We start from the raw sequence: 231,154 nt of genomic DNA on the forward strand, positions 1-231,154 counted from the left end.
CCAGGCACTGTCCACAGGCAGCTGTGGCTGGAGAGCCAGCAGTGGTATCTGAATGTGTGATCTGATTTCCTGCTGTGGGGATGGAGCCACTGAAATTTGAGTCCCAAGACCCACTTCCCATGTTCTGATTCCCCGATTCCCCAACTTCCCTTGAAGCTTGTGTCCAAAAAGGGATGCAATCCTAGGTGTGCAACACTGGGACTGCCAAAACCCAATTGGCCCCCACAGGGCTCCTCTTCATGCCCGAGCCCTCTGGTCCTCTGTGTCCACTTCCTGGAGCTCAGGTGACATCTCAACACAAGGGCAAAATAAGAGTCTGTAAAGCAAAGCAGACTTTGGCTGGTGAGCATGTCCCTGGATAGCCTTCTGCCATGCCCCTGAGCAGACATGGACCCCCACTCAGCCACAGCCTGTGTAAGATCTCACCCTCAGTTCTTACATGAGGGAAGGGAAGTGTGACGTTTGGATAATGAAACTGATTCGTGATCTCTGAGGAACAGAAACCTCCATATTACACCTGGATGACAGGTGAGATGAGACACACAGAGCTCCTTTAAGACGTCTTGTTCATCTAGTTGGAGGAGACATGGCCTTAGAAGCACTGAGAAGGTCCAATTCTTCAGTAAATACGGGACTGTTATTGAAATCATCCAGCATGCCAAGCACACCTGTTCCTTTTGAGGCAAAACCAAGATGCGACAGGCTGTGCTTCTGGCTGTGTTGGGCCTGCATAAAAGCAACAGCTGGTGGTGTCCGGACCTGCAGCAGCACTTCTGCCCCTGTGGCAAGTAGGCATCAGAAGACTGAGGGACCTGAGAGGCCAGAAGCACCACCATGTGAAGCATTGCTGTACAATAATAAGCAGGTTGATTTACGTAGCAAAAGTACTTTGATTTTTTGTTCATTACAGTCATTATGTGTTCTGATTTGCATTGCATTAATTTAGCTTTCTCAAAAAGGACTTGGAAATTAAAATCCTCCTGATTTTTATTGGAAAAGCATGCTGGGAAAATAAAAGACTCCCTTGTACTCCACATTCCTGGACAACCTGAAGATTCACTCTGAAATCTTCCTTGGACAATGCCTTTCATGCAGTTTTTAAGTGTTCTTTATAAAGGGTTATTTAAAAAGGTGTATTTTTCATCAACTGTTTATAGCTCCTGTTAATGTTGTGAAGGGTATCTTACTTTCTGTCTTATTTTCTGGTTGTTTTTTTTCTATTGTAGAGGGCCATTGTTGAGTTTGTAAGTTGATTTTATTGAACTTACTGATTCTTATAGTTTGTTGATTCCATATATTTTCTGTATAGAGTTTCATATTATCTTCAGTTTTTGGGACTGGAGGTTATTCTCATCTAGTGCCTAGACTTTTTTTTTCCTTGCCTTGTATCATTGAATGAGCAGCCCCCTGCCCCACTGCCATTAGTTAGCATTCTTTCTTGCTCCTGAAAAAGGTTTACAACCAAAGATTCTCACTTGAAAATAATTTGTACGGAGTTTTGGTATATAGCCTTTATCAAATTAACAAAATATCTTTTGTATTCTCAGTTTAAAATGTTTTATCATGAAGAGATGTTGACTTTTATCAACAGTTGAGAGATGTGATTTTTTAATCCTTACTCCAATGATAGAGTGAACTGTACTGATAGATTTTTCAGTTGTCATTCATACATTCTTGTATATTCTTAAGCGTTCTGTATATTTGTTTGCATTCAGTTAATATTTTATGTGGGAACTTCACATCTATATTTTTAAATAAAATGAGCCTATAATATTTTTTTTTCCTAAACTGAGGTTATCCAATTTAAGAATCAAGATTATAGTGGCTGAAGAATACATAAGGTGGATTTTCTTCTTTTTATAACAGTTTGGTTAAGGAAGGTACTGTTGGGGGAGAGGCATTGTGTATTTTCCTCGCTTCTTGTCCCCGCCACAACAAAGAATTAAAGGGCAGAGACACAGTAGTGAAACACAGTAAAAGTTTTATTTAAAGTTACTTAGAAAGTGCAGGCGACCTCAGAGAGAGAGGAGCACCCTGAAAGGTTGGGGGTTCCCCCTTTTAAGGATTTTTCAGGACTGTGACAAAGGTCTAGGGGTGTGGGCTTGTTAAGTGGTCTCAAGTATGTTTGATGAAACATTAAGTTTCTTAATCAGTCCTCTTGAGTAATTCTGCAAAATTAGCTTAACACAAGAAATTTACTGCTGTGGTCCCCTCCCAGGATAGCAGCTTCCTGGTTTGGGAGCATATCAATCAAGATTGTCTGCCCTTCCTCCAAGGTGGGAGGAGTTATTTGTTTGTTGTTTGCTAAAGAGTATGTTAAGAATTTTTCTTCTTAACTTCCTGGGTTTTTTCAAAGTGCAATTTGGCCTTAAGATGGGATATCCCTGTTTACAGGTGACCCTTTTAGCAGGCTAGAGTAAATCTCACAATCTAATTGACACAATGAAGACATGGGCTGTGCTCAGATACTTTTCCTCATCTGGGGAATATTCAAACATTCAAGGCCAAGTTGCTCCTGAGCTTTAACTGATTAACTCATTAACTCTCGAGTCTTCTCTGGCTTTCTAGTTTAAACTGGTTAACTGAGTCCTTTCTAGAGGGCTTTACTGACCTTGTTCTCTTTCCACCCTGCTCATATCTATTTTCCTGCCTGACGTTACTATATGCTTTATTAAAGATTGATAGAACTCATCCATTAAATTATCTAGAAATAGGTGGTTTGTGAGTTAGGGAGGTATCTAGTTACTTTTACAAATTCCTCAAGGGGTGTTGTCTTTGCTATTGACTGAATGTTTGTGTCCCCTGTGGGTAAAATTGTAATATTTCCAGAATATCTCACCTGGCTTTAGTACCTCTGCATATCGATAGGCGTTCCGAGGTGGAAAGAAGTATGGCTTTAGTGTATTTGCATCATTCCTCAGGGGTGGAGAGAGTTCATCTCCATATCAGTGGGTAATTACCTGGGCAAGGAGGGCTTATCTGTACCTGAGAGGGGAGGGGAGGGCCGGTTTTGCCTCTGCTGGAGCAGGAGAGAGAGCTGGGCTGGACTGGAGTTTGTAAGCAATAAATGGATTTTAAACTTTATTTCTCCCTTTGACTGATTTTGGTTTTTAGAGGTATTTTGCGCTGGGATTTCCTCTCCCTGGACTTACACCCCTTAAAATCCATATGTTGAAACTCTTAACTCCCAGTGTGGTTGGTGGTTGGAGATGGGACCTTTGGGAGCTGACCAGGTCGTGAGTGGGGAACCCTGTGATGGGGTCAGTGCTTCATGACGAAGAGACTCCCGCCGAGCTCCCTTGCCCTTCTTCCATGTGAGGACACGGAGTGCAGACAGCAGGCCGTGAACAAGGAAGGGCGTCCTCACCGAACACCGAATCTTCCAGTGCCTTGATCTTGGACTTCCTAGCCTCCGGAACTGTGATAAATTTATGTTGTTTATAAGCCCCCCCAGTGTATGGCCTTTGTTACACAAACCTGAACTAAGACAGTCTTCTCAGATTTTCTATTTATTTTTGCACTGACTTTGACAGTTTTCCTTTTCTAGAAATTTGAAAAGCCTTGTCTTTAAAATTAAAATTTATTAGTGTATGGTTGTCTATATTATTTTAACCGTTTTGTTTGTAGTTATTTCTTCTTTCATTCTGGATTTAGTGTATTTGCAGGTTCTCTCCCTTACACCATCCATCTTGCTAAAAGTTCATTTTCTTCATTTACTCACAGATATTTACTGAGTGTATCCTGTATGCCAGGAGTAACTGTTCTAAGCACAGGGGATACAGCAACGAATAAAACAGGAAAGAATATCCATTGTGAAATTGACATTCCAATGGGTTAGCCACCTAATGAGAAAGATAACTAGGATATGTGAGAATTGATAAAGGGAATCCTCTGTAACTCCAGGAGGGTGGGATGGGGGGGAATCCCGGGGCGAAATACCTCTAAAACCGGAATCACTCAAAGGGAGAAAGAAATAGAAGAAACCCTTTTATTTCTTACAAACAGTCATCCCTGTCAGTCTCTTTTGACTCAGCTTCAGCAGAAAAAAGCTCCACCCAACCTCTCCAGCCTAGATAAACCCTCAATGCCCTTGGAATTACTTATTGATATGTAGATGGACTAATTCCCTCCACTCCTTAGAAACACCTACTGATATGCAGGTACGCTAATGCCAGGCTAGAGATTCTGGAAATACTAGTTTTACCCACAGCCTCCCTGACATGGGGTCTGGAAGCCAGTAGGGTGATCTTTCACACCCACCCCCCCTCCTCATAAGTCTGCCACCCCACTGGAAGGAATACTCCCAGCAGGAGAAAGGGTTTCTGCCTGCCCCAGTAACAGGCCAGCTGATGAGCAGCTATGACATGTGGGGCTCCAGTTTCCTCCTGTTAGAAATGGCACAAAACTAAATGTGATTTATTCCCAGACTAAATGTTTAAACAAAAGTGTATCAACAAGAAGCCTACACGTCAGAACATGTACCAGGAACTCGCTCTGGCTGGGACGGGGAGGGAGATCAAGATAAGAAACAGTGGGCTGTGCATCACTTCAGAAAAAAAGGTACAGAAAAAGAAACCAGACAATAAAATTAAGAAAAATGTAAAAAAAAAAAAAAGCCTAATATAGATATAACTTGCTTAGGTGACATCAGGGCAAATATAAATTCTGTAGTATTCAGCCAATGAGGAACCAGGGGAGAGACTCACACCCTAAGGAATCAATTGCTGCTTGTAATCGCCCTGAGTGCGCCTGTTCACCAGATGTCGCTCTTGCAAGACCGCCATTAAAGCTTCGCTCTGCTGTTCTCTGACTAAGTTTGGACCAGTGAGTGCGTTCCTCACACTCCCAATAAATGGGAGAAAAAAATGGGCTTTTTGCTTAGAACACCCCCCCAACTTCCCCTTTCTCTGTAACAGAGCTTCCTCACTGCTCTCCAGACATGGCTGTGGTATTGCCATAGCTTGTTTGTCCTGAGCTGTAATTCTATGCTGTTCCCAAATAATTCCATTTTTCTGGAACAATAACAGTTTTATTTTTAAAGTTAACAGACATATATGAGGTCATCAAGGGAGTGAGTATAGCTAAAAGAAACAAGGTCCAAGGACTGAGCCTTGGGGCCACTTTAACATTGAGAAATAATGAAGATGAGGAACCAGGAGAGATTAAGAGGGAGCAGGTAGAGAACGTAAGGTAAAAATCAAGCCAAAATAGCCAGGCGAGGAGGCTACAAAGGAGCCAAAAGTTTAATAGGGTGCAATCCCGGGCAGTGTTCAACGGTCTGGTTAGTCACAGGCCAGAGAAGTCGCACCCAGCAGGTCAGGCAGTGAGTTTTTAAAGAGGTTAGGGGGAGGGAGAGCATAGGTCTACAGTGGCGCAAGGAATGGCTAGCCTAGGGCACCTTTTCCAGGTTGGGAGGGGGAAGCAGCCGGGGATTTTGGCACGTCATCAGGCCGGAATCTGTTGGTCTCTTTCCCTTACTAGATTGGAGTTGGGGGCTTTGCTGCCCCCCTTTATTTGGTTAGGGATGAGCTCACCAGACGTGTTCACTCCTCCCTCAGGTGCCTCCAGGCTTACAGCCTGAATGTTGATTCCCTGAAATGTACCGAGTCTTCCTTTTTTGTGAGTGTTCCATGCGTTTTTTATTTATTTTATTTTTTAGATATAAAGCTGTTTCTATATCTAGTAGTTCAAGTCTGTTGACCATGTCATTAAAGTATTCTGTGTCTCAATATTTTTCTTTCTGACTTATCAGAAAGATGTTAAATTCTCTATCTGCAGTTGTTGATTTATCTATTTCCCCATAGATCCATTTATACATATTAAGGTATATTGTTAATGCATTTAATAATATATTGTGAAACCAAATAAAGGAAACCATGTGGAAGTGGAGACCAGAGGCCCTCGGGGAGAGGGAGTGTGCTGCTGCATCGTGCTGCTGAGCGGCCCTGGCGCTGAACTGCAGGTTCCACCAATGGACTTTCAGTTTATAAAAACCCTTTTCTTCTATAAGAGCATCTCCTCTCCTTGTTTTCCATGGTTTGCTTGACCCAATTTGCAAATCTCTGCCGTGCCTGAATAAACCCATTTTGCTAGTAAAATAACCTAGTTTTATTTTTATTTATTTATTTATTCATTTTGTTATCATTAATCTACAATTACATGAAGAACATTATGTTTACTAGACTCCCCCATTCACAAAGTCACCCCCAGAAACCCCATTATACTCACTGCCCGTCAGCATATAAGATGCTGTAGAATCACTACTTGTCTTCACTGTGTTGCACAGCCCTCCCTATGCCCTCCGCACATTATATATGCTAATTGTAAGCCCCCCTTACTTTTTCCCCGCCCTTATCCCTCCCTTCCCACCCATCCTCCCCAGTCCCTTTCCCTTTGGTAATCGTTAGTCCATTCGTGGGTTCTGTGATTCTGCTGCTGTTTTGTTCCTTCAGTTTTTTTTGTTCTTATACTCCACATATGAGTGAAATCATTTGGTACTTGTCTTTCTCCACCTGGCTTATTTCACAGAGCATAATACCCTCTAGCTCCATCCATGTTGTTGCAAATGGTAGGATTTGTTTTCTTCTTAGGGCTGAAAAATATTCCATTGTGTATATGTACCACATCTTCTTTATCCATTCATCTACTGATGGACATTTAAGTTGCTTCCATTTCTTGGCTATTGTAAATAGTGCTGTGATAAACATAGGGGTGCATCTGTTTTTTCAAACTGGGCTGCTGCATTCTTAGGGTAAATTCCTAGAAGTGGAATTCCTGGGTCAAATGGTATTTCTATTATGAGCTTCTTGAGGAACCTCCATACTGCTTTCCACAATGGTTAAACTAATTTACATTCCCACCAGCAGTGTAGGAGGGTTCCCCTTTCTCCACAACCTCACCAATATTTGTTGTTGTTTGTTTTTTGGATGGTGGCAATCCTTACTGGTGTGAGGTGATATCTCTCATTGTGGTTATAATTTGCATTTTTCTGATGACTAGCGATGTGGAGCATCTCTTCATGTGTCTGTTGGCCATCTGAATTTCTTCTTTGGAGAACTGTCTGTTCAGCTCCTCTGCCCATTTTTTAATTGGATTACTTGCTTTTTGTTGAGGTGCATGAGCTCTTTATATATTTTGGATGTCAACCCTTTATTGGATCTGTCATTTATGAATATATTCTCCCATACTGTAGGGTGCCATACTGTAGGGTACCTTCTTGTTCTATTGATGGTGTCCTTTGCTGTACAGAAGCTTTTCAGTTTGATATAGTCCCATTTGTTCATTTTTGCTTTTGTTTTCCTTGCCTGGGGAGATATGTTCATGAAGAAGTCACTCATGTTTATGTCCAAGAGATTTTTTCCTATGTTTTCTTCTAAGAGTTTTATGGTTTCATGACTTACATTGAGGACTTTGATCCATTTCGAATTTACTTTTGTGTATGGGGTTAGACAGTGATCCAGTTTATTTCTCTTACATGTAGCTGTCCAGTTTTGCCAGCACTGTCTGTTGAAGAGACTGTCAATTTCCCATTGTATGTCCATGGCTCCTTTATCGTATATTAATTGGCCATAAATGCTTGGGTTAATGTCTGGGGTCTCTATTCTGTTCCACTGGTCTGTGGCTCTGTTCTTGTGCCAGTACCAAACTGTCTTGATTACTGTGGCTTTGTAGTAGAGCTTGAAGTTGGGGAGTGAGATAACCCCCACTTTATTCTTCCTTCTCAGGATTGCTTTGGCTATTCAGGGTCTTTGGTATTTCCATATGAATTTTTTAACTATTTGTTCCAGTTTGTTTAAGAATGCTGTTGGTATTTTGATAGGGATTGCATTGAATCTGTAGATTGCTTTAGGCAGGATGGCCATTTTGACAATATTAATTCTTCCTACCCAAGAGCATGGGATGAATTTCCATTTGATAGTCTCCTATTTAATTTCTCTTAAGAGTGTCTTGTAGTTTTCAGGGTATAGGTCTTTCACTTCCTTGGTTAGGTTTATTCCTAGGTATTTTATTCTTTTTGATGCAATTGTGAATGGAATTGTTTTCCTGATTTCTCTTTCTGTTAGTTCATTGTTAGTGTATAGGAAAGCCACAGATTTCTGTGTGTTAATTTTGTATCCTGCAACTTTGCTGTATTCTGATATCAGTTCTAGTAGTTTTGGAGGGAGTCTTTAGGGTTTTTTATGTACAATATCATGTCATCTGCAAATAGTGACAGTCTAACTTCTTCTTTAACAATCTGGATTCCTTGTATTTCTTTGTTTTGTCTAATTGCTGTGGCTAGGGCCTCCAGTACTATGTTAAATAACAGTGGGGAGAGTGGGCATCCCTGTCTAGTTCCCGATCTCAGAGGAAAAGCTTTCAGCTTCTCACTGTTAAGTATGATGCTGGCTGTGGGTTTGTCATATATGGCCTTTATTATGTTGAAGTACTTGCCCTCTTACCCATTTTTTTGAGAGTTTTTATCAGGAATGGATGTTGAATTTTGTCAAATGCTTATTCAGCATCTATGGAGATGATCGTGTGGTTTTTGTCCTTCTTTTTGTTGATGTGGTGGATGATGTTGATAGATTTTCGAATGTTGTACCATCCTTGCATCCCTTGGATGAATCCCACTTGGTCATGGTGTATGATCCTTTTGATGTATTTTTGAATTTGGTTTGCTAATATTTTGTTGAGTATGTTTGCATCTACATTCATCAGGGATGTTGGTCTGTAATTTTCTTTTTTTGTGGTGTCTTTGCCTGGTTTTGGTATTAGGGTGAATTTGGCTTCATAGAATGAGTTTGGGAGTACTCCCTTCTCTTCTATTTTTTGGAAAATTTTAAGGAGAATGGGTATTATTTCTTCTCTGCATGTCTGATAAAATTCCGAGGTAAATCCATCTGGCCCGGGGGTTTTGTTCTTGGGTAGTTTTTTGATTACCGCTTCAATTTCTTTGCTGGTAATTGGTTTGTTTAGATTTTGTGTTTCTTCCTTGGTCAGTCTTGGAAGGTTGTATTTTTCTAAGAAGGTGTCCATTTCTTCTAGGTTTTCCAGCTTGTTAGCATATAGGTTTTCATAGTAGTCTCTAATAATTCTTTGTATTTCTGTGGGGTCCATCGTGATGTTTCCTTTCTTGTTTCTGATTCTGTTGATGTGTGTTGATTATCTTTTTCTCTTAATAAGTCTGGCTAGAGGCTTATCTATTTTGTTTATTTTATCAAAGAACGAGCTCTTGGTTTCATTGATTTTTTTCAATTGTTTTATTCTTCTTAATTTTATTTATTTCTTCTCTGATTTTTATTATATCCCTCCTTCTGTTGACTTTAGGCCTCATTTGTTCTTTTTCCAATTTCGATAATTGTGATATTAGACTATTCATTTGGGGTTGTTCTTCCTTCTTTAAATATGCCTGGATTGCTATATACTTTCCTCTTAAGACTGCTTTTGCTGCATCCCACATAAGTTGGGGTTTTCTGTTGTTGTTGTCATTTGTTTCCATATATTGCTTGATCTCTATTTTAATTTGGTCATTGATCCATTGATTATTTAGGAACATGTTGTTAAGCCTCCATGTGTTTGTGAGCCTTTTTGGTTTCTTTTTGCAATTTATTTCTAGTTTTATACCTTTGTGGTCTGAAAAGTTGGTTGGTAGAATTTCAATCTTTTTTAATTTACTGAGGCTCTTTTTGTGGCCTAGTATGTGGTCTGTTCTGGAGAACGTTCCATGTGCACTTGAGAAGAATGTGTATCCTGTTGCTTTTGGGTGTAGAGTTCTATAGATGTCTGTTAGTTCCATCTATTCTAGTGTGTTGTTCAGTGTCTCTGTGTCCTTACTTATTTTCTGTCTGGTGGACCTGTCCTTTGGAGTGAATGGTGTGCTGAAGTCTCCTAAAATGAATGCATTGCATTCTATTTCCTCCTTTAGTTCTGTTAGTATTTGTTTCACATATGCTGGTGCTCCTGTGTTGGGTGCATATATATTTAGAATGGTTATATCCTCTTGTTTGACTGAGCCCTTTATCATTATGTAGTGTCCTTCTTTATCTCTTGTTACTTTCTTTGTTTTGAAGTCTATTTTGTCTGATATTAGTACTGCAACATCTGCTTTGTTCTCCCTGTTGTTTGCATGCAATATCTTTTTCCATCCCTTGACTTTTAGTCTGTGCATGTCTTTGGGTTTGAGGTGAGACTCTTGTAAGCAACATATAGATGGGTCTTGTTTGTTTATCCATTTAGTGACTCTATATCTTTTGATTGGTGCATTCAGTCCATTTAGATTTAGGGTGATTATTGATAGGTATGTACTTATTGCCATTGCAGGCTTTAGATTCGTGGTTACCAAAGGTTCAAGGTTAACTTCCTTACTATCTAAGAGTCTAACTTAACTCACTTAGTATGCTGTTACAAACAAAATCTAAAGGTTCTTTTCTGTTTCTCCTCCTTTTTCTTCCTCTTCCACTCTATATATTAGATATCATATTCTGTACTTTCTGTCTATCCCTTGATTGCCTTTGGGGATAGTTAATTTAATTTTCCATTTCCTTAGTAATTAGCTGTTCTTTATTTACTGTAGTTTTATTACCTCTGGTGACACCTATTCAACCTTAGGAACACGTCCATCTCTAGCAGTTCCTCCAAAATAGACTGTAGAGATGGTTTGTGGGAGGTAAATTGTCTCAGCTTTTGTTTATCTGGAAATTGTTTAATCCCCCCTTCAAATTTAAATGATAATCTTGCTGGATAAAGTAATCTTGGTTCCAGGCCCTTCTGCTTCATGGCATTAAATACATCATGCCACTCCCTTCTGGCCTGTAAGGTTTCTGCTGAGAAGTCTGATGTTAGCCTGGTGGGCTTTCCTTTGTATGTGATCTTATTTCTGTCTCTGGCTGCTTTTAACAGTCTGTCCTTATCCTTGATCTTTCCCATTTTAATTACTATGTATCTTCGTGTTGTCTTCCTTGGGTCCCTTGTGTTGGGAGATCTGTGGATCTCCATGGTCTGAGAGACTATCTCCTTCCCCAGATTGGGGAAGTTTTCAGCAACTACCTCCTCAAAGACACTTTCTATCCCTTTCTCTCTCTTCTACTTCTTCTGGTATCCCTATAATGTGAATATTGTTCCGTTTGGATTGGTCACGCAGTTCTCTCAATATTCTTTCATTCTTAGAGATCCTTTTTTCTCTCTGTGCCTCAGCTTCTTTGTATTCCTCTTCTCTAGTTTCTATTTCATTTATTGTCTCCTCCACCATATCCAACCTGCTTTTAATACCCTCCATTGTGCTCTTCAATGATTGGATCTCCGACTTGAATTTATTCCTGGGTTCTTGGATGTCTTTCCCTACCTTCATTAGCATGTTAATGATTTTTATTTTGAACTCCATTTCAGGAAGCCTCACGAGGTCCATATCATTTAATCTTCTCCAGAGTTGTATTAATAATTTTACTCTGGACCTGGTTTCTTTGGCATTTCATATTTGTATATGGTGCCTTCTAGTGTCCAGAAGCTCCATTCTGGAGCTGCTCAGCCCCTGAAGCAATTTTGGGGGCCACAGGGGAGTGGTATTGGTACCCCGGGTGAAGAAAGACGTGTTCCCCGCTTCCTGGTTGCTGTGCCTGTCTTCACTGCCTGAGCCAGTGGGCTGAGTACACAGATATAAGCTTTTGTCTTAGAGCAGCCGGATATGGATCCTTGCTTTCCACAAGTGGCCGGAATCCCAGTCTCCCCAGGAACTCCGCCTGTCCCAGCTTTCCAACCCCATAATCAGAAGAGTATGATGAAAGCACCATGAAATATAGGTTTGTGCTCGCACAGTAGGTCTCCGGAGCCAGGTACTCAGCAGTCCCAGGCCTTCCACTCCCTCCCCGCTCTGTTTCTCCTCCTCCCGCCAGTGAGCTGGGGTGGGGGAGGGGCTCGGTCCTGCGGAGCCACAGCTTTGGTACGTTACCCGTTCGGTGAGGTCTGCTCTTTTCACCGTCCTTTCCTGTTCTCTCTCAGGTTTATTTGCACCAACTATATTTTCTAATTGTATCCAGTTTTAGGAAGCCTCTGTCTCTCCTCTCATGCTGCCATCTTTTTTCATGGTTTTATTTTTAATATTAACAATATTATCTGTAGTCTCTTGATTTACAGAATAAAATTTTCTTTGGCCCTTGGTAATGGTTTTCATTTGAATTCAATTTCACCTGAATATTAAAATTTCCATCTTGGTTTTATTTTGGATTTCCCCCTAACACATCTTTTTCCATACTTAGGATTTTTCCATTTTTTAAATGCTCAAACCTATGTTTGGCAGGGGGTGGGGAAGGAGAATAGAAATGGAAAGATATTCACACTAGTACGTCTCCATCTTTTTTCAAGGAAAACCTCATCCACTCATTTACCTAGGTTACCTAGCTTACCTAGAAAGGGAAAGGGTTGTAGCACAGTCTTTGGCTGCCTCCGGGAAGACCTGAATACATGTTTGGCAACTTTCTAGAATGTGTGGACATGTAACACCTGTTGTCTTCAGTCAAAACACTGACATCCTGTTACAAGCAGATGACACACAAAGTCATGTCCTCTTGTTACTGAGTCCAAACTCACCATATGACATGCCAGTAAGTGGAGAGACAGGTGTTGGGGTCAGGAAACTAACTTTATTTGGAACCCAGAAGACTGAGAAGATGGTGGACTCATGTCCTAAAGCCCCATCTTAACTCAGGGTTGGTTGCAAGCTTCTTTTATGCCAGTGAAGGGGGAGCAGGAAGGGGAACTTAAGGGGTGACTGAAGGCTGCAGACATCTGGGTTCCAGTGTCCGAGGAGAGCTGAGAAACTCTGTGTCTGTGGTTAGTTTACTCTCACCGGCCTAGGTCTGCTCACGATGTTCCTAAAGCTCTCTGACAAAGCAATCATTATTTTCATACATATTTCCCTATCTCCTGGAGGAGTTGAGCTTTGGGTAAGGAGCTATTTGCAGAAATCTCAAACTGTGAGCACAATTTCTTTTGATGATCAACAATGCTATGCGCGGGACTGCAGGAGCATTTTTTTTTCCTTTTGGCCCAAAGACTAAGGCAGCAAAGGAAACAACAGTATGGAGGCAGAGATGCCAAACTGTTTCACCCAATTTTATCCTGAGAACTGGATTCGCACATCAGCGCTCCCATCAATAAAGTCAATTCAGACTCAAGACGTTGGCAGTTTGTGATGGCATCAGATGGCAATAGGAGAAAACATGTCGGATTCAGAACCAAGTACTCCAAACAGGAACACTTTCCTTGGAATTGGAGGAGGAGGAAAGAGTGAGATAAAAACAATAAGGCGGTGAGGTGTAGGTACTATTTTGAGAAGCATAGTCACTAGGGGAAGTGAGTGGGCCTGGGATGGAGACGTTCAGAAGGCCTTTTGTACTTAGGCGGGGATGTACATGTGTGGGCCTTTCGGTTCGGTAATAAGAGAAGTTTTGGTCTTATCTGGGAGGCTTAATTAGAGAGGCCTGAGAAACTCACACGGTCATGTTAGAGTGGGGGTTTTATCCTCCTAAGAGAAAAATCACGAGATCGCCAGGGTTTGTGTAGTGTTCATTTTTTAAGTTAAAAGTGAAGCCAGCCAGTCTACTTTTGTGATGTTTTTGCAGTAGTCACCATTAAGGAGAAAGGCTGGGTTCATCCAGGTTGGGTTTTCTCAGATGCTCACATTGGAGAGGAAGCTGAGAAAGGATGGAGCGCGGAGACCGCTTGCCCACGTGTGCGGGTGTGGGTGCGAAGACGGGCCGGAGGGGCGCGAGGGTGGCGAGGAGAGCTCCTTCCAGCAGGGGGCGCGGAAGCGGGGAGCGGCAGGGCAGGGAGCGTAACGAGTCCGACTTGAGGCCGAGCTTTCAGGCGTGCGCAGACCTCGAGACGCCGGGATCCAGGGTGCGGCCGCGGACTGGGCGGTGCGGGCGTCTGTGTCCTGCTGTTGGGGAGCGCCAGGCTGCTTAGCTTCCGTTTTGCCAGAAATACAATTTTTAGAAACCAGGTAGTAATCTTAAAAAGCTTTAAGAACAGCCTAAACACAGACTAGAAAATGCAGAGCCAGTTACCAAGAGTTGAGATGACAGGGCAAAAATTAAACAGCCAGAGACACGGAGGATAAAGGCCGTCTAGTTTATCTAACAAGTCACAGCGGACCCGACGGGAATGAGAGCCAAGATTTTAAGATATCATTGCTGACAACCTCCCTTTTCCCCAGAGAACGGAAGGGGGAGTTTGAGATTCAGCAGATCCAAGACAGCTGGAGTCGGCGAACTACACGATACCCAGCGGATGCAACGGCACGTCCGCCTCACAGCACCGCGAGGACGGAAGTAGCCGGTGGCTCCCAGGCAGGGGCGTCGGGGCGGGGCGTCGACGTCACGTGGGCAGGGCGCCCCTCGGCCGCCCGCGCTCGCCACGTGGGAGGAGCCAGGCCCAGTCCAGCCCCGGTTCCCGGCACGCGGCGCACCGCGCGCCAGCGCACGCGCACCGCGCTCCTGGCGGCGCCCCCTGGCGGCGGCGCGGGGCGGGGGCGGGGCTGGAGGCGGGGGGTTGCGCTGGTGACGGGAGGACGCGGGCCGCGGCACTGGGGTGGCGGCGGCCGCGACGGAAGACGCGGACTGAGGGCAGCAGCGGCGGCGAGCCGTGGGTAACTCGCGCCCCCTCGGGATGAGGGGCTGTGGCGGCGCAGACCGTGCGCAGCCGGCCGGTGAGAGCGCGGGAGGTGGGCGGCGCGGGCCGGGAAGATGGCGGAGAGGCCGGCGCTGCGGTCCCCGCCAGGCCTCGCGAGGATCCGGGTCCGCGGCTACGGAGGGGCGGCCGGGGAGGAGGCGCGGTGTGCTGGGTCCCGCTGGGCGGGGTGCCGGAGCGCGAGGCCGAGCCTGTGCCGGGGGCAGTGTGTGAGATGGGCGTGGGGGTCCGGCCGAGGGTGGGTGTGCCCGGCCGAGGGTGGGCGTGTGTGAGCGTGCCCGGCCTGAGGGAGGGTGTGGGTGTGGGTGTGGGTGTGTGAGTGTGAGCGTGCCCCGCCGAGGGTGAATGTGGGTGTGAGTGTGTGTGTGTGTGTGTGTGTGTGTGCGTGTGCTGGCCGAGGGTGGGCCGGAGTGCGGGCGCCGGGCGCGGACCTGGGCTCTGCGGCGAGGCACGCTGGGCGCCCGGCTCTCCGCGCCCGCTCTCGGGCCGCCTTCCCGGAGCTGCAATCCCCTCGGTGGCTTCCCGGTCGTGGGAGTGGTGTAGGCGGGAGAGTGCGCCCAGTGCCAAGGGCCGTCAGTCCCTGGAGTCAGGACGTCTTTTATTTTAAAACGCGCAGCCGGTTGCGAGGCCGCGGCAGCTGGGGCGGTGTTACGTGCTGCTCCCACCAGCAGCTGCGGTGTGCGCTGCGCAACCCTCATCGGCAAAAATGCGGCGCCCCCACCTCCTGCTCCCAGCCCTCCACTGCCTCGTTTAACCAAACCTCCAGTGACCTCTGCGAAACACAGTTTCCAGGCTTCGTGTTCCTTCCCTGGTGCAGACAATGGGAGATTTGTCTTTGAAGCCAGTGAGGGGAATTGAACCCTGTGCGTTTCGTGCCTCTGTAAACAGCAGGTGGTTTCCGGTCAGCAGCTCCTCTTTCGCTGTAGCAAGGTGTGCTTCTACTCGCGGGGGGAGGGGAAAGAGATTTGATCGGAGGTGTGACTATAAAGTAAGGAAACGCATTCCATAAAGCGTCGTGGGCGCAGACTTGATGGCCCGCAGACGCTTGGTCAGGGAATGAGCAGGGGGCCAGGTCGCCTCAGTACCTGCACTTTGTCTAGTCAGCTGCCTTGCCAGGAGGATGGAGAACAGAATGGAGAGGGTGGGCTCTGGAGTCACGTTGCCTGCCTCTGATGTGATTCTTACGTTTACTGGCTTTGTTCTCTGTGCCTTTGGTTTCTCATCTGTAAAATGGGGGCACCAATAATATTCGCTTCCCAGGGTGGTTGTGAGGACCTGGTGAAGTAAGACTGCAGGACGCTTTGTGCCTGGTGCGTCTAAGTGTTCTAGCAGCAGTTGCTGTCACTGGCAAAACTGGGTTTCCAGGGTGCATTTGCTGGGTGGTTGATTCCTCATTTGGCCCCTAGCATCACCTCTTAGTTTTACCTTAACTCGAAGTCTGTGGTTCCCTTTTCTTACACAGGTAGTGTGGGGTCATATTTGGAAAAACAGTCTTTAAAAGGTAAACGAACCAATCTCATGTACTTAGGTAAGTTATTATATAGAACTGTTTTAGAAAATATTTTTGGAAAAAAAAAGCTAATGAGCAAGTCTAGAATACCATAGTCCTTACTGTACTTGGGGTGGCATAATTGAGGATGACACTTAGAGCCGTTCTTGGGTAATTCTGTTTGAATTAAATTACTGAAGCCATTGTTGTTATACAGTGTTATCCTTGTAATGGAAAAGATAATTTATTAGCAAACTTTTAGTGACAGTGAGGACATAAGCAACAGAAAGTGAGAAATGGAATTACCAGTGCTGTGGGATTCTGTCTTGCTAAGCTGTGGGAAGAAATAAGACTTAATTTGCTTCAGAAGAGTGGAAAAATTCCTTGTTTCCCAAGGAGGTGACTCCCTTTCTCAGATCTAGGAAAGTATCTTAGGCTTACCCTAGATAACTACATCTCATCTCCTTTATCTATGTGACACAAGAACTAAGGAAAGAAAGCCTTCCATTCTACGTAGAGTCTTTGGGCATTTGTGGGATTTAGGATTAGAATGTTTAATGTTCAGAACAAATGGTAATGAAGCAGCTTTTGTGCAAATTTCAAAGTATCTAAAGATAGATTTAAGAAGTCCATCCCAGCCTTCTGTCCTACAGTTGTGCTAGGTTGGGCTGTCGAACTATTTAGTGACAGCAGGTTCAGTGTCTTGCTAGGCTTCCACTTGGTTCTTTGGTGCTTTAGAAAAAAGCCTGTGTAATATGTTTTCATGGGGAGACATCTGGTTTTACTAGCAAAACCCCTTTGCTATGCCTGTTCACTGACCTGTGGTTATTTGGTCATATTTTGTGGGTCTTACATGTTCCCTTTCAAAGTTGGCTTTGTGGGTTTCCTGTCTCAGAGTCCAGCCTTGGTGTGCAGCCTTTCATGCAGGGCAGGTCCTGGGGGGTGCCTTCTGGCAGAGCCGAACTGGATTGGCCACCTGCCTCCAGGCTCCTTCTTCTGTTACTTTTCTAGATCCCCCAGGTAAGATCCACACTCAGTTATTGGCTGTCTCTGCTGCCTCCTGTACCTGCCTCGCTGTGCCATCTATCACCTGCCTCTGGGACTTGCCCCTGGCTTTGGTGGCTCTTCCCTGCTCCCTGAGGTCATGTCTGACTCCGACTCCTGTCCTTTGCATGCTCCACCTTGCTAAGATGGACCTCCTCACCTGGACCTACAGTCCTGGTTCTCTCCCATTTTGCCGAGCTCATATCTCAGAGGACTAGCATTTTGCGGACTTTGTCTTTCCCTGAAAGTTGAGTTGCTCAGCAGTGTCTGCCATCCTGTTCAATTCCCAAAATGTGTTGTTGAAATAAATGAATTTTATAATCATATGTCGAGGAGTTCTGATAACATGAAGTTGTATCTCCCTCCCGACACCACAATTCATGAGCTTGTTACTAAACTTCTAAACTCATACTGGTCTTTGACACAGTTTACGTGTTGGGAAAAGAGCTTAATTGGCTATTGCTATGCTCCATTGCATGGAATGGTTTAACATTAACCAAGCTTTCTTATTTTAACATTTAGTGTGGCATTTCCCTGCTTTTCTTTGAAGTCTTTGGAATTCTGTCGGAAATTTTATATAATATTCATAATATTCCATAATACTCAGCATTAGGAATATTTTTTCAATATTCTGTGCAAAGGTTTGCTACATAGCATTAATTCAGTACTTTAATTGAACATCTGATCTGTGACCAATTAGTTGTGTGTATATTGTAACACCACAGACATGTGGCACAACTGTTCTTTTAAGGAGCTTGAAAAGGAGAAAATTTCATAAGGCTACGAGTCCTTCTATGCTTAAGGGCTGAACAGTGCTCCAGACCAGGATCTGTGAGCTACAGCCACTGGTAGGCCCCCTGCCTGTCTTGTAAATAATGTTTTATTGAAATACAGTCTGAAAGGGTATCTCGCCACGACCCTCCTTACCCAGAACGACTCAGGAGACACGGGCCCAACGCAAGAGATTTTATTATCTAAAAGAGAGAGTGGCTGCCCCCAGAGGCGGGGGGGTGGGGGGAGAGAGAAAGGGGGGGAGCAGCGGGACAGAGAGCGCAGAGAGAAAGAGGGAGAGAGAGCAGGGAGAGCGGGGCAGCAGAGAGACAGAGCGCGACAGAGAGACAGAGACAGAGAGAGAAGGGGCAGCAGCGTGGTGCCTTTTATTGTGGATCCGCTTGGCCTGCTGCTTTGGGGGAGGGTTGGGATGTTTAGGGATAAGGCGGGGTAAACCCAGTAGAGCCCCAGGCAAGCCCAGGCATAATTCTCACCGGCTTATGTGCTTGGGACCATGGGGCAAATGAAGGATAAATTACTATATTCTTACATTCCTCCCTTTTCTGTTTTATAAGTGGTAGAGGATTTGGGAAGGGGTGAAGGTCAGTCTTCAGTAATTGCTTCCTGCTGATTAGGGGCGATGGAGTTCATTTCTGTATTGATGGGGAGTGGTCCTCAGATGAGCCCTTGGTCTGCAGTGGTGATGGCATTTTCCAGGTTCAGTAAGGATCATCGTCTTTGGAGAGGGGTTGGTAATCCTGTAATATAAGCTGGCTAAAGGTTTGGTTAGAAATTTTTTGCATTTGGGCTGATTGCTATGTTTACATAGGGTGGCTGAATTAATAGCATTTTGGGGGGACATATGTGTAGGCAGCAAAGCAACCTGTAGGGCAAAGGGAATTTTTGATGGTGCAGTCTTTTGGACAGTCTGAAAGAGAAGAAAGGGCTGGTGTTGGGAAGATAGGGCTGGTGAGAGAGTAAGTGTTGAGACCAGGGTTAATAACCCTGAAGCATGACGCATGGCGGTTGTAAGGGAGGTCTTAGGACTCTGTGCTGTGAGAAACTTCTTCAGTGATGAGTGGAAGTGGAGATGAGCAGCGCGAAATGCGGAGAGTAAGAGGTCCCGTCAGGGTGGAGGAGTAGGAACCTGTGGGAGATTCGGTGGGAGGGGAATAAGGGGAGACAAACGGCTTAAGGTGGGAGTTGTGTATCCAATGGGGAAGACCCTGGAGTTTAACCGCAGTTGGCGTGGAAAGGATTACTGTGTATGGTCTTGGAATGGGCATGGTTTGGAGAAGTTTTTTCCTGTCTATGGTAATGGCCTTGTAGCCCGGGGAGAGCTGAACTCTCAGATATGTGACTTGAGCGGCAGACAGCTGAACTTTGGGGGGCGAAACTCGGTAGCTGTGTTCTGAGAGAAAGTTTAAAAGGAGAATAGTATCCTGTTGAGAGGTTTGTAGGGAGGGACTGCACAGGAGGAGATCATCTACATATTGAAGGAGGGTGGAGCTCGAGAGAGTAAGGGATTTGAGGTCTTGTGTTAGAGCCTGTCAAAAAAGGTGGGGACTATCCCTAAAGCCTTGGGGAAGGACTTAAGTGTTCTCTGAATATTAAAAATTAATTTAACATAAGAAATTTCCTGCCTTGATTTTTCTCTGGGATACCGGCGTCTTGGTCTGGGAGCATATCAAAAGGCTGCCTGCTCAGCTCCCAAGGTGGGCTGAGGTATTGTCTATTTGCTAAAGAATCCTGCCTTTTACTATGCCGTCTACAGCTGGGTCTGCAGTTAGTTGCTCAGTCTGCAAAATTACCTCCTCAGATCTGAAGGAGGAAAGACAGCACATAGGCCTGGGCCTTTTAGTATGCTAAAGTGAATCTTATACAGGATTACAATGATTAGCGTAAGAAAACATGTGCTACTCTTCTTTATCTGGGGAACATTAACTATCTCACTGAAGAATGATTTTAGAGCTTAATGTTCAACATAGTTTTAGCAGGGGGTGGTTTCCTAGCATGTAGTTACATTGCTCTGACTGCAAATATCCTGCCTTGCTTTCTCCAGAGGCTCTCACCTTATTCTAAAGCCTATGGTCCCTGTCTCATTCTCCCCTCTACAGATGGAGACCCTAGCTGCTGCTAGGGAAAGGGGATGACGACCGCTCTGGCTGCTTCATGCTGAGAGGGGGTGCAGTAAAGGGTGTAGCTAGGTCTCCATTACTGGTCAGTTGAGAGAGCCTCGGAAGGCTGGCGCTTCTATTCTGGGTTTCATTTCTATTACTATTTGCAGTTTTGTGGCTTCTAGGCAAGATAGAACAAATTGTTTTATTAGGTTAAATAGCAACATCTGGAGTTGGATTTTCCATTCTGGAAGGACAAACTTGACGAGATTAAGAATGCATGGCTGAATATGAGAACTAGAAATATGAAGAGTCTAATTGGGAATCATAGCCAGGTATCATGGGGAAACTAGAATTCTGGATCGAGTTTACATCTCAATGACTAGTATTAGGATTTAGTATAGATAAGATTGCATTATTGAAACAATACTTTTCTCTTAAATCACCCTTATTTTTATTAGAAGTAACCAGGTTAAGAAAATAATTAACAGTTGGCTTGATTATTTGCATAAGTGCAGCAAGAAGAGCAATTGATTACATAGGCTCTTTTAAATATGCTTTGCTGGAACTTTTTGTAAGGAATTTCAGATTGAACTTTTAAGGGCTTCTTGAGGCCAGAAAGCCAAGCCAGATTTGCCATCAGCTTGTGCCTGCAGTACCTGTAGATTTGGGTGAATTCCTCTCTTCCTGAGGTTCCTGCAACTGCCAGGAAGTGACCTTCCTTACTCACCTGGTAAGGCTGCTGGGAACTCTGTAAGCAAGGTACCAGGCCAGTTCTAAGGGGCTTTGTTGGCGTTAAAAGTCAATCTTAGTTCCTTAAAGCTGTCTGTTCATATCTGAGTTTACACACGTGTCTCTCAGGTATGACGTTCCAGTCAAAGCCTTGGTAATATGACCAGTGTTTTTAATTGGTCCTCTTACAAGGAAAGCAGATTCTTATTTAACTTGTACAAATAAACATACTGCCATGAAATATAAAAAGAGTCACTGAGAGTTTTTAAATTCTGGAGGGATCAGGTAGAGAGAAAGATAAAGTTTCAGTTCTGCTTATAAAGGCAGTCATTTACTAAACTGTTGTCAGCTTAAGAGAAAAAGCTTAAAACACTTTATCAACAACATGTGAAACAAAAAGCCACAAAATTCTCTTCCTTAGTTTACTTAATCCTATGTAACTAATACCTGTTCTGCTGAAATCTATTTTACTGGTTTAGGAGTAATAAAACAGTGACTATAGATGACAAAAGACTTACAACTTACTGTAAGACAGTTGTCATAGGGAAATTTGGCATCATTCTCTGTGATAGTGCCTTCCAGGTAATAAAGCAGGTAAATAAGCCAAATTAGCCAAATATTTTCTCCAATGAGAAAAAATTCCTCTGACATGTTCCAGGGGCCCTCTGGAAAATATCAGAGTTAACTAGAGGTAAAAGCACCTTTTTGCATTTGATTTTGGGAAGCTGTTAAAAGTTTTAAGGCACTTGCTTAAATAGTTACTCACATTAGACAAAGCTACACTTCACTTTAAGCATTTTTCTTTGAAAAATTTAACAGATACCATCAACTTAAATGACTTTAGGTAAACTTAGGCAGCTGATAACCATAAGGACATGTCTATTCAGTTCAACTTAAATTAGCATTAATGCTTAATATCTTCTATTAGAATTTTCTGGAAATTTTAGAATGCCCAATTCTTACAAGCGCTTGTCTTTAAATCAATTTTTATTAATACCATCCAGAGGTAGAAAAATATCTTTCATTTACACACTTAGACACAAACATACAGATTGAGATGTAATGATACAGTGAGAGGACAGACAGCTCCTGGCATGAGCCAGGAGGGGACAAGAGAGCCCGTGGTGGTGCATTGTCTAGGAGTTTTATAGGTAGTTGAGGATATTTGGGAATGTGAAAAAGCTTAGGGGTGAGGACTTTAAGGCAAGTAGTAGGTGTTTAGGATTGCAGGGGAGACAGAGAGAGAGCTTGGTTTGGAGGTAGGAGAAAGCCTGGATATATGGGATCTCTTTCCATTTGCCCGTACGCTCACAGAAGTTGTATAAGTTGCAGAGAATTTTAGGATCTAAAGAGCCATTTGGAGGCCATTTAGACTGATTGTCTAAGGGATATTGTGGCCAGATCTCATTACAGTAGCGAACAGGTTTGAGGTCTGGAGTGAGGTGGAGGGGCTTTAGATTATTGAGTAAGCACCCTAGCGGTGAATCTACGGAACGGAGGGGCCAGATCCCATGGTGAGAATGAGACCGTTCAGAGTCGCTGAGGCATCCCTGAGCGATTGAGAAGGTCGCGGAGAAGACCAGGCACAGTTAGGGGGTCGTCACCACCTCTAACTGCGGGGTCGAGGCAAAAACGCCGGGGAGGCTTGGTACCTGGTACCAGGAGTTTTCAAGTCCAGTAGAAACATAGATAAAGGGAGACCAGGCCTCAGTGGATGAGGATTCTCACCATGGGAAGGCAGAGAAGGGTTGACTATGGGGATCAACCGTGACTCTGAAAGTCGTGGTTGGGGGTGCCCCTGTCCCAGAGGAGCCCTTGGGGGTGCCAGACACTGAACGGTCACTTCCCAGGTTCCAAAGGGACATTTAAGTCGACCATGAAGGGGAGACTCACCAAATCGAAGGCCAGTGTTGGGCGAGAAGACGAGCGACCGGGGAAGTGGACGGTGAGCCCATGGAGGAGGATCGGGCAGTGAGGGTTCCCAGAGCAGCTCAGGTTCCTGGAGGAAGAGCAAAGTCAATGGGAGAGCCTCATCTGAAGTCACGGCACCAATGAAAGGGTATCTTGCCGTGACCCTCCTTACCCAGGACGACTCAGGAGACACGGGCCCAACGCAAGAGATTTTATTATCTAAAAGAGAGAGTGGCTGCCCCAGACGGGGGTGGGGAGAGAGACAGAGAGGGAGAGGGAGCAGGGCAGCAGAGAGACAGAGAGCGACAGAGAGACAGACAGAGACAGAGAGAGAGGGGGCAGCAGCGTGGTGCCTTTTATTGTGGATCCGCTCGGCCTTCTGCTTTGGGGGAGGGTTGGGATGTTTAGAGATAAGGCGGGGTAAACCCAGTAGAGCCCCAGGCAAGCCCAGGCATAATTCTCACCGGCTTATGTGCTTGGGACCATGGGGCAAATGGAGGATAAATTACTATATTCTTACACAGTCACCCTCATCATTCTAAAATCCTCTGTGGCTGCTTTGGCAAAATTGACTTGGCAGAGTTGGCACAGAGGCTGTATGGCCCAGAAAGCCTAAATTGTTTACTCTCTGGCTCATTTCCAGAAAAAGTTTGCTCTAGAAGTTCACTGGGATAATGATTGCAGAGGGCTGCAGTGTGAGGGAAGGCTTCAAGGAAGAGGTGGTCTTTGAGCTGAACCTCACTCAGTAGGAGGTGAGTGGGGGAATGAGGGAGGACATCGCTGCATCACAGACAGACGGTGCTCCATGGTCTGGGAGCAAAGGCAGGAAGGCGCATTATGTGTGATTTGTGGGGATTATAAGACTGGGTAAGGAGTAAGAGAAGATAAGGAAGTAGCCCTTGTTTGGGACATGCTGTTCTTAGGGCAGCAGAGTAGCAGAGACTCAGTGTCTCTTAAGGCTTCATCTTGGAACTGGTGGCTGAGGTTCCATGGGCCAAAGCAGGTCACATGGCCCAGCCACCAGGAGGAGGGAATAGAGGGAGTGGGAGTCCTGTGGCAGGGGCAGCATGTTGGGTATACAGCCTTCTTAGAGAAAAGGGGTGAACAAATAATTGGAGATAACGTGACCCCACCCCCACCCCCAAAGGGAGAAAATGATACTGCTTTGTGCTGGTCTTAAGGCTCCCCAGACCCTTTGTCCTTCTTCATTTCCAGCCTCATCTGCTTGGTTGCCACCTGGAGGCTTGGCGTCCTGGGGCCTCCGCCACCCACCACATCCTGTTGCTCCAGGTCCTGCTCATATATAGTTACCGGATCCATTCTTCCTTTGTCACTAAGGCCACCAGCCATGCAGGGCCTGTGCCGTGTCCCTTTTGCATTATGGCTGTGCCTCCTGGGTGGGCTCTGTCCCCTCTGTCTTCCACACAGCTGCTCAGGTGACATGTGAAGAGCAGTGCTTCTCACCCAGAGTGATTTATCTAGAGACATTTTTAGTCACCCCAGCTGGGATGGGGAGCCACTAGCATCAAGTGTGTGGAGGCCGGGACTGCTGCTCAGCCTCCTGCAAAGCCCAGGACAGCTCCACCAGCAGTGCTGGCTGAGGAGCAGGCCCAGAGTAGGTGCAGCCAGGGGCTCCCCTGCCCTGCACCCCTCCCAGGCTCCCCATGCCTCTTAGACTGCTCTCCGCAGCCTGTGTGCCCCCGAATTGCGCTCTTGCTCCCTAGTGATGCCAGCTGAGTGCCGCTAGGCCAAGCTCCGTTTTGAGTTCCCTCCTCCCCACAAAGCAAGCACAGCTAGGCCACCCCTTCAGCTCCACTGACCCTTCCCAGCAGGAGCCCCACCGGCCTGGCCCTGCGAGTTCTCCTTCTGCCTCTCCTGGTGCTCAGTCATGCCTTTGGTCACTGCGTGAACACAAGTTATCTCCCCTCTGCATGGAGAAGTCCTTGAGGGCAACAGAGACATTGCTGTTCTCAGTGTCTCCTTGCAACATTTTCTTTGCTCATTCACATCGGTAAAGATGGCTGGATTTGGGTGAGAGCCACCCCAGAGGAGGGTTGACACGAGAGCAACTCCTTTATGCATCCGTCTCCCTTATGTTGGGTGTTTCCAACTACGCAAGGCCTCCCATCTTGTGCTTTCCTAAGTATAAACTTTTTAATTCTCTTAGATTCTCTTTATTTTGGTTTTCTAAAAAGGTAAAAAATTGGAGTAGATCAGGTATTCCAGGTTGGAAAGAATGGAGGGTGTTCAGTGTCCCTGCACCCAGGAGCCTGGTTCCCTGGAGGCACCCACTGTATCTTTGAGAGAGTTTGTAGCTATGAAAGCAAACGTGTATGTATTCTTTTTTCCTACCCTTTTCAAACAGTTTCTGAACCTTGCCTTTTTTAGCTAAATATGTTTGGGAACTAATTCCACATCAGTACAGTTTCCAGTTCATTCTTTTTCACGGCTGTGTTGTGTTTGCTAAATGGAGATGCTGTAATTTATCTAACCAGCCCACATGGGTGAAAATCCTATTTTATGCAGTTACAAATAAGTCTGCAGGTGGGACAGATGTGCTGTAGGATATAGAAATATCCTAGAAATAGCACCTCTTTCTTTTCATCACTGCTTATTCTGTTAAATCAGGTTTTGCTCTTAATTTCTTAATGTCTTTAACTCTGCACTTTCTTTGGTCATTTATTTCTCCCAATTGTCTACTTATCTACATTTAAAATAATATACTATGATCAGATTAAATGAGTTTCTCATTTGAAATTGTTTCATCTTTCACGTGTTCTTATGGATAAGACTGACTAGGAAAACACATCCCCACAGAAACTTGTACATGATGTTCATAGCAGCATTATTCATAAAAGCCAAAAAGTTGAAACCCAAATACCTATCAACAGATGAGTAGATAAAGAAAATGTCCATTCACACAATGGAATATTATTTGGCAATTTAAAAAAAATGAAGTACTGACACATACTACAATGTGGATGAACCTTGAACATTATGCCGAGGGAAACAAGCCAGACACAAAAATTCATATAATTTATGATTTCCTTTATATAAAATGTCCAGAATAGGCAAATTCACAGAGACAAAAAGTACATAATTGTCTTGGGCTGGAGGATGACAGCTAAGAGGTATGGGGTTTTTTAATGTAATGAAAATATCCTAAAATTGGCAGTGGTAAAGGCTGTGCATATCTTTAATACATGAAAAATATACTAAATTTGTATACTTTAAATGGATGAATTGTGTGGTGTGTGCATTATATCTCAATAAAGCTGTTAAGAGTGACTAGGATTTTTCAGAAGAGATCACTCCAAGGTGGGGATCTACAGGGGGCCTTGGGGTTGTGGTAAGTCCAGTGGGCTGCGTGGGAGTGAGGCGGAAAGTCCCTGCTCAGCTGTGCAGGTGCTAGGAGCAGCGATGCAGTGTTGGTCCCAGTGGTGGTGGCTGGAGTTAAACTTTGACTCAATCTCTGAGTGGTGCAATTGGTGCAATTGATCAGATAAATCAGTTAACATCTGAACTCCAGCTCTCGCGTGTAGATCAGGTGAGGTCTGTCCAGGGGCATTGTGAGGCTGAAGTGTGACGGTGTTTCAGAGGGCCCTGTAAGTTACTGAGTGCTATATGTGCATAAAGTTTAAAAAAATTAATTTCAGCACCGAGCAACTGACATGTCAGCAGAGCATGTTTTCTTTCCTCTTGTAGACTGGTCAAAGACAAGGCAACCCTCGAGTGTTGTGGGCCGCAGTGTGAACAGAGAGCTGTTGTCCCAGCTGCCAGCCCTCACTGGCAGCCAGGGTGCCAGGGCTCAGGCTTGAGAGCTCCTCACCCAGCTCCTTGTCTTAGAGCCGAGTTTCCTATTTGGCTGCATTCCTTTGTCTATTCTGCTTCTCTTGGTCCTTTGTGGAAGCTCGGAGACCCCAGCACTAAGCAGAGGAACCAGCTGTTGCATCTTTCATGGGTTGAGCTTTACAGTAATACTGTCCCTAAGACTGCAGTCCCTTCAACAATTTCCTGGAATTTCTGGGGCAGCCAGTATGTTTTTCCTAACAATTAGAACTGTGATGAAGCATACACAATACAAATTTCCCCAGCCCACAGGTCTCACACTATTTGTGAATCAGATTGCATGTGTCACTAAGAATGGTGAAGCAGCTTCTGGACTCTATAGACATCATTTTTCTACTTAATTGCGGTGGTGTGGGTCCTTTATTTTGTATTCAGAATTTAGCTATGGTATTAGGATTCCTACTTCATTCAACTCTGAAAAGCCCAAGAGGTGGCCTTTGTTTCCTAAAAGCTGGGAGGGAGTAACATGGGGGGTCTGAGAGCCCCTCATTTGTAGGGATGTGTGAAAACCAGGCAACCATCTAGGAATAGTGTGGGCCTCTCTGCCTGTGGCTGCTGGAACCCAGGATGGACATCCCTCAGGGTTAGAGCCCTTTTCTCTTGGTTTGGCAGAACTTGATGTCTGGTTCTGTGTTTGCCGGGCCTTGTTCCCGGTCTGTCCTGTCACCTAAGTGCCAGCAATTTGCCAGTTAGGTGCCTCAAGATGGAGACACAGCAGGTCCCTGGCAGGGGACACAGGGAGTGGATAGTGAAAACCTCCCATGGACAGCAGTGGTAGAGGCAAGTGTGGGGCTTTGGGGAGACCCCCAGGATGGCTGGTAGCCTTGCCCAGGGGTAGCATAGTGTGGGTAGGCTTTCTGGAGGAGAGGGTCTTGTCTAGAAGGGAGGGTTCCCTGTGACTGAGTCTCAAGGTATTAGCCAGGCAAAGGAATGGTGTGCCTCAGATGGAAGGGGCAGGAGACACTAGGTGTGGCGGGGGACTTACAGCAGCACTCTGCAGTGAGGCAGGGATGCAGGATGGAAGGTCAGAGATGAGTGGGAGGGCATGTTTGCAAAGCTGAGAGCTTGGACTGCCACATGGTTGCTGTTTTTTTGTTTTTATTTTTATTTTTTGAATTAATTATATATTTTTATTAAGGTATTGATATACACTTGTGAAAGTTTCACATGAAAAACATTGTAGTTACTACATTCACCCATATTATCAAGTCCCTCCCACACCCCATTGAAGTCACTGTCCATTGGTGTAGTAAGATGCCACAGAGTTCCTACTTGTCTTCTCTGTGCTACCCTCTTTCCTCTGACCCCACACACGCCTTGTGCACCAATCATGATACCCCACAATCCCCTTCTATTTTCCTCTCCCACCCGCCCTCCCCCACACCTCCCCTTTGGTGACCACTAGTCCCTTCTTTGAGTTTGTGATTCTGCTGCTGTTTTGTTCCTTCAGTTTTGCTTTGTCATTATACTCCACAAATGAGGGAAATCATTTAGTACTTGTCTTTCTCTGCCTGGCTTATTTCACTGAGCATAATACTCTCTATGTTGTTGCAACGGTTGCAGTGTTGTTGCAAAAAATACTCTTCCATGTTGTTGCAAATGGTAGGATTTGTTTTCTTCACATGACTGAATAGTATTCCAGTGTGTGTATGTACTACATCTTTATCCATTCATCTACTGATGGATACTTAGGTTGCTTCCAAATCTTGGCTGTTGTAAATAGTGCTGCTATAAACATAGGGGTGCATATGTCTTTTTGAGTCTGATCTTGTTTTTTTCAGGTAAATTGCTAGGAGTGGAATTCCTAGGTCAAATGGTATTTCTATTTTGAGTTTTTTGAGGAACCTTCATACTGTTTTCCACAATGGTTGAACTAATTTACATTCCCACCAGCAGTATAGGAGGGTTCCCCTTTCTCTGCATCCTCGCCAGCATTTGTTGTTGTTTGTCTTTTGGATGTTGGCCATCCTAACTGGTGTGAGGTGATATCTCATTGTGGTTTTAATTTGCATTTCTCTGATGACAAGCGATGTGGAGCATCTTTTCATGTGCCTGTTGGCCATCTGAATTTCTTCTTTGGAGAAGTGTCTGTTCATGTCCTCTGCCCATTTTTTAACAGGGTTATTTGCTTTTTGGGTATAGAGGTATGTGAGTTCTTTATACATTTTGGATGTTAACCACTTGTCAGGTATGTCATTTATGAATATATTCTCTCATACTGTAGGATGCCTTTTTGTTCTATTGATGATGTCCTTTGCTGTACAGAAGCTTTTTAGTTTGATGTAGTCCCATTCGTTCATTTTTTATTTTGTTTCCTTTGCCTGAGGAGATATGTTCAGGAAGATGTTGCACATGTTTATATTAAAGAGATTTTTGTTACGTTTTCTTCTAAGAGTTTTATGGTTTCATGACTTACATTCAGGTCTTTGATCCATTTTGAGTTTACTTTTGTGTATGGAGTTAGACAGTAATCCACTTTTGTTCTCTTACATGCAGTTTTGCCAACACCAGTTGTTGAAGAGGCTGTCATTTTCCCATTGTATATCCATGGCTCCTTTATCGTATATTAATTGACCATATATGCTTGGGTTTACATCTGGACTGTCTATTCTGTTCCATTGATCTATGGGTCTGTTCTTGTGCCAGTACCAAATTGTCTTGATATCTGGTGCTTTGTAGTAGCGTTGCTGTTTTTTTATATACATGGATAATAATATTACACACTGTAGTAATAGTATACAGCAGTATAACAGTGCAACTCCTTACAGGTTCCCAGACCCGATTCCAATGTGTGTGTTTGTGTGTGTGTGTGTATATGAAAAAGAGAAAGAGAGCAGGGTCTTTCTACACATGTAACACCAAGCGATTCTCAACCACCAGCAGGGTGTTAGAGAACTCAATTCAATTCTGACACTATCTGCCCAGAGACAGCTCCAGATTGCCCAGGTCTAGGGCTCCGTCCTACAAGACTGCCCTCCACTCCCAAGTCCAGGCACTGGTCACAACCCCGAGGCACCTGTGCTTCTGACCTACCACCTACAGTTGGAGGTTCCAACAACCTCCTTAGGTTCAATTAATTTGCCAGAGTGGCTCACAGAACTCAGGAAAACACTTAGGTTTTAACAGCCAGGTGAAGAGAGACACAGGGCAAGGTCCCAAATACAGGAACTTTGGTCATTGTGGAGCTCAGGGCCTGGCTCAGGGGCACATGGAGGCATCTGGCTCCCCACATGTAGAAACTCTCTGATGGAGAAGCAGAATCCTGGAGACTGCTAAGCTCTTCTCGGGGGTTTTGTGAGGGCTTCATTGCATAGACATGATTGACTAAATTATTGGCCATTGACTGATTCAGCCTTTAGCCCCTGACCTTGGTGGGGTCCAGAAGTCTCTCGTGAACATTCAAATTTAAGACTCTGCATTGTGTTTGAGAACTGTGGATGCAGACCAAATAAATATACCAGTGAAATATATATTTGGTCATTTGAATGACTAAATACGTATTTCTTTTTTTTTTTGTAGATAATTATTTTTTATTGAAGGGTAGTTGACACACAGTATTACATTACATTAGTTTCAGGTGTACAACACAGTGATTCAACATTTATATACATGATAATTCTAGGTACCAGCTATCGCCATACCAAGTTGTTAAAATATTTTGACTATATGCCTTATGCTATACATTACATCCCGGTTACTTTTTTATTTTACAATTGGAAGTGTGTACTATTTTTTTTTTTTTTTGTGAGGGCATCTCTCATATTTATTGATCAAATGGTTGTTAACAACAAGAAAATTCTGTATAGGGGAGTCAATGCTCAATGCACAATCATTAATCCACCCCAGGCCTAATTTTCATTAGTCTCCAATCTTCTCAAACATAACGAACAAGTTCTTACATGGAGAACAAATTCTTACATAGTGAATAAGTTACATGGTGAACAGTACAAGGGCAGTCATCACAGAAACTTTGGTTTTGCTCATGCATTATGAACTATAAACAGTCAGTTCAAATATGAATACTCATTTGATTTTTTTTTTTTTTGTAGATAATTATTTTTTATTGAAGGGTAGTTGACACACAGTATTACATTACATTAGTTTCAGGTGTACAACATAATGATTCAACATTTATATACATGACAATTCTAGGTACCAGCTATCACCATACCAAGCTGTTACAATATCTTGACTATATTCATTACTTCCCGGTTACTTATTATTTTACCATTGGAAGTGTGTACTTATTTATTTATTTATTTTTTTGTGAGGGCATCTCTCATATTTATTGATCAAATGGTTGTTAACAACAATAAAATTCTGTATAGGGGAGTCAATGCTCAATGCACAATCATTAATCCACCCCAAGCCTAATTTTCGTCAGTCTCCAATCTTCTGAGGCATAACAAACAAGTTCTTACATGGAGAACAAATTCTTACATAGTGAATAAGTTCTTACATGGTGAACAGTACAAGGGCAGCCATCACAGAAACCTTCGGTTTTGCTCATGGATTATGAACTATAAACAGTCAGTTCAAATATGAATACTCATTCGATTTTTATACTTGATTTATATGTGGATACCACATTTCTCTCTTCATTATTATTATTTTTAATAAAATGCTGAAGTGGTAGGTAGATGCAAGATAAAGGTAGAAAACATAGTTTAGTGTTGTAAGAGAGCAAATGTAGATGATCAGGTGTGTGCCAGTAGACTATGTGTTAATCCAAGCTAGACAAGGGCAATAAAACATCCACGTATGCAGAAGATGTCTCTCAGAACAGGGGGTGTGAGGTTCTAAGCCTCACCTCTGTTGATCCCCAATTTCTCACCTGATGACCCCCCTGCGACTGTGCCTGTCTTAGGTTGTTCCTCCCTTGAGGAATCTTACCCGTCTCTGGCTAACCAGTCATCTTCCGGGGTCATACAGGGAAATGTAAAGTTGGTAAGTGAGAGAGAAGCCTTATTGTTTGAAAAGGTTAGCTTTTTACTTCTTTGCAGATTTATGCCCTGTGGCTTCTATGCCCAGCATTTGTCTTGAGGTATCTTTACCACTTGGAAGAATTATGATACTCGGTAAATTTGATATGAGGCACGAATTCTATTTAAGGGTTGTAATTAGGAAGGAAGAAGAAAAGCTATAGAAGTAGCAGGTGGAAGAAAACATGGGAAGATTGATTATTTCTTTGACATATCTTCTTGTAGAGTAACTTCAGCATGTATAGGTTTTAAACTACTAATTAAATTGCGCACACACATTAACATAATAGGAGTATAGTTACATAACCTAAGCATACCTGTAATTACCAGCCATCTCCAGTGAAACCAAGAAAACCAGTTAGGCACCTTAGGCATTTGTGAAAACTTATCTATGATATGGTGGATATTGTCCAACTGAGCTTGAACAGTCTGAGAGAAATCAGACAAATTAAAACAACCCATTCCTGGGGACTGTTCACATCCCATATGCTCTTTTAACAGTAAATAGTCTGTAGTTGTAAGATTTTGGAGCGCTACAATTTGCACTTCTAATTCTTGGTTGAGTTCCAACAGTATAGATCCAGTCAAATTTGTTGTTTTACTGTATGCACAGGCCAGCTTAGATATCTCCTTCATTCCCATGGCAAGTCCAGGAACTGGTGGGATGAGGGCATCTACAGCTGTAGCAGTGCGTGGATCTTTGTTGGGGATTTTTGATGATCATCTTCTGGCATGACTCTTCCAGAGAGTGCTGATGTTGGAAGTTCTTTTTCATATCGTATCTTAGTTCATTTTCGGGGCAGCCCAATTAGGCTTTGATCCTCTGTATAAACACAAACAGACCCCTTGCCTACACTTTTATATGCCCTTTATACCCTTGTGTAGGACTCATTGGAGGTCTCCACACAGGAACTGCCTTTTTCTTTTGGTATCATTAATCTACACTTACATGATGAATATTATGTTTACTAGGCTCTCACCTATACCAGGTCCCCCCTATAAACCCCTTTACAGTCACTGTCCATCAGCATAGCAAATGTTGTAGAATCACTATTTGCCTTCTCTGTGTTGTACAGCCCTCTCCTTTCTCCCACCCCCCCGTGCATGTTAATCTTAATACCCCCCTTCTTCTCCCCCTCCTTATCCCTCCCTACCCACCCATCCTCCCCAGTCCCTTTCCCTTTGGTACCTGTTAGTCCATTCTTGAGTTCTGTGGTTCTGCTGCTGTTTTGTTCCTTCAGTTTTTCCTTTGTTCTTATATTCCACAGATGAGTGAAATCATTTGGTATTTCTCTTTCTCCGCTTGGCTTGTTTCACTGAGCATAATACCCTCCAGCTCCATCCATGTTGCTGCAAATGGTAGGATTTGCCCTTTTCTTATGGCTGAGTAGTATTCCATTGTGTATATGTACCACATCTTCTTTATCCATTCATCTATCAATGGACATTTAGGTTGCTTCCAATTCTTGGCTATTGTAAATAGTGCTGCGATAAACATGGGGGTGCACTGATCTTTCTCATACTTGATTGCTGCATTCTTAGGGTAAATTCCTAGGAGTGCAATTCCTGGGTCAAATGGTAAGTCTGTTTTGAGCATTTTGATGCACCTCCATACTGCTTTCCACAATGGTTGAACTAATTTACATTCCCACCAGCAGTGTAGGAGGGTTCCCCTTTCTCCACAGCCTCGCCAACATTTGTTGTTGTTTGTCTTTTGGATGGCAGCCATCCTTACTGGTGTGAGGTGATACCTCATTGTAGTTTTAATTTGCATTTCTCTGATAATTAGCGATGTGGAACATCTTTTCATGTGTCTGTTGGCCATCTGTATTTCTGTTTTGGAGAACTGTCTGTTCAGTTCCTCTGCCCATTTTTTAATTGGGTTATTTGTCTTTTGTTTGTTGAGGCGTGTGAGCTCTTTATATATTCTGGACGTCAAGCCTTTATCGGATGTGTCATTTTCAAATATATTCTCCCATACTGTAGGGTTCCTTTTTGTTCTATTGATGGTGTCTTTTGCTGTACAGAAGCTTTTCAGCTTAATATAGTCTCACTTGTTCATTTTTGCTGTTGTTTTCCTTGCCCGGGGAGATATGTTCAAGAAGAGGTCACTCATGTTTATGTCTAAGAGGTTTTTGCCTATGTTTTCTTCCAAGAGTTTAATGGTTTCATGACTTACATTCAGGTCTTTGATCCATTTTGAGTTTACTTTTGTATATGGGGTTAGACAATGGTCCAGTTTCATTCTCCTACATGTAGCTGTCCAGTTTTGCCAGCACCATCTGTTGAAGAGACTGTCATTTCGCCATTGTATGTCCATGGCTCCTTTATCAAATATTAATTGACCATATATGTCTGGGTTAATGTCTGGATTCTCTAGTCTGTTCCATTGGTCTGTGGCTCTGTTCTTGTGCCAGTACCAAATTGTCTTGATTACTGTGGCTTTACAGTAGAGCTTGAAGTTGGGGAGTGAGATTCCCCCCTACTTTATTCTTCTTTCTCAGGATTGCTTTGGCTATTCGGGGTCTTTGGTGCTTCCATATGAATTTTTGAATTATTTGTTCCAGTTCATTGAAGAATGTTGCTGGTAGTTTCATAGGGATTGCATCAAATCTGTATATTGCTTTGGGCAGGATGACCATTTTGATGATATTAATTCTTCCTAGCCACGAGCATGGGATGAGTTTCCATCTGTTAGTGTCCCCTTTAATTTCTCTTAAGAGTGACTTGTAGTTTTCAGAGTATAAGTCTTTCACTTCTTTGGTTAGGTTTATTCCTAGGTATTTTATTTTTTTTGATGCAATCGTGAATGGAGTTGTTTTCCTGATTTCTCTTTCTGTTGGTTCATTGTTAGTGTATAGGAAAGCCACAGATTTCTGTGTGTTGATTTTGTATCCTGCAACTTTGCTGTATTCCAATATCAGTTCTAGTAGTTTTGGGGTGGAGTCTTTAGGGTTTTTTATGTACAGTATGATATCATCTGCAAATAGTGACAGTTTAACTTCTTCTTTACCAATCTGGATTCCTTGTATGTTTTTGTTTTGTCTGATTACCATGGCTAAGACCTCCAGTACTATGTTAAATAACAGTGGGGAGAGTGGGCATCCCTGTCTAGTTCCCGATCTCAGAGGAAATGTTTTCAGCTTCTCACTGTTCAGTATAATGTTGGCTGAGGGTTTATCATAGATGGCCTTTATTATGTTGAGGTACTTGCCCTCTATTCCCATTTTGCTGAGAGTTTTTATCATGAATGGATGTTGAACTTTGTCAAATGCTTTTTCAGCATCTATGGAGATGATCATTTGGTTTTTGTCTTTCTTTTTGTTGATGTGGTGGATGATGTTGATGGACTTTCGAATGTTGTACCATCCTTGCATCCCTGGGATGAATCCCACTTGGTCATGGTGTATGATCCTTTTGATGTATTTTTGAATTCGGTTTGCTAATATTTTGTTGAGTATTTTTGCATCTACGTTCATCAGGGATATTGGTCTGTAGTTTTCTTTTTTGGTGGTGTCTTTGCCTGGTTTTGGTATTAGGGTGATGTTAGCTTTATAGAATGAGTTTGGGAGTATCCCCTCCTCCTCTATTTTTTGGAAAACTTTAAGGAGAATGGGTATTATGTCTTCCCTGTATGTCTGATAAAATTCCAAGGTAAATCCATCTGGCCCGGGGGTTTTGTTCTTTGGTAGTTTTTTGATTACCGCTTCAATTTTGTTGGTGGTAATTGGTCTGTTTAGATTTTCTGTTTTCTTTCTGGGTCAGTCTTGGAAGGTTGTATTTTTCTAGGAAGTTGTCCATTTCTCCTAGGTTTCCAGGCTTGTTAGCATATAGGTTTTCATAGTATTCTCTAATAATTCTTTGTATTTCTGTGGGGTCCGTCGTGATTTTTCCTTTCTCGTTTCTGATACTGTTGATTTGTGTTGACTCTCTTTTCCTCTTAATAAGTCTGGCTAGAGGCTTATCTATTTTGATTATTTTCTCGAAGAACCAGCTCTTGGTTTTATTGATTTTTGCTATTGTTTTATTCTTTTCAATTTTATTTATTTCTCCTCTGATCTTTATTATGTCCCTCCTTCTGCTGACCTTAGGCCTCATTTGTTCTTCTTTTTCCAATTTTGATAATTGTGACATTAGACCATTCATTTGGGATTGTTCTTTTTAAAATATGCTTGGATTGCTATATACTTTCCTCTTAAGACTGCTTTTGCTGTGTCCCACAGAAGTTTGGGCTTAGTGTTGTTGTTGTTGTCATTTGTTTCCATATATTGCTGGATCTCCATTTTGATTTGGTCATTGATCCATTGATTATTTAGGAGCGTGTTGTTAAGCCTCCATGTGTTTGTGAGCCTTTTTGCTTTCTTTGTACAGTTTATTTCTAGTTTTATGCCTTTGTGGTCTGAAAAGTTGGTTGGTAGGATTTCAATCTTTTGGAATTTACTGAGGCTCTTTTTGTGGCCTAGTATGTGGTCTATTGTGGAGAGTGTTCCATGTGCACTTGAGAAGAATGTATATTCTGTTGCTTTTGGATGTAGAGTTCTATAGATGTCTATTAGGTCCATCTGCTCTACTCTGTTGTTCAGTGCTTCTGTGTCCTTACTTATTTTCTGCCTGGTGGATCTATGCTTTGCGGTGAGTGGTGTGTTGAAGTCTCCTAGAATGAATGCATTGCAGTCTATTTCCCCCTTTCATTCTGTTAGTATTTGTTTCACATATGCTGGTGCTCCTGTGTTGGGTGCGTATATATTTAGAATGGTTATATCCTCTTGTTGGACTGAGCCCTTTATCATTATGTAGTGTCCTTCTTTATCTCTTGTTACTTTCTTTGTTTTGAAGTCTATTTTGTCTGATATTAGTACTGCAACCCCTGCTTTCTTCTCGCTGTTGTTTGCCTGAAATATGTTTTTACATCCCTTGACTTTTAGTCTGTACATGTCTTTGGGTTTGAGGTGAGTTTCTTGTAAGCAGCATATAGATGGGTCTTGCTTTTTTATCCATTCTATTACTCTGTGTCTTTTGATTGGTGCATTCAGTCCATTAACATTTAGGGTGACTATTGAAATATATGTACTTATTGCCATTGCAGGCTTTAAATTCGTGGTTACCAAAGGTTCAAGGTTAGCCTCTTTAGTATCTTACTGCCTAATTTAGGTCCCTCATTGAGCTGTTATATACACTGTCTGGAGATTCTTTTCTTCTCTCCCTTCTTATTCCTCCTCCTCGATTCTTCATATGTTGGGTGTTTTGTGCTGTGCTCTTTCTAGGAGTGCTCCAATCTAGCGCAGTCCCTGTAAGATGTCCTGTAGAGGTGGTTTGTGGGAAGCAAATTCTCTCAGCTTTTGTTTGTCTGGGAATTGTTTAATCCCACCATCATATTTGGATGATAGTCTTGCTGGATACAGTATCCTTGGTTCAAGGCTCTTCTGTTTCATTGCATTTAATATATCATGCCATTCTCTTCTGGCCTGTAGGGTTTCTGTCGAGAAGTCTGATGTTAGCCTGATGGGTTTTCCTTTATAGGTCACCTTTTTCTCTCTAGCTGCCTTTAAAACTCTTTCCTTGTCCTTGATCTTTGCCATTTTCATTATTATGTGTCTTGGTGTTGTCCTTCTTGGATCCTTTCTGTTGGGGGTTCTGTGTATTTCCGTGGTCTGTTCGATTATTTCCTCCCTCAGTTTGGGGAAGTTTTCAGCAATTATTTCTTCTAAGATACTTTCCATCCCTTTTCCTCTCTCTTCTTCTTCTGGTACCCCTATAATACGAATATTGTTCCTTTTGGATTGGTCACACAGTTCCCTTAACATTGTTTCATTCCTGTAGATCCTTTTATCTCTCTGTCAGCTTCTATGCGTTCCTGTTCTCTGGTTTCAATTCCATCAATGGCCTCTTGCATCTTATCCATTCTGCTTATAAACCCTTCCAGAGTCTGTTTCATTTCTGCCATCTCCTTTCTGGCATCTGTGATCTGCTCCGGACTTCATCCCATATCTCTTGCATATTTCTCTGCATCTCTGTCAGCATGTTTATGATTCTTATTTTGAATTCTTTGTCAGGAAGACTGGTTAGGTCTGTCTCCTTCTCTGGTGTTGTCTCTGTGATCTTTGTCAGCCTGTAGCTTTGCCTTTTCATGGTGATAGGGATAGTCTGCAGAACTGGGACGAGTGACGGCTGGAAGGACTTCCCTTCTTGTTGGTTTGTGGCCCTCCTCTCCTGGGAGAACAGCGGCCTCTAGTGGCTTGTGCTGCGCAGCTGCGCGCAGTCAGGGCTTCTGCTTCCTGCCCGGCTGCTATGGAGTTAATCTCCGCTGTTGCTGTGGGCGTGGCCTGGCTCGGGCAGCTGCTCCAAAATGGTGGAGTCGCGTTGGAGGGGGAGCGGCCTGGAGGCTATTTATCTCCGTAAGGGGCCTCCCTGCTCCCTGCAGCCCAGGGAATTAGGGTGCCCAGAGATCCCCAGATTCCCTACCTCTGGATTAAGTGCCCCGCCCTGCCCCTTTAAGACTTCCAAAAAGCACCCACCAAAACAAAACAACGACCACAAAGAAAAAAAATTTTTAATTAAAAAAATAAAAAAATAAAAATAAAAAATGGCCGCTCGTTTTTCTTTATTCTCCGGCGCCAGCCTCAGGCATCTGCTCACCGGTCTTGCTCCTGTTTCCCTAGTATTGGAGTCCTTATCCCTTTAAGACTTCCAAAAAGCGCTTGCCAAAACAAAACAGAAAAAAAAGAAAAAATGACCGCTCACTTTTCTTATGTCCTCCGGCGCCAGGCCTCCAGTACCTGCTCACTGTTCTTGCTTCCCTGTTTCCCTAGTATCCAGGGCTCCCTGTGCATGCACTGTGTCTGCGCTCTGGCCCGGATGGCTGGGGCTGGGTGTTCGGCAGTCCTGGGCTCCGTCTCCCTCCCGCTCTGCCTATTCTTCTCCCGGCGGGAGCTGGGGGGACGGGCGCTCGGGTCCAGCGGGGCCAGGGCTTGTATCTTACCCCCTTTACGAGGCAGTGGGTTCTCGCAGGTGCGGATGTGGTCTGGATATTGTCCTGTGTCCTCTGGTCTTTATTCTAGGAAGGGTTGTCTTTGTTATATTTTCATAGATATATGTGGTTTTGGGAAGAGATTTCCACTGCTCTACTCACGCCGCCATCTTGGCTCCACCCCCCATATTTCTTATAACTTACTATATTGCACACCCACAGGGGTGCACCCCTCACCTTGAACCGTACACACCACAGCCTGGGTGCAGGGAAGCCCAGCAAGGGTGTCTGCAGTGGTGTCTCAGCTCTGGCTTCACCTACTCACTTCCTTCCAGGAACACATCAGAACCTAATGAATTGTTATTCACCCTGGGTCACTCTGATGTATTTTAAGTGATAAATAATTTGCAAGAGTCTGGACTACCTGTCTGTTGACGACACTGCCCAGCTGGCTGGGCGACCCTGGGGCAGGGGCTCCACCCAGTGCCCCTCTGACCTTGGTGTGGTGGCCTTCACAAAGGATGCAACACATGATACAGATTTCATTTCACATCAGCTATGTAGTCCTTTAAGAGTACCATTCTTAAGAATTTACAAACTGGAAGTGGCATGAACTTGGTATATGTAGGACCCCAGTAGGTATTTGGAGAAGCCAACTGCCCTGTTGCCAGGCAACATTGTGCCAAGTACCAGCTTCCTTCTGAGCACCTCAGGGTCTCCGGTCTAGGAGGAGGGGGTGCCACCAGCAGCATTGTTGAGTTGGTTCAGGTGGACATACTTTTCCTGTTATCCATTTTACAGGGTGCTGGGCATGGTGCTGGGGGGTTGGGAATGTAGGGATGAGGCCCATGCTTCCTGACATTCAGGGTCTGGTGCAGGGAAAAAACACGCAGTAGCCAACTGTGGTGCATCCCCTGAAGGATGGGGCTGTAAGGGCTTGTCCAACCCGTGTAAATGAGTCAGGAGCATCTCCCCACCCCCACCACAGGAGTGAGAATGAGCCTGAAGCTGTACTATGGATGGAGAGTGTGGAGGGAGGTCAGCTCCTGGGGAAGTCCTGGGGCAGCAGGCCCCATGGGGCAGGAGCCCAGGGCACTGTAGGAGATGGAATACAGCAGGCATCCTGCTGACCCCTTGACTATGGGAGCCATCAAAGAGCTGATCTGAACTGCTAATGCTTTTCGAAGAATCACCCTGGCTGGCATGAGGGAAGTGAGCTGGAGGAGATGGAAGCACGGAAACAGGTCTAGGCGAGGGCATGGCAGAGGCTGAGGGGTCAGCAGAGGTGTCGGGTCAGGGAGGCTTCATGGGCTGGGTGTGGAGAGCATAGGAGGGGGTGTCGCAAGCTGGTGGCACAGGCGTGTGCTCTCAGGCCCTAGTGTCCTGGTCTCAGTGTATCATTGTAGCACATATCAAAATTGGACTCCTTTTTATGGTTGAGTAGTAATTCCATCGCATGACTACCACATTTTGCTTATCCATTCATCTGTTGATGGACATTTGAGTTTTTACTTTGGCTGTTATGAATAATGCTGCTGTTTGTATACATTTGTGAACAAGTGTTTGTACATACTCATGAACAAGTGTTTGGACATGTTTTAATTTCTTTTGGGTATATACCTAGGAGTGGAATAGCTGGGTTTTATGGTGACTTTTATTTTTGCAGCAATGCCAAGGTGGCCGCACCATTTTACATTCCTATCACCAGTGTATAAAGGTTTCAATTTTTCCACATCCTCTCTAACACATGTTATAGTCTGTCTTTTTAATTACAGTCATTCTAGTAGGCATGAAGTGGTATCTCATTGTGGTTTTGAGTTTCATTTTCTTGATGCCTAATGATGTTGAGTATCTTTTCATGTGCTTATTGGTCATTCATATGTCCTCTTTGGAGAAATGTCTATTCTGACATTTTGATAATTGGTTTATCTCTTTAGTACTGTCTTATAAGTGTTCCTGTTGAAGATCATTTGTCTGTAAATTTGAGGGTTTATTTCTCAATTCTCACCCTGTTTCACTGGCCTGTATGTCTGTCCTTAGGCCAGTACTTGCTGTAGTTTTGTAGTAAGTTTTCAAGTTGGAAAGTGCAGGTCCTCCACTTCGTTTTTCTTTTTCAAGATTGTTTTGAGTTTTCTGGGTACCTTGAATTTCCATATGAATTTTGTGTTCAGCCTATCAGTTTCTGCAAAAAATCAAGTTCAATTTTGATAGGGATCTGTTGAGTCTGTAGATCAATTTGGAGTGTTTTGCCTCCTTAACTGTGTTAAGATGAACATCCATGGACATGGAATATCTTACTGTTAGGTCTTCTGTAATTTCTTTCAACAGTGTTTTGTAGTTTTCAGTATACAAGTTTCAACGCTTCTTTTGCTAAATTTGTTACTAAATTTATTCTTGCTAATGTATAAATGGAATTTTTTTTCTTAATTTCATTTCCAGGTTTTTCTTTGCTAGTAAGTCTTAAGAAATTTTCCTATTCTTCTATTTGAACAATTGTTCAAAACTTAAAAAGTATTAAAGAGTACACAGTGGAAAGTCTCTTCCGCCCTCACCCTTTAGCAGCCAGGCCCCTTCCCTGGAGGGTGCTGGCTGCCTTAGAGTCTTTCCCCAGCAGCGCATGTGTTCAGAGTATGTATAAGCAAACGTGTATGTGTGCTCTCTTCCTGCACTGGGTTGATAGTTCTAAATGAGCAATAAGACCTATACACTTAAAAAATTGTAGTGCATTCATTAAAAAAAAATCCTTTCTGAAGAAATGGGGTGTCAACAAATTAACTTCTTTCTATCCTCTACTTTGTTGGTTTTCAGGGGGCCAAGAATTCACTAGCTTTTTTGAGTTCCTTGAAGAGGTTAAAAAAAAGGCTGTGAAAATGATTTTCCCTAATGTACCTAGCTGACATTTTCAGCTTGCTCAGCAGTTTGAACATTGCTTTGTCTAAGATGCTGTTACTGTCCATAAAGTCTAGGAAAAGTATTTTGGAGATTTGTGTTGCCTATTATCATTGTTGTAATCTGATGCTTATATTCCATATGCTATTCTGAACACATTCTGTTTTTTATAATGTATGTCTCTGAACCATCCATGTGGTGGTGCTCTTGGTCTCATTTAATAGATGAAGAAACAAGCCAGAGGGCTGTGACTTGCCCAGGTCACATAGTGGTAAGCACAAGTCCAGGTGTCTTGTCCAGAATGTTCCTTCTTAACCCTGGTTATTTCCTCTCATGTCATGTGTACTCTCTGACCTCAGGGTGTAAACATTATTTATTGAAAGTTTCTCTGTCCAGGCATTATTCTAGGATCTGGTACACAGCAGTGAAGAAGATAGGCCAGTCCCTGCCCTATCAGTCATAGGACAGTCACAGAGGACAGTCATAAGCAGTAAGCATAAACGAGTGACTTCTGCCTAATGTCAAGAGATATCAGTGCTGCAGAGAAATAGTGGTGATTGGAAGTGGGGGTACTAGTCTCAATAGGGGTCAGGTAGGCCTCATTCACAAAGATGAATCTGAGCAGAGTTGGATCGGTTAGAGGAAGCGCACATGGGGGAAGAGGATTCCTGGCAGAGGGAGTAGCTAGTGCAAAGAGGGAGTGAGCCTTCTGTGCCTGAGAGGCTGCCAAGGTGCCCAGGGGCTGGGCCAGAGAGTATGCAGGGTGAGCAGGAGTTGGTGAGTGAACGGGGAGGTGAGCAAAGGGACTTTGGAATCCAAGAGTGAGACTGTCCAACTGGTCTTTAACAGGGTCCTGCTGGCTGCTGCTGAGGACAGCCTGTTGGGGTCAAGGGAAGAAGTGAGGAGAGTGCTCAGGAGATGAGTAAATGATAGAATCGGGGTGGGCTTCTACCCAGGTCGTAACAGGGGTGGTGATAGGATCTTGGAATCTGGAAATTTTTAGTATTTAATTTTCAATTTTTTCTTCATTTTTCTTTATCTCTTTTATTGAAGTTCTGGACATGTTTTTTTAAATTAAGGTATCATTGATATGCACTTATGAAGGTTTCACAAGAAAAACAATGTGGCTACTACATTCACCCTCATTATCGAGTCCCCCCATACCACATTGCAGTTACTGTCAGTGTAGTAAGATGCCGCAGAGTCCCTATTTGTCTTCTCTGAGCTGCATTGTCTTCCCCATGACCCCACACACACCATGTGCACCAATCTTGATATCCCTCAATCCCCTTCTCCCTCCTTCCTCCCCCACCCTCCCCCACCCCTCCCTTACCCCTCCCCTTAGGTAACCACTAGTCCTTTCTTGGAGTATGTCAGTCTGTTGCTGTTTTGTTCCTTCAGTTTTGCTTTGCTGTTATACTCCACAAATGAGGGAAATCATTTGGTATTTATCTTTCTCTGCCCGGCTTATTTCACTGAGCATAATACTCTCTAGCTCCATCCATGTTGTTGCAAATGGTAGGATTTGTTTTCTTCTTATGGCTGAATAGTATTCCATTGTGTGTATGTACCACATCTTCTTTATCCATTCATCTACTGATGGACACTTAGGTTGCTTCCATTTCTTGGCTATTGTAAATAGTGCTGTGATAAACATAGGGGTGCATATGTCTTTTTCAAACTGGGCTGCTGCATTCTTAGGGTAAATTCCTAGGAGTGAAATTCCTGGGTCAAATGGTATTTGTATTTTGAGTTTTTTGAGGAACCTCCATACTGCTTTCCACAATGGTTGAACTAATTTATATTCCCACCAGCAGTGTAGGAGGGTTCCCCTTTCTCAACATCCTCGCTAACATTTGTTGTTGTCTGTCTTTTGGATGTTCGCCATCCAAACTGGTGTGACGTGATATCTCATTGTGGTTTTAATTTGCATTTCTCTGATGACAAGCGATGTGGAGCGTCTTTTCATGTGCCTGTTGGCCATCTGAATTTCTTCTTTGGAGAAGTGTCCGTTCAAATCTTCTGCCCATTTTTAAATTGGATTATTTGCTTTTTGTTTGTTGTGGTGTGTGAGCTCTTTATATATTTTGGATGTCAATCCTTTATCAGATATCTCATTTATGAATATATTCTCCCATACTGTAGTATGTGTACTTGTTCTACTGATGATGTCCTTTGCTGAACAGAGCTTTTCAGCTTGATATAGTCCCACTTGATCATTTTTGCTTTTGTTTCCCTTGCCTGGGGCGATATGTTCATGAAGAAGTCACTCATATTTATGTCCAAGAGGTTTTTTCCCCATGTTTTTTTCTTAGAGTTTTATGATTTCATGACTTACATTCAGGTCTTTGATCCATTTTCAGTTTACTTTTGTGTATGGGGTTAGACAATGATCCAGTTTCATTCTCTTGCATGTAGCTGTTCAGTTTTGCCAACATCAGCTGTTGAAGGGCTGTCATTTCCGCATTGTATATCCATGGCTGCTTTATTGTATGTTAATTAATTTTATATGTTTGTGTTAATATCTGGACTCTCTATTCTGTTCCACTGGTCTGTGTGTCTGTTCTTGTGCCAGTACCAAATTGTCTTGATTACTGTGGCTTTGTAGTAGAGCTTGAAGTTGGGAAGCGAGATCCCCCCTGTTTTTTTCTTCCTTCTCAGGATTGCTTTGGCTATTTGGGGTGTTTTGTGGTTCCATATGAATTTTAGAACTGTTTATTCCAGTTCATGGAAGAATGCTGTTGGTATTTTGGTAGGGATTGCATTGACCCTGTAGATTGCTTTAGGCAGGATGGCCATTTCGACAATATTAATTCTTCCTACCCAAGAGCATGGGATGAATTTCCATTAGTTAGTGTCCTCTTTAATTTCTCTTAAGAGTGTCTTGTAGTTTTCAGGATATAGGTCTTTCACTTCCTTGGTTAGGTTTATTCCTAGGTATTTTATTCTTTTTGATGCAATTGTGAATGGAATTGTTTTCCTGATTTCTCTTTCTGTTAGTTTATTGTTAGTGTATAGGAAAGCCACAGATTTCTGTGTATTAACTTTGTATCCTGCAACTTTGCTGAATTCCAATATTCTAGTAGTTTTGGGGTGGAGTCTTTAGGGTTTTTTATGTATAATATCATGTCATCTGCAAATAGTGACAGTTTAACTTCTTCTTTACCAATCTGGATTCCTTGTATTTCTTTGTTTTGTCTAATTGCTGTGGCTAGGACCTCCAGTATTATGTTGAATAACAGTGGGGAGAGTGGGCATCCCTGTCTAGTTCCCGATCTCAGAGGAAATGTTTTCAGCTTCTCGCTGTGGGTTTATCATATATGGCCTTTATTGTGTTGAGGTACTTGCCCTCTATTCCCATTTTCTTGATAGTTTTTATCATGACTGGATGTTGAATTTTGTCAAATGCTTTTTCAGCATCTATGGAGATGATCATGTGATTTTTGTCCTTATTGTTGATGTGGTGGATGATGTTGATGGACTTTCGAATGTTGTACCATCCTTGCATCCCTGAGATGAATCCCACTTGGTCATGGTGTATGATCCTTTTGATGTGCTTTTGAATTCGGTTTGCTAATATTTTTTGAGTATTTTTGCATCCATGTTCATCAGGGATATTGGTCTGTAATTTTCTTTTATGTGGGTATTTCCCTGGTTTTGTTATTAGAGTGATGCTGGCCTCATAGAAGGGGTTTGGAAGTATTCCCTCCTCTTCTATTTTTTGGATAACTTTACGGAGAATAGGTATTATTTCTTCTCTGTATGTCTGATAAAATTCCACGGTAAATCTGTCTGGCTTGGGGGTTTTGTTCTTGGGTAGTTTTTTGATTACCGCTTCAATTTCGTTGCTGGTAATTGGTCTGTTTAGATTTTGTTTCTTCCTTGGTCAGTTTGGAAGGTTGTATTTTTCTAGGAAGTTGTCCATTTCTTCTAGGTTTTCCAGCTTGTTAGCATATAGGTTTTCATAGTATTCTCTAATAATTCTTTGTATTTCTGTGGGGTCCGTCGTGATTTTGCCTCTCTCGTTTCTGATTCTGTTGATGTGTGTTGATTCTCTTTTTCTCTTAATAAGTCTGGCTAGAGGCTTATCTATTTTGTTTATTTTCTCAAAGAACGAGCTCTTGGTTTCACTGATATTTTCTATTGTTTTATTCTTCTCAATTTTATTTATTTTTTCTGTGATCTTTATTATGTCCCTCCTTCTGCTGACCTTAGACCTCATTTGTTCTTCTTTTTCCAATTTCGATAATTGTGACATTAGACTATTCATTTGGGATTGTTTTTCCTTCTTTAAATATGCCTGGATTGCTATATACTTTCCTCTTAAGACTGCTTTTGCTGCGTCCCACACAAATTGGGGCTTTGTGTTGTTGTCATTTGTTTCCATATATTGCTGGATCTCCATTTTAATTTGGTCATTGATCCATTGATTATTTAGGAACATGTTGTTAAGTCTCCATGTGTTTGTGAGCCTTTTTGCTTTCTTTGTACAATTTATTTCTAGTTTTATATCTTTGTGGTCTGAGAAGTTGGTTGGTAGAATTTAAATCTTTTTGAATTTACTGAGGCTCTTTTTGTGGCCTAGTATGTGGTCTATTCTGGACAGTGTTCCATGTGCACTTGAGAAGAATGTGTATCCTGCTGCTTTTGGGTGTAAGAGTTCTGTAGATGTCTGTTAGGTCCATCTGTTCTATTGTGTTGTTCATTGCCTCTGTCTCCTTACTTATCTTCTGTCTGGTTGATCTGTCCTTCAGAGTGAGTGGAGTGTTGAAGTCTCCTAACATAAATGCATTGCATTCTATTTCCCCTTTTAATTCTATTAGTATTTGTTTCACATAATGTTGGTGCTCCTGTATTGGGTGCATATATGTTTATAATGGTTATATCCTCTTTTTGGACTGACCCCTTTATCATTATGTAATGTCCGTCTTTATCTCTTGTTACTTTCTTTGTTTTAAAGTCTATTTTGTCTGATACTAGTACTGCAACATGTGCTTTTTTCTCCTTGTTGTTTGCATGCAATATCTTTTTCCATCCCTTGACTTTTAGTCTGTGCATGTCTTTGGGTTTGAGGTGAGTCTCTTGTAAGCAGCATATAATTGGGTCTTGCTTTTTTATCCATTCTATTACATTGTGTCTTTTGATTGATGCATTCAATCCATTTACATTAAGGGTGATTATTGATAGGTATGTACTTATTGCCATTGCAGGCTTTAGATTCGTGGTTACCAAAGGTTCAAGGTTAGCTTCTTTACTATTTTACCGTCTAACTTAACTCGCTTACTGAGCTATTATAAACACAGTCTGATGATTCTTTATTTCTCCCACTTCTTATACCTCCTCCTCCATTCTTTTTATGTTAGGCGTTTTATTTTGTGCTCTCTTGTGTTTCCTTTAACTGCTTTTGTGGGTAGTTGATTTTATTTTTTGCCTTTAGTTAATATTTGGTTGGTCTGCTTTCTTTGCTGTGATTTTATTTTCTCTGATGACATGTATTTAGCCTTAGGAGTGCTTCCATCTTGAAGGGCCCCCACCCATAAGATGGCGAACTTCCTGCCTCTATTCCGGGTCCTCGGTTCCCGCCGGTGCCACCTGAAGCCCAATCAACCCTCGCCCCCCTCCCAATCCCAGCACCTAGCCAATAGCCACCAGCCCCGTAGAAGTGACACCTCAATCAGCTCATGCCCCTTCCTGTATAACCCAGAACCTTTCTCTAATAAAGCGTAATTCTCCGGTGAATTGCTGCTGTGTGTCGCTCCTTCCTTTCATTGGTGCCGAAACCTGGGAGACGGGACACCCCAACTGGGCCCCGTCTCCCCCCGACACCAGCAGCAGCTTGCCCTCGTCCTCTTTTTCCGGCGCTGGCTCCTCACACTCACCACTCCTCTCTGGCCTTTGGGTAAGTTTTTCCCCGGAGCAGGCCACTCTTCCCCGAGCTATCGCAGCGCCATTGACCGTGATCGACCGGCAAGGCCCTGACGCTCAGGGACGAGGAGGGAACTCTCCCCGCCTCAGGCCTTCACGGCTGCGGCGGACCCCCAGGCCCCTCCCCCAACAGCCATAAACGAGGTGACTCCTTTGTGGATGAGAACGCTCCCTTTCCCCCTCTCTTCCTCCTTCCGTTCCTTCTGCCGAAAATTCCTAGTACTAGGTTCCTCGTGACTCCGGCATCTGCCTTCTTAGAGAAGTCTGGGTGACGACCCACACTTCCTACGAAATTCCGACTCGTATACGAGTTTCCGCAGACCCCCAAGGACCATCGGGGACGCCCTTTGTCTCCTTGCCGTCTGCTCCCAGTCCGAGGATCTCCATTCGTCTTCTCCTGTTTGTCTCCTTCTCTGTCCTTTAGCCATGGGAGCCTCCTCGTCCCTCCCTGGAAGCTCACCTCTTGAATGCCTGCTCAAGCGTCTAGCCACCCTCTCCCTGACGCCCGATATAAAACCAAAACTTCTCCGCAAATACTGCTCCCAAGATTGGCCGACATGCCCCCTAGACAATCACAACCAATGGCCCGCAGGGGGAACTCTTGATCCTGACATCACTCGCGATCTTTTTAACTACTGCCAGCGCCTGAAAAAATGGAAGGAGATTCCCTATATCGAGGCTTTTCGCCTCCTAGCTCAAAATCCCAGCCTCTGCACCACCTGTTCCCCGCCCCAAGTTCTCCTAGCCTGCAAGCCGTCTCCCTCCCCTCCACACACTCCCAGTCCCTCTTCGATTACCTTTGACCCAGCCGACGAACCTCCACCATACAGGCTTCCCCCTTCAGCCCCTCCCCCTCCTACAACCCCTCCGCCCTCTTCTGCAGTTGCCGTCACCTCCACCTCCTCTCCCGCAGAAGCCTCCCGCTCACTCCCTTCCCCCTCCTCTCCTACAACAGCCCATCCCTTCCTCCACCACCATCTCCTCCCCCACCTCACCCCCTCCACCTTCGTCCCCCTCACCTTCCTCCCCGTGCAGATTGAGCCTGAGCCTTTCAGCCCCCCTCTAACTAAGTCCCAGGAGCCTCCTCCGTCTTTGCCCCCATCACCTGTTTCTCCCCCAAAGACTGAGCCAGAACCCTTCAGTCTCCCTCAGACTCGGTCCTGAGGGCCTCCCAAAATTATCGACCCCCTCTAGGAGGTAGCAGGATCCGAAGACATCGTGCTCATTCACGTCCCTTTCTCCTTAGGAGATTTAGCCCAACTTGAGAAACGCCTAGGTTCCTTTTCCACTGATCCCACAACATATATCAGGGAGTTTCAATGGACCCTCCAGTCATACATCCTCAGACATCATGACATTTTCATCCTCCTGGCCAATACCCTCCTTCCTGAAGAGCGTAGACGAGTGTGGGACTTCGCCCAAACGCACGCTACCGAAACCCACAGGACTGACCCCACCTATCCCCCTGGCCCCACCGCTGTCCCTGAACAAGACCCACACTGGGATTATAACACCGCCGTGGGTCTCCGCTCTCGAGATATCTTCACCTGCTGCTTAATAGTAGGTCTGAAAAAGGCAGCTGGTAAAGTACTCAATTTTCAAAAGCTCCAAGACATAATTCAAAAGAGGGAGGAAACTCCCTCCGTGTTCTTAGACTCACTCAAGCCCTATTGCAGTATACCAGCCTGCACCCAGAAACGCCTGACGGAAGACATGTCCTTATGACATACTTCCTAGCTCAAAGCTACCCCAACATTAATGCTAAACTCAGAAAGTTAGAACAGGGCCCCGCTACCCCACAGACTGAGATCCTAACAGTGGCCTTTAAAGTCTTCCATAACCAGGAGGAGGAGAAAGAACGCTGTAAACAAAAGGCTGATCAGGCCAATTTCCAAATGTTGGCCCAGCTGATAAAACCACAACCTGGGTGCCCCTCTACAAACAAGCCCCCCCCAGGAGCTTGTTTCAAGTGCGGAAAAGAAGGACATTGGTCAAGGGCGTGCCCCTCCCCCAGATCTCCTACCACCCCATGCCCCAGATGCCACAGAAAGGGCCAGTGGAGGTCTGATTGCCCAGCCACCCGACGGGGAGGCTGGACGAACAACCCCCATCCTAAGCCCGCCGTAGTGGGGCTGGCAGAAGAAGATTGACGGGGCCCAGGGGCTTCTCTCCCGACCATTTCCATCACCAAACAGGAGCCCAGGGTTACTTTAATAGTAGACGGTCGCCCCATCTCCTTCCTCCTAGATACAGGAGCCACCTTCTCAGTCTTGCGAGAACACCGGGGCCCTACCACGCCTGCCATTAGTCCTATAGTCAGGGTAGGAGGTAAACAGATTTTCCCATTAAAACCCCCCGCCTTTTATGCACAATCCAAGACAATCCCATACCTTTCTCCCACTCCTTCCTAGTTATGCCCCAGTGTCCCATCCCCTTACTAGGACAGGACATCCTTTCTCTCCTCCATGTTTCCATAACTATATCCACTCCCACAGCCCCCAGTACTCCCTTTCTGATGGCCCTCATAGCCGACGACATCCCTCTACCCAATGAAAGCTCCAGTTCCGCCCTCATACACCCTGTAATTCCCAAAGTTTGGGACATTACAAGCCCCTCCGTGGCTCTATGTCCTCCTGCCTCTATCAAATTATGTGACCCCTCTCAGTATATCTGTCAGGCCCAATCACCCCCTAACCACTTTAGCCCTCATAGGCCTCCAACCCATCATTCAAGATCTTTTAAACAAAAATTACCTCAGACCCACTCACTCCCCGTTTAATACCCCCATATTAGCTGTTAAAAAAAAACCCAACGGATCTTTCCGCCATGTCCAAGACCTTCACCTCATCAACATGGCCATTGTCCCTATCCATTCCTTAGTTCCAAATCCATACACCCTTTCATCGCGGATCCCTGCCTCAGCCTCCCACTTCTTAGTCCTAGATCTCAAGGACACATTTTTTTTTCTATCCCTCTGGACCCCTCCTCCCAAGATTTTTTACAGAAAACGGCTCCTCTCTGACCTGTCCATTCCCAAAACCAAGACAGAAATCATTTCCTTTCTAGGCCTGGCTGGGTATTTTAGAGCATGGATCCCTAACTTCTCTCTGTTGGCAAGACCCCTATACAACCTCAGCAAGGGCCCCCTTGAAGAACCATTATCCTCCTCACCCCAACACTCATTCATTAAGCTCCGTCAAGCCCTTGTGGACGCCCCAGCTCTCCATCTTCCTGATTTGTCGAAGCCCTTCTCATTATACATTCATGAGAGGTCCAGTCAAGCTCTAGGAGTCCTAGGCCAACATTATGGCCCATCCTTTGCCCCAGTAGCTTATCTTTCCAAGCAATTAGACCCCACAGTTCGAGGATGGGCCCCCTGCCTACGGGCACTAGCCGCTGGACAGCTCTTGCAGAAGGAAGCTCATAAACTGACATTCGGGTCGCCCCTTACCATTCTGTCCCCACATCACCTAAAAGATCTCTTAACCTACAAAAGTTTACAGACTCTCCCTCCCTCCAGACTCCTGACCTTACTGTCCTCTTTCCTCCAAAATCCCGTTTACCCCCTTTGCCATCCATACCCGAATCATGACGTTTTCCTCCTTTACTGCTCCCTCGCTTTTTTTCCTCATTCCTATTGTCTTCCCCGCCACCCCAGCCTCCTTTGTATGGCGATTCAAAGTCAGACAGACTTACACACAGCATCAAACAAAAATTACTGCCCTCATTGCCACATCAGACTGCCATCTGAAAGGCTGCTCCGAGCCTTTATATCTCCACTTTCCTCCCTCCACCGAAGTGTTCACTAGCAGCTACCTTTATTCTCCTGACCTCTGCTTCCTCTATGACCAAAAACAAGCCTATTGCAGGCAATGGCCAGACACCTACGGGGGATGTCCCTACTGGTCTTGCACCATTATTACTCCTCCAACCGTTTCATAAAATATCCCAACAGCTTATTCTCCTTATCAATCCCAGATCCCTGGGACTCTCGATGGGCCACTGGCGTCACAGCCTCAGTTTACTATGGGGGGGTCTTTGACCCCCCATGGTACCCTTCATATCTCTTGAGAGTATGTTCCCTCTCATTCCCAGGTCTCTCAAGTTGCATCAGATATCGGACATTCCGAAAAAGTCATTATCCAAACTCTTGATGGCGCCTCTTCATCTTCTTATCCCCGCCCCTCTTCCAATTCCTCCTACTCTTGGTTACAGCTTATTCAGGACACCACCATCTTTCTCAACCACACCCTTAACACCGCCAGTTGTTTCTTGTGCGCATCACTACAGTGCCCACTGCTAGCCGCCATGCCCCTTAACATTTCCAATTACTACTTTCACGCAGAAGGACAACCCTTCCGTCCCCTGGCAGACATACCCCTATGGGAACCAGAATACGCAAACAATCTCACCATCCACCACTGTGTAGGCCCAACTCCACCCCCCTCCAGCGCACTTCACTGCCTCTCTATCTACACCCCTACCTCCGGCTCTAAGACTTTTACGCAACCGGGACACTTCTTTTGGTGTAATGGCAGTCTTTTCAACTCACTGCCTCCCAACTCCTGCACACCCTGCATTCTCGTCACCCTAATCCCACAGTTTACACTTTACAGCATGGCAGAATTCCTTGAGCTCCAACCTCCCTTGACCTTGCGCACAAGAAGGGCTGCTTTCCTTCCCATTATGGTCGGTATTTCCCTAGCCACCTCAGCCATTGGGGCAGGATTTTCAGGGGGAGCCTTGGGTCATTCTCTGGGCAATTAGAGATCTCAACGCCAAACTTGAGGGAGCCCTGACATCCATTGCCGATTCCCTGGCCTCTCTCCAAAGACAGGTCACTTCGCTAGCTAAGGTCACCCTTCAAAACCGGCGGGCCTTAGATCTGCTTACAGCCGAGAAGGGCGGCACCTGTGTCTTCCTTCAGGAAGAGTGCTGCTATTACATCAACGAATCCGGCATTGTAGAAACTGACATTACCAAACTCACCGACCTTGCCTCCAGCCTCCACTCTGCTTCCAATTCCAATCCATTCTCTTCAATACTAACAAACCCCTTTCTTACCTGGCTTTGGCCCATTGCAGGCCCTATAATAATCATTCTCCTCGCCTGTCTCTTCTTGCCTTGTATAATAAAGTTTATCAAATCCCAAGTTGGTAAAATCTCTAATCAAACTTTCAACCAGCTTTTACTCAGGAACTACCAGCTTTTAGCCACAGAAGATCCCTCACCCTCACGTAACCTCCTCACCACACGCTGAGATGGACCCCTCTCTCCGCTGGAAACTGTTCCTGGAAACAATGGCCGCAGACGCCTGGCTTCTGGCACCCGTATCCTCTGGGCACCATTGGAATCAACAAGTCCTCGACCTATGGTTACAGGGAACCTTCATTGATTTCCAACCTGAAGAAGTCCACATCTACTCGTCCTTACTGTGGGGAGTCCTTTCAACCCTTTCCCCCCAATCCTCAAGCCCTCACTCCCTTCTCCGCCCCTGTTCAGCAGGAAGCAGTCAGAGAGAAAACAACGTCCACAACCCCATAGAGGAGAAAGGGGGGAATGAAGGGCCCCCACCCATAAGATGGTGAACTTCCTGCTTCTCTCCCGGGTCCTTGGTTCCCGCCGGCACCACCTGAAGCCCAATCACCCCTCGCCCCCCTAATCCCAGCACCTAGCCAATAGCCACCAGCCCCGTAGAAGTGACACCTCAATCAGCTCATGCCCCTTCCTATATAACCCAGCACCTTTCCCTAATAAAGCGGAATTCTCCGGTGAATTGCTGCTGTGTGTCGCTCCTTCCTTTCACATCTAAAGCAGTCCCTCTAAAATACCCTGTTGAGGTGGTTTGTGGGAGGCAAATTCCTTCAACTTTTCTTGTCTGGTAATTGTTTAATCCCTGCATATTTAAATGATAATTGTGCTGCATACAGTGTTCTTGGTTCAAGGCCCTTCTCTTTCTGTTTCATTGCATTAAGTATATCATGCCATTCTCTTCTGGCCTGTAAGGTTTCTGTTGAGAAGTCTGATGATAGCCTAATGGGTTTTCCTTTGTAGGTGACCTTTTTTCTCTCTCTGGCTGCCTTTAATACTCTGTCCTTGTCCTTCATCTTTGCCATTTTAATTATTATGTATCTTGGTGTTGTACTTCTTGGGTCTCTTCTGTTGGGAGTTCTGTGGGCTTCCATCGTCTGGGAGACTATTTCCTCCCCGAGTTTCGGGAAGTTTTCAGCAGTCATTTTTTCAAAGACATTTTCTATCTCTTTTTCTCTCTCTTCTTCTTCTGGTACCTCTATAATGCGGATAATGTTCCATTTGTATTGGTCACACAGTTCTCTTAGTATTGTTTCATTCCTGGAGATCCTTTTATCTCTCTCTGCCTCAGCTTCTCTGCATTCCTGTTCTCTGGTTTCTATTCCATTAATGGCCTCTTGCACCTCATTCTGCTTTTATGTCCTTCCAGAGATTTTTATTTCTGTATTCTCCCTCCCAACTTTATCCGTTAGCTCTTGCATTTTTCTCTGTAGCTCCATCAGCATGGTTATGACCTTTATTTTGAATTCAGGAAGATTGGTGTAATCTGTCTCCCCAGGTTCCCTCTCAGGGGCTGTCTATGTAATTCTGGTCTGGATCAAATTCTTCTGCCTTTTCATGGCAGTAGAAGTAGTCGTGGGCAGTTGGTGCACATGTCAGCTGGGAGAACAAATCCCTTCCCGCTTGCTCGTTGCCCTCCTCCCCTGCGAGAACCCCTAGCGGCTTGTGTTGGGCAGCTGCGCGCCGTCGGGGTCTCTGAGTCTGGCCCAGGCGGCTGCGGTGGAGGCTCTCTGCGGCTGCTGTGGGTGTGGCCAGTCTCAGGCTGCTGCTCCGTTATGGCTGGGCTGCTCCGGAGGGGGAACGGGCGGGAGGCTGTTTATCGCTGTGAGGGGCCTCAGAGCTGTGCTTCCACCCAGGGTGTTAGGGCGCCTGGAGTTCCCTGGGATTCCCAGCTGCTAGGCTGAGTGTGTCGGGATGCTTGCATCCAGCTGTGGGGTCCCTCTCCCTTTAAGCCTTTTAAAAAGCACTCACTTTTCTTTTGTCCAAGGCCACCTGCTGTGTGAATCCGCTCAGAGGTTTTACTGTTCCATTTCCCTAGTATCCAGCACCCCATGCACTGTGTGTCTGCACTCCTGGTGTGGATGACTAGGGCTGGGTATTTAGCTCTCTTGGGCTCACACTCCCTCCCCATTCTGACTCCTCTCCTCCCGCCAGGTGCTGGGGTGGGGGGCGCGCTTGGGTCCCACCGGGCCGCGGCTTGTATCTTACCCCCTTTGTGAGGCCCTGGGTTCTCGCAGGTGTAGATGTAGCCTGGCTGTTGTACTGTATCTTCTAATCTCTCTTTTAGGAATAGTTGTTTTTGTTGTATTTTCAAAAATATATATGTTATTGGGAGGAGATTTCTGCTGCCCTACTCACGCCGCCATCTTGGCTCCTCTTCTCCTGGATGCCTTTTATTTCTTTGTGTTGTCTGATTGCCGTGGCGAGGACCTCCAGTACTATGTTGAATAGAAGTGGGGAGGGTGGGCATCCTTGTCTTGTTCCCGACCTTAAAGGAAAAGCTTTCAGCTTCTCGCTGTTAAGTATAATGTTGGCTGTGGGTTTGTCATATATCGCCTTTATTTTGTTGAGATTCTTGCCCTCTATACTCATTTTGTTGATAGTTTTTATCATGAATGGATGTTGAATTTTGTCAAATGCTTTTTAAGCATCTATGGAGATGATTATGTGGTTTTTGTCCTCTTTTTTGTTTATGTGGTGGATGATGTTGATGGAATTTCAAATGTTGTACCATCCTTGCATCCCTGACATAAATCCTACTTGATCAGGATGGATAATCTTTTTGATGTATTTTTGAATTCGGTTTGCTAATGTTTTGTTGAGTATTTTTGCATCTATGTTCATCAGGGATATTGGTCTGTAATTTTCTTTTTTTGTGGGTATTTCCCTGGTTTTGGTATTAGAGTGATGCTGGCCTCATAGAATGAGTTTGGAAGTATTCCCTCCTGTTCTATTTTTTGGAAAACTTTATAGAGAATGAGTATTAGGTCTTCACTAAATGTTTGATAAAATTCAGCGGTGAAGCCATCTGGTCCAGAAGTTTTGTTCTTAGGTAGGTTTTTGATTACCAGTTCAATTTCATTGCTGGTAATTGATGTGTTCAGATTTTCTGTTTCTTCCTTGGTCAGCCTTGGAAGGTTGTATTTTTCTAGAAAGTTGTCCATTTCTTCTAGTTTAGCCAGTTTGTTAGCATATAGTTTTTCATAGTATTCTCTAATAATTATTTGTATTTCTGTGATGTCCGTAGTGATTTTTCCTTTCTCATTTCTGATTCTGTTTGTGTTAGTAGACTCTCTTTTTTTCTTGATAATTCTGGCTACGGGTTTATCTATTTTGTTTATTTTCTCGAAGAAGCAGCTCTTGCTTTCATTGATTCTTTCTATTGTTTTATTCTTCTCAATTTTACTTATTTCTTCTCTGATCTTTATTATGTCCCTCCTTCTACTGACTTTGGGCCTCATTTGTTGTTGTTTTTCTAGTTTCATTAATTGTGAATTTAGACTGCTTATATGGGATTGTTTTTCTTTCTTGAGGTAGGCCTGTATTGCAGTATACTTTCCTCTCAGCACAGCCTTGGCTGCGTCCCACAGATTTTTGTGGTGTTCAATTATTATTGTCATTTTTCTCCATATATTGCTTGATCTCTGTTTTTATTTGGTCATTGATCCATTATTTAGGAACATGTTGTTAAGCCTCCATGTGTTTGTGAGCCTTTTTGCTTTCTTTGTACAATTTATTTCTAGTTTTATACCTCTGTGGTCTGAGAAGTTGGTTGGTAGAATTTCAATCTTTTTTAATTTACTGAGGCTTTCTTTGTGGCCTAGTATGTGTTCTATTCTGGACATTGTTCCATGTGCACTTGAGAAGAATGTGTATTCTGTTGCTTTTGGGTGTAGAGTTCTGTAGATGTCTGTTAGGTCCATCTGTTCTATTGTGTTGTTCATTGCCTCTGTCTCCCTATCTTCTGTCTGGTTGATCTGTCCTTCAGAGTGAGTGGAGTGTTGAAGTCTCCTAGCATGAATGCATTGCTTTCTATTTCCCCTTTTAATTCTGTTAGTATTTGTTTCACATATGTGGGTGCTCCTTGTTGGGACCATAGATATTTATAGTGGTTTTATCTTCTTGTTGGATCGACCCCTTTATCATTATGTAAAGTCCGTCTTTGTCTCTTGTTACTTTCTTTGTTTTGAAGTCTATTTTGTTTGATACAAGTACTGCAACTCCTGCTTTTTTCTCTCTGTTCGTTGCATGAAATATGTTTTTCCATCCCTTCACTTTTAGTCTGTGTATGCCTTTGGGTTTAACGTGAGTCTCTTGTAGGCAGCATATATATGGGTCTTGTTTTTTTTTATCCATTCAGTGACTCTATGTCTTCTGATTGGTGCATTCAGTCCATTTACATTTAAGGTGATTATCGATAGGTATGTACTTATTGCCATTGCAGGCATTAGATTCATGGTTACCCAAGGTTCAAGGTTAACTTCCTTACTATCTAAGAGTCTAATTTAACTCACAATATGCTGTTACAGACACAATCTAAAGGTTCTTTTCTTCTTTTTCTCCTTTTTCTGCCTCCTCCATTCTTTATATATTAGGTGTCATATTCTGTATTCTTTGTCTATCCCTTGATTGCTTTGGGGGATAGTTAATTTAATTTTGCATTTGCTTAGTAATTAGCTGTTCTACTTTCTTTACTGTGGTTTTATTACCTCTGATGACAGCTATTGAACCTTAGGAACACTTCGATCTATAGCAGTCCCTCCAAAATAGACTGTAGAGATGGTTTGTGGGAGGTAAATTGTCTCACCTTTTGCTTATCTGAAATTGTTTCATCCCTCCTTCAAATTTAAATGATAATCTTGCTGGATAAATTAATCTTGGTTCCAGGCCCTTCTGCTTCATTGCATTAAATACAGCATGCCACTCCCTTCTGGCCTGTAAGGTTCCTGCTGAGAAGTCTGATGTTAGCCTGATTGGCTTTCCTTTGTAGGTGATCTTATTTCTCTCTTGGGCTGCTTTTAATAGTCTGTCCTTATCCTTGATCTTTGCCAATTTTATTACTATATGTCTTGGTGTTGTCTTCCTTGGGTCCTTTGTGTTGGGAGATCTGTGGATTTCCATGGCCTGAGAGACTAGCTCCTTCCCCAGATTGGGGAAGTTTTGAGCAATTACCTCCCTGAAGACACTTTCTATCCCTTTCTCTCTCTCTTCTTCTTCTTCTGGTATCCCTATAATGCGAATATTGTTCCATTTTGATTGGTCACACAGTTCTCTCAATATTCTTTCATTCTTAGAGATCCTTTTTTCTTTCTGTACCTCAGCTTCTTTGTATTCCTCTCTCTAGTTTCTATTTCATTTATTGTCTCCTCCACCATATCCAACCTGCTTTTAATACCTTCCATTGTGCTCTTCAGCGATTGGATCTTCAACTGGAATTCATTCCTGAGTTCTTGAATATCTTTCTGTACCTCCATTAGTATGTTGATGATTTTTATTTTGAATACCCTTTCCGGAAGAGTTATAAGGTCCATGTCATTTGAATCTTTCTCTGGAGTTATATTAATATTACTCTGGATCAGGTTCCTTTGGCGTTTCATATCTGTATATGGCGCCCTCTAGTGTCCAGAAGCTAAACTCTCTGGAACTGCTCAACCCCTGAAGCAATGTCGGGGGTCGCATGTGAGCGGTATTGGTGACTGTGGGGAGGAAAGAGCTGTTTCCTGCTTCCGGGTGGCTATGCCTGGCTCCACAGCCTGATTCATTGGGCCAAGCACACAGGCATAAGCGTTTGTCCCAGAGCAGCTGGATATGGATCTCTGCCTTCCACAAGTGGCTGGAATCTCAGTCTCTCCTGGAATTCTGCCGGTATTAGCTTTCCAACCCTGAAATCACACGAGTATCATGAAAGCACCATCAAATGTAGGTTTGTCCTCCCAGAGCAGATCTCCAGAGCTAGGTATTCAGCAGTCCCAGGCCTTCCACTCCCTTCCTGCTCTGTTTCTCTTCTTCCCGCTGGTGAGCTGGGGTGGGGGAAGGGCTTGGGTCCTGCCGGACCACAGCTTTGGTACGTTACCCCGTTTGGTGAATTCTGCTCTTTTCTCCAGGTGTGTGCCATCTGGCACAGTCCTCTTTCCTTTTGCTCTCTCAGGGTTAGTTGCACCAACTATATTTTCAAATTGTATGCGGTTTTAGGAAGAAGCCTCTCTCTCACCTCTCATGCCACCATCTTTAATCTCTAGATGATATTTTTCATACTCAAAATTCCCCCATTATGTGTTGGAGCTCTACGTACATTTTGCACCGAGGTGGTAAATATGGTAAATCACTCTGATTAGGCCAAACTACCCTGATGGCAGCTGTCCGCCATTCCAGGAGTGTCTGATCCCCTAAAGCGTGATGGGCATTTTTGTTTTTTTCGCATTATGGGTATTTTGCAACCGCTGCAGGAGGGAAGGGTGAGTCGTGAGGGAAGCTATTCTACTCTTCCCAGTACCAGACCTAACAATGCTTTTCCACCCCCATATCCCAGAGACAGAGGAGCCATGTATGCACAGATTACAATGGCTTCTGCCTGTACTGGACGCTCATGTCCACCAGTTCATCCTGGGTATAGGGGCAGAGGATGGAGTGCTCCACAACCTGGAGAGGGGGTGGCTCCTCCCCCTGAAGAGCCCACAGTTGTTTCATTTTTATTTTCTTAATTACAGCCAGGTGGGCCTTTAATACAGGAGAGGCTGGTACTTTGGGCAATGGCCTCTGCTGCAGATTGGCCCATAGCCTCGCCTCCTCTTCTACCCCCAGGCTGCTCCTCCATCTCTGGGGCTGAAGGCACTGCTCTTACCCCGCCTCTACCATGCCCTCCTGCAACACAGGTTTTCCTGCTGCCTCCCCCCTCACCGCTGCTAAAGAATCCTCAAGGAGTGTGACCTGTCTTTTCAATAACTGTCTCTCTTCCTTAGCAGCATCCCATAGGTTATCGCCCAGCTCCTCTAAGCGATGCTGAAGTGTGTCTCTCTCCTGCCTAAGTCCCTCTCTCTCCTTGCTAACCCTCTCCGGCCAATCCTCTCTTTCTCCTTGATAACATTGCCCACCATCACGATGAAAAGAGACCCTACAGTGCCAGCTGCTACATGGCCTTCTAGGACGTCCAAGCAGTCTTCCAACTCACAGAGGGCCAATTCTGCAGCTACCGGTGTCTCCATCTTTCCCCAGTTCTGGGGAAGGCACCACCCCTCTAGGAGGTGCTTTACCCTAGAGCAGTTCCCCACTAGGGGCTCCCAAATTGGAAGCCGCACAGATGGGGGGACAGTAACAGCTGAAGCTTCACCCTCTGCCGCTGCATTCGCTGGGCCTCCCCACCAGCCACAAGCGCGGTTCCAAGCATCTCCCCACCATTTCTAGGGGCAGCCTTCCCAAAAGTCGCACCCATTTAGACAGATTTCATGTTCAGAGACCCTGCTGACTATGCCAGATGTAACTCTGGGGACAGGAAATCCTGGGGCAAAACCTCTAAAACCGAATTCAGTTAAAGGGAGAAATAAGTTTAAAACTTGCTTATGGCTTACAAACTGTGGTCCAGCCATCTCCTTCCTGCTCCAGGAGAGGCAAGTGAAGCTCCCCCCAACCTCTCAGGTTCAGATGAACTAGTTCTCCCCACCCCTTAGGAACACCTGTTCATATGGAGATGCTCTAAAGCCAGGCGAGGTATTCTGAAATATTAGTTTTCCCCACACTCAGTGAATCGTCCTGAAGCCCCATAGTCACTCATCACCCCTCTTCTCCTTTTGGGCCTGAGAGTGACTCACATAACCACTCGTTGAACTGACATGTCATTATATTAACTAAAAATGTCATTTTATTCTTGGAACACACTGAATATGGACTTTGGCCAGTGGCCAGTATAGTACTGTGGTGCTTCCCTGATCTGTAGCACTCAGCCTCAGGGTTACTCCCTCCTCTGGGTCACTCCCCCCTGGGTCACTCCCCCCTCTGGGTCACTCTGTCCTCTGGGTCACTCCCCCGTCAGGGTCACCCCTCCTCTGGGTCACTCCCCCCCCCTCACTCTCCCCTCTGGGTCACTCCCCCCTCCACCCGTCACTCCCCCTCTGGGTCACTCCCCCCTCCACCCGTCACTCCCCCTCTGGGTCACTCCCCCCCTGCCCCTCACTCTCCCCTCTGTCACTCCCCCCTCTGGGTCACTCTGTCCTCTGGGTCACTCCCCCCCTCAGGGTCACCCCTCCTCTGGGTCACTCCCCCCCCTGCCCCTCACTCTCCCCTCTGGGTCACTCCCCCCTCTGGGTCACTCTTCAGCAGTTACACTCAGAGTCTGTGGGCAGGAAGTCCTGCTGTTGCTTCTGTGCTGGAAAATGACTGTTCTACTTCTCTGTCTGAAGAATAGTTGGCTGACCTCAGTGCTCCTTACTTGTCCTTGTTCTCAGTTCTGTTGGTCAGCTTTCTACCATGTGGACACAAACCCTCTGTAGCTGCTGGCAAAATGCTCCGCTTCCCCGGTGAATTGCCTCTTTGCTAGGCTCTGTTCTGCAGCATGGGTTTATCCTTTCATGAAAACTGGCAAACTTTGCATTCAGGATGTCTGCTGAGCTGCTACCCTTCGGGCTTGGCAAGGACTCGGGAGGTGGTGGGTTGATGTTCAAGAGAGCAGGCTTCCTGCGAGTGAGGGGATGTACCAGGTTGGCCCCGAGCTTCCTGCGTGGAGGTGGGAGGACAGGTGGCTGGGCATGAGGGTCACAGGTGACCTTATGAGTAGACACGGCAGTGGGACGAGTGGTCCTAGTGGTCCCCTGGGAGATGGCTCCTGTCTTTGACATTTTCTGGCTGGAGGAGAACCAGTGGATGGAGGTGCTGTTTAGTGTCTCAGGTGCTCAGCACCATCTGAGGACACACTTCCTGCCATGGCCCCTTCCCTTCCTGCTCACCTGTGCAGGACTGCCCCTAGGAGATGGGGTTGGGAGTGCTGAAGCTTCAGGGTGAGGAGCATTACTGGGCACCCGGAGCAGATTGCAGTTTTCTGGGGCTAGTTCTCTATACAGACCCCTTTGGAGCCAGCACAGTGCATCTTCTGTTCCAAAACTTGCGTGGGAAGTTGGAATCAGGAGACTTCTGCCCACTCATGGCCAGAACTTCCCAGCATTGTGAGATGGGGGAGAAGTGAGCAGCCGCCCTGGGGCCTGGGGGAGTGGCTGGAGGCCTAGAGGCAGTGTGGGGTCCCCAATTACAGAGTCCTGCTTGGGTGTGTCCCTCGCCCACAGCCCATCCTGTCTACTCTGCCCATGGCTCCCAGCATCAGCACAGGAAGTCCTGGCTAGTGTGCACCACTACCATCTGGGATGGGACTGAGGAGGGCAGCTGAGTGGCCGCTTATTGAGCACCTCAAGGTGCAGCTGCCCCAAGCCTGGGGCACTCAGCAAGGGCAGCTGTCACATCGCGTTAGAGCAGTGGATTTTCCGCATGTATTTGCTGGCCCCCACGCCTGGAGGCAGGGCTGCGTGGACCATTTTGTGGGGAGTTGGTCAGGACAGAGTGCAGATGACATCCATGAAAGGTGGCAGCCTGAGTCTAGGGCCAGGGGCTTCCTTTCCCAGCCCCCCATTACATTACTCAATGGAAAGAGGTGTGAGGTCCACATCAGTAAGCCGTGAAGCAGATTCTTTTCTAAAGGCCCACATGAAGGCACTGAGCAGGGACAGGCATAGGGAGAACAGGTTTTGCCATCTCCACCCCACAACCCAACTGGAAATGGGCAGTGGGGGGGCCTCAGTTGGAGAAATACAGCTTTCAGGACTTAGTGAGAAATGGTGCAGAAACTCCTAGCAAATTAAAACATTCTGTTCTATTGACAGTACAATTTCATAAATAAGTGCAGAAGACAAAAGGGGAGTGTTAACTACAGAAAGGACACAAAGTAAGGGGCAGGGTGGGAGAGACAGCCTGTGCAGAGGATGGCTTTCCAGTTCCACTGCTAGGAAGGGGAAGCTCCCGTCAGTGCCTGAGAGCAGAGGCAGCCGCTGGGGGGAGGCCGGGACACCTGCAGCAGGACAGCCTTTTAACCTCTCCTTTTAAAAGCCGTGGCCTGAGGGGACCCCAGCCTCCTGGGGTCTGTGTGTGCCCCAGGCATGCTCTTGCTGGTGGTGGCACAAGAGGAGTGACAGGTGAGCTGTTCTTCTAGCACTCGTTTCCCCCAGCCCCCTGCCTGTCACATTTTCAAGCCATTTTTTCATTCAAAAGGAGACTTCTGTTATAAAATCAGCCAATTTATTTAGTGTTTGTTGATTTGCTGAGCAAAGGTCTAAGCTCTGGATATGCACTAGTGAACAAAGGCATCATTCTAATTTAGTGCATTTTAAACCATTACAACAATTGTTCTTTACTTACTATTTAAATAATAAGAAAAACATATACTCTATCACAAAGTGCCTTAGTGCCCTCCTTCCTTCATGAAGACCCAGGTCTACCTCTGTCCTTGTGCTGAGATCACTGTGCCATCCCCAGACCCTCCCTCACTGAAACCCCCAAGTTGCCATGTAGAGTTGAAGCAGTTGGGCAGTATTTCCCACCACCTGGGGGGCTGTGGGCCGGGGCGCTGGAGGGGGCTTTGCATTTGCATCAGGGCAGCCTTGCAGGACCAAGAGCTGCCATCCTCCCATCACCCTCTCACAGCCACCCCTGTTTCTCTCAGAGCCCAGTGAGGCCGCACCATGCTGTGGAGGGTTTGGGGAACAAGCCAGAACCGTGGTATCGGGCTGTTTCTGGTCACAGGCCAGCATCTCTGCTCTGAACACTAACTCATGAACACATGGTATATTTTGTTCTCTCTAAATGGTCCCACAAGGGCCCCTGTTGTAGCTTTGTTGGAGAGGGGTACCCAGGACAGTGAGATCATGGGGGCGCAGCCTAACTTATGATAGGCGTGTGAGCAGAGCAGGGGCTGCACGGTCCAGGGGGTCTATGAGTCCTGACTGTCATGTGATCTCTCACAGCCAGACAGAAGCCAAGTGCTAACCCCATAGTGGCAGGTTTCCAACACCTCCCTATTCATTTGTAACAAAGTGGCTCCAAACAAGTATCCTTCCTGTGTGTAATGTGGTGTGACATCCTTTCCCAAAAAGTTTTGAAAAGCTAGTCCTGACCTACAAGTTGGTTCCTTGCCTTGCTGATGGGTCACAGTTTTAGCAGTAGCAACGTGGCCCACGCACTGTGGGGGGTAGATGAGAACAGCTCCGGCAGGCGGAGTGAATGAGAAATGCCAACCCGTCCTGGGCACTGAGCAGGAGAATGGGGCATTGTACCTCCAGATTTCAGAACATGAAGCTGAGCTGTGTTCATTGTTCAGAACTTGGAAAACTTATTAAAAACAGCATTGAGAATGGTGCTTGGGCCTCTTGGAAAGGATGGCCGAGTAAAGGCTTATTTATTCTATTTCCCTCCTTGCAGCTCACTGAAATGAACAGTAAGAATGAAAAATAGGAAACAAGATATAATCTACAATGAATCTAAGGAATAGCTGTGGCTGGAGGAGGATGTTAGCTGGATGGGGAAGAGTGACAGCTAGGGCTCTGAGCAGGGCTGAGTTTGTGCCTAACCAAGAGGACTTGCAGGGGCACCGCCGAGGACACTGACTTGATGGAAGAGGGTCTGTGGTTCGGGTGGGCCTTAGGAGGAACCAGATGTGGGTGGGCATCTGGTAAGGAAGATGAGCTGAAGGAGAGAGGCTCAGGTGCCCAGCCTGCACTTTCCATGAGAGCCAGCCTCTTAAGGGTGACATGGGGAAGAAGTGAAGGGAAACAGCAGCTCAGTGTGCATCTGCTGACCTTTGGCTGCTCCTCGGGTCCTGCTGGCCACTGATCGTGGCCAAGAAGAGGCCCCAGCTGTCCCAGGACTGGCTTCAGCATGTTATCCCACAGGCAAACAGTTGCCCTGAAGGAGCTCTTGTGGGGACCTGCTGTGTGCCCATGGAGCCCGCCTTCCCATGCTCCCACTGCCGAGCACCAGCTGTGGAAGAGGCCCCGCTGTTGCGCAGAAGCCTTCAGGAGACTGTCTTGCTGGAACCAGGGGAAGAAACTTCTGGTGTTGGGGGTTGGCCTGCATGAAAGGACAGCCAGCCTGAGAGAGTGCCAAGAGGAGGTGACCCTGAGGCCCTCCTGGAGCCCTGCCTTTGTAGGGTCTCAACCCAAACAGCTCTACCAGGGGAGGTACAGATCTCTCTGTTCAGTTTGAGTCAGGTTCTGTCACTTGTAACCAAAAAAATGTCCTAATACCAGAAACATATTTCCAGAGGAGAGCCTGTAAGAAAATTTGGCAGTAGAGCATTCTGGAATGACACATCTGATTTGAGGCTGCACTTTCCTTAAAGCTGAGCAATAATCAGGAGCCAGCATGGAACTCTTACGCAGACACTAAAAGAAGGAGTAGAAAAAAGGAAGTAAGCACAATTAAACAGCTGGTGAAGAAAACATTTAATAGAAGAAATAACCCAGAAAACAGAAAAAGTTTTAGAAACTTCTTTGTGTACTTAAAAATACATAAATAGAAAATAGTTCAAAGAAAAGATGAGGTAGCAGAAGGAGAGAAAGCTAGCAAAGCTGAGAGGAAATTAAAGACGAAACCATTACAAACGTGAGAGCCCCAGGAGCAACAGCAGGTAATGGGGGATGTATGCTGCTGAAAAGAACAAGTCACCGGAGGACAGGCTACTTGGAAAGAACATCCTATGCAGAGAAAAACAAACAAGAAAAGTAGTCAGAAGGTGCCAGGGCCGGAGGGCTGTAGGAAGACCTGATGTGGGCTTTGGTAGGTGTTGGAGTTCAGAGAAAAGGGAACATCCCAAGTTGCAGAGGGACAAGTAAGGCCAGACCTCCCTGGAGCTAAGGAGGGGTGGCTGCACATCACAAAAGCACATCAAGTTTCTGGAAAAATTGTGTAGGAAATGGCCAGTGCCAGGACAAGACTCGGCAAGTGAGCCAGATCCCTGGTACACGCCCAGCCCACCTTCTTCCTTGCTGTGGAAGGAGGGGAGTGAGGGCAGAAAGGTGAGGGGTGAGAAAGGGGCTGTCCAAGCATCATGCCGAGCTAGGGCAGCCTCGGGATGGGCGCCCTCCTAGCTGAGGCATGTCTGCCAGGCGTCCCCCTGCAGCTTCAGAAGGAAGGCTGCCGTGGAGTCATGTTCCCCTTCTTGAGGGCAGAGTATCCACTTAGATTGTTCTTTTGTGGGGAAATTTGTCTGATCTCCCCACTTTATTGATTTATTTATATCAGTATGGACTTATGGATATTTATTCTATACTTTGGGTCATAATCCAGTATTGCTTCTTTCTCCTCAAGTCGCTCTGTCCAGCTTTGGTCACCGGTGTGCTTTCAGTGACTGCGTTGGGCCTTAGGCCCCGTCACTGTGGGGTTTTGTTTCCATTTTAGCTCTTCCTTTCTGGCTCTACAGGATCATCCAGGCTCATCTTGCCTGTTTCCTGCCCCAATCATTTCATCCATTTCTGCAAGGATTCCTGATTCCTCTTATTGTGGAATGTTGTAGAGCCAAGATCTGGGCACTGGGTGTGCCAGTTGCTATGGGCTGTTGCTTTGAGGTCCTCTCAGCTGACAGAGCGAGGGCATGTATCTGTGTATCCTGACTTGTGTATTCATATACACGAGTATATAAATCCTTCTAGATGTAGCCATCTGTATCCGTATTACACTAGAAATGAGTTCTCCTGATGTCTCCACCTCTGATCCATCACCACGCGGGTCATCCCAGCCTCATCCCCTTGCTGATCTGTGGCTTTCTGCCCCAGCAGTGAGAAGCTGGCTCCCACCGCCTGCCATCCTTTCGCCTGATCGTTCAGTCCCAGTGCACACAGAGTTTCGGAGTTCTTAGCTGGTACTCACCAACTGGAGACATGTTATGTGTAGTTCCTTTTGCCTTTGGTTTTACATCCTCCACTCATTTCCACGGTGGCTGGTCAGAACCTTCTGTCCCACCCCCTCAAGTGAGGTTGCTTCAGACATTTGCAATCTAGTTAGATTGCTTTGTCATATGCTGCATTCCATCCTGATAACCTTTGGCCTCCTAAATTATTATTTTTAAAAAGTTTATATACATTAAGGTTCATTTTTTTTCTATTAAGGTATCATTGATATACAATCTTACGAAGTTTCACATGAGCAACATTGTAGTTATTACATTCACCCATATTATCAAGTCCCCCCAATACCCCATTGCAGTCACTGTCCATCAGTGTAATAAGATGCTATAGAGTCACTACTTGTCTTCTCTGTGTTGTACTGCCTTCCCCATGATCTACCTACATTACGTGTGCCAATTGTAATGCCCCTTACTCCCCTTCTCCCTCCCTCCCCATCCACCCTCCCCACCTGCTTCCCTTTAGTAACTGTTAGTCCCTTCTGGGAGTCTGGGAGTCTGCTCCTATTTTGTTCCTTCAGTTTTGCTTTGTTGTTATACTCCACAAATTAGTGAAATTATTTGGTACTTGTCTTTTTTTGCCTGGCTTATTTCACTGAGCATAATATCCTCTAGTTCCATCCATGGTGTTGCAAATGGTTCTTATGGCTGAAAGGTTCATTCTTTTTACTATAAAGTTTTATGGGTTTTGAGAAATGCGTAGTATAATGTATCCACAATGGCAGTATCATACAGAAAAATTTTGCCACCCTTAAAGAAGTTCCTAGTGCCCACCCATCAGCCTCCTTCCCTCCCCGGAATCACTGACAGCCATGATCGTTTTGCCTTTGATACAGTTTTACCTTTTCCAGACTGTCGTATACATGGAATCATGCAGTATGTAATCTAGAACAAACATTTTAAGTCCTGAGTTATACAGTGTGCCAAAATACATTCAAGGTGATTCAAAAGTGTGTTTTTTCAGTAAATGTTTGATTTGTTACTCTGTGTCAAGGATGCAGTCGTTAACCAAATATTTCTGCCCTCAAGGAGATTACCCTCTGGTGAGGAGACAAATTAAGTAACAGTTTATATTGACTTGTATAACTATGCAATTGTAAGCAGAAGTACTTGGACTTTATTTAACCTGTGCACAAGAGGTAGTAACAGGGATCAGATTTACCCACCAAACTGGAACCCATAAGAAGCTGGAAAATAGTTATGAACCATGATTTTCTAAACTTTGGGTATGAGCCAACAAAGTACAGCGATTCCTGCGAGCTGAGAACCAAACACAATCGGCCTGGTGATCTCTGAAGCTTACGGCAATAGGGGAGTTGGTAGGTTTGTTGTAAGGATATGGAACCTGTCAGACTCCCTCACTGAGGTGACTGAAGTTTGCTGGAAGAAGCAGAAAGCGGAGAGCTGCAGTCAGCTCAGAGGCATGAGGAGGGTTTCCTTCTTTTCAGCAGTGCTGAAGAGCAGGTGGATATGAGGAGACTGCCAGAGACCACAGAAAGGATTGCCCAGAAGGATCAGAGGGAGGAACTCAGAACTCTCACAATACCGTGAAGAGTGCCATGTCATCAGGCAGGCTGGACACCCTCATAACTCTCAGGGCACTGGGTGGACTATTCAGTGGACAATACTTGGTCCTAGAATAAATGCTACCCTAACCTGTCTTAGAAGCAAGAACCACAGGTTTCACACTGTTTTTAAGTAACTATAGCCCAAAACAAAGCTCAAGAATATTTATAGGAATACAAAAATATACAGTTGCCAAAAGGGTAAGATTCACAAAGTCTGGTATCCAATAAAAAATTACCAGGCGTTGAAAGAAACAGGAAAAGTCAGCCCATAATGCAATGAAAAGTGAATCAAAACTGAAGCAAAACTGACTCATATGTTAGATTTAACAGACAGGTTATTAGAGCAGTTATTATAATATCCATATGTGCAAAAAGCTAAAGAAAATACTGGGCACATTATGTAGAGACATGGTAAGGTAAAGACAGTGAAATAAGATTCAAATTAAGCTGCTAGAGTTGAAACTGAAGTGTCTGAATGCAAACACACTGTATGAGAATAATACCAGATTAGACATTGCAGAAGAAAAGATTAGTAAACTTGAAGACAAAGCAATAAGAACTACCAATGCTAAAACAAGGAGAGAAAAGTAAACAAAAGAAAAAAAAGCATGACTGAGCTGTGGGATATGTGGCAGAGGGATAATATTTGTGTAATTGGAGTTCTCAAAAGGGAAGGGAGGGACAGAAAACCTGTTTGAAGAAATGATAACCAAAAAGCTTGCAAATTTGATGAAAACTATAAACCTATATCAACAATCTTAATAAACCCTAAGCGTAGGAAATGTGAATCAAATTGCCCTGAATTACTCAAATTGCTCAAAAACCAGTGATGAAGCAGCCAGAAAAAAAAGCATCACATACAGAGGAACAAAGATACAAATGACAGCACATTTTTCTTTGGAAAGGGTGCAAGTGAGTGGAGCAGCATGTGCAACTGTTAGCCTAGATCTATAGCGGTGTAAATATCTTTTAAAACAAAGGTGAAATAAGGATATTTCAAACATATGAAAGCTGAAAGCATTCATCACAAGCAGACCTTCACTGCAGGAAATGCTACAGGAAATCTTCCAGGCTGCAGGAAAATGAAGCCAAATGGAAATCTGGATCTACACAAAAGAATGAAGACCCGTGGAAGTGGTAAATATATAGGATGCTTTCTTATTATTTAAATAAAAGTAATACAGCAGAGTTGAGGGAGTTACAACATATGTAGAACAAAATATATGACAAAAATGGCACAAAGGCTAGGAGAGGAGAAATGGCAAACTGGTACTTGAAATAGTACAATTTCACTGGAAGGCAGATTATGATAAATTAAGTACGGGCACTATAAACCCCAAAGCATCTACTAAAATAGCAAAACAATTACATAGAGCTGGTAAGTCAACAGTGGAGCTAAAACTGAAACACATAAAATAATCCAAAAGAGGGCAGAAAAAGGAAACGGGGAACAGAACAGATGGGACAAATTAAAAACAGGTAGCAAGATGGTAGATTTCAACCTAACAATCACAAATTCAGATGGTTTAAACACCTTTACTGCAAAGCAGAAGTTGTCAGCATAAAAAAGCAGTACCCAAATATATACTAGCCACAATAAAACCACTTTAAATATAAAGACACAAATAGGTTAATAGTAAAAAGAAAGCAAAATATATGCAATTGATACTGATTCTATTGCATCTTACTACGCTGATGGACAGTGACTGTAATGGGGTATGTGGTGGGGACTTTTTATAATGGGGGGAGTCTAGTAACCATAATGTTGCTCATGTAATTGTATATTAATGATACCAAAAGGAAAAAAAAAATATATATATATATATACAATTTAAAACACTAATGGAAAGAAAGCTGTAGGCTACAATAACATCAATTGTACTGATTTCAGAGCAAAGAAAACTACCAGGTAAAGGTATTTTAAAATGAAATAATTAAATTAGAACCCAATGAAAGTATCTGGAAAATCAATAGGTGTTGAGAAAGTAAATAATTTCTTTATAATCCATGAGTCAAAGAGAAAATAAAAAATGAAATTAGAAAGCTTTTGAATTGGATGAAAATGAAAATGCAGCATACCAAAATTTAAAGGATGTCATGAGAGCTGCACTCTAAGGGAAATTTTATAACACTTAAATGCCAAAAATGGATTAAAGTTTTATTAAAAGGTTGCAGATCACTGAATTCATCTTCTACCTTAAACCAGAATAAGGAGAACAAATGAAATCCAAAAGAATGCAAGGGAAGCAAATGATACAGATAAAAGTAGAAATTAATCAGAGCAGAAAAACCCTAGAGAAAATTGATGAAAACAAAAGCTGTCTTTTTAACAGAATTAGTAAAATCAACAAATGACAAGACAAATGATGGATATCAGGAAGAAAACAAGTGATATCATTACAGGTTCTGATGATTGTAAAGGGATAATAAATAGTATAACAACCTAATGCTAATAAATTTGACAGTGACTATGAAATGGACAAATTCCTTGAAAGACAAAAGCCATTAAAGCTCATTCAAGAAGAAATTTAAGCACGGAGAAGGCAAGTAGTGATTCTAAAGCATCTTACTACGCTGATGAATGGTGACTGTAATGGGGAATGTGGGGAAGACTCAATGGGGGAATCTAGTAACCACAATGTTGCTCATGTAATTGTATATTAATGATACCAAAATAAAAATAAAGAAAGAAAAGAAAAGAAATTTAAAACTGGGTTAGCTCTATATCTATTAAATAAACTCAATTTGCAATTTAAAGCCTTTCCACAAAAAACAAAACAAAGGAAAAAAACCAAGAACTGCATGCCCATGTGGTTTCACTGATGTATTTGATCAAACATTTGAGGAAGAAATAATAGCAATTCTACACAAACTCTCCCAGAAAATATAGAGGGAATACTTCTCAACTCATTTTCTTACTCTGGTGTATTACCCTGATACCAAAACCAGACAAACACAAGAAGAAAAAAGTATAGACTAATCTCCCACGTGAGCAAAGATGCAAAAACTCCTAACAAAATCTTAGCAAATCAAATCCAACAGTATGTAAAAAGGACAATATACCATGATCAACTGGGATATGTCCAATGAATGCAGGGTTAGTTTTACATTAGAAAGTAACCAGTGGAAATAATTTGTTATGAAATCATAAAAACCATGATCATTTCAATAGACAAAATAAAAATCCAATGTCCATTCCTGATTTTGAAAAATTCAGCAAAATAGGAATTCAAAGAAACTTCCTCAACCTAACAAAGGGCATTTTTAGAAAACCTATAGCTAACATCACATTTAATAGTGAAAAAGTGGATGGCTTTTCCCTAAGATTGAGGAATGAGGCAAGTATGTTCACTCTGATGCATTTTATTCAGCATCATATTAGAGGCTGTAACCAGTGCAGTAGGGCAAGAAAAAGATCCAGATTCAGAATGAGGAAATAAAATTGTCTGTTTCCTATTGATATGACCATCTATGCAGAAATTCTAATGAAATCTGCAAAAAAAAGGAGGGTGACTAGAAATAATAAGTGAGTTCAGCAAGGTTACAGGTACAAGACTGAAATGCAAAAACAAATTATATTTCTGTGCTAGCAACAAACAATTGGTGGTTGTTTTATATTTTGTTAACATCAAAAATATGAAGTACTTATGGATAAATTTTAAATATTGAAACATAGTTGATATACAACACTATATTGGTTTCAGGTGTACAACAATTACATTATTAAATGCTCACCACCACAGTTGCCAAATGTCATCAGACAAAGATATCACAAAATTTTTTGCTATATTCCCTGGGGTGTACTTTCTTTCCTGTGCCTATTTTATTTTTTTATCAAGGTAATATTGATATACAATCTTATGAAGGTTTCATATGATCAACATTGTGGTTACTACATTCACCCTTATTATCAAGTCCCCCCCCCCCAATACCCCATTGCAGTCATGGTCTGTCAGTGTAGTAAGATGCCACACAGTCATATTTGTCTTCTCTGTGCTACACTGCCTTCCCCGTGATCCCATACATACCATGTGTGCCATCATAATGCCCTTCAATCTCCTTCTCCCTCCTTCCCCACCCCTCCCCTTTGGTAACCAGTAGTCCCTTGGAGTTTGTGAGTCAGCTGCTGTTTTGTTCCTTCAGTTTTGCTTTGTTCTTATACTCAACAAATGAGTGAAATCATTCAGTACTTGTCTTTCTCTGCCTGGCATATTTCACTAAACATAAGACCCTCTAGCTCCATCCATGTTGATGCAAATGATAGGATTTGTTATCCTCTTATGGCTGAATAATACTCCATTGTGTATATGTACATCTTCTTCTTCCATCTTCTCCATCTTTATCCTCTTCTTTATCCATTCATCTGCTGATGGACAGTAACTTTGCTTCCATATCTTGGCTATTGTAAATAGTGCCCCAATAAACATAGGGGTGCATATGTCTTTTGGAATATGGATCTTGTTTTCTTCAGGTAAATTACTAGGAGTTGAATTCCTGGGGCAAAATGCTATTTCTATTTTTAGTTTTTTGAGGAACCTCCATATTGCTTTCCATAATGGTTGAACTAATTTACATTCCCACCAGCAGTGTAGGAGGGTTCTCCTTTATCTGCATCCTCATCAGCATTTGTTGTTCCTAGTCTTTTGGATGTTGGCCACATCTTAACTGGTGTGAGGTGATATCTCATTGTGGTTTTAATTTGCATTTCCGTGATAATTAGCAATGTGGAGCATCTTTTCATGTGCCTGTTGGCCATATAAATTTGTTCTTTGGAGAACTGTCTATTTAGATGCTCTGCCCATTTTACTCTTTTTTTTTTTACATTTTTTATTAAGGTATCTTTGATATACACTCTTATGACGGTTTCAAAAGAAAAATAATGTGGTTCTTACATTCACCCTTATTATCGAGTCCCACCCCATACCGCATTGCAGTCACTGTCCGTCAGTGTAGTAAGATGCCACAGAGTCCCTATTTGTCTTCTCTGAGCTACACTGCCTTCCCCATGACCCCACACACACCATGTGCACCAATCATGATACCCCACAATCCCCTTCTCTCTCCCTCCCCACCTCTCCCCGTTGGTAACCACTAGTCCCTTCTTGGAGTCTGTGAGTCTGCTGCTGTTTTGTTCCTTCAGTTTTGCTTCGTTGTTATACTTCACAAATGAGGGAAAACATTCGGTATTTGTCTTTCTCTGCCTGACTTATTTCACTGAGCATAATACCCTCTAGCTCAATCCATGTTGTTGCAAATGGTAGGATTTGTTTTTTTCTTAAGGCTGAATAGTATTCCATTGTGTATATGTACCACATCTTCTTTATCTATATATCTACTGATGGACACTTACATTGCTTCCATATCTTGGTTATTGTAAATAGTGCTGTGATATACATAGGGGTGCATATGTCTTTTTGAATCTGAGAAGTTGTTTTCTTTGGGTAAATTCCTAGGAGTGGAGTTCCTGGGTAATACCGTATTTCTATTTTTAGTTTTTTTGAGGAACCTCCATACTGCTTTCCACAATGGTTGACCTAGTTTCCATTCCCACCAGCAGTGTAGGAGGGTTCCCCTTTCTCCGCATCCTCACCAGCATTTGTTGTTCCTAGTGTTTTCTATGTTGGCCATCCTAACTGGCGTGATGTGATATCTCACTGTGGTTTTAATTTTGCATTTCCTTGATTATTAGTGATGTGGAGCATCTTTTCATGTCCCTGTTGGCCATCTGAATTTCTTCTTTGGAGAAGTGTCTGTTCATATCCTCTGTCCATTTTTTTATAGGGTTATTTGCTTTTTGGGTGTTGAGGCATGTGAGTTCTTCATATATTTTGGATGTTAACCCCTTGTCAGATATGTCATTTATGAATATATTCTCCCATAGTGTAGGATGCCTTTTTGTTCTGTTGATAGTGTCTTTTGCTGTACAGAAGCTTTTTAGTACGATATAGTCCCATTTGTTCATTTTTGCTTTTGTTTCCCTTGCCTGATGAGATGTGTTCAGGAAAAAGTTGCACATGTTTATATTGAAGAGATTTTTGTTATGTTTTCTTCTAAGAGTTTTATGGTTTCATGACTTACATTCAGGTCTTTCATACATTTTGAGTTTACTTTCATGTATGGAGTTAGACAATGATCCAGTTTCATTCTCTTCCATGTAGCTGTTCAGTTTTGTCAACACCAGTTGTTGAAAAGGCTATCATTTCCCCATTGCATATCCATTGCTCCTTTATCATATATGAATGGGCCATATATGTGTGGGTTTATATCTGGACTGTCTTTTATATTCCCCTGACCTATGGTTCTTTTCTTGTACCAGTACCAAATTGTCTTGATTACTGTGGTTTTGTAGTAGATCTTGAAGTTGGGGAGCATAATCCTGCCAACTTTATTCTTTCTTCTCAGGATTGCTTTGCTATTCAGGGTCTTTTGTGGTTCCTTATGAATTTTAGAATTATTTGTTCTAGTTTGTTGAAGAATGCTGTTAGTATCTTGATACAGATTGCATTGAATCTTTAGATTGTTATAGGCAGGATGTCCATTTTGACAATATTAATTCTTCCTATCCATGAGCATGGGATGTATTTCCATTTATTGGTATCTTCTTTAATTTCTCTCATGATTGTTTTGTAGTTTTCAGGGTATAGGCTTTTCACCTCTTGGTTATGTTTATTCATAGGTATTTTAATTTGTATTCAATTATAAATGGAATTGTTTTCCTCATTTCTTTTTCTGCTAGTTCATCATTAGTATATAGGAATACAACAGATTTCTGTGTATTAATTTTGTATCCTGCAACTTTGCTGAATTCAGCTATTCTAGTAGTTTTGGGGTGGATTCTTTAGGGTTTGTTAGGTACAATATCATGTAATCTGCAAATAGTGACAGTTTGACTTCTTCCTGACCAACCTAGATGCCTTTTATTTCTTTGTGCTGTCTAATTGCCACGGCTATGACCTCCAGTACTATGTTGAATAAAAGTGGGGAGAGTGGGCATCCTTGTCTTTTTTCCATTCTTAAAGGAAAAGCTTTTAGCTTTTCCCTCCTAAGTATGATGTTGGCTGTGGGTTTGTCTTATATGGCCTTTATTATGTTGAGGTACTTGCCCTCTAAACCCATTTTGTTGAGAGGTGTTTTCATGAATGGATGTTGAATTTTGTCAAATGCTTTCTCAACATCTATTGAGATGATCCTGTGATTTTTGTCCTTTTTGTTGACGTGGTATATGATGTTGTTGGATTTTCGATTATTGTATCATCCTTGCATCCCTGCAATAAATTCTACTTCATCATTATGGATGACCTTTTTGATGTACTTTTGAATTTGGTTTGGTAATATTTTGTCTAGTATTTTTGCATGTATGTTAAAACTTTAAGAAGGATGCTTATTAGGTCTTCTCTAAATGTCTGATAAAATTCAGCGGTGAAGCCATCTTGTTCAGAGGTTTTGTTCTTAGGTAGTGTTTTGATTACCAGTTCAATTTCATTGCTGGTAATTGGTCTGTTTAGATTTTCTGTTTCTTCCTGGGTTAGCCTTGGAAGGTTGTATTTTTCAATAAAGATTTCCATTTCTTATAGGTTATCCAGTTTGTTAGCATATAATTTTTCATAGTATTCTCTAATAATTCTTTGTTTTCCTGTGGTGTCTGTAGTGATTTTTCCTTTCTCATTTCTGATTCTGTTTATGTGTTTAGACTCTTTTTTTCTTGATAAGTCTGGCTAGGGATTTATCTGTTTTGTTTATTTTCTCAAAGAACCAGCTCCTGCTTTCATTAATTCTTTCTTTTTTATTCTTCTCACTTTTATTTATTTCTTCTCTGTTTTTTATTATGTCCCTTCTTCTACTGACTTTGGGCCTCATTTATTTTTCTTTCTCTAGTTTCATTAATTGTGTGTTTAAATTGTTCATTTGGGAATGTTCTTCTTTCTTGAGATAGGCCTGTTTTGCAATATACTTCCCTCTTAGCATGGCCTTCTCTGCATGCCACAAATTTTGTAGTGTTGAGTTATTGTTTTCATTTGTCTCCATATATTACTTGATCTCTGTTTTAAATTGGTCATTGATCCATTGATTATTTAGGAGTATGTTGTTTAGCCTCCATGTGTTTGTGGGCCTTTTTGTTTTCTTTGCACAATTTATTTCTAGTTTCATATCTTTGTGATCTGAGATGTTGGTTGGTACAATTTCAATCTTTTTGAGTTTACTGAGGCTGTTTATATGGCCTAATATGTGATCTATTCAGGAAACTGTTCCATGTGCACTTGAGAAGAGTGTTTATCCTGCTGCTTTTGGGTGTAGAGTTCTGTAGGTGTCTGTTAGGTACATCTGATCTAATGTGTTGCTCAGTGCCTCTGTCTCCTTACTTATTTTCTGACTGGTTGATCTGTCTTTTGGAATGAGTGGTGTGTTGAAGTCTCCTAAAATGAATGCATTGCATTCTATTTCCCCCTTTAATATTGTTAGTGTTTGTTTCACGTATGTTGGTGCTCCTATGTTGGGTGTATAGATATTTATAATCGTTATATCCTCTTGTTGGATTGATCCCTTTATCGTTATGTAATGTCCTTTGTCTCTTGTGACTTTCTTGGTTTTGAGGTCTATTTTGTGTGGTACAAGTACTGCAGCACCGGCTTTTTCCTACCTATTAGTTGCATGAAATATCTTTTTCCATCCCTTCACTTTTAGTTTGTGCATGCCTTTCGGTTTGAAGTAAGTCTCTTGTAGGGAACATATAGATGGGTCTTGCTTTGTATCCATTCTGTAACTGTATGTCTTTTGATTGGTGTATTCAGTCCATTTAGATTTAGGGTGGTTATCAATAGCTATGGACTTCTTGCCACTGCATGCTTTGGATTTGTGGTTACCAAAGGTTCAAGGGCAGCTTCTTTACCATCTAACAATTCAACTTAACTTGCTTATTGTGCTAATATAAAGACAATCTAAAGATTCTTTATTTTTTTCTCCTTTCTTTTTCTTCCTCCTGCACTCGTTATATGTTAGGTTTCATACTCTGTACTCTTTGTGTGTGCCTTGAGTGACTTTGTGTGTAGCTGATTTAATTTTGCATTTGCTTAGCAATTAATTGGTGTACTTCCTTTACTGTGGTTTTATTTTCTCTGGTGACAGCTATTTAGCTTTAGGAGCACTTCCATCTAGAGCAGTCCCTTTAAAATACACTGTAGAGAGAGGCGGGGCCAACATGGCGGCGTGAGTAGGACAGTGGGAATCTCCTCCCAAAAACATATATACTTTTGAAAATACAACAAACACAACTAGCCCTAAAAGAGAGACCAGAAGACGCAGGACAGTGGCCAGACTGCAGCTACACCAGCGAGAACCCAGCGACTGGTGAAAGGGGTAAGATACAAGCCCCAGCCCGGCGGGACCCGAGCGCCCCTCCCCCCAGCTCCCGGCGGGAGAACAGTAGGCAGAGCGGGAGGGAGACGGAGCCCAGGACTGCCGAACACCCAGCCCCAGCCATCCGGGCCAGAGCGCAGACACAGGACATGCCCAGGGGGCCCTGGATACTGGGGGAACAGGGAGTAAGACCTCTGAGCGGGTGCTGAAGCTGATGCCCCTGTGACAAAAGCGGGGGCTTTTTGAAAGTCTTAAAGGGACAGGGACTTAACAGCTTGACGGAAACAACCCAGGTCACAGTACAGCAGCTGGAAATTACAGGGAAAACCGGGTGCACTAACCCCCTGGGCAACAGCTCTGAGACCCCTCACGGAGGCAAACAGTCAAGCAGCCCCCCCATCCATCACCCCACCGGGCGCTGCGAAAGCAGAGAAGCAGCCTGAGACAAATTCCGCCCACAGAAAGGGAAATTTCTCCCTCCCGGCCAGGCAAGACACAAAGACCCACTCTACACGCAATTACCCAACACAAGCCACTAGGGGTCGCAGTTGCCCCAGTAAAGAAAGGCCAGTAGTAAGTGAAAATTTTGGCCCTCCCAGCTGACAGTCAATAGCACCTGTCAACATGAAAAGGCAAAAAAATATGATCCAGACAAGACTAACCCAGACAGCTTCGGCATCTGCTACATCTTCCCCTGAGAAGGAATCTGGGGAGATAGATTTAGCCAGTCTACCTGAAAAAGAATTCAAAACAAAAGTCATAACCATGCTGATGGACTTGCAGAGAAATATGCAAGAACTAAGGAAGGAGAATTCAGAAATAAAACAAGCTCTGGAAGGACTTCAAAACAGAATGGACGAGATGCAAGAGACCATTAATGGACTAGAAAACAGAGAACAGGAACGCAGAGAAGCTGATGCAGAGAGAGATAAAAGGATCTCCAGGAATGAAAGAATTTTAAGAGAGCTGAGTGATCAATCTAAAAGGAATAATATAAGAATCATAGGCATTCCAGAAGAAGTAGAGAGAGAAAAGGGGATAGAAAATGTCTTTGAAGAAATAATTGCTGAAAATTTCCCCAAACTAGGGGAAGAAATGGCCTCTCAGACCACAGAGGTACACAGAACTCCCATGACAAGGGATCCAAGGAGGGCAACACCAAGACACATAATAATTAAAATGGCAAAGATCAAAGACAAGGACAAAGTATTACAAGCAGGACAAAAAAAGGTTACCTACAAAGGAAAACCCATCAGGCTATCATCAGACTTCTCAACAGAAACCCTACAGGCCAGAAGAGAATGGCATGATATACTTAATGCAATGAAACAGAAGGGCCTCGAACCAAGACTACTGTATCCAGCACGAATATCATTTAAATATGAAGGAGGGATTAAACAATTCCCAGACAAGCAAAAGTTGAGGGAATTTGCCTCCCACAAACCACCTCTACAGGGCATCCTACAGGGACTGCTCTAGATGGGAGCACTCCTAAAAAGAGCACACAACAAAACACCCAACATATGAAGAAGGGAGGAGGAGGAATAAGAAGGGAGAGAAATAAAGAATCATCAGATTGTGTTTATAATAGCTCAACAAGCGAGTTAAGTTAGACAGTAAGACAGTAAAGAAGCTAACCCTAAACCTTTGGTAACCACAAACTTAAAGCCTGCAATGGCAATAAATTCATACCTTTCAATAATCACCCTAAATGTAAATGGACTGAATGCACCAATCAAAAGACACAGAGTAATAGAATGGATAAAAAAGCAAGATCCATCCATATGCTGCTTACAAGAGACTCACCTCAAACCCAAAGACGCGCACAGACTTAAAGTCAAGGGATGGAAAAAGATATTTCAAGCAAACAACAGAGAGAAGAAAGCAGGTGTTGCAATTCTGGTATCAGACAAAACAGACTTCAAAATAAAGAAAGTAACAAAAGACAAAGAAGGACATTACATAATGATAAAGGGCTCAGTCCATCAAGAGGATATAACCATTATAAATATATATGCACCCAATACAGGAGCACCAACATACCTGAAACAAATATTAACAGAACTAAAGGAGGAAATAGAATGCAATGCATTCATTCTAGGAGACTTCAACACACCACTCACTCCAAAGGACAGATCCACCAGACAGAAAATAAGTAAGGACACAGAGGCACTGAACAACACACTAGAACAGATGGACCTAATAGACATCTACAGAACTCTACATCCAAAAGCAACAGGATACACGTTCTTCTCAAGTGCACATGGAACATTCTCCAGAATAGACCACATACTAGGACACAAAAAGAGCCTCAGTAAATTCCAAAAGATTGAAATCCTACCAACCAACTTTTCAGACCACAAAGGCATTAAACTAGAAATAAACTGTTCAAAGAAAGCAAAAAGGCTCACAAACACATGGAGGCTAAACAACACGCTCCTAAATAATCAATGGATCAATGACCAAATCAAAATGGAGATCCAGCAATATATGGAAACAAATGACAACAACAACACTAAGCCCCAACTTCTGTGGGACGCAGCAAAAGCAGTCTTAAGAGGAAAGTATATAGCACTCCAAGCATATTTAAAAAAGGAAGAGCAATCCCAAATGAACGGTCTAATGTCACAACTATCAAAATTGGAAAAAGAAGAACAAATGAGGCCTAAGGTCAGCAGAAGGATGGACATAATAAAGATCAGAGAAGAAATAAATAAAATTGAGAAGAATAAAACAATAGCAAAAATCAATGAAACCAAGAGCTGGTTCTTCGAGAAAATAAACAAAATAGATAAGCCTCTAGCCAGACTTATTAAGAGGAAAAGAGAGTCAACACAAATCAACAGTATCAGAAATGAGAAAGGAAAAATCACAACAGATCCCGCAGAAATACAAAGAATTATTAGAGACTACTATGAAAACCTATATGCTAACAAGCTGGGAAACCTAGGAGAAATGGACAACTTCCTAGAAAAATACAACCTTCCAAGACTGACCCAAAAAGAAACAGAAAATCTAAACAGACCAATTACCAGCAACGAAATTGAAGCGGTAATCAAAAAACTACCAAAGAACAAAACCCCCGGGCCAGATGGATTTACCTCGGAATTTTATCAGACATACAGGGAAGACATAATACCCATTCTCCTTAAAGTTTTCCAAGAAATAGAAGAGGAGGGGATACTCCCAAACTCATTCTATGAAGCTAACATCACCCTAATACCAAAACCAGGCAAAGACACCACCAAAAAAGAAAACTACAGACCAATATCCCTGATGAACGTAGACGCAAAAATACTCAACAAAATTTTAGCAAAATACACTGTAGAGATGGTTCGTGAGAGGTAAAGTCCATCAACTTTTGCTTATCTGGAAATTGTTTAATCCCTCCTTCAAATGTAAATGATAATCTTGCCGGGTAGAGTATTCTTGGTTTGAGGCCCTTCTGTTTCATTGCATTAAATATACCATGGCACCCTCTTCTGGCCTGTAAGGTTTCTGCTGAGAAGTCTGATGATAGCCTGATGGGTTTTTCTTTGTATGTGATCTTTTTTCTTTCTCTGGCTGCTTTTAATACTCTTTCCTTGTCCTTGATCTTTGCCATTCTAAGTATTATAGGTCTTGGTGTTGTCTTCCTTGGGTCCCTTGTGTTGGCAGATCTGTGCATATCCATGGCCTGAGAGACTTATTTCCTTCCCCAGATTGGGGCAGTTTTCAGCAATTATTTCTTCAAAGACACTTTCTATCTCTTTTTCTCTCTTCTTCTTGTGCTACCCGTATAGTGAATATTGTTCTGTTTGGATTTGTCAGAGAGTTGTCTTACTATTCTTTCATTCCTAGAGATCCTTTTTTGTCTCTTCCTTCATCTTTTTTGTATTCATATTCTCCAATTTCTATTCCATTTGCCATTTCCTCCACCTCTTCTAGTCTGCTTTTAAATCCCTCCATTGAATGTTTCATTTCAGATACTGTATTTTTCAAAGTTTCTGTCTCCTTGAAGTCCTCCCTGAGATCTTGAATACTTTTCTGTAGCTCCATGAGCATGTGTATGATTTTTATTTTGAAATATTTATCAGGAAGATTGGTGATTTTAGTTTCACTTGGCCCTCTTTCTGGTGTTTGTGGGATTTTGGTTTGTAGCAGGTTCTTCTGATGTTTCATATTTGTAATAAATAATATGGAATAGTAACTTGGTGTAAGCTGTGCCCTCTAGTGCCTTGGAGCTCTACTGTCTGGAGCTGCTCCATACCTGGAGCAATAGTGGGAGTGACAGGTGAGCGGCACTGCTGCCTGCAGGGAGGAAAGAGCTCTTTCCTGCTTCCCAGTTGCAGTACCTGCCTCCACTGCCAGGGCCAGTGGGCCAAACGCACAAGGAGGAGTCTCTGTGCTTTGCCCCTGTAGTTGTCTTAAGCGGGGTCACCCTCTGGCTCACCTGGTGGAATGGTGGGGGCAGCAGGTTTGCGAGCTGGTGCTGGCCAGGAGGAAGGAGCAGCAGGCTGCGTATTGCAGTGGGGGGTCCTCAGGGCTGTGTTGCCAGCCAGGGGGATGGAGTTCCTGAAGTTCCCGAAAGTTCCCAACCTGCTGGGATGAGTATGCCGAGAGAATTTTGTCCACCTGACCGTTCTCTTGAGCAGCAAACTGTGCAGTCCTTGCCCCTTTAGCAGCCCCCTCATTGTTTGGAAATCTCTCAGACTGCCCGCCTTTCTTTTGTCCCAGAGAAGCCAGCTGTGACAACCTGTTCTGCGCAAGTGACTCGAAGCTCAGTCTCTGAGTATTCCGCTTGTCTTAGCTTTCCAGCCTCACTGATCTCCAGAGCACCATGTAATGTAGATTCGTGCTCCCAGAGCAGACCTTCAGGGCTGGGTGTTCAGCAGTCCCAGGCTTCCACCCCCTCCCCGCTCCATTTCTCTTCCTCCTGCTGGTGAACTGGGGTGGGGGAAGGGCTTGGGTGTCAACAGATTGCGGCTTTTCTACTTTACCCTTTCTTGTGAGATCTTCTCTTTTCCCCATGTGTAGGCAGTCTATCACAGTGTTTTCCTGTTGCTCTTTCAGGATTAGTTGTATTTGCTATATTTTCATGTTATATGTGGTTTTGGGAGGAGGTTTCAGTCTCACTTCTCATGCCGCCATTTTTAATCCCAATCTAACTTGTTTTATAATTGGGAGTTTGTCCCTCTTTATCCCATTCACCTATTTCACCCATCCTGCATCCCATCCACTGTGGCAACCACCAGTCTGTTCTCTGTGTTATGAGTCTGTTTCAGTTTTCTTTGTTCATATGTTTTGTTTTTTTAGAGTCCACATGTAAGTGAAATCGCACTGCATTTGTCTTTCTCTGACTTACTTCACTCATCATAATACCCTCTGAGTCCTTGCATATTGCCACAATTGGCTAGATTTCCTTCTTTTTTATGGCTGAGCAATATTCTATTGTGTGTATATGCCAGACTCTTCTTTATTCACTAGTCTGTTAAAGGACACTTCGGTTGCTTCCATATGTTTGGTATGGTAAATGATGTGTGATAGACATAGCGGTGCACATATCTTTTCAAATTAGTGATTTTGTTTTCTTGGGATAAATTCCCAGTAGTGGAATTGCTGGATCATTTGACACTTCCATTTTTAGTCCTTTGAGAAAATTCCATACTGTTTTCCATAGCAGCTGCACCAGTTTACTTTCCCACCAGCAGTGCAGGAGGTCCCCTCCCATCACTACCAGGCCTTAAGGTGACTGCTTCTGTCTGATTTTGAACTTCTTGTAAGGGAATCACTGCTCTGTGTGCATCCAGCTGTCTGACTGTCTCTCACACTGTTTGGGAACTTCACCCAGGTTGTTGTGTGCACCATGTCCATTCTACTGTGATGAATGTGTGGCAGTTTTTTGTTCTGGCGCTGTGATCAGGACTTCTGTGAACAGTGTGTTCAGGTCTTAGTGAGCCTACGTGTGTTCCTGAGTGGCCTGCATTGTTGGAAGTGAAGCCCTGGGTGTGGGACCAGGGGTGTATGTGCAGCATTAGGAAGTGCTACCAGCTGTGGTCCATAATGGGTTCCCAGGCTCCCACAGCCCTGGATGAGCCTCCGTACTGTCGCCAGCACAGATGGGCTTCCTTTTCCATTGTAGCTGTCAGTGGGTGCACTAGTATCCTATTATACTTTTAGCTAGCATTTACCTACCGGATGACTAATGAAGTTGAGCATGTTTCTATGTGTTTATTAGCCATTTAAATATTCTTTTTTGTAGAGTGTATGTTCAAGTCTTTTCTCCATTTTTCCATTTTATTATCTGCCTTTTTCTTATTTATTTTTAGGAATTTCTTTTACATGCTCTGGGACTAGTCCTTGATCAGATTATATACATATTTATGTACACACATATGTATATATAATGTATTGTGTTTTATTTGATTAGCAAATATTTTCCATTCTGGACTTGCCTTTTTTACTCATAATTGTATCTTGATGAACAGAGGTTATTGATTTTATTATAGTCCAGTTTATTAATTTTTCTTTTGTGATTAGTAGTTTTTATGTCTGATTGAGGTATCTATACCTACTGTAAGACCAGAGATTTTCTTCTACATTTTTCCTAAAATATTTATTGTTTCCTTTTAACATTTAGATCTACAGTTGATCTTGAATTGAGTTTTGTGTATTTGATGAGGTAGTGGTCAAGCTTCATATTTTTCAAGGAGTATATCTAGTCAACACAACACTACTTTTGAAAAGCCTACTCTTTGTCATAAATCAGGTGACTCTGTATGTCCATCAGTTACTCCCTGTCTGGAGTGAGTCCAAGCGCGTCATGCATGTGGCTCAGGAGAGTGATGGGTGTGCTGTCCCCATAGGACACCAAGGACACTGCCCCTCGGAGGTGGCAGGCAGCTCACCAGGGCCAGCTGGCAGGGCGTTGAGTGCCCTCCCATGAGCTGGGCAGGGGCCAGATCCTGGCTGGGGTTCAGGGGTTTGTCCCAGAGCGCTTAGGCTCATCTGGCTGTGAGCAGCTGGGCTGGACTTCTTTGCATCCTGAACCTGTAAGTGTAATAGTGTTTTCTGAATTCACATGCTCAGACTTCTCCCTTTTGCAGGGTGGCACCTTCCCAACTGACAACTAAAGCTGGAGGGGCTGTTAGGACCTGCTGACGCCTGGGTCCCCAGGGAAAGACTGCCATGTCCCAGACACAGGACTACGAGTGCGAAAGCCATGATTCTGGCATGCAGGAGTCGCGGGTTCCAGGGTCCAGCATGCGGTAAGGAGAAGCTGTTCCTCTGGGCCTCAGAGAAGGGTGTCTCACTGGCCTGCAGTCTCTTGGCCAGCTGGCAGGTGTGCCTCCACCTGGTGTCTGAACCTGTTTTATTTCCCCTTGAATAGCAGAGTTTGTGTCCATGGACTAGCCTCTTCTAGGAGGGCCCTGACCTGTTTCCCGCTGGGATGGGAATGGAGCAGGGAGGTCCGTACCCCAGAGATGCTCTGCCCCTCATTCCTTCAGACCTGTACTGAAGTGAGGCGTGCATACAGGAAAGTGTCACTGAGTGGCAGGAAGCTCCACGTGCTCTTATGACCAGCACTACCTGTAAGAGGCACCCAGCAGGAAACAGTCCTTTGAGACGAGCACACTGGGTGGGACATCCTTTCTTCCAGAGAAGACCTCATGGCTCCCCTGTCACTGTGGCAGGGTGGCTGCTGCCGCACCTGCACACAACAGCAATGGTACCGCTTTCTCTTCAGAGGCAACGTGAGCTTGCAGTTCGCTTGGTGTTGACCCTGTCCCGAGGTGTGGCCCCACCTGCTGCCACAGACATGCTGCAGAGAGAGGGGCCTCCCCTCGTGCCTGTGGACGTGGCTGCCTAGGCTGGCCACCCTGCAGGCCCTGTGGGTAGGCCCAACTCCTGTGCCTGCTCTGGGCATCGATCCACCCCAAGCAGGTAGCCGCAGTTCATCACTTTTATTTCTCTAACTTTTAGCTTTATTTAGTAATAATTCCACACTTAGAGAAAGGGTACAAGAGCAGAAACAGTGCACATGTGTGTCCCTTGCACAGATTCAGCCTTCATGGCCATTGTGCTCCACCCCCTCCACTCAGTGTCATTCTCTGAGTCACCTCGGGGTGGGTCGTCAGGGCAGGTATCATGTAAATCTGTGCTGGTGTGAGGCTTTCTTCTCCTCTGCTGTCCATCCAGCTCTGGCAGCTGGTCCCCGTTGTCCTCGGTAGCATTTCCTGGCCCCTTAATGCAAAATCTGAGGAAAGTTGAGGTCCTGCCAAAGCACCACCATCAGTACAAGTTTGGAGAGGCCTGCTGGCCTGGCAACCTCAGGCTTCCTGTGCAGGAAGGCAGCAAAGGGAAGAACAGGGATTGCTGGGGCACTGAGGTGGGCAGGCACATATGCCATGGGGGCCTGTGCAGAGAGTGCCAGCAGTTGGCAGTGGCCGGGGATGGGCACTTGCTAACCCAGCCTGTGGCCGACTCAGATGGCAGCCAAAGTTCATACTCTGCCAGCCTCTGTGCCTGTCCGAGTGGGCCAACTCTGGAGCTCACACTCTGCTCCTCGACACCAGCCACCCTCTAGGAAGTCTTGGCTCCTGTGTCCCCTGCCTCTCCGCTTCCCCTACAGCTGGCAGCTCCCCTCCAATGGCTATCCTTTTTTCAACTGAGATAATTCACATGCCGTGAGATTCATATGTACAGTTGATATTTTTAGAACATTTACAACGGTGTGCAACCATTACCACTGTCTATGTTCAGAATGTGTTCACCATCCCACAGAGAAACCATTTCCCATCAGTACTCACTCCATGCCCCCTCCCCCAGCCCGTGGCGACCACTAGTCTGCCTTTCAACATGGATTTGTCTGTACTGGACAAGGATATCCACGTTAGAGCAGGTGTCAGGACTTCCTTTTTATGGCTAATTAATAATTCTGTTGTCTGGACACACCACACGCATACCTGTTTAGGCAGCGGACGTCTGGGTTGGTTCCGTGTGCTGGCTGTTGGTGAGTGCTGCCCCAGTGAATGTCCATGTACCCGTCTCCTTGTGGACACGTTTCTGTTTCTCTTGGATAAGTGAATTGTTGAGTCACATTGTAACTCTATGGTTTGCTTTTTGAGGAATCGCCAAACTTTGTTCCAAAGTATCTATACTATTTTACTTTCCTACCGTCCATACATAAAGGTTCCCATTTCTCCACATTTTCTCTAATGCTGTTATCATGGTTTAAAAAAAGTTGTTATAGCCATCCTAGTGGGTGTGAAGCAACATCTCACTGTGGTTTGATTTGCACCTGGCTAATGATGTCGAGAACCTTTTTATGTGCTTATTGGCTCATTGTGTATCTTCTATGGAGAAATGTCTGTTCAGATTTTTTGCCCATTTTTAATTGGGTTATTTGTTGTTTTCTAATTGAGGTGTAAGAGTTCTGTATATTCTGGATAACAGTCCCTTATCAGACCTATGATGTGCAGACATTTTCTCCCATCCTGTTGTTGTCTTTTCACTTTCCTAATCGTATCATTTGTAGGACAGAAGTGTTTAATGTTGATGAAGTCGTCTGTCTGTTCTTCGTTGCTTGTGCTTTTGGTATCAGATCGAGGAATCCACAGCCAAGTCCAAGGTCAAAGCCTTACCACCATCTGTTCTTCTGAGAGTTACAGTTTCAGCTCTTTCTTTTAGGCCTTTAGATCCATCTTGAGTTAAGTTTTGTGAGGTGAGGTAGGGGTCTAGCTTCATTCTTTTGCATGTGGATACCCAATGCCCCAGCACCACTTGTTGAAAAGACTGTGTGTTCCCCAGTGAGTGGCCCAGGTCCCCTGTTGGAAGAATCCGGGGGGCAGGGAACGTGCTTGGTTGCGCCCATGTCTCTTTCACCTGGCAAATTGTCTGACACATACTTGACACTCATTAAGTCCATTCAGAAAATACTCATTTGAATAGAATATTGTCTGCAAATAACCTTCTCTAAGAACTGGGGAGAAGGTTCCTTTCCCTTGACTTGAGCACACACCATGCCTAGCACTCCAGCGCGGGTCCAGATGCTTGCAGGCCAGCTTACAGCACTCAGGTGTCTACACCACCATCTCAGCCTGACCTGGGACACCATCGTCTTGTACCCTTCTGCCTGTCACCAACTGGCCTCTTTTTTACTGTCCAACTCATTTTAAGTACTGTTGCCAAATACATCCTCCTCAGACTCAGCTCTGATGGTGTCAGTGGACTGCCCTGATACTTCCAGGAGCAGTTCCAGCAGTTTCTCTGTCTCTCTCTGGTGACCGAGCATGTATGTATTGTGCAGCGCCCACTGAGTGCCGGTCATGGACAGCACTGCTCCCTGGAGGAGGCCTTTCCTCCAGTCCGCACAAAGCTTGCTCTCCCTGCCCTGCCTGGTGGGAGTCTGGGTGGAAGAGCCCACTGTGGGCCCGGCCCCAGCTGCGCTCTGTCCCCGCCTTACTCTGTATTGGGGCTCCTATGTGCATTCTCTGCCCAAAAGCTTCCCGAGGGTCTTGGTTCAATGCCGTGAACCCCGGAGGCACCCAGAACATTCTCCTGAAAAAGTTGGAGGTCCTGCCCACACACACACAGGAGCTAAGAGAGGAGCAAATGCTGTTCTTTAGTCAGAGAATTATAACCATTAAACTTATTTGAAAGTGTATTTACAGCATGCTTCTTACGGCCTAAAATGTCCAGTTTGGTGCACTCCTGCCCTCCAGGCCTCTGCCTCCAGGGACCTTCTTGGGGCTTCTTTGTCTCCATGCCTGTGCTGCTTCCTCTTCCTGTCATGGAGAGAGCCCTCAGTCAGCAGCTGTCTTCTTTGACGCCCCAGCAGCCCCTTCCTGTTTCTTAACCCATGGGAATTGGTGCCTCCAAGCATGCGACTGCTGCCAGGGCAGGAGAGGAGGCACCTGAATCTCCATGAGCAGAGCCCGACCAGGTCAGGAAACTGAGGGTGAGAGATGTCAGCCTCTCTGGGAGTGCATTCCATCCCCAGAGCAGCGCCAGCCATTGAGGCTTTCACAGGCAAAATGGCCTGAATCTCAGGTTTGGAAGTTTTCTCTGTCCTCGGTATGGAGGATGGCTAGCTGGCTGCCAGCTGGATGATGCACGCAGGTGAAGACAGAATCAGAGGGTTTCGTGCTGGGCCAGGACACACCTCACATCAGAGAAAGCTGGGGTGGGGAAGCAGGGCTGGTGTGGCTCTGCTTGGTGCCTTGGGGCTGTTAGGGGCGGATTTTGGCAGGACTGGTAGGTTGATGCTCACAGACAGGCCTGGGAGACAACAAGGACCCCAGAGTGCACACTGAGGGCTCCTACCCCACCTTCTGCAGAAACTGGCCTTGCAGGGTCACTAGTGATCAGAAGCCACATGTGTCCTCAGAGACCCCAGAGCCAGCCTCACCCTGATAGCACTATCGACAGGTCTGCCTCCCATCCATGCACTTCTGGGATGCCCTCTCTGGACTCTGTCCCTCCAGCTATCTGGTCACTGGACACCCTGCTCTTCTTTCCACAGGGTGAGCAGCATGCAGTGGGTGCAGAGCCCCTGTGGCCTCTGCTGAGAGCAGCCCAGTGTGGTTGCTGGTGAGAGGGTGGTGGGGTGCAGCATGCAGAGAGAGGATTCTCACACCCTTCCATCGAGCACCTCCCCATGGTGAGCACGTCATGGTGGCGGGCCGAGACTCAGGACAGTGACTCCCAGAGAAGCAGTGACTCCCTAAAGGGCATGTGGAGGGCATGTAGCAAGGGGTATCTTCCCATTTCCTGGGGTCCAAAAGATTCGTTGATGGAAGCATGGCAGAGTGGGAGTGGAATTGGGGTGAGGGGTCCAACCATGCACTGACAGAGGGTCTCTAGGGGAAGGTGCTGTAAGGGATCCCTTTGCCTTCCAGGTCCTCTGTGTGGCAGGTATTGGAGCTTAGGCAGCAAGGGTTGGGGAAGGAAGGCAAGCAGAGTGCTCAGGGCTTCGCACTGTCAACAGGGATGGGGCCCCAGGCTAATCCAGAGCCAGAGGTTAAACCTACAGGGAAACGAGCCCCAGCAGAAGCAGACCCATAAAGATGCCACTGTTGGAATGTTCAGACACAAAATAGCTGTGTTTAAAGAAATCAGAGAAACTTGCAAATGTGAATAGGGAACAGGGGAAACCTAAAGAATGCCAGTGGAGGCTTGGAAAAGAATCAAAAGATTGAACATGGCCAAAGAGAGAACCAAAGGCGAGGAAAGAGGAATGGCAGAAAGGACATGGTGCGTGGGAGGTGAGACGGGTGGGAGGGGGCCACCCGAGGATCAGGCTGCTCTGCCCAGCCTGGCAGTCCCTCTGTGGGAGCTCCAGAAAGAGGCAGAGCTTCTGGAAAGATGATGGTGGGGAATTCTCTAGAATAGTTTAAAGATGCCAGACCTCAGATCCATGAGTCCCCAAATCCTTTCTTTCAGTAATTAAAAATGAACCCAGACCTGGATATACATCATAGTGAAACTGAAGGAAACAGAAAAGGAGAATAAATCTATCTCACCATTTCTCTGCCAAGTAGTTTGTGTTTCCTACGTAGATCATCCTGTTACATCATACACCGATGACAACTGGTATGTTCCTTCTTCACTCGCAAGTGAATCTACAATAAATGTTTAGAGACAATAAAAAAAGTTAGCAAGATTGCTTGTAAAAGTAGTGTACAAAATAAAATGTGTTTGTACTCCAGAAACAGAAAATAATTTATGAATGTAACAATGCAAAAATTGAAAGACAGCAGGCAGGCCAGGATGTGGAGTAGCAGGCAGTGCCGTGCCCAGTGTCCCGCCTCTGCACACTGTCAGGGCTCATGGATAAGGATGCTCACAGCAGGACTGTGAGAAATAGCCCCAAGTGGCAAACAGCCTAAAGGCCCATCAGTGGTAGAACTGACTTTAAAAAGTGTGGCAAGTTTACCCAGTGGAATACTGTACACCAGCTGCAGCTTGGCAGACTGCCATCGATGAGTTTGTTTCAGTTGTAAGTGAAAGAAGCTAAGCACACAAAGAATACAGTTTTCTTGAATGAATATATGACTCAAAAACAGACACACCTAAACAGATTTGTTTAGGGTTATCTTCAAAAAACTACAAAAAGCAATAAATGCATTGAGAAGCAGAACCAGCACGGAGCTGGGACACAAGGGCACCAACACTGTGGGAAGGCAAGGTGCTGTGTGACCAGCCTTCCTGAGGCCCTGCTTACTCATGGGGGGAATGGAAGTTCACACAGCAAACAAAATTCAGTCTATGCAGGTTAATGAGTCCAAAGGCAAAGCTATAAAACTTTAGCAAATTGATTTATAGGAGAATGTTTCTTATCTATAAGTAGAGAAGATTTCTTAGGTAGAGGAGAAATCATGAAAAATGATTTATAAATTCAACTACATTAAAATTAAAAACTTTTCATCAAAAGGCACCATAAAGGAAGTGAAAAGACAAGCCACAGATAGGAGAGATTTGTAACACATATAACCAGAGAAGTTACTACTGAGAATAGATTTATTTTAAAAATGCAACTCCTACAAATTTGTTAGAAAAAAGTTTTAATGGCTTACAGTAAAATTTTAAAAGTCACACTATTTCTAGTAAATGAGAAATATAAGTGGCTCATGAATATGGGAAGTATGCTTGACCTCATTAATTATCAGAAAAAACTTACACAGGAATTTATTACATCACTATTTTTGTAAATGTTTTAAGTTTTCCATTATAAACCTTTTTTAAATTAGATAAGTAAGAAAGGTGGGGGGAGATGTAAGACTGTGCCAGACCCACTCCTCCTAGGGAGCCCCTTTCCACACTTGGCTTTGACCTTGCAGTAGTGCCCTGTGCAGATGTGTACACATAAACACTTGTGGCTTTTTTAAAAAAGTTAGATAACCTTGTTTAGGTATTAATTGTGAAGGTCCTTACCTGTCATTGGATTCACATTAAAACACTCGCTCCCCGCCCCGCACACGACAGTGATCACAGCTTGTCCCAGGAAGATTGTAGGTGGCTCGTCTGAGGCCAAGGCTGTGCCAGCCATAGGTATGTGGGTGCTGATGGACTCATTGTCTGCTGGATCTTTAAAACTTTAAAGACTGGTACTGAAGGTCTTATTGAAAGCTGAAGTTGAAAATTACTATTTTGAAGATGATAATGTGTCTTCAGTGTTGGCCCAGTTACAAAAGTAATCTGTGAATCTTGGAGGAAACTTGGAGAATACAGAGAAGTAGAAGAAAAGGTAGCACACCATTGCTTCCATGTTCCACAACCACTGCTGCTGTTTGTGACACGGCCCTCAGGGTAGAATCCAGCTGACAGGTGGGGTGAGGGAGCCAATGAACAGTGCTTGGCCAACTCCAGTGATTGCTCATACAGGTCCTCAGTGGGGGCTAAAATAGTGGGTGGAAACATCTCACCAAGATCCTCTGGAGAAGGGGCCGCAGTGCTGCCATGCCCAGGAGAGTGAGAACTCAGGCGCTGTCTGGCAGAGACCCTTGGGTGTGTGCTGAGGGACGCTGGACCTCAGTGTCCTGGGGAGTCTGGACAAACGCTGTTTTTTGGACTTAAAATCTGAATTTTTTCTGTTACGGCCTGGTTGTATTCCGTCCAGAATTCATGTTGAAACTCACCCCACCATGTGCACAGTATCTGGTGGTGATTAGCTATGAGTGTGGGGCTACCACGACGGCCCCAGCGCACTTGGAGTCAAGAGAATTGCCGCTCCTCTCTGCCGTGCTGGAGTGAGCTCTCATCAGATGCAGCCGTGCGGGCATCCAGAAGGCAGGCTTTAGCCTCCAGAGGTGTGAGACACAATAATATGTGGTTTATAAAGCAGAAATAAATGAGGGGGACCACATCTAACTAAAAACCTTCTATACAAAGGAAACCATCAACAAAGTACAAAGGTAGCCTACTGAATGGGAGAGTATATTTGCAAATGATGTGTCTGATAAGGGGCTAATATCCAAAATATATTAAGAACTCATATAACTTAACACCAAAAACCAAATAATCCTATCGAAAACGGGCAGAGGTCCTGAATAGACATTCAGATATTCCACAGAAGAAATACAGATGGCCAGCAAGTATATGAAAAGATGTACTTTTAGTGATCCACATCGCAAATCATCAGGAAGATGAAAATCAAAGCCACAATAAAATATTACCTCACCCCAGTCAGAATGGCTACTATCCAAATGACAATAAATAGCAAGTGTTGGCAAGGATGCGGAGAAAAGGGAACCCCCCCGACACACTGCTGGTGGGAATGTAAATTGGTGCAGCCACTAGGGAAAGCAGTATGGAGGTTCCCCAAAAGATTTTAAAATAGAAATACCATTTGACCCAGTAGCTTCACTTCTGGGAATTTACCTCCAGAAAACAAAATCACTAATTCAGAAAGACACAAGCCCAGCTATGTTCATTGCACATTATTTACAATAGCCAAGATACGGAAGCAACCTAAGTGTCCATCAAAAGATGAATAGATAAAGAAGATGTACATATACACAATGGAATATTACTAAGCCACAAGAAAGAATGAAATCCTGCCATTTGCAGCAACATGGATAGATCTAGAGGGTACTATTCAGTGAAGTAAGCCAGGCAAAGAAAGACAAGTACCATATGATTTCACATATGTGTGGTATCTAAAAAACAAAATAAAACTGAAATAGACTCAACACAGAGAACAGACAGGTGGTTGCCATAGGGGATGGGATGGGGGATGGGTGAAACAGGTGAACAGGATTAAGAGGGACAAACTCCCTATTATAAACTGGGTAGATTCTCAAGATGTTGGCATGAGTAGGGTGGTGGATATCTCCTCCCAAAACCATATATATTTTGAAAATAAAGCAAATACAACTATTCCTAAAAGAGACCAGAAGATACGGTACACCAGCCAGGCCAAATCTATATCTACAAGAACTCAGCATCTCATGGAAAAGGGTAAAATACAAAGTCATGACCCGGAGGGACCCGAGCACTACCCCCACCCCAGCTCACCGGCAGGAGGAAAAGAATCAGAGTGGGGAGGGAGTGGAAGCACAGGACTGCTAAATAACCAGCCCTAGTAATCTGCACCAGGAGCACAGACACACATGGTGTCCGGGATATTAGAGGAACGGAAAAGCAAAATCTGAGACTTAAGACTGCAAACAGGTTCCAACAGCCGGCTGTACTGGGACAAAAGAAAAGTGGGTGCTTTAAAAGTAGTAAAGGGTTTAACAGCTGGATAAAATCGTCCTGGCACACTCAGCCCAGCAGGCTGGGAACCTTAAAGAACTTTAGGCGTCCTAAGACCCTGGGTGGCAGCAGAGTTCTGAAGCCCCTCATGGTGATAAGCAGCCTGCCTTTCATTCCGCCCCTGCCGGCACTGCAGGCAAGCCAGCTGACCCGCTATTGGTGCAGACCAGGGGGAGCAGCCCCATCCACAGCAACTACACAGAAGCTTCTCCCTGCACGCGGCTAACCAGCCCAGACCCAGAGGCTGCCCTCTGCGTGCAGTTGACCAGCACAGCAGAGACCGGCACAGAGTCTGGAAAGCACAAAGGGACCTTGTTCTCGCAGAGAACATGCGCTACTTGCCTGCAAACCCTGCCAGTGCCCTAGCACAGAGGCTATGCGCTGTGCACAGTTGACCAGCACAGACAGAGGAGATGGGCACAGAGTCCGGGAGGCATGAAGGGGCTCTGTTCTGGTGGTGAACACGCACCATGGGCCAGTGACGCCCACAAGTGCACTAGGCCATCCTGAAGGCCGCCCCGCCCATGGCAGCTCAGGGAATTAACCCAGAGGCTGCTCCCTATGTGGGGTTGATCAACACAGGCAGCGGGTACGGGCAAGGCGACCAGCAAGCAGGAAGGGACTTAGTTCTCCCAGCTGACACATGTGCCACTCGCTGGCGACTAGTCCCATCATGAAAATGCAGAAGAACCTTGTTCAGTCCAAAATCCCTCAAACATGAGAGAGAGGGGCTGGTGAGACTGAAATCACCAATGCTCCTGAAAAAAGTTTAAAAAAAAAAGTCATAACCATGCTGATGGTGTTACAGAGAAATATGCAAGAGCTAAGGGATGATGAATTCAGGAGGGAGGTAACAGAAATGAAACAAACAATGGAAGAATTTAAGAGAAGACTGGATTAGGTGCAAGAGACTGTTAAAGGAATAGAAACCAGAGAACAAGAATACAGAGAAGCTGAGGCAGAGACAGATAAAAGGATCTCTAGGAATGAAACAATGTTAAGAGAATTGTGTGGCCAATGCAAACAGAACAATATTCCCATTATAGGGGTACCAGAAGAAGAAGAAGAGAGAAAAACAAATAGAAAGTGTCTTTGAAGAAATAATTGCTGAAATTCCCCAATCTGGGTAAGGAAATACTCTCTCAGACCATGGAGGTACACACATCTCCTAATACAAGGGACCCAAGGAGGACAACACCAAGACATATAATAATTAAAATGACAAAGATCAAAGATGAGGACAGAGTATTAAAAGCAGCCAGAGAGAGAAAAAAAATCACCTACAAGGAAAACCCATCAGGCTACCATCAGATTTTTCAGTAGAAACCTTACAGGCCAGAAGAGAATGGCACGATATATTCAATGCAATGAAACAGAAGGGCCTTGAACCAAGAATACTGTATCCAGCAAGACTATCATTTAAATTTGAAGGAGGGATTAAACAATTCCCAGATAAGCTAAAGTTGAGGGAATTTACCTCACAGAAACATCTCTACAGTGTATTTTAAAGGGACTGCTCTAGATGGAAGTGCTCCTAAGGCTGAATAGATGTCACCAGAGAAAATAAAACCACAGCAAAGAAAGCAGACCACCAAATACTGACTAAATGCAAAATAAAATCAGCTGTCCACAAAATCAGTCAAGGGAAACACAAAGAGTACAGAATAAAAGACCTAACTTATAAAGAGTGGAGGAGGAAGAAAAACAAGTGAGAGAAATAAAGAATCATCAGACTGAGCTTATAATAGCATAATAAGTGAGTTAAGTTAGATGATTAGAAAATAAGGAAGCTACCTTTGAACCTTTGGAAACCACGAATTCAAAGCCTGCAATGGCAGTAAGTACATATCTGTAGATAATCACCCTATATGTAAACAGACTGAATGCACCAACCAAAAGACAAAGAGTAATAGAATGGATAAAAAAGTAAGACCCATCTACATGCTGCTACAAGAGACCTACTTCAAACCCAAAGACATACACAGACTAAAAGTGAAGGGATGGAAAAAGATATTTCATGCAAACAATAGGGAGAAAAATGCAGGTGGTGCAGTACTTGTATAAGACAACATAGACATCAAAAGAAAGAAAGTAACAAGATACAAGGACATTGCGTAATGATAAAGGGCTCAGTCCAACAAGAGGATATAACCATTATAAATATCTGTGCACCCAACACAGGAGCACCTACATATGTGAAACAAATACTAACAGAATTAAAGGAGGAAATAGAATGCAATGCATTCATTTTAGGAGACTTCAACACACCACTCACTCCAAAGGACAGATCAACCAGACAGAAAATAAGTAAGGACACAGAAGCACTGAACAACACACTAGAACACATGGATCTAACAGACATCTACAGAACTCTACACCCAAAAGCAGCAGGATACACATTCTTCTCAAGTGCACATGGAACATTTTCCAGAATAGACCACATACTAAGCCACAAGAAGAGCCTCAGTAAATTCAAAAAGATTGAAATTCTACCAACCAAATTCTCAGATCACAAAGGTATAAAACTAGAAATAAATTATACAAAGAAAACCAAAAGGCTCACCTGGAGGCTTAACAACATGCTCCTAAATAATCAATGGATCAGTGAAGAAATTAAAACAGATAAGCAATATATGGAGACAAATGACAACAGCACAAAGCCCCAACTTCGGTGGGATGCAGCAAAGGCAGTTCTAAGAGGAAAGTATACAGCAATCCATGCCTATTGAAAGAAGGAAAAACAATCCCAAATGAAAAGTCTAAAGTCACAATTATTGAAACTGGAAAAAGAAGAACAAATGAGTCCCAAAGTCAGCAGAAGGAGGGACATAATAAAGATCAGAGAAGAAATAAATAAAATTGAGAAGAATAAAACAATAGAAAAAAGCAATGAAACCTAGAGCTGGTTCTTTGAGAAAATAAATAAAATAGATAAACCCCTAGCCACATTTATTAAGAGAAAAAGAGAATCTACACACATCAACAGAATTAGAAATGAGAAAGGAAAAATCATGACAGACACCGCAGAAATACAAAGAACTATGAGGGAATACTATGAGAATCTATATGGAAACAAACTGGTTAACCTAGAAGAAATGGACACCTTTCTAGAAAAATACAACCTTTCAAAACTGACCAAGGAAGAAACAGAAAATCTAAACAGACCAAATACCAGCAACGAAATTGAATCGGTAATCAAAAGACTACCTAAGAACAAAATGGCTGGTCCAGATGGATTCACCGCTGAATTTTATCAGACATTTAGAGAAGACATAGTACCCATTGTCCTTAAAAATAGGAAAGTGCTTTTTCAGCATATATGGAGATGATCATGTGGTTTTTGTCCTTTTTGTTGATGTGGTGGATGATGTTGATGGATTTTCAAATGTATCATTCAAAAAATAGAAGAGGGAATACTTCCAAACACATTCTATGAGGCCAGCATCACTCTAATACCAAAACCAGGCAAAGACACCACAAAAAATGAAAATTACAGACCAATATCCCTCATGAACATAGATGCAAAAATACTCAACAAAATATTAGCAAACCGAATTCAAAAATACATCAAGAGGATCATATGCCATGATTGAGCGGGATTCATCTCAGGGATGCAAGGATGGTACAATATTAAAAAATACATCAACATGATCCACCACATCAACAGAAAAAGGACAAAAACGACATGATCATCTCCATACATGCTGAAAAAGCATTCGACAAAATTCAACATTCATTCATGATAAAAACTCTCAACAAAATGGGCATAGAGGGCAAGTACCTCAACATAATAAAGGCCATATATGACAAATCCAAAGCCAACATCATACTTAACAGTTAGAAGCTGAAAGCTTTTCCTCTGAGATTGGGAACAAGACAGGGATGCCCACTATCTCCACTGTTATTCAACATAGATCTGGAGGTCCTAGCCATGGCAATTAGACAAAACAAAGGAAGACAAGGCATTCAGATTGTTAAAGAAGAAGTTAAACTGTCACTATTTGCAGATGACCTAATATTGTACATAACAAACCCTAAAGAATCCACTCTAAAACGACTAAAACTCATATCTAAATTCAGCAATGTAGCAGGATATAAAATTAATACACCGAAATCTGTTCCATTCCTGTATACTATCAATGAATTGGCAGAAAGAGAAATCAGGAAAACAGTTCCATTCACAACTGCATCAAGAAGAATAAAATACCTATGAATAAACATAACCAAGGAAGTGAAAGACTTATACCCTGAAAACTATAAGACACTCTTAAGGGAAATTAAAGAGGACACTAACATGGAAATTCATCCCATGGTCTTGGGTAGGAAGAATTAATATTGTCAAAATGGCCATCCTGCCTAAAGCAATCTACAGATTCAATGCAATCCCTATCAAAATAGTGACAGCATTCTTCAACAAACTGGAACAAATAATTCTAAAATTCATATGGAACCACAAAGACCCCGAATAGCCGACACAATCCTGAGAAGGAAGAATAAAGCGTGGTGGATTACTCTCCCTGACTTCAAATTCTACTACAAAGCCGCAGTAATCAAGACAATTTGGTACTGGCAGAAGAACAGACCCATAGACCAGTGGAAAAGAATAGAGAGTCAAGATACTAACCCAAAGATAACACGGTCAGTTAATATATGATGAAGGAGCCATGGATATACAATGAGGAAATGACAGCCTCTTCAACAGCTGGTGTTGGCAAAACTGGACAGCTACATGTAAGAGAATGAAACTGGATTATTGTCTAACCCCATACACAAAAATAAATTCGAAATGGATCAGAGACCTCAATGTAAGTCATGAAACCATAAATCTCTTAGAAAAAAACAGGCAAAAATCTCTTGGAGATAAACATTAGCAACTTCCTCATGAACATATCTCCCCAGACAAGGAAAACAAAAGCAAAAGTGGACAAGTGGGACTACATCAAACTGAAAAGCTTCTGTACAGCAAAGGACACCATCAATAGAACAAAAAGGTACCCTACAGTATGGGAGAATATATTCGGAAATGACAGATCTGATAAAGGCTTGACATCCAAAATATATAAAGAGCTCACGCACCACAACAAACAAAAAACAAATAATCCAATTAAAAACTGGGCAGAGGAGCTGAATAGACAGTTCTCCAAAGAAGAAATTCAGATGGCCAACAGACACATGAAAAGGTGCTCCACATCGCTAGTTATCAGAGAAATGCAAGTTAAAACCACAATGAGATATCACCTCACACCAGTAAGGATGGCTACCATGCAAAAGACAAACAACAACAAATGTTGGTGAGGTTGTGGAGAAAGGGGAACCCTCCTACACTGATGGTAGGAATGTAAATTAGTTCAACCATTGTGGAAAGTAGTATGGAGGCTCCTCAAAATGCTCAAAATAAACTTACCATTTGACCCACAAATTCCAATTCTAGGAATTTACCCTAAGAATGCAGCAGCCCAGTTTGAAAAAGACAGATGCACCCCTTTGTTTATCGCAGCACTATTTACAATAGCCAAGAAATGGAAGCAACCTAAGTGTCCATCAGTAGTTGAATGGATTAAGAAGATGTGATGTATATACACAATGGAATATTTTCAGCAATAAGAAGAAAACAAATCCTACAATTTGCAACAACATGGATGGAGCTAGAGGGTATTATGCTCAGTGAAATAAGCCAAGTGGAGAAAGACAAATACGAAATGATTTCACTCATATGTGGAGTATGAGAACAAAGAAAAACTGAAGGAAAAAAACAGCAGCAGAATTACAGAACCCAAGAAGGGACTAACAGGTACCAAAGAGAAAGGGACTGGGGAGAATGAGAGGGTAGGGAGGGATAAGGGCAGGGAAGTATAAAGGGGTATTATGATTAGCATGTATAATGTGGGGATGGGGGAAAGGGGAGGGCTGTGCAACACAGAGAAGACAAGTAGTGATTCTACAACATCTTACTACGCTGATGGACAGTGACTGTAATGGGGTTTGTTGGTGGGACTTGGTGAAGGGGAGAGCCTAATAAACATAATATTCTTCATGTAATTGTAGATTAATGATAACAAAATAAAACAAAAACATAGGCAAAAATCTCTTGGACATAGACATGAGCAATTCTTCATGAACATATCTCTCCGGGCAAGGGAAACAAAAACAAAAATGAACAAGTGGGACTATATCAAGGTGAAAAGCTTCTGTATAGCTAAGGATACTATCAGTAGAACCAAAAGACATCCTACAGTATGGGAGAATATATTCATAAATGGCATCCAATAAGGGGTTGACATCCAATTATATAAAGAACTCCTGCACCTCAACAAACAAAAAGCAACTAAGCCAATTAAAAAATGGGCAGAGGAGCTGAACAGACAGTTCTCCAAAGAAGAAATTCAGATGGCCAACAGGCACATGAAAAGGTGCTCCACATCACTAATCATCAGAGAAATGCAAATTAAAACCACAATGAGATATCACCTCACACCAGTGAGGATGGCCAATATCTAAAAGAAAAACAACAACACATGTTGGCAAGGATGTGGAGAAAGGGGAACCTTCCTACACTGCTGCTGGGAATGTAAATAGTTCAACCATCATGAAAGCAGTATGAAAGTGCCTCATAAAACTAAAAATAGAAATAACATTGGACCCAGGAATTCCACTCCTAGCAATTTACCATAGGAATGCAGGAGCCCGCGGTGAAAAAGACATATGCACCCCTATGTTTATCACAGCACTACTTACAATAGCCAAGAAATGGAAGCAACCTGTGTCCATCAGTAGATGAGTGGATAAAGATGTGGTACGTATACACAATGGAATGTTATACAGCTGTAAGAAGAAAACAAATCCTACCATTTGCAACAACGTGGATGGAGCTAGAGGGTATTATACTCAGTGAAATAAGTCAGGTTGAGAAAGACGAGTATCAAATGATTTCCCTCTATCTGTGAAGTATAAGAACAAAGAAAAAACTGAAGGAACAAAACAGGAGCAAACTCACAGAACCCAAGTATGGACTGACAGTTGCCAAAGGGAAAGGGACTGGGGAGGGTGGGTGGGAAGGGAGGGATAAGGGTGGGGAAAAAGAAAAGGGGGCCTTACGATTAGCAGACATAATGTAGGTGGGGGGCTGGGGGAAGGCAGTATAGCACAGAGAAGACAAGTAGTGATTCTACAGCATCTTACTACGCTGATGGACAGTGACCGTAATGGGGTATGTCGTGGGTTCTTGATAATGGGGGGAGTTTAGTAACCATAGTGTTGCTCATGTAACTGTATATTAATGGTACTAAAATAAATAAAGAAATAACTAAATAGGTAAATAAATAAATAAGTCACAGGAATGAAAGTACAGCTCAGCAAATATAGTGAAAAATTTTATAAAATCTTAGTATGATGACAGATGGCAACTATGGTGGTGAGCGTTTAGTAATGTGTATAGTTATACACCTGAAACCAATATAATGTTGTATATCAACTATACTGCAACAAAAAATAACCCAATTCATCAGCCCCCAAAAAGAGTCTGTTGTTTGTGGGTCACCTGGTCAGTAGTATTTTGTTAACAGCAGCTGAGCAGACTAGTTTCTAAGGAAAAGTTAGAAGTAGGAGAGGGGGTTATCCATTGTGCCCAAAGGGGCACAGCCATTACAACTGACAAGCACTGTTTGTGGAGGCCCCACCAGCCCAAGCACTCCAGGGTGCTGGGTTGACTAGGCTTGGGGCCATGAGGTGGGAGGGCAGGCATGGAGAAGGGGTGAGGGTGCCCGGGAGTGGGGCGTCTCAGTGGGCAGGGCAGTCGAGGGAAGAGGGAATGGCAGGGTCTGGGGGCAAGCGAGGCTGGGTGCCCAGTGAGGTTGGTGAGAAGGGCGGAGTTTCTTGCCCTGTGCTGGCCCCATGCTTCCCCCCTGTGGGCTGGGGACGTGCCCTGTGGCACCCCAGCGTCCTGCCTGGAGCAACCGGTCGAGCAGAGCCCCTGCTGTCTGCCTGATGGCCGCAGGGCTGCCCCTCTGCGTCCTCCCACCTGCTCCTGTTTCCTCCGCTCCTCAGGGGAGTTGGGGCTGCCTCCCCCTCCTCATAAGCCCTGCTGCTGCTGCTTCTTGGGGCTCTGTTGGCCTCTCCGCCTCTGGCCTTCCCCATCCGCAGGGCACCCCTTCTCTGCCCCTTCCTCATCTCTCGCCCTCCCCTGGCTCCATGTGCTGCCTCCCAGCTCTCTACTCCTGGCTTCCTTACGAATCACCTCGTAGGCCCTCCATGGTCAAGCCCCAGCCCACATCCTGTGCCTGGCAAGCTGGCCTCGCTTTGTGCCTTACCTGGTATCACTGTGCCGTTCTCGGTGTCCACATCCAGGCCCACTCCCAGTCCAGACATGGGTCCAGGGCTCACCCAGCCCAGTCTTCTGGAAGCACCTGCAGGTCCCGAAAGAGGCCCCAGAGCCTGCCGGCTGCTGTCAGGGGCCACCACTGCTGGGACCAAACTGGCAGAGAGTTTGTCCTCCTGCTGGGTCTGCCTTCACTCCTTCCCGCATGGAGCGATGGCCCTGAACAGCTCTGGTCTCAAAGGGTAGGGCTGAGGTGCTGGGAGGATGAGCATGTGTGTGAGGAAGGTCACTGGCACTGCCTGCCCAGCCCTCAGCCCAAGCCCCCCTGTGGGCCCACCTGGAAGACCGTGTGCCTGGAGTAGAGGGCGAGGAGCAGGCAGGGAGAGCTGCAGGCCTCTCCTCCCCTTCTCTCCATGCCCCTGGAATTAATGCTCTTTGTCCTGGAAACCACTGACCTCCCCCAGAGGTGGTGAGGACCAGGCCGGGCTCATCACAGGAGTGCAAAGCAATGGGCAGATGGGCAGGTGCGGGGCATCCATACTGCAGAGCAGGCTGTGGCACTTAAAGGGTTGTTACTCGTGTGGAAACTTGGAAGCAGCGTGTATATGCCAGATGCCAGTTGGAACACAGCCTGATATCAAACATACTGGCACTAAAATTGCCTTGTTCTGAATGTAGCTTCAATTTACACTGTTTTCCACCCTTCAATTTAAAAAATTTATTGTCAAGATGGATGCCAAGTCATCGAGCCGGGGAGGGCCCCACACCCCTTTGAGGCCTGCCCAGTGTGGAGTTGGGAGTGTCCACTCCTGCTGCAGGTGACAGGGTGGTGGCCCTCGCTGGGGGGCTGTGTAGGCTGAAAGCAGCCAGGGCGTCCTGCAGGACACGACCGGGTGGGAGGGGCGTGGCAGTGGTGTCATGTGGGCCCTGTGAGCACAGGAAGGCCCTCCACGCGGGGCTCATGGAGAGGGTCAGGTCCCAAGACCCCTGAGGGAACCCCAGTGTGGGGCAGTAACCACTGTTTAGAGAGTCAGGAGTGGGACTTTGGTTTGAGTTGGTTTTATTTTATAAGTGACAGGATTTCTTGCTTTTGAAGCTGGCAGATATGAGAAGGGTCTGATGCTGGATGTGAGGGTCTGGGAATTCGCCTCTGCACACACACGCAGCCAGTTGGCCCCCTAGCAGCTGGGGGACAGCTGCCCAACAGACAGGCACTGCCTCTGGGGTGGGCGGCCCGCCCTGGGGTCTTCGCGGCGGCTTCCTCCCTCCGGCCTGCCTGTCCCGGCGGCAGTGCCCCTCCGCTGACGCTGCTCTTCTCCTTCCCAGGCTGGAGTGGGTGGAGATCGTTGAGCCGCGCACCCGCGAGCACATGTATGCCAACCTGGTCACAGGCGAGTGCGTGTGGGACCCGCCTGCTGGCGTCCGCATCAAGCGCACCAGCGAGAACCAGTGGTGGGAGCTCTTCGATCCCAACACATCACGCTTTTACTACTACAACGCCACTTCCCAGCGTACCGTGTGGCACCGGCCACAGGACTGCGACATCATCCCGCTGGCCAAGCTGCAGACCCTGAAGCAGAACACCGAGTCCCCGCGCGCCTCGGCAGAGAACAGCCCTGGGCGGGGCAGCAGCGTCAGCCGCGATGGCAGCACCAGCTCCTCCCTGGAGCCCGAGCTGGACGCCGGCGAGAGGGTGCAGGAGTCTGTGGCGAGGGCGGGCCGGCAGGCCGTGTTTGGGGCTCTGAAGGGAGAGAGTAGCAGGTGAGGCGGGCAGGGGGCAAGTGAGGGGGCATCAGGCAGGGCCTGAGGGTTTGAGCAGGTGCCGTGCCCGCCGCCCTGCTGCCCCGTCAGTGCTCCTTCTCCATTGGGCAGGGCAGGTCCTCTGCCGTGAAACGAGGGGCTTGTCTCCCCCACCAGTGTCTCGGCCCCAAGACTGTGCTGGGCAGCCTCTGGTGGGGACAGTGAGTGAGGGACACCCTGCGCCACCTTTCGAGACAGCATTTTCCAGCTGATAGCAGATTGTTTGGTTCTGGCCACTGGCAAGCGAGAATGACGGTAGGACCCCAGAGGCAGAGTGGTGGAGGGGGTATGTCAGGGTTCCTGTACCAATTCCAGTGTGTGGCAGGGGAGGGACTTCCACTCTCAACACCAAGCAATTCTGGACCAGCAGGTGTCTGAGAATTGAGCTCAGTTCTGACGCTGTGTGCGCCAAAGGCACCAGATTCCCCAGGCGAAGGGCTCCTGCCTAAAGGACTGCCCTGCACACCACCACTGCAGATGCCAGTAGTAAGCCCTAGGCTGTCACCCGTGCTTCTGACCAGCAGGCTACAGACTGGCGGTTCCCCCGCCCTCCCCCTTAGGTTCTACTGACTTGACAGAACAGCTCACAGGCCAGGAAAGCACACTTACCCGTTACTACCAGGGTAGTAAGGGTACAAGTCAGCAGCCGAATGAAGAGCCGCCCAGGACCAGGTCCCAAGTCAAGGAGCTTCTGTCACTGCGGAGTGGGGCCTCGCTCTGGGGAGGCGCATGGAGGCATCTGGCTCCCTGCGTGGGGAAGCCCCGAGGTGAGGAGGCCACGAGGTAGGGCAGACGCATTTCTGGTGGGTCTTCATGAGGGCCTTGCTGCCTTGTTGTGACTGACAGTCACTGGCCACTAGCTGGTTCAGCCTCCAGCTCCTCTGTATGAAGATGGTGTGTTTTATAGTTTTCTCCACAGAGGACTTGCATATTGTTTTAAGGTTTATTTCTAGGTACTTGATTATCAATTTTATAGCTCTGGCTTTTATAACTTATATCTCTTAAAGCCATATTTTCTGATTGTTACTGGTATATACACACAGATTGTTATATGACAGCCTTATTTTTTACACTTTTCGTTGTGCTGTCATCAATCTCATTAAAGATTCACACACACACACATACACTGCCTCCCAGGTCACCTGCGGAGCCAGCCAGGACTTCCAGAATGAGGCTGGGCTAGGGGTGGTGCTGCCACCTTTGTTCCCATGCTCAGCCTGCAGGACGCCCCTGCGGTGCCAGGACGCTGGCCGCCCGGCTTGGGTGCCCTTCATCTTTTAGGCTTTTTATCTTGACTGATGTAGTGATTTACCAAGTGTATTTTCCAGTCTGTTGACAGTGGTGTTGTGTTTTGAGTTGTGTCCCCCAGAAAGGTATGCTGGAGTCCTCACACCTAGGACCTCTGCATGCAACCTTATTTGCAGTCGCATTGTTGCAGATGTAATTATTTGAGTTGGGGTCACACTGGAGTCGGGGCCCTAATCCAAGAGGACCAGTGTCTTTATAAGAAGACAGAGACACAGAGGGAACATCGTGTGATGATAGAGGCCAATTGGAGGGCAGAAGCAGGAGGCAGGTCTGGGGAGCCCCACTCAGAGCCTCCAGAAGAGACCAGTCCTGTTAGATGGTGCATTTCACTGAGCTCACAAATCTGTTGACTAAAGCTACATTGTAGTGTTCTTCCTATTTCAAAATTCTCCTATATAGCCATATTTTCTGCATTTCCAAGGTGAGGTGCATGTGTTCTCTTTTGGTTTTGTACAGGATTTCCAGTATATCTTGTCAAAGGACCAACTTTTGGCTTTAGTGACCCTCTGTTCTGTACTTTCTCTTGTCTTCATTTGACATTATTTTCCCATTCTTTTCTCACTGCTTTGGAAGCTTCACTCATTAATTTTCACTGTTTCATCTGAATGAAGTCATAAATTTCCCTCAAAACGTGCCTTAGTTTTATTACACAGTTTTTGATATGTAGAATTTTCATGTTTCGTCAGTGAAAATTGAAATGTTTTCTAATTTTAATATGATTTCTTCCTTGACTCATTTGTAACTTAGAAATGTCTTCATTTCTAAAACTATAGGGTAGTCTCATTCTTGTTCTTCATGGCTAACTTAATTTCATTTTAGTCAGAATGCATTTTTTTTTTAAGACTTGCTTTGTGGCCTAGATCCTGAATTTTTGTAAATGATTTTATGGCTGCTTAAAATATAATTTCTGTTCTCTGTTTATTAGGTCTAGGATTCTCTGTATGTTCATTAAATCAGACCTGTTAATTATATCACTCAGTTTCTCAATAATTCCTTGCCCGCCCAACCTGGGAGGTGAGGCGCTCCTGCTGGCTTGGTTGGAATCTGTCTCTCCTTAGAATCTGTTCATTGCTGCTTCCTCTGTGTTGAAGCTACAGATTAGTTGCACCTAAATTTAGAGTTGTGTTTTCCCTGTGAATTTTCCTCTTGTCATCATGTGGAATTCCTTTTACCCTTCATAATATTTTTGTCTTGGGTGTATTTTAATACTAACATAGTGCCCTCTTTCTCTTAGATTCTTATTTGCCTGTAAACATCTTTTCCCAAACTGTAATCTTTATCAGTATACTTTGGATGTGCTTTTTTTCCATTTTGGTTTATTTTTCATCCATTCCAAGCACCTGTCTCATGTGGCAGGATGACTGCAGTCATGCTTACTGAGATCACTAATACAGCAAAAGGATTTAGTTTATCGCCTTGGTGCCCTTTCAGGTACCTGCTCTTCGTGACACTTTCCTCTCTCACACTGTGTGTCAGGGTGTGTCTTGCTGTTTGAGTGTTTTCTTGTGAGAGGTGGGCTATAGGCTGCACACCTTCTGAGTGGGTGCTGTTCTTAAGCCCCATCCTGCCATTCCACGCAGTTGGCGTTACCTCCCCACCCGCACGACAGCCCTGCACCTCCATGTGTCCTGAGCTTTGTGCTGCGGGAAGAGAGGCCAGCCGATCTGATCAGTCATGGGTGGACTACCCCCGTGCTTTCATTCTCATTTCTTGTTTGCCATTGATGTTCATTCTACCTTCATGAGCTTGTGCACAAGACTTCTGAGTTTTCTCCTGTGTGAAATGCCTACTCATACTTTTCACTCATGTTTGCCCTGGAGTGGACAGCTTGCTCCCGTGTCAGTTCCCAGGAGTCCCTTGTATGTGCCAGATGCCGATTCCTCGTTGGTTTCAAATTTTTTGAGTATCTTATGTTCTGACACCTGCCCAGTGTCCTTGATTTTAATGCAACCAAATTTATCAGGCTTTTTTGCCTTGTGGTTTATATATTTAATGTTTTGTTTAAAAAGTACTTGCTTGGGTGGGTCCAAAGATATTTTCTTATAAGCCCTGATTTTTCTTGAGGCTGGATCTCTCTGGAGTGACCTTTCTTGAGGGGGGCCGGGAGGGATCCCCTTTTCATCTGAACTGTCCCCCTCTGCCCAGCGATGTGTGTGTCACTTCAGCACACATTGACTTTATCCCCCCAAAACCACACTCTCGGGGCTGCCGTCTGTTCTTACATGCCTATGGTACTGGGCCACATACCTGGTGGGAAGTCTCCCTTTCTCCACTTTGTATCTAGGACTTTCTTAACTAGTTTGTGGGCTTTCATTCCACCATGTAAATTTTGGAGTTCCGGTTTCTCAGGCAGTCCAAGTGGAGTTTCCATAGATCCCACTGACTCGTGTTTTGAGGAGCCCTGACCCCTTGGCACATAGCCTGTCCCTTGTGAACACCGGGCCCTGTGTTCATGCCGCTCCTGTGCACTCACAAGGTCTGCAGTCTTTGGGTTTTAGCTACCTCACGCATTCTTGTTGATGGCATGAATCTGTGACCTTGTTGGCTGGTCCCGTTACAGAGAACGCATGGGCTGCCTTTCTCCTTCTTTCTGCCTTTTCCAAGATTGAGTGGGTTCTGTTTTATTTTCCCCTCCACTGGTCAGGAAGTTATCTGTCTTCTTACTCTGTGGGAATTTTCGCCTGTGGTTGTACTTAAAATACTCACAAGCACATCTGACTCCCAGGAGTCTGAAGTCCGCTTCTGTCCCCCGCCCGCCACATGCGCCCCTGGAGGGGCTCTGCCCTGGGCTGGGTGGCAGCAGCCTCTCCCTGCTCAGATGGCGCTCATGTAGGTTTGCCCGTGTTCATGTTTCTTTTCTCACACTTACCTCATCCCTACTTGGTTCTTCGGTGGTTCCTCTTTCTCCTCTGCAGAATCTGTAAATGGTAGATTTGTTACCTTGGTCAGAAAATATACCATGTTTCCCCTCATTTCTGAAAGTTGGCTGGGTCCGGTGCCCTACCACTCTCCCCGGGTCTGACCCACCTCCCACCTGGGGCTGCGCTGGCTCCTTACCAGCCACCACTTCTGCTCATGGCAGGTCAGAGTGTCTCTGCTGAGAGCATCCCGCCACATTACAGAATGGAGTGCCACCTACCATAAGTCTCCTTGGTTTTAATAAGCAGCTTTCCTGTGGCTTATGGAGGTGTTTTCCTGTGGGTGCCAGGTTTGCACAATAGAGCCATCCTTTTCCCTGGTGGTTGTGGCACAGGAAACACACACATGCACACGGGCACTTCCATGACATCCCATGTATGGCTGTTAAGCTGCCTCCCTGTAGGTTACAAATCAGATTGGGTACAGGTGGACTTGTCCTGTGCTGCGTACATTTTGGAAAGGTCTGTGTGAGTGCAGGTGAGGCAGAGGCCAGCGGGACTGCTGCCTGAGGCCCTGCAGTAGTGGGTGAGCATGGTGGCTCCGGCTGCCCCGGGTTTGGGAGGCCCAGTCAGCAGGCCTCTGGGTAGCCCAGAAGCTGCCGAGTGCTGAGCCCCCATCCTGATAGTGGGTCTGGGCCCTGTTCTCAGGAAAAGGGCCCCAATTCAGACACCAGGCCCTGCTTGACCCCACTGCCGCCCCCTCCACTCCCTCAGCCACTCAGCTGCAAAGGGTCGCCACACTCAACAACTCAGCAGCCCTGAACCCAGCTATACTTAGAATTTTGTTTAAATTTTCAAGAGTATGGCACTTGTTTAAATTATGCAATTTACTCTAAACATTATATTGTGTCCAAGGAATGAAGTCTAAAATTTCTGCTTTTTAAAATTTATTGGGCTTTTTTGTTATGTAATTGATCAAATTTGAAAATATTCTGTGGACACTTGAAAAATAATGTTCCCTGTTGAAGAGTGTGAAAATCCATGTTCAATTATGGATTTCATTGAATCAGTTACTTACTCTTAGCCTTCTCTTTTCTGAGAGTCTCTGCCGTGAGAGCCGGGTGTCTGGTCCTGCCGCCTGCGTCTCCTCAAATGCCCCCTTTCCCCTCGGAGTGCTTCCTTCTCCGCAGCGCTCTCCACGGGACGCCCTCTTGGTCTAAGTCCTTCCTGTTCGCTTGTCTGTTAATACACTTTTGCCTACCTTTGTTTTTAATTAGGTCTGCTGTCTGCTCTCAAAAGCACCTGGTGCTGGACTCTACCGTCTGGCCCCTGCGCCCCAGGGGACTCAGCCTGCCACCCCATTGCACCTACTGGTTCTGTTTGGCGATGTTGTTGATCCTCTTCACTCTCTCTGTTGACGTAGAGTGTGTCAATGTTGCTGTCATTTGAATAGTATGTCTTTCTTTATTCAGTAATATTGTTAAAATTTTTGTCTGGTTGAAAACAAAGAATTTTGTGTTTTTTACTTGTTTCTCCATTAATGTACTGAGATTCTAAAATCAACCTCTACCCCATCTGTCTCTCTCATTGAGGTTTTTCTTATAAATTTGCCCTTAATAACAGATTAAACCATATGAATCACTAATATTTAATTTCTTTTAACCTGCAAAAACAGCTTTATCACGTCATTCAACTTAACATGTTTCAGAAGTTGTTAAACATATTGATTTTCCATATCAATCCTCTTCTTGCTTCTCTCCAGGGCAGTACCATGTCTCTTGGCCTGTCTTCTCCACTGAGGATTCATCTGACCTCCATGACCCCGAGTGTGGACAGGCACTTAGTACATCTGCTTACACAACAGATCTGAGCCTGCTGCCGTGCCCTCGCAGGACAGTTGTCCTGTGCATGGTCCTCCCCAGGGGTCTGTAGGTCTGCCTCCCCTGTCTTCTGAGTTGGTTTTGCCTGTTTTTGTTTCTTTAACCTTGATGATTGCTGAGAAGGAAAATGAGGTTAATTCAGTGTCCAGCATGTGGAACCACTGGCTGAATTTCTTGCTTTGGTTGCCCTCTCCTGGTGGGCCAGCAGGGCGAGAAGGGCCATTCCCCTGCTGAGCTGAGCTGGCACAGGCTTTCCAAGGTCCCCATCAGGCAGGTTGGGGCCGGAGACAGAGGCCCACACATGGTGCATTTCTGCATTTCCCCTCCCCTGGCTGGGGCCTCCTGTTGGGGCCTTTCCCATACCTTCTCTGGCCTGATAATCCAGACAAGAGGTGCAGGCGTCACCAGACACTGTGTCTGCAGGCCAAGGTGATGGCAGCTGCAGCATCAGGCCTACAGTTTAGGATCACCTGTGAGAGGCGTGGGTTGGGAAGTGCTGTCTCTTCAGCAGAAAATCCCTTTAGGAAAAGGAAAAACCTGAGAAGAGGACCCCATCTGGCACAACTGCTCTGCAGAATAGGACTGGATTGGGGTGGCCAACTGCTGCCACCCTTCTCCACTCTGCACACAGAGGTCCTCTACACCCTGGGGGCAGCAAAGAGAGGCTGCACAGATCCAAGGTTCCATCTGACCTTTGGTCTGGGCACCCTGCACAGGCTTGAGGCGACTAAGGGTCTGCCGAACAGCAGCACAGGCAGCCTCCAGGCTCTAGCGGGACTCGGCCTCTTGCAGGAGACTTTGCTCTGTCACCAACACCTCCAGGGCAGACCTACACCTGCTCTCTGCTGCCATTCCCCCTACAGGGATCCATCCCCACCTGCCCTTTTCCTCTCACAGCATCCCAGGGTGCCCAACCTCCCATCGCCATGGTGGGCTTCCAGGGCAGCACTGAGCTGACTGTTGGATCATCTCAGGGGAGAGCATTGTCAGGAGCAGTAAGGGCTCCAGATGCTCTAATGCGCCGCAGGTTCAGAGGCCAGCCCTACACCCAGTGGGTCCTTGATGTAGGTTTTGATTAGATTACCACTTAGATTTGTAAAAGGATGGCCCCCACCGTCCACCACTACCACCATAAGGACAGAAACAACCCCTTCACAGCTTTTCTTCCTGAGGGTGGAGGCTTTGGGATGAAGCAGGTGTGGGACTTCTTTTTAAATTCGAACTAGCTTTACTGTTTCCCACCCCTGTCCCCAACAAATTTTCAGAAAAAACATTGAATTAGTCAAGGAAAGTATAAAGAAAAGAAAAAATCCTCCTGTTCAGTGTTGACATTCCAGCCTCCCTGTTCTCAGAGGGGAAATGGACAGGCCACACGACGCGTGCACAGTGTCGGGATAGGTTTTGGTGTGTATATCCAACCACAACACTACCACTATCGCAATAGCCATACCTTCCACCCCTGAGAGTCTCCTTTGTTTTCCCTTGTGCCCTTGGCCCCTCCCTATACTACCATGCATCTCCAAGGAATCACTGATATGCCTCCTATTACTGTAGACCAGTGTGCATTTTGTAGGATTTTATAGAAGCAGAATCAAACAGTATGTATTCTTTTGTCATCTTTCACTCAACATGATTGTTGTGACAGGTCGTCCATGTCTCCACAGCCTCGTCCCTTATTCACTACTGAGTAGTTTTCTACTGTATGTATCTGCCTCTTCATGATTCACATTTGGGTTGTTTCCAGGTTTGGCTCTTATAAAGAAAACTGCTGTGCATATTTGCATAATCCTTGTACAGATCTGTGCTTTGATTTCTCACAGGTAAATATCCAGTAGTATTTTACAGCTCTGTAGTTAGGTGCATGAACATTTACACTTGTTATGCCCTCTTGGTGAATTGATCCCATTATCATGAAATAACCCTCTTAGTTCCTAGTAAGAGTCTGCTCCAGAGTCTACTTATATCAATACAGACATTCCACGTTTCTTCTTCTTTTTTTTTAATTTTGGTATGATTAATGTGGAATTACATGAGCAACATTATGGTTACTAGACTCCCCGTATTATCAAGTCCCCACCACAAACCCCATTACCGTCACTGTCCATCAGCATAGTAAGATGCTATAGAATCACGACTTGTCTTCTCTGTTATACTGCCTTCCCAGTGTCCCCCCCACCTACATTATGTGTGTGAATCATAATGCCCCTTTTTCCCCTTATCCCTCCCTTCCCACCCATCCTCCCCAGTCCCTTTCCCTTTGGTAACTATTAGTCCATTCTTGGGTTCTGTGAGTCTGCTGCTGTTTTGTTCCTTCAGTTTCTTCTTTGTTCTTATACTCCACAGATGAGTGAAATCATTTGATACTTGTCTTTCTCCACCTGGCTTATTTCATTGAGCATAATACCCTCTAGCTCCATCCATGTTGTTGCAAATGGTAGGATTTGTTTTCTTCTTATGGCAGAATAGTATTCCATTGTGTATATGTACCACATCTTCCTTATCCATTCATCTACTGATGGACACTTAGGTTGCTTCCATTTCTTGGCTATTGTAAATAGTGCTGCAATAAACACGGGGGTGCATATGTCTTTTTCAACCTGGGCCTCCAGCATTCCTAGCGTAAATTCCTAGGAGTGGAATTCCTGGGTCCAGTGGTATTTCTATTTTCAGTTTTATGAGGAACCTCCATACTGCTTTCCACGATGGTTGAACTAATTTACATTCCCACCAGCAGTGTAGGAGGGTTCGCCTTTCTCCACATCCTTGCCAACATTTGTTGTTGTTTGTCTTTTGGATGTTGGCCATCCTAACTAGTGTAAGGTGATATCTTGTTGTGGTTTTAATTTGCATTTCTCTGATGATTAGCAGTGTGGAGCATCTTTTCATGTGCCTGTTGGCCATCTGAATTTCTTCTTTGGTGAAGTGTCTGTTCACCTTCTCTGCCCATTTTTTAATTGGATTTCTTGGTTTTTGTTTGTTGAGGTACATGAGCTCTTTATATATTTTGGATGTCAACCCCTTATCGGATATGTCATTTATGAATATGTTCTCCCATACTGTAGGATACCTCTTTCTTCTATTGATGGTGTCCTTTGCTGTACAGAAGCTTTTTAGTTTGATATAGTCCCACTTGTTCATTTCTGCTTTTGTTTCCATTGGCTGGGGGGATATGTTCATGAAGAAGCTGCTCATGTTTATGTCCAAGAGATTTTTGCCTTTGTTTTTTTCTAAGAGTTTTATGGTTTCATGACTTACATTCAGGTCTTTGATCCATTTTGAATTTACTTTTGTGTTTGGGGTTAGACAACGATCCAGTTTCATTCTCTTACATGTAACTGTCCTGTTTTGCCAACACCAGCTGTTGAAGAGGGTGTCGTTTTCCCATTGTATATCCATGGCTCCTTTATCATATATTAATTAACCATATATGTTTGGGTTAATATCTTGACTCTCTATTCTGTTCCACTGGTCTATGGGTCTGTTCTTGTGCCAGTACCAAATTGTCTTGATTACTGTGGCTTTGTAGTAGAGATTGAAGTTGGGAAGTGAGATCACCCCTTCTTTAGTCTTCCATCTCAGGATTGCTCTGGCTATTTGGGATCTTTTGTGGTTCCATATGAATTTTAAAACTATTTGTTCCAGTTCATGGAAGAATGCTGTCACTATTTTGATAGGGATTGCATTGAATCTGTAGATTGCTTTAGGCAGTCTACATTTTGACAATATTAATTTTTTCTACCCAAGAGCATGGGATGAATTTCCATTCATTAGTGACCTCTTTAATTTCTCTTAAGAGTGTCTTACAGTTTTCAGGGTATAGGTCTTTCACTTCTTTGCTTAGGTTTGTTCCTAGATAATTTATTCTTTTTGATGCAATTGTGAATGGAATTGTTTTCCTGATTTCTCTTTATGCTACTTCATCATTAGTGTATAGTTATGCAACAGATTTCTGTGTATTAATTTTGTATCCTGCAACTTTGCTGAATTCAGATATTCTAGTAGTTTTGGAGTGGATTCTTCAGGGTTTGTTATGTACAATATCATCTCATTTGCAAATAGTGACAGTTTGACTTCTTCCTTACCAATTTGGATGCCTTTTTATTTCTTTGTGTTGTCTGATTGCCATGGCTAGAACGTCCAGTACTATGTTGAATAAAAGCAAGGAGAGTGGGTATCCTTGTCTTCTTCCCAACCTAAGGGGAAAAGCTTTCAGCTTCTCGCTGTTAAGTAGGATGTTGGCTGTGGGTTTTGTCATATATGGCCTTTATTATGTTGAGGTACTTGCCCTCTATACCCATTTTTGTTGAGAGTTTTTATCATGAATGGATGTTGAATTTTGTCTAATGCTTTCTCAGCATCTATGGAGATGATCATGTGGTTTTTGTCCTTTTTGTTGATTTGGTGGATGATCTTGATGGATTTTTGAATGTTGTACCATCCTTGCATCCCTGAGATGAATCCAACTTGATCATGGTGTATGATCCTCTTGATGTATTTTTTAATTTAGTTTGCTAATATATTGTTGAGTATATTTTTGCATCTATATTCGTCAGGGATACTGGTCTTTAATTTTCTTTTTTTGTGTGGTGTCTTTGCCTGGTTTTGGTATTAGAGTGATGCTGGCTTCATAGAATGAGGTTGGAAGTATTCCCTCCTCTTCTATTTTTTAAAAACTTTAAGGAGAATGGGTATTATGTCTTCTCTAAATGTCTGATAAAATTCAGCGGTGAATCCATCTGGCCTGGAATGTTTGTTCTTGGGTAGTTTTTTTATTACCAATTCAATTTAGTTGCTGGTAAATGGTCTGTTTAGATTTTCTGTTTCTTCCTTGGTCAGTCTTATAAGGTTGTATTTTTCTAGGATGTGGTCCATTTTTTCAATGTTACCAGTTTGTTAGCATATAGATTTTCATAGTATTCTCTAATAATTCTTTGTATTTCTATCGTGTCCTTAGTGGTTTTTCCTTTATCATTTCTGATTCTGTTTATGTGTGTAGATTCTCTTTTTCTCTTAATAAATGTGGCTAGAGGGTTATCTATCTTTTATTTTCTCAAAGAACCAGCTCTTGGTTTCATTGTTTTTTTTCTGTTGTTTTATTCTTCTCAATTTTATTTATTTCTTCTCTTTATTATTCCCCTCCTGCTGGCTTTGGGCCTCATTTGTTCTTCTTTTTCTAGTTTCAATAATTGTGACTTCAGACTATTCATTTGGGATTGTTCTTCCTTCTTTAAATAGGCCTGAATTGCTATATACTTTCCTCTTAGAACTGCCTTCGCTGAGCCCCACAGAAATTGGGGCATTGTGCTGTTTTTTCATTTGTCTCCATATATTGCTTAATCTCTGTTTTAATTTGTTCATTGATCCATTGATTATTTAGGAGCAGGTTTTTAAGCCGCCATGTGTTTGTGAGCATTTTTGTTTTCTTTGTACAATTTATTTCTGGTTTTATATCTTTGTGATCTGAGAAGTTGGTTGGCAGAATTTCAGTCTTTTTTAACTTACTGAGGCTCTTTTTGTGGCTAGTATGTGGTCTATTCTGGAAAATGTTCCATGTTCACTTGAGAAGAATGTGTTTTTGCTACTTTTGGGTGTAGAGTTCTGTAGATGTTTGTTAGGTCCATCTCTTCTAGTGTATTGTTCAGTGCCTCTCTGTCCTTACTTATTTTGTGTCTGGTTGATCTGTCCTTTGGGGTGAGTTGTGTGTTTTAGTCTCCTAAAATGAATTCATTGTATTTTATTTCCTCCTTTAATTCTGTTAGGATTTGTTTCACATATGTAGGTACTCCTGTGTTGGGTGCATATATATTTATAATGCTTATATCCTCTTGTTGGACTGACCCCTTTATCATTATGTAATGTCCTTCTTTCTCTCTTCTTATTTTCTTGTTTTGAAGTCTATTTTGTCTGACACCTGCTTTTTTCTCTCTATCGTTTGCATGAAATATCTTTTTCCACCCCTTACTTTTAGTCTGTGTATGTCTTTGGGTTTGAGGTTAGTCTCTTGTAAGCAGCATATAGATGGGTCTTGCTTTTTTATCCATTCTATTACTCTGTCTTTTGATTGGTGTATTCAGTCCATTTACATTTAGGATGATTATTGATAGATATGTACTTATTACCATTGCAGGCTCTGGATTCATAGTTATCAAAGGTTCAAGGGTAGCTTCTTTACTATCTAACCGTCTAACTGTAACTCACTTATTATGCTATTATAAACACAGTCTGATGATTCTTTATTTCTCACACTTCTTTTTCGTTCTCATCCTCTCTTTATATGTTAGGTGTTTTATTCTGTACTCTTTTGTGTTTCCCTTGACTAAATTTGTGGATAGCTGATTTTATTTTGCCTTTAGTTAGTATTTGGTAGGTCTGCTTTCTTTGGTGTGATTTTATTTTCTCTGGTGACATCTATTTAGCCTTAGGAGTACTTCCATCTAGAGCAGTCCCTTTAAAATACCTTGTAGAGATGGATTGTCGGAGGTACATTCCCTCAACTTGGCTTATATGGGAATTGTTTAATCCCTCCTTCAAATTTAAATGACAGTCTGGCTGGATAAAGTATTCTTGGTTCAAGGCCCTTCTGTTTCATTGCATTAAATATATCATGCCATTCTCTTCTGTCCTGTAAGGTTTCAGTAGAGAAGTCTGACGATAGCCTGATGGGTTTTCCTTTGTAGGTGATCATTTTTCTCTCTCTGGCTGCTCTTAATACCTTGTCCTTGTCTTTGATATTTGCCATTTTAATTATTATATGTCTTGGTGTTGTCCTCCTTGGGTCCCTTGTATTGGGAGATCTGTGGCCTTCCATGTTATGAGAGAGTATTTCCTTCCCTAGGTTGGGGAAGTTTTCAGCAATTATTTCTTCAAAGACACTTTCTATCCCTTTTTGTCCCTCTTCTTCTGGTACCTGTATAATGCAAATATTGTTCCGTTTGGATTGGCCACACAATTCTCTTAATATTTTTTCATTCCTAGATGTCCTTTCATCTCTCTGTGCCTCAGCTTCTCTGTATTCCTGTTCTCTGATTTCTATTCCATTAGCAGTCTCTTCCACTTCATGCAGTCTGGTCTTAAATCCTTCCATTGTTTTTTTCATTTCTGTTACCTCCCGTCGTACTTCATCCCTTAGCTCTTGCATGTTTCTCTGCAGGTCCATCAGCATGGTTATTACTTTTATTTTGAATTCTTTTTCAGGAAGATTAGTGCTTTCAGTTTCACCATGCCCTCTCTTTGTCGTTTGAGTGATTTTGGAGTGAACCAGTTTCTTCTGCCTTTTCATGGTGATAGAGGTGATTGCCCGTGAGTGGCGCATGTGTCAGCTGGGAGAACAGAGTCCCTTCCTGCTTGCTGGTCACCTTGCTCTTCTCTGCTGCCTATGCCAGTTAACCGCACATAGGGAGCAGTCTCTGGGTTAATCTTCTGAGCTGCCATGGTCAGGGTGACCCTCAGGATGGCCTATGGCAATGGCAGGGGTTGCAGGCAAGTGGCATGTGTTCTCCTGCAAGAACGGTGACCCTTCGTGCCTTCTGGACTTTGCACCGACTTCTTCTCTCTGTGCCAGTCAACTGGGTGCAGAGGGAAGCCTCTGGGTTGATCCCTTGAATTGCCATTGTCGGGGCGTCCCTCAGGATGGCCTAGGGCACTGGCGGGTGTTGCAGGCAAGCAGTGTGTGCTCGCTGCAAGAATAAAGCCCCTTTGTGCCTTCTGGGCTCTGCTCTGTCTCTGCTGTCTGTGCCGGGCACCTGCATGCAGGGGTCAGCCTCTGGGTCTCACCCAGTTAGCTGCACACTGGGAGAAGACTCTGTGCAGTTGCTGTGGGCGGGGCTGCTTCCCAGCTGCTCTGCAGCAATAGCGGGTCAGCCGGTTTGCTTGCAGTGCTGGCGGGAGGGAATGAACGGCAGGCTGCTTATTGCCGTGAGGGTCTTTGGAGCTGTGTTGTGACCCAGGGGGTTAGGATGCCTGACGTTCCTTAAAGTTCCGAGCCTGCTGTGCTAAGTGTGCCAGGATGCTTTTGTCCACCTGTTAAACCCTTGTCCCTTTAAGACTCTTAAAGCACCCACTTTTCTCTTTCATCCCAGGGCAGTCAGCTGTGGGGACCTGTTCACAGTCTTAGTCTCGGATTTTACTTTTCATTTCTCTAATATCCAGTATGCCATGTATTGTGTGTCTGTGCTCCCAGTGCAGATTACTAGGGCTCGTTATTTAGCAGTCTCGTGCTTCCACTCCCTCCCCACTCTGATTATTTTCCTCCCACCAGTTAGCTGTGGGTGGGGCAGTGCTCGGGTCCCGCTGGGTCACGGCTTTTTATCTTACCCTTTTTGTGAGATGCTGAGTTCTCGCAGATGTAGATGTAGCCTGGCTGTTGTACTGTAGCTTCTGGTCTCTCTTTTAGGCATAGTTGTATTTGCTATATTTTCAAAATAAATACGGTTTTGGGAGGAAATTTCTGCCACCCTACTCAAGCTGCCATCCTGAGAATCTCTCTAATGTGATCTTTTTTTAGCTATTCTTAACAGATGGAGTACAGTTTTTATAACTGTTAACATCCAACCTCTTTTGCGATTCTGGGTCAAGTTCAGTTGATTGAGTTTTCTCCTCACTACAGTTTATTTTCAGCAGTAACCTTAATCATGTTAAGATAAGCCATGTCAAATCCGAGGGAAGGCTTTTGCAGCAGAGGAGGCTCCCGATGCCAAGTCCTGGAGGGAGAGCTATTGGGGTTCTCAGGGGGTAGCAGGAGTGCAGTGTGGTTTTCAGTGTATGCGCAGATGAGACAAAGGGAGTCACCATTCCCTCCTATCAGAACCAGTCACAGATGTTGATAAGTTATGGTTTATAATGAGATTTTACATATTTCATCTTGGAAAGTATCTTTTTATACAGGTACTGCTAAATACTGATATCAGTCCATGGGCATATGAATTTAATTATGCGTATTTATCTCTTGGCAGTCATTAAAAATTCAGTTAGATTTTTCTCTTGATCTTTGCCTTTAGCACATAATTACATCACAGATTAGCCACTTCTAACTGAAGGTTAGATGGAAGTTCATCAGTAAATGGATTTTTAAACAAGGAAATTTCCTTTGCACTTAAACTTACATTGAGGTCTGAGAAGTCCTGCTGGAACTGTGATTAGAGGTTAGAAAATGTCTCTGCTGCAAGTTTGTGTGTGAATGGAGATAATGCTTCTTGGTTTACTTTTTGACAGCTTGACATTACTGCAACTCAGACATTAGCAGTTATCAAAATGACTACTGCAGTGTAACTTTTGCATATAAGTGCTGTTTGCCTTATGATTTTAGGATGTTGGTTTATTAAGAAACATCATTAAGTCTGCCAAAGAAAGAAAACACACATTCAGTATTTGATAATAGTGATTGAGAGACATTTTCCTCATTCAGAAAATTTTAGTCTCAGCCCTGAATTTTTTTTTAATCACAATAAAACTTTTTCTATTGTCAAGCTGTTGAATTGCTGTGTGAAAGGGCAAGTCAGGATATTTAGATTGTTTCTAACAAAATTCATGGAACTGATGGTGGCAAAGTCTATGAGAGTAAATGCCATTCACTGTTGATATTACTGTTTCAGAATTCATGATAGATTCAAGTATGTTCTTCAGAATACCTGCTAATGAGTAATAGAACAAATAACCATCGCCTTAAACACCTTTCGTTTCTACATGCTTTCTAAATTTAGCATCATCAATTGTAATATGTCTTAGTAGATTCCACTTCAGTTTATACTGAATTAGGTGTTTTCTCAACTTCTTTGAAAATATCTCAGGTTTACTTCTTCCACATGGGTGATTTATAGAGGCTAATTTCTCTTCAAACTCAGCATTGACCCCTTGAGTAAAATAACAGCTCCTGAGATGTAGCAACAGCATCTGTTGGCCATCAAGGGCCCAGGAAACCATATGAATTATTTCATGTTAATGTTGCCCTCACTGTTCTTGCCAAAAGGCTAAAGTCAAGCAAGCTATTACCTCTGAACACATAATTTCAGCTGTTGCAGTCAACATTATTTAATTAGCTCATCAGTAGACAGGTTTCCTTGACTGACTAACAAATGAGCCACTTGGAGACTGGTATCAGTCATTTTTTGTGTGTGTGTGTGAGTCATTTTTATTTTTTGAAATGATTCTGCTATGGTGAGATTTCCATTTCAGATCCTCTGTTTCCATTTAAAATTGTGGCTGAAGTTGGCACATTGTGAGGAGTATTTTGTCTGGCAATGTTGTCGTGCTCTTGTCACATAGCTGTGTATCACAGCAGGCACCGTGCTCTCCTTTGGACCCAGCAATAAACAGCCCACACTCCATGCCTTAAACCCTAACCTACAAGGTCCACTTTCTCTTCTTATTGTGACATTATATGTATGCACTGGTAGTAAAAACATAAAGAAAAAAGATGTCTCAGAATGGCGATATGTGTGACACTGTGGCACTCATTCTGTGCTGTGCTAAGCAGCAGTGACAGCAGTGCAGCCCCATGTGTTCTTATCACTACTCAAGTCTTCTGCTCTTGTGCAAAAGCAGCCACAGGCAACACTAATGTGAACATGGGACTGTGTTCCAATAACGTGTATTTATGGACATTGAAATTTGAATCACATGTAATTTTCACATTTCACACACCCAAAAATTTTAAATATTAAACTTAATCTTAGCTCATAGGCTGTGCAAAAACAGGCAGAGGGCTGGATTTGGCCCACAGGCTGTAGTTTGCTGACCCCTTGCCTAAAGTGACATGCAGGCTTTCCATTTTGGTCAACCCAGAGAGTCCTGTGTGATCCAGCTCACTGAGCCACACTCATTACTCACTGCCCCACACAGGGACCTCCTCAGTTCCTGGGAGACTCCAAAGTCATCCCCGTTGTGATCCCCCTGCATAGTTTCCTGTTTCCTCATCACATGCCCCTCTCAGAGAGCTGTTCCTGGCCTCCCTCTCTGGGGCTGCTTCCTGTCTGGGTCCTACGGCAGCCTGAGGTTCTGGCTCATTCCATGGTAGACTCCATACCGTGAATGAGTGAGCTCTCTGGGAACAGAACTGTCTGCTTCACTTGCTTTGTGTTCCTGCCCCCAGCCCAGGCCCAACATGGAGTTGGTGTTCTGGTCAGTGGACAGCAATCTAGAGGGAAGACCTGGGCACTGGTAGCTGGGGTTAGTAATGGAGAGGGACACATCAGAGCCCCTGAGGGCCCAGAGACCCATGACACCATTGAATCCAACAGGAGTCCACAGTGCCTCTAGGATGTTGAAGTGAACCATGTGTCAGCCTGGCCTGGGCACAAGTGACAAAGCCACAGAGGTGTATAGGGTGGTGGCTGTAACTGTGGCCAATGACCAGTGTGCCTTTGCAGGACCTGTGTTCTTTTCTGGAGACTAGTTCAAAGTAGGAGGAGGGGATCACTGACTGACATAAACAGAGGAATAGGTATGTCGTAGATAGGTTTGCATGTATCACATCCCACCTTTCTAGCTTTGTGTTCTGTGGCATAATGGTATGTTTGAAGATACTGACCACCAGCCAATGTTAACATTAGCCACTTATTCAACTCTTTTTTAATGACATTTTTATTAGAGAAGCGAGGCACATTAGTTGTAGAAAATACATGTAATCACATAGAAGAAAAAAATGTTAAACCTTACTTGATGCTGTCTGCAATCAGTTTTATGCATTTACCCATGAAGTTTTTAGATGCTCTGGCAACGTTTTTACAGCTGCATCCCAGCTCAGCATGAGTGGTGCTTACGGGCCCATTGCAGACACGTGGTTTGTTACTAGTGTTCTTGCCAGATGTGAAAGTTTTGGTTCCTGTTTACCAAATTCTTACATACACTTGGGTCAACATTTGGGCTTTTTGTTGCAGTCCAGAATCTGCCTATTCCTCCATGGGTGCCATATTGTTTTAATTATGTAGTTACGATATTGTTTACCTCTGAGGGTACAAGTGATCTCTCCTATTATCAATTCTGATTTTTTCCTTAGTTATTCTTAGATGTTTAGTTTTGGAGGTTTAACTTTGCAAACATTCTAACTTCTAAAAACCATTCCTTCCTGTTGGAAATGTTATTAGGATTACATTAAATTTATTGACTAATTTAGAAGGAAGTTACATCTTTAAAATTATTATTTTTTCCCAAGATTATTTGCTTCTCTGTTACATATTCAGGTTCTTTTATGTACTTTGGTAAAAAATTTAGTTTTGTTCATATTGGTTCAACATATTCCTTGTTAATGTATGCCTGGACTTTATTTTGATTATCTTTATTTTTGTTGTGACAGTGAACTTTGTTTCTAACTAGTTACTGTTAACATACATTAAAGTCACTGATTTCATGTATTATGTAAGTGAACACTACATTACCAGTGTCTTAATACTTCTAATAATTTTTCAGTTGATTCTTTTAGTTTTTCTAGGTTGACAACTAATGATAATTTTGTCTCTTTCAAATATTTAAACCTCTTGCTTTTCGTTTTATTTTCTTACTGCATTGACTAGCATTTCCAGAATACAAATTAGTGGTGAGAGTGGATGTTCTTATCCTGACTTTAATGGGTATGCTTTCAGCCTTTTGAAAGGCCTTGGGTTAAATAAGGTTATTCTTAATCAAGTTAAGTAAATTTTCTTCCACTTCTGTATTACTGAGAGTTTTTAAATCATAAATAGATACTAATTTGATCACATGTTTTGAACATCTGCCAGTTAATCACCCACATACTGAGTGCTTACTGTATTCTAAACCCCCGTCCTTATAGAGCTTTTTATCCCCATAAGGGTATTTCTCACTCAGCTTCCTTCTTAGTTCATCTCATGGTGCTTGGTCAACTGTGATTTTTACTAACCCCACCACTGTGCCCTTAGAATAGTAGCCCTGGCTCCAGTCATCCAAGGTCCTAAAATCCAGGACAGTGTAGTGGGTGTCCTGGCCTGCCATCCAGCCTCTGGATAAGGCTGCAGTGGGGCTGTCCCAGCTGGAGGGCAAGTGGGTCTCCAGTCCATTCCATCCAGGTCATATGACAGGTACTGCAGGGAGGTGGCTTAGAGCAGAAGCACCTGTTTGACTTGATGAAGGGGATAGCTTTGAACATAGGAGCAAGGACACTGGGGTCCTTCCTCAGAAACTAAAAGGGCAACATCCATATTCTTGAGAGTATGTTGTTTTCAGTGTACCATAATTTAAAATTATGATGCTTACATTCACATTTTTTTTTCCTTTTGCTGTATTTCAGTTCTTCACCACCAGGAGTGTTCCTTGAGAAGGACTATGAGATTTACCGGGATTACAGTGCAGATGGCCAACTACTTCACTACAGGTAGAACCCAGTGTCTCAGATTTGACCCTATCTCCTGACCTGGTGGTTTTCTTGGCAGCTCTTTGGTAAGATGGCAAATAATCTGGCTCAGCAGGAAACAACTAGCTAAACATGCACAGCACACAGTGCTGCACTGGCCAGTGCACATGAAAAGAGATTATTACAGCCACTGACAGGCTCCTTGGCCCCAGGCTTATTTGGACCTGGAAGAACCTTATCACTGCCCAGTTTTTTACTGGGGTTTTTTGCCTTTTTTTTTTTTTTTTTATTAGGCTATTATTGATATACACTCTTATGAAGGTTTCACATGAAAAACAATGTGGTTACTACATTCACCTGTATTATTGAGTCCGCCCCTGATACCCCATTGCAGTCACTGTCCATCAGTGTAGTAAGATGCCACAGAGTCACTACTTGTCCTCTCTGTGCTACACTGTCTTTCATATGTCCCCCACACACACCATGTGTGCCAGTCATAATACCCCTCAATCCCCTTCTCTCTCCTTCCCTCCCTGCCCTTCCCCACCATCTTCCCTCTGGTAACCACTAGTCCCTTCTTGGAGTCTGTGAGTCTGCTGCTGTTTTGTTCCTTCAGTTTTGCTTCATTGTTATACTCCATGAAAGAGGGAAATAATTTGGTACTTGTCCTTCTCTGCCTCGCTTATTTCACTACTATATCCTCCAGCTCCATCCATGTTGTTGCAAATGATAGGATTAATTTCTTTCTTATGGCTGAGTAGTATTCCATTGTATATATGTACCACATCTTCTTTATCCATTCTTCTACTGATGGACCCTTAGGTTGCCTCCATATCTTGGCTATTGAAAATAGTGCTGTGATAAACATAGAGGTGCTATGTCTTTTTTTTTAACATTTATCTAACATACATTTTTATTTTCATTTTTAGCTTTTTTTTTTTACTTTTGGTATCACTAATATACGATTACATGAGCAACATGATGGTTACTAGATTCCCTCCGTTATCAAGTCCCCACCACATACCCCATTACAGTCACTGTCCATCAGCATAGTAAGATGCTATAGAATCACTACTTGTCTTCTCTGTTCTATACTGCCTTCCCTGTGCCACACCCCTACATTATGTGTGCTAATCGTAATGCCCCTTTTTCCCCCTTATCCTTCCCTTCCCACCCATACACCCCAGTCCCCAGTCCCTTTCCCTTTGGTAACTGTTAGTCTATTCTTGGGTTCTGTGAGTCTGCTACTGTTTTGTCCCTTCAGTTTTTTCTTTGTTCTTATACTCCACAGATGAGTGGAATCATTTGGTACTTGTCTTTCTCCAACTGGTTTATTTCACTTAGCATAATACCCTCTAGCTCCATCCATGTTGTTGCAAACGGTAGGATTTGTTTTCTTCTTATAGCTGAATAATATTCCATTGTGTATATGTACCACATCTTCTTTATCCATTCATCTACTGATGGACACTTAGGTTGCTGTAATTTTTTGGCTGATACAAGTACTGCAACTCCTGCTTTTTTCTCTCTGTTCGTTGCATGAAATATGTTTTTTCATCCTTTTACTTTCAGTCTGTGTATGTCTTTGGGTTTGAAGTGAGTCTCTTGCAGCATATAGGTGGGTTTTGTTTTATTATCCATTCAGTGACTCTGTGTCTTTTGATTGGTACATTCAGTCCATTTACATTTGGGGTGATTATCTATAGGTATGTACTTATTGCCATTGCAGGCTTTAGATTCATGGTTACAAAAGGTTCAAGTGTAATTCCCTTACTATCTAACAGTCTAAGTTAACTCACTTAGTATGCCATTACAAACACAGCCTAAAGGTTCTTTTTTTTTTCCTCCTTTTTCTTCCTTCTCCATTCTTTATATATTAGGTGTCATATTCTCTACTCTTTGTCAATCCCTTGATTGACTTTGGGGGTAGTTGATTTGATTTTGCATGTGCTTAGTAATTAATTGTTCTACTTTGCTGTGGTTTTATTTCCCCTGGTGACAGCTCTTTTGCCTTAGAAATACTTCCATCTATAGCAGTCCCTCCAAAATACACTGTGGAGCTGGTTTATGGGAGGTAAATTGTCTCAGCTTTTGCTTATCTGGAAATTGCACAATCCCTCTTGGAAATGTAAATGATAACCTTCCCAGATAGAGTATTCTTGATTTGAGGCCCTTCTGCTTCATTGCATTCAATATATCATGCCCCTCCCTTCTGGCCTGTAAGGTTTCTGCTGAGAAATCTGATGATAGCCTAATGGATTTCCATTTGTATTCCATCTTTTTTCTCTCTCTAGCTGCTTTTAAAAGTCTGTCTTTATCCTTGATCTTTGCCATTTTAATTACTTTATGTCTTGGTGTTGTCTTCCTTAGGTCCCTTGTTTTGGGAGATCTGTGCACCTCCATGGCCTGAGAGACTATCTCCTTCCCCAGATAGGGGAAGCTTTCAGCAATTACCTCCTCAATGACACTTTCTATCCCTTTTTCTCTTTCTTCTTCTTCTGGTACCCCTATAATGTGAGAATTGTTCCGTTTGGATTGGTCACACCGTTCTCTCAATATTCTTTCATTCTTAAAGATACTTTTTTTCTCTCTGTGCCTTAACTTCTTTGTATTCTTCTTCTCTAATTTCTATTCCATTTACTGTCTCTTCTGCTACATCTAATCTGCTTTTAAATCCCTCCATTGTATGTTGCACTTCAGATACGGAATTTCTTAATGATTGAATCTCTGTCCTTAATTCATCCCTGAGCTCTTGAATACTTTTCCATACCTCCATGGGCATGTTATGATTTTTATTTTGAACTGTTTCAGGAAGATTGGTTAAGTTCAGTTTCATTTGGCCCTTTTTCTGGGGGTTGTGAGATTTTGGTCTGAACCAGGATCCTTTGACGTTTCATATTTGTATGTGGCACCCTCTAGTGCCCAGAAGCTCTAGTCTCTGGGGCTGCTCAGACCCTGGAGTGAGTTTGGGGGTCACAGACCAGTGACACTGGTACCTAGGGGTTGGAAAGAGCTGTTGCCTGCTTCCCGGCTGCAGTGCCTGTTTCCAGTGTCAGAGCCAGTGGGCTGAGCACACACGTGTAAGCCTTGTGCTTGGCGTCTCTAGCTGTTGTAGGTGGGGCCTCCCTCAGGTTGGCCTGACGCCAGCACAGTGACTGCTGTTTGCAAGGAATGAAAGGCCTTCCAGGAATAAGGCACAGCAGGCTGCACGTCACAGTGGGGGGCCTCAGAGCTGATTAGTCAGCCAGGGGGATGGAGCATTTGAAGCTCCTTGGAATTCCCAACCTACTGGGCAGAACACACCCAGACCACTTTGTCCACTTATCCCTTCTCCCATGCAGCAAGCTCCATGCAATCCCCACTTCTTTAGCAGCCCTCTCACTGCTAGGAAGCCTCTCAGACCAACTGCCTTTCCTTTTTCCCAGAGTGGCCAAATGTGGATCCCTGTCCTCCACAAATGGATGGAATCTCAGTTTCTCAAGTATTCCGCCTCTCTTAGCTTTCCAACCCCACTAATATCCAGAGCACCATGCAATGTAGGTTTGTACTTGAAAGCAGATCTCCAGGGCTGGGTGTTCAGCAGTCCTAGGCTTCCATCCCCTCTCCACTCCATTTCTCTTCCTCCCCTCGGTGAGCTGGGGTGGGGGAAGGGCTTGGGTCCTGCTGGATCAAGGCTTTGGTACATTACCCTGTTTCATGAGGTCTGCTCTGTTCTCCAGGTGTATGCAGTCTAGTGCAGCCTTCTTTCCTGTTGCTGTTTTAGGATTAGTTGTATTAACTATATTTTCGTACTATATGTGGTTTTGGCAGGAGTTCTCTCTCTTACCTCTCACCCCGCCATCTTGGATCAATCTCTTGCATGTGTCTTTCTGAATCTGAGAACTTGTATTCTTTAGGTAAATTCCTAGGAGTGGAATTCCCGAGTCCAATGGTATTTCTATTTTTAGTTTTTTAAGGAACCTTCATACTGCTTTCCACAATGGTTGAACTAGCTTACATTCCCACCGGCAGTGTAGGACGTTTCCGCTTTCTCTGCATCCTTGCCAGCATTTGTTCTTAGTCTTTTCGGTGCTAACCATCTGTGAGGTGATACCTCATTGTGGTTTTAATTTGCACTTCCCTGATGATTAGTGATGTGGAGTATCTTTTTATGTGCCTGTTGGCCATTTGAATTTCTTCTTTGGAGAAGTGTCTGCTCATATACTCTGCCATTTTTTAATAGGGTTATTTCCTTTTTGGTTGTTGAGGCATGTGAGTTCTTTATATATTATGGATGTTAACCCCTTGTCAGATATGTCATTTACAAATATATTCTCCCATACTGTAGGATGCCTTTTTGTTCTGCTGATGGTATCCTTTGCTGTACAGAAGCTTTTTAGCTTGATGTAGTCCCATGTGTTCATTTTTGCTTTTCTTTCCCTTGCCCAAGGAGATGCATTCAGGGAAAAGTTGCTCATGTTTATATTCCAGGGACTTTTGTTTGTGTTTTCTTCTAAGAGTTTTACAGTTTTATGACTTACATTCAGGTCTTTGATCCATTTTGAGTTTACTTTTGTGTATGGGGTTAGACATTAATCCAGTTTCATTCTCTTATATGTAGCTGTCCAGTTTTGCCAACACCAGTTGTTGAAGAGGGTGTTATTTCCCTATTCTATATCCATGGCTCCTTTATCATATATTAATTGACCATATATGTTTGGGTTTAGGTTTATATCTGGACTGTCTATTCTGTTCCATTGATCTATGGGTCTGTTCTTGTGCCAGTACCAATTTGTCTTGATTACTGTGGCTTTGTAGTAGATCTTGAAGTCAGGGATCATAATCCCCCTAACTTTATTCTTCCTTCTCAGGATTGCTTTGGCTATTCGGGGTCTTTTGTGATTCCATATGAATTTTAGAACAATTTTTCTAGTTCGTTGAAGAATGCTGTACATGTTTTGATAGGGATTGCATTGAAGGCACTGCCCGGTTTGAGGAGCTGGGATTCTGTGGTGCTACCCTCAGCTCCTTGCAGAGGAGCAAGACCCTCGGGGTCCTCAGTGTGCATTCTCCCTGAGGTTTCTGGGCCATGCCTTAGAGTACTTTCCGGGCAAAGTAGGGAAAATGGTGTTAGTTACAGGGATGGAAGGCCCAGGCTGGCCTTTCTGGGTATTGGAAGTTTCCAGAGACGACCCCCTGGAGACCCTGCAGCATAGCATCAGTCAGGCTGGGCATGAGCCATCCCTTGGCCAATTTATTTGTCCAGGCTGGAGCAGGGACCTCCTCTGCTAGTTGTGGGGGGCTAGGCAGTGTGTCGTGCCTCTGGGTGTCTTGTCTGCTCCCAGCACAGACCTCCTGGAGTGCTGGGGAGGAACCTGAATGCCTGAGGGGGTTCTGGCCATTTGCTGATACAGTTCAGAGTTGAACATGAGTTTGTTGACATGGAAGGGTATCTGAGACCCCCTAGGTCCAGCTGTGTGGCTGTGTCACTGAGAGTGTGTTTTGTAGCCTCCTTCTGCTTCTTCATCCTCATCAGTAATGCAGGATTTGGGTGGCTGAATGGGCAGGGCAGAGGTCTCCAGACACGGTGTCTCCCATGCATTGAACAGTGCTCTAGCGCGCTGCCAATGAAAGGCCCCCATACTGTAGTTTCATGTGCCTACCTGGTCTGTGATGACCCAGCCCTCCTCCAACCCCATGAGTTGGACATGAGAACACATTGTTGGAGTAGATGCAGTCACCAGATAGAGCAGAAAACATTTATGGACAGACTGGGGGACAGATGCTGATCCCACCCGTAGGCACTGTGAACAGGGTCTGTAAAGAGGAAGGAAAGCATGAAGCCGCCTGTCCAGGCACAGCCCACACCACCCACAAGGTTGCACACTGCACAGGGTAGGGGCTGGTGGCCCTAATCCAGGAGTGGTGATGGAGACACCCAGTAAACAGCCCATCCAGCCCAGGCACAGAGGGGCATCTCTGGGCCCGAAGGCTTGCAGGACAGCCGGAAGACTGGATAGTTCAGTTTGTTTTCAAACATAACTTTAGGTGCACATTCCTCTTGTTCATATGGTATGCCTCTGAATTGCACTTACAACCCCTGTCATCAGGTCCAGGTGTCCATTTCTCTCTTGCTCCTTCCAGACATTGCACAGAGCACCCACTTCCCTGAGGAGGTGAATGCAGAGCAGTGCTTCCTCCCACTTTGGTTTTGTGCAATGCTCTCCATTCTTTTGAAAACAGGCCTTGGGAAAAACAGCCTGAGCTGAATGGAAACCTCTGTCCCTACACCTGCCCACCTGACTTCCAGCTTTCCAGGGCAGTGGAAGTTCCTTCCCCCTCCCTGTTTTGAAGGAGTGCACTGAACCACCATATCAGTCCAGTTTTATTTCAGGATGGATGGTATCTCTCTGCCTCGATGGCTCCACCCCAGCAGAATGGATGGGGAGTAAGAGAACATGTGAGAGAAGGACAGGCTTCATAACCTTGGGGAGCCAAAAGAAGCAGAGGTCTGAGGGCAGGCAAGGGTGGCCGGTGGAAGGGCAGCTGCAGTGGCAGGGCCATTGGGCCACTCAGTGGTCCCACGGTGGGACACGCTTAACAGTCTCTGGATGAGAAGCGGACAGCAGAGCCTGGAAATGGGAGGTGAGGGTTAGGAGAGAGCTCTTGAGAGCAGCCTGGAGCAGTGGGGTCAGGTGGGGAAACAGGACAGGGGGCTACAGAAAGACCCTACAGGGCCTGGCGTGGAGGTACAAGGTGATGCTGCCTGTACAGTGAGTGCGTGGGTGAGGCTGGAGGGACAGGGTTAGAGAGAGGTCTTATCATACCAGAAGACTCGACTGAGGCCCCATGTGGCTGCTGGGTGTCTGCTGTCTATGGTCAAGGGCCATCTTGTGGTCCTATCTTTGAAATAGAACTCAAGACTCAGGTGCCTGCATGGGCTTTGGACCTGCCCTGAGGATGAAATGAGAGACTTCTATGGAGGTGCTTGGTACACAGATGTCCTGCAGCACTAGTCTCTGCCCCTCAGCCCAGGGGAGCTGTCTGCATGGTAGAGGGCAAGACTACGAGTCTTCTTTCTTCCTGCCTCATTCTCTCCCATATCTGCCCTAACTAGATGTAACCACTCTCGGGGCCTACAATAGATATGTCCTCTGACCAACAGGCCTCCTGCGTGCTTTTGGATGCCTGACTCTCCCACCTGTCTCGTCTTGTAGCATGACATCGATGGCCCTCACTTGACAGGCTGATGAGGTGCCATGTTGGGCCACAGCCCTCAGCACCCTCATCAGGCAGGGGTCATTCTTTACATCACAGCCCCCATGGAGGGCCTGGCATGGGGACTGGTCACTGCTTAGCAGTGAAAAGATGTGCACAAATAATGGTTCACTTCCTGAGGGTTTCCTGTATGTCAGTACTAAGCTCAGAACTTTATTCCATGCACATTTTACTTAATCTGCTAAGAACAGATGGAGACTTCGTCAGGGTTGGTGATTTTCCCAAGTCCTACAGACAGAGAGCAGTGGGCTTGAGTCCAGTCCCAGAACACTCATACTCCAAAGCCAGTCCTGAGGGTTTGATGGCACCGGCACAGTACCACCCTCTACTCCCCCACATCCTCTGGTAACCAGGAGCAGAATTCCCAGGAATGGGAGCCTGCATCCCACGTCCTGCCACTGTCTGACTACTCCTTAAGGTGGTGAGGCCAAGCTGCTGGGCACTGTCATTGGCAGCAGGTTTGATCCTGGCTGTGCCAAGTCGGCCATGCCACCTACACACTGGAGCCAGGCTGTCTCCCAGCTAGCATGGGCTCTTTCATTCTCACCCTGGTCTCACATGGCTGACCCTTGTCCTCTAAGTCCTATTTCACCCACCCCCAATTATGGGACTCATAGCCTTGTTCACTAAGGCCCAGCAATGATCAGAAAATGGAGACAGAGGGACTAAACTACACAACTGCTTTCTTAAAGACACTTGGAACTGTTTTTGCAATGGTAGATTAACTTATCTGAGACCGGCCTCCACACCAAGAACAAAATAGACAAAATTTATGAAGTCATCAGAGATCTATTAAAGGAGCAATGACTTGAGGGCCAAAGTATGGAGATCAGTGCAGCCCAACTTGTGTGACACTGCCTCTCCCTCAGGACAATAAAGAGTCTGAGAAGCTGAGCAGATCTTTGGGTGGTTCCACGGGCGGAGGTCCAAACATCAGAGTTCAGGAGCTACAAAGAAGAACCCTAGTTAACATTCCATGTTACCACTTGGGCTCCTAAAGGGCTATACCTAGGAATAGCATGAGTCATAAGTGGGCCAGCCCTCAAAATGCAAGCCCGACTTCCAGTCAGCTCCATCCCAGATGGGATTCAGGTGGTTTGCCCTCACCTCACCCCAAATGCCTGTAAAAACGAAAGCAAACCAAAGCCTCAAATTTTCTCTACAGTTTATCAATTATATCTCTAGTTTTATACACAGTCACCAGAATTTCAGTCTAAAATGACCAGGACTGGTTAAAAACAAAAACAGAAACAGACTCACAAGAGATCTGTATTTTGGAGTTTCCAGACACTGACTTCAATAAATATGATTCATATGTATAAAACTTAAAAAATCAAGTAATTTCACCAAGATAGATCACATTCTGGGCCATAAAACACACCTTAACAAGTTGAAAAGAATAGAAATCATCTCTGCTGTCAGACCACAATGAATTAAAATAGAAATTACTAACAGAGATACAGCTGAAAAACCCTCCAAAATTCTTGGAGACTAAACAACAGATTTTAAATAACACACGGGTCAAAGAGAAAATCTCAAGAGAAATTTTTAAATATTTTAAACTAAATAAAAATACAAATTCAACTTACCAAAATTTGTGGGATGCAGCAAAAGCAGTGTAGAGGGAAATTTACATCAGTGAATGTATATATTAGAAAAGAAGATCTAAAACCAATCTTCCAAGCATCCATTCTGGGAGACTAGAAAAAGAAAAATTAAATCCAAATTAAGCAGAAGAAAAGAAATAAGAATTAGATAAGAAATCAATGAAACTGAAAGAATAAATCAATATAGAAAAAAGAGAGGACACAAATTAGTAATATCAGAAATGAAAGACAAGCTATTACTACAGATTTCATGGACATTAAAAAGATAATAAAGGAATACTATGAACAACCCTATGCTCACAAATTTGATAACTGAGGTGAAATGAACCATTTTTAAAAAGACAATCTGCCAAAGCTCACACACAAAGAAAAAGAGACCTGAATAGGCCTATATCTGTTAAAGAAATTGAATTAATAATTAATTATATTCCAAAACAAAAGCCCCAGGTACAGACGGGTTCACTAGTGAATTCTACCAAACATTATGGAAGAAATTATACCAATTATCTACAATCTCTTTCAGAAGATAGAGGCAGAGGGAATACTTCCTAATTCATTGTATGAGGTCAGCATTACCCTAGTTACAAAACCAAAGACATTATAAGAAAGAAAACTACAGACTGACCTCTCATGCATGCACATGCAAAAATGCTCAACAAGGGATTTCTCAAGATGGCGGCATTTGTAGGGCAGCAGAAATCTCCTCCCAAAACCATATATACTTTGAAGATACAGTAAATACAACTATTCCTAAAAGAGAGACCAGAAGATACAGTACAACAGCCAGGCTACATCTAAATCAGCGAGAACTCAGCATCTCATGTAGAAGGTCAGATACAAAGCCATGACCTGGCAGGACCCGAGCACTCCCCCCACCACAGCACACCAGTGGGAGGAAAAGAATCAGAGCAGGAAGGGAGTGGAAGCACAGGACTGCTAAATAACCAGGCCTACTAATCTGCACCCGGAGCACAGACACACATTGCATGGTGTACTGGATATTAGAAAAATGGAAAAGTAAAATCCAAGACTGAGACTGCAAACAGGTCCCCACAGCCGGCTGCCCTGGGACAAAAGAAAAGCAGGTGCTTTAAAAGTCTTAAAGGGACAAGGGTTTAACAGGTGGACAAAATCATCCCAGCACACTCAGCCCAGCAGGCTCAGAACTTCAAGGAACTTCAGGTGTCCTAACTCCCTGGGTGGCAATGCAGCTCCGAAGCTCCTCACGGTGATAAGCAGCCTGCTGTTCATTCCCCACCACCACCACCACCAGCGCTGCAAGTAAACCGGCTGACATGCCAATTGCTGTGGACCAGCTGGGGAGCAGCCCCACCCACAGCAACCACACAGAGCCTTCTCCCAGCATGCAGCTAACCGAGACAGACCCAGAGGCTGCCCCCTGCATGCAGCTGCCTGGCACAGGCACAGAAAGCCGGTACAGAGTCCAGAAGGCACGAAGGGGCGCTGTTCTTGCAGAACACATGCTGTGTGCCTGTGACCCCCAGCAGTGCCCTAGGACATCCCGAGGGCTGCCCCATCCATGTCAGTTAAGGGGATTAACCCAGATGCTGCTCATGTGTTCAGTTAACTGGCACAGACAGAGGAGAAGGGCAAGGCGACCAACCAAGAAGGGACTTTGTTCTCCCAGCTGACACATGCACCACTCGCTGGTGATCTCTTCTATTGCCTTGAAAAGGCAGAAGAATCTTGTTCCAGTCCAAAATCCCTCAAACGTGCAAGAGAAGGCCTGGTGAGATAGATATAACCAATCTTCCTGAAAAAGAATTCAAAATAAAAGTTACAACCATGCTGTTGGAGCTGCACAGAAATATGCAAGAGCTAAGGGATGAAGTCTGGAGGGAGATAACAGAAGTGAAACAATGGAAGGACGTAAGAGCAGACTGTATGAGGTGCAGGAGACTGTTAATGGAGAGAACAGGAATACAGAGAAGCTGAGGCAGAGAGCGATAAAAGGATATCTTGGAATGAAAGAATATAAAGAGAACTGTGTCGCCAATCCAAACGGAAAAATATTCACATTATAGGGGTACCAGAAGAAGAATAGAAAAAGGGGTAGAAAGTGTCTTTGAAGAAATAATTGCTGAAAACTTCCCCAAACTGGGGAAGGAAATACTCTCTCAGACCATGGAAGCCCACAGATCTCCCAACACAAGGGACCCAAGGAGGACAACACCAAGACATATAATAATTAAAATGGCAAAAATCAAAGACAAGGACAGGTATTAAAAGCAGCCAGAAAGAGAAAAAAGATCTCACCTACAAAGGAAAACCCATCAGACTTCAATACAGAAACCTCACAGGCCAGAAGAGAATGGCATAATATACTTAATGCAATGAAACAGAAGGGCCTTGAACCAAGAATACTGTATCCAGCAAGATTATCCTTTAAATTTGAAGAGGGATTAAACAATTCCCAGACATGCAAAAGATGAGGGAATTTACCTCCCACAAACCACCTATACAGGGTATTTTAAAGGGACTGCGCTAGATGGAAGTACTCCTAAAGCTAAATAGATGTCACCAGAGAAAATAAAATCACAGCAAAGAAAGCGGACCCACTAAATACTAACTAAAGGCAAAAAATAAAATCAGCTATCCACAAAACCAGTCAAAGGAAGCACAAAAGAGCACAGAATAAAACACCTAACATAGATTGGATTAAAGATGGCGGCGTGAGAGGAGAGACAGAGGCTTCCTCCTAAAACTGGATACAATTAGAAAATTTAATTGGCGCAACTAATCCTGAGAGAGCAGCAGGAAAGAGGAGGCATCAGACTGCACACACCTGGAGAAGAGAGTGGACCTCAGCGAACGGGGTGACGTACGGGAGCTGTGGCTCCTGGGGACCCGAGCCCCTGCCCCACCCCAGCTCAGTGGCGGGAGAAAGAGAAACCGAGCAGGGAGGGAGTGGAATGCCTGGGACTGCTGAACACCTAGCTCCGGAGATCTGCTCTGGGAGCACAAACCTACATTTCATGGTGCTTTCATGAGACTCGCATGACTACCAGGTTGGAAAGTTAACACAGGCAGAGTTCCTGGGGAGACTGGGATTCCGGCCGCTTGTGGAAAGCAGGGATCCATATCTGGCTGCTCTGGGACAAATGCTTATGCCTGTGTGCCCGGCCCAATGAATCAGGCTGTGGAGCCAGGCATAGCCACCCGGGAAGCAGGAAACAGCTCTTTCCTCCCCACAGGCACCAGTACCGCTCCCCTGCGACCCCCGACATTGCTTCAGGGGCTGAGCAGCTCCAGAATAGAGCTTCTGGACACTAGAGGGCGCCATATACAAACATGAAACGCCAAAGGAATCTGGTCCAGAGTAAAAATTGTTAATACAACTCCCGAGAAAGATTTAAATGATATGGACCTCATGACTCTTCCTGAAAGGGAGCTCAAAATAAAAATCATCAACATCCTAATGGAGGTACGGAAAGATATCCAAGAACTCAGGAGTGAATTCAGATCGGAGATCCAATCATTGAAGAGCATGATGGAGGGTATTAAAAGCAGGTTGGATACAGTGGAGGAGACAATAAATGAAATAGAAACTAGAGAAGAGGAATACAAAGAAGCTGAGGCACAGAGAAAAAAGGATCTCTAAGAATGAAAGAATATTGAGAGAACTGTGTGACCAATCCAAACGGAACAATATTCACATTATAGGGATACCAGAAGAAGAAGAGAGAAAGGGATGAAAGTGTCTTTGAGGAGGTAGTTGCTGAAAACTTCCCCAATCTGGGGAAGGAGATAGTCTCTCAGGCCATGTAGGTGCACAGATCCCCCTATACCAGGGACCCAAGGAAAACAACACCAAGACACATAGTAATTAAAATGGGAAAGATCAAGGATAAGGACAGACTGTTAAAAGCAGCCAGAGACAGAAATAAGATCACATACAGCGGAAAGCCCATCAGACTAAGAACAGACTTCTCAGCAGAAACCTTACAGGCCAGAAGGGAGTGGCATGATGTATTTAATACGATGAATCAGAAGGGCCTGGAACCAAGATTACTTTATGTGGCGAGATTATCATTTAAATTTGAAGGGGGGATTAAACAATTTCCAGATAAGCAAAAGCTGAGAGAGTTTACCTCCCACAGACCATCTCTGCAGTCTATTTTGGAGGGACTGCTATAGATGGAAGTGTTCCTAGGGTTGGATAGCTGCCACCAGAGGTAGTAAAATCATGGTAGGGAGGGTGGAGCAGCTCATTGCGAGGCAAATGCAAAATTAAATTGACTGTCCCCAAAGTCAATCAAGGGATAGACAAAAAGTACAGAATTTGATACCTAATATATAAAGAATGAAGGAGGAAGAAAAAGGATGAGAAATAGAAAAGAACCTTTAGATTATGTTTGTAACAGCATACTAAGTGAGTTAAGTTAGACTCTTAGATAGTAAGGAAAGTAACCTGGAACCTTTGGTAACCACGAATCTGAGGCCTGAAATGGCAGTAAGTACATACCTATCGATAATCACCCAAAACATAAATGGACTGAATGCACCAATTAAAAGACATACAGTCACTGAATGGATATAAAAACAAGACCCATTTATTTGCTGCTTACAAGAGACTCACCTCAAACCCAAAGACATGCACAGACTAAAAGTGAAGGGATGGAAAAAGATATTTCATGCAAACAATAGGGAGAAAAAAGCAGGTGTTGGCAGTACTTGTATCAGACAAAATAGACTTTGAAACAAAGAAAGTAACAAGAGATAAAGAAGGGCATTACATAATGATAAAGAGGTCAGTCCAACAATTGGATATAGCCATTATAAATATATATGCACCCAACACAAGAGCCCCAGCATATGTGAAACAAATACTAACACAACAAAACGAGGAAATAGAATGCAATGCATTCATTTTAAGAGACTTCAGCAAACCATTCACTCCAAAGGACAGATCCACCAGACAGAAAATAACTAAGGACACAGAGGCACTGAACAACACACTAGAACAGATGGACTTAATAGACATCTATAGAACTCTACACCCAAAAGCAACAGGATACACATTCTTCTCAAGTGCACATGGAACATTCTCCAGAATAGACCACATACTAGGCCACAAAAAGAGCCTCAGTGAATTCGAAAAGACTGAAATTCTACCAACCAATTTTTCAGACCACAAAGGTATAAAACTAGAAATAAATTGTACCAAGAAAGCAAAAAGGCTCACAAACACATGGAGGCTTTACAACATGCTCCTAAATAGTCAATGGATCAACAACCAAATTAAAATGGAGATCCAGCAATATATGGAAGTAAATGACAACAACAACACAAAGCCCTAACTTCTGTGAGACGCAGTGAAATCAGTCTTAAGAGGAAAGTATATAGCAATCCAGGCATATTTAAAGAAGGAAGAAAAAACCCAAATGAAAAGTCTAACGTCACAATTATCAAAATTGGAAATAGAAGAACAAATGAGGCCTAAAGTCAGCAGAAGGAGGGAAATAGTAAGTATCAGCGAAGAAATAAACAAAATTGAGAAGAATAAAACAGTAGAAAACATCAATGATACCGATAAATGGTTTTTTGAGAAAATTAAAAAAATAGATAAGCCTCTAGCCAGACTTATTAAGAGAAAAAGATAATCAACACACATCAACAGAATCAGAAACAAGAAAGGAAACATCACAACGGACCCCACAGAAATACAAAGAATTATTAGAGACTACTATGAAAACCTATATGCTAAGAAGCTGGAAAACCTAGAAGAAATGGACAACTTCCTAGAAAAATACAACCTTCCAAGACTGACCAAGGAAGAAACACAGAATCTGAACAAACCAATTACCAGCACAGAAATTGATGCGGTAATCAAAAAACTACCCAATAAAAAATCCCCGGGGCCAGATAGATTTACCTCCAAATTTTATCAAACATACAGAGAAGACATTACACCCATTCTCCTTAAAGTTTTCCAAAAAATAGTAGAGGAGGGAATACTCCCATACTCATTCTATGAAGCCAACATCACCCTAATACCAAAACCGGGGAAAGACCCCAACAAAAAAGAAAATTACAGACCAATATCCCTGATGAACGTAGATGCAAAAACACTCAACAAAATATTAGCAAACCTAATTCAAAAATACATCAAAAGGATCATACACCATGACCAAGGGGATTCATCCCAGGGATGCAAGGATGGTACATTCAAAAATCCATCAATATCATTCACCACATAAACAAAAAGAAGGACAAAAACCACATGATCATCTCCATAGATGCTGAAAAAGCATTCAACAAAATTCAACATCCATTCATGATAAAAACTCCCAACCAACTGTGTATAGAGGGCAAGTACCTCAACATGATGAAGGCCATATTTGATAAACCCACAGCCAACATCATACTGAACAGCGAGAAGTTGAAAGCTTTTCCTCTGAGATCGGGTACAAGACAGGGATGCCCACTCTCCCCACTGTTATTGAACATAATACTGAAGGTCCTAGCCACAGCAATTAGACAATACAAAGAAATACAAGGAATCCAGATTGGTAAAGAAGAAGTTAAACTGTCACTATTTGCAGGTGACAAGATATTGTACATAAAAAACCCTGAAGACTCCACTACAAAACTACTAGAACTGATAACGGAATACAGCAAAGTTGCAGGATACAAAATTAACACACATAAATCTGTAGCTTTCCTATACACTACCAATGAACTAATAGAAGGAGAAATCAGGGAAACAATTCCATTCACAATTGCATCAAAAAGAATAAAATACTTAGGAATAAACCTTATCAAGGAAGTGAAAGACCTCTAACCTGAAAACTATAAGACACTCTTAAGATAAATTAAAGAGGTCACTAACATATGGAAACTCATCCCGTGCTCCTGGCTAGGAAGAATTAATATCATCAACATGGCCATCCTGGCCAAAGCAATATACAGATTTGATGCAATCCCTATCAAATTACCAACAACATTCTTCAACGAACTAGAACAAATAGTTCAAAAATTCATACGGAAACACCAAAGACCCCAAATAGCCAATGCAATCCTGAGTAGGAAGAATAAAGTGGGGGGGATCTCACTCCCAAACTTCAAGCTCTACTACGAAACGACTGTAATCGAGACAGTTTGGTACTGGCACGAGAACAGAGTCACAGACCAGTGGAACAGAATAGAGACTCCAGACATTGACCCAAACATATATGGTCAATTAATATATGGTTAAGGAGCCGTGGACATACAATGAGGAATTGACAGTCTCTTCAACAGATGGTGCTGGCCAAACTGGACAGCTACATGTAAGAGAATGAAACTGAATCACTGTCTAACCCCGTACACAAAAGTAAATTCAAAATGGATCAAAGACCTGAATGTAAGTAAGGAAACCATAAAACTCTTACAAAAAAACGTAGGCAAAAATCTCTTGGAGATAAACATGAGTGACTGCATGAACATATCTCCCCGGGCAAGGGAAACAAAAGCAAAAATTTCCAAGTGGGACTATATCAAGCTGAAAAGCTTCTGTACAGCAAAGGACACCATCAATAAAACAAAAAGTTACCCTACAGCATGGGAGGATATATTCATAAATGACAGATCCGATAAAGGGTTGACATCCAAAATATATAAAGAGCTCATGCACCTCAATGAACAAAAAATGAACAATCCAATTAAAAAATGGGCAGAGGAGCTGAACAGACAGTTCTCCAAAGAAGAAATTCAGATGGTAAGCAGACACATGAAAAGATGCTCCACGTCGCTTGTCATCAGAGAAATGCAAATTAAAACCACAATGAGATATCACCTCACACCAGTAAGGATGGCTACCATCCAAAAGACAAACAACAACAAATGTTGGTGAGGTTGCGGAGAAAGGGGAACCCTCCTACACTTCTGGTCGGAATGCAAATTAGTTCAACCATTGTGGAAAGCAGTATGGACATTCCTCAAAAAGCTCGAAATAGAAATACCAATTGACCCAGGAATTCCACTTCTAGGAATTTACCCTAAGAATGCAGCAGCCCAGATTGAAAGACAGATGCACCCCTATGTTTATTTCAGCATTATTTACAATAGCCAAGAAATGGAAGCAACCTAAGTGTCTATCAATAGATGAATGGATAAAGAAGATGTGGTACATATACACAATGGAATATTATTCAGCCATAAGAAAACAAATCCTACCATTTGCAACAACATGGGTGGAGCTAGAGGGTATTATGCTCAGTGAAATAAGCCGGGCAGAGAAAGACAAGTACCAAATGATTTCACTCATATGTGGAGTATAAGAACAAAGAAAAACTGAAGGAACAAAACAGCAACAGAAACATAGAACCCAAGAATGGACTAACGGTTACCAAAGGAATAGGGACAGGGCAGGAGGGTTGGGAAGGGAGGGATAAAGGCAGGGAAAAAGAAAGGGGACCTTACGATTAGCATGTATAATGTGGGGGGGGGGGCAACATTAATGGCAATATCTGTGGAAGAAATAATTGATAAACTGGACTTCATTAAATTTCAAACTTCTGCTCTGTGAACGGCAATGTCAAGAGAAGGAGAAGACAAGCCATGGACTAGGAGAAAATATTTGGAAAAGACACACCTGGTAAAAGACTGTGACTCAAAACAGAGAATGAATTCTTAAAACTCAACAGTAAGAAGGCAAACAACCTGATTTTAAAATGGGCCAAAAACCTAAACAGACACCTCACCGAAGAATATATACAGATGGCAGATAAGCACATGAAAGGTGTTCTACATCATGTCATCAGAGAAGTGCAACAAAACAGTGAGATGCCACCACACACCTATCAGAATGCCCGAAAGCCACAGCACTGGCAGCAGGGAGGAAGTGGAGCAATAGGAACTCTCATGCATCACTGGTAGGATGCAAAATAGACCACCACTGTGGAAGACAGTTTGGCAGTTTATAAAATTAAACATACTCTTAATGTAGGATTCAGCAGTTGTGCTCCTTGGTATTTACCCACAGGAGCTGAAAATTTATATCCATATCAAAACCTGCACAGGGGTTTTATAGCAGCTTTATTCACAGTCACCAAAATCCGGAGGCAACCATGATGTCCTTTAGTAGGTGACAGATGAACTGTGGCCCATCCAGACGATGGACTGTTACTCAGTGGCAAAAATAAATGAGCTATGAGCTAAGAAGCCATGAAAAGACATGGAGGAACCCTAAATGCATAAACTATGTGAAAGAAGCCAATCTGAGAAGGCTCTTCCTGTATGATTCCAACTCAGTCACATTCAGAACTCATACAGTATGGAGCCTTTTCAGACTGGCTTCTTTGGAGGCCAAAGATTTCCTCATTGATTTGGCTTCAGGTTTGCCTTCCATGGAGACGTCAAAAAACCAGTGGTTGACAGCAGAGGAGGAGGGAAGAATAAACAGGGAAAACGAGGATTTTCAGGGCAGTGAAAACACTGGATGATTCTGTGATGGTGGATGTGTGTCGTTATACATTTGTCCAATCCCACAGAATGTGCACCACCCAGACTGAACCCTAATGTGAACTACGGGCTCTGGTGGTGATGACGTGTCAGTATAGGTCGATCAGTCACAGCAAGTGTGCTGTTATAGTGCAGAATGTCAGTACCCAGGGAGGCTGTGCATGAGTCAGGGCAGGAGGTTTATGGAAAATCTCTAATTTACACTCATTTTTGCTGTGAACCTAAAAGTACTCTACAAACAATGTATATCAAAGGAAGAACAAGAAGTGGGTAGGGAGAAATTAAATTGATATTCTGGAACTGAAAAATAACAAAAACTAAGAAGTCAGTAGATGAGTGTAAGAGCAGATTAAAAATTAGTAAATTGGGAAGTAGATCAGAAGACAACATCTATTATGAAGTATGGAGAGGCCAGGAGATGAGAAATACAGAATACAGCATGAAAACTATATGGCACACATAACATGCACATGAAAAGATGCTCCACATCACTAATTACCAGGAAAATGCAAATTAAAACCACAGTGAGATATCACCTCACACCAGTTAAGGGTGGCCAACATCCAAAAGACAAACAACAACAAATGCTGGGGAGGATGCAGAGAAAGGGGAACCCTCCTACACTGCTGGTGGGAATGTAAGTAGTTCAAACATTGTGGAAAGCAATATGGAGGTTCCTCAAAAAACTAAAAATAGAAATTCCATTTGACACGAAAACACCACTCCTAGGAATTTACCCAAAGAAAACAACTTCTCATATTCAAAAAGACATATGCACCCCTATGTTTATTGCAGCACTATTTACAATAGCCAAGAAATGGACGCAACCTAAGTGTCCATCAGTAGATGAATGGATAAAGAAGAGGTGGTACATATACACAATGGAATACTATTCAGCCATAAGAAAGAAACGAATCCTACCATTTGCAACAATATGGACGGAGCTGGAGGACATTATGCTCAGTGAAATAAGCCAGGCGGAGTAAGACAAGTACTAAATGATTTCCATCGTTTCTGGAGTATAACAATGAAGCAAAACTGAAGAAACAAAACAGCAGCAGACTCACAGAATCCAAGAAGGGACTAGCGGTTACCAAAGGGGAGGAGTGTGGGAGGGCAGGTGGGGAGGGAGGGAGAAGGGGATTGAGGGGTATCATGGTTGGTGCACATGGTGTGTGTGGAGTCATGGGGAAGACAGTGTAGCTCAAAGAAGACAAATAGTGGATCTGTGGCATCTCACTACACTGGTGGACAGTGAATGCAATGGGGTATGGGGGGACTCGATAATAAGGGTGAATGTAGTAACCACATTGTTTTTCTTGTAAAACCTTCATAAGAGTGTGTATCAATGATACCTTAATAGATAGATAGATAGATAGATAGATAGATAGATAGATAGATAGATAGATAGATAGATAGATAGATAGATAGATAGACAGAAGTAAGTAAATAAATAAATAAATGGAACTATATGGCACACAATGAAAAGGCCTATAATAGATTCCCAATAGAGAGGAAGTGGGATAGAAGTAAAATTTGAAAAGTTAATGTTCAAGAGTTTCCAGAAATCATAAAAGATGTCAAGCCACAGATTGCGAAAGTGCTGCGACTCCCAACCTCTGAGAAAATGTGCTGAATACTAAAACACAAAAGATCCCTAAAAGCATCTGGAAATTGTCTGAAGGAGAGAGCAGGTGGCAGAGGTGAGCCCTACCAATCTCTCCTGGACTCCAGTTGAAGCCCCTGGTGTGCCAGACACACCTATGGGACACCAGGCTGACCTCTTGCAGAGGGAGCATGGGGAAGGGGTGTGGTGGCCGCATATCCTGCCTGCAGTGCCCCAGGCACAGTGCCACCAAGGAAGGCGCAGAAGAGGCCCGCCACTCAAGGACAATGGCTCCCACTAGGTGAAGAGGCCAGGATTCAGGCTCTGCAGCTCCCAGGGCTTTGGGCGCCCCCAGCCTGCTGTGGGCTTTGGAAGCACTGGGGGACAGCATCATCACCTCCTTCCAGGTGGAGAGCGCTGTGTTCGAGGGCAGAGCCCCAGGAGTGCCATCAGACTCTGTGGAGCTTGCAGGAGCCTGTGTGGCTGAGATTCAGGGCCCAGACGCTGGTGTGCATGGTGCGCCCAGCAGGGGCGTGGGCTGGCACTGGGCCCAGGAGGGAGGACTACAGGGGAACACTTGTACAGAATCAAGTCAGAGAGGCCACCCCCGGCTCTCCATGATAGAAAGAATTCTGTACCTGGTGCCAGGCTGGGGCTAGAGCAGACACCCTGTAGAGGCCCTTGTAGGGAGTTTCATGATGTGCAGCAGCAGGGGCAGGTAGGTGCCTGGGGGAAGCTCCCTGGAACACCCCCTAAAGGGGAACGCTGCAGGGATGAATCAGGAGGTATTGAGGGGTGCTCTGCCTGGGGTCAGAGAGTAGGGGTGCATAGGCCATTGACTGGGAGCCCCCAGCAAGTACCAGGCCCTGCATACTGCTCTCTGCATTGTAGGATGTGAGGACACAGATATGACCAGGTGTTTGGGCCCTGACTCTAGACACCTTTGAGGACAGGGCAGGTGGGTAATGGGTCTAGGTTGGCAGTGGAACCAGACTCATGCCTCCCCCAGGTAACCTGTGACCCCCTGGATGTCCCCCAGGTAACCTGTGATCCCCCCGCCCAGGACCTCCCTCAGGTACCCTGTGCCCCCCAGGTGACCTGGGCCTGTCCCCTTCCAGGACCTCCTCACTCCGGTGGAACTCAGGCACCAAGGAGCGCATACTCATCAAAGTTGCCGACAGGGAGCCCAGCTTCCTCTCGCCCCAGGGCAATGGCTACCCACTGGACAGCCAGCCTGGGGTCCGCTCCCGCAGACCCTCAGGTGGGCAGCACTCGCCCAGCCTGCAGACGTTCACCTCTGACACAGACAGCCCCATCTTGTTCCCTGAGCGGAGGCCATCACCCTTCTTGAAGAGGGCTGAGCTGGGGAGCTGCTCGCCACTGCTGGCCCAGCCCTGCAAGCCTGCCAGCGATGTGCAGCCCTCTTCCCCACGCTATGCCTATGAGCCTCCCTTGTATGAGGAGCCCCCCATGGAGTACCAGGCCCCCATCTATGATGAGCCCCCCATGGACATGCAGTATGAGGCTGGCGGGGGCTACCAGGCCAGCTCCCCTCAGCGGTCTCCAGGCCGCAAGCCATCACCTAAGCCAGCCTCCGCCTCGCCCTACCAGCAGCTGGCAGCCACCCGACAGAAGGGCCCCGAGCGCCTGCTCAACCTGGAGTACAGCCCCACAGGAAAGGAGTACGTGCGGCAGCTGGTGTACGTGGAGCAGGCCAGCCCAAGCCCCACGCTGCGCTCAGGCTCACGGAGCAAGTACACAGCCACCCCCAGCCGGGGTGTGCTTTCCCTGCAGCCCAGCCCCTGCCTGCTGCGGGAACAGCGCCTCGGGGTCATGTCTGGGGACTACAGCAGCATGGAGGGGCCTGGGCTCTGGCCCGCCCAAACTCCCACACCCCTGCCACAGGCCCAGGATGATGCCATGTCCTGGTGCAGCCAGCAGGACACCATGTCCTCAACAGGCTGCTCCCCAGGCTCACGCAAGAGGAAGAGCAGGAACCCCTCTCTCTGCCATGCCCCCAGCACCTCGTCCACGGAAGGCCCTGGGGACCGGGACCTGCTTGGTGAGCAGCCCCTGGCGGAGGAGCGGCCCCCATGTGGGCCCACCCTGGGCTTGACGAAGCACATGGAGGGCAAGGTGGGCGAGGTGGATGGGGTGCGCGGCGTGGCTGAGCCCCTCCTGGCACAAGCGCGGCTGGCCTGGGAAGCGCAACAGGCCCACTTCCACATGAGACAGAGGGGCAGCTGGGACTCCCAGCAGGACGGCTCAGGCTACGAGAGTGATGGGGCTGTGCCACTGCCCATGCCTGGGCCGGTGGTGCGTGCCTTCAGCGAGGATGAGGCGCTGGCCCAGCAGGAGAGCAGGCACTGGCAGAGGGGCGCCTTGGAGAGGCTGGCCTTCCCCCAGATCTTGCTGGAGAAAAGCGTCTCTGTGCAGACCAACCTGGCCTCCCCAGAGCCCTACCTCCACCCCTCGCAGGTAGGGACATGCGGCTGGGGTTGCCTGGTGGGGGGGTGGGGGCAGGTGGTGATCCTGAGACCCAGTGCAGTCCTCAGAGCCCCTAACGGGCATGCAGGCTACCTCTCCTTGGTTCCCCATGAGTCTCGGCCAGCTCCTGGGAAGCTGCCTGGGGGCCATAGGCCATGTCCTGATTCTGAGCCACAGAGGCAGGGGGCACGGGCAGGTGGCCACCCAGCCACCGCCTTCCTGAGTCTCTGTCCTCCCACCTGGGAGGGACTCCCAGGGGAGGAGCTGTGAGGGGGAGTGTCAGGCACCCCGGCTCAGAGTCCTCCCCAAACTGCACTCCTGCATGCAGCGAAGCTGGACAGCTGGCCTTGGGGCCAGGACACATGCTCAGCAGGCACCAGGTGTCTCCCAAGACTGTGTGCTGCAGCTGGAGCCAAAACAGAGGCCAGCCTGGCATGTCCACTGAGTCTGTGTGTGCCTTCTGTCCAGACTGTGTGTTGGGAGCTTGGTGCCCCAGGATTTGGTATGTGCTGACGTCCTGGTTCTCACCTCCTCACCCCTGACCTTTCACACAAGTCTGCTGCATGAAGCCAAGGCTGAGGGTCTGCCAGGGCAGGGCCACCTTAGCGCCCTTTAGGCTGCACAGTCAGAGCAGCACTTCTGTCCATAGCCAACAGGAAGAGTCAGCCTGGGGAGGCACAGGGTGAGAGTGAGCAGCAAGGACCTGCCTTGTAGACAGAGGGGACAGAAGCCCCCAAAGGAGGTCCCTAAGAGTGCCAGGCGAGGAAGGGCTGTTATCCAAGTGACAGGCCTTGGGCAGAGATACTGAGGCCGTTGGGGAGGCCAGGGGGTCTTGAGACAAACTCCTCCTTCGGAAGGGCCTCGGCCCAAGGCCTCTCTCAGGGAAAGTGGGGCACAGCATGGGGGGGAAGGGCAGGAAATTCAGTGAACCAGCAGAAGCCAAACAGCAGCAGCGAGGCCAGCAGGGGGCAGTCAGTGCCCTGCCATCCCCTGTGGGGCACCCACACGGGTCCCGGGATCCTGTGTGGGGAGGCCCATGTAAGCACAGTCGGGCGCTGGTCACTCAGAACCTTACTGCCTGGGGCTGCAGTAGCCCAAGAGCTGATGAAGCACACGCACGGCTCCCTGTCTGCATGCCTGTGCTGGCCTCTAGACCTTGGCCCCAGGGGCAGGCCTGGAAGGGGAGAGCCTGTAAGAACAGCCTCTCTGAGCCCGCCCTGCCTTGCACAAGGAGGATCCTAGCATGTGTTTAAGGGGTGGGCAGAAAAAGGCAAGGCGCAAGGTGGGAAACCCAGCCCAGCCCACCCTGGGCCTGGCCCCTTCAGCACGCTTGGGCAGCAGGGGAGGCCACACCTCCCTGCTGGCTGGCTGGCTGAGTTGGGGCCCTTCTGTCCTCTCAGTCCGAGGACCTTGGCTCCTGTGCCCAGTTTGACAGCAGCCGGCAAGCCCGCAGTGTTATGCCCAGCACCAGCTGTGTGTTCCCCACATTCACACTGCGCAAGCCATCCTCAGAGACCGACATAGAAAACTGGGCCTCCAAGCACTTCAACACGCACACACAGGGCCTCTTCCGGCGGAAGGTGTCCATTGCCAACATGTTAGCCTGGAGCAGCGAGTCCATCAAGAAGCCCATGATTGTGACCAGTGACCGCCACGTGAAGAAGGAGGCCTGCGAGATCTTCAAGCTGATCCAGATGTACATGGGTGACCGGCGCGCCAAGGCGGACCCACTGCACGTGGCCTTGGAGGTCGCCACCAAGGGCTGGAGTGTGCAGGGCCTGCGAGATGAACTCTACATCCAGCTGTGCCGGCAGACCACCGAGAACTTCCGCCTCGAGAGCCTGGCCCGTGGCTGGGAGCTCATGGCCATCTGCCTGGCCTTCTTCCCACCCACACCCAAGTTCCACTCCTACCTGGAGGGCTACATTTACCGGCACATGGACCCTGTCAATGACACCAAAGGTAAGGCCCACTGCATGGGACCCCTGGGCACCTTGGGCTCTGCTGCCAACTCAGGTAAGGGCCGTGTCAGAGCTTCCTGGCCTGCACCGGGTGACGCCTTGGGGGCAGCAGGTATGTGGGGACAAGGGCAGCACCTCCAAGCAGACACAAGTGTCTCCTAAGCTACATCCTAGGTCTCCACTGAGACATGGGGTCCTCAGGGGAACCCTCCTTGGCACTGAGGCCCTGGGAAGAGCCACAGGTATCATGGCACAGGGTCCCCAGCCTTAGGGCAACAGGTAGTGGGGCGTGGATGAGATACGTGGCATCTGTGTCTCTGCCAGCCAGTGTCCATTCTCCTCTGAGGCCTCTGTCAAGGGCAGGGGCAAAGAGGCAAGACCTGGGGGCCACAGTCAGCCCAGGGGCACTTCCTGCATCTGCTCGCAGCCATCCTGCTGCCTGGAGTGGGGACTGCCCCAGCCAGTTCAGGCCATCTATGTGGGTGGGGGTGAGATGAGTCCTACAGAGCGGCTCCTGAGAGCCGGGAGAAGCTCAGGGACTAGAGTGTGTTTGCCCAGCACTGGGTCTGGGAAGACCAGCAGGCCGTTGGGACTCCACAATATAAGCTGACCCGGAGCTGCCCCAAGGGGTCAAAGGTTGGGACCAGTAGTGGTAGCCACCTGCTGACAGCAGCCTGGAGCTGAGTGCAGGGACAGATTCTGCCCGGGGCTCTGAAAGGCCATGTGTCAGGTGTGTCTGAACCCAGGTCATGCCAGCCGGGCAGTGCCTTTGCAGCTGACCTAGTGTCCTGCCTGAGCCCGAGGCCAGGCTGAGTGTGCACAGGGACAGGTCCACAGCAGCACCTGCATATGCAGCAGGCCATCTGTCACCCCAGCAGTTGTAGGTGTCCACAGGACACAGTCAAAGAACCAGTGTCTAGAAACACACATACAAATACCACACATGCATAAGCATGGTTGCACACAGTCTTCAGTCAGACAGGCCGCAGAATGCTCTGTGGGAGTGACCAGAAGACCTGGTCTGGCCAGGGCCTTGCCCAGCCCATGTGTCGGGGGCCAGAGTGTGTGCACAGAGCAATGGGCTGCAGCTGCAGGGCAGTGGTGGCCCCAGGGAAGGTGTGCCAAGCAGACACCACGCAGCTCTTCAGCCGTCTGCAGTGGGTAGATTCTGGAATCCTGGAGATTCTCATAACTGAACACAGCAAAGGGGTCTCCCTCAGTTCTTCAAAAAATTAAACATAGAATTACTGTAGAACCCAGTGATTCCACTTCTGAGTATATACCCCAAAAAATTGAAAGCAGGGTCTCAAAGAGATATTTGTACACCCATGTTCATAAAAGCACTATTTGCAATAGAAAAGAGCTGGAAGCAGTTCAAGTGTTCACTGGTGGATGAACAGAAAACCAAAATGTGGTCTGAACATATGGAATATTATTCAGCCTAAAAAAGGAAGGAAATTCTGACACACACTACAACATGGATGACCCCTGAGGACATTATGCTGAGTGAAATAAGCCAGTCACAAAAAGACAAATACTGTATGATTCCACCTTTATGGGGTTCCTAGTTGTCAGAATCGGTCAGAAAGTAGGCTCTTCCTGGCGGCTGTAGTGGGTTGCAAGTGGGGAAACTGGGGGGTCCCTGTGTAGTGTCGAGAGTTTCCACCTGGGACGGTGAGCAGATGCTGGTGGTGGTCGCTGCACAGCAGGAACGCGCTTAATGCCACTGAGCCGTACAATTAAACACGGTTCAGACGGTGAGTTTCATGTTACATATATATTATCACAATACAAAAGAAAAACCCACAAAGACAGAGTGGAAAGGCAAGAACAATGGTTTTGGAAGCCGAGAAGCATGTGGACAAGTGGCAGGAGACTGACCTGGCACACCAAGAAAGGTGGGTCCCAAGCAGACAATGGAAATATTAAGAAGCTGAAGCAGATAGCAAACCCTTGAAAGCTCAAGAGTGGGTAGAGCCAGCTTCCTCTAGTAATGGTTTCGAGAAGGGGTGACCTTGAAGCCAAAAACAAAAGGACCTGCTGAAGTCTGTTTAGAAAGAAGGCAACTGCAGGGGAGTAGGTCAGAGCCTAGGTTCTGGACCGAGAGCATTCGGACTCAAATCCCGTATTTCATTCTTTCATGTGTTCCAAGTGTACAACACAGTGGTTCAGCAGTTCCCCACATTATTAAATCCTCACCCCCACTAGTGCAGTCACTGTCTGTCAGCATAGGAAGATGTCATGAAACTACTCGCTGTATTCTCCAGGCTGCACTTCCCTCCCCACGACCAGCTTACATTACGACTGTTTCTGCGCCCCTTTATCCCTCTCCCTCCCCACACACTGCAACCCTTCCCCACGGCAACCACCAATCCTTCTCAGTGTGAGTCTGCTGGTGTTTTATTCATTCTCTTTTGCTTTTATGTTCCACAAATAAGTGGAATCATATGGTATTTGTCTTTCTCTACATGGTTTATTTCACTGATAATAATACCCTCTAGGTCCGTCCATGTAGTTGCAAATGGCAGGCTTTTTTTTTTATGGCTGAATAACATTGTGTATATGTACCACATCTTCTTTATCCATTCATCTATTTATGAACACTTCAGTTGCTTCCATATTTGGCTATTGTAAATATATTACAATAAACATAGGTGTGCACATATCTTTTCCAATTATTGTCTTCATTTTCTTCAGGCATATTATCAGAACTGTAATTGCTGGGTCATATGGTATTCTATTATTAGTTTTTTGAGAAACCTCCATATAGCTTTCCATAGTGGCTGCACCAATTTGCAATCCCATGGTGTACTAGGGTTCCCTTTTCTCCACATCCTTGCCAAAACTAGTTATTTCTTGTCTTCTTGGTAGTAGCCATTCTGACATGTGAGGTGGTGTCTTACTGTAGTTTTTTTCTTGGTAGTACTAATGTACAATTACATGAGCAACATTATAGTTACTAGACTCTCCCCTATTATCAAGTCCCTCCCACACACCCCATTACAGTCACTGTCCATCAGCATAGTAAGATGCTATAGAATCACTACTGGTCTTCTCTGTGTTATACTGCCTTCCCCATATCCCTGCCGCCACTACATTATGTGTGCTAATCGTAATGCCCCTTTTTCCCCTTTATCCCTCCCTTACCACCCATCTTCCGCAGTCCCTTTCCCTTTAGTAACTGTTAATCCATTCTTGGGTTCTGTGAGTCTGCTGCTGTTTTGTTCCTTCAGTTTTTGCTTTGTTCTTATACTCCACAGATGAGTGAAATCATTTGATACTTGTCTTTCTCTGCCTGGCTTATTTCACTGAGTATAATACCCTCTAGCTCCATCCATGTTATTGCAAATGGTAGGATATGTTTTCTTCTTATGGCTGAATAATATTCCAGTGTGTATATGTACCACATCTTCTTTAACCATTCATCTACTGATGGACGTTTAGGTTGCTTCCATTTCTTGGCCATTGTAAATAGTCCTGCGGTAAACATAGGGGTGCATCTGTCTTTTTCAAACTGGGCTGCTGCATTCTTAGGGTAAATTCCTAGAAGTGGGATTCCTGGGTCAAATGGTATTTCTACTTTTGAGTTTTTTGAGGAACTTCCATACTACTTTCCACAATGGTTGAGCTAATTTACATTCCCACCAGCAGTATAGGAGGGTTCCCCTTTCTCCACATCCTCACCAACATTTGTTGTTGTTTGTCTTTTGAATGTTAGCCATTCTAACTGGTGTGAGGTGATATCTCATTGTGGTTTTAATTTGCATTTCTCTGATGATTAGTGATGTGGAGCATCTTTACATGTGCCTGTTGGCCATCTGAATTTCTTCTTTGGAGAATTGTCTGTTCAGCTCCTATGCCCATTTTTTTTATTGGCTTATTTGCTTTTTGTTTGTTGAGGTGCATCAGCTCTTTATATAATTTGGATGTCAACCCCTTATTGGATGTCATTTATGAATATATTCTCCCATACTGTAGGATGTCTTTTGGTTCTACTGAAGGTATCCTTAGCTGTACAGAAGCTTTTCAGCTTGATATAGTCCCACTTGTTCATTTTTGCTTTTGTTTCTCTTGCCCGGGGAGATATGTTTATGAAGACGTTGCTCATTTTTATGTCCAAGAGATTATTGCCTATGTTTTCCTCTAAGAGTTTTGTGGTTTTATGTCTTAGATGAAGGTCTTTGATCCATTTTGAGTTTACTTTTGTGTATGGGATTAGACAATGATCCAGTTTCATTCTCTTACATGTAGCTGTCCAGTTTTGCCAACACCAGTTGAAAAGGCTGTCATTTCCCCATTGTATCTCCATGGCTCCTTTATTGTATATTAATTGGCCGTGTATGTGTGGGTTTATATCTGGGCTCTCTATTATGTACCATTGGCCTATGGGTCTGTTCTTGTACCGGTACCAAATTGTCTTGATTACTGTGGCTTTGAAGTAGAGCTTAAAGTCAGGGAGTGTAATTCCCCCAGCTTCGTTCTTCCTTCTCAGGATTGCTTTGGCTATTCAAGGTCTTTTGTGGTTCCATATGAATTTTAGAACTATTTGTCCTAGTCTGAAGAATACCTTTGGTATTTTGATAGAGATGGCATTGATTCTGTAGATTGCTTTAGGCAGGATGGCCATTTTGACAATATGAATTCTTCCTATCCATGAGCATGGGATGTGTTTCTATTTATTGGTATCTTCTTTAATTTCTCTCAAGAGTGTCTTATAGGCGCTGATGGACAATGACTGTAATGGGTATGTGGTGGGGACTTGATAATGGGGGGAGTCTAGTAACCACAGTGTTGCTCATGTGATTGTACATTAATGATACGAAAAAAAAGAGTGTCTTGTGGTGTCTTTGCCTGGTTTTGGTATTAGAGTGATGCTGCCCTTGTAGAAAGAGTTTGGGAGTATTCTCTCCTCTTCTACTTCTTGGAAAACTTTATGGGGGATGGGTATTAGGTCTTCACTAAATGATAAAATTCAGTGGTGAAGCCATCTGGTCCAGGGGTTTTGTTCTTAGGTAGGTTTTTGATTACCAGTTCAATTTTGTTGCTGGTAATTGGTCTGTTCGGATTTTCTGTTTCTTCCTGGGTCAGTCTTGGAAGGTTGTATTTTTCTAGAAAGTTGTCCATTTCTTCTAGGTTATCCAGTTTGTTAGCATATAATTTTTCAGAGTATTCTCTAATAAGTCTTAGTATTTCTGTGGTGTCCATAGTGATTTTTCCTTTCTCATTTCTGTCTCTGTTTATGTGAGTAGACTGTCTTTTCCTGATAAGTCTGGCTAGGCGTTTATCTATTTTGTTTATTTTCTCCAAGAACCAGCTCCTGCTTTCATTGATTTTTCTGTTGTTTTATTCTTCTCAGTTTTATTTATTTATGCTCTAATCTTTATTATGTCCCTCCTTCTACTGACTTTGGGCCTCATTTGTTCTTTTTTTTTTCCTAGTTTTGTTAATTGTGAGTTTAGACTGTTGATTTGGGAATGTTCATCTTTCCTGAGGTAGGCCTGTATTGCAATATACTTCCCTCTTAGCATGGGCTTCGTTGCGTCCCACAGATTTTAGTGTTGAATTATTGTTTTTTCATTTGTCTCCATATATTGCTTGATCTCTGTTTTTATTTGGTCATTGATCCACTGATTGTGTAGGAGCATGTTGTGAAGCCTCCATGTTGTTTGTGCGATTATTCATTTTCTTTGTGTAATTAATTTCTAGTTTCATACTTTTGTGGTCTGAGAAGCTGGCTGGTACAATTTCAATCTTTTTTAATTTACTGAGGCTCTTTTTGTGGCCTAGTATATGGTCTATTCTTGAAAGTGTTCCATGTGCACTTGAGAAGAATGTGTATCCTGTTGCTTTTGGATGGAGTGTGCTGTAGATGTCCGTTAGGTCCATCTGTTCTAATAGATTGTTCAGTGCCTCTGTGTCCTTACTTATTTTCTTTCTAGTTGATCTGTCTTTTGGAGTGAATGGTGTGTTGAAGTCTCCTAAAATGAATGCATTGCATTCTATTTCCTCCTTTAATTCTGTTGGTATTTGTTTCACATATGTAGGTGATCCTGTGTTGGGTGAATAGATATATTTATAATAGTTATATCCTCTTGTTGGACTGACCCCTTTATCATTATGTAATGTCCTTCTTTGTCTCTTATCATTTTCTTTGTTTTGAAGTCTATTTTGTCTGATACAAGTACTGCAACTCCTGCTTTTTTGTCCTCATTGTTTGCATGAAGTATCTAATTTTCAGTGTATGGGTCTTGAATATTTTTAGTTAAATTTATTCCTTAGTACTATATCCTTTTTGGTGCTATTGTGAATGCAACTATTTTCTTAATTACATTTTCAAGCTGTTAGTGTTAGTATGTAGAAATACAATTGATTTTAGTATATTGTTTTGTATCCTATGGCCCTATTGAACTTGTGTATTAGTTTCAGTAGCTTTTTTATTGACTTCTTAGGATTTTCTACCTACAATATAATGTCATCTATAAATAAAGATAGTTTTGCTTCTTCAAAAAAAAAAGGGGGGAAATAAGGGAATACTATAAACACCTTAATGCCAACAAATCTGACAATTTAGAATAAATGGACAGATTCCTTGAAAGACACAAACCACCAAAAATCACTCTGTAAGAAATAGATAACCAGAAAAATCGTATCTATTATAGAAATTGAATTGGTACTTAAAAACCTTTCTACAAAGAAAATTCCAGGCCCAAGTGGCTTCAACTAAGTTCTACCAAACATTTTACTGGTTTTGTATCAATTGTTTACAAATCCACTGGGAAAACTGAAGTGGCAGGAATAATTCCCAATATTCTACAGCAAAACTATAAAAGGACACTAAAAAAGGGAAGCACAGACAGTATCCCTCCTGAACACAGAACAAAAACTGCTAACAATAATTTAGGAAGCTGAATCCAGCAAAATATATAAAAAGGATAATGCATCTTGAATAGGTGAGGTTTATCTGAGGAATGAAAGGTTGGTTTAACATTTGAAAATCGACCGATTAATATAATTTTCCATATCGGGAGGAAAAAACTGTATGATCATCTCAGGAAGTACAAAAAAAGCATTTGACAAAATCCAACATTCCATTCCTACAGAAACTCTAAAACTAGAAATAAAAGGCGACCTTTTCATGTCTTCTATGAACCTGTGTCAATTTATTTTAAACAACATAAGCACATGTATAGTCCCATTTCTCTCTGGGAAATGAGGCTACATTCCACAAGATTCAAGCCTCAAGCCTTTAAATTTTCTGTAACCCCACAGATCTATAAGTTTGTCATGACTGTCCTCCTCCTGTACCACTCTCAGATGATCCTATCAAGTACAGCCATTAATTGCTTTTAAGTGCAAAAAAATAATCCATAAAGAGAAAGAAATTGCTTCTCTAAAGAACTTCTACCAAAGTAAAACTAAAGGTCAAAAAGTCAAGTTAATATGGGGTTTTTGAGTTTATAAGTGATAAGGAATACTGACAAGAAACACCTTTGAACTGATTGCTATTATCATCTTTTCACTTTACATTACAGTTGTTTATAGTATTTTCATGGGATTTCAGTGAAGTTTTCAAGGTTTTTATAATAGTCAAATTAAAAAAACAAAATCCCTTGAAATGCCAATACAAAGAAAAGTGAGTCAGAACATGGAAAATGTTTTAGACAAGTTGACAACATATATTCTTTGTTCATTTCTTTTTTCGAAAGAAGTTCCATTTTATTCACACCCACATGTGTAATACACTGAATAAAATACAACCAATTATCATATGGGAATAAAAAGAAAAGATAAGCTGCCTCCAGAAAACTCATCCAATACTATTCCTAGTATCTCAGTGCATTTGGCAAATAAAAACATTTTGAAACATTAAAAAAAAAAGGGAACCTCTCCAACCTGATAGAAGGCATATATAAAAGTGCTACCGTCCCAGAAGAATGAAAAGCAGGGCCTTCAACAGCTCATTATATTGTTCACAGCAGCGTTATTCAAACAGTCAAAAAGTAGAAGCCACACAAGGTCCACCAACAGATGAATGGATAAAGAAAAGGTATTCTATTGATACAATGGAATATTTCTCAGCCATAAAAAGGAATTAAGTTCTGATGTATACGATGACTTGGATCGGCCTTGAAAAATCATGCTAAGTAAAAGAAGTCAGACACAAAAGGGCAAATACTGTATGATTCAACTTATGTAAAATACCTAACGTAGGCAAATTCATAGAGGCAGAAAGTAGATTAGAGGGCCCCAGGGGCTAGGGGAGAGAAATGAGCACTTGCTTAACGGGAACAGAGTCTGTTTGTGGTGATGGAAGGATGTTAGAAATAGATGCGGCGATGGCTGGAGATACTGTGATTATACTTAATGCCACTTACCTGGACACTTAAAAATGTTTAAATGGCAGTATTTTTGTTTACATTTTACCACAATTAAAACAAAGCAGCCTTAGGTCCCTCCCTGAAGAGGATGGTGGTGGCCAGGGGTGCGAGGGATCTGGAACCCAACGATACCCAGGCTCCAAAGTCACAGACACGGCCACGAGCAGTATGGTGTGGCTACCTCAAGGGCTGAAGGGCACGGACTGTGGCCTGGCCACTGATAAGCCCCTGGTCCTGGAAGAGGATGGCACCACGGTGGGCAAAGATGATTACTTCTGTGTTTATCTCCCAACACTGAATGTGTAGTCTTGGCTGGTAATGAGAAGTGGACATACAGCAATGCAGATAGAGGTACCACTTGGATTTCCAGGAGTCCTTTAATGTAGATGAAACTGACAGTGGGGCAGGGGTTTAAGTGGAAGAATGTGGCCAGGCAGTTGAAAGAAAATCTATCCAGCATCCTCATCCTGGGAGAGGATGACCTCCAAGTGCTCATTAATGTGCCAGGTTCAGACCTGGCTTAAGAACTGTGCCAAAGTCCAGAACACCCTCCAGCAGGTCCTTGAGCAGAGAGAGGAAGCCCATCAGTCCAAGCAGCTCCTAGAGCTATACCTCCAGACTTTGGAAAAGGAAGGCAGCATCCTGTCCAAGCAGCGAAGGTCCAACCCGCCAAGAGGGATGCTGCTGACACAGGTGCTAGCAGAGAGGAGGACTCCGGTGTCGCACTTAAGAGCCAGACCTTCACTGCGCTGCAGAGAGGCCTGCTCTGGAGCTGGGTTTCTCCAGTCAGCATTTGGAGGTGGTTATCAAGGGAGACCCCAAAACACTGGTCATTGCTTTGAAGTGGGACATAAGGAAGACGGAAACTGTTCAACAGGCCTGTAATCAGGAACCCAGCCATGCCTCCAGCAGATAGAGCTTGCATTCTCTAAGGGCTGTTTTCAGCAAGGAAGAATCCACTGCCTGGAGAACTACAGAACCCTAACGGAATCCAACAAGCCCACATGGCTGTGGCGAGATGACACCAAGGAAGACCTTGTGCCCTTGTTTTTCATTATCAGTAAATACCTCCAGCCTAATTATATTAGCTGCTTAACTATTCTGAGAGCGTGTTCTCCTGGAACAGGCAAGAAGACTAGCCCCACAGCCCTTCCAGAAAAGCTACTCCAGGGCTCACTGTATGCCCTTCACCTAGTCTGAATGGTGTAGCCGCACCACCAATATCCCACCTCTTCTAATTATGTGTTCTTATGTTCTTTGTTCAAAAGTAATTGTCAAGGGCAGTAAAAAGACATCATGTATCAGACTCACTATCTTTGTTAGAACTGCAGAATTTTAATCACAAATAACAGTAGAGAAGGCAACATAAAAGAGTGCTGCTTAGGACCACAAACTTGTTTCTCAACTTAATGAACTTTTTTGTTTGTTTAAATGCATATGTTAAGTTTGTAGACCAGTGGGACAGAGGGAGAGTCTAATTCACCATTTCTAATATCTAATTCAGTATTGTGAAATTTTATGTTACCACTGTGAAACTCTTTTCAGCTTCCCAGTATGTTTTATTAGTAGTGGGTACAAAAGGTCTTTAAATCGATCCCCACGCATTATGACTCCAAGTCTCTCCAGGTGCAGAGTGGAGGCTTCTCGTTTATGCACTTCTGTCTCTGTACAAACTTGTCCTTCAGGGTTTGTTATCTACAGTACAGCCTCCTTGCAGGGAAAGGATGGGGGGAAGAAAAAGCCCGTAGCCAGCATCACATCTAATGGTGAAAGACTGAATGCTTTCCTCCCAAGATCAGAACCAAGGCCAGGACCTCCAGCCTCACTGCATCTACTGAGCATTGTGCTGGAGGGCCTGGCCGGTGCAAAGTCCATGAAGAAGAAATTAAAGACATCCTAATTGGAAAGGAAGTGTGCAACTGTCCTTATTTACAGATAACCAATTTGTAAAATACTACTAGAACTAATAGAAGAGTGTTTAGCGAAGTTGCAGTATGTAAGACCAATATATAAAAATTAATGTTTCTATATAATTGCAACAATCTATTGGAAACTGATATTTTAAAAGTACTGTTTACTATAAAGCATTAAAAATATGATAAACTTAGGAATAAAGCTGACAAAAGATGTATAAGACTTATATGCTAAAAACTATAAAACATTGCTGAAAGTCAAGACCAAAGTTAATGGACAGATGTACTGTTTGTGAATCGGAGGACTCAGTCAGTATGATGATGTCACTTCCACCCAACTTTATCTACAGATTCAACCTTAATCAAAATCTTCATAGTTTCTTTTTTTAATTTAAAAACTAACAGGCTGATTCTAAAATTCATAGAAAGTACAAAGCACTTAGAATAGCCAAAGTACCTTTGAAAAAGAAAATGAAGTGGGAGGACTAAGAGCAACTGACTGCATGACTCATCATAAAGCTGTTGGCATGCAGGTGAACAGTAGGTCAGTGGGCAGAACAGAATCCAAAAGCAGCCCCAGACACAGGGCGACACGCTTCCAGAAATGAGGAGGCAGTTTGGTGAAGAAAGGATAGTGTTTTCCTCAAATGGTGCTAGGACAGTTGGATATCCAATTGGGATATTTGGATACCCGAAAAAAGGTGAGCATCAACCCATACTTTGAACTATATGCAAAAATTAACTGAAAATGGATGATAATTCAAAACATAAAACCTAAAACTATAAAACTTCTAGAACAAAACAGAGCAGAAAATCTGTTTTCTTGAATCAGATAAAGGTGTTTTTATATGGGCATTAAAAGAAAGCACTATCTATAAGAGAAAAACATTGATAAATTGAACTTCCTCAAAATTAAGTCTCCTGCTCTTCCAAAGACACTATTAAGAAAATGCAAAGGTAAAACAGTTACAGAGAACAGAGAAGAGGCTAGAGGGATCCATGTGATGACATATAAGAGTCGGAGGTATCGTATGGAGTCGTCTGTAGAGATGTACATGCATAAGGACTTCACACATGTCTCCCTTTGCTCTCTCAGCCAGGAGGGCCCAGGGGCAGTGAGCACACGTGACACCCAGCCCTGGGTTTCCGACAGTATTTCCCATTACAAGGAACCAGAGCTCCTTAGAGACACAGCCAGTGCTTGGGCTGGTGCAGGGAATGTACAAGACGCAGTGCCCCAAGTGCGGGTGTGCTGGAGGGGTCACGGGGAGACGGTGGGGCATGTGACAGGACACTGAACGAGCTCCAGTGGCCAAAGCTGGAGTAATTTGAGCAACAAAATAAAGTCATACTCATTATAATCAAAAGTGAATACTCCCAAGCCCGTATTAATATAAATGAATGATTAGATAGGTATCACCCATGGAGCAGAATTACAAATAATGTGCATAGATGGTGACCATCAGGCAGGGAGAGCATAACTCCCACCGTCGTGTGGGCTAGGCATAGAAACTTCCTTCCAGAGAGCACAGGATGGAGGGGAATGAGGGGTCCACACCAGCAGTGCCAGGTTATTCCATGCAGGGTGGGAGGCATGCCTAAATCAGTACCATAAGGGACTCCCTCCACTCACTCAGGATTGCAGACCCCTGAAGGCATCCCTTTAACAGCCAGATGCTGGGCCAGAGAGTCATGGGCTGGCTGGCTGCCCACCCCCACCCCCACTGTGCAGGGGCACCTTCCTGCCCACCTCCAGCACTCGGAGAGCTGGCCTTCTGGTTGGCGGTGCCCAGAAGGGTCCCAGCACCTTCCCCAGCCACACGGGCCACACACCCTCCCACAGGCCATCTGCACAGGCACATCAGGGATGGGGTGATCAGGAAGCAGTCCCTTGCAGGGCACCAGAGCTGGGCATTGGCCCGGTGGCCCTGTCTCCCCTCAAGGAATCCAGCAGGGATATCAGCCCTTCCCAGCTGGCCAGGGCCTGCTCACGGCCACATCGGGACCCCGTGGGCACGCACTCCTGGCTTCGTGCCCTGTCCTCATGCTCTGTTTGCTCCCCAGTGACACAGCACATGAGAGAGCTCCTGGAAAGGAACGCTAAGAAGAAGTCCAAGTTGAGAAAGAAACCCAAGCCCTATGTTGAGGAGCCGGATGGTAGGGCCTCCCCTGCAGCCCCTTCGCTGCGTGCACACAGCTCTGTTCTCCGGCCTCGGCCGCCTGGCCTCCTCTCTCTAACTGCTTCTGGGCTGGGGGGTGGCGGGGCACGGCACTAACCATCAGGCCTGCAGCCTTCTGAGCCGGCTGGAGGCCCCAGGTTACTGACAGGGCTCCGGGGAGAGGCCACACACCTGCCCCGTGCCTTTCCCACGGTTCTCAGAACACTTCACAACCTGCATGCCCGGCTCTTGGCGGGGAGGGGTGTGAGGAATGGCAGAGGCTACAGGAGGCACCCAGGTGAGTGAGGGTGAGGAGTGCTCTGTGGAAAGCACTGCCTGGCCAACCTCCATTCCAGGCCGCCTCTGGAGCAGTGGGCATAGCCTGGCTTTGCTTCCCTAGTGGGACCCGTAGCACAGACCAGGGGCTTCTCAACCTACCCACAATCCCTGCCCTTCTCCTGGGCCCTGACTCAAGGCCCCCACCCCAATCCAAGCTCTAGGGAAGCCCTGTTAACCGAGGCTGTGCCCTTCCCACTGGGGAGAGTTGGTGATCCCACTGCTGCCACGGCTGCTTCCCCTCCTGGCCACTTCCCCCGACCTTTGCACATCGCGTCCTTGGCACCTGCCCAACGCCGTTTCTTCTCAGACCCTCACCCTCAACACCCCTTGCTCTAGAAGGCTCTCTCCATGGCTGCATGCTACCCCTGGCAGGAGAGGGGCAGCTGTGGTCCAGGATGCCATCTGGGGCAGGAGTGGAAAGAGCTCTGAGCTCCTGCCTGAGGCAGTTGCCAAAGTCCTGTCACATCAGCAGGGGGCACTGGGGGGCACGGGGAGGACACTGCAGCCAGGTGGTGGTTGGGGGTGAGCTGGACCTCAGGGACCCCGCAGGTCCACGCTGAGGCGGCACATTCCGGACAGCCTGGGAATCCTGAGGCTTGCCCTCTCGGAAGCGCCAGACCCCATGGTGGGCACAGGAGCACAGACTCTGGGCGAGCTGCCTCTGTTGGCCCCTCCATGAGCCACTGTCTCCCCCACACCGTAAAACCAGGTACGGGCGCTCTGGTGAGGCCAGGACAGGGCAGTGGGCTTCGAGCAGAGCACCCCACACCTCCACGAGAGTTCCCCTGGGCTGGCTATGGACACTGCCCATCCCTGAAGGCGCTCAGCAAACACCCAAGAGTCCAGGGCCTCGAGGCTGTCAGCCCCTACTCTGCCCACAGAAGCTATGATGTCAGCAGCCATGTTGCCCTTACTAGGTACGAGACTCTGAGGTCTGCCCTTCAAGGGCACCTGAGACAAATGCTGTCCTCCCCATCCTACGCAGCAGCACATGAAGCCTGTATCTCGTGGCCAAGGTCTCTGGCTGAGAGTGTCAGCCTCGGCCTGGGCCCTCAGACCCAGCCTGTTGGGGAGGCCCGCCTGGGCCAGGACAAGGGGCAGAGGGTGCACACCCCAGGGAGGGCTAAGCATGCCCCCAGTGTGGCAGTGAGTCAGCCCCAGGCTGCTGCTGCCTGCCGCATGCCCTCTTTGGGCTCTGAGTGGTCAGAGCCAGCCCAGACCCTCTTTGCTAAAGCACCTGCTCCCCAAACAAGGGGCCACATCAGCCTATGGCAGAAGGTTCCAGGTGCTGTGTCAGACTGCTGATCAGGGGCTGTTGGCAAGGATTCACTGCCAGGGCCTGTGGGTCCTTAAGGACCTGAAACAGATTCTAAAGTGTTTAACATCTCTTGAGAAATGTTTGTTTTCTTTTTGATCATTCTAAAAAAGAATCCCCTTACCAGTTAACAATGACAGTACTATTTTGTGATAATCAGAAATGGAAAGATCGTCACGGACCCCCAGGTCCTCAGATGTTCACCAGAAACTAATTCCTTTAAAAGAAGACTCAGGCATTTGGACCTCAGATGGGCCCAGAGGCCTCCCTGTGGCAGGCAGCGGATGCTGGGACAGGTGGGCCCAGCAGGGACAGAGCCTTCCAGAGGAGGGGCCAGGCCTGATCCTGGACGCATGTGCTCCAGCCTGGCTGTCCATCGGTCATCTACCTGTGCCACCCTGGCCTGGGCAGCTCCTCAGCTTTGGCCTCACTGTGGGTTCTCTGTCCTGCTTCTGCTTCTCCTTCCCTTCCTTTGCCAGGCCAGGAAAGAGGCTCCACCCATTTCAGATCCGTCGGGTGGGGTCTGCTCCCCACTTGCTGCTTCTTCCCTCGTCTCTGTATCTGGAGAGCCGCCTGGGTGAGGAATGGCAGCCCGGCAATCGGCCAGTGACCACCAACTAGATCTTACAGCAGGGCAGAGTTTTAGAAAGTCCCCTCTCTTTAGGAAAGAGACCAGCCTCCTCCTCTCTGCCATCAACCCTGGGGCTAAGCTCAAAGGAGGTCCTGCAGCATTGCCCTCCCAGGGACACCAAGGCTGAAGATACAAGGCAGCCTGTCCACACCTGTCCCCTGACCTCAGCCCAGGCAGCCCTAGACAGCAAGCATGGGGCCCTGTAGGCTGAGGCCCTCTCCTAGGGCTTCCTAGGGTCCCCAGCTGGAGGCAGGGCTGCAGAAGAGCTGGATCTGATGTCCAGCCAGCCCAAAACCCCTCCCCCAGTGCTGGCCCACCACTCTGGGCACTGAGCACCTCCAGGCCTGCTGCACATAAAAATGACCCTTTTGGGGGCTTGCCAGGGCCAGCTGGGGAAGACAGCATGGAGTTTGCAGGCCTTAGGCCAGGTCCTGTCCTGTCCTGTCTTTGCCTTCTCAGGGGGAATAGGCCTCACGCTAAGCCTGCTCTTCTTGGCCGCTGGGAGGGGTAGGTGGATGGGCTGGCAGAGGGGTTCCTTCCCTGGCCTGGCTCCTCTGGAGGCGAGAGAAGTTCCCCTTGCCTCTCCATGTGGGTTTCTGCTCCAAAGGACATAGCCTGGGAAAGTGAGGACCCCCTGATGTGGGCAAGGGGTGGGCAGGAGCCTGGCCAGGCCGGCCTGGACCCCTAGAGTTCTTGAGGGAGCTGCCTCTCCTGCCCCCTGGCTGCTTTCTCTTAGTCACTGGCTGACCTGCAGCCCCTGCTCCCACACGTCCATGCCAAGCCAACCAGCACCTTTTCTTTTCCAGGGGTGGCCATAAGCACATATGCCAAGTACTGTTACCACAAGCTGCAGAAGGCAGCCCTGACTGGGGCCAAGAAGGTATGAACTTCTCCCAGGACAGCAGGCAAGGGTGGACAGTCTGCACTGGTGGCACCTAGACAGGGTCCAAAGGAGGTGGGGATGCTTGGGTAGGCAGCCTTCACGTCCTGGGGAGGGCCCTGCTCACCTTCAGTCAGCCTGCACATTTCAGGCGAGAGCGGGGAAACAGCTCACAGCACAGAGGGTGCTGCACAAAACCCACCTAGGCGGTGGCCAGGGAAGCCCTTGGGCACAGCCTGTACCCCAGGTTTGGGAGCTGGTTTAGGCAAAGGGGCATGTGGATGGGCCAGGGTATCAGGCCACCAGCCAGGTAACTGGGCACGCTTCAGCAGCAACACCAGCTGCCCCAGACCTGACACTGTCTGGTTGGAGTGGTGAGGTGCAGAGCGTGGGCATGGCCATGGGAGGGCCAAAAGACCACCCCGCTGGAGGGGACCTTGCCCCCAGCAGGCTGCCTTTGACCCAGGGGAGGCCCGGCCTTGGAGTGCAGGCAGGCCCGGAAGACTACCACGTGCCCCTCCACTCACAGTGGGCCACCCGCCCAGGCAAGCCAGGGCTCCTCCCAGCACTGGCAACCAGGGCTAGATGCCACCCACAGTCAAGCCTGTCCCAGGGTGGGCAGAAAGGCAGGCAATCCCAGCAGTGCCCTCCACACTGAGGAAGGCCTCAGTCACACTAGATATAGCTGGACCTTGTTCCCTGGCCCTGTGACAGGCTACTCTTGGCCATCTTCTCCTCCTGTGCTCCCCTGCTACTGTCTGTGCCCCTGCCTCTTTCTCCTTTTCAGCCCACCAGTCTCCAGGAAGCCCTCCTGTGCCTGACCCTTGCCCGCCTGTGTTGAAGGCAGCTGCCCACTAAGTGTCCCTAAGCCTAGCCTCATCTCCCATTAATGCTTTGCTCCAGCCTGGCTACAGTCAGACTTGGAGAAGCTGCTGTCTGCACCGCCCCAGATTTCTCCCTCCTTACTCCCTCCACCCTCCGGGTAAGCTCACATGACCAATGTCCACCAGCCTCTCCCCTCTGTGGACCCAGGGCAGCTCCCAGACTAGCCTGTCCAGGAGTCACTCCACCTTCCTCCTGTGTGACCATTGGGGAGACTTGAGGCTTCAGGATATTGTAGGTGGCCAAGCACGATGCCCCACTGGTGACTCAGGCACCAGGTAGTTGGGGTTGCCCCCAGCTCTCGCTGGGCAAAAGCCTGGAGTTCACAGGGAAGCAAGGACAAAGGGATAGGAGAGGGTGGCCGAGTCAGGGGTGGCCCTGGGGAGTGCAGGAGGAGGGAGGGCCGGGACAGAGCTGGGCTCTCCTTGCAGGGTCTGAAGAAGCCCAACGTGGAGGAGATTCGGCATGCCAAGAACGCTGTGTTCAGCCCATCCATGTTTGGCAGCGCACTGCAGGAGGTCATGAGCATGCAGAAGGAGCACTACCCTGACCGGCAGCTGCCCTGGGTACAGACACGGCTGTCTGAGGAGGTGCTGGCACTCAACGGTGACCAGACAGAAGGCATCTTCAGGTGCCCCGCAACCTGGGACCTGGGTGTGGGGGCCTCAGGTGTCACCATCGTGTATCTCAGGCAGGCAGGGGCCACTGGGCCTACTTCCATGCCCCAGCCTTGGACAGTGGAGTCAGGAGACCCATGCCCTGGCTCAAAGCAGCCCAAGAAGCCAGCATGTGAACCAGTAGGGTCAGCCTGAAGCAAAGGAAAGGGCGGCCACTGTGCAGTAGGGTGGTCCCCGACCTTAGGAGGTAGGTCAGGGGAGTGCCCCAGACCCAGTCAGGAGGGCTAGACAGAGACAGTGCCCCTGCAGAAATGGCCACCCGGAACCCAGAAGGCACTTGGACAGCACCCGGCGGGGCCTAAGAAGACGCAGCCACAGCGCGCCCCCCAGCAAGCAGCTGTCACCTGTGAATGGGATGATGGCCCCATCCCAAGAGGGGTGGCACTTGGCCAGTCACCTGTTGTCGTGACCCACTTATCCAGGTCCCAGGACAGCTGGGGGCACCGAGGCTTAAGGGTTTGGGTTTTAGTGGCCCTGTGGAGGAAGGCATCTGCATGGGAGCGGCCAGCAGAGACACAAGTAGCCCTGACCTCTCAGCCTTAGCAAGCTCCTCCCTGAGACCTGCCCTGCGCTCTACAGAGTCCCTGGGGACATCGATGAAGTGAACGCCCTGAAGCTACAGGTGGACCAGTGGAAGGTGCCTACCGGCCTGGAGGACCCCCATGTCCCTGGTAAGCCCCAGCCCCCTCGGCAGCAGGAGCAGGCTGGCTGCAGGCAGTTCAGGCAGCTGGGCGCCCCCTACTTCCCCTAGTGCTGCCGGGGCTCCCCGGGCCATTTCCAGCACAGACATCCGCCTGCCCGTTGGACAATCTCCGGATGCCTCCCTCCTGCCTTGCCTGCCCAGCGCAGCTGCACAAACTTCCATTTGAGAAGTCGCATTTCTCCCGTCACTCCGGGCACAATCCCCCAGGCCGTCGGGACCATGAGCACACTAGGGCCTGGGCCGCGCAGCCCACCTCGGCCCAGAGGACCCTTTGCAGTCGGGTCCAGCCCTTCACGCCGCCTGCTGTCCCTGCCCACACGGCCCCTTTCACGCCCTTGGCCGCTGGTCAGGCGGGTCCTCCACCCCACCGAGGCCCCGCTGAGCCCCACCGTGTTTGCAGCGTCCTTGCTGAAGCTCTGGTACCGGGAGCTGGAGGAGCCCCTGATCCCGCACGAGTTCTACGAGCAGTGCATCGCGCACTACGAGAGTCCCGAGGCCGCCGTGGCCGTAGTGCACGCCCTGCCTCGCATCAACCGCCTGGTGCTGTGCTACCTCATCCGCTTCCTCCAGGTGCGCGCGGGCCCCGCCCCGGGCACGCCCCCTCGAGCCCCGCCCCGGGCACGCCCCTCGAACCCAGCCCCGCCCCTACCCTCCTCTCCTCCCCCGCCCCCGCCCCCCGAGCAGGTGTTCGTGCAGCCGGCGAACGTGGCCATCACCAAGATGGACGTCAGCAACCTGGCCATGGTGATGGCACCCAACTGCCTGCGCTGCCGCTCGGACGACCCACGCGTCATCTTCGAGAACACTCGCAAGGAGATGTCCTTCCTGCGCGTGCTCATCCAGCACCTGGACACCAGCTTCATGGAGGGCGTGCTATAGCTGTAGGCAGCGGACCGAGAGTGGAGACAGAGCCGAAGCTCGGGTGCGCCCGGGCTCGGGAGCACGCGGGAGGAGGGAGGGAACGCCCCAGCGGCGGAGATAGCATGCCAGGCTCCGCCCTTGACGGCCCTAGCCCTGAAACTCCCATTTCCCCTACCCAGGTCCTGGGCCTGAGGGTGCAGCCAGGGCAGAGGGCCTGCGAGAAGGGCGCCTCTGGCCCCCTGCTTCGTGGCCAGTTTCGTGGGCACCGCCCTGCCCACCGCCGGGCCGCGGGTCAGTCCCGAGAAAGTGCCTTCTACACCCTGGAGCCAAGTGACACTGCCCCTCCCGGGCCGGCCAGAGAGCACAAGCCACCCTTCCCCGCGGTGAGCTGCCTGATTCTGGCCTCAGCCTTCGGCCTTCTCCTCTGTCTCCTGGCCCGCAGCTTCTGCCCTCCCCAGCCCCTGCACCCCACTCTCCACATCCCTGCCACCTGTGGCCTCCGACGTGGTGACTGCCGGGAGTTTGGGGGCTTCCAGGCATCGAGCTGTTCACCACCAGAGCCAGGCCCAGGGCCCCACGAGGCTCGGCCTGGGTGATGAGAGACCCCCAAACCAAAGTCTTCTATGGTGGGGGCAGGGTTGGGTAGGCATTCTTGGGGCAGGGTGGGGGAGGGTGAGAGTATTTTTTCTTCGTATAACTATAAATTCAGAGTCTATCCTGCACATCAGCCTGCCTGTGAATAGAGATATAAATAGAACGAAAGATTTAAGAACTAAATTTGCTAATGACATAGTTTTAACCCAGATGCTATTGATCTCGAAAAGTCCTCGTCCAACCTCTGTGCAGAGCAAGTTAGTATTCTTTCATTTTCTTCACTTTCTTGGCTTCTGACCAAAAACCAAACCCTGCCCCATCCCCATCCGGGGCCTACAGCAGATAAGGGAAGAGGCTGGAGTCTGGGGGACCAGAGGGACACCCAGGACTGCCCTTCTGCATGGCCAGAGCTGGGGTGGGGGTTGCCCAGATTCTCAGTTTGTACATTCTCCATTTTGGAATTTTGAGTTCCAATTATTGTAAAACTTAATTTCTCCCGTTTATATATATGTATTTTTTTTAGAGTTGAGTTTTTATTTATTAAAAACAAAAAAGCCCAGCCCTGCTGACACCTGGGTGTCTCCTGGGGTAGTGTCCTCAGTCGGGTGGTCTCGGGGCCTGAACCGGGGCAGCCAGGCCACAGACTCACTCTGACGCATGGACTAAAGAAGTGACAACACTGTGTGAATAAAGTACAGATGGATACTTGCCAGTCATGGTCACTGCGTGTACCCTCCCGTTCCTTCTTCCAGCGGCAGTGGAGCTACACGGGTATGGGTTGGGGGCAGGGCAGGGCACTACAGCGCCCAGCCGGTTGAGGGTATGGATACCTGGGTGGACCGGACTGGGGAGGATTGGGGGAGTGGCGGGGGATGGGACGGCAAGATTGTGCTTCTAGGGAATGGGGGCAAGGCTATGGGCCTGGGAGGAGGCTCCGGGTAGACGGGAAGCCGCCCAGAACCAGCCGCTCCCCCCTGGAATATAGGACTTAAGCCCAGGTGGGGGAGTGTCTTTTTCTGACCCGCCCTCCCCCAGCCTGGCCCAGGTTTCTAGGCCGAGTGATTATTCACCACGTCTTTATTAAGCACCTAAGTAGACTGGCAGGCTGTCCGACCCGGCTGGCTTTCTAAGGGACGGTGGAGGAGACAGGCAAGTGCGGGTGCTTCACCCACGTGCCAGCGGCCAGCCTCCGAGGGAGGAGGGGCAGCCGCACCCCATCTGGCGCCCCGTCCCAGCCCTTCTCCCCACTCCGGAACTCGCCTGTACCCGTCTCACATCAGCATTCCCCTATCGCACAGCAGGGCGGGCCCAGGGCGCGGGGCTACCCGGGGTTAGAGAAGTGGGCGTGGCCAAGCCGGGCGAGCTGCGCGACGGCCGCCGGAACCCAAAGCGCGAAGCCGCGGCCACCCGGGGGCGCGTGTTCGCGCGCGCCATCCCCGCGTGACCGCACGGCCGCTTCCGGCGCAACGGGAGGATGTGGCCACCGTGTGGATCGCTCAGGGCCCGGGCCCTGGCCTTAGCGCCATTCCGCGGGTCTCGGGCCTGCGGTGGGAGCGGAGACGTCTCCTACACGCAGGGCCAGAGCCCGGAGCCCCGGACGCGGGAGTACTTTTACTACGTGGATCATCAGGGCCAGGTTGGCTGGGAGCCGGGCCTACGCGAGTCGGGCTAGGCCAGAGGCTGGGCGTCCCCGAGAGGGCGGGGCCGGGTGGAGGTGCCCGCGATGGGGCGGGGCCCGAGAGGGGCGGGGGAGGACAAACACCTATGGTTTGAGGGCCTGAAGCGGGGAACTGGGTCTAAGGTAAGTGAACCTGACCGTGATAAACTGGAGTGGCACGCTGGAGATAAGGGAGCTCGGTCCCAGCCCGAGAGGTCCCCAGCGACGAACCTCAAACAAGTGGCTGCTCCCCGCGCACTCTGCATCCCCATGTCCTGCCCCGCCCTGCGGCCCCCAGCTACTCGCCGCCAAGCCAGTTTTGGAAGCCCTGGCGGGGGCAACCAACATATCCAAGAGGAACGGGTCAGGTAGCCTCTGCAGAGATGGCACATATGATTAGAAACTTAAAAGGAAGAGGAAAGAGGCGCGGGAAAGGGACGCCAGCCTGGGAACCTGTGCAAGAGGAAGCACCGCCCAGGGTGCGGGGTAGTCAGCAGGGGCCCCATGTTTACCTTCCATGCTTTTCTGCACGTGGTGTGCACAAGACAAGCAAGGAAAGCAAACACAGGCCCGCCCCTGCCTCCCTGCCCTGAGGCCAGTTCTGTCGGGTTCCCAGCCGGAACTTAGGGGCCACGGCCTGCTCTTCTGTCTGCAGCTTTTCCTGGATGACTCCAAAATGAAGAACTTCACCACCTGCTTCAAAGGTACTGCTGCGCCCTCCTTCTCCACTTTCCTTCTGGAAGGCCCTGGCGGGCGGCCTGTAACAAAAGTGGGAGTCCTGCTTCCAAGAGCCCTACTGTCTCGATTGAAGCCAGGGCGAGCCTCCTGCCTAGGGAAGCAGGGCCTCGGGAGCCCGGCATGGTGAACAGCCAAGCTCTTTGCCCTCCTAGACCCGCAGTTCCTGGTCACCTTCTTCTCTCGCCTGAAACCCAACCGCAGCGGGCGCTACGAGACCTCCTTCCCCTTCCTGTCACTCTGCGGCAAGGAGCGCAACTTCCTGCGCTGCGAAGACCGGCCCGTGGTCTTCACGCACCTTCTGGCCGCGGGCCCGTGGCCCCCGCTCCTCTCTTACTGCGGCGGCGGCGAGGCCCTGGCCGTACCCTTTGAGCCGGCGCGCCTGCTGCCCCTTGCCGCCAATGGGCGCCTCTACCACCCGGCACCAGAGCGCGCGGGCGGCGTGGGCCTGGTGCGATCCGCCCTGGCCTTTGAGTTCAGCGCCTGCTTCGAGTACGCGCCCGGCGCTCCCGCGCTGCCCTCGCACGTGTGCTGGCAAGGCCGCCGCCTCGCCCTTACCATGGATCTGACCCCGCTTCTGCTAGCCGCCCCGCCACTCTGAGCGGCGGGTGGACGGGCACCGCCCCCGGCGCCTCGGTGCTTCCGGCCCGAGTCGCTGCGCACGCCCCACCCGGAGAGCCGCGCACCGGCCGAGTGCGCGTGCGCAGAGGAGGGCGCCGCGGCCCCGCCCTCCCGGCGCTGTCCGAGGTGCTGCACCGGCCTGAGCCCCTCCTGCGGGGAGGGACAGGTAGCGGGACCCTCTCTCTCCACACCCGGGTCCTGAGGCGTCCTCAGATTCGGCCCGCGTTCGCGGCGCCAGGCCTGGGTGGACAGGGGGAGGCGCGGGGCCCCAGTGCGCGTGCGCAAGTGGCGCCCCTCGTCCCGTCCCCGCCCGCCGCGGCTCGGAGGGCAGGGGCGCCGCAGGCTCAGCGGGGAGCCGCGCCGCGGGAGCGTCAGGTGACGGGGTGCCCGGCCCAAGGTCAGCGGACGATGGGTGGGAGCGGGGGCCGACCGGGTGGGGAACAGGCCCTGCCCGGGAGGGGGCGCTCTGGAGGGCGGTATGCAGGGGACGTCGCGGGGGATGGAGGCACCCGAGGGGGTCACAGGGTTTCTTTCCTCTCCCCTCAAACCCCGCACAGATGCGCGCCCTAGGCAGTGACAGCAGTCGCCGAATCCTGTCTGTGACGCCCCACCCCCTGCCCAGCCGGATTAGAGGGTTATCCGAAGGGTGAAAGAATTTCTGGGCTTACTTCCCCTCGCATCCCAGGCCAAGCTGGGCCCTTCTACACAGATCAGCATCTAGGGGCATTCGTGTGAACAGCAGTGCCTTGAGGCCTGAGAAGGCCAAGAACCTCTCTACTTGAGAGGCGTTGCTGCTTGGAGGATGGGTGGGGGAGCCCTGGGCCAGCCCTTTTGCTCAGGAAAATGGATCCCAGGAACCCAGAGAATGCCCCCAGCTTCTTGGAGTTCATGCATCCTGAGACATCAGGGAACTGCCTCTGCCTGGGTCAGATCTATTCCATTAAACTTTTGCTGTGCCTGCTTCATCTCTAGTGCTTTAAATAATCATGTGAGTTACAACGTAGAACAATATTTAAACACCAAAGCCAATTAGTACCTTTCCATCTGACTCACTGTTGCTAGCAGGGAGACCTAGTGAACAGGTAGGTGTTGAGTGGGGACCATTTGAGGTGGAGCTGGAGACAGCACATCCTCAGTTCTGTCATCCCTGGCGCCAGACTGGCTGACTTTTCAGCCCTGGTCTCCACCTTTAAAACTGGTCTCGTGCCTGTTAACTAGACCCAAGCTTTCCCATTTCTCCAGGATCACGGCTGCAAGTATATAAACCCCTAATACATTACATGTTCCTTTGCAGTCAAGGCTGCTGTTCCCAGAGCCCACTTGGAAACTACACTTGAAACCCAGTTGTAGCCCAAGGCCCCTCTTTCACACCCTAGCCATTCCAGGGCTCCACCTACTCCCAAAGACAGGCCCCTTTCTGGGAGCCAGCATGGAAAACACAGGCCCACGGCTTCTGAACTGATTTTCCTATTGTCTCATCCCCCAAGTCTCTGACAAGTTTTCAGTTCTCTCTGAGTAGAAGCCCTAATTCTAGTAAAGCTGTTCCACCCATACCTGCCCCTTTTAGGAGGGCCGGGGTAAGAGCTGGACAAAGCCATGCCTTCATTTTCCTGTGCCTGGGAGACCAGTTCTGCCCATGTCCCCCATAAACAGGTGTCACAACAGCAAGTCCAGGGTGGGGACAGAGCATGATTTCTAGGGGTGGAAAGACTAGAGTTAATGCTGGGTCAAGGTCAGGTGAGGTCCGGGACACTGGCAGCATGGGACCTTAGGCCTTGTGGGCACAGAAGGGACCTCTGCTCTGGGCCTTACAAGGGCTCATGCCAGCCTCCACGGGGGCAGGGGTCCATGTGGACAAGGGAACATGTCTTCCCAGAGGCTACTCTTCCCCTTCTAACCCATGCTTGGGTAACCGGGCCCTGGGTCTCACCACCCACATGTTCCCAAGCCTATACCTTGCACCCTTTCTCAAGGAGTGGCTGGTTGCTAGGGAGTAGAGGGCAATGGAATCCAGACATCCATGTTCAATAGCAGGAAGCCCCTCACAGTGCCAGGGGGAGATGCAATGGAAGAAGGGAGTGAAGTGGGGTTGGCTCTTCCCGTGTGGCCTGGGTAGCAAGACTCCGAGAACATCAGAAATTCTAAGTTGGAACCGGATGCCCCAGATCTTTCTCTTGTAAAGGAAGAAAGCCAGCGTTTTATTTGTCAATTTCTTGAACTGATTTGTAACTTTTCAAAAATTAGGCGCAGGATGCTGGCCTCGTTCTATGCTCTTTGCTGGCTCTGAAATGTTAGGGGCAGCCCGCCACCCTGTGTTTCAGGAGGCACATCCCACCCGGGGCCAGACTGCGAGGAGGCCGCAGCTCCGCGGTCTGCGGCCAGTCCCGCGAGAGATGGCCCCGGCGGCGTCCCCTCTGCTGCTGCTGCTGCTGGCGCTGCTGGCCCTGCCCGGTCTCCCGCCCCGCGCCGCCGGCTGCCCCGCTGCCTGCCGCTGCTACAGCGCCACGGTGGAGTGCGGTGCGCTGCGGCTGCGCGTCGTCCCGCCCGGAATCCCGCCTGGGACGCAGGTGGGCACGACGTGGGGCCGCCGGCCAGGGGATGGGGTGCCCGCGACACGGAGGGAAGTGTGTGTGAGCGTCCTGGTGGGTGCTGCTGCCCCCTAGTTAAGAGTCTCCCTCAGTGGGGTAAATGCACTCCCTCCGGTCCGCAGACGCTTTTCCTGCAAGACAACACCATCGCACACCTAGAGCCCGGAGTCCTCTCGCCCCTCGCCACTCTGCGCCGTCTCTACCTGCACAACAACAGCCTACGTGCCCTGGAGTCAGGCACCTTCCACGCGCAGTCGCGTCTACTGGAGTTGGCGCTCACCGGCAACAGGCTGCAGGGCCTGCGTGTCGGCGCTTTTGCAGGCCTGGCCCAGCTGCGTGCCCTCTACTTGGCTGGCAACCAGCTGGTGCAGCTGCTGGATTTCACCTTCCTGCACCTGCCGGTGAGGGTGAGGGAGCAGGGAGGCGGGGTTGGTAAGAAGGGAAGGGGCCTTCTTGTACCTCCAGCTGCCCTGCCTGGCTGAAGTGAAAGGGTCAACCCAGTCTAGCCTGGTAAGATGGGGACCTGTCTCCCAGGGCCCCTTTCTCTAATGACCTACCCCTGCTTCAGCGACTGCAGGAGCTGCACCTTCAGGAGAACAGCATTGAGCTGCTGGAGGACCAAGCCCTGGCAGGGCTTTCCTCACTAGCACTGCTGGACCTCAGCAGGAACCAGCTGGGTACCATCAGCCATGAGGCCCTGCAGCCTCTGGCCAGCCTGCAGGTTCTGCACCTCACAGGTACCTCTTTCTGAGGACAAGGGGACTAACGCAAAGGTATCTTCCTTTGCCACAGTGGTGTCAGTACCAAGCAGGCCCAGGCATAGAGGGGACTTTAATGACAGTGACTCTGAGTTGCAAGTCGATCCGGCAGTGGTCTGGAGGGCCATGCCACCACCTGCAGCCATGGTAGAAGGCTGTTAAGGGTCAGGCTGGTAGGGGCACATCTCAGGGACCCTGTCTAAGAAACACAGAAAAGGTAGAAGTCCCTGAACAGAACGGACAGGTGAGGGGCTTGCACATTTTGGACCCATCAGACGGCAGGTCGGCATACACTGGAAAGATGAGACCAGGTCAGGGTCGGAAGTGGGGTATAGGGGTCATTTCCAAGTGACAGCATCTGAAAACAAGATTTTGCAAGGTTTTAGTTCTAGTGGTATGTCTATGTGACACCCAGGCTCCCCTAAGATAGTGGGACTTGTAAGGAGAGACTTCAGAGGAACAGGGGCTTTAAGAGATCAGTGAAGTCAGCTGGAACGTGCCTTCACAGAACTAAAAGGGAAATATTAGAGCTTGCTCAAATTCCAAGGAGCTTTCGGTCAGAGAATGGGTGGCAAGGTTCCCCAGTTCTGTGGGAAGTGCTCTGGCCAACAGAGTCTCAACTGTCCAGCTGTTCTGGGGCCTCTCCTGAGCCACCTATCCACCACTGCTCTGTCCACAGAGAACCCGTGGCGTTGCGACTGTGCCCTGCACTGGTTGGGAGCCTGGATCAAGGAGAGGGGCAAGCGGCTGCTCAGCTCTAGGGACAAGAAGATCACGTGTGCAGAGCCCCCGCGCTTGGCACTTCAGAGTCTCCTGGATGTATCTGGCAGTAGCCTCATCTGCATCCCGCCCTCCGTGCATGTGGAGCCGCTGGAGATGACAGCCAACCTGGGTGAGGACCTGCGGGTTGCCTGCCAGGCTTCCGGGTATCCACAGCCCCTGGTGACTTGGAGAAAGATGGCCCAGCCCCGTGAGAGGCAGCCGCTGGGCCAGGCCCAGCCAGAAGGCGGGTCACCAGGCCTGGGTGGGCATGCGGCCTCCGACACGGGCAGCGGCATGCTCTTCCTCACGAACATCACCCTCGCCCACGCTGGCAAGTACGAGTGCGAGGCCTCCAACGCCGGCGGCGCCGCCCGCGTGCCCTTCCAGCTTCTGGTCAACCTGTCCCAACAGCAGCAGCTGCAGTTGGCGCCTCCGCCGGCCCCGGCCGCCGGCACTGTCAGCCACGAGATCCTGCACGAAGCGGGCAGCATGGCCTTCCGCGCCCTGGGCCTGGCCACGCAGACGGCCGTGGCGGCGGCCATCGCTCTGCTGGCGCTCACGGCGCTGCTGCTGGCGGCCCTGATCTGCCGCCGGCGGCGCAGGCGGAAAAAGTCACCTGGGCCGCCGGGAGAGGGCGCGCTGTTCGTCAACGACTACTCAGACGGGCCCTGCACCTTCGCGCAGCTCGAGGAGCTTCGCGACGAGAGGGGCCACGAGATGTTTGTCATCGATCGCTCCAAGCCACTCTTCGCCGAGGGCCCGGTGGTGGCCGAGGGCGGGGCGCCCGGGCCTGCGCAGGAGCTCCCGCTGCAGCCTCCCGCCGACTAGAAGATCCGCGGCTGAAGGGCGGGGGCAAGGCGCGCGGCGCGAGCTGATGACGTACGTCCCGTGGACTCGTCTCGCGCATGCGCAATCAGTAAAGAGTGGAAGCTGCGCAGTGTGCGGCGAGACGTGTGTGGGGCCCAGGGTTGGTAAGCAGGCTCCTGCGGAACCTCCGCCCTGCAAAGAGAAGTCCTCGGGTGCGAACGGAGGGTTACCAGAGAGGCTCCCAACACCCCCACTGAGGCCCTCTAGAAACGACCCCTTCCAGAATCACCCAACCTCTGGCTCTGCAGGGCCTGACCCTGGCCCCACCGCGCTGGAGGATGCTAGGCCTCCCCAGGGTGAAGGAACCACGGACTGCAGAGGTGCCCACATGGGCTGCCATGCTGGTGGAGGCACCTAGGGAAGCAGAAGGGGCAACAGACTGGAAGATTGCTGCTGCCCGGTGGTCATGCTGGGAGAGACAGCAGAGACAGGGATAAGTTATTCTGACCAATTATGACAGAAAAAACAGCCACAAATTTAAGTTCCAAACACACTGCACATTGTACCTTAATGACACCCTCTGACCCCAAAGCCCAGCCAACGACAGCTGGTCCCCCGGTGCCAGAGAAGGGAGAACTGTGAGGCCCTTGGGTGCATGGGGACCCAGCTTCAACCCCACAGCAGTCTGCTCTTGGGAAGAGCCCAGAGAGGACAACCTCTCAGCTCACAGCTGGAGCCCCAGTAACATTCCAAACAGGACCAAGTGCAGCTAAACCAAGCAGGCCTGTAATCCAGCCCCCAGGTCCACAAACACTCAGCCAGTCACGGGAGCAGGTGCAAGGCAATCTGCACACAGAGCTGCAAAAAGCATGGAAAGGCTCAAATTGCACCCAGGAGCAAGGGAATCAGAGACCAGTGCCTTTGTGTCAGGCCTCTAGGCCTCCACCAGGGTCCCAGTAACAGATGTCTATCCAAGGCAGGGAGGGGGCCTCCTGGACCCCAGCCAGGGCACCTGTCTCTCAGCCAGAGCCTGGATGTCACAGGCTGAAAAAGTCTGCTGCCAGGCGCCCATAGATGTCTGTGGTCCAGAGCACATGCGCACGGCCTGACGCCAACAGCAGCTGGTGCAACTCAGCCTCCACACGGGCAAACTTCTCCTCGTTGATGGAGGCCTCCAGCAGGACAGAAGCAGGCGGTGGCCAGGGCAGGCCCTCATAGCAATCCACAGGGAAGGGGTGCACCACTGTGCGCAGCTCAGCCTGCACCACCGAGTCCCGCAAGAGTTCCTTGAGGCCTGCCATGGATAGTGGGTTGCCATAGAGACCGAGGTAGCGGAGGCTGGCACACTGGGTCAGCACAGGGAGTGTGGCTATCAGTTGGGTATCAGCAAGCTGGCACTCAGTCAGTTCAAGGTGCAGTAGCGTGGCTGCTGCCACCTGCAGCAGACCCTTAAAGGGCTCCAGCTGGCTGCCAGACAGGTCGTTGCCACTCAGGTCCAACTTCTTGAGGTGAACAGCATGGGGGCTCCGTGCCAGGAAGTGCAGGTCTTCAGGCAGCAGGGCACAGAAAGCCAACTCCAGACTCTCCAGGGGGCTCTGCAGAGTGCTGTAGAGGACACAAGGAGTCACAAACAGGCAGGGTCAAGGGAAGGACAGGGCAGTCGTGGGGGCCGCTCACCTGAGCAGCTGGTCCAGCCGCCCTGAGAGGAGAGATGAGCCCATACTGAGCTCCCGCAAACAGGTGAAGCGGCCCATCTGGGCCAAGAAGTAACGGAAGTTGTCCTCGCCATCCACAGAGGGCTGCCTCGAGTCCCCATGCACATAGTGCAACCGCAGGCTGGCCAGGTGCTGGAAGCGGGCCACGTGCGGGATAATGACGGACAGGCCGCGCAGACCTAAGTTGTTGAAGCGCAGGTCCACACGGCGCAGGCAGCCCGCGTCCAGAAGCTGCAGCAGGGCCACTGTGTTGCGCATGGGCAGGTCCTCAGCCCGCAGGTCCCGGCAGCAGAGCCGCAGCGGACTGCCCACACTGCTGCGGAGAGCTTCCCGCAGGAACGCATAGGATGCCCGGTTTACCCGCAGATCCACACGCACCTCCACAGGCACAGGAGCCACCTGGGACTCCACAGTCCTGCCCTGCTGCTGTGCAATGCAAGTGCGGGCCACAGCTGCTGTGCAGTCCCACATGCTCATGGTGCCAGGGTCCTGCTCCACACCATCGTCCAGGAGGCCTGTCATGTCCAGTACCCGCAGTGCATGCTTCCTGGGAGCACAGGTGGGCTGAGGCAGGAAGCAAGGGAGCACAGCCCACACACCCACTCCCAGCCACCCTGGGACAGCAGCAATGTGCCCATTCCTGCACTGAGCTGTTACACTAGCTTGAAACCTCTTGGGGGACCCTCTTTGCACCCCCTTAAGCCTGAGGACCCCTCGGGTGAGCCCATACCTGCAGAGGGACTGCGAATTGGCCTCAGTCTCTGGGGTATGGAGCCGGGTTGTCAGTCCCAGGATCACAGCCTGCATGCTCTCTGTGCTGGGCCGCTCCTGCAGCAGGGCCCGGCTGCAGTGAGCACACTCCTGCAGCAGCTGCTGGAAGCTGAGCAGCGGGAAGGGCCATGTGTGTACCAGCTCACGCAGCACGACAGTCTTCTTGTCCATGAAGGCCACCTTGAACAGCAGGGGAAACAGCTCTCGGGGCAACAGGGGCAGGGCCTGGCAGGCAGCTGGTTGGCACTGGAGCACCTGCCGTGTGCTCAGGAACATAAGCGTGTGCATGGCGCTGGGCCGGCTGGGAGGCCACCTGCAAGGGAAGGCCCCTTCAGTGAGGACAGCAGACCCCAGGCCACTGCCTAGCCAAAGCCCATTCCATGTACTGGCAGTGGGGACGCCTAGCATGGTGCTTGGCACAGAGCTGGTACCAAGTGGAGGACAATGGCACTTGAAGAGCAAGTGCTAGGTGCCTAACAATCGACTGGGCAGCCAGGAAAGGGAAACAAGGCCAATCTTCAGTCCCTGCCCTCTGGAAATATAGGGGCTTCTTTAGAGGAAAAGACCACCAAGCAGTACATAAACGGCACAGCGCCAGAGGTGACAGGCTTGACTGGGTGTGCTTTTGATGGCTGTTGCTCTGCAAGAGCCCCCGTCACTTATACCTCAGGCCTCCCAAATCATAAAACCTCTTAGCAAACATACTCCTGTCCTCAAAAGCAGAGCAAAGTAGAGGCCCCTCCCCAACACACAAACACTAGAGGTGGTGGTTATTCCCAGGGGGCCAGACAGAGGCAGGTGATGAACATCACATCTCTCTCCTCCACCTTCCTGAGGGGCTCTGGCAGGCTGCCTTGGATTCCGCATGGCAGAGAGATTAGAAGCAGAAATGTAACTTAATAAACACAAAGTCAGGTAGAAGGGACTGGAACCCAGGGAACATTGACTCAGCATGAGTAACCAAAGATCTCAACATGATTCCCAATCCTACTATCATCCAGAAATACTGTCAAGCATGGAGACCCTGGAGATTTACACAAAGGGAGAGAGCAAACCTCACCCACCGAGGTTCTTGCCACCTGTCTATAAACATCTCCGTGTTCCCTGGAGAACCATATTGAGAACAGGTCTCAGACCCACGGGATTCCAAAGGCCCTGGGCCAGGGATTGTTAGACAGAGGCAGTTGCTGAAGGGCCACCTAAGCCGAAATGGGGACACAGAAGATGCCTGAGGCCACGGGGTACCTCGGTGTCAGCTCTGCTGCTGAGTTCAGCAGCAACGACAGTTAGCAGACTGTGTGCCAGACACATCCTCCAAACTGCTTTCCATCATCCCCCTGAAACATTAGAAAACTAAGACCAAGGCCTTGCCCGACCAGGGTCACAACTTGGGTGATGAGCTCGGGGAAGGGCGGCCAGCGTGGCCCCAGAGCACCAGCTTTTGCGGGCTTATACATAAGTCCTCGAGGCACGGGTTCCTGAGAAGCCCTGGACGCCAACCCTCGGCCTCAATCTGCCTGGGGACAAATCTCTCGAGGAAGATCCATACCTCGCTGTGACAGGACAGACCACCGAGCACCTGTCACGAGAGGAAACGGAAGCAGCCACTGTGGTCGCCGTGGAAGGAGCCTCTGCGGTGGCCGCCGCCCCCTTGCCGCCAGCCCGCCGCGGCTCCCAGCGCTTCCCTGAGGACGCCCCCGCCCGGCTGCTCCCGGCCACGAGCCGCGCGAAGCGCTCAACCCGACGCCCTCCGTCGCTCGGGTGGGCCTGCCCCTCGAAGCCGCCGTGTTGCCCCAAGGGGCCGGAGGTCGCTCAGCCCAGCACGGGCTCCCAGTCCTTTCCCACCTGCAGCCGCACTGCCCGTGGTCCCGCCCCCGCCTCCCGGGCGGCGCCGCCCCGAGCGCACGCACCCGCTACTCGCCGCGAGGCAGGGCCGGGACGCTCACCGCGCCACTGGATTCCCCGGCGACCGCCCGCGATCACCGGCCCAACTGCCGCCACCGCCGCCGCCGCCTCGCCGTCCGCTGCGTGCCGCCCAGCGCCGCCGCGCACCGCAATGACGCTAGTGTCCCCCATTGGCCGCCCCGCTAGGGCCCCGCGGATTGGCTGTCCCGGCAGAGCGGCCGCCGCGCAGCCCCGCTGAGCACCCCCATTGGCTGGCAGCCGGCGTCGCCCTCGAGGCGGGAGATTCGCGGGGCGCGGGTCTCTGCGGGCGCGCGCCATGGAGCGGCTGCGGGACGTGCGAGCTCGGCTGCAGGCGTGGGAGCGCGCTTTCCAGCGGAGGCGCGGGCGTCGGCCGGGCCAGGTGCGGGCTGTCCGGGAGCGGGGAGCTGAGGGTGCGGCCCCTGGCTGACGCTCTCCTTTCTCAGGAGGACGTGGGGGCCGCGCCCGAGGAGACCCGCGGTAAGCGCGAGGGCGCGCGACGGAGGGAGCGGCGGAGGGCGCCGCGGGCCCATCCGACCCTGACCCCTTTTCCGGCCCCCAGCGCTCTACCGGGAATACCGCGCCCTGAAAGAGGCCTTGGGCAAGGCCGGCGACGTCGGGCTCCGCGGCCCCGAAAAGCCGCCTTCCGCGGCGGCGGCGGAGGTATCCGAGCCCCGACACCCAGCCTCCCCGAGGAGTCGTGGCGTGGTCAAGCCTCCGTGAGGCCCAGAACTTGTGGAGACCACGGGGCAGGGTGGAAGCGGGTCCGGAGACCCCGCCGTCCGGCACACCGGCCTTTTCCTGGCCTGGGACCCCACTGCCTCCTGCAGGTGCCGGAGTCCAGCTGCTGGGGGTCTCACCTGAATCGGGCTGCGACTCGGAGTCCCCGTCCTCAGCCAGGGCCGAGTCCCCAGGGATCCGTCCAGGACTATGGCCTGAGGCTTAAGGCCAATCTCAAGGGCTCCTTGCAGGTAAGCGTGAGGCTGGGCAGGCCGCATGTCCACAGTGGGTTCAGAGCTGCCGCCACCCCAGGGACAGGATCACCCGACACCCCTTCCTGTTACCCTCCCCACCCCTGCGCACACACTCCCAGTTCCAGCATCGACCAGGACACGGCCCTTGAGAAGAGATCAGACCCAGCCTGTGTTCCCAGCTCCCTCTGTTCCCGCCTGGTCTCACCTTGCCCCGCCATCGAGGTGGAGACCCGCGGTGTCAGAGTCCGCTGCAACCCAGAGGCCCGAGTTTCTGCTTGCTGGTCTGCCCCCCACCCCCAGGCTGGACCACCCATGGGGCGCATACCCCAACCTCCGCGAAGACTCTTGTCCAAGATGGCCTCCCCAGGACCACCAGGTGCAGAGGCTGTCCCCAGCTCTCCAGAAGAAGCCAGTGAGGTGGCCCCCCAGCCTCCCAGGCCCCAGCTGAGGCCAGGTCGGCTCCAGCAACTGCGGGAGTCCCTGAGCCTGCAGCTGGCCTCTCTAGACCCTGGCTGGCTGCAGCGGTGTCATGACAGGGCCTCTGATTTTCTGGGGGCTTCTAAGGACTGCCAGCTTGGCCTGGGTGCAGAGGAGTTGCAGCCTCTGACTTCAGGTGTCCCAACCATCCCTGGGCCCAGCATGGGCCCTCATGCACCTTTATGGGGCCTAAAGGTTCCAGCCCTACAGGCAGCTGGAGTCAGTGTAGGGAGTCCCCAGCATGGCAACAGTCAAGACAAGAAGCAGACACAGCGTGAGGAGGTAGAAGGGAGCCCTGCACAGGCCCAGCAGGATGGCAACCAAGTGGGACACCCATCTGAGAGAGCAGGGGCCATGGCACATGCAGCAGGCTGTCCAGGGGACCCCAGGCAAGCACAGCCTCCCAGCAGCCCCACAGCCCCGAGGTACCACAGCTTCAGCCTCCCAGCGGGGTCGCCTTGAGTTGAACCCGGGGGGAGGGCTTTGGACATGGCCCAACTGTGCATCCCTTCCAGGCCAGCCATCGGGAGAGGGGGTAATTACGTGCGGCTCAGCATGAAGCACAAACACTACGTGCGGGGCCAGGCCCTGCGTGGCAGGCTCCTCCGCAAGCAGGTAAGATGGGGGCAGGCACTCCCCTCATCCCTTCTGCCTCCTGTCCTGTGACCCTTTGTGGCCCCTCAGGTGTGGAAGCAGAAGTGGCAGAAGAAAGCGAAGTATTTTGGGGGTGGTCAGCCCAGAGCCACAGTTAAGGATTCTTGCTTCTGTTGTGGGCAGCACAGCCACTGGGCATCCCAGTGCCCCCACCCCGGTGAGGCCTCTGCCTTGGATGGGGGATTGGGCCAGCACTGCTTGGGGAGGGCATTGCAATCTTTCAGGAAGGGCATTTGTGGCTCAAACAAAAGGCCTTACTAACCTTACTTCTGGCCTAGAATCTGTCCTTGCTGCCCAAAAGGTGGGTGGTAAGAATGAGGATACCGTGCAGACCCTGCCCACGTTGGAGGAAGTAGCCCAGAGTGGGGGCACTGCCTACTGCCAACTCCTTGGTGAGTGATGGGGTTGAGAGGAAGTTACAGCCAGTGGCCTTGCTGGAATGAGACCAGCCCTGCCTGGGGTTCACTGCCTCTCTCCTGTCTGCCCCCAGTGGCTGAGGAAGGCACAGAGCCTGCTGGGCCTGAGCAGATGGTGCCTATGGAGCAGCGTGTATCCCAGGCGCCCTGCCCACCCCACAGCGTGCTGCCACTCTACCCTCTGGGACCCTCAGGGCAGGTGGTAGGTGAGCAGACGCCTACCAGCCCAGAGTCTTTACTGAGGATCAGTTTGGGGCCATGTTGACCAAAACCTGTGTCCACAGAGACGCCAGCTGAGGTTTTCCAGGCCCTGGAGCAGCTGGGGCACCAAGCCTTCCGGCCGAGGCAGGAGCATGTGGTCATGCAGATCCTGTCTGGTAAGCTTGGGTGGGGGGGCAAAAAGGGGGCCCGGCCCCACAGAGGCACTGCTGAGCTTCTTTCCCACCCAGGTGTGTCCACACTGCTGGTGCTGCCCACTGGCGCTGGCAAGTCGCTGTGTTACCAGCTCCCGGCACTGCTCTACGCCCGGCGAAGCCCCTGCCTTACACTTGTGGTTTCTCCTCTCCTGTCACTCATGGACAACCAGGTGGGTGGCCAGGAAGAACTGCCCCAGGCTTCTCTAATCTCTTTGGGATGCTAATTATTAGCCAGGCCCACCCTGGAGCTGCTGAGCTCTGCGCTTCTCAGCTCACCAGCTCTGCAGCCCCAAGCCAAAGGCAGCAGGGACAAGGCTGGCCAAACCCAGGCCCACCCCTGAGCGGAGCGGTGCCAGAAGCAAGGGCCATCGCCCCTGAAGCCTGTGTGCCGGTGCCCCTGAACTGAGATCCACAGGTGGCTCTGAGTCCTTAGCTGTAGAACCCAGGATCTGGGTATTTTTCTCCCTGGAGGGCTTGGGGTGGAGACAGTGGTAGCTGGTGGGCTGAGCAACTCTGAGAAGCATTTGAGGAAGAACCAGGGCCGCGTCGCCTGCAGCGCGCTGTGCTCCCTCACCTGCAGGTGTCTGGCCTGCCCCCGTGCCTGAAGGCGGCCTGCATCCACTCAGGCATGGCCAGACAGCAGCGAGACTCTGCCCTGCGAAAGGTGAAGGGGCTGGGCGGCGGGCTGGGCTGGGGTGGCAGGCAGGCCCTTGGGTGGTGCCCCTGACTCGGCCCTCCTCAGGCTCGGGCGGCCCAGGTGCAGGTGCTGATGCTGGCCCCCGAGGCGCTGCTTGGGGCTGGGGCCTCCGCCTGTCTGTCTCAGCTGCCCCCAGTCGCCTTCGCCTGCATTGATGAGGCCCACTGCCTCTCTCAGTGGTCTCACAACTTCCGGCCTTGCTACCTCCGCATCTGCAAGGTGAGCCTTGTTCAGGGCGTAGCTGAGCAGGCAAGGAAGGGGGGAGGCTGTACTCACCACTGCCTCCCACATAGGTGCTGCGGGAACACGTGGGCGTGCGCTGCTTCCTGGGCCTCACAGCCACTGCCACACGCAGCACCTCCCGAGACGTGGCTCAGCACCTGGGTGTGGCTGAGGAATCTGTCCTCAGGGATTCAGTCATCATCCCCAGCAACCTGCACCTCTCAGTGTCCATGGACAGGGACCCAGACCAGGCAGGTGTGCACACCACGCCCAGAAGAAGCTCTGCCTTTCGACTTCCTGCACTGACCACTGTCCCCCACCAGGCTTTGGTGACACTGCTGCAGAGCAACCGTTTTCATGCCCTGAACTCTGTCATCATCTACTGCAATAGACGAGAGGACACGGAGCGCATCGCTGCGCTGCTTTGCACCTGCCTGCCTATGGCCCAGGACTCAGGCCCCGGAGGTGAGGTGGGGTGGGCCTGCGTGCACCCTCATTCCCACCTGCCATGCCCCCCACCATCTTCATCTTCCTGCAGGCCAAGTCCCCAAGGCTGTGGCTGAAGCCTACCACGCCGGCTTATGCAGCCGGGAGCGGCGGCGGGTGTGGAAGGCCTTCACGGAGGGTCGGGTGCGTGCTGTGGTGGCCACAGCAGCCCTCGGCATGGGGCTGGACCTGCCAGATGTGCGGGCAGTGCTGCATCTGGGGCTGCCTCCCAGCTTCGAGAGCTACGTGCAGGCCGTGGGCCGGGCCGGGCGGGACCAGCAGCCTGCGCACTGCCACCTCTTCCTGCAGCCTCAGGTTGGTGCCCGCCTGCCAGAGCCCCAGGCCCACCCAAGCCAGGGCGCACACTCACAGCTGCTCGCTGCAGGGTGAGGACCTGCGGGAGCTGCGCAGACACGTGCACACCAACGCCACTGACTTCTGGGCTGTGAAGACGCTGGTGCAGCACTTGTTCCCGCCCTGTACCTGCACCCAGCGTCCCCCAGAGCCCGAGGGGGACAAGAGCCAAGGAAAGCCTTCTGCTGAGGTCATGTCCCCAGGGGAGGCCCAGGCCCACAACGAGCACATGGTGCGGTGCCCTGGCCACAAGCGGGCACTCCCAGTGCAGCTGCTGGTGCAGGCCCTGGACATGCCTGAGGAGGGTAAGGAGCTGGGGACGGGCATGGGGGCACCCCACACTCCTATGTCTGCTAAGTCCTGCTCTGTCCCCCAGCCATTGAAACCCTGCTGTGCTACCTTGAGCTGCACCCCAAGCGTTGGCTGGCGCTGCTGGCACCCACCCACTCCCACTGCCACTTGCACTGCCCCGGGGGCCCTGGCCAGCTCCATGCCCTGGCCGGCAGGTAAGCACACCCCACCCCAGGCTGGAGGCAGAGAAAGAGGACTGGGGCTGCCGATCATGTGTCTCTTCCCCTGGCATAGGTGCCCCCCCCTGGCTGTAAGCCTGGCCCGGCAGCCACCTGAGGACACAGCAGGAGGAAGCTGCTCTGTGGAGTTTGATGTGGTTGAGCTGGCGGACTCCATGGGCTGGGAGCTGGCCCGCGTGCGACGGGCCCTCCACCAACTGCAGTGGGGCCCAGAGCCCAGGACAGGTGCGCCTACACCAGCCCTGCCTGCCACCTACCCACCCACCGCCTGCTTGTGTCTGATGAGTTCTCTGGCAGGTATGCCCCAGGGTTCGGGGGTGCTGGTGGAGTTCAGAGAGCTGGCCTTCCACCTGCACAGCCCTGGGGACCTGACAGCCCAGGAAAAGGACGAGATCTGCCACTTCCTATACAGCCGTGTACAGGCCCGCGAGCGGGAGGCTCTAGCCTGCCTGCGCCGGACTTACCATGCCTTTCGCAGGTATGGGAGAGGATGGGCGGGCCCTGGCCCCCGTCCTCCCCATGCCCCCTCTGACATGCCCGTCCCACCACAGCGTGGCTTTCCCCAGCTGTGGGCCTTGTTTGGAGCAGCCAGACGAACAGCACAGTGCCAGGCTCAAGGCCCTGCTCAGCCACTACTTCAGGGAGGAAGAGGGGCTGGGGGCCATGGAGGATGAGCAGGGCCCAGAGCCGGGACAGGTCGGGGTGAGTGCCAGCTCCTCCTGGGGGATCACAGGTGGGACGTGGGTCTTGGGTGAAGCTAGGTAGCAACATGCTTGCACGCACACCCTGCCTCCTTCCCTGCACCATGGTGGGCCACGTGGAATACAGTGCCATGGAAGCTCATGTTAGCCTGACGCGCCCCCCCCCCCCCCCCCCAGCTCCAGGCCTGGGAGGACCAGGCCCGCCAAGACGTCCGCCGCCTCCTGTCCACGTGGCCAGAGCAGCAGTTTTCAGGCAGGGCTGTGGCCCGTGTCTTCCATGGCATTGGTAAGGGCCTGGGAGGCTTGGCCCTGATGCAGGTAGGGTGGGGGGCCTGACTGGCTGAGAGTCCTCAGGGCCGTACCTCCTGTTACACTGCAGGAAGCCCTCGCTACCCAGCCCAGGTGTATGGGCGGGACCGGCGCTTCTGGAGGAAGTACCTGCATCTGAGCTTCCCAGCCCTGATGCACTTGGCCACGGAGGAGATCCTGCTGTGGGGCCGCTGACCTGCCCTACATGGGAGGGTGGGTGTGAGCAGGGGCTGCATGGCCACAGTATGGAGGGCCAGGTGTACTTGCTCCTGAAGGCAAAGGGGGCATCAGTTGCCAGAAAGGTGACTCACCACCGACAGTGTAGGGGCAAAGAAGCCCCAAAATACAGAATAAAAGATGCTCAGGTCATTCTTAGGATCCTCTTCTCTGGCGGGGTGGCCCCCGGCAGGCAGTCTGAGAACAGCGCTGTGTGCCACACATCCCAGACAGACACAGCCAGGCCATGGTGGGTGGAGGAGCAATTGGCTTTACTGCCTTGTCCGGCTGTCCAGCTCAGGCCAGGGTGTAGGGGGCCAGGCCCAGGTGCAGAGCAGGCATGGCTGAGAGTGCCAGGAAGAGGAGGAAGCAGAGGTGCAGCCCCGGGCTGTCTGCCAGGGCTGCAGCCAGCGTGCCCAGCAGCAGCTTCCCCAGCAGTTCCAGAGTGGCCTGGAGGCTGTAGTGTGTGGCCCGGGAGGATTGGAGGAATCAGGTCAGGACTTCCTTGGACCCCGTCCCTGCAGCCCCTCAGTGTCCCCACCATGCCCTGTCACCTGCAGGGCACTGGGTGCCAGCTGACTGCAACGCAACATCAAGGTAAAGGTGGCAGTTGTGACCAGGCCCCCCAGGAAGTGCTGGAGACACAGGCTCAGTTAGGCTGCCCCTGGGAGGGCCAAAGTCAGCAGGGCCCAGGACTCTGGGCTCCTCACCCCCTGTGGCCAGCCCCTCACCCCTCAGGACTGTACCAGGGCCCAGTCTGGCCCCTGGGGCATCCAGTTGGAAGAGGAGGGCTAGCTGGCAGGCCAGGTCCCCAAGACAGAACGGAAGCACTGACTTCAGCAGGGACAGTGGCTTTCTGGGTTGAGATCAGGCAGGTCAGGAGGGGTGGGACAGATTGGGGGGTGGGCGGGTGGGGAGGGCTCACCGGTGCCTCGCTAGCAGGAGGGCCCAGGCACGAGCTGGCAATAGAGCAGGCCCAGCACACTGTTCCACAGCGCCAGCTCGAGTGGAGATGCCCTGGTCCAGCAGGAGGAGTGGGAACAGGCTGCTGGCACCCTGCTCACCTGTGGGGAGAGTGTGAGCAGGAGCAGCCTGCCTCCCTTCTCTGAGGCCCTCACATGCTAACACCCAGGCTCCCGTCCTGCCTCTGTCCTGGGCGTTAGTCAAGGTTCAGAGAGACCCACACAGAGGGGTGTGGCTCTGGAGCTGGAGGACCAGAGATCAGGTCCAAGCACAGAGCCCAGAAAGATGGCAGCACCCGCACCCCTCCACCCCCCAGTTCCAGCGCTCCTGTGGCCCCACCTGGAGTTGCCCCAGCCCCATCCCTCCTGTTGCCTGACTCAAGGCCTCACTCACCCAGCTTGTAAATGAACACAAAGCCCACTGTCCACAAGGTCCCAGGAATAGCCATCAGGCCCTGCAGGAGGTGCAGAGTGTAGGGGGGCAGTTGTTGCAAGGCAGGTGAAGCCCAGGGCAGGGCAGCAGCAAGCCAGTAGGTGACAGCCAGAAGCAGAAAGAGCAGGGGCCAGGACAGGGTGGGCACAAGGGCTGGAAGCTCACCCCTAGCTCTTAAGCGACCACCTGCACGGTATTGCCTGCCCCCAGCTCCGTCGGCTCCGGGAGCTGCATGGCCAGGACCACATCCTGCACAGCTGCACCCAGGTCCATCAACAGCAGCAGCCCCATGGTGACAGGCAGCCTGGCCTGGATGGCTTCAGCAGGAGGCAGGGCTGCCAGCAGCCCACACACCAGGGCCCAAGCAGCTGTGCTGAGCGTCAGCTAGGCCCTTAGGGGGCCGACCGTGTCCATCAGTGGGGCCCACAGCAGTTTGCACGGCCATGGTGCGTGCAAAGCCTTGGCCAGTCCCACATGTGTCAGGGAGCGGCCCTGGGCCCACAGCAGCATGGGCAACAGGCCAGACAAGCCCATAGGGCAAGCCCTGCACCAGGTGGAGGCCCACCATCAATAGCAGCTCCCTGCACATGGCCAGAGGGGTGGAGGCCCCAGGGCCAGGCTCCAGGTTCAGCCCAGCCTTGGAGGGGTCAGGAATCAGGTCAGGCCACCGCAGCACAGCTTTGGGCTGGGTGGCACGGGGTCAGGCCTGGGCAGGCTGACAGGCTGGTGTCCACGCTCGCACCCTGGGGGCCTGGGGCGTCAGTCCCTGGTCTGCAGGCCGGTCTGTGCTGCTGGGGAGCAGCGGCCAGAGCCCGAGCAGGCCAGAGCGCCACTGCCCGTGGGTACCCCCAGTGGCCAGCCTGGGTGCAGACAGTCCAGCTGTGCCCTCCCAGGTGCTCAACTCTGGCCTCCAGGCCTGGAGCTGCACCCCAACCTGTCAGAAGTGCTTCCTGGTGTCTTGCCTGGAGCCTGGTTGCTGCAGTGTCAGCCAGATGCCTCCAGATGCCCCCAGGGAAGTGGTATCCTTGTAGGGTTTCACGTCCACTACCACACTTTGGCAGCTGGACCCCTCACCTCGCTGTGCTTGCGGTTTTAAGGCCCTTCCCAAGGCTGTGGCCACAGAGGGCCGTGGAAAGCAAGAGGTTTGTGTGAAAGGCGGCCCTGGCTGAGCTGGAAGGAGGCAGCAGTTGCTGCTTGCAGTGCCCTCTAGTGTCCAGCGGCAAGGCTAGAAGCGCCTGGCCAGGCAGGCCGGTGTCCAGGGTGAGTCCAGCTGGCCTGCAGAGGGAGAGGTCTACCCAAGGGGAAGTTGAGTGGGGTCGCATTCAGGCTCTCCTGCCCAGAGCTTCGCCCAGTGGGGCCCTGAGGCCCAGAGGAGGTAGTGGAGCCCAGTCCACGCCTGTGGGCAGATGTGGAAGCTCAGCCATTTCTGTCTCCAAGCACCTATGTCCCTAAAGCCAGCTCAGCCCCTGGACCAAAGCCCAGGCACTTGAGTCAAGGCACCCCCTCAACTGCTGAGGCCATCCTGTCATTTCTAATTTGGGGGGCCCACATTTCCTCATCTGTAACACACTGCCACGCCCCCCTCAGGATGGTTTGTGCACAGAGACAGGCACAGTGTGCACTGTTCCAACAGCAAGGACACAGCCCCCAGCGTGGGTCCTCCAGCCCATCTGTCCCCAAGGGCCTCTTCCTGGCGTCTCACCTGCCCTCTCCCTGCAGCTGCCCTCAGTGCCCCAGATAGGAAAGGGACCTCCCATCTAACTGCCTCCCAGCCCAGGGACTGGATTTGCACCCAAGGGTGTCACGCATTCACCACACAACTCAACATGGGCCAAGTGAGACCTATGTGCTCTCCTCCATCCCTGCTCCAGGCGCAGCCAGTTGGGAAGCCAGGACTTCCTCCTTGAGCCCTGCTTCAGGCTGTATGTCCTGCTGCCCACCCACCCAGCCAACTCACGGTGTCCATGCTGCCAGGGAAGTGGGTGGTACAGGAAGAGGACCAAAGAAGAGACATACTTTCCTGTCTTCCTTAGGAAAGGCTTCTTTTCCTGGATGGGGCCACCCTGGAGCCCTGTGCCCATGTTTCTTTGTCCAGCCCCATCCCACCCCTAAAAATTCGGGGTTCACCAAGGAGGTGCAGCCCCTTACTCTTCCTAATTGTTACTGAATGTTTGTCAGTCTGGGCCCCAAGACCAGAAACTACAGCAGACACCCAGCCCACTGGTGGGCACTGCATCTGCAGGAAAGTCTCCTTCTCTAGAAGCCACCTTGACCGCTCCCCAGGGCTGGGTCCCCTGTCCTGCACAGATGACCAGCGCAGGTGAACAAAAAGGCAAGGGTCGGGGTTGGGGTACACACACAGTATGTGCACAGCCTCTGAGCACTCAGGCTGTCTCACAGCTTTATTAAGGCCTGCAGAGAGGAAGGGGCCCAGCCCCACAGGCAGCAGTAGCAAGTCCAGAGGGCCCCAGGGACGCCCCAGGGCCCCAGACCCCGTCAGTCCTCCAGCACGGAGCCTCAGGAGTACTCGTGGGTGAACTTGGCGTGAAACTGGCTCAGCTTCTCCAGCAGGGGCCGCAGCTTTTCCATGGGGGGCAGAATGGTCATCCTAAAAGGGAGACGGGTAGTAAGCCAAGGGAGTGGGGGCCGGAAGGGGGTTGCGCATGGGCTGGGTCTCACCGGAAATGGTAGGTGCCTTCCCGCTGCCCGAAGCCGCTTCCTGGCACCACGCAGATGCCGGTCTCCTCCAGAAGGCGTATGCAGAAGAACATGTCAGGAGCCATGCCCAGCTCCTGCGGGCAGGGCAGGGTGGTCAGGGCGGCTCAGGCCCGGGCCGTCGGACCCCCGCCCGCCCCCTTGGGCGCAGACCTGAGCACGCTGCACGGCACGCGGGGGCAGCTGCACGCGCGGGAAGGAGTACATGGCTCCCTGCACCGGGTTGCAGCGGATGCCAGGACTCTCGTTGAAGACCTGTTCCGTGAGCTTGGCCTTGGCCGCCAGGTTGGCCAGCACCGCCTGCTTCTCCTGCGGCCGCGGAGGGAGGGCTGGTCAGGCGGGGCCGAGAGCGCAGCAGCCCCCAGCCCCGGACCCCTCGGCCCCTCCCGCTCACCGCCTGGAACTGCGCATAGGAGGGGTCAGACGGTGCAGGTGGGCTGACCACCGTGTGGAGCAGGACCTGGCCCGGCACCGGCGGGCACAGCCGCACGCTCATCAGTTTCTGCATCTGCTGCTGGACCGCGGCGTCCATGTTCACCACCTCCACGTAGCCGCCACGAAACCCGCACCTGCCAGGCGAGGGCGGGCGTCGAGGTAGGGCCGGGAAGGGGAATCTAGGCCGTGGCTGGGGTCCGCGAGCCCTGCCCGCCCGGCGCGCACGCACTCGCCCATGTAGCCTTTGGAGACCGAGTGGAAGGAGGCAAGCTCCTGCTGTGCCGCGTAGGGCGGCCCCATCTCCGTGAGCACCTTCTTGAACGAGTGGAACTGCGAGCCCTCGGCGTACACGTTGTCCTGATACACCTGGAGGGGCGAACGACGTCACCCACTGCTGCCCCCTCTCCCCACCCCCATGCGCGCCCCTGCCAGCACCTCATCAGCCATCAGGAAGAGCCTCTCTTCGAAGGCGAAGCGAATCACGGCCTCGATGCACTCGCGGGTCTGCACCTGCCCTGGGGCGCAGGGGATGGGGCACGGCCGGGGTCAGCGGAAGGCGCGCATCGCTACCTGCGCGCACCGCGGTGGCGGCGAGCTGACCCCGGCGTGGCAGGGTGGGGGCGCGAGGCGGGGCGGCGGGGGGCGGGGCGCACCGGTGGGGTTGCCGGGGTTGATAACGCAGAGCGCGCGCGGGCGGCAGTGGTCGCGAGCCTGGTGCAGCGCGCGCCGCAGCTCGGCCACATCGAGCGCCCAGGCGCGCTCCTCGTCCAGGTAGTAGTCCACCTGCACGGCGCCGAGCTCGGCCAGCGTGGCGGAGTAGAGCGGGTACTGAGGGATGGGGATGAGCACGCCCGTGCGCGCGCGACCCTCGCCGGCCACCAGCAACCTCAGCACGGTCTGTGGGCGGGATTGGAGGCGGTTGGCGGGGCCAGGACGAGTGCGGCACGACCAGCGGCGCACAGAGAACCGCGGTGTCGTCCGGCCCGGCCCCAGCCTACCACGATGGCGTCGCTCGCCCCGGTGGACAGAAAGATGTTGTCGGGGTCCGCGGGAATGCCCCCGTCGCGGCGCTCGATGTACCGCGCCACATCCTCGCGGATCAGCCGGACGCCGGAACTGACGCTGTAGGACCCTGGGCCGCGGGCGGGGCGGAAGGGAGGGAGGACACGTGAGGTCCCCGCGCCGCCCTCCGGAAGAGACCCGCCCCTTCCAGCGGGCTGGTCCCTTCTCCCCAGGGCCTCGCTCCTCCCCGAGGCCTGGGCCGGTTCTGGCGCCGGCACTTACCCAGGCTGTGGCCCCCGCAGGCCTGCAAGATGCGCTCCGCCCTTCTCTTGGCATCCTCGGGGAAATCGGGGCTGTTGAGAAGGTCTGGGTGGACGCAGAGCGCCAGGACCTGAGGGGAGGAGGGAATGCCGAGGCCAGGGCACGAGGGCTGACCGGGGAGGGGCGCCAGGGCAGTGCCAAGCCTCACCTGGCGCAGGAATGTGATGGGCTTCTGCCCCATGGCCTGAGCATCCCCGATGTTGGCGCGGATGACCTCAGTGAAGGGCTTCTTTACGCCCTGGGAGGAAGGGGCAGGTGGGCCTTATCACTCCCCTGTGACCCTGGGCATGGGGCCGCCTCGGGGGCCCAGGTGAGGCTGGAGAGCACCGTGGGGCCCAGGACCTTACCTGTCGGAGCTCCTGCTCCAGTTCCAGGGCGCGCAGCACAATGGGGCCGCGCACTGCATATTCCACTCTCTGAATACACGGGTTCATAGTATCCAGTGTCAGCACCTTCTCCTGCAGTCCATTCACAGCAGCAGGGCTGTGGCCACCTGCCCTCAAGGCCATGACCCTGCTCGGACCAGGCAGTAGCGAGGCTCAGGAGGTGGCAGGGTACAGAAGAGGGAGGAGGGGCGCCGGGTCCAGGCTTCTGCAGAGCAGCGTGGGGACGGGGGAGTCTGGGTTCGGGGCTGGAGGTGCGAGGGCACTTTCTCTGCTGCAGCCTGCTGGCCCCACTGAAAGGGACAGAAAAGGCTAGAGAGGTGGTTGGGGTTGCCATCCCGCCCCACCCATCTGGGCACAGTTCTGCCCCAGGGAGGCAGAGGGAGTGGGTGAGGAGGCAGGCGGGGCTTGGGGCAAGGCCCAGTGCCGCCCAGTGTCCCCATGACAGGGGAGCAAGAGACCCACGGAGCGGGTAGGGACAGACATAAGGTTTAAGAAGCCCTGAGGACCAGGGCCTGGGGGAGGGGAGGTGGGCTGAGCACCCTGAAGGCAGAGCGGCGGGACAGCTCTGAGGGAGAACAGAGCCTGAGGCCCCTGAAGGTCTACCCCAGAAGCCCTTGGCTGGGGCCTAAACCTCTTGGGACCCCCACCTTTGCTCGGGCCAGCAGCCTGTCTCCCAGGTAACTGACCCAGGCCTGGGGAATCCTGGGGGTGTCGCAGGAGGGGAGCAAGGCACAGGGCCCCTCCTGGGCTGGTGGCCACGTCCTAGCCGGCTGGAGGCTGCAAGAGCCCTGTGCTTGGACCTTGGCCCCCAGTCGGTGGTGCCGAGGCCAGAGTCTCTGGACTGGGGTACGGGGGTTGGGCCCTTGAGGGCCCTCCACGGCACTGGGCTGTTGTCCCGCCCTTTCACCATGCCAGCCTGGAGCTGCCCTTGGGGCCACACCACAGACAGGGTGACTAAGCGCCCCTTCCCTGCTGTTCCTGACTGGTGGAGAGAGTGGAAGGCAAGCGGTGATAAGCCCTCAGGGCCCCACCTACCAGGCCCTGCAAGGAACTGATAGGCCATGCCCAAGGCTGCCCAACAGCAGGCATCTTAGCCTGAGGGTCGAGGAGTCAGCCCTCCACCTGGGCTGCAGGCTGCTGGTCGGCCCGAGGGGACCTGGGCTCCCGCTACCCTTGCTGGAGAGGAAGCAGCCGGAGCCCCAGCAGCTGGCCTGTCTCACCTTGCACCTCTTGACTCTGCTGCCGCCTCGTCCCCCCCGGGGAAAAGGCCTGCCCCTCTGGCTCTGGGGCACAGTTGATATGAGCCTGACCCCAGAACGAGCCAGCCCCCGCCCCCCTGGCAGCAGGGCCTAAGTGGAGTCGTGGTAACAGGTGGACCTTGGGCAGTGCCCCGCCCCACACACTAAATTTAACCAGCAGCTGACCCCAGCCTTCCCTCGGCGCTGCCGACACCCCTCCAACCAGATGCTCGGGTGGGCAGGCCCCGTGCACACTGGGCCAACCGGGTCCCAGGCAGGTAGGCAGTGGCCCAGGCCCATGCCACCCAGCAACTGCCGTGAACAGATGAGCTGGCAGCGCCCTCAGCCCTACCACGTGAGGACCCTGAGGGGCCCCTCCCTGTCACCCTGACCCACCATGCCCAACCAGCTCAGAGCCTCCTAACTGGCCAACTGCTGGCCCCCTTTGCCAACCCAGGCGGAAGCTGGCAGCCAGGCCCCAGGATCAGGGCTGCATGCCAGGAACAGGCGGCCCGCCCCCATCGCCACCCCCACGGAGGTTCTGAGGCTTCGGGCCAGTGTGTCCTCCTGGCTCTGGCCCAACAGCCTTGTGGAAAACACTCCCCCTTTCCCAGCCAGGATCCCTGCCCCCCAAGGAGTGTCCTTGCAAACTCCCTGCTGTCCTCAGGAAAACACAGAGTCACAGAGGGGCAGCCAAGAGGCTGGGGGGGCCACAATCCCACACAGGGGCTGGGCTGCCATGAGCGAGCCCCGGCCTGCACCTCCGGGCTTCAGGCAGGTGCTCGCAAGGACAGACACCCCAGGACCGGCAACATGACAGCTCCCCACCGCGGGGATGGTGGCCCGGCCGACAGACAACAAGGCAGGTGGCAGAACAGCCCTTTATCAACAGTCAGCATGAACTGGTCTCGCAGCCAAGCCGCTCAGGTATGGCTTCTGCCACATGTTCATCCCTGAGCCAGGATGAGAAGCTGACTGCCCACCCACAGCAGTACCAGGACACATGTGGGGTCCCCAGAGCAGGGGCTTGAGGCAGCCTGTGGCAGACCTCGTGGTCCTGTGTGGCTCATGCCTCACGTGAGCCGGCAGCATGGCCTCCTCTCTGGGGGAGTCTCCTCCGGAGGAGCTGCGAGCTTGAGCAGGGGTGGGTCTCCGCCAGCCCTGGGGCTGCTCTCTGGCTGGGGGGTCTCAGTGTCCACAGGCTGGCCGGTCTCAGGTGAGGGACGATGCAGCTTAGCAGCAGCTCGCTGGCGCTTGAGATCCGCCAGGGTGTGGTAGGCCTTAGCCCGGGCCAGGGCTTCGGGGACGGTGCTCTCCAGGGGGCCCAGCTGGTAGGAAACACTGCGATCCGGCCGCTTGGAGTACAGGTGCCACCCCAGGGGGGCCCCCACTCTGCCATTGTGTGGCCGAGCCACCTCAGGGTCCTCCTCCTGTTGGGGGAGTACAGGCCCCAGAGGCCATCAGGAGGGCCCTCTCTGGCCTCGGGCCCTGGGCTGCACGGTAGTCAAGGGACACACGAGGGTGGGGGCAGTGGCTGAGCACTATGGGGCAACAGCCCAGGAAGCGGGTGAAGGGCCGGTGCAGCGGAGACATGCGCCCCCCAGTGCGTGCAGAGCCCCAGCCCACCTCCGCGGGCGGCGGGCCCAGCTCCGTGTCAGTTTGGCCGTCCGCATCCTCCTCCGGGGGCTCGGGGCTGGTGGGTGGCGGCTGCTGCCACACGATGGCCTCCTGGGCATGCTCCCTGCGGTACAGGCTGGTGCGCTGGCTCAAGCTCACCCTTCTCACCACCTTCCTGGGGAAGGGCAGAGAGGGTGGGAGGAAGGGCGCTGCCTGCCCTGAGCTCCTACAGGCACCTGGGCCTGCCAGCCAACGTCAGCAGGGCAGGCGATGCCAGGGGCAGAGCCGGTAGGACAGGCCAAGCCTGAAGGTTGGAGGTGGGGCAGCCAGCAGGGCGGGGCACAGCTAGAGGGGCTGAGGGTGGGGCAGCCAGCAGGGCCCTGGGCAGCCCACTTGGAGCTCACCCGCGGCTCCCCGCACTGGACGTGCGGCGGCGCAGCAGAGAGCGCTGGCGGCCCTGGGCACGCAGGAGTGCGTCATGCTTGTGCTTCAGCTCCAGCAGCTTGGCCCGCACTTCCTCATCCCCGCACACGTCTGAGGAGAAATGGGTGGGGCCACGGACACTTTCCTAACCTATCCCCTCCACCGGGCGCAGGCAGCCCCCAGCTCACCGAGAGGCGTCTCATCCATCAGGGACTTCCCGTCCAGGTCCGCCCCGTGGGCCACGAGCATCTCCACCAGGTGCACCTGTGGGCCAGGGGCCTGGGCTGCTGAAGGCTCGGAAGCCACGGGCCACCTGCACCCCGGCTATCCCCACCCCCACTCACCTGGCCCCAGTAGGCGGCAACGTGCAGGGGCTCCCAGCCATCGCGGTCCTTGGCACTGAGACTGGCCCGGTGTTCCAAAAGCAGGGCAGCCACCTCGCTGAACCCATTGGCGGCAGCGATGTGTAGCTGCGGGCAAACCACCCGGCCCTGAGTCCCAGGCCCAGTGCCTCTCCAGCAGCAGCGGCCTCCCCTGCCTGCACCCCAGGGGCCCCATCCTCACCAGCGTGGCCCCATGGTCCTGGGGTGCATCGAGGTCAGCCCCTGCTCGCAGAAGGCTCCGGATGTCGTCCAGCATGTGCAGCTCTGGCAAGGCCCGGGCCCCCTCGATGCTGTCCTGGGTAATGCCTGCAGGGCAGCAGGCTCAGAACTGGCAGCCCTGGCACCACCCCTGGTGGGTGATGGGGTTGCGCTCACCACGGTTGGCCATGGCTGTCTCTAGGCAGTCCAGCGTTTGCTCGTCCTCACACAGGTCATAGGGCATGTTCCCATCAGCGTTGACCGCCAGGAGGTCAGCACCACTACAGGGAGGATGAGTGGGGTGTTGCTGGCCACAGGGCCTTCTCTTCCTCCCACCCAGGGAAACCCCCAGTCCCCTCTCAGAGGCCCTCAGCCTAGGGCTGCCCTTCAGGACAGCGTGGGGCTGATGCGGAGGAGGCCCAGCCTGATGCCCTTGGACCTGTCTAGCTGCCCCTCAGCCCTGGGCTGTTCTCATGCCAGGCAGGCCACCCTGCAGTCTCCACCAGTGTCTGAGCTCCTCATTCCTGCCCCCATGACCATGCACAGTAGGCCCACCTGCCAGGAGTGGGTGCTGGGACTCTGAGGGGCCCCAGAGATCAGGGCTGAGGCATGAGCACAGCAGGGGTAATGGGGGCCAGAGGGGGCTGAAGGCGAGCCTAGAACACAAGGGTGGGTGCCCGCTGTGGAGGAGTGGAGTGGGGCTAGGGGCTGCCTGTGCATACCCCCCAGCTGCCCCGAATGCTGCATACCCACCCCAACCACTCTAAGGCATTTATGTGAGGTGGGGGGACTGCCACCCACCTGCATGCCCACCATCCACACCTGGACCACTCCAAGGACAGATAGAGACCCTGACCATGTGTCCTACTAGTAGGGTCAGAGGGGAGAGGCCATGGAGAGGACCCCTGGTTCCTCGTGAAGCCAATGGTCCTCCATGTTTACCAAGGTGGCTGCTCAGGAGCCCTGCCCTGGTCCTCCTTGTTAAAGGCCCCACCTATGCCCAGGTACCCTGTCCTTCTTGTTGGTTCCACCCTCACTGCTGATCAGAATGGCATTTCTCTGAGCTGGAGGTCAAGGCCTGCCCTCGAGGAGCTCCAAAACGCCTCATGGCACTAGACAGGACACACCCGGGCAAGGAGCCTGGCAGGCAGGAGGCCACACTGCCCCGAGCACATGCCCTGATCTCCAGCCAGCAAAGTGAGGTGGGTACACAAGAGGCTAAAAGGCCAAGTGCACTTCCCGCGCAGGACACACCTGGGCTGTGTCTCTCAGGATGAACTGCCATCTTCAAGGAAGGCCCTGCCCGCCCTGGGTCCCAGCTACCACTCTCCCCAAAAAAGATGCCCACTCTGGCCACACTTGCTCCCAGCAGGCCCTACCGGGTAATGAGCAGCTCCACCAAATGCAGGTGGCCACAGGTGGCTGCAGCATGCAGGGGTGTCCAGCACTCGCTGTCACAGGCGTTGACTGTGGCCCCGGCCTCCAGGAGCTGCTGCGCCATCTCCCGGAAGTCATCGATGCAGCTCTGCGGACCACGCAGCCTGAGCTCCAGAGCCTGGGCCTGAGATCCCTGCCGCTCCCAGCCGCCCCCAGCACGCTGACCTGGTGCAGGGCCGTCAGGCCATCCTCATTGCACAGGTCAGGGCTGGCCCCACTCTCGAGGAACTGACGGACTGCAAGAAGTGGGGAGGTGTGGTCAGGATGCAGGGATAAAGTTTCCGCCACAGCCAGCACTGTCCTGGTCAAGTCCCGGTGCCTAAGGGTACGGGGCTGACCACCAGGCTGCATCCAGGAGAGCAGGAAATGGCGAGGGAGCGGCAGTACAGGAACAGGAGGACCGCCAGAACTCAGGGGCCAGGCACACACAGCAGGCCCTGCTCCCAGCCCCGGGGGGACCCATCCCTCCCAAAGAGGCCCTCCTGTTGGGGGGAGGTCCCCACTGGGCTCCAAATGCTCCCATTCTCGCCCAGGTGCTGGCACCCCCTCAGCAGGCCCCCTGCCCCCTGCAGTGTGAACCCAGTGTCCCCAACCTGCCCCTCCAGGACCTCCCCAGGAGAACGACCGACCCCTGTCCACGCCTCTTCAACCTCCCATGTGGGCCCAGGTTCTCACCAAGGCCACCTGGGACCTTCCTGTGGCCCGGCCTTCCCAGGCTGTGCTCAGCAGGCAGCAGGGGCGCACCCTCCTTCGCACACTCCCCTGTGCCCTGGCCTGGGGAACACCCACCACGCCCCCACCTGCCCTGCCTGCAGGCACTGCTCACCCCATGCACCCAGGCCTGTCACTGCGTCTGGGAGGTTCTGATGGAGAAGTGGCACGAGGGGATGGGTGGGCATCAAGGGGGCCAGCCTGTGTGGGGAGCCCAGTTTCCTGAGCACTAACCTGCTGAGGTGGGCATCACTGTCCAACCTTACAGAGTTGGGAACCCAGGACCCACACAGTGGTCAGCCTTCCCCTGTGCATCGCCCAGCACCCTGGTAAGAGGCAACAAAGCCTGCAGGCCACCCCCAGTCCACCTGAGCCCAGCCCCTGGAACTTCTCCAGCTCCTGTGGGCCTGTGCCGTGCTCCTGCCTGCCCCCCATCAGCATCCCCTCTACAGCAGGACCCTGTATGCACTGCCTGCCACTTGGGGCCTATGGCTGAGGAAGCCAGGCCAGACCCCAGGCCTCTGTAAGAAGGGGCTGCTCCCTTGGGAGGTCTCAAGACACCTGCACCAGGGGACAGGGCTGCCAGCCGTGCACTGCCCTGGGATGCAGCCACACTCACCTTCCTCCAGGTCATTTCGGGCAGCAGCTTCCAGAAGGGTGACACTGGGAGGGAAGAGGACCCGCTTCCGTGGCACGCCACCCACTACCTCCTTCCGTGGCCTTTCCCTGTGGTTCTTCTCAGCCTGGGCCCACATCTTCACCTGCTGGGCGCGTCGCTTCTGGGCATGCTTCAGCCGCTCCTGTGTGCTCATCCGGCCCACCACAGGCATCTCTGCCAGCAGCTCTAGGTGCTCGGCCATGGTGGGGGCTGCCTACCAGGGGGGCTGCCCGGGACACCAGGTGAGGGAGTACGGGGTCTAGGCTGGGCCTGAAGGGTGGGGCAGCTCGCTGGACTGGTGCCCTTGGGGGCATCCCCTCCCTAAAGGTCAGTGCCCTCCGCCCCTGGCAAGGCTGGGTCAAGAGGCCCCACACTGTGACCAGGCCCAGGCAGCCCTGAAGGGCAGGAGCCCCATGCAGAAAGGACAGTGTAGAGAAGGTGCCTGTGGCTCACCTCCCAGGAGCCCTGGCACCTCAGCCCCTCAATGGGCAGGGCCTCACTCCTTCTTGGGGTCAGGGTGCACAGCCTATGGGAAGCAGCCTGGGACCCGGGCAGCTCAGTCCAGGGTCTGAAGCTAATTACCCAGATAACAAAGTTGCAGCTTCCTGGCACCTTGCCGAGGGGAAAGAGAGAACAGGGCAATGGGCAGAGGCCCCTGGGACCCTAGAAGCCCCCCTCACCTTCAGGCCTCAGGAGCTTGAGGGACCCTGGGAGCAGCCATGGCCTGGTCTGGTCCCCCCTCCCCTGTCCTGTCCATTTTCCAGGGTTGGTGCATTGGTGCTAAGGATCAGGTGTAGCCGGAGGGCGGGTTCCGTGGCCAAAGAGGCCAGGGCAGGGCATGTGCTCAGTCCTGGGGTCCTGGACCTCAGTGCCTGGGGCTCAGACTCTACAAGCAGCAGCCAGGGCACTGAAGACAGCAGGCCTGGCCACTGTGTCTTCAGGAGGACCTCTCCTTCAGAGGAGATGCTGATCAAGCAACAGGAAGCAGGCAGCTCCCACTGGCCTGTAGAGGAACAGGAAACACCTCAAGGCTGGCTCCCAGGGGTGGAGCAGGTGGGCAGGGGCGACCAGGGCCCTGCCCCGTGTGAGCCCCACCCTCTGCCTGCAGGGAGCCCTGCTAGTCCACAGTGCTGGCAGAGGCTTGGTCTGCCCAACTCTGGCTGACAAATCAGCGTCTCCACAAAGGGCCGTCCAGGCTGGCAGCAGCCCTCCCCAGGAAGCTGCCCTCAGAACCAGGGGCTGGCCCCTGCGGGGTGCTCCCTGCAGCATCCCGAGGTCCTGGTTCCCACAGCACTGCTGACCTGTTCGCCTCCAGGCTGGGTCAGGCAAGGTCACCGGACCTCCTCGGACACCCCCAGAGCCGCTGCAAGGACTGGGAAGATACAGCCTTACTTTGGACAGGTCCTGCCTCCTGAGCCTCGGGCCTCCCCCCTCAGCTTCTGAGGGCCGAGAGCACAGCCTGTCCTGACCAGCACACCCCAGCTCCTCACCAGTCAGCACCTGGGCTTCCTCCTCGCCAGGCTCCCTAGCCCAGGCCCGTCAATGCCCCGGCCACACTGGGCTGCAGTAAAAGCCCCTGTCATGCAGACAAAAGCACAGGAGGCCTGCCGAGCTTGAGATCTATCGGGCGGACAGGCAGGCGGGCGGCCCAGCTGGGGCACTACCCCTCAGGAGGCCCTGGCTGTACTCTACCACAGGTGCCCACCAGGAGTCCCAATTTTCACTCAGCCAGGCCCTGTGGTCATCTAGACACAGACCCAGACTTGTACTTGGACGTCTTAGTGAGTGCGCCCTTCCTTCTGGAAGGAAACTGACTCGGGCCACATCAAATCGGCCCTGCTTGGGGACAGCCAGTGTACCTGGGAGCCCGCCTTTTACAAGTCTGACCTGCTCTGGACTTTGCTCCAGTGGGGTCCTCCCTGAAAACCTGGGGATGGGACAGGGGACCAGGAGGCCCCAGTGAAGAGCTTTCTAGGCAGCATTCCTGCTCTGGGCAGCCTGCTCCCAGCTGGCCACCTATGCAAACTGCCAGGGCACACATGAGCTGCCCAGACTTCCCGTCTGGGGAGCCTGAGCCCAGCTTTGCCCTCTGAAAGACAGCTCCCCCGTAATGAGACAGGCCAGGAGCCAGGTCCTACAGGCAGACCGCCAGCTCCCCATCCACGAGGGTGGGGGTGGGTCCCAGACCATACCTGCGGCACGGCACAGACCTCGCCCCCACGGCAGCCCTCTCCGTGCACTGACCGCTCACAGTTCCTGCCCCTCATGCTCCTCCACCAGCTGGCAAATTGCCCTCATACACACATGGCTACAGGGTGGGACCTCCACCTCTCTGCCACCATCTGGGCCTGCCAGGGAGCTGACCCTAACAGCCTACCCTCTACCAGGCCCCCAGTCTCCAGCCATGGGAAAGGAACCCCTGTTATTCTCCCACAGGGAGGAGGATCCCCCAAGGGCCAAGGCTCCCCAGCAGAGTGGGCTCCTAGAGTTTCAGGGACTGGCTTCAACTCCCCAAGATGGGTGCTGACTGCACAGCCACACCTGATCTTCCTCAGGTTGATGGGGTTTAGGAGATGCCATCCACCTCGTCATTTTATAGAAGAGATTCTGATGCCTACATTCTACAGAAAACAACCTAAAACAGCAACCAGCTTTTCAAACTGAGTACATGCTACCCTTGGCTTACGCACCCTGAAGGCCATCTGTGAAAGTCCACCACACAGCAGGACCCAGAGCCTCAACACGCCTCTCCACCGGCCCTGCCCTCTGGCTGCAGCGGGAAGAGAGGGACCCCAGTGCCCTGGGCAGTGCACAGAGAAGAAGCCAGTGTCCTGGCCTGGGCTGTGGCAGCTCACGAGGGTCCTCAGCCCCCGGCTCTAGTGGGTCCGCCTTCCGGAGGCCCCGGTCTCCTCTGGGTGCCGTAGCAGCCCCTCGCTGGAGGCTGCCTCGGGGCAGTCTCCGTCACCGCGGGCAGCCCTGACTGCCTCTTCTGTACCCAAGCTGATCCTGAGGGGGCCCAGGGAGGCCCAGAGACCTGCTGCAGGGGGCACCGCCATCTGGCAGAGCCTCCGTTGAGGGGGCGCTACAGTGTCTTGTGCCCGGCTCCTCCCAGGCTGAGCCTTGAACTTCCAAGCCCCCAGCCCCCTGGATCTTCCTGTTGCCCCCCAGAGCCTCACTCAGTCACCTCCTCCCAGCCACTCAGCCCAGGAACAGTCCACCAGAGCTAGAAGACTTGCCCTTTGGCTGAGCCAGGAAGGACAAGGCGTTCAGTGGAGTCTGTCCGAATGGCCACCACACCACACCCAGAACAAGGCGGGCTGAGCAGGGCAGCTCTGCCTTGGTGCACGAATCTGCCCCAAGCCTCCCTGGAATATCAAACAGATAACCTGGCAGTTTTTCCCAGGTCTTGGCTCCGTGCCCAAGCAAGCTGCATGGAGTGTGGAACTGAGGTCAGGACAGACCCCAGGAAGGACCGCAGCAACTATGCAGTACTGGACACCTGGCCCTGGGGACAGGAACCCATGCCCAGATCCCATCCAGGCCCGGACAGAGCCATGCTGGCCTGAGGGTCTCAGCAGCCTTCCATAATGCCTGCCACAGCTCTCCGCCAGTAGGTCCCATCATTACCCCCATTTTCCATATGGGGAAGCTGAGGCCATACCTGGACCTGGGTCCTGTGACCCACTTCACAACACTACCTCTCATGTCCACCTCAGCATCTGTGTGAGAATCAGAGATGGTGTGGCAGAAGCCCAGAGCCTGCGAGGAGCGGTGAGTTCCACCTCCTCACCCAGAGAGGCCATGCCATGTTCAGAGAGGGAGGAAGGGATGAAGGGGTCTCAGAGGAATGCTGAGGGGGAGGGGATGGAGGCTGGGGAGCCCCCCTGTATCAGACCCAGGGCACATCTTTCCCCTGCTTCTGGGGCTGTAGGTTCTATCCTGCTTGGCTTGTTGGAGTGGGTTGCTGCAACTTGCAATCCAAAGACTGCTTTATCTGTTGTCTGTCCACAATAGTGAAAGCTGGGCAGCTGGGTGCCCCTCACCCTGGGAAAATGATGTGTGCATTACCATCCTGCACAGCAGCAAGATGAGGCCATCTATCTGCCAAGGGCCAGGGCTGTGAGTCGGTCACCAAAAGCCCAGGGTGGAGGTGACACTGCCCTAGCTGCAGACAGGTGTTGAGGATGGATACAGATGCTTGTTTCTTTGCACAAACAGAGAGGGCATGAGGGCAAGGACTGTGACCTGAGATCATGGGGCAGCAAGGACACCCAGCCCCCACCCGGCTTGGCTCCCCTTGGACGACTCCAGTCCCCCCACGGCTCCAAGCCAGGGAGGCTTCCTGGGCTGGCCCTGTGTCTCATCCTGTCTCTTCCAGTAGAGGGCGTGGCCCCTGCTGTCTCCTCAGCCACACCTGGACCCTGCAACAGGACCCTGGGTGTCTGTGAAGGGCTGAGGAGGCAAGGCCAGGCGCAGTCAGGGAGCACGACCAGCTGAGGCCCAGGGGCCCTGTGGCCAGCACCGTCCAGTCAGGGAGGAGCTAGATGCCCAGAGATCCTCAGACATGCCAAGTGCAGGACGAGACCATGAAGAGCAGCCCCGCCTGCCCCAGGAGGGCAGGCAATGTGTCCCGATGGGCACTCCGCTGTGTGCGTGCTCTGGTCACTTGGCCAGCACACCTCCCTCCTGGCTTCCTGCTCTACCTAGCTCTGCTCTTGGGGTGGGGACAGGGGATAGGTGGGGACAGCAGAGGAACAGGATGTGCATCAGTGGTGGGGCACAGGGGACCCTGGGGGCAGTTCTGTGCCCAGACAAGCGAGGAGGCGGCCCCGCTGTAAGCCCATGGCAGGGCCTCTCCTGCTCCCCACAGGCTCTGAACAGAGCTTGAGAGCTGGCAGTGGGGCAGGGTGGGCTGAGGAGGTATGGCGGCGAGGACAGGGAGGCTGGGGCCAAGCACTGCCACAGGCGGACAGGCAGCCCTCCCCATGGGCACAGAGACCATGGGAGGACACTGGGATGCTGCCACAAGCACCCTCACCTCTGTGACACCATGTGAACACACAGCGCTGTTGCCAGGGCACACCCCTTGCCACCCGGTCCCCCAGCGCCCCCATCAGCTCCTGGCTGCGGCGGCCCTTGTGACACAGAGCATTTGCCCATAAAAGGGGCCTCACTCAATAGGCCTGGAGAGGAAGCCTCTCCTGCACTACCAAGGCAAGAGCAGGAAGAAGTAGTGTTTGCTCGGTGAAAAAAAGGAAAAATAAAACCTGCATATGATATGCTACCTCTTGTATAGAAAATAAATAGAAATAAAAACATTTGTATCTACATTAGAAACATAACAAAAACAGACAAGACATGATGAACAGAGGTCACGAGCAGGGTGAAGAAGAGAGGCAGCTGGGTGGGGGACAAGTGCTCTGGGTCATTTCTGCTGTTTGACTTTGAGAACACGTGAAGATAAACCTGTTCAAAACAACTTTAAGCTGTTGGGGGACGGCAGGTGGGAGCGCACCTGCTGGTTGCCAGGTGGGCCTGAAAGGACAGGGCTACAGATAGCAGCGTGGGCGGCTCCTGGGGCGTCTTCTGTGTCTGGCCGAGGAGCTGGTCTCTGCCCATTAGGTGGTGGGAGCCGCTTTCAGACAAATCTGGGGGTGGGGTGTAAAGAGGTTGCAGGAGAGAGGCTGGGACCTGCACAACCACCCAGAGGGTCCTGGACAGGACAGGACAGGGGTGACAAGATGAGAGTAGACAGGGTGTCAGATGTCAGGGGAGGGGCACACACAGGAAGGCAAGCCCTGAGACTAGCTGCGGGGTTTAAGGCATCCATGGATGCCTTAGCATGTCACCAAGCAGTGTCCAGGGAAGGCTGGGGCCAGGCCGCCCAGGAGAGCACATCCAGAGCGAGCAGCCAGCAGAGGTGCAGATGGGAGGCCCACGCAGCCCCAGAATGAAGCTTGCTCCAAGGATCAGGCAGCCGCCTGGAAAGCTACAGGGTCCCACTCCTAAAGGATGTGCCAAGGCAACCGTGGATGCCTTAAACCCCACAGCTAGCCTAAGATATTGCCCTGCAGGCGGGGCGATGCGGGTGACCTTTCTCAAAAGAACAACACACCTTTTTTTATTTTTAAAAGAAAAGGAATTAGATGACCACTGCTGACTCAGCAACAGTCCCTGTGGAGGGAAGAGCCCCTGTGGGTGAGGATGTGGGGACCCATCTCCTGAGAGCCTCGGCTCAAGCGGGACGGGGACAAGAGACGGGCTTAACCAGAGAGGCAGCACAGACGAGGGGGCTCCAGCCTGTGCTCTCCAGCCCCCAATCCTGAAACCCTCCCCTGGAGGCAGTCACCAGCAACCCCCACCCCCCCACCCCCATCCTCAACCCCATCACGCTGGTCTTCACTGAGCTGAACCCGGCTCCCCTGCCCCCTGCTCCTGTCCAGCCAGTCTTCTCTGGGGGCTGCTTTCTCTCTCCCAACCTGGGCCCCCTGGCCTTGAAGTGGGGCACCCACAGCCTGTTCCTCACGGAGTGAGGCAGCCCCCTCCCTGCTATCTGAGTCCCAGCCGCCAGGAGCCATCAGCTGCACCACCGGCCCTCCCCACCCCTGCTGTGGGCGTTGCCCTCCCTCCTGTGTCAGGTCTGAATTCCTGCTGGACTCTGTATTCTCCCGGACCACCCTTCAACTCCCTGCCCCTCAGTCTTGACCCCTTCTTCCTGACAATGACCTCATTATCTGCCCCAGTTATGCCCCCCACCCTGTCACCACCACTACTCCTCCCCACGCCCACCCTGGCACTTCAATGCACCACCAGCCCCCCGGCCGCCACCCCTTCTCCCAGGTTGTCCTGCAACCCTGACTCCAGCACCCCAGAGCCCCCAAGCAGGGCGCTGTGGGGGCTCCGCTTCAAGCCACGAGCAGTCATCAGCACTCTACGGCCCTCCTGCCGCACTGCTTGGTGGAAAACCCCAGCCCAGCATGCCACCTGACTGGCTGTACCAACAGGGCTGCTGACTGAGGACCACACTCAGACAAGCAGGCCCCACCGATGGCCCTAATGCTTCCAGAATCTTCCAGCTTCCTTGCCCCTTCTCCTTCATCCTCACACTCAGCTGCGGATATCTTTTCTGAGAAGACAGAAGCCATAAGAAAAGGGCAGCCACTCCTCAAACAACCCATGTGCCTGCCACTGAACCCACCTGCCAAATGCTCCATCCCACAGCACAGACCCGTGCCCTCCTGTGCCCCGGCCCCTCCAGGACCCCTCTCTCCCTCCTCCAGACCCTTCCCATCAGCATGGCGATTATCTCAACCTATTTCAAAACAAACAGCAAACCCTACTGGGTGAGACAAGGGTGTCTGCTGTCACTAGTTCTATTCATACTGTACTAAAGGTTCTAGGCAATGCAATTGGCAAGAAAAGGAAATAAAAGGAATAAGGATAGGAAGGGTAGAAAAACCTCATTATTTACAAATGACATATTATGTGGTAAAAACCTGAAATAGCCTATAGAAAAACTATTAGAAGTAATATAAAAATGGAGCACATTAAATACAAGGTTAATGTATAAAAATATATTTATAAATGCCAGTAACAATCAGAAAATGAAAAATTATTAATTATACCATTTATTATAATACAGTATCCAAAAGCATCAGTGTCTAAAACTAAATCTAACAAAAATGTGCAAGACCTCTGCACAGAAAGCCACAGAACCCTAGTCGGGGATGAGAGACGACTGGGCGCACGGCAAGCACATCAAGCTCCTGGGTCCAAAGGCTCAGAACTGCAAAGGTGCGATTTCTCCCAAATATCCATCTTACATTCAATGCAATCCCAGTAGTTGCATTTGAAACTCACAAATTAATTCCCTGTTTTATATAAAATGCAAAAGGCCAAGAATAGGGCACTCCTAGAAAAGCACAAACACTGGGCACAGGTGACCCTTGAATAGCACAGGTTTGAATTGCACAGTCATCTTTTCTCTAGCTTTACTGTAAGAATACAGTACATAATACATACACAAAACATGTGTTAGTCAACTGTATGTTATCAGTAAGGCTTCTTGTCAACAGTATTAACTACTCTTAGTAAAGTCTTGGGGGAGTCAGCAGTTATACGTGACCTCCTGCCTGATGGTGCAGGAGGATCAGTACTCCTAATCCCTAAACTGGTCAAGGTCAACTGCACTCACACTATTAGACATCAAGATCTGTTATGAAGTTTGGTAAGTAAGACCCTGAGGTATTACCATGGAAGAGAATAAAGTCCAGAAACAAACTCACGTATGTGTGACACTCAATTTATGACACTACAGAGCAGTAGAAAAGCAGTTTTTTAATAAATGATGCTGGGTCAGATAGCCACATGTAAAAAAATCTTCTCTTGATCCCCCAGCCGGGAGCATATTGGGACATCTGAATGGAAAGGGTGAAGCAAAACAACTTCTACAAAGATGACACCAAAAGCACAGTCCATAAACGACAAATTAGAACTAATTGAAATTAAGAGTTTTTCTCTGCTAAAGACCCTGTGAAGAAAGCAAAAAGACTGTATGTAGTACATATTTGTAAACTAGAGCCCCAACCAAAACTTCTGCCCAGCAAACATAGAGAACCCTCAAAACTCAGGGTTTAGAAGAAAATAATCTAATTAGAAAATGGACAAAAGACATGAATAGACATTTCACTGAAGAGGATGTACAGCTGGCAAAAAAGCCCATGAAAAGATGCTCAACAGTGTTAGCCATTAGGAAAATGCAAACTATTCCACAGTGAGAGACCACTGCACACCCATCAGAATGGCAAGGACCTGAAGAAAATAGGTCTCACACACAGATGGCAGGAAAGTACATGGTACAGCCAGTCTGGAAAACAGTTTGGCAGTTTCTTTAAAAAGCTGACACATGTTTACAATACGATGCAGCAGCTGCATTCTTGGACATTCATCCCAGAGAAATGAAAGTTCAAGTTCACATAAAAACCTACACATGAATTTCACAGCAATTTTATTCATAATAGCCCCAAACTGGAAACAGCCCAAATGTCATTCAATGGGTGAATGGTTAACTAAACTCTGGTACACTCACACAATGGAACACTCCTTGGCAAAAAAAAAAAAGGAAACAATTATGGACACGTGCACCCTGGGTGGCTCTCATCTCTAACAGTCACACATGGTGTGACTCCATTTAGACAACATTCTTGAAACGGTAACAGTTTAGGCATGGGGGGCAGGGCCCTTCTAAGACCCTGCTGCCCCGAGGAGGTGGCCATTCCTTGCCATGGAGCTGTTCTACACCCTGACTGCAGTGGTCACACAAATCTGTATGTGTGATAAGACCACTTGTGCACACACACTCACGTGCATGGAAAACTGAAATCTGAAAAGGTCAGTGGAGTGTGTCAATGTCAATGTCCCAGAAGAGATTCTGTACTACAGTTATAGACCTCCAGGGGGCTGGGGCATTTTGCAAGGGGTCTCTCTAAATGATTTCTTATAACTGTTATGTGAATCTACAATGATCTCAAAGTTTAAAAATCCAAAGAGTGAAAAGGCAAGCCATAGAGTGGGAAATGGTACTGGCAATACACAGCAATTGACATGAAAAGAACTACTCAACAGCACAAGGAAATGGGTCAAAGAATAGCCACTTCACATCAATAAACACACAGGAAGGCACTCCACGTCCTCTGTCACCAGGGAAACACATGAAACTCTACACACACTAGTGCAGTCCCAATGTGACAGAGGCCAGGTGACGGGGAAGGTGTAGAGCCACAGGGACCACCTCGTACTGCCATGGGGCTGTCCGCAGACCCCATGTCCTCCACTGTTCATCCCACTTCAGGTGCTGCCCCCACAGGAATGTGTTGAGATCCTTAACTGAACCTGTTCCAGGGGACACTGCTATGGAGGGCATTCTCAGAACAACTGGCCAACTGGGTCCTGGGCTGTGTACCCAAGTGGTGATGTCAGGCTCCTTGAGGCTCTGCTCTGTGCTCATGACGCAGGCACTAATGGAGACCCACCAGGATCACTCGGGAGTAGAACAGGTCAGCTGTCACATGACCATTGCCTGGCACAGCGTCAGAACGTTGTTTCAGAGACGAGCCCTATCAGGCTGGTGGGATGACTATTCTGCTTATAGAAGAGGGCAGAGGGAGAGGGGTGCCCACCCAGCTCCTCAGGGCCACATCTCTCTGTCCTTTCTCTTCTTTTTTTTTGTATATATAAGGTGAAGGATGTATTAACTAACTTTACTATGATAAACATTTCATAATATATACATGTGTCATAACATTTACACCTTAAACTTATACAATGTTATTTGTCTTTTTAATCTCAAGAAAGCTGGAAAAAAGTTCTAAATTTTGATTAAGTCCAAGGTATCATTTTTTTTCCTGTTATGATTAGTATTTTTGTGTCCTTACTGCGAAATATATTATCTATTCCAAGGACACAAAGATATTCTTTTATAATTTTTCTATTCCATATGGTTTTAGCTTTTATATTTAGGGCTGTGATTCAAATCAAATTATTTTTTGCATATGGTATGAAGGCCAGGGTCAATGTTCACTGTTTCTAGACAGTAACTTGACACATTTAAAGAAACACCTCCATTATTAATTCAATAAAAATTTTTTGATAAAATTTGATACCTGGGGCCAGGTAAAATTAAATATGGGGCCATGAGAGGTGAGACAGAGGCTTCCTCCTAAGACCACATATAATACGAAAATATAATTAATACGACTAATCCTGAAAGAGCAACAGGAAAGAGGGCTGCACCAAACTGCACACACCTGGAGAAAAGAATAAACCTCACCGAATAGGGTGACGTACCAAAGCTGTGGCCCGGCAGGACCCGAGCCCCTCCCCCACCCCAGCTCACCAGCAGGAGGAAGAGAAACCGAGCAGGGAGGGAGTGGAGGCCTGGGGCTACTGAATACCTAGCTCCAGAGACCTGCTGTGGGAGCACAAACCTACATTTCATGGTGCTTTCATGATACTCTTGTGATTAGGGGGTTGGAAAGCTAAGGCAGGCAGAATTCCTGGAGAGACTGAGATTCCAGCCACTTGTGGAAAGCAGGGATCCATGTCCGGCTGCTCTGGGACAAAAGAAAGGCAGGCAGGCTGAGAGACTTCCTAACAGCAAGAGGGCTGCTAAAGGGGCAAGGAGCTTACTGCTCAGGAGAAAGGACAGGTAGACAAAATTGTCTGAGTACACTCTGCCCAGCAGGTTGGGAGCTTTCACGATTTCCAGGTGCTCCAGCTCCCTGGCTGGCTACACAGGTCCAGGGACCCCCTCTGCAATAGGCAGCCTACTCCGCCTTTCTCCTGGCAAGCCCCACCTGGCTCGCAAACCGGTAAACCCTACCCTATTGTTAAGCCAGCCAGAGGGAAGATCGTCTACAGCAACTACAAACGCAAAGCACAGAGGCTTATACCTGTGTGCTCGGCCCACTGGCTCAGGCAGTGGAGACAGGAATAGCAGCCGGGAAGCAGGAAACAGCTCTTTCCTCACCCCAGGCACCAATACCGCTCCCATGTGACCCCCGACAATGCTTCAGGGGCTGAGCAGCTCCAGAGAGTAGAGCTTCTGGACACTAGAGGGCGCCACATACAAATATGAAACAACAAAGGAACCTGGTTCAGAGTAAAATTAATATAACTCCTGAGAAAGACGACATGGACCTCATGACTCTTCCTGAAAGGGAGTTCAAAATAAAAATCATCAACATACTAATGGAGGTATGGAAAGATATTCAAGAACTCAGGAATGAATTCCAGTCGGAGATCCAATCATTGAACAGCACAATTGAGGGAATTAAAAGCAGATTGGATACGATGGAGGAGACAATAAATGAAATAGAAACTAGAGAAGAGGAATACAAAGAAGCTGAGGCAGAGAGAAAAAAGGATCTCTAAGAATGAAAGAATGCCTTTCTTCAGTGAAGGAGAGAACCAAGACGGTGGCGTGAGTAAAGCAGCAGAAATCTCCTCCCAAAATCATATATATTTTTGAAAATACAACAAATACAACTACCCCTAAAAGAGAGACCAGAAGACACAGGACAACAGCCAGACCACATCCACACCCACGGGAACCCAGCGCCTTGCGAAGGGGTGAGATGCAAGCCGCGGCCCCGCGGGACCCGAGCGCCCCTCCCCCCAGCTCCCGGCAGGTAGAGAGGAGTCGGAGTGGGGAGGGGGAGGGAGCCCAGGACTGCTGAACACCCAGCCCCAGCCATCCGCACCAGAGCACAGACACAGTGCATGCATGGGGTGCTGGAAACTAGGGAAACAGGACAGTAAGACCTGTGAGCGGGTTCCTGCAGCCAGCGCACCCGGGACAAGGAAAAGCGAGTGCTTTTTGAAAGTCTTGGAGGGACAGGGACTCCACCGCTCAAAGGAAGTGCCCTGGGACACTTGGCCCAGCGGCTGGGAGTCCCGGGGAACTCTGGGTGCCCAAACCCCCACAGCGCAGCTCAGAGGCCCCTCACCGTGATGAACAGCCTCCCGCCTGTTCCTCCTCCGACGCGGCCCCGCCATATTGGAGCAGAGGCCTGAGGCCGGCCACGCCCACAGCAACTGCAGAGCTAAATAAACTCCATAGCGGCTGGGAAGATCAGAAGCCCCGTCTGCGCGCAGCTGCCCAGCACAAGCCGCTAGAGGCCGCTGTTCTCCCAGGAGAGGAAGGCCACAAACTGGCAAGAAGGGACTTTCTCTTACCCATCACACGCGCCAGCTCCCCACAAATATATCTATCACCATGAAAAGGCGGAAGAAAATGATACAGACCAAGATCACAGAGGCAAACCCTGAGAAGGAGACAGACCTAACCAGTCTTCCTGAAAAAGAATTAAAAATAAAGCTCATAACCATGATGATGGAGCTGCAGAGAAATATGCAAGAGCTAAGGGATGATGTCCGGAGGGAGATTACAGAAATGAAACAATCTCTGGAAGGATTTATAAACAGAATGGATAAGACGCAAGAGGCCATTGATGGAATAGAAACCAGAGAACAGGAACGCATAGAAGCTGATGCAGAGAGAGATAAAAGGATCTCCAGGAATAAAACAATATTAAGAGAACTGTGTGACCAATCCAAAAGGAACAATAGCCGCATTATAGGGGTACCAGAAGAAGAAGAGAGAGAAAAAGGAACAGAAAGAGTACTTGAAGAAATAATTGCTGAAAATTTCCCCAAACTGGGGGAGTAAATAATCGATCAGACCATGGAAGTGTAAAGAACTCCCAACAGAAAGGACCCAAGGAGGACAACACCAAGACACATAATTAAAATGGCAAAGATCAAGGACTAGAACAGAGTTTAAAGGCAGCTAGCGAGAGGAAAAAGGTCACCTACAATGGAAAACCCATCAGGCTATCATCAGACTTCTCAACAGAAACCTTACAGGCCAGAAGAGAATGGCATGATATATTTAATGCAATGAAAGAAAAGGGCCTTGAACCAAGAACACTGTATCCAGCATGACTATCATTTAAATATGAAGGAGGGATTAAACAATTCCCAGACAAGCAAAAGTTGAGGGAATTTGCCTCCCACAAACCACCTCTACAGGGTATTTTAGAGGGACTGCTCTAGATGGGAGCACTCCTAAGACTAAATAGATGTCACCAGAGAAAATAAAATCACAGCAAAGAAAGAAGACCAACCAAATACTAATTAAGGGCAAAAAATAAAATCAACTACCCACAAAAGCAGTTAAAGGAAGCACAAAAGAGCACAGAATAAAACAACAACATATAAAGAACAGAGGAGGAGGGATAAGAAGGGAGAAAAATAAAGAATGACCAGACACTGTTTAAAATAGCTCAATAAGTGAGTTAAGTTAGAGAGAAAGATACTAAAGAAGCTAACGTTGAACCTTTGGCAACCACAAATCTAAAGCCTGCAATGGCAATAAGTACATATCTTTCAATAATCACCCTAAATGTAAATGGACTGAATGCACCAATCAAAAGACACAGAATAATAGAATGGATAAAAAAAGCAAGACCCATCTCTATGCAGCTTACAAGAGACTCACCTCAAACCCAAAGACTATAGGAAACAAGAAAGACTGAAGGAACAAAACAGCAGCAGAATCATAGAACCTACGAATGGACTAACAGTTACCAAAGGGAAAGGTACTGGGGAGGGTGGGTGGGAAGGGAGGGATAAGGCCGGGGAAGAAGAAAGGGGACATTACGATTAGCATGTATAATGTGGGGGGGGCACGGGGAGGGCTGTGCAACACAGAGAAGACAAGTAGTGATTCTACAGCATCTTACTACGCTGATGGACAGTGACTGTAATGGGGTTTGTGGGGGGGGATTTGGTGAAGGGGGAACCCTAGTAAACATAATATTCTTCATGTAATTGTAGATTAATGACAACAAAATCAATTAATTAATTAATTTTAAAAAAGAATGAAAGAATGTTGAGAGAACTGTGTGACCAATTCAAATGGAACAATATTCACATTATAGGGCTACCAGAAGAAGAAGAGAGAGAAAGGGATAGAAAGTATCTTTGAGGAAGTAACTGCTGAAAACTTCCCCAATCTGGGGAAGGAGATAGTCTCTTAGGTCATGGAGATCCACAGATCTCCCAACACAAGGGACCCAAGGAAGACAACACCAAGACACATAGTAATTAAAATGGCAAACATCAAGGATAAGGACAGACTACTAAAAGCACCCAGTGAGAGAAATAAAATCACATACAAAGAAAAACCCATCAGGCTATCATCAAACTTCTCAGCAGAAACCTTACAGGCCAGAAGGGAGTGGCATGATGTATTTAATACAATGAAGCAGAAGGACCTCGAACCAAGAATACTTTAGCCGGCAAGATTATCATTTAAATTTGAAGGAGGGATTAAACAATTTCCAGATAAGCAAAAGCTGAGAGAATTTACCTCCCACAAACCATCTCTACACTGTATTTTGGAGAGACTGATGAAGATGGAAGTGTTCCAAAGGCTAAATAGGCTGTCACCAGAGGTAATAAAACCACAGTAAAGAAAGAAGAAAAGCTAATTACTAAGCAAATGCAAAATTAAATTAACTATCCCCAAAGGCAATCAAGGGATAGACAAAGAGTAGAATATGATACCTAATACATAAAGAATGGAGGAGGAAGAAAAACGAGGAGAAAAAGAAAAGAACCTTTAGATTGTGTTTGTAATAGCATATTAAGTGAGTTAAGTGAGTTAAGTTAGACTCTTAGATAGTAAGGAAGTTAACCTTGAACCTTTGGTGACCACGAACCAAAAGCCTGCAATGGCAATAAGGATATAGCTATCGATAATCACCCTAAATGTAAATGGACTGAATGCACCAATCAAAAGTCACAGAGTCACTGAATTGATTAATAAACAAGACCCATCTATATGCTGCCTACAAGAGACTCACTTTAAACCCAAAGACATACACAGACTAAAAGTGAAGGGATGGAAAAAGATATTCCATGCAAACAACAGGGAGAAAAAAGCAGGAGTTGCAGTACTTGTATCAGACAAAATAGACTTCAAAACAAAGAAAGTCACAAGAGACAAAGAAGAACATTACATAATGATAAAGGGATCAATCCAATAAGAAGATATAACCATATTAAATATCTATGCACCCATGGGTGTGGGGGGGGCCTTGGTGAAGGGAGGAGCCTAGTAAACATAATGTTCTTCATGTAACTGTAGATTAATGATAACAACAACAACAAAAGTAGACCAAAAGAAATACAGGGAAAAAAAAGTCTATGCACCCAACACAGGAGCACCTACATATGTGAAACAAATTCAAACAGAATTAAAAGGGGAAATAGAATGCAATGCATTCAATTCTAGGAGAATTCAACATTCCACTCACTCTGAAGGATAGATCAACCAGAAAGAAAATAAGTAAGGAGACAGAGGCACTGAACAACACATTAGAATAGATGGACCTAACAGACATCTACAGAACTCTACACCCAAAAGCAGCAGAATACACATTCTTCTCAAGGGCACATGGAACATTTTCAAGAATAGATCATACACTAGGCCACAAAAAGAGCCTCAGTAAATTAAAAAAGACTGAAATTGTACCAACCAGTTTCTCAGACCACAAAGGTATGAAACTAGAAATAAATTAAGCAAAGAAAATGAAAAATCCCACAAACACATGGAGGCTTCACAACATGCTCCTAAATAACCAATGGATCAATGACCAAATAAAAACAGAGATCAAGCAATATATGGAGACAAATGACAACAATAATTGAACACCGGAAAATCTGTGGGACGCAGCAAAGGCTATACTGAGAGGAAAGTATATTGCAATACAGGCCTAACTCAGGAAAGAACAATCCCATATGAGCAGTCTAAACTCACAATTGACGAAACTAGGAAAAGAAGAACAAAGGAGGCGGAAATTCAGTAGAAGGAGGGACATAATAAAGATTAGAGTAGAAATAAATAAAATCGAGAAGAATAAAACAGGAAAAAGAATCAATGAAAGAAAAGGCTGGTTCCTCGAGAAAATAAACAAAATAGATAAACCCTTAGCCAGACTTGTCAAGAAAAAAAGAGAGTCAACTCACATAAACACAATCAGAAATGAGGAAGGAAAAATCACTAAAGACACCACAGAAATACAAAGAATTATGAGAGAATACTATTAAAAATTATATGCTAACAAACTGGATAACCTAGAAGAAATGGACAACTTCCTAGAAAAAGGAAGAATAAAGCTGGGGGAATTATGCTCCCTGACTTCAAGCTCTACTACAAAGCCACAATAATCAACACAATTTGGTACTGGCACAAGAACAGACCCATAGACCAATGGAACAGACTAGGGAGTCCAGATATAAACCCAAGCATATATGGTCAATTAATATATGATAAAGGAGCCAAGGACATACAATGGGGAAATGACAGCCTCTTCAATAGCTGGTGTTGGCAAAACTGGACAGCTAGATGCAAGAGAATGAAACTGGATTATTGGCTAACCCCATACACAAAAGTAAACTCAAAATGGATCAAAGACCTTAATGTAAGTCATGAAACCATAAAAATCTTAGAAAAAAACATAGGCAAAAATCTCTTGGATATAAACATGAGCAACTTCTTCATGAACATATTTCCCCGGGCAAGGAAAACAAAAGCAAAAATGAACAAGTGGGACTATATCAAACTAAAAAGCTTCTGTACAGCAAAGGACACCATAAGTAGAACAAAAAGACATCTGACAGTTTGGGAGAATATATTCATAAATGACATATCTGATAAAGGGTTGACATCCAGATTATATAAAGAGCTCATGCACCTCAACAAACAAAATGCAAATAAGCCAATTAAAAAATGGGCAGAGTTTATTGCAGCACTATTTAGAATAGCCAAAAAATGGAAGCAACCTATGTTTCCATTAGTGGATGATTGGATAAAGAAGATGTGGTACATATACACACTGGAATATTATTCAGCCATAAGAAGAAAACAAACCCTAACATTTGCAACAACATGGATGGAGCTAGAGAGTATTATGGAGCTAGAGAAATGCCAGGTGGAGGAAACCAAGTATCAAATGATTTCACTCATCTGTGGAACATAAGAACAAAGAAAAAACTGAAGGAACAAAACAGCAGCAGACTCACAGAACCAAAGAATGGACTAACAGTTAACAAAGGAAAAGGGACAGGGGAGGATGGGTGGGAAGGGAGGGATAAGGGGGGAAATGGGGCATTACGATGAGCACACATAATGCAGTGGGGGGAGCACAGGGTAGGCAGTATATGCAGAGAAGACAAGTAATGATTCTACAGCATCTTACTACGTTGATGGACAGTGATTGTAATGGGGTATGTGGGGGGGACTTGATAATAGGGGGAGTCTAGTAACCATAATGTTGTTAAGTAATTGTACACTAACAATATCAAAAAAATTATAAAAATGGGCAGAGGAGCTGAACAGACACTTCTCCAAAGAAGAAATTCAGATGGCCAACAGGCACATGAAAAGATGCTCCACATCACTAATCATCAGAGAAATGCAAATTAAAACCACAATGAGATATCACCTCACACCAGTCAGGATGGCCAACATCAAAAAGACAAACAATAACAAATGTTGGTGAGGATGTGGAGAAAGGAGTACCCTCCTACACTGCTGGTGGGAATGTAAACTAGTTCAACCATTGTGGAAAGCAGTATGGAGGTTCCTCAAATCACTAAAAATAGAAATACCATTTGAGGCAGGAATTCCACTCCTAGGAATTTACTCTAAGAATGCAGCAGCCCAGTTTGAAAAAGACAGATGCACCCCCATGTTTACTGCAGCACTATTTACAATAGCCAAGAAACGGAAGCAACCTAAATGTCCATCAGTAGATGAATGGATAAAAAATATGTGGTACATATACACATGGAATATTATTCAGCCATAAGAAGAAAACAAATCCTAACATTTGTAAAACATGGATGGAACTAGAGGGTATTATACTCAGTGAAATAAGACAGGTGGAGAAAGACAAGTATCAAACGATTTCACTCATCTGTGGAGTATAAGAACAAAACAAAAACTGAAGGAACAAAACAGCAGCAGACTCACAGAACACAAGAATGCACTAACAATTACCAAAAGGACAGGGACTGGGGAGGATGGGTGGGAAGGGAGGGGTAAGGGGGAAAACAGGGCATTACGATTAGCACACGTAATGTGTGGGTGGGGGCACGGGGAAGGCAGTATAACACAGAGAAGACAAGTAGTGATTCTATAGCATCTTACTACGCTGATGGACAGTGACTGTAATGGGGTATGGGGTGGGTAGTTGATAATAGGGGGAGTCTAGTAACCATAATGTTGTTCAAGTAATTGTACATTAATGATAATAAAATAAAATAATAATAATAATAATATAAAAGGTACAGATGAAACAAAACTGGCATGAGTTGATAATTGTTGAAGTTGGATGATGAATATATGGAGATCACTATATTATTATGTCTGCTTGTACAGATGTTCAAAATTTTCCACTAATAAAAAGCTAAAAAAAAATCATTCACCAAGATAGACCAATATTTGACAAGTTTACAAGGAATGAAAGCATACAGAACATGTTAATAGACCACAATGAAATTAGAACTTAGTAACAAAGAGATATCTGGAAAAATTCCCAAATACTTGGAAATTTAAAATTAAGCATACTTTTAAACAATGTATAAGCTAAGAAAGAATCAAAGCAGAAATTAGGACATATTTTGAACTGAATGAAAATGAAAACTAACATCAAAATATGTGAGATGCAGTTAAAGCAATGCTTAGAAGGAAATTTCTACCTTTGAGTATTTAAATAAGAAGTCAAATCAATGGACCTAAGGGTCCACTTAAGAAGCTAGAAAAAGGGGAGAACATTAAACTCAAAATATGTAAAAGGAAAGACTAATAAGAACAGAAAATAGTGAAATAGAAAATAGAGAAAAATATTGCAACTAAAAGCTGCTCTTTTGAAAATACAAATAAACTGATAAACTCTCACTGATCAAGAAGAGACAAAAATGACCAATATCATAAATGAAAAAGGGGACATTACTACAGATTATACAGATCATTAAAAAGATAAAGATAGGAATGTTCTGAACAATTTATGACAATAAATACAACAACTTAGGTTAGAGGTCAACAAACTAGAGTCTATGAAACAAATCTGGCCTATAACCTGTTCTTGCACATAAAGTTTTATTAGAATACAGCTGTGCTTTTTTGTTTTTGTATTGTTTATGGCTGTTTTGCCTGTAGTAATAGAGTTGAGTAGCTGCAAAAGAGACCATATGGCCTGAAAAGCCTCAAGTATTTACTATTTGGCCCCTTATAGAAAAGAACTGCAATGCTTGCTTATATAAATGGGCAAATAACCTGAATGAAACAAATGATCAAAATGGATTCAAGAAGAAATAGAAAGCCTGAATAGCCCTATATCTATTAAAGAAATTAAATATGCAGTTAAAAACTTTCCCAGAAAGAAACAGCAGGTCCAGATGGCTTCACTGGTAAATTACATCAAACATTTAAAGGAATAATACCAAATCTACAAAAATTCTTTCTGAAAATAGAAGAGGAAGAAACACATTCCAACTCATTTTATGAGACCAGTATTATTCTGACTCCAAAACCAAAGATATTACAAATTAAGAATACCACAGACTGATTTATTCATGAATAGTTACAAAAATCCTTTAAAAAATATTACCAAATTAAAAAAAATATGTTACTATAGTTAACATAGTATTTTGGTGCACGGTATACAATATAGTGATTTGACATTTATACACATTACAAAATGTTGAATCACTATGCTGTGCACCTGACACTAATATTGTCAACTATACGTTAATAAAAAATTGGGAAAATTAGTAAAGAAAAACCTCACTGACATGGACTGCAGATGCCAGCAGGAGTTCTCTCATGCCCAACTCCCCCAACCCCACCCCACCACCACCCCATAAATCTCAGGTCTCCGGTGAAGGACGTCATATTGCTTGAGCCACTTTACTCCAGGAAGAAGGAAGAGGTTCTGCCTCACCCAGCAACAGACTAGCCAACAAGAGACTGTTACAATTCAGTCAATGAGGAGCCATGACAAATAGGATTCCCAGTTTCCCCCAATGGGCTTTTGCCTAGAACACCCAGCCCCCACCTCCCTCTTTCTCTATAAAGGAGCCTCCTTTCCTCTACTCTTTAGGACTTGCCTTGGTTTTGCTGTAGCTTGAGTGTCCTGAATTACAATTCTCTGCTGATAGAGGATAAACCCATTTTTGCTGGTATAGTAACTAACAGTTTTACTTTTAAGGTGAGCAAAATTAAAAGTAAATAAAAATATTACCAAATTGAATCCAGCAATATATAAGGAGAGTAATATGTCATGACCAAGTGGAGTTTACTCCAGGAATGCAAGGTTGGTTTAACATTTACAAAATCAATACAGTTTACTATTTTTTAAAATACAATCAAATCAATAGAAGCAGAAAAAACATTTGGCAAAATTCAACATCCATTCATGATTGGAAAAAAAAAACTTGGAAAATTCGCAACAGAAGGAAAATTCCTCATCCTGATAAAGGACATCTCCAAAAAACCTACAGTTAAATCACATCTAATGGGAAAAGAATGAACACTTTCTCTCTAGGATTGGGAACAAGGTAAGGATATCTACCCTCACCACTCCTATCCAACACTGCACTAGAGGTCCTAGCCAGTGCACTAAAGCAGAAAGAAAAAGCATACAGGAAAGAAAGGAAGATTAAAACTCTTTAGATGCAGAAGGCATGCAGAAAAACAAGACATACAGAAATCCTTAGGAATCTACAATTGGGCTACTAGAATAAGTACGTATACTCAGCAAGGTTGTAGGACACAAGGACAGTATGTCAAAATTAATTGTATATTTGTGTACTGACAACAAAAAATCGGAAAATTTGAGATGTTAATAATGTACAAAATTAGTATCACAAAGGATATAACACTTTGATACCCCCTTCAAAAGGCAGAGCTTAATCCCATCCCCTTTGAGTATAGGTTAGACTTAGTCACTTCTAAAAAACAAATAAAAAAAGCAGAAATGATGATGTGTAACTTCAGAGACTCAGTCATAAAAGGTATTGCAGCCTTTTGCTAGCTCTCTCTTGGGTTGCTGGTGCTGGATGAAATTAGTTGCAATGTTTTGAGACACTTAAGCAGTCAATAGAAAGGCTCCTCTCTATGTGAGGAACAGAGGCCTCTTGCCAAAAGCCATGTGAAGGCACCACTTTGTAAGCTGATGCTCCAGCCCCAGCCTATCCCTCAGAGGATGCAGCCCTGGCTGACTGTCCTAACTACAACCATGTGAGACCTTGAACCAGAACCACCCAGCTAAGCCACTTTTGAATTCCTGATCCATAGCAACTGAGAGGTAACAAATGTTTCTTGTTTTAAGCCACTATGTTTTTAGGGTAATTTGTTATACAGCAATAGATAATTAATACTGAGACCTAAATAAATGAAGAAATATACCATGCTCTATATTGTTAAAATGTCAATTCTCCCCCAAATAGATCTGTAGCTTCAATACAATACCAATCAAAATCCCAGGAAGCCTTTCTGTAGAAATTGACCATTTTAATTCTAAAATTTATATAGAACTGCATAATATCTTGAAGAGCCAAAATGATTTGAAAAAGAGAAACTAAGTTGGAGAATTTACCCTATAAAGCTACAATAATCAAATCCTAAGGAATATTATCCTAAGATCAATGAATAGAATAGAGAATCCAGAAACAGACCCACACATAGATTATCGGTTGATTTTCAACAAAGATGTCAAGGTAATTCAATGGAGAGAGGATGGTCTTCAAAAAACGGAGCTGGGCCAAAAAACTATTAGAATTAATAAGTGAATTCAGTAAAGTCACAGAATACAAAAATCAATGTACAGAAATTTGTTGATTTCTATACATAAATAATAACAGAAAAAGAAATTAAGAAATCAATCCCATTTACAATTGTATCAAAAAGAATAAAATACCTCAGAATAAATTTAACCAAGGAGGTGAAAGACCTGTACTCCGAAAACTGTATGACAGTGATGAAAGAAATGAAAGATTACACAAATGGAAAGATATTCCATGCTCATGAATAGAAAGAATTAATATTGTTAAGATAGCCATTCTACTGCAATCTACAGATTCAATACAATCACCAGCAAAATACCAATGGTATTTTTTATAGGGCTAGAGCAAATAATCCTAAAATTTGTATGTTACCACAGAAGTCTCTGAATAGCCAAAGCAATCTTGAGATGGAAGAAGAAAGCTGGATGTATTATGCTCCCAGATTTCAAACTATACTATAAATCTTTAGTAATCAAACCAGCTTGGCAGTCTTTCTGCCATCCTGGAGCCTGTGGAGCCTGCTGGGAACAGGACTTCTAAAACCAAAATGTGTCTGGAAGGCTGTGGGCCAAGGCCAGTTCTGCTGGCTGTAGGTGGGTCCCTAGAACCAGAGAGAGCACAGAGCTCTTCTTAAAATTGAAGGGGTGCATGCTCCCAATGAAACTGAATTCTCCGTAGTTAAGGGATATGCTTATGTGCACAAAGCAAAAAACAGTACAGGGACTCCTGGTGGCAAACAAAACAAAACCAGTGGAGAAAGGTAACTTGTGCTCATGAAAACAGTGGATGGTTTGTGCCAAATTTCAAAGCAACCTTCCTGCTAAGGCACTCGACACAGGATCTGAATGCTATATCCCTGAAGGATTAAAACTCATTGAAAAGTAGAGCATGGACTTGTTCTCTTGTTAAAAAAAACAATAGTATGGCACCAGCCCAAGAACAGACCCACAGATCAATGGAACAGAGTAGAGAGCCCAGATATAAAACACACTTATACGGCCAATTAATCTACAACAAAGGAGGCAAGAATATACAAAGGAGAAAAGACAGTCTCTTCAATAAATAGTGCTGGGAAAACTGGACAGCAGCATGCAAAAGAATGAAACTGGACCCGTCTTACACCATACACAAAAATAAGCTCTCAATGGATTAAATGCCTAATATAAGACCTGGAACCATAAAATTAGAAAAGAACAGAAAGCGTAAGCTCTTTAACATCAGAATTAGTCATTTCTTTTTAGATATGTTCCTCCAGGCAAGGGAAACAAGGAAAAATAAACAAGTGGAACCACATCAAACTAAAAAGCTTCTGCAGAGCAAAGAAAACCATCAACAAAATGAAAAGATAACCTACTGTATGAGAGAATATATTTGCAAATGATATATCTTACAATGGGCTAATATCCAAAATATATAAAGAACTCATACAACTCAATACCATAAAAACAATCTGATTTAAAAATGGGGAGAGGACCTGAACAGACATTATTCCTAAGAAGACACACAGATGCCAACAGCCACATGAAAATACACTAAACATCAGGGAAACACAAACTGAAACCACAATGAGATGTCCCCTCACACCAGTCATGTTTAATATCAACAAGACAATAAATAACAAGTGCAAGAATGTGGAGAAAAGGTAACCCTTGCACATGGTTGGTGGGACTGTAAACTGGTACAGCCACTATGGAAAGCAGTACAGAGGCTTCTCAAAAAACTAAAAATAGAAATACCATACAACCCAACAATCCCACTTCTGGGAATTTACCTCAAGAAAACAAAATCACTAATTCTAAAATATATACAAACCCCAATGTAGCCAAGATATGGAAGCAACCTAAGTGTCCATCAATAGATAAATAAAGAAGATGTGGTACACTTATACAATGGAATATTGCTCAGCCATAAAAAAGAATGAAATCTTACCAATTGCAGCAACTTGGATGGACCTAGAAGGTATTACACTAAGCAAAGTAAGTCAGGGAAAGACAAATACCATATGATTTCACTATGTGAAATCTGAAAAACAAAACAAACAACAAAGAAACAGACTTATAAACACACAACAAACTGTTGGTTACCACTGGGAACAGGGATGGGTGACAGGTGAAAAAGGCGAAGGGGATAAAGAAGGACAAACTTCAAATTATAAATAAATTAGTTACAAGAATATAAGTACAGTATAGGAAATATAGCCTATTAATACTGTAATATCTTGGTATAGTGACAGAGGGTAACTACACTTCCCATGGTGAGCATTTAGTAATGTATATAATCGTTGAAACGCTATGTTGTACACCTGAAACCAATATAATGTTGTATACCAATTTAAAAAGTGGTGCTAGAACAACTGGCTATCCATATGGAAGACAATGATCCTTGACCTCTATCCATGCCATAAAAGAAAGCACAAACCATAAAAGGAAAACACTGACAAATCAGATTTCATTAAAATTAAGTGTCTGCCATTCAAGATACTGGTAAAAAAATTAAAAGCCAAGCCACAGACTGTGAGAACACATTTGCAGTACATATATCTGGCAAAGGACTTGCCAGTCCTAAATATATCCACAATACATAAAGAACTCTTTAAACTTGATAAGATAAACAACCAATTTTTTTGTTAGAGGCCAAAGATTTGAACAAATACTTCATAAAAGAAGCTATACAACCAAGTGGGATTCATCCCAGGGATGCAAGGATGGTACAACATGCGAAAATCCATCAACATCATCCACCACATTAACAAAAAGAAGGACAAAAACCACATGATCTTCTCCATAGATGCTGAAAAAGCATTCGACAAAATTCAACATTCATTCATGATAAAAACTCTCAACAAAATGGGTATAGAGGGCAAGTACCTTAACATAGTAAAGGCCATATATGATAAACCCACAGCTAACAACATACTGAACAGCAAGAGGCTGAAAGCTTTTCCTCTGAGATCGGGAACAAGACAGGAATGCCCACTCTCCCCACTGTTACTCAACATAGTACTGGAGGTCCTAGCCACGGCAATTAGACAAAACAAAGAAATACAAGGAATCCAGATTGGTAAAGAAGAAGTCAAACTGTCACTATTTGCAGATGACATGATATTGTACATAAAAAACCCTAAAGACTCCACTCCAAAACTACTAGGAATGATATCAGAATTCAGCAAAGTTGCAGGATACAAAATTAACACACAGAAATCTGTGGCTTTCCTATACACTAACAATGAACTAATAGAAAGAGAAATCAGGAAAACAATTCCATTCACAATTGCATCAAAAAGAATAAAATACGTAGGAATAAACCTAACCAAGGAAGTGAAAGACCTATACCCTGAAAACTATAAGACACCCTTAAGAGAAATTAAAGAGGACACTAGCAAATGGAAACTCATTCCATGCTCCTGGCTAGGAAGAATTAATATTGTCAAAATGGCCATCCTGCCCAAAGCAATATACAGATTCGATGCAATCCGTATCAAATTACCAACAGCATTCTTCAATGAACTGGAACAAATAGTTCAGAAATTCATATGGAAACACCAAAGACCCCGAATAACCAAAGCAATCCTGAGAAGGAAGAATAAAATGGGGGGGATCTCGCTCCCCAACTTCAAGCTCTACTACAAAGCCACAGTAATCAAGACAATTTGGTACTGGCACAGGAACAGAGCCACAGACCAGTGGAACAGAATAGAGACTCCAGACATTAACCCAAACATATGTTTAATTAATATACGATAAAGGAGCCATGGACATACAATGGGGAAATGACAGTCTCTTCAACAGATGGTGCTGGCAAAACTGGACAGCTACATGTAAGAGAATGAAACTGGATCACTGTCTAACTCTATACACCAAAGTAAATTCGAAATGGAGCAAAGACCTGAATGTAAGTCATGAAACCATAAAACTCTTAGAAAAAACATAGGCAAAAACCTGTTGGACATAAATATGAGTGACTTCTTCATGAACATATCTCCCCGGGCAAGGAAAACAAAAGCAAAAATGATCAAGTGGGACTATATCAAGCTGAAAAGCTTCTGTACAGCAAAGGACACCACCAATAGAACAAAAAGACATCCTACAGTATGGGAGAATATATTCATAAATGACAGATCCGATAAAGGGTTGACATCCAAAATATATAAAGAGCTCATGCATCTCAACAAACAAAAAGCAAATAATCCAATTAAAAAATGGGCAGAGGAGCTGAACAGTTCCCCAAAGAAGAAATTCAGATGGCCAACAGACACATGAAAAGATGCTCCACATTGCTAGTCATCAGAGAAATGCAAATTAAAACCACAGTGAGATATCACCTCATACCAGTGAGGATCGCCACCATCCAAAAGACAAATAACAAATATTGGTGAGGTTGTGGAGAAAGGGGAACCCCCTACACTGCTGGTGGGAATGTAAATTAGTTCAACCATTGTGGAAAGCAGTACAGAGGTTCCTCAAAAATCTCAAAATAGACATACCATTTGACCCAGGAATTCCACTTCTAGGAATTTACCCTAAGAATGCAGCACTCCAGTTTGAAAAAGACAGATGCACCCCTATGTTTATCGCATCACTATTTACATTAACCAAGAAATGGAAGCAACCTAAGTGTCCATCAGTAGATGAATGGATAAAGAAGATGTGGTACATATACACAATGGAATATTATTCAGCCATAAGAAGAAAACAAATCCTACCATTTGCAACCACATGGATGGAGCTACAGGGTATTATGCTCAGTGAAATAAGCCAGGCAGAGAAAGACAAGTACCAAATGATTTCACTCATATGTGGAGTATAAGAACAAAGGAAAACTGAAGGAACAAAACAGCAGCAGAATCACAGAACCCGAGAATGGACTAACAGTTACCAAAGGGAAAGGGACTGGGGAGGATGGGTGGGAAGGGAGGGATAAGGGCGGGGAGAAAAGAAAGGGGGCCTTATGATTAGCATGTGTAATATAGGGGGATGTACGGGGAGGGCTGTGCAACACAGGAAAGACACGTAGTGATTCTACAGCATCTGACTACACTGATGGACAGTGACTGTAATGGGGTGTGTGGGGGGGACTTGGTGAAGGGGGGCCTAGTAAACATAATGTTCTTCATGTAATTGTAGATTAATGATAACAAAATTTTAAAAATTTTTAAAAAGGTGCTCAATATTATTCGTTTGGAAAATGCAAATTAAAGTCACAATGAGTTACTACTGCATACCCTTGAGAATGGCTAAACTTTAGAAGGGTGACAAGATTTAGAAGGTGACTTAAAGAGAACTCAGAACAACCTGGAATATAAAATGATACAACCATTCTGGAACGTAGCTTGGCACTGTCTTATAAAGCTAAGCACATACTTCAACCTATCATTTCTATCATTTCAATGTAAAAATTAATAAAGCTTATGTCCACACAAAATCTTGTACAATGACTATTCATAACAGCTTTATTCATAATAGCCAAAACTGGAAAGAATGAAAATGTCCATTAGCAGGTACACGTACAGATTAACAGGTGGTATATCCATGTGATAGAACACAAAACCACTCATCAAGAACGAGTGAACACTGATACAGGCAACAAAATACCCTGTCTGGTGAAAGAAGTCAGACAAGAAAAGTGTTCGTTCCACAGGATTCCACTTATGTGAAATTCTAAGACAAGAAACACCAAATCCATAGAAATAGAAAGCAGATCAATAGTTGCCTGGGGGCCAGGCAGAGGGGGGACTGACCATAGAGGGGAAGGGGGAACTATGGGGGTGACCGAAATGCCCCACAACTGGATTTTGGTGGTGTTTACAAGAACAAGTATATCTACCAAAACCTACCTAACTGTATACAAAATAGGTGCATTTTATTGTAGGTATGTAAATTATACCTCAATAGAGTTTGATGTAAGAAAATACAAGTATACAACCCTGAAGTCTTACTGTGGCCTCTAAACCCTGCATGGCCTGGCCTCTGCTTACCTTGCCATCTCCCCAAACATCTGCCCACCTCTTCCGGCTGAGCACTGGCCTGCTTCCTGCACCTCAGGAGCCTCCCGCAGCAGGTCCCACAGTGGCTGGGAGCTGGGCTTGGGGACCAACTCTGGATGTGAAGTGCACTGAGCAGAAGGGACCGGTCACCTTTTACCTCTGCTTCCTCATCTGTAAATGGCATGAAAACCCCTTCTCTATAAGGGGCCCAGAGGCTGTCAGTCAGTGCTCTGCCTGAGTCCACAACCTCTGGATCTCCACTGACCTCACCATTCACACCAACTCCAATCTCTCCACCTTCCACACACACACCCCTCTCCTTCACACAGAAACTACTTCGAAGACTCATCTGCAGGCCCTGTTCTCCATGGCCCCACATCCCCTGTGCTTGTCTGCCAGCAGCAGTTTGTCCAAATCTTTATGTGTCACAGCCGCCAAAGGACAGAGCCCAGAATCTGACATCCATCATCAGACCGCACCTGCCCTCACAGAGACCAGAAGCCGCATTCCTCCACCAGGGGACCCTCTCACTGGGCATCTGAGGAGCTAGACTTGCCTCCTCCTTCTTGGCCTGCTGTGCCGGCAAGGCTTGGCCTGAGGCCACAGAGCTTGGAAGGGTGGGCAGAGGTTCACCCTCCCCCTCCATCACCACGCAGGGGTTGTCTGGTGGCAACATGACATGCGTGGAAAAGTGGTCAGGAGGCAGAGGGTGGGGACTAGTCTGTGAAGACAGGCAAATGATGTTCTGGATTCTGTGAGGAAGGATTTCAAGGAGAGTACAAGGATGAAGTTGTGCTTCAGATCAATCACTTCTAAGTAAGCTGAGAAGGAAGAAGACTGAGACGCAGCCAAGAAGCAGCCAGGAGCAACTCTGTAATCCCAAGGGGAGTAAGGAGCCACAGAGGCAAGCTATTTGATGGAAGAGATGGACGCAAAGTGCTAGGATCAGGGGTGTTTAGGAAGAAGTTTTGAGAGAGCCTGGAGGTGACAGAGGAGCCTGGGACTGCCACTCATATGTCTTGCTATGGCTGACCGGCGGACTGTAGCAGTGGTGCTGGGACAAGGTGCTCTTGGGGCAGAGATGGTGTGCTGGAGCACTGCAGGGCCACCTGAGACTACACAGTGGAGACACAGTGGGGTAATGGTGATGACCAGAGATTCAGAATCTCTGGAACACAGACCTCAACATTGAGCCCACAAATACAGAAGCCCCCTTTCTGGGTGCCTGCCAGCCCTGGCAACTTCCTGGGGAAAGCAGAGTCCAGGCACATCCCAGGCAGGTGAGGGATGAAGCCAGGATAGGCCAGTGGAGAACCAGGAGAGAGGCTCGCTCATCCAACAGAGGAAATCCATCTGGGCATCAGGAGGGAAGGAGAACCTGCTGCAGCTCCCCATCCCAGTTCTGAGCAAGAGCTTGGGGACAGGGGCAAGCAACTGGCAGCCGAGTGCCACACATCCATCACAAGGCGATGCCTTCATGCAGGCTCCTTCAGGCAGCCAGCAGCCCCACACTGGGGCTCCCCTCGGTGCCCCTGAGGTGAACTAGGTGACGTGACCAGGGGCGCCGAGGCCCCTTCACACCCCAGGAAACCTCGATCCCACCATGGATGCACCCGGGATGCAAAGATGCCCAGAAGGGCTCACTGCTATGCCAAGACAGGGACTGAGAAGAGCAGTGTTGTGCCCCCACCTCCACCCCAATGTTAGGGATCCAGGAAGAAAAGGAAGGCCTAGAGCTTTGGGAGGGTTAGCCTTTCTCTTGCTTCCCTAACCTGGAATGACTACATACAGACATTCCTCTTTACACCCATGGAAATCAATCCCACAGTAGCCTCAGCTTCTGCTCCATGACAGCAAGGGGCTCAAACCAGTCATGGACACCCTTCCCAGGCCTGGAGAGCCTCCTGCACCAGCACAGGGCCAACACTTCGAACACACTAGCTAACATCTCTCCCCCTCGTGCCAGCGTGAGGTGGGGCCAGGATCCCCACGCTAAAAGGGAGGTCACTTGAACCCCTGAAAGCTTAAGGAACTTGCCCCAGAGAGGCTACAGTTTCTCCTCTGGCCTAACTCCAAAGCCACATAAAGCTGGGGCAGTTCACTTCTCTGTGGGCCTGAACTGCCTTGGCTGAAAATGGACACAGTTCTAGCGCTGCCTACCTGAGCAGCAAGTCGCAAGAAAGGAAACTGCACGTATGGGTAAAACGTGAAAAGCCTCGATGGTGACCTTCGCAAGCTGCCACTTCTAGAAACTCTTCCTGATCCTGAGGACCCACTGCCCTGGGCCTCACCCACCAGCGCCCAAGAGGGGCCTGGACAAAATTCTGCCCTAGGGCAGCCTCTCTGTGTGCCGGCCAGATACGTTTCCTCAAGACTCTAAGGCCTCCTCTCTCGTCTCCCTCTCAGCCCGCTTTATCTTCCTTTTTTTTCTCTCCGCTCTACTTTGCCTCTTCACCCACCTCCTCCGGCCCGGCTTCCCCTCCCCCCTCCCACGAGCTCAGCCTCCTCGCCCCCAAACCCGGGCCCGATCTCTTCCCCTACAGCCCCTGGCCGGCCTTCTCTGCCCCCCAACCCCGGCCTCCTCCCTCCACAACCCCCGGCCCGGCCTGGCCTCCTTTACAACCACAGGCCGCGAAGCCCGCACCTCACCTTCCGCCTCGCGCACGCTACCGCCGCGCAGCCGATCAGATCCAGTCTGCAGGTCACTCTGCCCGGCGCTCCTCCCGGCGTCGCGGGGGCGGACCCCGCGCTCGGTCCTCGCTATGGCAACGCTACACTTCCGGCCCTTGCAAGCCAGAGCCGGAAGCCGCGGCGCCCCGTGGGAGCCGGGGGCGGGAAAGAGCTGCTCGGGGCGGGGCCGAACCACTCGGGGGGCGGGGCCAAACTCCCGGAGCCGAGGCAGTGGACCCTGAGTGACTAGTGGACCGCTGAGGACTGTCCCTTGTGAACCTCTCCGTTGCAGAGGCATCCTCAGCGCGGGTGGGGCAGTAAGGGCAAGTTCTCAAATGGATCCTGGGGGCTTGGCCTATGTTGGCGCTTTAAGGAGGGGTCTGAGTTCACCCGACGAAGCAGAGGCATCATGGGAGTAGAGAACAGCAGGCCCAAAAGTGGAAGGACTTGGTGAATTGGGCAGTTGGAAGCAGCTGAGGTAGTGGTTAGGCGGGCCTGAGGGAAAGTGTGGTTAGAGATGAGTAGTCAGGACACAAGGAACTTTGAATGCCAAACCAAGAAGATGGGCTTTATCCTGGAAGCAAGGTAGGATCAATGGAGAAGAGATGGTGACTTAAAAAGACACAGGAACGATCTCTTTGCTGACCTCGTGGGGCTAGGAGGCCACAGGCAGTAATAGCCTGGTGAGACGCAAGGTCCCCCTCCCCTAGAGCCCTGGGAAGAGAAAGGAGTTGAGGTAGCATATGAGGAGTCCAGGAGAAGTCTGAAGAGAGTCTGGGACGGCGGGGTAAACAACGTAGTGTTCACTACATCATCCATCTAAGCACCAGGCTTTCTCCTCTAGTGCACCCATCACCCACCCCTTCCCTCAGTGCATCTGTGCGAGCTAGACACCCACTGCATATTTCAACCCTTTAAGGGTATATAATGTGTGTCTTTGAGAGGGGCAATGTTAAAGAAAAGCTGAATTCTCCAAGTAAAGTGATACAAAGTACGTCCCTCTAGCCTTTGGGTCTGGGGTCCTGGTACTAGCGCCAACCACTACCACTAGTGCCCTGGGCCTGATACCCCCTTGAGGAAAACAGCCAGTTTTGGAGAGGGGAGGGACCTGGGCTCTGGGGTAGGGAACAGAGCAAGGCCTTGACTGACTTGAGGGGCAGAGCCACAGATCAGGTGGCCTGAGGGAAGATGAGGGGACAGAAGGGGGTCTGGGAGTTAGGAGGACTGGTGAAACTCAGGGCAGCTATCAGCATTTTTCTAGGACCATACCTTTGGGTCAGGCCCTGTGCTTCCTAAAGTCCTCAGAGGCTCCGGCCGGGCCTGAACAGGGAGTGCTGATCCCTCAAGCCTCCCTAGCCTAAGCCTCTACTCCCTCCCCTAAAGTGTTCTTCCTCCCCTCAGGCCAGCCCCGACCCACCTAGGGAGCATCTCCCTACTTCTAGACTAAGCCACAGAGGCCTGTGGCTACCTGGGAAGGCTTTCCCGTGCCCCCACACACAACATACCTGCACTCCATCCCTCCCAGGGTGAAGCCAGGTGGTCTTTGCAGGCTCCCGTGGGCAGGCATCAACCATGGGGTTGTATCCTCAAGGCCTGGCCCTGAGAGGTGTCCAGTAAACCCCTACAGCATATACCCACCCAGGGGAACTGTCCAAGTGTCCCAGAGGAACAAGAGGCATCCTC

General features: G+C 47.9%; 8 protein-coding genes, 3 long non-coding RNA genes and 1 pseudogene across 27 annotated transcripts; 7 read left to right on the top strand and 5 right to left on the bottom strand.

The window, feature by feature from the left end:
• Positions 1-14,515: 14,515 nt before the first annotated feature.
• On the top strand, positions 14,516-167,416 carry ARHGAP39 (Rho GTPase activating protein 39). Of its 7 annotated transcripts, XM_057497607.1 has the most exons (13): positions 14,517-14,683; positions 84,369-84,530; positions 103,160-103,594; positions 122,917-123,000; positions 144,033-145,392; positions 146,802-147,363; positions 159,718-159,810; positions 162,904-162,977; positions 164,291-164,490; positions 165,116-165,207; positions 165,640-165,809; positions 165,924-166,161; positions 166,280-167,416. In XM_057497607.1, exons 2-12 carry the CDS (start codon positions 84,451-84,453, stop codon positions 166,116-166,118), a joined length of 3,345 nt encoding a protein of 1,114 aa, XP_057353590.1. In that variant the 5' UTR covers positions 14,517-14,683; positions 84,369-84,450; the 3' UTR covers positions 166,119-166,161; positions 166,280-167,416. The 7 variants fall into 7 exon arrangements, with proteins under 7 accessions (XP_036778955.1, XP_057353590.1, XP_036778951.1 ...); XM_036923056.2 differs by having other exon boundaries at positions 165,924-167,416; XM_036923057.2 differs by lacking the exon at positions 14,517-14,683 and adding an exon at positions 23,372-23,480 and having other exon boundaries at positions 165,924-167,416.
• Positions 151,027-159,709, top strand: LOC118931009 (DNA fragmentation factor subunit alpha-like; annotated as a pseudogene).
• A 360-nt stretch (positions 167,417-167,776) lies between the features above and the next one.
• Positions 167,777-170,668, top strand: C3H8orf82 (chromosome 3 C8orf82 homolog). Its single transcript, XM_057497612.1, has 4 exons — positions 167,777-168,330; positions 169,007-169,055; positions 169,242-170,104; positions 170,265-170,668. The coding sequence occupies exons 1-3, from the start codon at positions 168,169-168,171 to the stop codon at positions 169,685-169,687; spliced, it is 657 nt and encodes a 218-aa protein (XP_057353595.1). The 5' UTR covers positions 167,777-168,168; the 3' UTR covers positions 169,688-170,104; positions 170,265-170,668.
• Positions 168,716-169,461, bottom strand: LOC118931011 (uncharacterized). The gene is made up of 2 exons (XR_005032248.2): positions 169,261-169,461; positions 168,716-169,109 (listed from the first exon to the last, which is right to left on the bottom strand). It is a non-coding gene; the product is annotated as an uncharacterized LOC118931011 (long non-coding RNA).
• On the top strand, positions 170,048-175,316 carry LRRC24 (leucine rich repeat containing 24). Of its 3 annotated transcripts, none has more exons than XM_036923064.2 (5): positions 170,048-170,082; positions 172,029-172,274; positions 172,418-172,696; positions 172,864-173,032; positions 173,733-175,316. In XM_036923064.2, the coding sequence occupies exons 2-5, from the start codon at positions 172,101-172,103 to the stop codon at positions 174,641-174,643; spliced, it is 1,533 nt and encodes a 510-aa protein (XP_036778959.1). In that variant the 5' UTR covers positions 170,048-170,082; positions 172,029-172,100; the 3' UTR covers positions 174,644-175,316. The 3 variants fall into 3 exon arrangements, with proteins under 3 accessions (XP_036778959.1, XP_036778958.2, XP_057353593.1); XM_036923063.2 differs by having other exon boundaries at positions 170,053-170,082; positions 171,952-172,274; XM_057497610.1 differs by having other exon boundaries at positions 170,064-170,104.
• A 74-nt stretch (positions 175,317-175,390) lies between these two features.
• LRRC14 (leucine rich repeat containing 14) lies at positions 175,391-179,161 on the bottom strand. Of its 2 annotated transcripts, none has more exons than XM_036923065.2 (4): positions 179,019-179,161; positions 177,068-177,421; positions 176,300-176,884; positions 175,391-176,227 (listed from the first exon to the last, which is right to left on the bottom strand). In XM_036923065.2, exons 2-4 carry the CDS (start codon positions 177,394-177,396, stop codon positions 175,660-175,662), a joined length of 1,482 nt encoding a protein of 493 aa, XP_036778960.1. In that variant the 5' UTR covers positions 177,397-177,421; positions 179,019-179,161; the 3' UTR covers positions 175,391-175,659. The 2 variants fall into 2 exon arrangements, with proteins under 2 accessions (XP_036778960.1, XP_036778961.1); XM_036923066.2 differs by having other exon boundaries at positions 179,055-179,142.
• A 31-nt stretch (positions 179,162-179,192) lies between these two features.
• RECQL4 (RecQ like helicase 4) lies at positions 179,193-185,521 on the top strand. The gene is given in 22 exon segments (XM_036923055.2): positions 179,193-179,413; positions 179,478-179,511; positions 179,594-179,694; positions 179,862-180,002; positions 180,306-181,097; positions 181,167-181,293; positions 181,415-181,528; positions 181,627-181,758; positions 181,837-181,929; positions 182,002-182,138; positions 182,549-182,632; positions 182,711-182,884; positions 182,959-183,138; positions 183,211-183,352; positions 183,426-183,688; positions 183,759-184,032; positions 184,104-184,233; positions 184,313-184,482; positions 184,555-184,735; positions 184,809-184,959; positions 185,136-185,244; positions 185,338-185,521. Coding segments are annotated over 22 exon segments (3,738 nt in total). The 5' UTR covers positions 179,193-179,329; the 3' UTR covers positions 185,463-185,521.
• A 259-nt stretch (positions 185,522-185,780) lies between these two features.
• On the bottom strand, positions 185,781-187,467 carry MFSD3 (major facilitator superfamily domain containing 3). The gene is given in 7 exon segments (XM_057497587.1): positions 185,781-185,955; positions 186,039-186,147; positions 186,215-186,339; positions 186,409-186,547; positions 186,840-187,040; positions 187,043-187,404; positions 187,406-187,467. Coding segments are annotated over 7 exon segments (1,173 nt in total).
• Positions 187,468-189,255: 1,788 nt separating this feature from the next.
• Positions 189,256-192,521, bottom strand: GPT (glutamic--pyruvic transaminase). Its single transcript, XM_036923072.2, has 12 exons — positions 192,385-192,521; positions 191,699-192,027; positions 191,500-191,589; positions 191,313-191,421; positions 191,027-191,160; positions 190,682-190,925; positions 190,464-190,543; positions 190,258-190,394; positions 189,988-190,162; positions 189,747-189,902; positions 189,558-189,670; positions 189,256-189,486 (listed from the first exon to the last, which is right to left on the bottom strand). The coding sequence occupies exons 2-12, from the start codon at positions 191,858-191,860 to the stop codon at positions 189,396-189,398; spliced, it is 1,491 nt and encodes a 496-aa protein (XP_036778967.2). The 5' UTR covers positions 191,861-192,027; positions 192,385-192,521; the 3' UTR covers positions 189,256-189,395.
• On the top strand, positions 192,288-208,948 carry LOC118931015 (uncharacterized). 7 transcript variants are annotated; one of them, XR_008996084.1, is made up of 4 exons: positions 192,288-192,414; positions 193,154-193,902; positions 200,973-201,306; positions 201,343-203,382. It is a non-coding gene; the product is annotated as an uncharacterized LOC118931015 (long non-coding RNA). The 7 variants fall into 7 exon arrangements; XR_008996083.1 differs by having other exon boundaries at positions 193,157-193,902; XR_008996080.1 differs by lacking the exon at positions 192,288-192,414 and adding an exon at positions 206,800-208,948 and having other exon boundaries at positions 192,662-193,902; positions 201,343-202,173.
• Positions 193,843-229,599, bottom strand: PPP1R16A (protein phosphatase 1 regulatory subunit 16A). 2 transcript variants are annotated; one of them, XM_057497611.1, is made up of 12 exons: positions 229,451-229,599; positions 199,083-199,405; positions 198,364-198,628; positions 197,199-197,269; positions 196,976-197,121; positions 195,774-195,877; positions 195,580-195,704; positions 195,360-195,485; positions 195,204-195,279; positions 194,997-195,126; positions 194,602-194,767; positions 193,843-194,405 (listed from the first exon to the last, which is right to left on the bottom strand). In XM_057497611.1, exons 3-12 carry the CDS (start codon positions 198,602-198,604, stop codon positions 194,049-194,051), a joined length of 1,542 nt encoding a protein of 513 aa, XP_057353594.1. In that variant the 5' UTR covers positions 198,605-198,628; positions 199,083-199,405; positions 229,451-229,599; the 3' UTR covers positions 193,843-194,048. The 2 variants fall into 2 exon arrangements, with proteins under 2 accessions (XP_057353594.1, XP_036778965.1); XM_036923070.2 differs by having other exon boundaries at positions 198,364-199,405.
• On the top strand, positions 197,095-198,508 carry LOC130682785 (uncharacterized). Its single transcript, XR_008996085.1, has 3 exons — positions 197,095-197,234; positions 197,849-197,986; positions 198,374-198,508. It is a non-coding gene; the product is annotated as an uncharacterized LOC130682785 (long non-coding RNA).
• Positions 229,600-231,154: the final 1,555 nt, after the last annotated feature.

The sequence above is a fragment of the Manis pentadactyla genome, chromosome 3 (genome assembly GCF_030020395.1).
Source record: "Manis pentadactyla isolate mManPen7 chromosome 3, mManPen7.hap1, whole genome shotgun sequence".
Taxonomy (NCBI): Eukaryota; Metazoa; Chordata; class Mammalia; order Pholidota; family Manidae; genus Manis; species Manis pentadactyla.

Coding starts and splice junctions, on each gene's coding strand:
- LRRC24 (XM_036923063.2), top strand. CDS start 171,975: ATGCTCTTTGCTGGCTCTGAAATGTTAGGGGCAGCCCGCCACCCTGTG. Junction 172,275..172,417: donor GAATCCCGCCTGGGACGCAG/GTGGGCACGACG, acceptor TCCGGTCCGCAG/ACGCTTTTCCTGCAAGACAA. Junction 173,033..173,732: donor GCAGGTTCTGCACCTCACAG/GTACCTCTTTCT, acceptor CTCTGTCCACAG/AGAACCCGTGGCGTTGCGAC.
- C3H8orf82 (XM_057497612.1), top strand. CDS start 168,169: ATGTGGCCACCGTGTGGATCGCTCAGGGCCCGGGCCCTGGCCTTAGCG. Junction 168,331..169,006: donor ACGTGGATCATCAGGGCCAG/GTTGGCTGGGAG, acceptor TTCTGTCTGCAG/CTTTTCCTGGATGACTCCAA. Junction 169,056..169,241: donor CTTCACCACCTGCTTCAAAG/GTACTGCTGCGC, acceptor TTGCCCTCCTAG/ACCCGCAGTTCCTGGTCACC.
- PPP1R16A (XM_057497611.1), bottom strand. CDS start 198,604: ATGGCCGAGCACCTAGAGCTGCTGGCAGAGATGCCTGTGGTGGGCCGG. Junction 195,127..195,203: donor GATGGATGAGACGCCTCTCG/GTGAGCTGGGGG, acceptor ATTTCTCCTCAG/ACGTGTGCGGGGATGAGGAA. Junction 194,406..194,601: donor TGGGCCCGCCGCCCGCGGAG/GTGGGCTGGGGC, acceptor CTCCCCCAACAG/GAGGAGGACCCTGAGGTGGC.
- GPT (XM_036923072.2), bottom strand. CDS start 191,860: ATGGCCTTGAGGGCAGGTGGCCACAGCCCTGCTGCTGTGAATGGACTG. Junction 191,422..191,499: donor CCATCACATTCCTGCGCCAG/GTGAGGCTTGGC, acceptor TCCTCCCCTCAG/GTCCTGGCGCTCTGCGTCCA. Junction 189,487..189,557: donor GAAGGCACCTACCATTTCCG/GTGAGACCCAGC, acceptor TCTCCCTTTTAG/GATGACCATTCTGCCCCCCA.
- ARHGAP39 (XM_036923056.2), top strand. CDS start 84,451: ATGTCCCAGACACAGGACTACGAGTGCGAAAGCCATGATTCTGGCATG. Junction 103,595..122,916: donor CTGAAGGGAGAGAGTAGCAG/GTGAGGCGGGCA, acceptor GCTGTATTTCAG/TTCTTCACCACCAGGAGTGT. Junction 165,810..165,923: donor ACCTCATCCGCTTCCTCCAG/GTGCGCGCGGGC, acceptor CCCCCCGAGCAG/GTGTTCGTGCAGCCGGCGAA.
- LRRC14 (XM_036923065.2), bottom strand. CDS start 177,396: ATGCACACGCTTATGTTCCTGAGCACACGGCAGGTGCTCCAGTGCCAA. Junction 176,885..177,067: donor AATTCGCAGTCCCTCTGCAG/GTATGGGCTCAC, acceptor CTGTGCTCCCAG/GAAGCATGCACTGCGGGTAC. Junction 176,228..176,299: donor CGGCTGGACCAGCTGCTCAG/GTGAGCGGCCCC, acceptor TGTCCTCTACAG/CACTCTGCAGAGCCCCCTGG.